The sequence below is a fragment of the Varanus komodoensis genome, unplaced genomic scaffold (assembly GCF_004798865.1).
Source record: "Varanus komodoensis strain SLA01 unplaced genomic scaffold, ASM479886v1 scaffold38, whole genome shotgun sequence".
In the NCBI taxonomy this organism is placed as follows: Eukaryota; Metazoa; Chordata; class Lepidosauria; order Squamata; family Varanidae; genus Varanus; species Varanus komodoensis.
The window spans coordinates 5554241-5842598 of NW_025335909.1; the positions used below are offsets into that span (position 1 = coordinate 5554241).

The following is a 288358-nucleotide window of genomic DNA, read 5'->3' on the forward strand; positions in this document are numbered from 1 at the left end:
ACACAGAAACATAGAAACAGCGTGAGTCAGGAGCGGCCTCCTGGGCTATCTAATCTGACCCCCAGCTCCAGCCGGTCTCCACTCATGACATGCCTACCCTGTGCATGTCCAGCCTATCCTTGAACACCCCCACTGTTAGGGGTTCAACCACCTCCCGTGAAAGCCCATTCCATATCCTGGGGGACCTAAGAACTTCCTGGCATCCACCCTGAACCTTGGTTCCCTGAGCTCTGCTCCATTGGAACGCATCCTGCCCTCCGATGCAGGAAGAAAAGGTTGCAACCCACCTCTGCATGGCACCCCCTCACGTATCTATATGTCACTAACAGGTCCCCTCTGAGTCTCCTCTCCAGGCTGAAAAGACCCAGCTCCCTCAGTCTCTCTTCTTATGGCTTCCCCTGCAGACCAGCCACTCTCCTAATGGCTCTTCACTGCACCGATTCCAGCCTTGCTCTGTCCCTCTTGTAATGAGGGGCCCAGAATTGAACACAAGGCTCCAGCTGCGGGCACACCAGAGTCGTAGGGAGAGGTTGTGCTTTTCAGCATCTCATTTTTACAGTCTTTAGTTTGCTCTTCCCCACATCCCGCAGCAGTTTGCAGATATCTGTTTTCGAAGGCAGGGCCAGAAAATGTTTGCTGTAAATTGTCCAGAGAACTTCAGCCACGGGTGGTAGAGAAATGAAATTAAAGAAACAACGAATTAATTAATAAATGATCCTTGTGCATGCGGAGCAAATGTTCTCCTAATGGAACCGTGAAAGGTCCACTGCCAGCGCACAAGGGGCCACTGGGCCAATTAAACTCGCTCACCACTGCTTTATATCTAAAGGCACCAAAAGTGCCCCAACATGGGGGCAGTGGGCAGGGATGTGCTGCTGGAGCCGTTGCAAATTAAGTCCTCTCTTTGGGTGCAATGGGAGGGGGAAGGTCCTGAAAAGGAGACACTCCCAAGAAGAAAAAGGAGGACAGAAATTCAGGGAGATGCCACAGCAATGTGCTGACGGCTTCCTTGCCCACCTGAGCCTGCAAGCCTTTGGGATCAGACCTCGGAGCTGGTGCTTCAGCCTTGGGTCCTCGGTGTGTTTTCCCCAAGGCCGAGGTGTCCACCGTGCCAGAGAGTGCCTGCCTCTTTCCAGTGGTGCGGGAAGAGGGCCGCCTCCGCCTTTCCCAAGCCGATCGCTTGATTGGTACCAAAAAATGGGCCGTCTCCTGCCTGAAAAATCATCCTCATACATCTTGATGCACTGGGAACAAAAAAGGGAAGCAATTGAATGTCAAAGCAGTTTGGGAGAAAAGCGGGAGGATGAGGAGGGGCCTGCACACACATGCAAAAGCTGGATCTGCGCTTCGCCCCCCCCCCCCCCCAGAAGAGAAATCATCGCAGACGGCCTTGCGAAAGGGGCAGGGCTGTGGGAGAGCACTTGGCATCTATTAGGGGCCATTGTGAGAGCTGCTGGAATGGAAGCCTACCGGTGGGGGGGAGGGATGCGTGATTGCTGGTCGAAGCCCCTTTCTTGCTCAAATGCTATTTTTCCTTCCTTGCCAATGATACAACTCGAAGGCACAAAAGGGCTTTTAGTCCTTGCTATTACTCATTACCTGGGGGGAGCCCCTCCTTGCCTACCTCCCCTACTCAGCACCCCCTCTCTGTCATTTCGCACGGAAGTATGTTGAATCTCGTAGCTCGGGAGGGATGAAAAATGCGTTTCACTGAGGTTTCGATCAGACTGAACACAGACTGGGATGCCGTCTGCAGTCAAATTCTGCACATGTTTGGGCATGGAGTGTGATTTTCAAATCAAAACATGGCATGTGGCAATGCACACACATTTCAAAATAAATGTATATTTTGACAAATGTGCACAAATACACTTCAATCAATGAGAAAATGGGAAATTATCAAGGATGATGATGATGCTCACACTAGATATACCCCTCCCCCCTCCTTCCTCCTGAAAGGAACTCAGGTCAGCTTACAAGGCTCTCCTCCTCTCCATTTTCTCTTCGCAACATCAACCCTGTGAGGTAGCTTAGGCTGAGAGAGAAATCAATATTTATTAATGAATAAACTTCCACCTTGCCCAGAGAGAGAGATTCCCTCCCATTTTGCTGCATAGTCCTGGAGGCACTCGATTTCCGGTCTGCACGTGAAAAAGAAAGAAGAGCGAAAGACGCCCAGGAGACCTAGAGAAGGGCAGCATGGCCCACAGAAGACGTGACGAGCACTGGTGGGCCCGTCCGTGCACGAGCACAGGGGGCGAGCATGGGTGGGGAAAGACATCGCTTTTGAAACTCGCATGCCAGGCTTCAGGCTCTTTGTCCCCAGCACAATTTGAAGTGATTACCTAACAGAAAGGAAGGCACAAGGACCGATCATCAATATTCACTCTGGGCTGCATAGCTCATTACAGAAGAAAGAGAAGGATCCTTGGCAAAGAGCAGAGATGAAAGAGGAGATTGCCAAGGAAGGGAAATTGTGTCTTTGAGCTGCTCAGCTGCCCCGCTCCACTTCTCTCTAATTGGTCCAACTGGTGGTTTGCTTGATCCATCCAGCCTTGCCTTACCTTAAAGAATGTTCTAAAAACAACAATCACATCAATTGTATTTATGCTAATTGGGAAATAGCATCTCCTGAAGCAAGGTAGGGGAAATCCGTCCATCGGAAAAAATAGAAAAGAGGAAGAAAGGGCAGCTGGATGGGGTGCACTTAATTCTCCTTGCAAGTGAAGTTCTCAGGGCTTGGGTTTAGCTAAGGTGCTCCAGGGAACAAAAGCTCATGATTGTTGCTGTTACTGCTGCTGGTATGGTGATTATTTTTAGACTCGGTGCACGTCTCTCGTATTAACCCATCATAATCCTTCCAGCAATCCAATGAGATCAGTCAGTATTGTTGCCCCATTTTCTAGATGGGCTGGAGAGGATGGTCGTAAGTATGAGCTCTCCAAAAATCTTCTCCAACCGCCAGGCCAAAATTCCCATGACATACTCACAGGTGCACACGTACAGCCAGGAGAGGGGACCTCCCTGTGCGGAGCCTTCAAAGCTCTTCTGGGTGGGGCCAAAAGAGCAGAAGCGTGCCATGGCACGGCGCTCCCCCATGTCAAGGCGAGACAGGACGTCAGTGACAAGGTGGCTGGGAGGAGGAGACCGCTGCAGCTCCCAAGAGGGGAGGCCATCTTTGGAGCAGGCACTGGGAGGGTTTTCCAAGGGGTGGGGATTGGCTGCCCATCACCTTCCAACAGGCAGGTGCGGTTCTCGGAGGACAGGCTGTGGACAGCCACATAGGACCACACACTGAAGTAGCCAGAGGCTGGCCCAACTCTCTTTGCCTCCAGCTCCACCCACCGTTGGGATGAGAGCCCGGGGTCATGGGGATGAGTGCTGGACTGGGGGCTGCAAGATCTGGGTTCCAGCCTCCACTTGCCCATGAAGCTCAGTCGGGTGACTTTGGGCCCTCCCTCCTCCTCAGCCTAGCCCACTCCACAGGGGTTTTGTTGCGAGGTTAAAATGGGGCTACATGATCTGCCTTGGGTTCGTCACAAGAGGATAAAAGGCAGGATGGAAGAGCAATGTGGGGGTGGTCATGTGCCCCCTCAAGAGCTCCTCCAGACCTCATACGGAAAGAGGTTCCTCACCTCAGCAGCTGGGATCGCCATCATCTCTGGCTCTGTGCCTCCACTGAGCTAAAGGCTTCTTGGTGGGGAGCTCAGCTCCACTGGGTTTCGGGGACGCAATGCTTGTTCTTTGTGGACTTCAGCCAAGGTATAATCAAGAGCACAAGTCTTCCCACTCATTTAATATTTGAGCTGCGGACAAACGTTGAGACGCCAGCTTGATTGCCTTTGAAGTGGCTTTGCTGCCCACCTTTTCCAGAATGAGCTTGGCACAACTTCACAGTGTGGTTTGAACAGTCTCTGTGCCCTCCGTCTCCTCTGCAAAAGGAAGCAACAGCTGAGAAGCTGCTATTGTTTCTTTCACTCGTTTTTGCTGCTGCAGTGCCAGTGATTAGAGCTTTTTTATTTAAGCTTCTCTTGGAGTTTCAGCTGAAACTCTAAAAGGAAAAAAAACCAACTGTGAGAACAAAGGACTATTTGGAGATGTATGTGGCTAACAGGATTGGGGAGGAGGGTCTGAGATGTGCACCCAGGACAGAGTTACAAACAATATGAAGGCAAGGGGAGATTCTGGCATTCAATAGACAGAAAATTCAGGAAGCAAATTTCTGCCATGGCTTAGAGGAAGGTCATGATAGACTCATCCATCACCTCTATTTTCTCCCATATTCTTTAAAAAATAATAAAGTGTTCCTCCCATTCCACATCTGAGATATTTGTAGGTATTAGTGGATGCTAACAAAAATACACCGCAACAAAATTCTCACTTGCTCACACCTGTAGCAAAGTCCAACAGGTGCAGCTGTTCCTGACATGGAGAGGACCAAGGCCACATGTGCCATGAGAAGGAGGATAGTGCCAGAAAGGAGGAATCAGCTTTGCTTTCATCCATGAGATGGATATTGCATTTATGAAGAAAGTCATGCATTTCTGGTAACTGGGAGGGAGGGAGGGAGGGAGGGAATCATAGTACATCCCCAGCATACCTAAAATTCTCCTCTTGCAGGACAGGTCTGATAGCAACTCCCCACTAGGGCAAGGGTGCTGTCAATGGGCAGCCACAAAAAGCTTACCTATGTAAGTCCCAGTCCTGGAGGAATGAACACGAGAGTTCCCATTCTGCAGCAACCAGTAGGGGCTGGAACGAAATGTCGCAGGCTCCCCTCCTGCCATTCTGTTATTCTTCTCCCTCCCCATTTTATGTTCCTGGCACAGCTACCACAACAGAATTAACTCAAGTCCCATTGATTTCAATGGGTCTCCTCCAAGTACACCTAATCTGGATGAAATCTAATGATTTATGTCATCACACCATATGATAGTCAGATATCATAGTCCATCCTGTCCACAGAGGCCTAACATACTGCTAAAAAATGCTTGATCTGACTGGTTATTTCAAAGAATATTCACCAAGAAATAAATGGTCTTGTTTTTCAGTTTCTCTGGGAAGGGGAGGGGAGGGGAATTCTGGGGAAGAATCAGGTGACTTACATACTTTTACTTCTGGAGTGAATGCTTGAGATCGCAGGTAGCTGAAACATTTGAAGTCTGAAAGTGAACATAAAGTCAGAATATATTACCAGCCTGACACATTTTTCCCATGATGCAGTTGGTTTAAAGCTTGCATCTTGTGACAGTATTGGGTTAACTCATAAAGAAAAACAAAATGCATTTGAAGTTATGTTTTCTTCTTAACTGTCATAGCTGCAAACATTAGCTAACCAGCTTTCATGAATTATGCTATTTTAGTGTTATATAAGAAGGTGATTCTTGGTGCCAAAGAGGCATTCTTTGGGCAAATTTGGAAATGGCAGAAGTGAGAACATGGTGAATTGTGGGCAAAGGAGGACACCAGCATGGTGTCCTGTGCATTCACAGGCACCTCTCTTAGTCCTTACCGGTTTCCCAGCCCTTCTTAGTTTTACGTTATTTCTCACGATGCTTTGCAATAAATAATTCTACTAATACTAATACCAGCAGGCAACATGGGTACAACAGCTCGTACCTGTGCTACTGCCTTTGTTGCCAGAGGGAGGATAAAACCCTCAGGCCTAGTAGCCCATAAGTAGCCAAGTTCTCCTCCATGAACTTGCCCAAATTCCCTTTACAGTATCCACAACATCCTGTGGAATGAATTCCTCTGGTGGAAGCGAACCCCATAGTTTAAGTATGTGATCTGCCCATTGTCCTTAAATCAGTCTTTGTACGAGAAATGAGTGCCATTGAGGGTTATTCAGTTCACACCTTTCAGAGTAAGATTGGAACCCGAGTGCAGTTTTCCCATCCAGCTCCCTGCATTATGTCCACGCTTGTTATTGTGTTCTGCAAAACTTGGGGGAAAGCGCCAATGAAAGCGTAGATTTCTAAAAAGTCCACAAACATACCCTGGCCAAGAGGTTCAGACATCCAATAGCACATCAGTTTCAAAAAGTGCACAGAAATGCATGAATCCATTGCCTTCTCTCAAACGCTTGTGCATACAGAAACACAGAACACAGAAATGGAAACGGAGCGAGTCAGAAGGGGCCTCCTGGGCCACCTAGTGTGATCGCCTAAACTGCCTAGATATTCCCTCTTGTGAGCCAATGTCCTCCATAGACTAACGTGAGGCTGTTTTGATCTACTGAATGCATTTGTGCAAACTGGAACATGTGTGGAAACCAAACTGGGAATCAGGAATGAGATGAACACGAGCGGGTGTTCACAATTTCCGGGGCACTCGTGTTTGCACTCATGCTTGCTGTGTGAGAAAAAACAAATTCCTTGGGTATCTCCAAGGGAGCATCTCTGTGCTCCAATCAGGGCTCAGTGGCTAGGTCTACCCACCATTTTATTTTCCCACAATGCTCCCTGTATGCTAACGCTGCAACTCAATTGGTGTTTTATACATGGGTGTGCGGCCAGGCAGCTTTCCAGGATGGGTCCCTGGGCACCAAGGCCCAGGCAGTATCTTTGCGACCTCCTTATTCTGTGCAAAAGCCACACTTCTCCCTTTGAACCAGTTTCCTGAGAGCAGCCCGAACATTTAAATTTCCTCGTTTTGTGCAGCAGGCTGATGGTACCAAGGGCAAGCAGACATGTTCCAAACCCATTAAATCTGCTGTAATGACTGCTTGTAAAGATAGCATTTGACTAGTAATGCTTTATCAGTTTTATGCTTCTCCATTTTATTTCTCAGAATAATCCATTTCCTTATCACGCTAAAAAAAGAAGAAAAAAGTTTAGAGGGATTTTTTTTTCGTTCTTTCAGCCATTCAGCATTTCTTAGCCTTGGTACCAATATATAATGCACACATCTCTGCCATAGGAGATGATGTTGGAGCGGGGGAGTTTTTCATATTTATTCATAATTAAAACTCTTGTGTTAGTGGCAGTTTTCAAATGTGACATGGCATTTTTATAATCTTGTTAATATCTCAGAAGGGTTTTACTGCATTGCAGGCTGGGATTTATGCAGAAAGGAAGGCAAGGCGGGGCAGGACAAAAATCCCATTGCCACTGTGTTGTTTAATCATAATGCAGTGACAGAAAAATAATTATTGCTTTTAGTAGAAGGGAAAAGCTGCATGGTCTTCCATGCCCCAAATAATCCATTTTGCATGGGGAGAGAGCTCTTCTCCCTAGATTGATGTTCAATGCAGACTGAAAAAAGTAGGGTTGATTTTCCTTCCCCACTCCCTGATCCGTTGACTCCAAGAACAGGAGGATGCCACACCTGGTTGCAAAAATCTGCAAGCATACACCGTTCAAAGCCCTGGACATGGCTGCAAGAGCATGCCTGATGCCAAAAGAAAAGGTTGCATTCTGTTCCCTGAGTTTCCAATTTGATTTTGCAGAATTTCCACCTGTGGACCGAATTAGTCCTGCTTTCATCTATGGGAGGAAGTTGCACAAAGTAAGAAAGCTGCATATTTGGGGAAAGTTGGGTGAAGCAGAACCTTTCGCTTCATTTTGTTTTCGTGATTCACCTTGGGGAAAATTGCAGGGGCGGCAACAAGAGAGAGGGTCTTAGTGGTTCCTCTCCACCAATTATGGAATGATCTCCCCACGGAGGCCCACCAGGAGCTGACCTGTCTTTCAAGACATTATTGAAATGGCTGTTAAAATAGTGCCTAAAGTTGTGCATTTCAGCTTGATGTTGTATCTTATTATCCATATTTGTGCTTCTGTGATTTTATGACTTCTTGTGAACTGCCCGCAGAACTTCAGCTATTGGATAGTCTAGAAATGAAATATTAAAAACAATAATGCAAATATATGTGCTTTTTTGGGGAAAACAAAGCCTGCCACCTGAAGTAGATAGCAAGAGGAACATTTTGATGAGCTTCTGCTGATTTGCACAGTCCTAGTTATGTCTGGAAAGTCTAGCACATACTTTGTTCAAAGGCATTCTCAGAACTAGAGAGAGGAACTCGTCACAATAGGAAGTGCAACCCAGAGCCTTCTGCCTGCAAAATCGGGGCTTTGTCCTTGTGCTATAGTCCTTGCCCTTTGTTCTCATGTGTGAATCACCACCTGAAGCAGCAGCATTGGCATAGGTCAAATGCATGTATGAATCAGCTCAAATAAATCCCGGCTTAGTCATGCAAGCTAGCAAGAGATTTCCAAGGCCATCCTTTACAAAGTCATTGTGGCTTCTGCAAGCTTTTTTTTTTTTTTTTTGGTACTAACCAAACCATTTCATTTTACCAGCAATTCTTTGAGTAGCATAACTGTAGCTAACTTAACAGCCAAGGAATCATAATTGCATCTTCATCTAATCTCCTGCCAACCCAAAAGCCCAGTTCCATTAGCACTCCACAATTAGGCATGAGGCTGGAGTAGGTGACTAAAGTGGCATTTCATGTTTTAAGCGGACTTAAATGTACCACTTCTAATGGGTAACAATATTTCAGAATGAGACTTAATCTATTTCATTCCATTTATACGACTCGAGATCATCAATCATTCCCCACTAGAAAGCCTCAGCCTAAGACGAATTTAACAGACTTTATAAATAATGGGTCAATAGCAAGTTTGTCATAAATTCATTTCAACTTTTGGATATGAGCCCAGCAGGTACTTTTCGGTATTGCTTTCTCACAACTCACCCATAATTCCGGATTAATTTTGATGTACAAATGTGACAATGAGACTTCCTTTTGTCAAGTGCTTGTGTATATATTTGCTTTCTCCTCCCCAGCTCCTCCTTAATGGTCCAGTTCAGGAAAATTAATTCAGCCTAATTATAAGCAGAGATGGTGCTCATTTCAATGCCCTGGTTTGTTCTGATGCATGAGCAGAGGCGAAATTGAGGATCAAGCTCAGTGGTTACACCTACATTCAAAGTAGAGAGCACAATTTTTAAAAAATCCTACAAAAATGATCCAAGAAGGGACAGTCAATGGTGTGGTTAGTCATTTTAGAATCTAGACAAATGGTCTTTTCAAGGGGTGACATTTGGATTGTGAAGGGTTGGGACTAGGATATGCCTTCCACCCAGGTGAGGGCCATGGTGCCATGAGGTCCCCCAGTTAATTTTGGAGGAAGCTGCCCCACCGCACTCAACAGCTCGCCCCACTCAGCAGTAGGTCCCAACTTTCTGTGCAGGGTTTTCAGAGGGCTGGAGGGGCTGCCGTGGGAAGGAGAGAGCAAGGCAGGCCACCAATGCCGTTGTGTTTAAATGACACCAAGTCACCTCTGGCTCATGGTGACCCCATGAAAGAAAGCTCTCCAAAAGCTCCTGTCCTTGACAGCCTTTGTGAGGTCGGTCCAGCTCAGCCCAAGCCTTCACATCACGTGCTTCAAGTGGGCTGCACCAGCTCAGCTGTTTTTAGGGTTCCTCAGTCCATTCTTCCGAGGGGAACGCCTGGGCACCTGTAATCCTGTCCAAAGGACACCCATGAGGAGTTCTCCTATTCTGCCCATCTCTGGTTAATCGCCATTCCCATTTTCTTCCTCCAGTTTTTCCCGTTCAAGGAGAAGGACTTTTAGGCCTTCAGCCAGGGGATTGCACTGTCCAGCTGCTGTCCTTTACCTGGGAGCAATCCCCATTTAACTCAGTGAAGCATCTATTTGAGTAGACCTGTATAGGACAGTACTGAAAAATAACATAGGCACTATCATGGTTGGGAAGACTGAGCATATGGCGCCTAGACATGACCTGGAGGGACATGGGGTTATCTGAATCCTATCTGAGGCTGGGAACAGCGTTCTGTCCTTGGAGGTGGGGATCTGTGCTTGGTTCTTCCTCCCCTTGCAGACAGCTGCTTCTCTGAGGTCGAAAAGTGACCTCAGAGACGATCGCGTTCCAGGGAGTATGGCGCAGAGGAGACTAAGAGTGCCAGTCCTTTTGGGCTCCCAGCCTCTTTGTTTCACCACCCAAAGCAGCTCAGTTAGACTTAGCCAGAAACTGGCCATCTAATTAAAATGCCAAACTGGTGGAGCAGAGAGGTGGTGCTCATTAATCCCACTCAGGAGAAGATGCTTGGCAGCCTCCAAATTTGGAGGGATGAGTGCGTCAAGGACTCAAGCCAAAGAATTGCAGAATTCCACTCACAGCCCTTTTAGCAGCCCCCTGGCACTTCCTGGGACATGGCCTAGCTCTATTGAAACAGAACCCTTATTTCTGCCAACAGCCAATCCAGGATGGAAAGTTTTGCCATTCTAGATACTTCCATTTCCAGTTACAATTTAGCATGGCAACATAACTCTAAGCATGAAGTTTGAGCTGAGGCAGATAATTTAAAGGCAGCCTGTCTCATCAATTTTTTCTTTTTTTAATTGTGCTACCCACAGAAGTAGACAGTCATGCTGGAATTTACTGCTTGCTCTCTAGAGCATCAGGGGAGATTCAATTAAAGAAGCAAAAAGCAACCAGCAACTCACACAATAAAATAGCTTACTGGGGATGAGTCTCATAAAAGCAAAAAAAAAAAAACCTTGTTATACATGATTAAAGATGAGACTCTGATCTCAGCTAAAATAGTATTAACCCAGACTAACTCCTTCCATTGGAATTAAGAGAAACAAACTGGATGTTCTCCCCAAGCTAAGGTTGCCATACATGGGAAACTAGAATTCTTTTGCGAGGTAATATATTGAAGTCCAGAACTTCCCATGTAATGTTTTCGGAAATGTGGTCTCCTTCCTTGTACAGGAAGGCAGTGATGCAGCATCACAGTGCTTGGACGTCATCATAGCAACGGGATGCAACCAAAAGGTTCAGGGGACCAAAGCAACTCTTCTACATGGAAAGGTTGCTACACTGACAAAACTTAGAATGTGGAGGTTCATATATTGGTCTGCTCACAAGTTTGCAGACCTAAGATGACTATCCTGCAACCTTTCTCTGTTCCAAGTGAAATTGATTCTGAGCACCTCAACCTCCAGGGATGCCCAGATGATGAATCCAGGGGACATGCCCATTCCAGGAAGTGCCCGCTGATCTCGAATTTCCAAGATGGCAATGGAGCAACAGCCTCTTTGTTGAGCTCCCTTTGATACCTTATCAGCTTTGTCAGTTTTTTGAGCCAGCTGATCTGAAATGCGAGCTACTGGCAAAATAGAAGATTACTGCTTTTGGAAAACCTCATTTCATGCTTGCTGCAGCATGGTTCTCTTCAGAAGTGTACCTGCTGAGCAGAGAGCCAGTGTGGTGCAGTGGTGAAGAGCATGGGACTGGGACTGAGACGATCTGGGTTCGAGTCCCCGCTCAGCCATGGAGCCAACTGGGTGACTTTGGGCCAGTCACAGACTCTCAGCCCAACCTACCCCGCGGGGTTGTTGTTGTGGGGATAAGATGGAGGAGGAGAATGATGTAAGCTGCCTTGAGCCCTTTGTAGGAAAAAGGCAGGAAATAAATCGGAAAGGAAAAAAAAAGACAGTTCTTGGGACGGCCATGTCAGGACTCATTGTGTGGGGCATCACATCAGCATCACAGGAAGTGATTCAGGGCTGCAATGCTACCTCTGAAGATGGTGGTACCCACAGAGAGTGAGCACGCACGCACACACACACACACACACACACTCACTCACTCACTCACTTGTGGATCTTCAGAGAAGTGGCAGTTGAAAGTGAGACGATGCAAGTGAGGGGCTGGTGGGTCTGGGGGGACTCGCAGGTGAGGCTGAGCATTCCTGTGTCTATGGTGCTCCTTGTCCATTGCTCCTGTATGGTGAGACATGGGAGCTCTCCATGGTGCTGCATAATGATGAACATATTTAGGAAGTGTCCTCCTCCTTAGCCTTCCTCTTGTTTCCATTCTTCCTCCTCTTCCACCTCATGCCTCTTCTTCCTCCTGCTTCATCCTCCATTTTTCCATTGCCTCTTTCTCAAAGTTTGAGATGCACCCAAGATTTAAAAAAGGTAGAAAGTGAGAGGAACTGAACCTCACCAGAGTTGCTTCAACTCCATCCCCTGCAGCCAGGTTTTGTGTCACATCACTATAAGTTCTTTTTGTTATTCCAGAGCAATCAGAACAGAAGTAAAAAAAAATCCAAGCACCGGAGGGTATTGTCTTTTCTGAGGCAAGAGGGGGGGAAAAGCAGATACAATAAATCTGGGTCATGCAGAGAAAAGAAGAGTTTCTGGATATATGAAGAAACATCTGCAAAAGAACAGATGCCCCATAGCCTGGAGCGGAAAAAGTGGTGTTTACTTTCCCCGTTAGGTTGGGTTCAGCTGTGATGCAATGTGGATATCAAGGCCGTCTATTTATTTATTTATACTTATGCATTCATTCATTAAAAGTTGCAGTGCACCTTGGAACGGAGAATGTTTGGACAAATGCTCAGCCACCTCCCCTCTCTAGCTGACACAGACAGCCGAGAAGAATTCCTGAGTGGGCCTGCAGTATTTGGTCTCAGATTTTGTACTTTTTCTTTTCTTTTGAAGATAAGTATCCCAGATGGAAAGCAGATTTCAAAACAGGATTGTCAGCTGAGCACCAGAGGCAAAGATGACTACTTTGGTCCCATGCTGACCGACGTGATTTTTGCCAGTGTCAAAAAGGCTCACTATTAGTTGTTTTTTTAGTGTATCTTTTGGGCAATGTCTCTCTCCAAAATGCCCCCATTTTTCAGCATGATGTGCAATGGCATTAACTCGCAGCATGATCCTATGTCTACTCTGAGGAAAATCCTATTGTGTCCACTGGATCTCCTTCTGCAGCCTTGTAGGGCAATCCCATGGAAGTGGGAGAACCTGACATGATTTGGAGACCCATCAAATCCAGAACCTCTTCTGCACTTATGCAGTGGTGCAGTTAAAAAAACATTAGACTTCTTTAGCATGTGCACTATCCTTTCACTTCATTCCAAAATTGGCAAGCCAGCTCTGTTGCATTTGGTTTTCTATTGACAATAACGTGCATTCAAGGGTTTGTGGAATACATCACTAGGTGTGGGAAATGCCACATCAGACCTAGGGAAGGTGCGAAGAATCCAATAGTGGGGGTGAAAAAGTTACGGCTTTTCACAACCCTCCCTACCCCACCCCACCCCACCCGGATTCTGGCTTGTTAGTCCCTGCTGACTTGCTGTTTTGCAAGACAAGATGGATCATGGACTTCCCTCTCTAAGGTTACAGGTTGTACATTTAAATACTCACACATACACACAAAGGGTTATTTGCACTAACCATGCCATTGGTGCAAACTGAAAACCAACAGCATTGCAGTTCTACAGCAAAGTCCTTAGCTTAAAAAATGATGGGCAAACTGGCCCACCATGGGAAAAAGCCGATTCTCCAGCTCAGGAGTGGTCAGGAGCTCAAAATGGCCAGATTTCCCAGCATCGGTCCTTCCTACTTGGACCAGGCTAGGCAGCACCAGCTTGCAAAGACAGGCTTCCTTCAGCATCCAGAAACCCCGTTTTGGTGGTCTGTTCTAACAGATGGCCCCAGAGACCCCCTCCAGAAATGAAGGATTACAGCCTTAAGTGATGAGAAGACCCCTTGAAATCCAACAGACTGAATTAAGCCGCGTGGTTTTCTGTACTGATTTCCAGGGATAACACTGCCCGGTGTCAGACCCTGGCACCATGCTGCCTCCTCTGGTCCCTGATTGGCTGTCATTAATCTGAAAAGGAGAAGGTTTGAACGGATGGGGAATTGGGTGCCAGTGATGCAGCCACTGGAGCTGGAAGAAACGTTTTAAAGCAGGGGTTCAAAGAAAATGCACCTACCACACTAAACTGTATTGTAAGCCGCCTAGCAAGTCCTTGGCAGTTATAGGCAGCTTATAAATATGTAAGCTGCCTATATTTGTTATAAATAAACAAATAAATGCACAGATTATTCAGTGGAACCTTCATATTTCTAAAAGCAACTGGGTGCATGGGACTTCTCCCATTCATTCCTCACAACAATCCAGCAAGGTAGATTCAGTCAAGAGACAAGCTCAAGGTCAGACAGGGGCATCAGAGCTAAGGAAAATGTCGTTCCTGGAAGCACGCCATCTCTCGCCAAGCTTGCCCTAAAAAACCAGATTATTAGCAATGAAGTGTGAAGATTCAGACACCCGGAAAGTGGTAGGAGTCACTTGTCATTCCCAGAACAGTCGGCTTAAGAACACTGAGGCTTTATAGGGAACAGAGCAAAAGCATCATAAGAGAGAGGATCAGATTTGTGCGGTGCAGAGAAATATCACACGCCATGTGTTCTCTCTGGCACCCAAGTCACCTACACAGAGCAAAAGACATTCCTTTGGCTGTGGGCCAGCTGTCCAACTGGGTGCCAGCGGATACTGTCATATCCTAATCAGGCTCATCCTGTTTGCCACAGTGACATGAGTCAGCCTTTGCTTTCCAAACCCGAAAACACAGCCAGGGCTGCACCACAGCGGGACGTTCTGAGGAGGCCCTGATTCATTTCATGCGTAGGGGTTGCTTGAGGAAATCAGGCAGCCTCCAGAGTCTAGAAGAACAACCTGGAGAGATCAAAAGACTTTTTCGGTTCAAGATGTCTTTCTTCAAGGCATCGAGTCTTTTCCTCCAAGCTCTTTAGCATTGATCAACCCTAGAATGAAGGAAAGTCGTATTTGATGACTCGTCATCTGCCACTTTTGAGCAAGTGTTGCGAGACACACACACACACACATGCACATTAAAGGCCCAAATCAGAGTGGAAGTAAATGTTTGCAAATATGGAAAAATTGCCAGCCTTTTCGTGTCATTACTCCAATAAATTGCGAGACTCTGTGGCATGTTTTGCATGCAGAAGTTCCAAGGTTTGATCTCCACGGTGAGAGAGAGAGAGAGAGAGAGAGAGAGAGAGAGAGAGAGAGAGAGAAGCCTGCATGAAGATTTGGTGAAATTCATTCTGTTTTTCTTCCCCCATGAATTAACGGGCATCTTTCATCTTGTTGTACACTCATTCACAGACCATCTCCGCCCGAAATCTTGGAGAACTGCTGCCAATCAGTGTCAACAAGATTTGGCTGGATCAACAAATTGCCTTACACAGAGTAGGCAGCTTCCTGTGTTTGCTGAGTTTTGGCGTCTCCTGTTTTCCTAGAATGTAGATATCAAAATTCCAATTCCTGTGGCAAAGGTAAAATGTTCCTCCATTCACAACGAAGGGAATTCAGAAAGGTTGTCTGCCAGGTGCTGACTATGATGTCCCCTCAAGCCATCCATTCTCCAGGACAAAACATCATTGCAAGTCAACTACCACATCCTGTTAAAATTCCACTGTCAGATATGAAATACGGAAATCAAATGTCATGGCATATAAAATGCAAGCACCAAGCCCACTGGGAATATCCAACAAATTTTATGAGGGTATTCAACACCAATATTTGAATGGTGTTGGCCAGGGACTCTTCTTGATCATCCCAGAGTGCAGGACACAGAATAATGAGATCATGTTGCAGAAATACGGATTCTAGATGAACATCAGGAAGCATTTTCTGACTGTGAGAGCAGTAGGACAATGGAGACAATGACCTGGGGAGGTGGTGGGCTCTCCCACACTGGAGGCATCCAAGAGGCAGGTGGACAGGTGGAGGGACGGCTTATCTTGGAGTCCTGCACTGAGTAGGAATTGGACCCGATGGCCTTTCGACCCCTTCCAACTTGACGCTTCTGCACTTCTGTAAGTCTATGATTCTATTTCTTAAAGAAAGCGCTCCTGGGGTGATTGTTTTTGTAGAGGGGAGGTTGGGGTACGGCATCTTCTATCTTCTGAAATGCAGGAACAGACCTAAGGGTAGTCACTGGTCCACTGAGGCTGGTATTCTCAACACTGACCGGGGGCAGCAGAACTCCAGGTTGTCCTGGATCGCTTTCCCTCTCCTGGAGTCTTGCAGATGTGATAGACAACCACTCCCAGCATTCCTGGCTGCAGCCAATAGGAGCTGATGTCCCCACATTAGGAGTACACCACACTGGGGGAAGCACTTTGAGATGACCAAGTTTCCGTACAGTAGTAACATTTTCACAAGTTTGTCAGGTCGCCTTTTCATTCCAAATGAACCAGAACATGGAGATCATCGGATTTGTGCCACTTGAGTGGTTCCTTGTTTTCCTGTCACCCTGCCTCCTCTTTCAGTCAGCAAACACAGGGCCTTTGGGGGAAGCAGGACAACACAGCAACATTCAGCACCCCGCCCTTCAACAACATCGGTGGGTGGACAAGAGAAATACATCTAATCTATCGACTGTCAAAAAATGTTTTTCCCAGGGAATCCATCCATAAAATGATGCAGTAGGGAATCCAAAAGAAATGAGAGCTTGTCACATCTTCTAGGCTCTGTCTGAGAACGGAGACAGATCCATTCTCAACACAGATCCTTCAGGTGAAGAGATGGCAAAGAGCAATTCAGGTCACCCTACAAGCACCTGCAGACTCAGGATCGGACCTGGAGACACTGGGGCTTCTGCAATCCTTCGTAAGGGCCGGGACATGGGCAGTGGCTGGGACAGGCAGAACGCCTGGACCAGGGTGCTGGTGTGAAGCCAGGCCCTGCAGCTTAGTAGGGCTGGAAGCTGGTGGGACAGTCAGCAGTCCAGTGTCAGGGTCAAGGTAGCAGGCAGTTCAACGAGAGAGAGAGAGAGAGCATGGTCCAGAAACAATCCAGTGGTCTGATGCCAGCGAGGCAGTCGCGTAAATGTGGTCCAGTCAAGAGGGGGCTGGAGAAGGACAGGGACAACTGGAGCGAGCAAGAACATCCAGGAGCAAGGCAGGAGCAGACTGGGGCATGCAGGATCAAACAGGAGCAAGGCAGGGACTAACCAGAGGCTGGAGCACAAGGAGCCACCAGGACAACTTGCATTGCTGTTGCAAAGAACAGCCGTGGCAGAAAGCCTTTTATGCTGCTCTTCAGGACCTCCCGCTGCACTGCAAGAGCCTGCAAGGGTGCTCCTGGGTCTGCAGGCACTTGCAGGGTCACTCAGGCCCTGATCCTGACATCCTGCAATGACGTGGGGAGCTTTCCATAAAAGGCTTCCCTGCCTTGCGCAGCTTTGCCACAACAGCTGGAGGTTTTGGGGTGTCTGCTCTGTGCCCTGATCCTGCTTCATGTCTTGCTTTGCCCGTGGCTCCTGACTGCCCTCCAGTCAGACCCCACCTTGCCAGGAACCTGGTCCTTGCCTTTGTGTGCGGCCCTGCTACACCTTGCTGGGTATATGAACCTTGCCTGCTCCTGGCCTTGCCTTTACTTTTGGTCCCGCAGAGCCTCATCAAGATCTGATCTCAAGCATCCCTGGCTCTGCCTTAGCCTCTGGACTTGCCTGGCCTACCTGAGTTCCTGGCCCTTGCTTGTTCCCAGCTCTGGCCCTACTGTGCCTTGATGGTAGCTGACCCTTGCTTCTTCCCAAGTTCTCTACTGCATCAATAGCAAGGTCTCCATCTGCACCGATCACTCCAGGTCCTGGTGCTCCAACTGCCACCTATGGGTATGTCCTGGACCTGAGAAGCAGGTTGGCAACATCCACTGGATTGCCACAGTGGAGGAGGTGGGATGTTGAATACCTTCCTTGATTGGCTCAGTTGGAAAGAAAGACCATTTGGCATCCATCGGAAACATTCTTCCTTGCTGCAACAGAGGTAAACTGAGACAACAAAGTCCAGCCCCTCAACCTGGTGAGGAGCAATTGCCATTTGGCTCTTCCTGGTTCCCCCAGTCCATGAATTCATTCTTCCAGAGTGTGTAAAGCCTTCAGAAGTGGGATGATGATGATGACGATGATGATGACGACGACGACTACGACGGCGATACCCCTTCACATTATGATGCTAATCCAATGAATGTACCTCCTCTTCCTCTTCTTTATTTCACCAAATCATTATGCATTTAATGGTACTTATAGCAAGTCAACACTTAGAAGGACACATTTTATGGGATTACGTAAAGAGAGGTCAGGCTCATCAATGGTGTGGACATCCATTTGGATGCTTTCCCGTTTATTTGAGTCTCATGAATCACAGACAACCATAACTGGACATAATGAGATCAATTTCCTTAAGTTAAAAATGAAACAAGGGCTTATCCATTATTGACTGTGCTATAAAACACGGTGGCACTCAATCCCATATCTGCAGCACCCCTTGAGTGACAGAGCCCTGAGACAAAAAGACTCCATCTATTTGATTGGACGAGTCTATGTTGGTCTGTGGATTGCATATTTTCCCACTTGTCCCATTTGGCACCCTCCATGCAAAGCCCCTTCAGTATGGCTCCAGCAGCAGTCAAGTGGTCAATCATACGGATAATGGGCCAAGGTCATGGTTAAATCTGGGTCTAGACTTTAGAGCAGGAGCGTTGAACTTCTGCTGAACTTCTGTCATCCTGAGGGCTGAATTGCAGTTGGGAGAAATTCTCAGGGGCAATGATGAGAGAGACCAATGACAAGAGACAGCAGCATCTTGTAATTTAAAATTCCCATGCAGTAACTAAGTCTCGGGAGAGGCATCCCAAATTCTTACAATGATGAAGAGCAACACAGAGGCTGATAAACCACTAAATATGGTTATTTGAGAAAAGCAGGTGAGTTCAGGGGAAGAGGCTGGCGCCCCCTCCTTGGGAAGCTTGCAAGGATGTACTGGGATCCTGGGGAAGGGGGAAGATTTCACCCAGGGGCTGCACTTCTGCACCCTTGCCCTGAAGAGTGTGATCCCACACCCAGGAGCTCCAGCGTGAGTCACTGGAGCTGAGGGTTCCAGCTGACACCTGATGTGCAGCCAGAGAGCAAGCTGGGAGGCTAGCCAGACTTAGCCTTATTAAAAGTAGAAACCTTATTAAGTCAGCTTATGTGTTCCATCTCCTCCATTTTGCCCTGATGGTAGCTGTTTAGGTTTTCAAGAAGAGGTGTTCTATCTCACCCACCACCTGACCCTTGTTCCTGGCCATTCCAGAGATGGGCGCAGGGACCTTCTGCCTGCACAGAGAAATGGCTGCTCTACCCTTGAGTTCAAGTTCAGAAGCTTCATGCTGCTGCCCCATTCCTTTATGTACCTGAAAAGGACACGGCAATCCAAGTACACACCACTCAGATGCTTCCAAGTAGCTTCCTGGGTCCCATCCCAAGTCATGGGCTCCCTGGCTCAGCAGCCTCTAACACCATGGACTCTAGGTCTATCCTTAGGGCTACCCTTCTTTCTACTCCCAACCAGGGTGGACAATACCCAAGCTTGAGGACCATGGTTCTAATACCTTGATTGCCAACTAAACATAAACCCGAGCAGGAAAGCGGCAGGCATCACGAACAGCCAACTTCTCTAGCGGCAAAAAGTTCCAATCATAATCACATCAGCACTTTGTATCTCTCACTAAAGTGTCATGCAATCAAGGTAAATTCAGATGATAGTTCCCAGACCAAGGAGCTTGTGGCAGACAAGAGCATCGGGGAGGAAAGCAAGATCCGTTCAGATATAAGTCCTGCTGGGGCAGGGAGACCTAGCAGCTGCCCAAGTCTGCTTTGTGCTGATGCTAAATCCACATTCAATATTGCCCAATGTAAGCAGTCCTGCTCATACAAAGCATGGTGAGAAATTCCAAGGCCAATTAGCAGAATTTCATTCCAGCTCAGTGTAGAGACAAAAGCATCCATAGAAGTTCTGTGGATGTTTGGGGTGTTTGGGTTCGTGCTTTTATTTCATGAAAGGAAATTCCTCAAAGGGGTGTTTTTCAGATCTGTGCTCTGAGCAGCAGAGGGACAGGATCTCAGCACAGCTATTTCTGGGCAAAACATGGGACTGGAGGCTGTTGCATCCATGCAGCATAGCTGGACACCTGAGCGTGGAAATGTCACATGGAGCCTTAGCCACAACTGCTGGGATTGACTTGGAACTCTCCTAATGGAGAGGTCAACAGCTGATGCCATTAGAACCTGCTAAGTTGTGGGAAAGCTTTGAATTAGTTGGAATCCCTTAGAAAGAAATCCATTGGAATGGCCCTCAGAGCACACAAGAGAGAGAGAGAGAAGCAGTTTATTGCATAGTCAGAGGTGTGGTTAAAGAATTTGCATATCATAGACCTTTCCTGTAATCTTTTGAATGGTGTTGGCAAGGCTGTTAAATTTCCAACCAAAAGGGAAAGAGGTCTGACATTTCCACAAGTGACATTTTCCAGGTGACAAGTCTTGCTATGCCTTGAAAGTCAATGACATGACGGGGCTGAGGGTTGGTTCACAAGAGCACAGAAAAGGATGCATGTGAGGGTAAACTCTATAGGAGGTCTCCCCTGATGGGACCAATCCAGTAGAAGAGATCTTGGCATCAGAGCTGAGAGGAAGGGGCACCTGCTGAGGACATGTAGCTCAGCTGTGATGCACTGCCAAGACCCCCAGAAGTTGTCGCTCATTTTTGATCATGTGAATTAGCTCCATTCTGAACGTTGAGATAAAAATTGACATTTGCCATGTGCCTGTGAATTTTAAAGGGTATATTCTAAGAAAATAGGAGGCGCCAGCATTCAAGAACATAGGGAGCTGTCCCACACCAAGTCAGACCATCGGCCAATCTAAACAAAATATGTTGATACTGATGGGAAACAGTTCTCCAAGATTCCATGTATGGATGTTGGAGGCAGCTGCACTGGAGTCACTGCCCCAATTAGGGACTGCCAGTGAACCTCTCAGAGCTCCAGCTCAGAAATGAAGTTTAGGGTCCTGTAAAGGGGGAAGCATGAGCTTCATAAGCCCTTCTTCTCGGGGTGGAGAAGAACCCATGGTTGTCCTCAATTGCTGCCAGTCCCTAGGCCCTAAACACAACTAGATTCAGTTTGGATGCCAGGAAGTGCTTCCTGACAGTTAGGACCCCCAGGGTATGGAATGGGCTTCCATGGGAGGTGGTTGAAGCCCCATCGGTGAGAGTGTTCAAGGATAGGCTGGGCATGCACATGGTAGGCATGTCATGAGTGGAGCTGGCTGGAGCCAGGGGTAAGACTAGATGGCCTGGGAGAACCCCTTCTGACTTGCTCAGTCTCTATGCTTCTATGTTTCTAAACCTGTAAATCTTAATGGCTTCAAGGGCCTCAATTTCCTCCCACAAGCTCATTCCAGACTTTGCTTTTTTCCCAGCACAGAAATCTGTGTATGTTTTTGCATAGTGTTTTTCCCAAACGTACATGCTTTACTACACATATGTTGACTAAAATGTTTGTGTGGCTTTTAGATATGTGTTCAGTACCTTTGCAAATTTTCAAAATCACACCTGTTTTTTTCTCTCTCTCTCTTACTTTTCTTTTGCAGACCCCACTGCTAGCTCAGGAAAGCATGGATTTCAAAGCACTATTTTGGTCTAATTCTGCTTTTGGCTCCTGAAGGTGCCTATTACAAAAAGACAGTTTTAAAAAATCCAATGGAATGAACCTCACCTGTCCCTAAAGCACATTCCCCCTTTCTCTAATGGTTGAGCACAAGAATGAGCGGTGACACCTAAAGTAGCTCGTTGGAGCCCGGCCCATCCCTTGACGCACTGAGCCACTGAATGGCAAGCATTCCTCTTTAGACACTTCCCTCGACCCTGCATGCGAAGCCAAAAACCTGCTGGCTGCGTCTTCCAGAAAGGGGACGCCAAGCCTCCCACCCTGTTTTGCACAAGGACTCCTCTGTCTGCAACATGCAGTAGCAAAATCCATCGAGTGAAAGATGGAGACAAAAGCAGCCCCACACGAGGCAGGCCAACTAGTTTCCTCTTATTATTCATGTGCAGCACATGCTGTGCTGCTTTCAATGCTCCCATGTCTCCCAGGGGTCTTTCTTCTCTGTTGACTTTCTTGTTCTATGTACTATGACTTTTCTTTAAATGGCTTTTTTGCAGGGGAGGGGGGGCTTCTTCAGATGAGATCTGAAAACCAAGCTTTCGTCTGCATGTGGCTATTGAAATCTCTTTGCTCCCAGTCCAAGCTAATGAATAGGAGCGTCCGTCCTAAGTTGATGCGTTGGATGCTTTCCAGTGGAAGTTTTGACAGACAGTTGCTCTTAATTGCCTGCCTGCTGCCTTGCATACAAAATTCCATGTATACATGGCCAGGGTTGCACTAAATAGTCTCTATTATTTTCTAGGGGAGGGGGTGATGTTTATAAAGTGGTAATATTGGAAGAATAAAAAAAATGTGAAATAAGATTAACACTGTATTAAAAAATCACAACCTCCCTTTTCCGTTCTCTGCAATGCCAGAATTTGCCCTGTAGCTATAGCTCGTGTTCCAGCTCCCAGTTCTCTGTTGCTTCGCCCTTCTTCCTAGATTCACCCCAGGAGAGAGCCCACGAAATCACGTATCTGAGTAAAATGTGAGCAAGGGCAAAGGGAATGCGTGAGAAAGTATTTTCGCTTTCATAGCTCCTGTCCCAGTTGCCACATCTCTCCAGGTGTTGAGGCATCCCTATGTTCTCCGATCCTACAATTCCAGGTGGGTAACTGCAGGGCAGCCTCAAGAGGAACCCAACCCTCACCACAGACATCCTGCAGCTCCTGTCATGGATCAGGAAGTTCCTACCAGCAATCATAAAGTTTGCAGAAGTTCTCTGGATTCTACCTCAAAGCTCCTTCTGACTCAGGTCCTCATCAGCCGGCCAGATTTTTTTTTTTTTTTTTTGCAGGGGGGGGGGCATCCTGCAGCTCCACACGTGTTTCTACATGCATTTTCCCAAACGTAGGCATTCCTCTCCCATTGCTTATTATCTCAGAGCTCATTCTCCAAAACTGCATCTTTTTACAGGCACATCTTCCTAATGTACACATGCCACAAAAAGTATTTTGGGTGGGTGGGGGAAGACCGTGACTGAGATGCAGACCATGGATAGCATTCAAGTCTGTGTTTGAGCCAGAAGATCCAAATTGGGTAAAACCTGACCAAAAGCAAATTGAAGTGAATTTCTCATACTTTCCTCAGATGGATTCCCTGGTTCTTTGACTACATGAAGTCATCAAATCCACGTGCATTCAGTGTATTCTATTGACAAAAAACATTGCTACTGAAGCAAATGTAGAACTATTGTTGTCTCATGCAGCTGAATAGGAAGACAAGCACTGAATTCCAGCACAGAAAAGGAATGTGTGACGTTGAGCATCCATCCATTCTCCGTAACAGCACAATAAAAAGTGCAAGGAGCCTCCAGCCTGTGCGGGTGCTGCCCATACAGCAATTGTTGTAAGTGCCACGAGAACATCATTTCTCCAGATTTGACTTTCCTCATTAAAAATGAAGGTCCTGTATTTTTTTGGCTAAGCAATACGAGGTCATCGGAGGACCATCAGAGTTCATGTAGCCCCCTGACCAGTCACGGATTTGGCTGTCAGAATAACATTTTGTGCTCTCACTCTGACTTGACTCAAGAGCTATGTTGGGTCTGACCAGATGTTTATGTCCAGGAACACATCCAATCTTCATCCAGGATTCCTTTCCCACAGTGGCCAACCAGCTGAGCACAGGAGGACAAGGACACAAGGAGGACCTAAGTGCAAAAGCCACCCTCTCACCCATGTTCCCCAGCAACTGATGCTGGAGGTAATATGGAGCAATCAGGGTTACTAACCATGGGAAGCCTTCTCCATAAATTTGTCCAGTCCCCTTTTAAAGCCATCCAAATGGGTTCCCATCACAACATCTCATGGAAATGGAACCTCTAGTTTAACTGTGCACCGTACAAAGAAGTCCTTCTTGTATCTCTTCTGAGTCTCCCACCAATTAGCTTCATGGAATGATCCAACTCTTATGAAAGGGAGAAAGACTCTCCCAGTATCCATTTTCTTGATCATTTTAGTTGGCCTTTTGACTTCACACGGATGCCAGGCAGTCAACCTATTTGGTCTCATAATGGTATCTGGAAGCGAATTCAATGACAGGGCAGAAAGCATCAACCTTCGACTAAATGCGTTTGGGGAGAGCAATGTGCTATGAACACTTCTACTCTTGTCCATAGCCCTCCCCACAAAACGCACCAGAGGAATGTATAAGAGGAGAAATGTCCGTGAGAAGCATCCCCTGTTCTGGAGAAGCCTAAATTGCAAAGTAATAGAATACATGAACTGGAGAGCACAGGCGTGGGATCTAGGATGCAGTGCGAATTTGGGGCAGCTCTCAGCAATGCTGCTGTTGTTACACGCAGAGTCAGCAAGTGACCCCATCTCTGGCAATAATGCCACGTTGCAAGAATGCAAAGCTCTGGACGCCCATCAGCTCTCTAGATGTAGATGTCCTCTTCACCTGTTGGAAAACTGTGATCCATTGAAAGATACCAGGACTGACTTAAATGCTCAGCAATCATGATGTGGGAAACAGCAGTGTTTTCAGGGGGCCAAACAAGTCCTACGAACCCTACCACTGAGAGGGCTCACTTTTTTCCTCCCTCCTATAAGTATTAGGACTTCATCCTGAGAATGGATGCTAAGTAAGGGAGGTTTCTGACTCTACCTCTGGTGGAGCAGTGTAGATATGAACTTTAAAGGAGCTGGCCATGGAATGTCCTGGAATGGGTTCAGGGCCATGGATAGCTCCTCAAAATGCAGGCTGTTTCCCAGAGTGGATCCAGAGCTCCGCTGACTTTGGAGCAACCAGCCTGCACTGGTGCTAACAATCAACCAGAGGTAATGGAGCGAATGCAAGTCTATCAGAAGAATGAGTTGTTTCTTATATCTAGCTGTGGGGTATCGCTGTAGGGAAACAGAGCAGCTTCAGGAAACATGGTCCTTCTGCTCAGCATGTGTATTCCCCTGGTTAGAGGATCAGGGCAGGACTGGGGTGATCCGTTTTTACATCCCAATTCGGTCATGCCATGTACTGGGTGACCAGAAGTAAGCAGTTCCTCATGAGCTAATTTACACTGCCTGGTAGTCAGGAGACTAAAGTGGGAAGAGGCACATAGGTTGTCTTGATCTTCTTGGAGAAGCGGCAGGAGAAATCGTCATCATCGTATTGTTCCTTATCAAACATGTCCCCAAGAGATGCTGTTGGCCATGGCCGGAAGCGTTTATGAAAGCCACACTCCCCTTTTCAGCTCCGTGTTATGAAACAAGGAAGCATGTCACCAAATGCAGGGTGTATCTGCTCACTAAGCCATGCTGGAATGGGATTCAAGCCATAAACTTGATTGCGTTGATAAGGAGCATCCAGGAACGGCAAATGGAACCTGCCACAAAGGCATGGCAGAGGGTCACGAAGCAGCCTGCCTCTGAATGCTTTTTTTCCCCCTTCTTGTCTTTCCTATGGCCTCTTCCTCTGCAGCAAGTTCATTAACGGAAACGGCAGTCCCTGCACCTCTTTTTGCCACATCTCCAGACATGAAAACGCCTCTGAAGCTTTTTGATTTCCTCCCCCTCCAACCTATTGGGGAGGGGGGAACTATAAAAAAAGACTCAGTCAGAGAGAGAGTTTTAGAAACGGAAGAAGAAATAAACAGATGGCTCTCATTAGCACAAGAGTGCTTTAATCTTTTGCGCAGTTTAAATTTTTATTTTCCTTTCAATGTTGGGAAGGGAATGGGTAGAAAATTAAGATTTTACGAGAATAAAGTTGAATTTTGCACTCTATATGACATGAAAAGAATGTTGGGAATACTTTGGGAGGGGGAAGGAAGACAAGATGTGGGATGGACGTAGTCCAAATCCCCGGAATGGTGCCATCCAAGCATCAGCATTCTCTATACAAGAACATTTAGAGGAAAATGCGCACTTTGGAGACTCTTCTGCAGTTCTTGCTCAACAAAACTCTCTTTGAAAGCCCAAGAAAGAAGGGAGCATTTTGTTCACCGACAAGATGCATATTTTCGGCTGATGAGGGCCACCAATTCTTCGATAATTGAATGGATACGCAACAGGATGGCACATCCTCCTCTTTAACTAACTCCCACCCTCAACATGGAATAGGTTGACTGATACTTTATTTTATTTAGATTTACAGTGCAAATCTAAATGAAATAAAGAATTCTACACACAAGAGAATACTATAATTCTGCTGTCGGTGCTTTGAGCAAGTTTTGCGTTTCTCCAGAAGTCAGCCGTGTTGGCCTGTTGCTTGTGTCATGGAAGGCACTGAACTGGGCCAGAACCACCCCCCGGCTGAATCTATGATGGCTTTCCATAATCCAGTCCTCCGGATTCTGTTGTGCCTTCCCTGTACTGGAACCCATTCACCGTGCTGTGAGCTGGGTAGTCTTCTGTGCCTCTAGAACAGGTCATGACTTGAGCATTCAGCCAAACAAACCTACGGAGACTGGCAGAGAATCAGCACCCAAAATGTGTGTGGCTCTTGTGTGATTCACATAAAATGGGCCCATTTGTACAAAAGCCCCCCCCCCAAATAATGCAGTCCTTACATAATTAGTGCAAAAGAGAGGGGGCACAGTCCATCTTCAATTTGGCAACTTGATATGTCAACAGTCAGTTTCTGGCAGGGTTCCTTCCTAGCCCCCCTGCTGAACCATAACCTTCCCACATTTGTCGTATTGCACAACCAAACTCTGAGCCTCTCCTTTCACATTGTGCATCTGAGCTGAAAACAGCCACACAAAAGCCCGGATTTCTTATGTGATATCAGATTTCTGCATGGCAGATTTTTTTTAAAAAATGACACTACCAAGAGCTGCTATTCCCTCAAGCTGGTGGGGTGGGGAGCGGGGGGAGTCAATTATGAGAATAGTGCACTTTTTTTTCTCAAAAGCAAACATAGGAAAGACTCCGGTTGCTGTTGCATTACAAATTCAGCACAGCTCACAGATAACGCTGAGGGCTCACATCTTGGAAAAGCCAACAGAAAGGTGGGGGAGAGGCTGGAAAGAAAAATGAGTCTTTTAAAAATGAAAAATTCCAATTAAAACTATTGACTTTTCATTTAATATGAAAGATGAGGGTCTATTTGTTTTTGTGTGTGTTTTTTTGAAGTTAAGTATATCCCTTTCTTCACCCGAAAACTTTTTTTTTTATGACTCCAGGTGGCAAATAGACGGAGGGGGGAAATGTTCTCCTGTTAAGAATAACTGCTCATGAATTCCAGGGGAAAAAGACAAAGAGAGTGAAAGAGGGCAAGTTTGTAGTCCCCTTTCTCTGGCATTTAAGTGCAATGATTTACGGAGACCTCCCAGCAACACATTTTGAGACGCCGACCACATTGTTTATTGCAATTTATGGGGTGAGATTGATGGAGGAACTCCTTGAAAGGAATATAAACCTTGAGCCCAAATGGGGACCAGCTGGGCATATTTCAGGGCAAAGTTTCTTCCATAAATCCAAGGGTGAAATCCAAGGGTGGCAGCAAAGGCCTGCCGATGTCACACTTCTCTCTGACCTTGATGATCGTGGAGGAAATTAAAAATGGAGTTGGCGTGCTACTGTGTGAGCCCAGACGTTTGTGGAATGGGAGTCAGAGGCACTCTGCTGTGGGGCTGCCCTTGAAGACGATTCAGCAGCCGCCTCCAGTAAAGAGCGGGGCAGCAGCGATGCTTTTGGAAGCTAGGCAGTGGGGCCCATTCTGTTCCTTTTTCCAGGCTGAATTCAATGCGCTTGATTTAGCCTTGAAACGGATGGAAAGCACCTTGAGAGCTTCCGCTATTGGTGTGTCATCAAATGCTGTCATCTCCAACTTACGGCAACCCTAAGAATTGATGCTCTCCAAAAATGCCCCGTCTTGGCAACCTTGGTCAGCTCATGGAAACCCAAAGGGTCCATCCCATAGTTGGTCTTCCTCTACTCCTTTTGTCTTTGAGCTGTACAGAAGCTAAATAATTGCATGGTTTTGGACCATATGCTCTGAAGGAACCCCTGGCTGTATGAGCCCACCAAAGCACTGAGATCCGTTTCAGAAGTTCTCTGCTTCCGCAGAGCTGAGCTAAGTAGCCTTACCCAAGCGAAGGGAGGTTGGAGGAAGAAGAGCTGCATCAGAGCATGATGGGAATACTTTAGATCCCAGTCCCCTTGAAGGCCCCAGGATAACTAGGCACCGTGTAAGATTGTCCATCTCATCTTATCCCTGGTCTTTTCAGTGCTATAAAATGTTGTGGTGACTCTGGACAGTCTTCCAAAGAGGTAACCAAATGGGGTCGTTTGTGAATGAAGCAAGATAAGGATGATTCAAGTTTAAGCTGGGGTATTTGGGGAACACTAAAAGAGCTCAGGGTGGCATGTCAGGTTACAGCACTTTACTCATCCAGTGACTCAGTAAGATAGGACTCGCTGCCTCCTGGCTGGTGGAAACTTCAAAGGGAACCTGCAGGAACATGTTGAGGTGCAGGGTACAGTAAGGAGGAGAAGGCTATGCATGGCTACCAGTCTTGATGGTCACAGGCCACCTCCAGTTGCAGAGGCAGAATGCATATGCACACCAGGTCACGGGGTACATGGGCAGGAAGGGGCTGCAGCACTCGTGTTCTGCTTGTGAATGTCCCATGCTCCTGTGTGAGCAGCAAGCGGGGCTGATCCAGAGGGCTCTTCTCATGTCTGTATCTTCTTCTGAAGCCATAGAGAGCTGCAGCAGAAGGACTCTCTGCGTCACTGCAGACTGAAGGTGGAAGAGGCCATTTCTGAAAGCCCCCAGCTCAGAAAATAACCCCATGAACGGAAGCCTAGCGGAATACTCTTGGTAGTTCCAACTTTTCTCATCCCTGGAGTGTTGCCTTCCAATCTACTGGTGCCTTTTTAGGATACATGTTCGGAAATGACATTCCCATGTTGGGGTATGAAGGATTAGAGTCCATTCAATCTCCATTGGGAATATGCATCCCATTCCCCTCTCATTCTGCAGTCTAGGTGTGACTCTGAGCTATTTTGTAAATGCCCTATTTCTGGTGTGCATAAATAAAAATCCAGCTAGGCCCTAACTAGGCTAACCCACAGCTACAGGTTATTCTAAAAATGGGACACATCAGTAAACAACTGGTAATGTAGTAATTGCGAAAGCACACTTTCCGGAGTGGCTGCGGTCCCAGCTAAGCATCCACACCTATAATCATTTCGTACTGTAGGATGTGATTATGAGCTGTCAGTAGAAACGCGGCATTGACTGAGTCAAAATGCATTTAACTCAACCAGGAAAGTTATTGTTCTGAGGCCAAAATGTCTCCAGTTCATATCCGAACTCCCGTTTCTTTTCTTATATGTGTGGGATATTAATTTCTGTCTTGGAGTGGCAAAATCCTTCTGGCACTCTTAGAAGTGAGAATACTACATCTGTGGAGGGTTCCCTTGGCATACCTTTTCATTCTGGCAATGGCAAAGCAAAATATTACATCCTCAGCTTTAATTCCCTGTCTAAGCCAATAAAGAATGGGAAGTTTCTCACCTGCCGCCATTTTCATTCGGGGCCTGCTGAAGTTTGCACGGTACCCATTATCCAGGCAACAGCCACCACTTTTGTGGTCCTTCAGTTGCCCAGGGTTGTGTTAAGCGGGAATGGAGTCCTCCAGCTTGCTGCCCAATTCTCACAAGGCTGAATACTTCTGCAAAAGCAGAGAACAGATTTAATGAAGGCATCTCCACTGGACACTTTGCAGTTCTGTTGGCTCGCCCAGTTCACTGAAATCGGAGGCACAGAGGGATATATGAGGAACCCACATACAGAGGCACAATTCAGCAAAATGGCCCTCAGGTTCCAGCCTGCTAATCTGGCATTGTCCCCAGCTTGCTCTGACATAAGCCAAGCTTGTGGGACAGAGTTTGCCTATTTTTGCAAGAGGTGAAACTCCGTGTGCAAATCAAGGCCAAACTTTACAAACTTACACAAGTTCCAGCCATAATTTACACAGATTTCCCCGGCTTAAAAAAAAAAGTAATATACACCATGGCCCACTTCATAAGCTAAGCTGCAAACTACTGCCACCCTCTCAGCCCAATTTGGGCTCTTGAGCCAGTTCAATGCCAAAAATTGAGTCAGTATAACCAAGTTGAGTTTCCCGGCAGCACTGCCTAATAGCCCTAGCAAATCAGTACAAATGTAGACCTAGAATGGCTTACTTATTTGGGAAGGAGGGGGGGTTGTTTTTTTTCCCCCTTGTTACAAGAGTAACAAAATTGCAGCACTAAAACAGCTGAGCCAAACAACAGAAACAAGTGTGGTGATTTATGTTAACTTTGCTCATACTTCAAAACTTGGGGAAATGCATTATCTTCATCATTGCCTTTTATCTCAGCCTTCTTGTGGGGAAATTACCTTCTGCTGTCACCCTTATAAAATACTCTCTAGATCTTTATCACCCATAGATGATGATCGTAGCAACTGCGATGGAGTAGGGTTCTTGGAACAGATGCCGGCTTCCCTTGAGAATTTGTGCATTGCGGGCAAAGCTGAGGATAGCCGAAAAGGAGAAAAGTTAAGCGGTGATAACGAGCACACAACGGCTTTTTTCAACTTGCTTGATTTCTGCACAGAACAGAATACATCAGGGGAGAGGGATGTCGGCCACTATTCAAAAAATGGCAGCCCCCAGTTTTTTCTTTTCTTTTTTCTTTTTTTTTTTTTAAGTGACTGCCTTATATATCCACTGTACCTGTGAAATTGTACTGCATCCTGATGAAGTATAATTTCTGGGGGATTAAGAGGCTGATATGGAGCTCAGTCACTATAAGGGGCAACCAATCAGTTAGAAAGCCCATGCAAACTCAAGCTGTTCTACAGTTTGACATTGCTAAGGGTGGGTGAAACAGGAATTTTAATCCATTTAAGTCCAAGGGAATGCTGGGATAGAATTTTGCAGCATTTCCAATCTAACCGGTGGTGGTGAGTTACACTGTTGGTTGGTTGGTAGGTTTGTTTGTTTTTCTACAGCATGTGAGTGATTTATGGATTTCATCTTATCTCAAAATTTGCACAAATCACAATTTATGCAAATTTCAAGACCAGTTGTTTTTAATCGGCACCAGAAAAAAAATTCAAAAGCAGAAAGCCATGCACTGGCTCAACTTCATGCAAATTGAGTCAACAGCAGTGGGGGGAAACCAAATGAAACTGGAGGACTAAATCAGAAAAATCTGTTGGATTTTCTCCCTCAAAATGGAATTCTCACATAGGCTTATTAAAGTTAAAACTAGTTGAGCTGATTGCAAATGGGAAAATCAAGAAGCTGGCATTAGCTCATCCCTCCCCTTTTCCCTTTCCAGAAGATCAAGTGGAAAGCTTTTAAAATTACACTCTTTTATTGAGCTAGACTTGTCAGTCAGGGCCATGCTTTGCAAAATGATCCCTCTGATAGGTGGAGTTCTCTCTTTCCATGCCAGAAATGGATTCCAAACCGAACCCAATTTTCTCCAAAAGGGGCTGGCTCCACCTTCAGGGAGGTTTGTGCTGCCTGTGGGCCAGACTGCAGGAACAGTGAGTCCACTTGTTTAGCTTGATGATGATCCACTGGATATGAACTTACATTTCCCTGACCCTCCCTGTTCTAGAGTATCTCCACCCAAACCAGGTCACCTCTGCTTCTACCAGCTGCTTGCTCATTAACCTTGGTATTTCAGCAGTGTGTTCTCTTCTTCTCCCAGCTCACCTTCAGAGTCAGTTTTTTTGGCTTGGAAGCTGCATTTTGAGAGAAATGGGCCTGATCCCCATGGAAGCATGGGCAGGGGAGCTACTGCTGGGGCTCCTGAGAAACAGCTTATTGTGCTTATGAGTGAGCTGGAAGATCTCTCTGTCTGCACCTGAGGAACAAGTTGCACAGTCTGGGAAGACTTGCCAGGAACCAAAAATCTTATGGGAGCAGATGGGCTTGGAGCTACAGCAGCAACATCTGGCCAAGCAACAAACAACCCAGAGACATTGGCCCCATACAGCAGATGCAACTTAGGTGACCTCTCGATTCTTGCTAAGAGGATACCCACAACCCCCCCCCTTTGGAAAGTGCAGTCTGGGGGTCCCCTCTTCAAATACGTGGGGTCCCTGGATGCTGCCACCAGGGGGTTCAAGTGTCTGTCAGTTTTGGAGAACAAAGCCAGGTTCTTTCACATCATCTTTTGCAGAAGCTGGGGCAGAACATTTTTCTCCCGCTCTCTCTGTAGCATTTGCTGGATATTTTTCTTTGGAGCAAAGGCTTTGCCGCTTTTGGCCATGAAGACAGTTCTGCTCTGTGGTGCAGAGCGCAACCCTTTGGCAGCTCTCATTATGTACAGAACCATCCTCTCGGCTGTGTTATTTTGTAGCTGTCAGCCAGCTGGAGAAACTCAGTGGAGGCCCCTAAAACAATGTTCTATAACCAAAAGCAAAGAAAAGGATTAAGTGCAGAGGGCACTCAAATTGCTTTTCGTTCCATTCCCTCCACATCCTTCCTCTTCTGGGGGAGAGTGCCAGCTAATTTGTTTTAATTTTTCTCCAAAAGGTTTCAAGCTAAACAAAAGGTGGGCCCTGCATTTTCCACCTCGAGATTCAGGGAAAGCCATGAAACAAAGGCATCTTTGTTTTTCAAAGGTGTGCTGAGCATGGAGTGTTGAGCTTCATTCTGTGCACCTCAGTTTCACAGGACAATGCAAACAACTGGCTTACCAAGGGTTTGAATTGCAAACAGTTGCTCTCATTCACCTTCTCTGGGAAAGAGAAAGGAAAGGAATGACTGCAGTGCAACTTTTGTAGCAATGGAATCCTTCTGTAGGATAGGCGCAAAAGCAATTGCAGAGTTCTCCATCGTGTCTCAGAGCTCCATGCCTCAGAATCCCAAAAAGACGCCAGCTCCTTTTCTTTGAACAGCCAGCATAAAGGATCTGCTTCATAGAAAACATGACAGGTTCCTATCAGTGACAGGAGATCTAGAAATAGCCAAAAGGCAGGATGGCTTTCACTCAAAAGATAGCTTTGAAGTGCGTTTGAGGGATTTCTTCTTGTATGAAAAATTGGAGAATCTTTGAGGAAAACTACAGAATTTAAACATGACTTTTCCCAGCAAGTGCATCTTTGCATGCAAATTTCCCCACCTTTTCCAGTAGAATATGTTCCCATGCACATTTCCATAATTTTTCCAAGGAAGCATATCTTTGCATGCAAACTCCCGTACAATAAACCCTGCTTTTAGCTAGAACCTTGCAGATGTCAGAAAAGTACATACATTGGAGGATGATGGTGTCCCAATCCACATATTAACTTCAGAAGAGTGGATTATAGACAGAAGTAGAGTTGAAAGGGGGCAGAAACCCATCGGGTCCAACCCTCTGCTATTGTAGGATGCTGAATTACACCACCCCATTATGTTGGCTTGCTTAGAAATCTGCTGGAGACTGAAGAAAAAGCAGTTTTTGCCATCACCAACCTTCTCCCGGCACCTCGTTGAAGCTTGGCTTGCCTTGTTTCTCACCTTCATTGGTGCTCTTTTTAAATTCTGTTTGTTTGACTGGAAAAAGCGCATATTTCAAATGTGGGAAATCTGCATTTAAAAAGCAAAATGCACACTCCCTCCCACACACAGAGGAAAGTGTGAAAATTTGCATTTTAAAAAACACATCCCTTTGTTTAAAGATTGGATTGTGAACACCAGAGTTCCAGAATGTGGGAATGCTTTCAGATAATCTATGGAATGTGCTCCCCAGAGAGGTCCGCCTGGCACCGCTGTCATTTGTTTTTCGGCGCCAGGCCAAGACCTTTTTATTCAAGCGTCATTTTATATGCTCACATGACTCCAGTCCTCCGGCAGCTTCACTGGCTTCCCATTGAAGCCCGGGCCCAATTCAAGGTGTTGATTATGGCCTATAAAGCCCTAAATGGCTTGGGTCCTGGCTACCTGAACGAGTGCTTACGTCCGTATATGCCCGACCGCCCTTTGAGATCTGCGGGAGAGTCCCTTCTCCGGGAACCCTCCATGAAAGAAATTAGGAGAGTAAGTACCCGGAGGAGGGCTTTCTCTGCGGTGGCGCCCAACCTATGGAATTCACTCCCCAAAGAGGTCCGCCTGGCACTGTCGTTACTGGTTTTTCGGCGCCAGGTAAAGACCTTTTTATTTAAACATGATTTCAATTGTTAAAACATATGATCTGGCCTGGGCAACTTCTTCTTCCTTCTCTTTCTCATCCTATATTTTTATTTTATACTGATAATTTTAATTTTGTATTTGTAAATCAATGTATTTTTTGTATTTTTATATTTAATGGTAATTTATTATGTACTATTGTATTTCAATGTATTTTATCATGTTGTAAGCCGCCCCGAGGTTTCGGCAAGGGGCGGCATAGAAATGTTATAATAATAATAAAATAATAATAATAATTTGCTTATTTTATTCTTTGGCCAGGGCGACTTATTTTATATTGTTAATTCATTTTATATTTTTAGTGTATTATATTTTAATTGATGTTTTGTGAGCCGCCCCGAGGTGTCAGCGAATGGGGCAGCATGGAAATTTTCTAAATAAATAAATAAATAAATAATACGTGCAGCAGCTCGCTTATCTATCTGGACTTGTGAACGGAACTGCAGAATCAACGAACACAAACGAAATTCTCTCCTGAACTGCAAACCGAACAACATTCCGCCTTGAAATGGCATCTTAACTTCCCATTCAGTGTGCCTTGTGTTCTACCCTTCACACTTCCATCCGTTGTCATTTGCACAATGTGCCTTAAAAATAATGTAAAAAAATAGATAAAAGTACCAATTTCATTACACCATGTCGGTGTGTCAGATGGATAATGTATAATTTTGTGAGATTCACCAGGGCTGGATTTGAGATGCTTATCATATTTAAAGCGATGAGCGATGTCAAAATATATGAGAAATGATGGGCTGGCAAAGTGAGGCTGTTCTCCATTGTGAGGCAGAGAACAACTCCCACACGATGCTCCCGATGTATATATTTCCTTTAATGATGGGTAGGTACGCATAATGCTATTAATTTTTCATCGTAAACACTTGACAGGCCTGAATCAGTGTGTTGTAATCTTCAACACACAAAGGCCTACTATGTTTGGCTCAAAAGGTTAGAAATGCTAATAATAATAATAATAAACCCTCAAGTATTCTTTAAGATTCATTAATAGTTATTAATCATTTTGAAGGCTGTTCCCTGTCAGTTTGCCGATCGTCAGGACTAGACTAATATATTATCATAATAATGCAACTAGGATTTAAAATTCTTTTGGCTTTTGTTTCCCTTTAAAATTCTTCGCACGGTTTTCTACTGTACAAATTCTACCAACCTAGGGAAAGGCTGAAGCCTGAGCTGGGTGCAGATGGGAACTCGAGATAGCGCACCCTCTTTGTGGACAGAGAAATTGTATCAACATCATCATCATCATCATCGTTCTCAGATGATGATGCAACATCAGATGGTGACCGAAGCAACTAGGTTGATGTCATCTGGTCACTGTTTCCTTTCCCTTCTCCATGATCCCCCCCACTTGCTACTCATATGCATGTGAGAATCAGGGGTATGTGCGGCTTGGAATGGCACATCCCAGGGGGAGCAGTTGTGTCTGTGGATGCATCTACTTCGGGGAGGACCTTGTGGACCCTCTTCTTCTACACACAGCTGGCATGTGGTCACCAGCATCCCTCCACAGTGTGGACATGGTCCTCCGTCCAAAACAGGTTTCCCACTCCTGCTTGGAAACCAGTTTTGCCTGCTCCAACTCTCTATAGCCTTGAAGAATTAGAATACCTAAAAATAATATTTTACCCATTTTTCTTCCATAAACCTCATGCTCATGTAGAGCTAGAACAAAGACCTGGCCCTTTGTGGCCCCTTGAGATGTTTGGATGGCAAATCCCATCACACCTCAACACAAGCAAGTGGCTCAGGCTGATGGGGGCAGCAATCCAGCAAGGTATGGGTGACCCCATGTTGCCTAACCTTGGAACTAGTGCACGCCCAGTGTTGAGCAGTGAGGAGAGGAAAAGGATGGATGGTGAATGCCTATTTATCACTTTGTCTTCAAGACCACCTTTCCGACTCAGCGCCACCTCCTTCTTCAAGACGACCATAACCCTATTCAGATATTCTGAACTCAAGTAGACTAAATATGTAACAGGAGGGAGTGGTCCAGCTCCACTCCTCTCCCACATTTTTTGTCCTCCTTCCCTGGTAAATCACTATTCTAAGTCTCATGGATCCAGGAAGCTCTCCTCTTCATGGAGCTCCCACCCACATTTTCAGGTGACCTACGTGATGTTGGAGGTGTGTGGGGCTACCATGGTCCCCTTCTTTGCATGCCGATGATGCTCAGGATCTGAGTCTGCAAACAGGGCTAGCAGTGTTTCCCAAAGCATCATCGGTGTACTCTCCATGCTGGTGCAGAACAGAATGGAAGCAAACAAACAAAAATTACATGCTTGACATTTCTCTAAAGCCAGATTACTGATTCTGAAAGCAACCAAAACATGTTGTCTCTGCTGCTGTTTGAAGATCCACTTCAGTTCCCCAGATGGAAGAAATAACACGGTGAATAGAGAAATGTGAGCAGGGGTGGACTACAAGCACAGAAATGGATTCTGCTTTCAACGTTTTATCTGCAGTGTCGTTTCAGTTGGCCATGAGATTCATACCTGCGTAGATCATTGCAAGAAAGGGCAGAGTGGGAGCACTTCAGGTGATTGGTTGCTTCCCTGGAATTGGCTTTGCTGGGCCACACAGGAGACTCTCAACACAAGATGCCATGATTAAACAGTGGCTGTGTTCACACAATACAAAAAGCAACCCTGCATCGTTACCATGATTCATTGTTTTCGACCGTGACCCAGCGGACAATCAGGTGACTTTCCACCCAATCCTGCCACTGTTGGCATGCACCCCATCAGCCATTGTGCCTGAAATCCATTCCCAAGCTGCATTGCTGTCTATGTCACCTCCCTCTTCCGCATTGGTCCACACATAAAGGTTGGGTGGCTGGAGCGATTCTGGCCGGTGCTGGGGACTCTGTAGCAGTTGCACATTAGAACCATGAAACGTGTGATCCTGCGTTCAGAAAACGCACTAAGCCATGGCATTGCAGTGAAACCAAAGAACAAACCATTGTTTCTTATCATACTTTCTAAAGACCAGACTTACCATGGTGAAATACCATGACTAGGTTCAGCCAACAATGGTAGAAAACCATGATGGCTTGCCATGTTGCCTGAACCCATCCTGAGTCTTGTTTCCTGTGGCTCACGGGCAGAGCTCCAGGAATCGGCCAGGGTCAGTTCCAAAAGCACAGATCGTAGATAATCTCAGGTCCAACCTCAGTTCTGTGAACTGTTGCAGTTGGTTCTTTTCACCTACAAAATGACAGTACAATACTAACCATTATTGGATAATCCTAAACATTTTGCAGCAAATCCTAGCCATCAATTTGTCCTGGAGAAAACTGGCAAACTTTTAACGTTTAGGGAGCCAGTGTGGCAACAAAGTTAGCATGTCTGATCTGGGTTCTGGGTTCTAGAACTCACTGGGCGAATTAGGCCAATGAACTTCCATCTGAACTGCCTCATAGAGTTGTTGTGAGGATAAACTGAAGAGAAGGAGGAACTGCACAAGCTGTCTTGGGCTCCTCACAAGAGGAAAAAAGATAGGATAGAAAGGTCACGCAATGTAATATTATTATTTTTCAGCTTCCATCAGCAACTTCTCTTTGCTTTGCATTTACCCCCACCCCCCATTAAAAAAAAAAAAAAAAACATCTTCACTGGCAAGGATGAAGTCTAGAAGTTTCATCAATCAACCTTCAGGAGTAAGGTGCTGGCTTGACAGTGGTGGGATGAATCCAATTCGCAAAAATAAATAAATAAATGCATTTTTTAAAAAAAAAAAAATGCAAAACTAGTGAGCTAAAGAGCAAAAGGGGGAAGAATTGTACTAATTAAGGTAGCAAGTACAGAATAGAAGAGTTAGGATACTTTTTTTTATAGAAAACACACGGATGCAATAATGTTAAGCATATTAAACTTCTCAAAGTGGTGGAAAGCTGTGGATATTCCCCAAAGCTTTGCATCGAAAACAAGATGGACCACTACTAATTGCTGTTTAATCACTGTATTATAGTAATTATAATGTGTGCTTCATACTTTACAGTTTATTACCCCGTGGCTGGCAAAAGAGAAAGGAAAAAATGAACATGGGCGTATAATTTGCTGCGGCAAAGTTAATTGGCCTCCCTCTTCCTGGAGGATACCATCCCTGCTAATGCAAGAGTTCCACTTCTCTCCCGCCCGACCCTTCTGCTGCCCATACAGGATTCCCCCACCCACTTCAAAAACCCGTCTTTGAGGGCAATCCCATTGTCTCTGCAGTAGATGCTCATAAACCTTTGGACACCGAAGCTTCTGAAAATCCAGTGCATACTGAGAAACATAGAAACACAGAAACAGAGCGAGTCAGAAGGGGCCTCCCAGGCCATCTAGTCTGACCTCCGGCACCAGCCAGCTCCGCTCACGACATGCCCACCATGTGCATGTCCAGCCTGTCCTTGGACACCCCCACCGATGGGGCCTCAACCACCTCCCGTGGAGACCCATTCCATACCCCGAGGGTCCTAACTGTCGGGAAGTGCTTCCTGGCATCCAAATGGAACCCCAGTTCCCTGAGCTTGGCTCCGTTGGAGTGCGTCCTGCCTTCCTCTGCAGGAATGGAGACCCTGGAAGTCACCTGTTAGATGACCAATGGCCATGGTAGCAGGCGATGATGGGGTTTATTGTCCAAACAATCGTTTGTATCTTCACAACAGCCTTATTGTGAGGTAGTCTCATCTGAGAGCCAGCCCAAAGTCCCCCAGTGAACTTCCTGGCTGGGTGGGGATTAGAACCCGGATCTCCAAAGTCCCCACTGCACATCGCCTTTCCCCACAGCCTCACCCGTTCACACATATCCTGCAGTGCTGCACACGCACGCATCCGGTGGGGAATGAACCGGCAGATGTCTTGCACGTCTCTTTTCAGGATAATTGATCCCCCGTGGAATTTCAGGAGAGCTGATCTTTTGCGCAGGGTGTCCCTTCCTCCAGCAATCCCGTAAGGAGCATCCAAGCACTCGCACTGCTGTGCTGGTGGATCGCAAGCCATTAAAGCATCACTCACAGGTTGCCTTTGGAGACTCGTCCGCCAGGCAGGCTGGGGTGGCTCCGCCCCTTCGATTCCCCTCACCTCCGTCGCTGCCCAAAGTGCGCACCCACACTGGTTTCTCTTCTCCCTCTTTTGGATGATACAACAGAGAGTGGAAACAGTCCTCCATTGTCATGGGCCTCCTAAAGATGTCACTGGAGTCTGCTCCTGTGACAAGTGGTGTGTTAGAGCTCTCTATTTATATCTGATATTAATGTCTTCGTGTTTTGAAGAGATGGGTAGAATTTAGGCTGTCAGCAAAAGCCTCACCACCCCTCTTGTGATGTGAAGAATCAAAAGGAACTCTGTCTCAGCTTGACAGAAGAATCTCATTAATAGAGGCAAGCAACGCAGAACAGAGGGAGAGGCAGAGAGGGAGAGGCAGAGAGTGGGGGAGGGGATGAGAAAGGCAGAACCTATACATGAAACCTGAGTCAAAGTTGCTCAGGGATGCCCTTCAACTCCCATCCACCTCACACAGAAGAGGACATTCCCCCCTTCCAGTGCTATGTCCAGATTTTCGAAAGCCAGACACTCTCAGTGGCCCAGTTCCCTCAGTGAATCTACCTGGTCACCCCCATAGCGACCCACTGAAATGACTCTTCACCCATTTTCTCATGATGGAGGCCACCTCTTTGCCCCACAGCAGAAAGCCAGGGAGCAAAGTGGCCGTGGCATCTCCTGCTCCTTCTTCTCATCCCCACGGATGTCTGGGCCAGATGACCAAGCAGATCCTGGAGAAGAGGAGGAGCAACTCGGGGCAGCCATTCCAGAGGCTGAGCTGGTGGAGAAGAGAAAGGGGAGGGAGGCATTCCACCATCCTGAAAAAAGAATCCATTCTCCTTCTCCTCACCCCCCCCCCAATTCCTTTTTCCTCGTGTGTAGTGTCCTTTCAGAAAGTATGGTTAAGTAAATATCTGCTCACTGTGGCTAATGGGTGGGACAGCACTCATCCTTCTATCTAGGACAGGGCTGTGCAACTTGTGGCCCTCCTGGTGTTTTGGCTGGGAAGCTCATGGGAAATGCAGGTCCCAGTGTTGGAAGGACCACCTGTTGCTTACCCATGATGGCTGGGCAACCTATCCTAGGCCATATTCTCCAGGAACTGTTAAGGTCTGTAGTAAAAAGTAGGTAGGATTACCTCTCTCTCCCTCTCTCTCTCTCTCTCTCTCTCTCTCTCTCTCTCTGCTGGCCCCTTTCCCACTCGATCTTTGCCACACCTGCCCCCTGTCTGCTACCCCTTCTGTCTCCCTTTCCCCATTCCTCCTGTTCTTACCCCTTGTCTGCCATGACTGAGACACATCAGTCATGTCATTAGTCGTGAACTGATGCCCTGCACTGGCCTTTTGGGGAGGGAGGGGCACCTACCAGGTTCTTGCCTGAAGTTCTCGAAGACACTGAAAACTCTGAGCCCGTATTGGCAAAGAGGTTACAACCCATCAAGAACACTGGCCTGAATGCAGGGCTGGATTGCACCCAGTGGGCTAAAGAACCCATAAGACGCAGTAGAAGGTTGGCCCGGTTTGAAAACTAACGTTGATGTGTGCACACATTCACACATGATCACCAGGCTGTTCCAATCTCATCTCTCCATCCTCTGGACTCTAAGCACAATACAGAGCTGAGCAAAGTTTGCTTTCAACCACTTCATTCCTAATAAAGGCTGAATCAGATGGCAAATTGTCCGCCTTCAGCCTGCACAATATAGTAAAGAAAGGTTTGGTCTCCCTGATAGACATAATCCAATACATCCAGCGTCAGAGAAAAGAAACATACCACAGAAGCCTACTCTTGAGAGCCCAGGGAGCCACTTGGCCTACAAGAAGATCACTGGAGCCCGTTGACAAATAACCTCACTGGCCCAGCATGGAAAGGAAAGAGTTCCTTTTAATGACTGCAAAACCTTGTAGATGTGACACTCCAAGTCCAGGCCAATACGGAGGAGAATTCAGACTCTATTGCTTAGACTTTAGGGTAGCCAGCCTAGAACAGAGGGGGATCCAAATGCAGCCTCAAGGTGCAGTGCCCTAATGAGCCCACACTTGACATGCCAACCGGGAGAGGGGATGGAAATTGTATCGGAATGTTTGCTCGAACTTGTCCGTTCTCACCCACTGGGCAGGTGATGACGCATGAAAGGCCAGTCTCCCCGCTTTGCACTCTGATCTCTTGATCGTGCCTGCTTCCTGGACCAGTGCTTTATTTTGCAATAGGAGCTATATTTATAAAAGCATCACCTTCATATCAGTATCATTATTATTATTATTATTATTATTATTATTATTATTATTATTATTATTATATGAATTCCTTATCTCCCAATAGGCTCTGGACTTGTATTGATGCAGGGACACAGTTGCTGGATCTTAACCATTGCAGCCCAACTCAAACTGCCTTGTTCTGCCCAGTTTGAATGGTTTGCATTTTATCATGGAACATGCATAATTTGGACCTTTCAAACCAGTATGTGAACCAAAGCTCAGTTACCCTTTAGAAGGTGCATTTCTCCGAATTTTGCAATCGACGTCTCCAAACCAAAATTATGTGCAAAAGAGGGGAAAATATGTAGGTGGGGAAAACGGAACACAAAACTGTTTCTCATCATGAAAAGAATGTTAAGACAGGAATTATATTAGAAAGGGGCTTGCAGAAATGTGAGATTGCTGAGAAACATGCATCTAATTGAGAGAAATCCGCACAAAAAATCCGAGGAACTCATTTGCCTCATTTAAAAAGAGAACACTCAAAGTTCAGGGTGAAGTGAACTTAATACTTGAAGGAGTGCAGGCTAAGAAACTAGGATTGGTCCATCTCAAGTGACCACAACAAATACCGGCGATGTTGCCAAAACCGATGTTCTCATTGGGGGAAATGATGCTCTGTGATTTCTTCTGGGTGCTGTTATGCCATAACAGCGACTTGGAGTTCATACAGCTGGCAAAAGCTTGTGTTTTTTTCAGTGCTTCCCCGTGAATAAATTGGCCCCAGGAGTCACTCAGTGTTTAGCCTCCTGTCCTTGATTGACTTTGATCAGAAATGGAGGACACCTGTTGTTTCAACATACTTTAAACTTGCAACATCTATCAGGATTATTGCTACCAGAGTTTTAATATGACTGTTTTATACATTCGTATCTCACTGCTGTTAGTAGTATTCCACTGTGTGTTACAATCACATTATCCTTTTTTAATATTATTTTATAAGCCATAGTAGAAAAGATCATCTAACACTAGGCTTTCAAGAAGTCATAATTATCTTTGCGGTATTTTGATGGAGTTCCTCCAGGGAACTCAGGGAGACATTGATTGGTTCTTCTCTTCCCAACTCGCCATTTTATCTTCACAACAAGCTGGCTGCAAGGATGCCTGTTGCAAGCCATGGCTGGTGACTCCAGTGTCAATGGGGCTGTGTATCCATGCCAGATTCTGGTCTGAACTGTAAAGGCGGTATCCATGGTGCTGAACCTATTAGGGGTAGTTTCTGCAGCAACCATTGTGCACTTTGAGATCCCAGCCCAGCAATTCCAGTCCCAAGTGCACCCTTGTCCCCATGTTATTCACACCAAAGTTTGGCCATCCCTACTTTGACTGAGCAAGATACACCATGCAGCCCACGTACAAGTTGGGAATGGGAAAGAAGAGGGTTTCACGTACTTAGAGCCTTTCACACTTTTGAACCAATGCTCAAATTGAAACTGCTGTCATTTCTAATTAGCACTTTCCAAATCTGGCCATGGAGACCTCCTTTCAAAGGAAGAAACAAGCAAGCCAATAGAAGCTATGAGAAAGTTGAATATTGAGAAAAATAAAATGCACATGTTCCTTTGTGAGGGTGCTATAAAAAATCTATGTATATTAGGCAAGTGTGTGTTCGAACATGCATGTATTGGGAGATATACACAGATGGAGGAGTATAAATATTCAAGCAAACTTTTTAAAAAGTCATTTTTCTGGGTAAACTGATCTTAAGACTGAAAAACATGAGAAACTTATAGAAGCTAGAAAGGAAACCTCCATCCAACCCTTCAGGTTCCCTTTCCTATTTGCAACTTTCTTCTGCTTTTTCTGCCTCTTTAGCTTTAGAAGGTAAAGTTAACAAGATACTTCCTTTCAAGTTACTTACTAAGGAAGCTGCATGGCACAGACGGTTGGTTCATCTAGCCCCATATTGCTGACACAGACTGGCAGCAAAGGCTTTTCAGGGTCTCGGGCAGATTTTCCTGCCCTAAGTGGAGATGTTGGGGATTGAACTGGGGACCTTCAACATGTCATGCAGGGGCTGCCACTGAGCCCCAGTCCCTCTCTTCAAACAACAGCAAAGGAAATCTACTGCCTTCCTCTGCTAGTTCTATCATTCCAGATGCATCCGTCTGGCTGCTGGGGAGAGCAAGTTGATGGGCGAGCTTGAGCAAGCAAACATCTTGTTATGTGCTCACGATCATTTTCCAGAGGGGCCTAGCTACTCCAGTGATAACTTGACATGAATGTTTTCGAAAGCAATCTTTACTGCTACTATCAAAGGCCTTAAAAACAGAAGCTGACAGTACAGTAAAGGTTGTGCTTGAACTTTGATCATTTGACCTGCCATGCAGGAGAACTTAGCTCTGGAGTAAGGAAGTCAGAAACATCTGAAATAGATGGAAATGGTTTGGGATGCCCGTACTGAGTGAGCATCCCCATGCCAGGCCAAATGGTAGATACTACAGGAGTTGGGAGTATTGTTTTGCAAACCCAACAAATATTAATTCATTGACAAATTATTTCATTGACAAAGCCGCAAATTAGAAGAAATATGTTAAACTGTTCAGGGAAGTTGCCTGAATGTAGATGCAATATTGATGGCCCTTCTTTAAGAAATGGATTCTCTGCTAGAAATGTATTTACATAATTTTTGGAGTGGGAAAAAGAAGGAAATCTGACTTTGTGGGCTCATTGGAAAACACACTGGTAGCTCCATCCAATTCATGCAACTCATGAGGAATGGATGGAATAAAATCCGAAATCGCTTCTCCAGATACATCAGTAGTTTTAGAAAAAGAAATGAGAAAGCTTCCACAGAGGGAGAGACAATTTGCTGAGATTAAACATTTATCCCATTGGCCGTTCTGTCTTCAACCAGATGTTAGGACTCGCATCCCCATGGATGGATGTGGGTCATGCCCTTCCTCCCGTTCCCATGGCGACTGTCAGAAATCTCAACCCACTTACCAGACAGTTCCCAAAACCTTGATGGGGAAAGCAGAAGAGGGAAGTAAACTCATCCCCACTGGCTTCTCATTCAGCAGAATTAAAATCGGGGCAACGCACCAGAAGACTGGAACTTGTCCACATAACTCGTCTGGCCCGTTAAGGTTTTGTTTTGTCGCGCGTGTTTTAAGTTCACACTTTATCATGAGATAAGGCACATCTGCTCACAGTAATTGCTGCAATCAAATCGTCAATGCATGCATGATTTGGGTTGCATATGTGAGGGGGTGTTGATTTTGTGTTGTTCTGTTGGGGTTTTTTAAAGCCTGCACTGTGTTTTGTATTTGTCTTTCTGCTGGCCATTAGGAAGGTTGGTGGCAGCTGTCAGCTGAATGCTGGCGGAGATTGTTTCGGGAGGGACTAGCAAATGAGGCTGGATCTCTCCAGCGCTATTGTGGTATCTGGGACAGATGCTTGACACAGAGATGGGAGAGGAGTCCTGCCACCATGTGTGATGTTTCCCTGGAATAGTTGCTATAGCTTCAGAGTCTGAAACCATGGAATGAGAACCAGGAGGAGAAAAATGTGTGGGTTGGATCTGGATTTAATCCGGGTGGACCCACTGAAAGCAAAAAGGGTTCAGTTAAGCATGAGCTTGTCCCATTGATTTCAGTGGGTCTACTCTATGATTTTCAATACATTGCTTTAAAGGGGAAGGCCGACATGTTGTCTCTCAGCACTGTAATTTGGATTCTGAAGACTGATCTTGTGTTTCAAAGCTCGGATTCCATCGCTGTTTTGTGCTCAGGATCTTGGGCAACACTTCCCTTTGATCTTTTGAGTTTGCGTTCTGAGAAATGGGTGCTTTGTCATCAGAGCTGCCATTTTGTGAATGGGGAAGCCAACCCAGGGCTGCCATTTTAGTAGATCACTCAAAAAGTCTTTCCAAATTCCAAATGCTCCCACCAACTCAAAAATGCTGGGCAGGCTGTCAGGACTGGGTGCTGGACTTTGGTGAAATTCAGGTCCAAATCCCCACGTAGCCCCTGGATGACCTTGAAAATTCTGCCACTATCTGGATCTCCCTGAGATCCAATCCATTAAGGGAAAGATGAAAGGCGATGCCAGTAGTTCGAGAACAGCATTGCTCACGCTGGTGCTCTCCTAGAATTCCTGATCATTGGGCATGCACTATGGGCTGATGAAGTTGAAGTCCAAACCATCTGCAAGGTGCCAGGTTGGCGGAAGTTGGAGCATAGATAGCTCAGCTAGAAGGACAAATATTCTAGTCTTGTACAAGGTAACGTCTAATGTTTAAAGGCAATAAAAACTGAGGGAAGCACTCACCCCTCACATGGCAAACCAACCCTGGTACCATTACACCAGAATACCCACATAATAGACTGAGGGAGTGGAATCCAAAAAGCAAAGTAGATGAATGCAGGATGCAGATGGAAGATCATAAATCTGAGTACTTCCTACTTTAAAAGACCCTGCAAACAGTCAACCAACAAATGGTTAGGAACGATTTCTTTTTTTATTATTATTATTTTAGCTGCTGCGTGTGACTGCCCCTCCTCAGCCACCACTAATTCCAGGCCTGAAGGAACAGACAAATCAGCAAAATTTAAGCTGACCAAAGTTCTCCGAATTTCCTCCCAACCTTCTCAACTTAGGTTCAGCAGCTTTTTCAAACTTGAATTTGTGTCAGATTGCAAACTGCGTTCTTTTCTTTTGACATGAAAATCTTGCATGTTTTGCAGCATATTTTTATGAAAAATCTTTGAATTTTGCATGTCCAGAAATCACTCTGCAAGCTCAAAACTATGTGGCCTTCAGCTACAGATTGCATCTGAGTCTTCATTTGCTCCAGATGTTCCTCATAGAACCAAATCGAACTGAAACACGTTTCTCACACATCCCTACTTTAGCACATACAAACTAATTTTCTGTTGAGAGGGATTTTCCCCACTATGGGAGCATAAATAGCCTGAATTATACCAATTACCAGACTTTTTTAAAAAATCAAACAGACATCTACATTTTGATGGAGGCAGCATCCGACCCTCACCGTGGGTTTCAGACATGGAACTGACAATCCAAGTGAAGGGTATAATTTCATAAATTTCATAATTATAACTTCCCAAGCACCTGCTGCTTCTGTGCACAATTAAAGGTGCCCAACTAACCGGTGACAGTGCATTTCAGGCAGGTGTGATACCAATTTTGCCTTTTGCTCACCTTTCAATTGATTAGCCAATGACAAAACAAGTCGACATGTCCTAACTCACTGGCAGGTGGTGATAGTCAGTTCCCCCTCTTCTTCCAAGGCTTCTGACCTGATTCCGGAAGATAATGAGGATGCTGCACCTCCTAATGAATGAAATATTTGAAAGATGTGAATATCTACCACCAACCGGCATCGTAATTACAGGAAGTCCCTCACCCAGCAGCCCCTTCCCTGCTGAAGTGCTCGGAAAATTTGAGTAAGCATGGCATCTGAAGGATAGTGATCTTGTGATCCAAATATTGGCTCCAGGGATGCCCGTTGGGTGAGATTGCACCAGCAATCGCAAAATCTGATCAGACCCCTCTAGCTTCCCTGTGGATAGCATTTTCACCCAATTCTTGAGCCAAAAAGGCTGTCAAAGCACCACCAGCACAGGCAATTTCTTCCCAGTATCTTCCTGGCTAGGAGAAGATCAAGCCTGCAAGAATCTCAAAGAGTGAATGGAGAAAGTTTATTTCATTGCTTTATGAGCCAAGCGTGTAGCATTTTATCACTGAGCAGAATTAGTTTTACATCAAGGAAAGCGATAGCTCAGTTTCACGGGGTCTGAGATTAAATTTGATGATTTCATGTCCATTATTGATTTAGGTCTCTAAATTTCAGAGAAAGCTAAGCTTTATGTATTTTACTTAAGAGGGTCTAAGTGCATGGAGGGAGGGGTGTCTCTTCAGCAACACCCTCCAATAAATTACTTGTTGCTACCTGTGCAGAAGAAGGATATGAAAATGAGAATCAGGTGGACGAGATGTGGGAAGCACAAAACCTGACAAGGGAAGAGCCATGGCAGCCCCTTGTCTTATGTATGAAGCCCACTGAAGACTTATGGAACCCGGGCCGCCCTTCTCATTTCTATCTGGGCTGTCCAATCCTTGCCCTAGCAAACGCTTTATTCACGTGGCATCTGGGATGCACCCCAGCTCATGGGATGGACCAGGGAAAGTCACACCCTCTGAGCCTAACCTCCCTCACAGCTTGGGATCAGATGAGAGAACCTCACACATACCACGGGAGTCACTAAAGAATGAGGGAGAAGACAGATGGAGAGTTTGCCAGTGCTTGCAATTCCCTGGGCGGAAGGCAGACCTGAGCCACTCACAATACTCGACTCTGATCCAAGGATGGGCAACCTGAGGTCCTCCAGATGCTTTGACATTTCCCATCAGCTCTGGTTCGCATAGCCAGTGGCGTGGGGTGAAGAGAATCGTGGTCCATCTACATCTGGAGGAGCACACGTTGCCCATCCTTCTCTAATCTGAGAAGGCAAGTTTCTCTGAGGAGCAGGTCCTCCGGATCCAAAGGGATTTGGACAGACTTTGAAAGTGGGCTGGGGACAACAGGGTGGCGTTCAATGCAGATAAGTGCAAGGTCTTGCACTTGGGGCACAGGAATGGGTGTCAGAAGTACAGGTTGGGGGACAAGTGGCTGGAGAGCAGCACTTGTGAAAAGGATCTCAGGGTGCTGGTCAACTACAGGCTAAACATGAGCCAGCCGTGTGATGCGGTGGCCAAGAGGGCGAACGCCTCCCTGGGATGCCTAGCCAGAAGCGTGGCTTCTAGATCTAGAGGGTTAATACTGCCCCTCTATACAACTCTGGTACACCCACAGCTGGAGTCTTGTGTTCAATTCTGGGCCCCTCGAGAGGGATTTAGCAAGTTTGGAATCAGTGGAGCGAAGGGCCGCTAGGATGGTGGCTGGTTTGCAGGGGAAGCCACATGAGGAGAGACTGAGGGAGCTGGGTCTTTTCAGCCTTGAGAGGAGGAGACTCAGAGGGGACCTGTTAGCAACATACAGGTACATGAGGGAGTACCACACGGAGGTGGGTCATCTTTGTTCCCCTGCAGTGGAGGGTAGGACACGTTCCAATGGGGGATCTGGGAACCAGGATTTAGGGTGGAAGTACTTCCTGATGTTTTTGACCCCCAGGGTACGGCATGGGCTTCCATGGGAGGTGGTTGAAGCCCCATCGGTGAGGGTGTTCAAGGATAGGCTGGACATGCACAGGGTAGGCGTGTCATGAGCAGAGCCAGCTGGAGCCAGGGGTCAGACTAGATGGCCCAGGAAACCTCTTCTGACTCTGTTTCTATGCTTCTATTTTTCTTTCCCAGCTTAGAATATAACCCAGCCAAGAGAAGAATGCTTACCCTCTTCTCCCTGCACTCTTCCATGTTCCACGCTTGTTCTTTCATTCCCCTGCTTTCCCTGGCTGTGATTCCAGGCCTCTTCCTCCCATCCAGAGCTCTAGCCTAATGTGGTGCCCCGGCAATATTTCCCAGCCTTCCTCACAGGAGGATAAAACTGGAGCAAGGAGGTCTAGAAGTTCACAGGAAGAGCTGGAATAAAATATATACAACGCTCAACACAGATGAGGAAAGGAAACCCCTCTGTACTTTTCCTAGGTTTATTAAACCCCGCACATCTCCTGACACCCCCCCCCCACCATTTCCTTTCTTCTTGATACAAGCTGCAGGATTCCCCCTGTCAATGAGCCTTGTTTTTAAAGGCGAAAAATATATTCCCCAAAAATGGGATTTTTAAGATCTACCTAGGGAGGACCTTTTAACATCGAGAAGGGAGGACAGAGCTGAACACGAAACGAACACATTGTTTCATAACTAATCAGGAACATTAGGCCTGAGAAATGTTGGAAAATAAAAAGCTATAACCCGAGGCACTCCTGTCTCCTCTCCTTTTTCCCCCACCCTCTCCGCCTTTCGTGCTAATTTGGGGTTTTGTTTTTCAGCTGAGCTCTTCTGCTCAATGAACTGGTTCCGATTTCATGGGTCACTAAACCGTGACTACAGGAGAAAGGACAGGCCATGCATTTTCTCAGGGGGGACAATGGAAACAGGGAGAATCCTAACCTTGCTCAGCAGGATGTTTAGAATGAGGACAGAGTGCTTGGGGTGCCCAAAGGGCCCGCTGGCCCATCCTGCTGCATCCACATTTCCAAGAGCGATGTGATGGGCTCTCCACCAACCTTTCCCACTTGCTGAGATTTGGTGCAGTGATCAGTTTTGAAGAGCATGTGCTCCTCATGCTGGCCCCCATAGCCACAGGCCCAACAAGACTCAATCTTTTTCGGCAGCTGCCTGCCGATCCATATCAACAAATCCTTTCATCTCCTCCAAGAGCTTCTGAGCTTTGGCCAAGCTTCTAGAATCATAGAATAGTAGAGTTGGAAGGGGCCATGAAGGCTATCGAGTCCAACCCCCTGCTGTTGCAGGACACCACATTACGCCATCCCACTCAGAGGGCTGTCCAGTTTCTTTCTGAATGTCTCCTGTGTGGGAGAGCCCACCACCAGTCCAGGCAGCTGGTTCCACTGTCATATTGCTCTGACAGAGAGGAAGCTCTTCCTGATGTCCAGCCTGAATCTGGGTTGTTGCAACTTGAATTGATTATTCCGTGTCCTACACTCTGGCATCAGCAAGAAGAGATCTTGGCCTTCCTCTTTGTGACAGGCTTCGAAGTGCTTATAGAGGGATACCATGTCCCTGCTCAATCTTCTCAAGGCCGAACATGCCCAGTTCCCTCAGTCTCTCCTCCCAGGGCAGTGTTTTCAAACCCTGGATCATTTCTGTTGCCCTCATCTGGTCCCTTTCTAATTTACCTGCATCTTTCTTAAATCTTGGTGCCCAGAACTGGACACAGTATTCCAGGTGAGGTCTGACTAGTGAGGAGTATAGAGGAACTACTGCTAGGCAGTAGTAGTTCCTGTGTCTCCATTTCCTGTTCAAGATCAAGCCAGTCCATAATATTATGTGCTGCAACAGGGAATGATGTATTGTTGCTAGGAAAATTCAATCCCCCACAACTCTGCCACGGTGGAGATTTTCGGTGACCTGATGGGTCAACAGTTGAGAGCAGTGTATTTGCACTGAAATGAGGGGATTGTTTATAGCCGAAGGGGAGTCTCTTATCACCACAACCTGGAACCCTCCTGTGGTGTCCTCTGTGTGTGGTTCCTTGGCTGAGCAGACCACTCATTACTTAGAGAGAAAGACACACACACATATACCCTGCTCCCCACAACCCGTCTCTCCTTCCCTGCTCTCCTGAGAAAGACCAGCAGTCTCCGCAAAACTCATCTGGCTTTATCCAAAGTGTGTCTTGCCCACATTTGGTGATGACCAAGGCAGTTCCATTGGAAGCAGCCTCATCTTCAAGCTGGACCATTGGTTCGCTTACTTCAGTGCAGTCTTTATTTTTGGCAGCAGTTCTTCCAGGTTTCTCATCCCCACCTGGAGTTGAGAGGATCCAACCTGACACATCCTGCATGTGAAGCGTATGTTCTTCTATGGAATTGTGGCCCATCCATTTTGCTTTACCTTCATGTTCCACCAGGTAATTCACCAAACGCGGAAGAGATGGGGAACAAGGGAAGCGTTAGGAAGATTTCTCCTAACATTTTCTTAAATCGGTCCTCTAGTTTACTCTGTCCTTCCTTTCATTGTTTGAGCATTTTGACTTGACCAGAGTTTCTCAGACCACCCCTAGTTCTGCAACTGCAGCATGGGCGGTTCCTCACAGTCTTCAGTTCCTTCACTTCAGCTGCATGTTTCTCAGTGCACGCATTCACACTGGTGGTGTGGTGGAAGTCACAAAGAAGAGTCACAAAAGGTACCATTTGCAGATCTCTGTTCCAACTAAACACGCGTAAGATTGCATCTAAATTATTTGGAGGGCTGGACTTGCATGGCAAACAGAAAAACAAAATGGAGACAGACAGATGGACGGTTTGACAGGCAGACAGACAGAGAGTCAGACATTATAATAATTAATAATTCCTACAGGCCATGTGTCAGAGATTAATCCAAACATGCACTCATTCATTTGTTTGGCTCCTACCTTTCATTTACTCCAAAACTAAAATAAATAGCGCTTATAAAACACCCTGTTCTGCAATATATTGAGGATAAAATAAAGTCTGCCATCAAAATTAATTTTCTATTGAGGGAGGGTTATTTTTGTTTCCCAAAACAGAGTTTGATTTCTGCAGTGCGTTCAGTGACATCTGTTCCCAAGATGATTTCTCTTCGTCGGAGACTTTTGTCAGTATTTTTAATAAGTTTGTAATTCCTTTGTGGCACAAAGGCACAGAGGCTCTGGTAGGGTTATGATAAGCAGGAATCACATCTCTGTTTATAGCTTTGAAATATTCCCTTTTAATAACAAAACAAAACCCAGTCGCAGTAATTCATGATTTTCTCCTGTTGTGTTGTTGATAATTAGCAATCTCTTGTCATATTTCCAGGGTTAGAACATTCATTCATTCATTCATTCATCCATTTATTCATTCATCCATCCATCCATTCATTCATTCATTCATCTTTCTATCCAGAAATCTTGCATTCTGTTTAATTATTATTATTAATCATACATATGGACCCAGACATTGTTGCCAATAGTCAGCAAACATGAATATGTGGTCAAAACATCTGGGGGTCACCAGGCTGGAAAAGCTGAGCTGAAACATCTTCCAGAGTTTGCAGTGCAATCCTGTATAGATCAGCTCCACAATGAATCCCATAGAATTCAATGGGAATTATAGGACATGGATAGGACACTGGGAAGTACAGGAGTGTCCAACAAGAGGCCTGGCAGATGTTGCTCTACAGAAGCCATTCCCAACCTGGCGCCTTCCAGATGTGTAGGCTACAACTCCCAGCAGCCCCAGTGAGTTCTGCTCTCTGGGGCTGCTCAAATTCCAGCCCTACCTGTCTGGAGTGCACCAAGCTGGGACAGGCTCTTATATCTCAACACCCGGTGAATACACTGGCCAAGGCTGACCGGAGTGGTCCTCCAGCAGAATCTGTGATCCACACACTCTGCATCCCACTGTAACCAGTTTCTTCTGAGTAAACCCTGCCGAACTCAATTGAATTTGTTTCTGAGACACAAGGTAGGTGACCTGAGTTGTTTTCCAATTTGGGAGGACCATAATATGGGTTTCCTGCTCCATGGACCATCTCTCAGTCAGACTGGCAGAGTTCATCCCGCCACAACTACCAGAACCATTTTCCAGAACATACATCCTTCCTAGAGACTGATGAATCAGTCAAGTTCTGCTTCTGGTTTTCCTTCCTTAAATTTAGATCATTGCATCCCCATGTTCATTGGCTATACAAAAAATAAAAATAGAAATCACTTAAAATACGTGCACACATTTGTGTATACTATTTGTCTAAATTTTGCATCCATATAATGAATATTTATGATTTCCACAAACATATGTATTTTGGTATCTCCTTTCTCTGAATTTATACATTTTGACATGCTTCTTTACTGAATTTTACCCTACTGTAAAATTCCACCAATGTGCTTTCCAATTATACCCAGGGGAGAAATGAGGCACCTGGGGGAATGAGAGGGAGGGATTGTTACGGAAGCCCCGCTATGGGGCACTTTATCAAAATGACCCTCCAACCTGAATCCATGCCTGCCAAAAACATTCTGTGACAACAATCTGATGCACACCCTCTGAGAAAGTCCCAGAGGGAACTCAGAGAGACTGACCTTTGAAGAGAAATGTGTAGGCCTTCACTCTTAGCAAACCACCAATACAGGGGATGTTGAACTCTTTTTAGCCTGAGGGCCAAATTTCAAGAAGATTCTTGGGGACCATGTCCCAGGGAAGGGGAAGGTGAAGGCAAAAGAGAAGGACCAAAACTACCAAGCCTATTTTAGCTTAAGGTTTCTTACCATCAGTAACTCAGCCTTAGGAGAAGCATTTCAATGTTTTAAAAGTAATGGAGATGAAATCAACAAAATTTGGGAAACCATCGAATGTTTGGGGGTTGGGAGAAACAGCTGAGGCCTGGGAAAGGGTGTAGAGCCTTTTGAGAAACCCCAGAATTGGAGGGCAGGGTTTGGCCTTCAAGTCTGAGGTTCTAGCACCCCCTTATCAATGAAGCACAGATGTTCAATTCAATGCACACAGAATTAAATATCTGGGCACCCCACAATATACTTATTTCCATGCTTTGATGCGATGGATCCATCAAAGCTTGAATGCCGAGACATACAACAGCATATCTGAACACAGTATAGATAAGAGAACTGCCAACAGGGGTCATTCAAGCCTGTTTGGGCCCAACATATCCCCTACCCTCTTCTGGTCCAATAATGGGAAGTGGGCCAAGATGGGATGGTCTCAAAGACTGACTGTGATTTACACATTAAAAAAAGACTGCAAAGAGAATTTGCACAAATCATGTGGCTTGCGCAAATCAGACACCAAAACACTACATCATTCCTGTGTGATTTCTGCAACATCTTAGTTTGTGCAAATTTCCTCAGTGTCTTCTTTTTTTAAGTGTCCAGGAGCTAGTTCAGCTTAAAGCACAAATACAGCAGATCTCCATCCTTCGCACCCATAGATACTTTAAAAATGGCTTCTTTTACATGTTCTGGGTGCAATATAGAATTCTGATAGGTCGGCGCTCCATTTCCCAAGCTGTGGGGCTGTTAAAGATGTTGCTTGGACATATGCTTGGCTCATATTAGCCACACAATCATATTATTATGCTGGGACTAGGTCTGAATGTGTATAATCTCCATGCCTGTTGTATTTTGGTGCAGGCTTGGAATTGAATTTGCAGCAGTCTTTTGGAATTAGAACAAAAAGCCCCTGCAAGAAATCAAAGTCACACTTCAACATGCCCTTATTTTACAGTAGGCTGTGAAAATGACATGAATCCTGATTTCTAGGTTTGCAGAAATTTCAAAGTGTGGCTATTTTAACTGCTTAAATAATTAACTACTACTAAAAGCCCTTTTTTCTAGGTTTGTTCTTGGGAAAGGGTAATAGAACTCCTACCGGAGAGCAAAGCAATCAAAATGCAAGGTTAATCTAGAGACTGCACTAGATGTCTTTTGATCTTGACAGTTTCAAAGCTTCAACTGTCTAAAAATATGTTAAAATAGAGATCTTTTAATTGTTGGCTGAATATCCTGAAAGCTTATCAAATGAATATTTCCCTCCTTCCTCCTCCTTCGTATCTCCCTCTCTCTTCAAAGCACAAAGGAGTCCTTCAGAATAATGTTACCTATAACAATAGTTGTCCCTGGTGGCATTTCTTTAGTACTGAAAGTGGTGGAACTTAGCTAGCTCAAATTTGGATAGACCTGTGCCGGAGGTTGCCTGAAGTACTGATCCACCCGGCTTAGGATGGCTCTTGAGGGGCTCAGACTTAGGGATGTGTCAGGAATCTGGTTTAGGAGTCCAGATCTGTCAGATGTCCTCAACACAGCTTCCCAAACTCCAGTCCTCCTCCTCTCTTCCTTAAGTCCACCTCACACATTTTGCTATTCACAAAATGACTCTGACTTCACAGCTGGGGATCCCCTTAGGTATCCCTCCCTCACCACGCCAGTGGCTTCTCTGAGATCATAACTCATTCCAACTTATGACAGTCAGCTGAAATCCACACAACATGGCACTCTTTGTCACAGCTCACAGTAGCCCACAAATGCGCAACTTAAAAATGAGTGCCAAAAATGCTCAGAATCATACAACAGTTGGAAGGGGCCTAGCAGGCCATCAGGCCCAACTGCCTGCCCAATGCAGGACTCAAGGCACCCATCCAGATCACAACCCAGCCCAACCCTGCTTAGCTTCCAAGATTAGGCAGGATCAGACTCTTCAGGCTATCGCGTTCCCTAATGTGTGCATTGAAGTATGTCTTTAAAACAACATACATGGATTTTCACAAATATCAGTTCAAAGCTGTGGTGCTGAATGAGGGGAGAGGATGAGTATTTTATTTCCCAATGGCACTTTTTGGAGGAAAACCAACCACTAACCCACCTTCCAAGCAGCATGGAACCCACTGTTTTCCATAGGCTGGATGGTCATCCTTAGAAAAGTAATGCCAGGGCATGGGTTGCTGTTGGACTACAACACCCCCCCATCCCTCAGCACTGGCCATGCTGGCCGGGGCCAATGGGAGTGATAGTCCCACAACATCTGGAGGAGCATGAGAGAGGAAACCAAGAGCCTTTCCAACTGCACAGAACCAGAGCCTCGCTCAGTACAAATCTCCTTCTCTCCCCAGGTCTATACAACACAATAGCCAAACAATCATATCCCACATAGAAACAGAGTGAGTCAGAAGGGGCCTCCCAGGCCATCTAGTCTGACCTCTGGCACCAGCCAGCTCTGCTCACAACATGCCCACCATGTGGACGTCCAGCCTATCCTTGAACACCCGCACCGATGGGGCCTCAATGACCTCCCGTGGAAGCCCATTCCACACCCTTGGGGTCCTCACTGTCAGGAACTGCTTCCTTGCATCCAAATGGAACCTTGGCTCCCTGAGCTTTGCTCCATTGGAGCACGTCCTGCCTCCATCTCCATCTCCTTGCCTATTTCGTCTCAAGCAACCATTGCCATGGCCTGCATTCAGGCTTTCTGGAGCACACGGTATTCGGCACAATTTTCGGCCTTGGGGATGCTGAGCTAGGTTAAGACAGCTAGATTAAGCCAGCTTCAAAATGGCTTTTCTCCTTTTCCCACTCAGAACACCCAACGGTGGCACTGGAACTTCTAAAATCAACCCCAAAATAACCAGAAGTGGCACAGGTTCTACTGATCTGCCCTGTTCAGGACTCAAGCTTACCTGTAGAAGTGCCGAAGCCCCACTGAATGAGTAGTGGGTCCCCCAGGTTCATGGTCACAATAGGATGGTACTGTGTTTTCAGAGCTGGACGGCTGACCGTTCTTTATTTTGGTCCTGCAACCCAGATGTTCCAGGGTCAAGCTAAACATGCATCAGCTCTTGATAGAGCCTAATCTGAATGTCAGTGGTATCCTTGTTAATTTATCTCTAGACTATAAAACGTGGTGCTTGTAATTTTGTAAGATGGTCGGCTATAAATAAACATCAGTCATTTTTCCATCCCCACATTTCAATTTTATTTTGTTTACCACCTTGTGTGATAAAGTACTCTGAACAACTCAAAAGCTTGCGCACTGTTTTATGACCATAGTGTAGATGAAGAGTTGTCCTAATCTAATCTTGTTTCACTTTTAACTGCAGTTGTTTCTCAATTTCCCGTGGGCTTAATCTGTTCATAAGTTATTTATTACTATTCTTCCACAGTGGATCTTGAGATGATGTACATGGTGTTCCCAAGCAGTTGGTCACCCATCTAGGCATTGACGAAGGCCAGGCCTGCTTAATCCAACATGGTGGGTACATCATGGGCCATCAGTTTTTGGTAATGTAAACCATCCTTCCCCAAAGTTGTCTTAAACCACAGCTCCTGTCAGCCCTAGCCAACATGGCCAATGGTCAGGGAGGATAGCTGTAGTCCAAAATTTTTAGAGAGCAGCAGTTTGGGGGATGCATTCAAAGTCAAAACCCAGAATGGTTGGTAAAATACTCTCTTCTCAGCCTCCTGCCTCCCTGCCATTTTTGTCTTTAAAAATGTATATCTACTTTCCCAGTAAGAAGATAGAACTTCCTCTAGTGAAAGATTTGCACCTTTTCTGTATTTTTCTAAGAACGAAAGAAACCGAAGAGATATCAGTAGGGACTAATACCAAGCAGCTACAAAAACAAGCCTTCAAACATACAAATTAGGGCTGTCAGATAATTTAAAGAAAATCGAATGAATCAATCCTATGAGTTTTAATGGATTAACCAGTTAATGAATTGATTAAAGGTAAAGGTTTCCTCTTGACATTAAAGTCCAGTCATGTCTGACTCTAGGGGGCGGTGCTCATCTCCATTTCCTAGCCAAGGGAGCCAGTCCGCAGACAGTCACCATGATCATGTGGCCGGCATGACTAAACACCAAAGTGCACAGAATGCTGTTACCTGCCCACCGAAGTGGTACCTTTTTATCTACTTGCATTTGCATGCTTTCGAACTGCAAGGTTGGCAGTAGCTGGGACAGAGCAATGGGAACTCACCCCGTTGTGCAGATTCGAACCGGCGACCTTCCGATCAACCAGCCCAGCAGCACAGCAGTTTAAACCAGTGCGCCACCTGCACCCCAATGAATTGATTAGTCCAGTATAACTTTGCATATAAGCAAAACACAGTGGTGGTGAAGAACAAAGCGTACTTTTTGTTTGGCTTTTTCAATTTTGCATCTTAGGAGAGGCATCTTGTATGTTAAACAAGACGTACCCTCCTGCACAGTGGTGGAGTGGCAGAGCTCATCAAAATACTGCATAACCGGCAGGAAACTTCACTTACTAGAACCCAGATATAGGGGCATGCAAGTAGTCCAATGAGGGGTGACGAATCTGAGATGAGCCAGCTGATGGACTTTCATCCCTAAGATGTTCCATGCATTGCATATTAAAAAAGAAAGAAAGAGGAAATTTGAGGAAATTGTACTATTCATGTTATGAGCACAAATTGGAAGCCAAAAATCATACAGGTCAAGCAAGCTTCGTGGAAATCCTACTGAAACTATGGGGTTTCCAGCAAATCAGGTAGGACATGGTATTTGCACAAATAGCATTTGCACAAATTGTGCAATTCGTGCGAATTGATGTAGTATTTAGAAGAAAATATGCAAACCATTTTTCTCAGAGGAGGACATCTATGAGGGAGGGAACAGCCTGGCTCAGCCCACTTCCAATCCTTGGATTGGAAGCAAGCAGAAAGTCTCTTGAACTTAAGCTGACCTCCCCAGTATCAGTGCATCCCTACCTAGAGAAACGTGTCCAGGTGTGCAAGGAAGGAGGTGGAGCAAGTTCAAAACGTGCATTCGGGAAGCAAAAACTTTTACAACTATAAATCTACCTCTGAGTTTCCACAGGTCAGGCATTTCAGCACAGCACTCTCAAACTGGACAGGAAAGTTTCTTAAAGACTTGCTTGGTCAAAGAAAATCAACTGATTCTCAGATTTTACAGTGATTCGTCACGGTGAGAATTTCTGCGCACATTTGCAGCTTAACCTGCAATTTTTAAATGAGGAGAAGCCAGCAACTCTCAAAACCCTTCCTCATCTCCCCCAGTGGCCTACCAAGATATCCGGATCGGCTTTCAACACACACACACACCCCACAAAGAAGCAGTGCTGAGCAAAATGCCCAATTTATTAGCATCCTATGTAGAGTTCTCTGGGAGTGAGTTCGTCGATCTCAGTAAAGTTTGTTTTTACTGCAGAGGCTCCACTTGTGTAACATGTTGAGCTTTCACTAAGCCTCTGCTTTCATTTTGAACATATAAGGCAAACAGCTTTGCAAAAATTATCATTTAAACAGCTACCATGAAAAAGGAACGCCATCAAAGGAAAGGTAAGAATTAGCCAGCCTCTGCTTAGTCGTTTTCTCTGGTTTGCTTTATGCTGAGTAATACATTTTAGATCTATTTGGTCCGGATTTACTGATTTTGCCCCCTCTGGACCCTGAAGTCAAAGTACCCCTCTTTCCGATCGTGCAAAGTGATTTGTGGTCTAAAAAGACACTTTCAACAGCAAGTGTATATTTGAAAAATGTGCATAAAGAAATGAGTACTTTGGGGAAATGTGCACAAATATGCTTTAATCCACAGGATAAGACTGTGTACATTTCAAAGATGCACACACTTGATGCATACAGTTGGAAAAATATGCACAAAAATACACATGGATAATCATAGGCTAAGGGAAAAAAATGCAAAGTTGCAGTCTGGTATGGCCTCGTGTTGAAACAAGCTTCAAGGTGGAAGTCAGAGAATTTTGGCAGGTTTGGCTTTCATGGATTCTAACCTCCCCAGTTGGGAATGTGAGGAGAATCTGTCCCATTCTTTCACTGAAAAGGGTTTCGGGGCTGCACATCTACCAGATATCCCTCCAGTGCACCACTGGTCAAACGCGTGAGAAAAAAGGGGAAATGCCTTCACTGAGATGCATTGTTAAGTACTTTCATTGAAAACATTCCAGGTGCAATCCCATGCAATTCAGGACAGAAAAAAGGCTTCCGACACCAATAATGGGATTTTTCGGACCTTTTCTGTCTAAAAGTACATAGGAATGAGTCCTTAACGTTTTTGGAGAAATCTGCCCAATTAGTAATGGGGCACATGTTCCATCATTCACATTTGTATTTGATTTATTCAGCAAACAATGCAGCCCTAATCGGAAACTACTGCAGTATACTTTGGTACAACCAGAGTGGGAAAAGGCTCTTCCAAAGAAATTATGTAAATATATCCTAAAACCAAGAAAGCTATATAAATAGTACAGTGAAACAAATTAATCACCAGGATAAATATATATATTTTTGAGAAGGAAAGGAGAAAAAAAACCTAAATGGATGTATCTGCCTGTATTTCTTATAAACAGATTCAATGAGGCCGATTCATTCTGATCCTTCGAGAGGAGCCTAGATTCTGGCTGTAAGCAGAGAATATTTACTGTGCTTTTATAAAGAGTGTTTGCTAGAAAAGAAATCACCACCCCACCCCCAAAATTGTTCATTTTCCAAAGTAGTAACTCATCATAACATGACACACCAACCCATCTTCTCCAAGTCTGTGTGCAGGTGGATCGGCATCCAGGGGTACAACCCAATAGCTGGCTCCATGCACCCCCTCCAAGGTTTGCATGTCATTGCTCTGGAGGTGTGCACAGCCTCTGATGAAACAGGGGGTGACACCGCCAGTATTTTCCTGCACTTGACCAAATGGATACAAAGTTGTTATCGCTGGACCTCCCAAAAATGCGGAGAGCCTTCTCCTATTGCTGGCTGGGTTGGACCCTCATCCTTAAAACAGAAGGCATAAAGGTGAATACAAACATAAGAAAGTTCATATATTTATATAATTGTGTGTGTTTGTCTTTGTTTTACATATTGTCCTGCAGCCGTTCCATATAGTCTCTAAGTTCCTGGGAATCTCCTAAGTTCATATCTTGACACACCCATTTGATATTATCGTCACTGTCAAACAGAATGGAGTTGGTATAGGGTCCCCCATCCTCTGGCAGGATGGTGGTGTAGGAAGTGAATTTGACTCTTTTCCGCTTGGGCCCAGGAGGATTGATCGGTTCATTTTTGAGATCTTTCTCACAAACATATTCTGCGGACCGAAGGATCTGGTTGTGGAAGTTCTTCTGAGAGCTCCCGTTGAGGAGGAAATTGCTCTCCTCAAAGTGCATCCCTCGGTCTATCATGGTGGTGCACTCCTCTGAGGGGAGCGAGATGTCCACCGGATTCTCCAGGAGTTCCACCTCGTTTCCCAGCCACACCCAGTCATGGGAGTGTGGGATGTTGCCTTGCTCACTGACGGAAAACCGTTTGTGCCTGTACTTCCAAGCAAATGCCACGCAGTTTATTAAGAAGACTAAGATGGCTAAGCAGAAGACACACAGGAGAGCGTACATGCCGATCTCGAGATCTGTCAAACCCCTGGATGCAAACGTGAGGTCACTGGGATTGTTCTGCCCAGGAACATCAACTTGCATGGGAAAACTAGTAAAGGAGGTTGGACCACCGTGTATCTGGATATCTCCATGGGTGTTTTTCTGCTGGATGGGAGGTTTAGAAGTTGTGCTTTGGTTGGTCATATCTTCTTGATTCATGGAGGCTCCAGGCTTGGACCAGTCTTGCCCCGACCTTTCCTGTTCCAATGACTTCTCAATAGAATTGTCCCCATGGCTTTTATAGCCAGCCTCAGCATCTTCCACATCATTGGCATCCCCTTTGTGGTCAGCATCCTTCTGACCAAACTTGACCTTGATACTTCCTTTCCCAACTGCCAGGCTGCTCTTCCGCTTTGACTTCTGGCAAGGCTCACTGATCACCATTTCAATTTTGACAAGTGGACCATGGCCTTCCCCTTCTGCCACCACCACGGGCCAGTCATCCTCCTGACTTTGGTGGACGGAGACCACCATCTCATCCAGTGATGTGATGGCGAGAGAGAAGTCCTTTGCATCATATATGTCCAAGGGTGTCACAGTGCCGTCGCTGAACAAAATCCAAGCACTGACCGCAGCTTCCTACAGTAGGAAATGGGAGTGGGAAGATACAAGCACAAAAGCTGAGCGGCTGCACTGCCTGAAACAGTGCCATCACGGAAGGATCTAATAAGCAAGAAAGTGACGGTCAAATTTCTTTGATTTTATGCACCAATTTACGGTGCAATCCCTTTCAGTACTAAAAAGTCTGGACAGTCATGAGATCTCCCAGAAAGCTGGATCTCCTACCTTGGACCACTCTCCCCCGGCATGGTCAGAGCCAGCACAGAAGGAGACACACTTGTGGTGTCTTCAAGTCACAAGAGGGACAGGTTTCCGGGGGCATTCAGAGGTGCAGAGAGTCGAGGAAACAGGCAGTGCCATGACAGCCAACTTGGGCCTCACTTTCCCTGCCTTGCACTCCAAGCCGTGACACTTGGATGGCCGAAATCGACTATCCCTGTGCTTTGCATGGTGCAAAGGGTCTGGAGTTGACCTTCCCCTCCACGTTCCTTCTGCCCTGCCTGGGACGACCCAAGTCCTCTGAGCTTGGAGGACTGGACTGTCTCGATGGGACCATTCCTTTCACGCATTTGCATGCTTTTGACTGTATTGAAGAAAATCTCTGCATAGCTTACATAAAAATACAATTGCTTGCTTGCTTGCTTTCAAGAAAATGGCAGTCACAGAGCAGGGAAGGCTTATCATTTTATTTATTTATTTATTTATTTATAACTTTTCTATACCGTCCCAAACTTAGATGCCTCGGGACGGTTTACAACAAATTAATCCTAAAAATAGAAATAACATTTAGGATGGGGATCACAGCATTGGAGGAGAGGAATAACCCTTGGCACCATTTTCTCGGTCTTCAGGAGCTGCTATTTCCCTTCAAGGGGAAGCCTCGCTTTCCCAAGTGAGGCCCAAATGTGGGGATCGTCGCCATGACCAGATTCCAAGCACGATTCTGCATTCAAGAGATCCGATCACTCTTTGCGGTGGAAATGGAGGAAGCCTGAGGAAGTTGACCTCAGATTATCTCCCCCTAAGCACCTCAGCATGCATTCTTTTCTCTTAAAAATCAAGTTGATGTTTCTAGCCCTCATAGATCGCGTAATGGACAAGCGGAATCCTTCATCGACATCATCCCACCTTTCTGCTTTTCAAGTACACGGAGGCAGATTTGCTACACTTGCACTTATGTGCAACCACTTTCCAGCTTTGCTCCCCTGCCCCTAATCCTAACCCTAGACCCAAGCCAAGCTTTGTAGCTGCCTCCCTCAATTTCACTGGGGCTGTGGGTATTTACCTGAAGTATAGATGAGCTTGTCCCTTGAGTTATCTTCCTTCTGACATCCTCTGTTTATCTTGTGGCCTTTCAGTCACTGATGAAATTACGCTACTCTGCTCTTCTAATTGACTTTGATGGCAAGTCTTTAGTCTTGAACCCAGCCCCCTCTCACCTGCTTTGGTGAATGAAGAATATCTGACGCCGATGCCGTCGCTACGATCACCCTCTTGTTCCCTTTACTTGTCTGGAGGGAGAGGGACAAGCCTGCCACGAGTTGAACTCCAAGGTCCGTAATGGTCACTCGGTCTTCCAGGACAATCACTGTCTTCTCGGCCAAAATGGAATCAGAGAGGGGAGAAAGGACCTTTTAAAAAGAAAGACAGATTCCCATGAAAGAGCCATCGGCCAGCCCAGAGCCAGAGATCGTATGTTGTGGCTAAGCAGGGATCAGAGATGCTCTGTATCTAATCCCATTTCTCCCACAGGAGGGACAAGCAGCAATGGAAAATTGGTTCCATCTAAGCTTGGCGGACTTTCAACCTGTTTCTGACCCAATGACCAAAAGGGAACCTATTGGAAGGTGGCATTCTGCAGAATTGCTCAGGGAAGCAACCTCCTCTTGCTTTATAAGCACACATCCCATATGCCAGCCTTCAGCCTTACATGTCACAAGACTTCAGCCCTCAGGCCAAAAGAAAGGCCATCCTGCGTAAGGAAGTTTGCAGGCTGCAACCCTCGTTGCAGAAAGCGGTGCATGAAATCTGCAGTAAGTCATGGGGCATAAGAACTTGCTTACGGGAATATTTTACGGAGTCCATCTAGTTTGCAGCTGTGGAAAGCCCACCAGGACATGCTAGGGGTCTCCTCTGCTTTGATCTCTCCTCCGTATTACCCTTCGTGCTGCATTAACAAAAGAAAACTGGCACTAGTCACATTTGGGGTCACTGTTGACCCCAGATGAAAGCGCCTCAGGCTAGGAAAATGCTGGATATGAAAAGCTTTTGTTCTGGCTGACTTTTTTCCCAGGAGGCTTCTTCAGGCAGCCTAAGAACGGCTTTCAGCTCTCAGCAAATACAGATAATTTCAGGTTGAGTCCCTCCTAACACTTATGTGTAACAGAAAATCTGCATAACAATTCTTGGCCCGCTGACCCTTTCTGTGCATAAGAATAGTTTGGCCTACTAACTTCAAAAAATCAAAGCAAAGCCTTCACTGGATGGATTTTAATTCTGCCTGCTGGATTTTTTAGCTAAGAAACTTTGCGTTCAGAGAGAGACTCGGAGCTGCACTGAACTTTCTTGTTTGGAGCCTATTGTTAGGAGTCAAAAGTACAATATAGAACTATTCCTATAAAGTCTCTAGGGTATATTTGGGCATCAGACATATTTGGTTATGATGCAGGGAGTGAGGGCTAGAGGCTGAATTCTGGGGACATTTTAGATTATAGACAAATTATGAGCATGTCCTAGAATAGCGGGCCCAACTTTTTTAACTTGCATATGGCTGGGCAGCCCATATCCATAAATTGTATCCTTTAGATTAGCAAAACATCTACAATTAATATAGTTGCTGCTATTTCAAATTTATGTGTTGTAACTGTAAATAAAATGGAATAATAAGATGAACAGACAGTACATGCATATATTTACATACAAAACTCAAAGATACAAGGAATTCAAGTAAATACATCCCAGATTACATAAAAACTATATTACTTTAATTAATACATTAAATTTGCTAGTTTAATTTATTAACAACTGAAAAATATCGTATGTTTTGATAGTTATAAAAGAGAGCAAATATTTTAGATGCAACAAATGTTTCAAGCAGTCCTTGAGCTTGTTTTGAGACACAGGTTTTGGAAATCTGGTTCAACTGATGTAAGATACAGTTTTAAATCTGGAACTGCATTCAGCTTACTATGGTATTTATTTTTATGACGGTATAAGAAGAGAAAGCCCTCTCACCAATCCCCACCATTGACCAAAATAACAAAGCAAGGGAAGGGGGCTTTTCTGAAGGTTAAATACTGAAGAAAACTTGTTCTGCACCTCATCATAATGTTTAATTAATTTTCCAAATCATGACCTGTACCCCTAAATGCCCTGGTTCATACTGCTGGGAGTACACATACCCCAGGTTGGGAATCACTGTCCCAGAAGGACAAGTCAGTAGAATTACTTCCGTGAAAATTACAGTACAGGGCATGAACCCAGGAGGTGCCAGATTCCCTGCAATGCAGCTCGGCAGCTAAGCTTTCTACAGACATTCAGCCGCGCCTTCGTACCTGAACCGTTGTAATTCCTTGCTCCCGTCCAATCAGAATTCGGCCCCCATGTAGCTTGGCTACTTTGGATTCTTCCACCTTCATGAACTCAGCTACGAGGTCGGTGATGTCGAACTGCCACTCAGAGCCAATCATGTACGTCAGCTGGCCGCCAAGCTCGGACGATTCCACCACAAACTGGGTCAGAACACGCACCATGGCATGCTGGTACTGGAGGGTGCACCCTCTGCCTTTCTTCTCATCATCCTCTTCCTCCTCACTGTCTCGGGTAGGCCTGTAAACACATAGGTAGCACACCTGCAACTCTGCAGAGACGCTTGTGGAGATTGCAAGTTCCATGCTGGAGCACCTCCTTTGTTTGTGGAAAGCTGCCCGTTCAACCCCGCACTGCATTTCCAGGTGGGGCTGAAAAAACACCTGCTGGAAAACCTAGAGAACCACTGCAGCAGTTCGGGTCGACCATATTGGGCTAGACGGAGGAAGAGTTTGCCTTATCCTGCAGCAGCTTCTTGTGCCCCTGTTTACTGTCAAACAACACCTGTGTTACATTTTGAATCGTGTGGAATCTCATTTGCTAACTGTTCAGCCAGCCTCGCCATCTGATTCTGGCCTGTGTCACTCACACATGTGTTTATTCAAAAGTCTGCTTCATCCAATTTCTGCATTAATCTGTGACTTTTAAAAAATCTGCATGAAAATCCTTCGTTAAATAGGCATGATTGAATGTATTTCTACAAAAGAAATGCGTTCAAAAGATGCATTTCTAAGCGTATCCCATCTGTGGTTCAAGAGGTGCATTTTAAAATGCTTTTGCTGATTCAGACTTTGCCTGATTTGTAATTGTTCAGGGCGCTGCTCTGTTTTACTGTCTTTGTTGCAGTGTTTTAAAGGTACTTATCATTCTATACCATTTTTATATTTGTTTTTGCATTGTACGTGTTTTTGTGTAAACCACTCGGAAATGTAAAGATGTCAAGCCATGGAGAAGCAGCTTAAATAAATCAGAATAATATTAAATAAAACATTTTATGCATTTCCATATGTGATTTGGAACACATTTTGAGGTCAGAACGCTGCTGCAAAATTGGTAAGGGAGCAAAACTCAAAAGATGAGCATGTTCCAATTGGTACATCAGCCCTAGAGGAGAGCAGGGCGTGCGGCCTATGAACAGACTGCAACTTGATGAAGTGCTTGGTGCTGGGCAAGTGGAGATCCCCATTAAGTTCCTTTGCTTTCCTTTGCTCCAGAACAGAGTTCAAAAGCCTCCACTGAATTTCAAGTCTGATTGAAAACTTAGAACTATCCAAGGTCCTGAAACTCTGGCCTTTCTTCATAAACAAGCCAACCTTGAGTGCCCATCGTTCCGGATGGGGTGCCCTACCCAAAGTGCTTTTCTGTCTTTATTCCCCGTTTTCCAATCCCCTTCCCCAGAATTCCCACACTGCAGGTGTCTTTGTTTTCAGCATCCTTTACCTTATCTTCCCCTCCTTCAGCAGCCATGGAATATTGCCCGACATTCCCCAATGTCACAGCAGCTCTGCCAACCACTAGGCTTACAGGTGACATGAGCAAGGGCAGGCCTGTGCCGGGCAGCCTTCAGGCCTGGGGCAGCTACGACAAGCTAGCAGTGTATTCTTCCCTGCATCACAAGGCTCTCTAGCCACTCCTCACAAGCAAGGAACACGAGTCACCTCCCACCTCGCCGTCTACCTTCAGAGGCAATGCCTGAACTTCGGCACCGAGATAATTATTTCCCAGCTGCACAATCAAAATGAATGTTCCGGTGAAGACCATTGGTCTCTGCCAGCGCGGACTTCCCCTTCCCTCTCCCTTCTCTTATCCGACTTAAATTGAAATTTATTCCTTTCAGTTGCTGCAACGCTGGGCTCTTTGACTGTTCCTTTCAGGAGTAGAGTGCTGCTCAACAGCCCCATGAAGTGCATTAGTCATGAGCGTCCGCCTACCTGGAGAGCAGACTTCCATCTGGAAGAGTGGACTCCTCAGATTGCTCCTGGCACATACCCAGATTAAATTACGATCCTCCCATCCACCGCAAATAAGGAGAAAAGTTCCCTGTCTGTCCATAGATTGGCCTGCATTCCTCCTTGGGGATTGTTATTATCTCCTGAGATATATAGGACCCAAATTCTGACTTGCTGATTACATTTTCTATTCATTTCCCATGCAAAGAAATGCAAAGGCAGACTGCAAGGAGACTCTGGGGGTGTAATCGACCGCACAAGCCTAGCTTTCATGATTCGGAGGCAACATATTCACACTGCATACCTCCTTGGTCTTGACTGGAAAATGTCCTCTCCATTCTGTTCAGCAAACCATGTGGCTTTTGCACAAATTGACTGATGCTAATTTGTATAGCATCAGTCAATTTGTGCAAATCGCCATTTGTGCAAATCGCAATTTGTGCAGATTGGCAGCCAGGCAAAAGCATTTCCCTTTACTATGTATTTTAACAACTGATTTTAACTTATATGATTGTCCTTTTAACTCATCACATCGTTAAATAATCACTATGATGTTGTTGCCATTTTATTATCATATTTTATATAATGTTTTTACGGCTTTATTGCTTTTAAGAATTCTGTTTTGATTATTGTTGTAAGCTGCCTAGAGACCCCTGTTGGCAGCATACAAGTGTAAATAAAACAAAATAAAATAAATTGTTCTGGAGCCATGGTAGTTTTGCAAACTTACTTGCACAAAATACATTAGTGGTTAAAATATGCAGAAAGTGTGGGCCCTCTTGCAGACAGAAGCCCACCAAAAATGCAACTTAGCATTTGATTACCAGCTCAGAATATTCCGATTATCCAGTCCGAGTTAGGCAGAACAGCCCTGAGCTCAAAGAAGGCTGCCTTCCCTCTCCCGGTCCATTCCTGGGTGTGTGTGCAGCAGTGATGGAGGGACAGGGGACAGATACGCTTAAACTTCAGGGAGTGGCTGGCAACTGGTGCCGTCTCCAAATCCAGCACTGCTTCCAGAAATGTTCCTCGTGAAAAGGATTGGCAAGGAGTAAAACGGGAGCTGTATGGTCCCAAGAAACAACAAAGGAGAAGAACAGATGTGGGGAGAGAATCCTCCCATCCACAGGACGGCAAACACCCATCGACTTTTACACCTCCATTTCTAGACTGTGAAAGAGAGACGGGCCAGGTTCAAAATGCCCTTTTCCTGTTGCTCCTGGACACCTTGCTGATTAACCTGTTGAGCATTGCTGCTGCTGCTGCTACATGCAATTTCTCTCCCACCTTGCCCTTGATTTACAAGGTTCTCCTACTCTCCGTTTGTGTCCTCACAACAACCTTGTCAGGAAGGCTAGGTTGAGAGTGCCTGACCCAGACTCACCCGGTGAGCTTCACGTTCAAGCAGGGACTAGCACTCGGCCCCCCCAGCCCCGGTCCAACACTGTAACCCCTGTGCCACGTTGGCTTTCACAGTGCCATGCGCTGTCATGCCACTAGGTGGTGCCATCCCAAGGGGCATTCTGGGTGAAAAGATGGCTTCCACTACTGTGACGCAGCAGAACTCAGCACCTTGGGAGGAGCGAAACATGATGTCCAGGGAGGAGGGGGCGGGAGTTCCAGGGAATTTTGTCCCCTGGTTTTGAAAGCCCCCCTCATTTCCTGCAAGAGAATAGAGCCAGTGTTACCCTCTTTCACTGGGACTCTCCTCCACAACCCATGTTGAAGTTGTACTCCTGATCTTCTGAACACCTGGTCCTGCCCAGGGCAGAAGTCCTGGTCAATAAGCCCGGGTTTATCACCCGCGTAAAAGCCTGGTTTCATTTTTTTGGAAGACATTGACCGATCGAGTCACCCCTACAAGTGGATTGTTGAAAAACAAACTTTTCACAGCACTGTCAGAAGCACAAACTTGTGCATGCCCTCATTCAACAGCAACAAAAAAATGGCTGGCAGATGATGCGGCGGGCAATTTTCGCAGCAAATGGCTTCCTGCTTCTATCCCTTTCTGGGGGCAGCAGGGCGGGGGAATGAATTGCTAAAGCTGTGCCCAGTGGCTCAGTGGTAATCGGAATGGCTGATGGTGAGGACAGCCTGCCAGCTTGCAAACAGCAGAGTGACTTGGGCGATGCTCTTTTATTTCAGCTGGCCCAATAAATATGAACTAGACACCTGGGGGGTTAAATCTCATGCACTCAGCATAATGAGTTGAAAGTCAGAACATTTGCACTGGCTAACGGCTGCTGGATGTGAGACGTGATGCATCTGCGACCGTGAGTTTATTCCGGTAATGGATCTGTCGCCACAAAAAGCTCGGCAGACATTTGCACAAGCGAAGTCTCAACAATACGGCAAATGGGAGGCAACCAGATGAGGCAGTTCATCAGCAGAAGGATGGGTTTGTCCTTTCTCTTTACGCCAATGCTGGTGATAACCGTTAAAAGACTCTTGTGTTCCTTTAGAGCCCAGCACATGTTCCATTGGTTCACCCTTTGGCTAACCCCCAGCCATGGAAGGGCAGCTCTCAAGGATAGCAAACTGAGGAAGTCCCAGGCTTGCCTCCTGGCGTCTGTGGTCATGCCACAGTCTGGTGCCAGAAGCTGGAGAAGTCCTCTCCTGGCTAAATCAGCCACACATTTGCACAGTTTTTGGGACGAGGCATGTTCCTACATTCCTAGCTGGTTTTAATCATTCAATTAGGGGCGCTTCTGAAATTTCTCCAAGTGTCACCACACATCTTTGCCATCCAAATCAGCTGCTCATGCTTCTGAAGTAGAACTGATGTTGCTTCCCTTTCTCTTTCAGAATTTGAAAAAGAGCACTCCGCATGGGCAGTTTGCGGCTTCCTTCAGCGCCCTCCATCCATCTTCCACGCACACATATGCACACTGCATGAACATGTACATGGAATGCTAAAACACATGGATAGAACAATCGAGCAAATGAGTAGCGATTGTCGGTCCAGTTGCATCAGGTTCGTTTTGAATGACGCTTTGCCGATGCACAGAAATAAATGCACAATAGCAAAACACCACAGCAGAACATTTTGATGTGATCATATTATTATTATTATTATTATTATTATTATTATTATTATTACATTTCTATGCCGCTCCTTGCCGAATATCAACAGTTCCATGGAGTTTGCTGGTGACAATGATATGAGAGGAGGAGGAGGAGGAGCTGAAGGAAATTTAATATATGTCAAATTGTATTTACGCAAGTCCCAGAATTATTATTATATTTTTAATTATCTCATTTCAGCCAAAATTCAACAGAAATGGAGCAGGGAAACCCCTCAGGACAATAAAAGTAACACAAGATGAGAAGACACGTCTTCTGTAGCTCCAGAGGAAAGAATTAGAACTAACCAGGAGCTGCAACCTGCATTGCAAATCCTGTATTTCCTTCCAACCTTGTAATTCTATGAAAGAACAGCATTTGGTCTGAGTTTCTGTCCCTCCCTGTTGGGCAGAACTTCAGAGGCTCTGAAGAAGCCAAACGAATTTTAATAGCAGTCGTTGAGGATTTTCTTCCATCCTTTGGCTGCCATGTAATTCTGCCCTGAACCGATTCTTGGTGCGCTTGCTTGGGCAATGCAGTGCTCTGTTCCCACAATAACTCTACTGAAGGTATATGTTCTTGGGGGCAGAAATAGGAGCCATGCAAAGTTTTCTGGGGGAAACAAGGACTGACGTGCCTTAAGGATCCAGATCATGAGAAGCAGTGGAACAAGGACAAATGGATTTGATGGACTCGCATGAATTGCCCCGCTGCCTCTGTGTTCTTGTTGCAGGGACACATGAGGAAAAGGGGGCTACTGCTCTCAGAGTCTGGGCTTAGGAACCTTCTACCAGTTCAGCCCATAGGTCCATCTAGTCCCGTGTTGCTAACAAAGACCAACAGTGACTCTCCAGGGTTTCTAGCAGGACCTCCTTGTCCTTCCTGGTGCTGCCCAGGACTGAACCCGAGACCTTCTACATGCAAAGCACAACCTCCACCATTGACCTATGGCTTCCTGCAGGCAACAACAGTGGACAGAATGCTGGGCTAGACAGGCCTTTCGTCTGATCCGCCATGCCCTCGTGGTAGCTCGCAAAAATTAAATAAAGGAGGTATGGCATCAAACGCTTGAACAACACCACAACCCACACTTCAAGGCCAGGCCAGGCCAGGCCAGGATTTTGGCAGGTGTTTATCCTGATGATGAACATGGATTTGCATGCTGAATATTCATAACCGGCCCTGCCAAACCCCGTACTTAAACTGCACGCTTGCAGCAACCAGATGTCGAGGATTAACGCGCAGAGGTGACTGCTATCGCCATCATGCAGCCCTGGTGGGCCTCCCAAAGGGGCCTGGCTAACAAGATACGGTGCTAGAAGGATAGCTGGCCCGATTCGCAGGCACGAAACCCATACCTTTTGTTGGAAGTGACCGGGATCCTCCAGCCCTTGATCTGGCTCAGTTCCGTGTCAGAGATCTCTATTTGCAGAGGAAGTCGTGGGACCCAGACAGTGATTTCGAGCTGGGTGGTGAAATGCTGGTACGTGAAGTTCATGACAGTGCCCACTTTGCTTTTCATTTCCTTCCCATTGACAAAGATGGCATCACAGTTGTCAGAAACCTTGGGGGGAAACACAGCAAGCAGATGCCGAGATTAATCACAAATGGAATAAGGTTGGCTCTAAAGTTCTGTGTGCCCTTCCATAAGACATCTGCAGTGAGCAAAACATTTGCCACCTCCCCAGTAAACTCCTCCACAAGGCTTCTATTGCTTCCATAATCCTTGGTGGATGTTTAATATATATGTGAACTGCTTAGATATTTTATTAAATTAAGTTCTCTGTATGCATTGCAAATAGCTGTACAAATACATAACTTGTCTGTGCCAGTCTAACCAGTACTAAGAAGACAGTGTGGATTAATATCCCAATCAGATGGCTGCCCAGACTTGCTGACAGTGGATTCCCAATTGTTGTCCTCAGAAGATTAGTGGGGGAAATTCAGTATTTGTAGACAAGCTTTCTAAATATGAGATTTATAGATATGAGATGGATTGGTTCCAAAAAGGAATCCACAAGTTTACAAGAGCTGATCATGGCTGTCTGGGAGAGGACATCCTGGAGGACTTTCATTCACGGGGCCAATATAAGTTGGAGATGACTTGGTGGCACATGACAGCAATGACAACAGGCAAGCTTTCCTGAAAGGCACATGGCCAGTATTATCACTTCCTCCTTGCATCTCCTTAACCGTTCCCTATAATGTCTCTTGATGTTGCAAGAGAGTAATTATAGCATGTATCTGAGTTTGGCCTCTCACTTCCTGTGGGGCAATGATGCTGATGGGGCCCAACAGAGTTCACTAAAGCCCTTCATGAAATGAATGCGTTAAGCATGCTCCAGAATCTGGAGATGGAGTGATGTGGAAAGAGTTCCCTGTAGCTAGATGACGCTGCCACCTCAGCACTGTGGCCATGCTAAGACTGTGTGGCAGGTCTCCATGTCTGGAGTCTCCATGTTCACAGGCAGCACATCACCAAAGAACAGGTGCTGGAGAACATGACCAAGCAGGTGATGAGCAAGAGGGCGATATCTGCTCCGAGTCATCCCATCATGGTGTGAACAGACTGCCCAGTGAGAAAGAGCTCTGGTCTCATCCACCAAAGTTCTTTTGACGTTCTTTCCTTAATATTATGCCCACGGCTTTTGGAGTGTTGGCTTACATACTTTAATGCAAGACCATTCTGTACTTCTCCTTATAGACCACCATCTCCCGAAGAAAAATACTTACCCTAATGTTAGGAAGCCTCTGCCAGTCCTTTTGGCAAACACATGAATGGATCAGGGTATCAAAGTTGACATAAATCAAAGACTACAGCCAACTTAGAGGAAGAGGTGTATACTATTGGAGAGGAAAGGGGACACCAGGAGTCCCATAAAACAAAATGCTCTCTCGCTTGCTTGCTCGCCCTCTCCCCTGCTCTCCCTTCCTCCATATGTACAGTGTTAGTTAAAACTTAGTGCCAAACAACAATCCCTTGATGTGTCACAACACAACCTTCATAAATGGATTGTAAAATGCAGCCATGTAGAGTCTACAGACCATAAAATGGAAGCGGGTGACCCAGAGTGTGTTCTTATTTAATTATTTAAACTTTTACATCCCATCCACTTAGACGGGGGCTCTCCAAATGGTTTACAACAAGATTAAAAACCCAACACAATGAAATAATACGATTGAAAGAAAATAGCCAAATAAAAGCAATAAGCATCCAGCCGATGCCACTGGCACGGGAGTCAGCAGGCTCTCCTGCAGGCAGCCTCGCCCACCTCTCCAATGCTGCCCGAAAAGCATCGTGCAAAACTGGATGTGATCCTCAGGCTGAGAGGAGCTAGACACCCCGAGCTAAGATGGCCTGCTTCTTCCTCCATGACTGATGCTGCACAGTAGCTGCTTCTTCCAGTCCGCACAGGTTTTGAGCACCTGTCACCCTAAATGTTCTTCAGTGGGTGGGAAAATGAATTTCCACCAGCTGCTGCGAACATTGCTGCTAAACCTATTTATGTATTATATTTATATCTCGCCCTTTTCCTTCCAAGGAACTCGAGGAGCAGGAAGGTCTGGGGAAGGTGGCAGGTGAGGCCCATGCCCTGCAAATCAAACCACGCTGGCACTTCATCCTCTGGAAAGCCCTGGTTCCATTGCAGCCTTAGGGCAAAATCGGACGTTAGGCTAGAGGAAGCTTTGGCCTGGTTTAGGAGGGCTCTTCTTGAGTCCTTTGGCTTCTGGGAAATTCTGAGGAGTGGAAGTGTGCTAGGATCCGTCACAGAGGTCTGCAGGTAAGCCTGGGATGCCACCTGTGATAGCGAATCCTCGGCATCTCAGAGACTGGTTGCAAATGCCTACTTGTGGCATTGAGCAATCTGCTGAATGTGTAGATGGTCCATCGCAGGTCTAGGTGGCAAGCAGAATTTTCATATTGCCGCAGCCAGTCTCCCTCTCAACAGGGACGGGCAATTCAGACTTTGCAGCCCTTCCAGCAAATGGAATGGCAGCTGTGACCTCTCGGTCCGAAAAGGCCAGGAAAAAGACAAACTTCATAAAAAGGAGGAGGTGGCACCAAATTACCCAGACCGAGTTAGAAATGCGAATCTTGCAAGCTTGCAGGGCATTCCTGTTAGAACCAACTGAGGATGCAATTCTGAAGCTATTTGGGGGCAATTTTTCAAATGACTTGCCGGCATCAGAGGAAGCCACCTGCTACAAAAGCAGGGAAGGTTAATTACAGCTCAATTCCATTTGACCTCTACAGGCGAGAGATAACGAACTTCCTCTAACAGCCACCTGGCACGAATGTTACACAGTGGCGAATTTCTAAATGGCATCCTGGAACTAAGGGTAGGTGAGCATTTCATTCCTACTTGGTTTTAGTAAGGCTTCATCAGCTTTCGTGAAATTCTCCATCTTAATTACATTCAAAGTTGAGATTTTTAAAAAATGTGGGAGAAACCAAAACAGAGGATGCTTTGATTGCCTTGCTGTGAAAAGTTGAGATGAAAAACTCCGTGCATTCGACCGTACCTGTGCTGTGAATTTGGGCACCCACTTGCTTATTCCACCTCTTCTTCCTCTTCTTTAGCAGCTTTTGTGTACTGCAGGCACTTTCCCTGCTGGGAATAGCTGTGCCTATTGAGTTTGGCAGGTGTCGATGCATGAGAATTTTTACTTAGCTCATTGTTTGCTAAAAACTTAGAAAAACTTTGCAAACTCTCCATACTGAAGAAAGAAAGAAAGAACTTGGGAGTATTTTTATTTTGGTTTTTTGACAGTGAACCTGGAAGGAATCAAAACTGACCCATGCCTAATTGGAACACCCTTTTTGTGAAAAGTTGTGACAATCCAGACTTGCCACACATGTGTCCCATGGGAACCTCCTGCCTGGAAATCTCCTGGCCTCAGTGAACGTAAGAGTCAAAAGCACGTACAGATGCAACTTAGAATGCCAACTTCTCTCCATGTTGCCTTGTTGTGTAAGCCCCCAGATCAGGTCTCCATGCTTATCTCTCTGCTTTGAGCTTCCTTAATTATCTCAGTCTCATCTTAATTTGACCAGCGCTCCCTCAGCACTGCCTTTATGATGGAGCATATCAACCGCTCTTCCTATTAATGGCCTTGATTAATGCAATTAAAGATTCCCCATGACACAGTCTAAGCAGAAAGGGACATGGGGCTGGAAGCTTTCAGGCTGATTCGTGGCACTCAACTGCGGAAAGCTCCAAGCGTGCGTTGCAGCCTCCAGGCCGGACCCTCAGAATATCCGCAGCGGGAGCGAGGGAGGCTCATGGGTGCCTGGCATGACATTTATGGGGGGGCCTGACCCAAACATCAGCACCGCTACTCCTTTTCCCTCTCCCTTCCTGCCCCTCCTTTCCCCCTCTCTCTTTCTACCATCCTTTTTCTCACTCCGTTTCTGCCACCACGTTTTCCTCTTTGCTCCTCTCTTGTTCTGTCACCTTACCCAGGAAGGGGGCATTTGCACTGGCCTAACAGAGGGGGCTTTTCATGAGTGGCCTCCCCCTTGCGTGGGCCCAGGTATTATTATTAACCAGTTATTATTTAGTGTATGATGAGTTCATGATGAGAAAAGCAAATAGATACACACAATCCACACAGATATACACACACCTTCTACAGGGGCCTCATAGCTGGATGTCTAGCTCAGCTAACCAGGCGATCGCCTCTGCTGTTGCTTTGTGCAGATCTTCAAAGAGCCAGGAAACACACCTCTTGGGCGTTCTTGCCCAAAAGGTTTGCTCGTTTGCACATTGGCACCACAGTTGCAACAAGGAGAATCTTTCCATCGCGTTGCTACAGAGCAGAATCACTTGTTCCAGTATCACATCTAATTCTATTCAATTTCATCCAGGCAGAGTGAGGCAGGTTACAGCCGGGGAATTTGGAAGAGCTGTTACTAATGTCCAAGACACAATAAGGCAATAAGGCCCAGGTCCTCTCGTAAGGGGTATTAGCCACCCCCTGGTCCAGGCAGTTGTCCCCTCCTGCCAGCTTTTGTCAGCCACGAGGAGCACGGAGCCACTATGGATATGGTCACACAAACCTGTCCAAGCACCCCACCAACATCCTTAAGCTACACAAACTGGAACTCGGGGTACCTGACCTTAGGAAAGAAAATCACAACCTATGCATTAAAAAGGCAACAACCTTTATATTTCTATCTGATACCTCCCACCTCCACTTCAAATTCTTAGCTGTTGTTTCTGGTAAAGAGAAAAGAGTTTATTTCCCTGAAGGAACTCCTATTAATCTCTCCACTGGAAAAAAAAAATCTCTTTGGCTGCCTCACTCGAAATACAAGGTGCGTTCTTTTGGCAAAGTCATAGTGGCTGTTAAGAAAATAGATTTCATTAATTTTCAGGGAAGACTGACTGAGTTTCATGAAATCATTTGAAATCTTTGGGCCACTCTTTCATTTTTTTTTTCTTCATTCAAAAATGCACAGGAATAGCAAACTGGGCTATGTGAGTCTTTGACACTAGCAACCTTGTGTTACCGAAGTGTAGTGCTCAATAATACACCAGAATTCTATGAAGGAGCTGATTTTTGTTTCTGAAGTAAATATTAACTCCACCACTCTGTCTATCTGTATTAACAAATCATGGTTCTAAGGACATAAACACTCTGATCGCTTCCCACACCCACAACCTCTAATTGTGCCATCCCCAGTTCAACCACACAATAACTGGTGGATATTTGATAGATGTAATAGCCACAATTATCACAATTATAATTATGAATACAAGGGGCCTTTTCCATTGTTCCAGTCATTTGCATCTGTACTATTAAAAGGGTGGGAGAGCCAGGAGTAATTTTCAGGTGATGAAAAAGTTGGCGCTCTGAAGACTGGGAAGCACGGGGCAATATCACTGCTGTTATTATACATTCTTTCCCTGCGACAGTGACAGTCTGCTTTTGCATCTCCTACTCCATTTGTGCTGACAGGAAAATCGTTCCGAGCAGTGATACCTTCAATATTCGAAATGGGGCAGCTCATAATGGCAAGCTCATTATGAGCCGAGACAGAACACCCAAGGTTTGGGTTCAGCTTGGAATGCGTCCTCCCCCAGTGCATCACTCCCTGTCATGGGGGGGAAAGTTAAATGGAAAGAATCCACATCAGCAGTTCCTTGAGAGTGCAGGGTAAAATCTGGAGTGGATAAGGAGCCCTACTTGACATTGGATATAGATCTATCTATCTATATCCCCCCAGAGTTCTTGTTACCTTTCAACCCCACATTAAAAGGCACTGAACAGCACGGAAGACATTCACATTTTGTTTTTTAACAATAAAAGACAATTGCAGAAGCTTAGAGGAGGTGCAATGATCCATGAACGTACAATGAGGATTTGAAAACCTGCCACATGGAATGTAGGGCATACAGCTCAGAGAATTGTTAAGCGGCGCACCAGCTGTGCCCAGATTTCAATTTCAAATGTGGGCTTAATTTGAAGGAAAGGGCCTGCGGGGAGGAGCGCGCATTGCATGGCAGTGGAGCCCTGGCAGGAGAGGGGGATCCACAAGATTCCTTGTGGGAAGCCACTCCTCACCATGCCGCCACTCGTGCAGAAGCTCGCGTCGTCCAGGAGCTCTCAGGCCCTGGAGCTGCTGCTGGGGATGGGGACGGAGTAGCCAAAGGGCACCATGCAAGTAAAGAAAGAGAACAGGCACAGTCCAGACAGGATGGTAGTCAGATTCTGGAGCTGATGGGGAGGAAGCCAATGTGCCAGAGAAATGAGGCAAGGAATGCTGGCAGGGCAGACGAGGCAGATGGAGGTCAAGAGAGGAGGAAGAGGTGGTCAAGGTGAGCCTGTAGAGCCATCTCTCTCATGAACGCTCCCCAAGGCCATTAAGAAACGCCAACTGAACATGATGGTGCCACCACACCATAGCCAACCATGCGCCATTGAGTTGAACACCAGGGACACTGCCCAACAAGGAGCGTAACCCTGCCAAAGCGAGGGGGCAGCAACTGAGCTTTCAGTAACGGTTGAAAATTAATTGCTAGACCAGTTCCAACCAAGCCCTACTAAGAATAAAAGAGGATTTGAATCCCATTCATTGAGACCACTCTTCAGAGCAGACTAAGCATTTGATCCTTCAACTTTTTGCAGATTAAGCCGCACTGAGAACCGTTAGCTTAAGCAAACATCCATATGGCTTTTATTTAATGGCTGGAGTCCCAACTGGGATTAAGCATTGTTTATCCAGTAAAACCCAGTCAGACAGCACTGGCTCATTTCCCACTGATTTTAATTGCATGCCTGAACCTGTTCCAGAGAATTAGTGTTTCATTAGGTGAAACCTGCACATATGTTGAGTCTCAATCCAGAGTCCATTGGCCCACCTTCCCCCATTCCCCAGAAAAATCCCTGGGAATGAGGCGGGCAATGAATTCTCCAAGCTTTCCTGGTCATGATGGACATAGACAACCTCCAGATTCAAAGCAATTTTCGTCCAAATTCCCAGGTGTGGTGGAACCATGCTAGACTAAGACGGGGGAAAACTGGATTCTAGATCACACTTGGTACAAAGCTCATTGGGTACTGGTGTGTGACACTGAAAAACTCTTTCTGTCTTAGCTCAATAGACTTTGGGCACATTTCTGACCTTATGGACAAGGCCAGGCTGAGTCAAGGAGGGGAAAGATTCAGGTTCCATGAAATCGCAGAAAATATTGGCTTGAATTTGGAGCTAAGAACTACATATCTCTGGTGTGACCTACACAAATTGGGACCAATTCATTAGATATGAGTGGGTGTTTGGCCTTGTTAACATTTCAGGTGAGCAGTCTGGAAGTATCACCCTCACATAGCATGGGCACACACACCTCCTTGGCCCCCTCAAATGTTCTGACAGATGTGGGCAAAAGTTAGGCCTCCGCTCTGCAATTTGTGCAAATGTGCACCATTTATGCAAAGCATGCTGCTGAGGCCCAAACAGAATGGAACCCATGGGGCTAAGGCCAGAAAATCTGTGAAATTTTCACACACACACACAGAAAAAAGTCCTGCTTGCTAACCATGCTATCATTCAGCTTCATGTATCTGCATCAACTGCAGCCCATCACAACACCCTAATCAAGAGGGGAGCCATTGCTAAGTCGGTTGGAAATCTACGCTGAAACACCAACACACTGGCACTGACTACAATCCCACACAAAGCTCCTCATGAGCCGTCTTTCCGCGGTTTATCTCCAAGTCCTCAGCTCTTTGGCACTCAGCGCTGTCCCACAGCTTACAAAGACATCTAAATCAGCCAGGGGATCATAAATTACCAGCCCCTCTGTAAATGCCTATAATTTTCCTCATAAATTCTCTCCGTAATCTGTCTCTTTGGTCTTTATACAATGGGTGGTGAAAACAAGAACACATTGACTCTTCATTACTGCCACATAGTCAGAAAAGTCTGCCTTTTATTTCTTGCATTTCCCATTGAGCCAGACTGAACTAGAATACGCGTTCCTAGGAGGCTGCCATATGGGCCATGGGTCCATCTAGCAAAATACTTTCAGCGCCCAACAGCAGTCCTATCCAGAGATGTCAAGGCTTGAACCCGAGGCCTTCCGCGTGCAAAGTGCAAAAAGTTCCCTAGCAACTTCTCGTTTTTGCATCCGCTCAAGTGGGAATGGACAAAAAATGTGGGGGACATGTTTGGCACGGCGCTTCCTCTAAGTGCGCTCTGTGCAGGCTGCAAGCGCTATTGACCGGGCATGAAAGGGATGCTTTTAAGAGCCACAGTGGCCTTGCTGTCTCTGTTCTCCGTTCCCAATCGCGTCTGCCTCCCACGTCTGGCCTGTGATGGCAATATGGATTTGACTGGGGGTTAGGTCACCAATTCTTCAGCCGGATGGCATTCCATTCCCCAATGCACCCACAGTCCGATCGATCGCCTGTGAAGAGTCATCTCCTCTTGGCACCGGATGCGCCTTTGCAAAGAGATTGTCAGCTCAGGCCTCACTTCAAGACACTTCGCTCTCTCCCAGAAAGCAAAGCACGGGGAGGTTCCCGAACAAAAACGTTTTGGAGGGGAAAGAGAGATCAGACCTATGCTAATTCGCTTTGATACTTCTCTGTGACTTCTTTGGTAAGTATTGGCAGGAAGAACAAAGAGGGAGCAAAATGCGGTGGACGGCTGTGCTTGCTTTCTAAGAGGTGTGTGTGGGGGAGGGGGGCATGCACACACAGTGTATTAGAAATAGGGAATGCCAGACCTTTATAGGCTCATTCCTTGGTCTTCCTTCTTTTCCCAAATTAATTCCACAGAAGCAGGAGGTTTTACTCAATTCCGTAAATAAATACATCCAATTAATTGTGTGCATATGTTAAAATGTGGGGAAATTTGCATATAATAATCTCACTGAATATGAACTGTTCACCTCTATCAACGGCATTTTGGAACTGTGTGTATTTTTGCTTCTGGACATTTCAAATGTGGGCGTGTAAGTGGATGCATTTTCTATGCTGCACAGAATGCATGAAGTGGCTGGATTCCAGGACACAAAGTCCGTCTGGGTCTTTTTCTGCGTTGTCTATATTGGGGGGAAGCATGGGGGAGCCCTGCAGAATTCATTCACAACCAGTTCCAGGCCTTGGAGCAATTTCAACTTGGCTGCACTGCTCAAGCTGCTTGCATTTCTCTGAATGCTTCACCGAATGTGTTTGCATTCTTGGAAGTAAGGTTTGTTTTGGGTTTTTGATTTTTGTTTTTCTTTTTTAAGAGAAAAGAGAAAAGAAAAGAAGAAAGGAAAAATGGGCATTTGCCCCACAGGTCCAATGCATGAAAATGCAAGCCGGAGAGAATTTGAACAAATGCACATCTGTGCAAGCAAACATGCCCAAATCTGTATTTTCGGACACGCACATTTTGCAGGGGTGCCATTTCAAAAGTTTAAACATGATGGGTGCTTCAAGAACTCATACAAATCCCTCAAGAACTACATTCCTTCCCACATTCTTGTTCACTGGCTTTTTGATTCACTGGCATTCCTGAACATCCCTGGAAGGAAATATACGCCCTCTGATGGAAGGGGGCAAAGGACTGGGCTCCAAGAAACCATCTCCCTGTTGCAGTTCCTCCGTCTGCATTTCCGAAGTCAAAATAAAAATCAAGCCAATAGTAATGTAAAATACCCTCAGAACCTTCCACCTGAGGGAGAAAGGAGACGGGATCTGTCATTGGCAAGAGCTTTTATGTCACATAAATTAACTGCAGGTACTTCAGAAAGACAGTGCCTTGTCAGGCTCATCATCCCTGTCTTCAGTGTCAATTATAGCTCCCCAGGGAGTGCCTCTTGGAACACTTTGCCAAAAGGCAGGTGCGGTAAATTAAACCACAAACACATTCACTCAAGCAATGTTTAGCAAAATCTGATTAAAGCTCACAGAGCAGAGAAAGAGCCGGGTGGGGAGGGGGGAGCATAAAGCTGATTACGCATCTCAAGAAAAGGAAAGTAAATACCCAGCTTCCTTTTCCAGCCAAGGCCAGCACAAAATCCAAACTTTGGAGATTCGAACATGCAAGAAAAAGCACAGGAATGATCCCGGAAGTGGGATGGAGTGGCTGCGAGGCTAACAAGAATTATTCAGCCACATCATGAGTATTTCAACAAATGTGAACAGATTTTTTTTATCTTTTTGGAAAAGGGAAGGATGGGGGGGAAATGTGCTTATCTTTTAGTGCAAATGTTCTAATTTTACTTTTTAAAAACACTGTGCCAGCTCATGTTCCATTAACCCTAGAAACCTACAGTTCTAATTTTGAAGTAGAGAGCTCCGTACAAAAAGGAGGATGTTAGAAATGCATTATATAAGGGAAGGAGTTTGCAAAATATGAGAAAATTAAACAAAAATCCATAGGAAAAATACAAGGATTAGGTGCCATGGTCACAAAACTGTTCATGTCTTCATCGCATTAAAACACACGCACATACGCAAAGTTAAGGTTGAAGTGAACTTCAGACCAGAAAGACAAGAAATGGAGGGAAACCAACATTGACAGATTCATCCAGCCCTGGAAAAGGACCTATTAAAAAGTTGTCCTTCAGGATGACTGGAAAGCCATATGGAAAAATAGCCATGACTCCAAGATTAAGCATAAATAGGACACAGAATCAATACAAAATTATAGCTCAAGGTATTTAAGGTATGATGTTATCCTCAGGGTTCTGCCAAATAATCTTGAGTTTCATTACTTTAAGTCAATTGCAGTATTTTCCGGTTTTTTATCCTGTGTGACACTATTCTCTCTCTCTCTCTACCAGACACCACTTCTTTGTCCTTCCTAAATTGACCATAGCGGTAGCGAAGGCATTCCATGATGCTAGATAACAAAGTTTGGCAGCGAACTGACAACTGGGATGAGATGTCTCCATTCCCCTTATCAGGTCTTTCCAGAGCATATGACATGGCTTTTCCAGATTCAGAAGATTCTCTCATGGTGCAAACCCTAGCACCCTTTCATCCTATATTTTTATTTTATACTGATAATTTTAATTTTGTATTTGTAAATCAATGTATTTTTTGTATTTTTATATTTAATGGTAATTTATTATGTACTATTGTATTTCAATGTATTTTATCATGTTGTAAGCCGCCCCGAGGTTTCGGCAAGGGGCGGCATAGAAATGTTATAATAATAATAATAATAATAATAATAATAATAATAATAATAATAATCCTAAGAGCAGCTCAATAAGGTAATGACCCTTTTCAAGCTTAGGTGGCCCCCCACTGATAACAGAGCCATCTGGCCTAATTTCCTAAGCAGGCCTTTGCTCTCTGCTGAAGCACCAGCACCCCATCATATAGGTGAGAAGCCTTCGTTTAGTTACCTGGAGAAAGTCCTGATCAGCCATGCCTAAATCTAGCCTGTTTCTGATCTACCAACTGAGCCCGGGCTTTCCAGATTCAGAGTTCATTTTCTCCAGGTTATTTTTGCCTTCCCTACTGAAACCCAACCTTGATGGACAGGACTGCATTGCAGAAGTGCAGTGCTCATGAAGCACCCAATCCAGCCACTGCCTCCTGGGGATCCTGCAGGACTGGGATGGATAGACTTCAAGCTCCTCCCCAGAGGAACCTGCTCAGCATCCTCACTGCTGTCTCTGATCTGAAATCAGAGGTGAACTGCTGGGATCCCCCTGTTGGTGCACCCCAACAGCAGAACTCCCACTGTTTTCCCCACTTCTAGATCGGAGATATATGGAAGCTGGAGTGAAAGAAGTGGCAGAGGGGACAGCAAGCACCCTTCACCATATGGAGGCAACTCCCAACTCAGCTCACTCTCCCACCTTCCGAGAGCCTAATTTTTATAAGGGCATCGATCTACAGACATGGTACATGACGTCGCTGCCTTGCTGAAGCTGCCTGAATGGAAGGCCACCAGGAAAGCTAAATATCTAGGACTCATACTTATCATCATTCCTGGTGATAGTAAGGAATAATGCTTTAGATTATTCAAAAAGATTATTCAACAATAGGCACACATGGTTGATTGCTCCATCAACTCCTGCACTTGTTTTACTGGTAGACTTACAAAATGGAAGAAGAAATGGAAAATGAGTATGGTTTCTTCCTTGGCCTGAATAAAGGATGGTACTCATCCATCCATCCTTTCATCCACACCTTCCATACTTTCCACTGCAGTCTAACGTGATCACGAATGTATGGACATATTTGCCATATACTGAGCCAGATTATGGGCCCATTAAGTCCATTATTTTCTGCAGACTCTCACCTAATCTCTGCATGAATTTTTGTACAGCTTTGCTGGCCATGTTAAGAGCAACAGAACACAATACTCCTCAGGGGCTTGAAGTAGCTCAAAACCAAGGCATGGATCATGTCAGAATTTCCCGTCGCAATGACCATGCATTCTAGCCTTTTCCCAGAAAGGTCAGAGCTGGGGCAGGCTCCCATCATCCCTCCCGTCAGCCATCTTACTCAACCTGCTTTACTAGAATCAACTGAGCAGGCCTCAGAGGTTAAGGATGCCATGCCATTCGTCATGGGCAACAGGACATGACACATTCCAGCAATTAGAAAGAGCAACAAGGGACAGAATTAATGGGGTGAAGAAGCACAAAATTAGGCAATTACACAGACGCTGCCTGATTAGTTGTATTGTAGCATCTTGCTTGCTTAGGGCGGAGAAGAAAAGGACCAATGCTTCTGAAGACAAGTGGATAGTGCATATGAAAGATGTGGAGGAAAACTGAGCAACTGAGTCATTCCCAGGTTCCTGTGTGATTGATTGATTGATTGATTGATCAATCGATCAATCGATCAATTGATCAATCAGTTTCCTGCATTTATAGAATTCCCTTTCACCAAGGTAATGACAGCACCTCACAGTCTGAAACAATGATTTATATTGTAAATTGACTGATGAATGAATGAGAAAGCAGCACAAGAACAGTTGTATCATGACCTGGCTGAAGGGTCATGGCAGCAGATCATTCTGGGAGAAGACAATCCAAATGGCAGTGCTGTGTCAGGAATCCAACAGGAGGATGAAAATCCCAATCCAGATCTAACTAGGGGTAGCCTAGCATTGTCAACATGGACTAGCAGCCAGGAAAGTATGAGAGTTTGAAATCTAAAATTATTTAGATTTCAATATAAATTTTAATTTAAAGTTTGAAGTCCAAGCTTCTTCCCAGACATGAGCATACGGAGCAGCACATGTCTCAGGGAATGCTGGCGCATTTCCAAACTTGCATCCATGCACATGTGTGAATGCACGCTTCTGCGCAGAGGCATGTGTGAGCTGGCTTGACTGGCACAGAAGTGAGCCAGCGCCTGTACAAGGTTGCATTGTGAATGTTCATTGGAAATATTCAGTCAGCTCACGCACGCTTATTCGCAGAAGCGGGCATTCACACACATGCATGGATGCAAGTTTGGAACTCCTTCCCAAAGGCTCACTCATCTCTGCTATTTTTCTGCCACCAGGCAAAGTCTCCTATATCCAAGAAGCCCTCTGGCTTGTAAGTTGGTCTCCTTCATGTTGTGTGCCCGGCTTATTCTGGAACTGCTAAGTCTTTCTCATATCTGATGGACTGCTTTATTGTTTAGCCAGTTTCAGTGCCCCTGTAAGCAAGCTGGAGTGGATTTCTTTGTAGAAAGGTAGGATACAAATCAACTAAATACATGACATAGGATTACCACTGTACGCCTTTGGGGTGAGCAGCAGATCTTTTGGGAGATGGCAAAGCTACAGGTTTTCCTGTCTGAGGTATGTCTCCTACTGGGTTAAGAACAGGTGATGAAGGGCAAACACATACCTGAGTCAGTGACTGACTGTAGGAGGCATTCCTTCTGATGTATCTCCCACTATATTAGAGGATTCCCCCGCACGCATTCAGTGCAAGGGGAAGATTTCTGCACAATTGAAAAGCTTCCATGGTAAGCCAGGCTGGTCCAGCATGATATCTGTGTCACCAAATGCATCTTTTAAATGCAGCATTCTGAAATGCAGCACCTTCCCGCACTGCTCAGAGTTACTAATATTATTCTTAGGCACCTAATCCCTTTTAATGATATTTCTGCACCTAGCTTAACTCAATGCTTAGTCACACCAAACTGCTTCAGCAAAGATATTAGAAACTCAATTAACACCAAGATCAGACCACAAAGCTACCTTAGCCCATGTCTGTGTGCAGAAATGACGTGATGGGGTGGGGGAAAGGAAGCCCCCCCCCCCCCCCCGCAAATGGTCTCATATAACTATGGGGGCTTATGACAGCTGCAGTTCATCACAGAGTGATAAATAAGAAAGCATCCAGTTGAAGTGCATGATTTTCTACAGGTTTATGGGTGCGCATGGGCCTATATGAGACAGACTAGAAAGAGGCGACAGCAGGCTCCCCGCCTGGTGGCACCACCCAGAAGTTTTGTTTGTTTGTTTAACACTTTTGTATACTGTCCCATCACTGACATCTCGGGATGGTTCACAATAGCAACAATAAAATAAGATAAAAAACGAAAGTACCACAGCCTCCAATAATAAATATAAACCCACAATTAAGACATCCACAAGACATTGCAGAGTTCAGCTCCCATCAGCCCCAGCCAACATGGTCAGTGATCAGGAATTCTGGGCACTGGAGGGAAAGACTTTCCCAGATTGGGAAAGACTAAGCCATGGGGAAGAGTCCACTTCTCTGCTCCTTGGTTTAAGAATTAAACACCCCTTAGAATAGGGCTGAAAAAGTCTGGGCTGGGGGTCAAATGCGGCTAACCCTGAGCCTTCCCCCTTCCCCCAGGCATGAATAGCTTCATTTTTTCTCTTCTTTGGTGCCGTTCCCCCAGATTTCTAAATGCTCAGAATCCCTCCTCAAAAACTTACAGTAATAGGGGCGTCAAACGCGTCAACGCTCAGGGGCTGGTATTTGGTCACATAGCTATTGCCTTCCCCCCCTCCGATTCCCGAATTCCTGGAAAGCAGCCCCTCCCCAAGAGTTTCTCTGCAATGGAATGCGACCCTGGAGTGGGAAAGGGCACGTACCCCTGCCCTGGAAGTGACAGGGAGAAGAAAAGATATTCCCAACGTCTGCAAAAAATGAGTCTCGCACGCCTTATCCAGAGAATGCGCCATTGCAAAATGATCTAGTGAACTCCCCCAGCTTTCTCCCCTCACCGGGCACTTTCATGCTACCTGATAATGAACTCATTCAAAGTCATTTAGAAAGCAAGGCGAGGAGGTGAATGTCAAGGCCTCGTGAAAAACCCGAGCTGTCTTTTCCAGAATGAATTATAGTCCAGTCCTAATATTTTCCCTGCCCACTTAAGATCTGAGTTAATGATTCTCTGACAAAGCCTCTCCTGCCTTTGAAGTCATGGCTGGTCTTGTCGATGAAAAAAGGAAAAAAACAGGTTAGACCGATGACTTAAAAATACAAAGTTGCTTGTCTTGGAAGTTCAAACAGAAATCCGCAGGGGACATGCCAGGCCGACATGTCAGGTCGTAAATGCATTGAAGAGAAGAGGTAATTAGCAGAGGGAAATTTCTGTTTCCAAGAGCAGCAAAGATATTTAGGAGGTACTAAAGCTCAAGCACTTTTCAGGCATGGCTTGAGGTGGGAATGGAATGCTACAGTCCTGAGAGAGGACTGTACCACATCAGATTGCAAGTAGATGGTCAACAGCTTGGAATTTACCCAGCATGTGGTCCAATGGCATAGAAGGCATCCATCCTTCTGAAGCTAAGCAGGTCTGGGGCTGGCCTGAGCTTGGAGGGGAGACCACCTGGGAACTGCAAGTAGCCACCTTGAGTTCCACAAGGGAGAAAGGTGGGATATAAATATAATAAATTAATGAATGAATGTCCAGCCACTATAGTCCACTCACTTTTCCAGCTGACGTGTGCTTTCTGCCACGGCTGGACACTCTCATTCCCCACCACACTCTTTGGAGGAGCAGCTGCGGCTCCCTTTTCTTTTAAGACCACTCTTTGTGCAAATTCTCAGTTCCTCCGCCCATGTCTCTGCCTCCCTCTTGCATTTCTGTTGCCCTATTTAGGTTCCTTCCCTGTCTGCTCTCACCACCTAGAGAAAGTGGCGATGAACCAGCAGATACATATAAGATACACTCTAGTGTTTCTTGCCACTGCTGTATCTTGAGTATTGTGTTTAATTGGGGTTTTTTTTTTTAACATCTTCATCAAAACTCTGGTTTTTCTACTACTATTTTTAGCTGTCTTGAGTGCCATTTTTGACAGAAAGCCAGGACACAAATTGAGTAAGTAAATGAATATTATGAGGGGATATTGGCCATAATAACTCCGTGCATCTCCATACACAAAGGCAATAAGACTTCTCTGAATACTGGATGCAGGGGAAGGTCACCTTTGCCACACTGAGCTTATGATCGTATCACCTAGGAAGCCAGTCAGATTTAGAAACGGCATGCAAAACTCCGTGCTGAGATGCTCCAAGGGTTCTGAATACCAGCCTTACCTTTATGATCTCTTCATCAGCTGAACTGCACTCAGTGGAACCAGACACATCTCTCACTGAACCGTCTTCTTCAACAGCAACCACTTTTACTGGGACAGACACTGGCTTCCCCGTCAGAATGGCCGTGTTAAGGACTTCGGTGTCCTAAAAGAAAGACACAACACATAATAGCAGGGCTCTGTTGAATCCGCAGGACCTTTGAATTCGGCTAAAGAGTTATTGACAGAGAGTGCTCCAGATGGCCCTGGACTTCAGGAGCTGGTTCACTTCTGGAGTGTGTGATGGGTAAGGCAGAGAATGTCCTCAAAACTGGAATGACACCTACAGTATCATACAGGGAAAAGCTTCTCCGTATGATCCTATCTGTAAAGTGCTGGACATCACAAGTGCTGGGAGTCTCTCGAACAAGGGTGTGCAACCACTGTGACACTAAAGTCCATGTATGGTGCTGAGCTACGGGCCACACATGTGTGCCCACACAGATACACATGCATACACACCAGCGATCTGTCTAAGGATCCCTGGAGGAGGGAGCGAAAAGCTTTCTCTCCTTCCCTTCTGGGAGCCATTCCAGTGCAGATTGTCCATTCCATGCATGAGGGGCTCTGAAAAAGAGACTGAAGGTTTGTGCACCTCTGGACCTCACCTTCTACTTTGGCAGCTGGGCAGGGGATGGTTTATTTGTTTATTTATTTATTTAGAAAATTTCTATGCCACCCCATTCGCCGAAGCCTCGGGGCAGCTCACAACATAAATCAATTAAAATAATATAAATTAACAATATAAACTAAGTCTCTGAGCTGCTCTGCCCTTGAGCACCACCACTGCTGGTGGCCTGTCGTGGTACTGGAGCTACCAAATCAGCAGCCATCACAGGTCACACAGGGGCTTTAAGCCTAACTAGTTGGCCCTGGAGGAAGTTGGGAGGCTCTCAAGATGCTCCCCCATTTGCTAGCTGGCCTGCAAATCCCCAGGTGTGTTCCTACGGTTGTAGGACTCCTTAAACCTGAATGCCTTCAAGTGTCCGTAAGCCGATATTGCTATAACGTGATTTTCTTCTTTATAGCCACGCTGGCCTAGTGAGCAAAGCCTTCATTTCCATCATTAGATCACTGCAGTACCTACGCTGGGATGCCAAAGGTCAAATGCTAATTTTAAGAAACCTTTTCTTATTTTTCTATCCATGAACCCCACCTAGAGATATTTTAGAGGTCACTGAGTCATGTACATCTTCTCCCTAACACATTCTCCGACATGGTGCACTAATGACTCCATTAACACAGAATTCATCTGCAAGCTGCCTCGGAGACCGCTTGATTAATTACTCCAGCCAAGCTGCTACTGCACTTGCAAGGGCTGCTGTAGGAAGTGATGCACACTGAAGGAAAAAATCGAAGGAGGTGCATGAACGCACCTCCATGTGCCAGAAAGGGTGGCGTTCGTCATTCAGGTTCAAGGTTTCCATACTGCCACTGGCAACGCAGGCACAAGTGGGTTTCCAAGCAAAGTGGAAATGCCCCATCTGCCCAGGAGGGGAAGGCACCACATCTGGGCAAACAGCTCACGCTAGAACTGATCTTGGACTGTGCCATTGCAGAGTATGGGCAGAGGACTGTGTGACGGAAGGGCTCTCTAGCCCCATGGATCCAGTCCATGGGGTGAGTGGCTCTCTGACCATCTCGACCCCTTCTCCCATCATGAAAGAAGGGCAGTCTTTCCCTTGCACTAGGTGAGGAGCTTGTACTTCAGAATGCAAAGAAGGGGAAACAAGCTCCAAGGGAGAATGAGGAGAACCTCAAATTTTGCTGGAACCTTGGCTAAAACAGGCAGGCCTGGTATGAGGCAGATGTTCCTGTCCTGTGAGCTCTTTTCTATCCTACCCTAGATGTTGCATCCTTCAAATATGTTTGTCGGCAGGCCACACATCGTCACACTCCAAGCAGACTTGGATTATCCTTCATGGAAGCACTCAAATCCATTCACTCAATCCCTTCGCTCCCCCTTCCCCCAAAGCCACAAACCCTCATTCTTCTGCTGAGATATCCTTTGATCACCCAAGGATTAGAACATCTGGTGAAGAGCTGCCCATAAATGTGGGGGATACGCTCTGAAATGGAAGGTTACAGGATGGAAATGGGCATTGTTGCCCTACACTCCAGATGACAGGAAACAGATGGCCGATGCCTTTCTTTGGGGGGCTGAATTACATGCCATAAAGCCGGTTGGGTTTATTCCTCCCCAGCTGTCTTCTAGTTCAGTGTAATGGCACAGAATTTAGATGGAGGAAGAGAAGATTCATGTTGGTGGAGGAGGAGGAGGAGGAGGAGGAGGAGGAGGAGGAGGAGGAGGAGGAGAAAAAGAATGCAAAATATGAGTTGTTAGTTTTTTCATATATACAGATGATGATGATGATGATGATGATGATGATGATGATGTTACAAGGCACAGATGATTAGAAGGATAATAAAGATGAAGAAGGTGGATTTGCATTTCTATAAAGTTTTAATGAACTGCACAGAGACTCTCATTATGCAGGCACTCCAGGGAATATATTTGTCCACCAGAGAGCTAGCTAGAAGGGGAAAGGAAGAGGAAACAAACAAAGCCATCCAGGGTCTCTGTTAAAGGAGGGGTCATGTATTTAAGGGGCTGTGGATATGTGCAAATTGCAGGACATGGTTGAACATGAATTGTGTCTACATTTCTTTAAAGTTTGCAATGCTGTTCTCCAAAGAAAACATTCTCCAAAGAATGCAATATGGATTCACTAAGGGAAAGTGGGTATTATCCTATACTGAGTGTGCTCTTCTGGAAAAGCTCTTTGGCAGCCCTTCACTCCCCCAAGATTGCTTGCGTTTCTCTGGAGTCACTCCCTGACGGACACTTGGGAATGGATCACAACCATTCCCGGCTGCATTCTGTTTTTGCTTGCTTGTTTCCATTTTCCCTTGTACTGTTGTAATAAGAAAAACATGGCATAATCTGCAACAGCATGAAATGTTTGTAAGATTTTTAGAACTGGCTGAGACTTCAAGAGATCCTTTGGAATGTATGGGTTGAAAAATATGGCAAGAATTACTCCATGTCTGTTGATGAGCAGTAGAATGCATGGGCATAGATTTATATGAAAGATTCGACCAAGTCTGCATTTTACTGCAGTTCATACCTTCCAGAATTGAGTGCCATCTCTGGCTGAAGTGTGTATATATCTGAGCTTGTGATGTGATTCACAGGACAAAAAAATGCCCGAGGCTCCAGCACTGTACCCACTTACCTGGGAAAGAAATCGCAGTGATCCCAGCAGGGCTTACAATTGCACAGACATCGATAGGATTGTACTATAAGACAATGAGACCTGTCAGGTCTGCAGTCACTGCCTATTTGAGATTCCAAATGGGTCAGGAAAGGCAGTCATTCATTATGTTCCTTGTAGTACTGAAACACAGAAGTTTCTCTAAACCTCTCAGTATTAGGAGAATGGCCTATATTTGGGAAAGCACGCATAAAATTCAGATTCACAATTACATTGAACTGAAAAGTGCTGGGATATGATTCAACGAGCCGGGAAGAGAGATAAAGCCAATGGCAGAGATTTGGGCAGACTCGGTCTTCCAGCTGCTTGACTCTAGTCTCCCGTCCTCTCTGTTAGGCCAGCAGACAGCTCCATATATTTATAGTTTGATATTTATATTTATTTATATGCATGCTTTTCTTTAAAATGCAGACTGAGGTGTAAAGGGGCTCAGGACAGTTCAATGCAGGCAAAACTGATGCAGGCTGCAAACAAACGGAGCCAAATCTTGCCAGTGGCGCTTGCTGAGGCTCCAGAGGTAAGAGAGGGAGTGGAGTCATCTTCCAATGCTCCAGGGGTAGAGTAAGAAGCACACTCGGAACAGGAAATTTCCCCCAGTCAAGTTGTAGCGTGCATCTCGTGTTGCAGCCTTCATCTCAGCGTAATAATTACCTCCATGTTTATTCCAGATTCTTCCTCTGAAGTTGACAAGTTAGCACTTCAGCCAAGCTCTTCTTAATTACAACTGTAACCTGCTAATAGTGTTTCTTTGTTGTCTGAAGGAATCGACTTCTTATTCAGCCTAGGCTAAATTAAAATTTAATACAACATCGGGTCGCAACAGAACTAGGAAGCAAATGACAGCTGTTTAATTAAAACCTAAAACTGATTAGACGGCACCGCCAAGAGGAATGCGCCAGAGGAAGAGCTGGAAACTACAGCAACTCGCAGCAGGGAATAATGGCTTTATTTAAGTCTCCGTGCGAGCCCAAAGGTGAGCCTACGATCAAATGGTGGAGATGGTCAATTGAGGGCAGAAGGTCCACCAGTGGCATGTTGAGAATCCCTTTCAAATTGCGATTGCCTCTGTCATTCTCCGTTAACACAGAGGAAGCAGCAGCCAAGAGCGGAGATTATCAGCAACAACTAAACGGGACATTAATGAAGCTACTCTATTAAATCAGCGAGTGTGGCATAAAGCCCAAGTAATTAGGGCTTATAGAGTGCTACAGAACAAGGTGGACTCTGCGTTTGAGCTACGCCGATGAGCAAGTGGAAAGAGCTGTGTGTGAAGGAAGCTTTGCCAGATGCATAATGGTCAGGCTCCTGGTAGTGTAGCTGAAGGAACGGGGCCACCGCTCAGGGCTAGAGCTCCTGTTCCACAGGCAGAAGCTCCCAGCTCCATCCCATGGCAGCTCCAAGTAAGACCGGAAGACCACGTAGACCACAGCAGGAGAAACATGTAGCACTGACATGTCGGTCAACCGCTACTCCCCTCTTCTCTTGCCATTGACCAGGTTGGCTAGGCCTGATGGGTACCAGAGTCCAACAGCATCTGGAAGACTGCATTCTCCTCAATTCTGCTGTAGACCAGTGGTGAGCAACTGGTGGCCCATAGTCTGCATGCAACTCTCCAACCGACATCCTATCGCCTTTGACCTAATTTCAGAAGACCTCTGCCAGCAACCGTCTGGGACTTCTGCAATGAGCTTTAAAAAAAACCCTCCTCAGAACGCTGAGTGGGGAGGCAACAAGAGGGAGAAAAGGTTCTGTCCAGGAGAGAGGCATAGAAAAATGAGGGTGACCGAAAGAAAAGAGACCATTAGAAGGCTCACCCCACCTATTTATGGCTCCAACCCTGGCTACAGCTGATTTGAAGCTCATCTCCCACCATCACGGGGCACCTGACAGATCATTTCCAAGGGAATGCAGACTTCAGAAGAAAGCAGTGGTCGCCCATCCTTGCTGTCAAGTTATCAATTCATAGAATAATAGAGTTAGAGGGTGCAAATAAGGCCATCTGGTTCAACCCTAGTATTGCAGACAATATGGAAGCAGATGGACCAACATCCGGCTTGGTCTGAGTCAGCTACATCTGTCCCATGGCTGCTGGCACACAGAATATCCCACTTAAGGCTGCTGTGAAAGTGGACGTCTGGGTGCGATCTAAAGATAGCCAGAATCCACTCATGTTCCAAGATGGCCAATCTGTTGAAAAATGGATACTGAGAACGGTTTGCAGCGGAGGGATCTGCCAGCATATCTTTCTTAATATATCTGGCTACCCATGAGTAGGATCCAGAACATGGACCTAGAAAGGTCTGGTGGGCCTGACCCAGCCTGACCACTTGTCGGTTCTTACATCTGCGAGGGCACCAAAGCTACAGCTGCTGCTCCTCAAGCACATGCCTAAAGCCTCTTCCCAGTTTTCTTTTCAAGAAGTTAACAAAAACGCACCATGGTCCAGTCCACCCAGCAGAAAATACGGGCTGCTCTAAATCAGAGAAGAAGGCCACCTTATCTGGCTGACAAATGCTGCTGCTAAATGCCTGTTGGCATTTACTTGGAATAAACGTCTTTGCCGAAAAAGGCACTGAGCCAATCCATTTTTTCTGCAGAACAGAGTTTCTTGAATATTTTCCTTCCGGCCTGCTCCTGCCCTGATGACAACAAAACATAAAGGGAGAACCTTTGGAACTCACACTTAAGCCCTTTTTGAGGCCACATCTTAAAATGCAAATTATACTGGAGGACTTGGGGGCTCTGTGTTCACCCCTCCTTTTCTATTAATTATCTACGGCCCTGTCACCTCCACCGTTCCCTCAAAGAGCAAGGCGACTTGCATCTGTTAAACAAGCTTAATATCTAAATTAGATGCTTTGCTAAAAAGATTATAATCCACACTAATTTCACTAACCCACTGTCTCCTCTAGCCTGAATGGTGTTTTCAGGATCCAAATGCATATTAATGAGCACGAATTGCAAGTGAAAGCTATGTTTATTTTCTGCCACTTCGGCCATTGTGACTCAAGTATGTGTGTGTTAATAACGTTTTTTTAAAACAATCTTGTTACTTTGGCCTCTCTGCTCAGACAATTTATTTTGGAGGACTGCCAAGGAGCCCTTTTAAAGGTTGCAACTTCCATTGCCAATAACCAAGATTTTTTTATAAATGAGATTATGCATTTATACATGAAGAAATGTCTCCAACACAATGATGAGAGAGGGAGGCACTGTTCATTTAATTGCAGTGCTTTAACTGTTGATATTGCCTCCAGAGAAACGTTTTGCAAAAACGGCCGTGATTTGGTAGCAGTGCTTCAGGAGTACATGAGGAAGGGTCTAAAGACAAAGTCCTTGGCATTTCCAGCAGGATTGCCACTCTGCCTGGCATTACTGGGCATCCAGCAAGAGCCGGGACCTAGGGTGGGGCATTGAGCGTCCCCAGAGCCTCTACCTGTGTGGCCTCCTTCTTCACTCTTGGTTCCTGCTCACCTGTGAGCATCCCTGATTCAGAGCCCTGCAAATGAGCACGTACCCTCCAGAAACAGCTTGCGAATCACTGCCTTTGTGCTCCCGTTCATCTCATTCCTGATGCCAAGATCAATTGGCACGAATGCTCTACTTTGTGCAAATTTCCCCCAGGGAGGAAATCAGCCCCACCCTGGTCTATGGGGACACGTGGACAAGTTTGGGGAAATTTGGGCAAAGCTCCCATTCGTGCAAAGGATCGGGAAATTGTATCATTTGGTAAGCGCCCGTCAACAAATGAAACCAATCCCTACTCTCCTACCCTTACTCTTAAAATAGCCCTTGCTTGCTTATGGGAGACCAGCTGCAGATGATCACTCTTTCCTCTCCATCATGTGTTTTGACCGGAATTTTGACAACTGAAATCCTATTTTATCCTGCAGTCTCTATGTGGTAACATCCATGAGTTACTATATGCCACCGCCAGATCATCTTTATTACCCAAACTTTCACTTCCCCCTGGAATAATATTAAATGTGGCTTGCAAGTTCTAATGAGGCAGAAAACAAAGGAAGTGCAATTATATTCCTCCCCCGCCCCCTCTGTCTCGGCATGTGATTTAATATTAATTTCCTCATGCCAGATAAATACTCCCCTACCTGAAGTTCCCTGGGGAATCCCAATGGGAAGTTAAGCTTTTCTGCAGGTAGATGTGAAGCTGGAGAAAGCTGACCTTTAACTCTGAAATGATAGCCTGCAGTATTTTGACTGCCCCATCTGTCAAAATGGATAACTCTCCATAATAAGGTACAGTTCAGAAAAGTTAATATGCAAAGAAACCAGCTGGAGAGAAGGAGAATAAAGGTTAGGGGGCAGCAGGGAAACGAACTTCTCTCATCGCCTCTCAAGAACCTATTTTGAAAATGGCCTCTTCATTAAACGGTGTCTTTGCTCGGTCAGCATCAAGTCAAGCCCGTTTTCCTGCAGCCAGGTTACCCAGAATCCATGTGGGAAACCTGCTGTGTGGTCCCATGCATAATCGGAGCAGGAAGTATGCTCCTCAGGTTTGTGGGGATTGAAGGAAAAGCACAGAAGGGGAGAGTAAGGCAAAACTCATTCATCTTCTTGACAATATTAGGGCAGCTTTGTGTTTGTGTGTGTGTGAGAGAGAGACAGAGAGAGCGCCCATGAAAAGGAACACAATGTCCCCAGCATGGTTGACAAGCACTCTGAGGGCTGCTAAAGCAGGGCTGGGGAACGGCTGGCCCTTCCCCCAAACCACACCCCCTGCAGGATAACAGGGAAAGGGGTCCGTGCTGTTGCCTCTGCTTTGTGATTGGAGAGAATGTCCCAGGTGGAAGGAAGAACGGTGCACTAGCAGGTTTGTCTAACCTGCAGCGCCCCCAACCAAGAGGTCGACTTGCACAGCGCTGTTCCAGCGAGAGAAGCAGCCACAAGGCGCCTGGTTTGACTGCACCTGAGTTTTCCAATGCTAGGAAAAGCTGCAGGCAGTGACGTTGGCTCCACAACCGAAGCACCTGTGGGGAATCCTCCAGAGAGCACTTTGGCTGGGGACTGGGCCATGTCAGTGGGAACGGCCAATCACCCAACGTCGAAGGCATCCAAGATGTACTTTCTTTCCCCTGCCCTGTGTCTCCCGACATCCAGTGTCATTGCAGGACTCCCAATTATTCTAGTATCATGGGGGAGAGGCATGAGAGAAGTGCATAAAATTATGCGTGGTGTGAAGAAAGCTTTCCACGCCTGCTCCAGATTCCTTGCTGAGGGACTCCATCAAAAGTGTGTTGCACGTCCAAGTGGATAATGCCAACCAAACAGACTCTCCCAGGTACTCATCTCATTATCTGGCCTTCAGGGGATGACCTATTAGCACTAGAAAAGCTACTTTCAGGAAATACAAGCCTTGCCCAAGTGAGTAATAGGGAAAATAATAATAAGAGATGCAAAAAGGACTTGAGAAACAGATAGGTAATATGACCAACAATTTTTAAAATCTGTTTTAAAGCAGAAAACTAGGTAGGAAAGCAGCTGGAAAAGTTGATTGATCACAGAATTCAAGGAGTACTAAAGGAGGATAAAGAGATTGCAGAAAATCTTAATGAATTCTTTGCATCTGCCTTCACTGCAGAATATACTGGACTCAATTTTCAGGGACAGAGTCTGAGCAAATATAGGAAAGAGTGGTCGGTGACAAAGTTATGGACCCGACAGTACAAACTAAGAATGCCCATATCACCTGGTTCAAATCATCTCATCCCAGAACTCTTCAAGAAACCATTGGTGGAATTGCTGATCTTCTAACACGAATATGCAACATATACATTGGCCTTTATGCCACAGAACCATCAAAAATGCAGAAGGGTCTTCATGGTTTCTTCACGGGCAAGCCCAGCTTCACTAACCTTTGGAGTCCTTGTAGATTATGATCAACAAACTATCCAGAAGTGTCTTTTGGGTAGATGTTATTTACTTGGACTTTCAACTTGCTTTTGGTGAAATCCATCTGCAAAAATTCTGGAGCAAGGAGAAGGTGCCTTCTCCCCACTGTGCATATTTTTATCCATCACACTCATAACACCCATTACGATTCTATCATGACGCTAGAATGACTGAGTCTTCCAGTGAAACTGAAGGCTGGGAGACGTGGGGCAGATGAAAAGAGGGACATCTTGTATTTCTCTGCCCTCTTCACAGCGAATATAATACGATTGCATCAAAGGAAAAAATAGATCAAACGCCATAGAAAACAAGCATTGAGTCTAGTTCATCTTGGCATTCAAATGTTTAAAAGTCTGGGAAATTTTAACAAATGGGGAGTCTGAAGCTGGGAAGGTAATAGAGCGGACACCAGGGAACTGCCGTGGGTGAAGAACTATTTCGAGGGAGGAGAACTATCACTGAGCCATCTTGCTCTTCGCCCACTGGCAGGGTTGCCTTCAAAGATATATGGGCCGGCTAACCGAGAGAAAGCAGGTGTTTTAGGCTTTTCAGCCTCGAGCCATACAGAGGCTCTGAAGGCAAGTACCAGAATTTAGAGGCACAGAAGCCTGCTTCTCCTGGTCCAGAGTTTGGGCTCTCTGGCTATAACTTTTCCCATCCATTATTGCTGCACTGAAGAGTACACATAAGAGAATAATTTCAGATTCCATCTCATGGACGATTGGGTTCCTCTTTTCCTCCTTCACTTGTTTATTTTCCTAGAGTCAGAAGACCTTTTCCCAATGCACACACTCAGCTCTCTGCTTGTTCAGACCTGTCCCTACATCTGATTATCTCCCTTTCTCTTTCCTATTTTTTATTAAGAATGCCCTCAATTTTGTTCAAGTTCAAAATCAAGGCCTACTTTCTGCATTACCACCCAGACTGAATTTTTCAGCAAAGACTTAGTTATGCTTGTTTCCTTCTATGTAGTATCCTTTTTCTTTGTACCCTGGTGTTTTGTTTTGCTTTGCTTTTTGTCTTCGATATTACTTTAGTGTTGTTGGGAAGCTGCCCTTCAGACTCCACTGTTAGGACCTTCTTGGGCTTTGATGATGTTTCAAGGACCACTGGCTGAGTAGGTCCCACAGTTCTGAAATTCATTAATCCCTGCAGAATCCCATGAAGACCTTACAGAACAAAAGGACAATTGAACAAACCATGCTGTTTACACTATTTGCACAAACTAGAGGATGAAAACTGTACAGTTCTAACACAATGCTACAAACAGCACTAGAACTGTGTCACTTCTGGCTTCCCATCTGCACAGGTTGTGCAAATAGTGCCATCTGCACGAATTCCCCTAGCATTTCCGAGTGTGCGCATGTGTGCAAATATGCAAACCATGGCCCATCTTAGAGGCAGGAGTCTGTGCAATAAAACCTGACTCAGCCAGCTTCTACTACTCAGATTGGAAGCAGGTGGGAAGCCCATTGAGGTCAAAGAAGCCAAACTCCCCAGCGTCAGTTCATCCCGACACCACAGCGTCCCTGCGCACACTGGCTGAATGCCTCTTGAGATGGCAATTGAAGTTGTGCTTGCACTTTTAAATAATTCTTCCTAAAATATCTGCTACCCACTACACTGCAGCTCCTGTTTAGCCAATCAAAAGAAGAACAATCAGGCAAAGGACTGATCCATGAAGCCATGTAGGTCTCGCAAGATCAGGTTCCTAGTTCTTCTCTTGCTATTTTTGGCTGATAATTTATTAGACTTCTTAGAATTAGTATCATCTAGGAAAACTAAATAGCTGCATTCACAGAGGCTGGAAACAGGGTCAGCACAGAATGAGGTGAAGCCATAAGCTTGAGCCACTGCCCTTCAGTTTGCACGGGGCCTGTGTAAAGCTCAAGGTCAGAACCTACTACAGGAATACTGGTTGGTCAAGCAGTCCCCACTTTATTCCATCTTTCCTCAACCTGATCCCTTCCAGATGTTTCAGATCTGAGCTCCCATCAGCCCCAGCTAGCACAGCCAATGGGCAGTAATGCTGGGAATCGTAGTGTGGGACAATTAGAGGGCCGCAGCTTGGAGAAGGCTGCCTCGCACACTCTACAGCAGAACCTGTGTTCTCCCAGCGAAAGACGGATGCATGTGTCGAGTGAGCTACCAGAACTTCAGGAAAACACTGACTTGGGGTCAGCCGTTTCCAAATTACATTTTAGCAGAATCATATAAAAAGTGATCCGAGTGGAACACCAAAGGGGCAGATAAGAGGCTGCCGTACAACTGTGCCAGCCATTTCCACTTTGTCTTTCCCACGGCCGACAATCGGCGGGCAAACAAGTTTAAGCAGCAAGCCTGTTTGCCCAAAGCAGCAATTTTGTCCAGCTTTGCAGCAGCGAGGATACCGCCTGCCAGAGAGAAGTGGAACCAGGGGCGCTAATCTGTTTCCCCACATCTATTTTTAACATCATTTTTATCTACTGGCAATTTACCATCACAGCTTCACTTTTCATCTCTCCAGATCCCCGGTATTTCGTAGCACAGAGGCCATGTTTTATCATGGCCAAACGTTTGACATGAAGTGTCTGAGTCTACTTTTGCTCACGTTGATTTACAAAAAACAAATGGCTGCAAACGGCTGGCTGGGCTTCGACAAGAGAGGGGGAAGCAGCGGATGTTAGGATGCTGCAGGAAATTAAACGCCGCTGGTTGCGGGTGCTTGCTCCTAAGTCTGGCACCTGTGCCCAGAGCCCAACATGCATCCAATTCCATGTTCTCACTCTCTTTTTAATGGGACCCAAGACACTGAAGGCCAATTAGCTTCAGAATGGTTTTACATGCTTTGGTGGAAAGCATGCCTGAAGCTGACCTGGTCCTGCTACAGAAGAACAAATCTGCGGAAGGAGGTATCTGGCAGCTGGTTCTCCTGCCTCCGCTCCCGCTGCCAGTCTCCAGAGCCTTCCCAAATGCACTCTGGATGATCACCAGTAGGGACCTCCGAGGATTCCAGTTTGGCTCAAAAAACATGTGAGCATCACCAAAGCAAAGCTCTGGATGGGTGCATCCACTTGAGCATGTGCGCTAAAACTCTTCCTACATTGTTGGCTTACGCTTGCATTTGCCACATCTGCAGTTCTCAAATGTGAACAAGTGTCCTCCATTGACTGAGTCCGTCCCCCTTTAGCCCATGAAGGACACTGGTGCAAATTTGGGGGAATCTCCCACGCAATCGCTTCTTGATTTGCTCAGCTTTCTTGTTCACACAAAGCCACTGCAAATGCCAAAAAGAACTGGTTAGGAGATGAGCAGCGAGATGATGTTTGGAGAATCCCAGCAACCTTGAACCTTCACCCATCTGAGTTGGACATTTGGTGGCATGTGGGGAGTGGGAGAAGGGAGCGATCACTTCAAAGTGGGTGGTGGCACCTTCTGATCTATTTCTCCGAGGTCACTGTGGTGTCAAAAGGAAGACTCTCCACACCATCAGAGGGATTCCTAGTGTGGGATCTTCCTAGAGACAAGTGATGGAGGCTTGAGGCAAAATTGTTGGTGGCCTCAACACCAGCATTGCCCAGCCTGGTGGGCCCCTGGATGTTTTGCAGCTCCCATCAGCTCTTTCCAACATGACCAATAGCCAGGGACAGTGGCACCGTTGAATTCCCTGATTAGGAGGCTCGTCAGAAAAAACTCTTGTGTTCACAAGGGATTTTGGTCCACTGGGGTATCCATTTGGGATAAGTTCACCCATCACTAGCCAGGAGAGAGAGGAGATCTAGTCTACAACATCTGGAGAGCACCAGGCCGGAGAAGACGGTCCTACACAGTTCCTATAATTTTCCATCTCAGGTCAAGAGGAGCCTTTGCATCCAGCTCAAGTCAACCCCCAGTATCCCTTTCAGATTAGACATCCATGATTTGTTGGTTGAGCAATTACATTACTTCTGTCACATGCCCAGTTAACTTTATTACCATTTTTGTACCTGCGCCAAGAGCAGATGATCGGAACAATATTTAAAAAAAGAAAAAGAAAAAAACCTCCCCCACAAAGAAGGTAATAAATGAATAAGTAATTAGGGACATTAACCTTGGCCAGCTGTTTCAACATACTGAATTGGAAATTGTCTTCTGGGCCAATATGTAGAAACAGCTGCTCTGATGTTTTTACGATAATTGTATTCAGTGACTTAATGATTTGGAAGGTGACTGTTCTAGGAATTTAGTGATGGTGAGGAGACATTTCCAGTTGAAAGCTGAAGGCCTCAACCAATTTGCATAGGAGGAGTTTTCCTCATTTCCGTGGGGCTCCTGGAGCAGATTCCACTGCAACAATTCAGACAGCTTCACCAGAATTAGGTGTTTAAAGGGATACCTTAAAAACTGCAAAGAGATGGTGGAGTCCAGAGGGGGAAAGCATCAGGCAGAGTCCACAAGTGCCATTCGGGACGTACAGAGTTGGTTTCTCAGCTCTGTTTCTCACAATCTCTCTGTGTTCTGCCGATCATTAGTTTTTCATTCTTCTATCCGCTCACCAATAAAATCAGACTCATTCATGTATTCATTTTATCAGTGTGTTACCTGGGCTAATGCACATGAGTATTAATATGCATCATCACATTAACGTCCCTGCTTTTTGGAAGTGCACTCTGGCGCTAATGTACACTCGTGACGCAGCGTAAACCCCCCAGACCAAGTGAAAAGCCAGTCCCCAAATCTGTGATATGTAGAGGGCCAACCTGCTGCAGAACCAGCAGTGCAGTTGCATAGAAATCCAAGAGCCTCTGAGCCCGTGATGGGTTTTCCAACATCCCCGGGCTCAGCAAACATGTAACTGGGAGCTGCAGTACAGCAAAAGGGTGGATGAGGGGAGTAAGGGGTTAACCCCTCTTGCCCTGCCCATCACTGACTCTGTACACATCCTGCCCCCCACACAGACACTGCTCGGCTCTCCTGGGCCCAAATCTTCTGCCAACAGCCTCCTATGCACAGAAGTGCCATTCATTCTGAAACTGAGGGCCTGCTCTACTGGACTTCATGGGTTTACAGATAAGCAAACACCTTTTATTAATTTCTGGTAAATGATACACAGATGTATGTGTTTGTTTTCAAATCATTCCATATGTCACCGCTAAAAACTGGAGCATCAACAACAGAAAAGTGTTGGTACCATGTTCAGAAAAGGCTTATGCTGGAAGCCTGAAGGAACTGCCATTTCTGAGCAGCCACAGATCAAGCACATGTGAGCCATGGCAGCGAGGGGTGAGCTTACAATGAGAAGCCCAGCTCCCCTGAGCCCAGGAGACTTCCTATTCGCAAATCAGGAGTGAGTAGGATCATGCATTTTTCCACAGATTCCCACCTCTGAGACAGACAGAAGCTTGTGCAAGTGTTCAAAAGACCAAGACACTTGTGCAAATAGATGCAATGGGCACCAATCACACGATTTGCACAAGGCCCACAAACCAGAAGCTGGAAACGGCACTGTGCATGCAAATCACACTAGAACTTCACACTGTGAGCTGCGTAGGAAGGCCCTCGGCAATTATAGGCAGCCTATAAACATATGTAAATAAACGAACAAACAAACTACAAACGGTTTGGCCTCCCAGTGTGCAAAAACATCACCCATCGCATGAAGTGCACAAATGGCCTTTGTGTTTTGGAAAAAACAGTGCAAACCACAGCCCATCTCAAGCGATGGAAAGCCACAAGTTGGCCTGACATGCGCAACAGTAATTCAGCACCAGGTGGGGCTGGTCAACTCCTTCCGTCCATGAAAGTGCTCCCAGACTGTCCACGGCCCCAGGCATCCATCAGCCACTGGCCACCTCCACGGCTCTGCCAAAAGCCCAGTCCACACCCACCCAGTTGCTCTGCGTCTTCCAATCCTGGGGGTGACAATTAACTCCCACTAATAAGGCTTACTCATGGAACAGCAGAAACAAAGGGCAAAAGAAATGTCATTTTTACACTCCCATCTCTATTTCCTCACTGCACCAATTTAATTAACAGTAATGTTACAGTATCTGGAATTTCTTCTCCGTTTTACAAATAATGCCCTTTTGTTGAGGGCTTCAGTGTAAATTACTGCCCTATCAAGCACAGTCATAGAAGTAGAATTCCAGGCTAATTGGCAATAACACTAAAACGAATGTCCAGGCTGGGAAGGTGGAAAGAGAGAAAAATATTATAAATGTCGCATCAGCCAAACTCTTAACTAATTGTGAAGAACTATGAATACTTGAGAAAATGACCAAACTGCCGGGCATTCTGTGAGTTTATTCCTTTGGAAGGTCCTTGGGTCGATGCCTCGGCAGTCTCTTAAGCACTCAAAGTGTCTCGACTGCAAAGATGCCCTTGACTCCCTGCACAGAGAAAACTAGCAGATCAAGGAGAAATATTCTACCCTAGCTTTCCACGTGTCTTCGAAGCGGAGGCATGAAGCCTGTGCCAAGGGTTCTCTGATTTGTCAGGTTTAAAATGCTCTTTGGGTGGGGATCTGTGCAAAAACAGGTGGGGGGGGGCAAAGTCTCAGCTGTTCTATTCAGTGTAAGCATTCCCTCTGAAGAGTAATGATCGCCTTCTTCCTCTTTCCTCAAATTAGCTACAAGAGACAACCAGCCTAGCCTTAAGCCAGGTAATGACCCGGTAATCTGCAGCTGAAGGAGGAGGTGAGGCCCAGGCGAGAAGACATCAACGTCCCTGCATCCTAGTAGGGAAGGATTTGGGCCTGTATACCCAATGCTCACCACCCCACTTAAAATCTCCCCATTTCTGCCTTTTTAGCAAACTAGATTCCCTGCATCTGCCAGTAAGCCCAGACAGGAAAACGGGACATTCGGAATGACGAGGACGGCAGCAGCCCAAGACGTCACTGGTGTCCATCACACCGATATCCTTTTGCCCTCCCTGCTAATTTCTCTCCAGGAGTGTGGAGAGCATGCGGAAGGACTCATTAGCTTGCCTGGAGGTGAGTGAGTGCTTTTTCCTTGAGAGAGCTTCTTGCGGGGAAATTAGCGTCAGAGAGAAGTGGCTTCACTGCAGCAAAGATGGAAATGTTGGCGTATATGATTTTCCGACACGAAGCGCCACCAGATCTGCCACTTCTGCTAGCAAAAGTGTAGGGGTGTCCGTGGCCAGCTTCCAGGAGCCCTCAATGACAGAAAGAAATGCGGCATTGCCCAACAACAGAGCCAGTACACAGAGTGAAGTCCTCCATTATTCTAGTGAAGCTGTGCTGCTCACCTTCCCTTCATCCTACTTTCCTTTCTTCCTTGCTTTTGTGGGCACCCGGCTCTATAAATGTATCTACTTAACTTCATGCGTCCTGGTTTCTATCAAGGGTTTAGAACATCTTCCATACCAAGGTTCAGATTATTCTTGGTGGCCATCACCCAGCAAGTGGGTGGGGCTGAAGGAAAAAGGGGGTGGGAGCAAAGTCAAGGGGGGCAAAGTGAAATCCTATCAAAATGCTACAGTATTGTAGCTTGAAGTTCTTGCAGCAGTAACTAAGTCTCTCTAGAGGTATTGCAATCATGTAGATTGGGCAGAAAGCTACACGAAAGCTGGGAAACAAACGCACATTGGGAGGCTGGGAGGAAAGAGGGTAAGAGAAGGGCAAAAGGCTTTGGGAAGTGATGAAGACCCAGGTGGGCCACACTGGGCCCACCTCCCAAATTTCTGCATCCTTGGCATAAATGGCACCTTAAATAAATGGCATGTTTTGCGAGGAGAGGCAAAATTCTCAGACACCCTCCATTATGTCCCCTGTTCTGAAGATGGGAAGACAGCGGGAGAACACCTGCGTAAGTCCACCTCATATGTCCACAAAAGACCCAAGATCTGAATCTGGGCTTCCAGATTCATAGCTCAGGCCACAATCCTGCGCCTTCTTACCTGGGAGGAAGCCTCATTGAATGCAATGACATTTGTTTCAGAACAGACACTTGGAAGTCAGTCTTCCCGTCAGTCTTGGTGGTGGGGAGCGGAGGTTCTGAGAATATTGACTCAGATCCAGAATATGGAGGAAGGCATTCCTGGCACCATCTGTTCCCCTGCCACAGAACCCGCCATTGCATGTTACACAACTTGAGGTTTTATGTGTTTTTTTTTCCAGCAGGACGACAGGATGAGTGACCCAAGCCAGCCGAAAAGCGGCACATAAAATCCATCCTTTGTGGATCAGGCAACGCTGTTCTGCCAAAACAAACCCTGATGGATGCACACGGGCTGATTTCTCAAGCACTTTATAAATATTAATGGCACTGATCGAGCCTCTCAAAATTTGTCATGTCACACAGCTCTTAGAAAAACACTCCTAAGTGCAATCTTGCTTGGCCGGGGGTTGCGGGGGCCATTATGTATCCACACCTCACTTTGCAAGCTTGCCCTCACCCAAGATCCCTCCCCCATGCCAAAAGGAGGGAGATAAAATGCACGGTGAACGGGAGGGGGCTTTAAAGAGCTGTGTTCTCGGATCCGAGTCTTTCATGGGATGTGATAGAGCCGCTGGTGCAGAGATGGTCCTTCTGGAATCTCTAGATAAAGCAGCAAGGAGGGGAAGGAAGGAGACTGCGGGGGTGGGGGGCAGTTGAATTAGTGCACATGAATGCGTTTCTGCAAGCTCCAGAAAAGGGTGGAATGAAAGGCACCCGAGAATCCACAAAAAGAAGATTCTATCATTCCATAGAGACCTTAGAGCCACACGTCCGTATATTCCTGGATGCCCTCTACTTCCACCCCGGATTTGGTGCTGGCTCACCTGAAGGGCAAAAACTTATGGCAGTGGTGTAAAAACAGTTCCAAGACTAGAAAACTAATTGTGCTTGTTTCCTTGCACCAGCCACAGTGGACCTCCCAGTCTTATAGCCTGCCTACCAAAGAAACAGGGAAATGTCAAGAAAACAATCAGGAGACGTTTCTGTTTTCAGCTACGCCATTCCTTGAGCTTGCCCATGGTGAGCATCTCTCAGGCTGTTCCAAGGCCTGTATTCCATTTCAGAGCAGCATTTGGGAGACACTTTCTGGTAGTGGGTGGGGGCAAACTACCCCCGATCCCCCCTTATTTTAGTCCGAAGCTCTTATTGCAACTCGCTGTCTTTTAAGAACCGCACTTCAGCCATCCGGAACGGTGCGGGGAGACTACACAAACGCTGAGATGCCACCCAACGATCCATGGTTGTGAGAAAGGGTCCGTGGGACCTCTGAAGGGCCAGATTTGAACCCTGGACCACTATATTAAACCCGCCTCTGGGAGAGAGGGCTGGAGGAAAAGGACCCCAGGGCATCCCTGCCTAGCTTAACACCCAGGTGTGCCTCTCCCGTTTTCTGCATTCAACTTCACGCCAGCAATACCTGGAAACACTTTGGCCAAGGCTGTCCGATTACACCCAAAGTGATGCACTCAGCGATTTTGCCCTCCCTCAAGCCTGAGTTATAAATCACAGCATCTTTCAAGGGTCATTTTTCCCGGGTGTTCTTGTCAGCAGTTCACCCTGCAGCCAACTGGGGAACGCCATTACTCAATCTCCCATTTAAAAGGAACCTTACTGGTGAATATATATACGGACATCTGTGGTTCTAAGTGATTCACAACATTAGTCAGCCATTAGTCAACTGAACGATTACATTTTTCGGGAGAAAATAGGATTTCCAAAGACATAGATTAAATGTTTGCAGCATATATCGGGGGGAAAGTCTCCCGCCCCACATGCACTCGCTCATGCATCAGACCCAGTGGCTGGTTGAGCCGGTGGATTATTGATGGATTACATTTGAGAACCACTTTAAAGACGATGATTGGCTGGGAATTACTGTGCTATTATACAATGGACAAGTTTTCGGGAAAGAAAGGGCAGCCATTCTCGGCACAACACCATGTACAAATGGAACTTTTCAATCTCTAGTAAGAATCGCCTACTGGATTTGCCCCGGGGGGCATTAATAGGGCAAACCAGCGATTTTTGCAATTGCTAAGATTCTTCAAGCATCTGTTTGTTTCACCTGAACTGCAGGAGGATACATTTCAATTGGGAAAATGATCCCCCTCCCAGGTTACTTTTGTAGAATAACATTTATGGAGTAGAATTTGTGGGGAAATGCACATTTTGAAGCATGAGTCTTTTTACAGCACAACATTTCTGAACCGAAGCACAAGTACAGGAAAATGGAAACATTTCTCCCCCAGAGATGTTCTTGCTTACATTTGCATTCAGGTGCAGGATTTGCAAACAGAAATGAAACTCTTGTACTCCCCTAGGGGTTGACTTACAAGCCATCCGCACTTTCCAGTCTCACAAAAGGGGAGAATTAGTTGCCCATCCCGGGTATAGAAACTACTCTCTTAACTAGCCACCCTTCACCTTGAGGTCTCCAGACAGTTTGGACTCCAACTCCCATCAGTCCCAGCTGGTGTGGTTAGGGAGAAGGATCCTGGTGCCATTGTCCAAAGATCAGGACATTTGGACCTGATCTCTCGAGGTTAGGGAAACTTTCCTGAGCATCGTTGCCTGGTGCAGAATAGAGTTAATGGACAGGCAGGCCAAGACAGAAATCTGAGGAAGCAAACTTGTTGTTTTGAAAGATCTGATGGCATCAAGATTCTTTTTCTGTCATTCTGACTGATGCACCCAAGAAGGTTCGTTGTTTCTGGTTGCTGGAGCAGCATGATTTGGCGATTCTAAGGAAGCCTAGAAGACCAAGAACCAACTGGGATGAGATGCTGGATTTCATCCACTGGCTTGAACTGATGCATTTTCCTTCCATCAGAATTCTCCCTATTCCTATCACCCCTGTGATAATTTAAAAAGGGGAGGAGAGAAGGAAGATATCTTTTTTTCTGTTTTTAACATATCAGACTGCATAATAACCATGCGTGCAGCAAACTCTGACAACCCACTAATCTGTCCTGAACACATCTCATTTGGCAGTTATATGGTAATGAGGCCCTTTCTCCACAATTCTTCTTTCCCCTGAATGATTCATGTCTCATTCTAAAAAGCGCTTTTTGGAAACTCTTTCCTGATTCCACAGGACTTCTAATGCCAGGAAAAACCTGGTAGGATTTGCGGTAGCTTGCAAGATTCACCTCACTCTCCCCGCTCTGCTATCACAGCTTCCACCGCCAATATGGTTGTTTCAGCTTGGATTGTTCAGGATTGATTGACAAACTTCCCACAGAAAGTTGTATAATGAAAGAGCCCAGTAAACAGGGGAAGGCAGAATTGCCGTAGTTAATGGGATAATTGCTAGGACTGGAAATTCAGATTCCCATTGGAATTGATCACACGCAAGGCACACGCTAAGGGATACTGAGGAGGCATAAATAATGGGTGTTTATGTGTATCCCATTTGCAAGCAGTCAAACTGTTTCTGTTAACTCTTAACCTGCCATTTCATTACTGTGCTTCTTTGGCTGGTCTCTTGGTCAGATTTCGAGCCTGGAACAGGTCTCAGAATCGGGAGGATTCCTGCAGGACTCTATGATCTCCATTCCTTTTCCTTATTTCACCCAGTTTGCACCTCCTGAACACAGATGTAGATGCAATCTGCAGTTGAAGTCCACATATTTCAGAGGCTTTTTTGGACCAAAACTATGCATTTGACAGCATGGGTACTGGGAGATGCATACTTTCAAGCAAAGGGAACCCAAAATTGACAGATGCGTTCATTGCTGAAAACACAGAAGATGCAGCAATAGGATCAGTGTTCTGACTCTGTATAAGGCAGATTTGCATGGAACGTACCTTGCCGGGCTGGAATGACCTCACTTGTGGTTGGGTTGCTGTTTTCGGGAGAAGCTGTGTCTGATTGTTATGAATACCTCTGCTGGGGCTGCTCAGACCACAAGAACTGTTGAGTATCAGCTGTTTGGGTACAATTTTCTGGCACACCACCTCCTGCACCAGATGAAAATGTCAGCTTCTCTGCTCCTGGGAAAGTTATTTTCTTTCTTTCTGTTTCGATCTTGGCAGGAAAATGTCCCTAATAATTGATTCTTTCAACATCTGGTGTGCAGATTAGCATGTGTGGCTAACGGTCCAAAAATGGAAAGGCGATTCATTTTCATTGTGCCTAATAAAATAACCAAGTGAGGTGGGGGATGTTAGGTGTCAGAAGCACTTAAAAAAATAGTTTTTCTCTGCTCACGTTAACTGGCCAGGAAGCTGTTGGGCATATTATGGATTGTTACTTAGCCAAAGGGCTTGCCTTTTAGCATCTCGGGGAAGATAATTAAATGTGTAGATAATAAGCCCACTTTTCAACCTTAGCAACTCATAGGGATGCCGGGATATCACTTCCCCGTTCTGATAGCATTCAGAACTTTGTAATCCTGAAACGAAACCCAGCGGCACTGTGACACGGGCCATCCTTCCTGGAAACCCCCATCGGCAGGAAGTTCTTCTGCCCTTGCTCTGCATTTTTAGAAGTTCAAAGCTCATCTGAGCAGATTGTTGCCCATGGAGAAGCACCTTGCATTACCTCAAGATGTGGCAGAAGACCAGCTTCTAAGTCGGGGTGGACTCCAAATGGACCACTACTCCTACCATCCCTGACAATCGACCAGGCTTTGTGGGCTGATGGGGACTGGAATCCAGCAACCTCTGAAGGGCCACAGCATCCCCAACCCTGCTCTAGGCTGAGTATAGAGTCCTGCCCAGGTTTCACTCAAAGAGAATCTCTGCATTTTACTTTATACAGAATCTGGGAGTTGTGTGAGGCTGTACAGGTCCCTCCACTGCCCACCAAGAGACTCAAAGAACTTTAATTACTGGCATTTGAACTGCTTTCAGTTTTTTAGGATGCTTCAGTTGTTGCATGGTGGGGAAGAGGACCTCCAAAATCCCTCCAGGGATTGTGCAGGCACCCCCTTCCCCCTCTCTCAAGGGATGCTGCCTTTCTTATTCAGGCCACCGAAGATACTTTCCAGAGTCCGCAGGGGTTCATCAGGAAGAGGAGAACCCCTGATTCTTATTGAGCAGCTCCCGAGATGGCCATCGATCGCCAGATGATTTTCAGCACAGCAGCAAGCATCTCCTATTTTCACCATGAAAAGCAAATCCTTGGCAACCCCAATTGTTCCTAGGCAACCAGGAACTTTGCCAGTGTAGAGAACCAAAGGAAAATGCAAGCAGTCCTTCCCTTTTTTCTTCTTGTTAACAATCACTTTCATAAGATGATTCCAGCGAATCCATAGGAAAAAAACACTGATGAAATAGAAGGAATGTATAGCGTTCCACCATGGTCCAAAGTGAAGGTAACTGACGTATGTATACTCAGAAGTGATACAGATCCTACAAGGAAGGGCTGTACCACTGTGGCTTTGCCTGCAGCACATCCTGGGTTCACCCCTTAGCGTCTCCACATACTGCTGGGGAAGATGACAATGCAACAGAGCAGTGACGAGTCAGCACAGATCAGGAATACACAACTCACGGGATGGTTTTCTGCAACAGCAGATTAGACCCAATGGCCTTCATGGCCCCTTCCAACTCTACTACTCTATGATTCTATGACTAATGCCATGCCATAAGGTAAGCCCACCTGTAGCTGACCAGGGAGGAGAGATGGCTGTGCCTTTCATGGAAAAAAGAGAACTTGTCCTAAGGCTGGACTTCATGCAAGCCACCACCTTGGCTTCCAGCGCCTATGAAAAATTACAGAGCCACCAGAGTTTATCATGCAAGAACAGAAGACGCGATGTTCTTCCAATGGCTTTTATAAAACCCTTTCCTTTTGACCCTTTGCTGGAGATAAGCTCGCATCCGAAGCACCGGATTTGATTTACAGCCACAAATGCTGTCCACACTCCCACCATCTGATACAAGGGGCCAGTTCTTAATTCAGTTAACGTGGATGGCTGAGGAAATAGCCAGTCGTAGGAAGAATCCTGGGTGGATTTTTTTTCCAGATGGTGCTGTTTGGGTTTATCCTATCCTAATACCCACCTTATTTTCTCTACCATCTTTTAAACTTACCCTGGAGACAACCAACTGGAGTTTCTATTTAGATTAGGACCACTGTATGGGATAGGCCATTTTAACTTACACATACCCAATTCCTCCCTTTCCCTTGCAAAATATGCTATTTGCCCAGCTGTAAAAATATATAGGCACCATCCATTTCCTAAATGGGTTCTCTCTAACAAAACACATTTCTCCCAGCCCCCAGTTGTGAAGGAACTGATTTTGAGAGGCCCTGGGCCAAGGAGGAAACCTCAAGCCTAGATCCAGCCTGCATGGGGTCCCAACCCAGCCCTCCAGGATCTCTCAGGTGGCCATGCCCCATTCCAAGGCTAGCATCAAGATAAGCATAGCTGGACGCCTGCCAGTGGCCCATACCTCAGCAGATGTCCACTGCATAGGACCCCCGGGAGTTGCTCTCCTCCTTCTCCATGGCATCCTGCTTGCCTCCTGCTCTGGTCCAGTTAAAGGTGCTGATAAGGAGGAGAGGCCATGGCCTATTTTCTTACTGGTTCTTTGTTAGAAAGCAAGGAATTGCTAGCAAAGAGGAGAAAGCATAAGTGCAACAAGAGCAGCTTGTGACAATGGAAGAGAGAGAGAGAGTGTAGGCTCATGGATGGAGGGGCCTCATGGGCAGTGCCTGGCTCAAGGACCCTGGAAAACCTGGAGCTGCCTCTGCACCTTCCCATGACCCCCTTTCCCCCATCTAATGATAGTTTTGTGATGCCCCAGCTTTTGTGCAGTTTCCCCTCCCTGCATCCTGAAAGGTTTCCATGCCTCTCCTAAGAGCAAGTTGCAGGATGAGCATTAAGCAGGAATATGCTGGAATTGTTTAAAATTAAACTCCTTTGGCCCTCCCTTTCTGCCTTCTTCTCCACCCACCATTGAAACGTGGCCCCCAGAAGCTTCTCTGAAGTGAACTTGGCCCTCAGGCTGAATGAGGCTCCCCACCCCTGCCACAGAATACGTAGCACGTTGCTTAAACCAGCCCTCCGCATTGTGTATCTGTGTAGTAAAGGACTGCGGCATTCCGTTGTTGCTTTGGTGGTGCAGCGCCTCAGCTCCATGCCTGTTGCATGAACAAACACTCCAGGTTGGCAAACACAAGGAAGCTAGGGAAACACAAGCTGTTGCTCTTTGCCACAGCCATCTCACACCACTTTGCATTGCCCAAGGCTCCCGACTTGAGGAGGCTTGTTAGGAGAAGGAACTGTGTCAAGTAATGTGAGAGCAATCTGTGTTCAGCACGGAAACATTATTCCAACCAGGTGGGGAATTCATGGAGGATCCAATGATCTGTGGCTGCAAACTGTGATGCCTGCATGCTGCCACCAGGATTGGATGCAGTAAGTCTCCCAAATTTAACTGCTGGGGAATCCGCAGACAGGGTGAGTTTCCATACTCTGTCCCAGCTCCTGCCAACCTTGCAGTTCGAAAGCATAAAAAATGCCAGGAGATAAATAGGTGCCACTTCAATGGGAAGGTAACAGCGTTCTGTGCACCTCGGTGTTTATTCATGCCGGCCACATGGCCACGGAAACTGTCTGCGGACAAACGCTGGCTCCCTCGACTAGGAAACGGAGATGAGCACCACTCCCGAGAGTCAGGCATGACTGGACTTTAATGTCATGGAGAAACCTTTACCTTTATCAGGAGCAAGAGGCTACTGTCGAACTTGGGTCACGCTTGTTGGTTTACCATGGGTGTCCAGGTGTCTGTACAGTACCCTGGTCCGGGTAAGTTGGTCAAGCCTAGTTCTCCTCCTCTTATGTTCTGCTGTGCTCCAAGATGCTTGAAACTTCCCAAGTTCAAAGCATCTTTTAAGATGGCATCTTTAAGCAATGTCTGAAATTGGCCTCCTTAACCAATTGGCCATCTCTGCTGTGTATCAGTTCGGCAACTGGAATCAGCCGTGCACCTTAACTGCATCCTGAATTCCTCTGGAGAAGATGCTGCTGTTCTACCATTTGTGTTGAGCAGGATGGGCCAGAATGGCTCAAAAGGATGGGGAGGGTCAGGCATTTCCCACACTGTGCAACCCCCTTCACTGAATATTCTTAGCACACTGAGAAAATGTTCCTGAGTTCATTGTCTTTGTTCACATCTGCCATTAATTGCTATCACTGAATTCTCCAAGCCAGATGTGATTGGCCATACGGGGCGAGTACACAAAAGCTGGGAAAGCACCTAATGACCCGTAGTCAAGGGAAAGGAGGTGGAGCCAAGGGAAGGCATGTGACTGCAAGGGAAAGAGTGGGACCTCACGTAGGCTGGCTTTGACCCCTTGGGTCAGAGGTCCTGGGGCTCAGATCTAACATTCCTTTTCCAATAGTAGCTAGTCGAACGCATCTGGTAGCCCAGGAGCATAAGAAGAAGACCTCTGCCTTTCCCCAGAGTTTCTCCCTGGAGAAGTTCAACATCTGGCATTTAAAGGTATACTGCCCCTGAACGTGGAGCACGCGTGTTTAGAGACTATCGCACACCACAATGCATCTTTTAATGCTATTTTAAAGATACGTTTTGACAATACACAGTAGGTGGTAGGGAGGTTGTTATATGGATAATTTTTGTATTGGGACAGTATTCGGTATTTGCTAATGTACACCTTTTAAAAAATTACTTTCCTGCTTCTTGGAAATTAACAAAATCATAAGTTTAAATTAATTCCTCATTGATAACTATAGGGAAATTAATTTCCTTTGTTAACCGTAAGTCCATTGTTAGAACACTAGATAGATGAAAGCTCACCGCCTATAACGCAGTGGTTTGAGAACCATCTAACACTTCCAGTATTTGAATGTGTGGCATGTAGATGCCACCTTCAAATGGATATTTATTTGTATTTGTGGTCTGCTTTGTTGAATCCTAGGCATACTTGCTAAAAAGTTGCTTTTTCATGCAGGTGCATTGCATATGTATTCTTTGCTCAGGATGTAGGCAACTGATTGTGTATTAAAAGCAGCCGAAAATGTTTAGAGACTAGAAGGGCTAACTTCAAGGGAAGCTTGGGAACCTTTGATTCTGCTCTTCTTTCTGCAGATGGAGCATGGGTGCATAAAAATGAAGCTTCATAGGAAATAAAACTGAAGGCGCTGCAGCCTCAGCAACCCCCATGAATCCCTTTCTCAATTAAAGTGCTGTGTGCTTATGATTTAAAGCCAGCAAGTGGAAAGGCTGCAGTGGTGGGGGCAGAGGGACATGAAGGGTTCCCCAACAACAACAACAAGAGCTCAGTTGTTTGGTTTAGAAATGAAGTTTGCAACGCAAGCCAACTAATTAATTTCAACGAAAATGCCATAACTAATTGTGGCATATCGCCACAGCATGGATGCATGGAGATCCCATTAACACAACGGAAGGCAACAGCTCCTGAGGAGCCATTGCTGTACGTTGGGCCCGTAATCCCCAAGCAAAGAAAAAGATTTACACAATAGACAGTAATGGTTTCCAAGGAGCTGTTACCGTACGTCAGGTAAATAAAATCTTATTGAAATGCATTTTGCACATTTAAATCTTCCTGCTGCAGATGTAAATGAGCAGAGAGATCCTGTTTCCCTGAACACACGCAAAAAGAAAGAAAAATCAGGATTCATATGGCTAAAGCTGAGTGTACCTGCTGCTCCAGGAACATTTTCAGCAGTGTAAAAAAAAAAAAAAAAACCCAAAAAACAAAAGAAAAGAAACTGCTTGGCAACCGTTTTTCAGCAATGCCTCCACAAGCATCTGATGTTAAGTCGCATCACCTTCTCTTGCTCTGCTGCTCAAAATGACTCGGAGTCCCCCCACCGCCACCCCAGCCCCTGGGATGCCTTTCTGCCTTTGTGATGTCATCCCATTCAGCTACATGCCCACTGATTGGCTGGAATCATCCGAGATAGAAAGAAACATGACAAAGCAACTTAAGAGAATACTAAGAAGGATCTGGACAAACAAACACAGAAGATGATGCTTGTTTGAACCAGTAGTTGCATCTTGTGGTGCAGACTCTGTTGAGCTAGAGGATCGCCACGCTTCCTTGCCACTGTGTGATTTTACAATTCACAATTCACAATCGAAGAACTCAGCACAACGTATTTCTCTCCTCGACACACACGCACCCCAAACACCCCTCTAGCTTGAAAATTAAAGAAAGTTTTGCAGTCCGAACGAGGGAAGTCAGAGAGGGAGATTCTTACCATTGCGAGCGGAACGATTCCTGCAAAAGTTGCTTCGCTGACAAAGATCTCAGAGACCACCAGCTCACTCACAGACTCTTCTCGGGGATATTCTACCTGCCAGGTGATTTGCTGGGCCCCCACCAGCCCACTGCTATTGTCAATTTCAAAGTCCATCTGCAAGATCTCATAAGAAGAGATATTCACTCTGAAAGACAGAAAGGAAGCATTACTGGGTATTTTGCATGGGATCTTCTTAACAAATTATATAGACACAGCCCTCATGTTTCATAACTGGACATTTCATGGAGCAAGACAACAAATATTAGTTAGGGTACAATTCAGTGGAGATACCAGTAGTGCTCCATATGGGGAGCTTATGGGTGTCCTACACAGGGCAGGAGGTCACACCCCTCCCCAAATGCTTCTGCTTCTCTACAAGCACCTAGATGGCCAATTTCTAGCATTCACAGCAGGAGCGAAAAGAGGCTGAGGCTAAGGCTCCACCAGGATCCGTCTTACTTTGGCAGGGCCAGTCTCCTCCCCTCCCTGGCTCCTGGAATGTCTCCAAAACCCCCTTTCTGACCTTGGAGAAACAACCGGTTGGTTCTGCTCAAGTTGTCAGCAAGGGAAGGGAAATTTGAATACAGATCCGCAGCACTAAGGTCAGAGACCTTTCCCAGCCTCAGAATTAGGAATCCAACTGATCCTGTGACCTTCTGAATGCTTTCTAGGGACTATCAGATTGCCCTGCCCACCAGCAGAAAAAGAGAGCTTTGCAAATGAAATTCATGGAGGGCAATGAGATACACAGTACTATTCCAGTGATGGAGAAGAGGGTGTGTGGAAGGTTCATGAGGTCTGTCTTGTGATCACTTGTCTCCCATCAGCAGCAAACACATTTCAGGGTGGGCCTTTAGAGAATTCAGATTTCTTCTCAATTTTCAGAATCCATCATGCTGTCAAAGTGATTTAATTACTAAATTGCCTCAAGGCTAAGTTTTATAACTATACAGGGAGACCGGGGAGGAAAAAACAGAAACAAATCATGATTGCATTGGTCACCGTTTATCAACTTCTGCAATTCCAATGCCATCTATTCTGGTTTAAAATATTGTTTAGAAATGTTCTGAATTCATCTTCTTCTTTTCACTGCAGCCCATTAATTAATTCATTGGATGTTTGGATGATGCATTTGTGCTGTGAAGATGTTTTCTGCTTTGTCTACCTCTAATGCATAGCTAAATATATGGATAGCACCATCCAATGTGGTGTAAGTCTCTGAACTTAGAAGATGGTGGGCATCCAATTGAAGAAGGGAAGAGCACAGAGGAAAGGGCTCCCCCAGCGCTCCTTTCACCCCCTGAAACAGAGAGGCAAAGGCATCCACTTTACCCCATCGCAAGGAGGAGCTCTCGATGCATCCCTGAGATTCCTCGTATCCCAGAGTGTTGCTCCTCTCCTCTCCATCCCCTAGCACATCCCCCAGCATAAGCTCTGAGGTCACTTTTGAGACTTCAGAGCCATGCCAAAGGTGGAGGGCAAAGGGAGGGCAAATTCAAGCTGAATCCTCAGAGCATTGTTCCAAGGTTGGAGCTGGAGCTCTGAATGGTCCTATGGCCATCAAAACCAGATCTAGGATCTTTAGGACTGGACTTTTAAAAGCTGCTGGATGTAGCTCAATGACCATGGGACAGATAGACAGCTAGATCCTACACACACAAAATGGAGGATTGTGTTGATTTGTGAGCCCATCAGCCCTTTAGGAGGTTCCATGAAGTACAAAAAGATGTAGGTTTTGAGGAAAGACCTCCAATTTTTATACTTATGGCTCTGGTTGTGTAAGAGAGGGAAGAGCAAACCAATTCTGATGACTCCAGCTTTTGGATGGCTCTTTGTTCCATTCCCTCCGCATCCCATTTGCATACGCCAAGCAGCACCAGTATTTCAAAAGGGAAAACAAAAGAGCCAAGGTTCTCTCTTTGTCCTAATCTCCCTTTTCCAGCAGCGCTGCAAAAACAGCTGTACTCACCTGTCAGAGCAGTCCTGTTCTAATTAGGTTTCATGTTAGGAATAGATCCTCTCGCTCCTTCTCCTCCCTCCCTTTTTGCACCAGAAAAATGGCTCACAGAGAAGCCCACCTGCTATTGAAATGTTTTCTTCACTTGGCAGTTTCAGAAATTGCAACACTTCCTCCACTAACTTTGTTCCTGACTGGATCCCTCCATCTTTCAGGCAGATAATTTAGCCCATGTGCTCCAGTATCTGGGACACCAAATCCCCCATGGAGAAGATGGCAATCGATGTGTTTGGCCTTTGTTCCACATCTCGTCCCAGGTCATGGCTGTTAATGTACCTGTGTTAGAACTTTCCCAAAGTGAATTTCTCATTCTCTGTCAGTCCACAGCCAAGGGGCTGTCCTCAGAGTCTTTGTTCTCTAACCATCTCCTTTGACCCAGGTTGTTCATATCACCAAAAGACAGATAAGGAACTTTTATAGGACACAGAATAATCAAGCCAAGCTGCAACAACCCAGATTCAGGCTGGACATCAGGAAGAGCTTCCTCGCTGTCAGAGCAATAGGAGAGTGGAACCAGCTGCCTAGAGGGGTGGTGGGCTCTCCCACACTGGAGACATTCAAGAGAAACTGGACAGCCCTCTGAGTGGGATGGTGTCACTTGGTGCCCTCCTAAAGACAGTCTCCTGGGCTCTATCTTATTAATTGAATTACCAGCCAAAGCTTTCTGGGAAGCTTGCTCCCCTACCAGTGAAAGATGAACACAATCCATTTGCCGGGATGTCAGAAGGGCTTTCATGCTTGTGTTGTACATTACTGTGTACATGACTTGATTGTTGTTGTTTAGTCACAAAGTTGTGCCTGAACCGTCATGACCCCACAGACAACTTTCCCCAGGCTCTCCTGTCCTCCACCATCCCTTGGAGTCCACCCAAGCTCACACCCACTATCCCAGTGACTCCATCCAGCCACCTCGACCTCTGCTGTCCCTTTCTTCTTTTGCCGTCAACGTGACTTGACACAGTCTTCCAAATAGTGGGCTGATCATTTTGTTGGGGAACACTGCTGACAAGCAGCCTATACCTATTCTAAACCAGGGGCAAGCAACTTACAAGCCTCCACATGCCTTGGCCTACAATCCCCATCAGCTGAGGATGGGAGTTGTAGGCCATCTGGATAGCTGCACAACGCCAACCACTTTTCTACTGACTAAGCAGGCCATAAAAGAGCCCTAATGATTCAGGGGCTGAATCAGCTGACTGTTGGCTCTTCTCAACAGGAAAGACCAGGAGGTCTTCCTTTTCAGGCTGGAACTCTGCTTGGGCTCTCCATACCCCCTCCCTTGATGCTCGGTTCCTCCTGGCTAGCTTTGAGCTAACAAGAACTGATAGGAAGATCCTCCATTTTATTTTATCTTTAATTGCCCAGTCAAAGCTCTTCTTCTCCCCACCTCATGCAAGCCTAGCAAAACTTGAGTTTCAAGTTGAAAAAGAAGAAAAGAAGTTTGATTTTTCAAATAAAATACAAAGAATGCCACACACACACGCGATTATTTCCTGCAAGCAGAAGGAAAAGACCTTATAATTTTAGGCAGCTGCCATGCTTGCTAATAAGTCCATTTCTATGGAAATGAGTTCGTAACTATTAATTTTGCTTGCTCCTGATCTATTCTTGATGTGCTTTTCAAATTTAGAAAAGCGATTCATGATTCTCTCAATTTGGTAATTACTGACTCCCTTTGATGAATCCAGCCCAGTGTTTCAGACATGAGACATTCATTAGACATATTTCTTTCTGGTGAAGGGGGGGGGGGCGATAATAAAAAGCACCACTTAGTTTTATTGCTTCCCCACAGCCTTAAGTGAGTAGGCCTAAAGAACAAAGGCTAGCCACATAATCCTATTTTCCCTTGCAGTGGCACTTCCCCCTGCCTCCCCACCCCATTAAAGAATTTTCCCCGGGGTTTGCAGCTTCTGGCATGCCTTTGAGCCATATCCTAAATGCATGGTGCTCCAGGGGCAAGGGAGGCAGCTGTGGGCACAACCCACATCATCTATATTTTCCCATGCTCTCAGGGCAGTGTGGGCTCCAGCTACAGCTGCAGGCAGGCGGCAACCATTCCACTCCAAAGACCTTCTCAATCTGGCCTTCCCGTGTCCGTTGTGGAGGCCACGGGCACACAGGAATAGCAGCCAGAGCGATACCTTGTCAAGGGGGGACTTGCCAGGGAGATGAGGGATCCTGGAAAGCGCCAGGGTCAAAGCAGGCCTGCCTGACGGTGGCATTCTGCAGTGACATAAGGAACCCTTCCCAACCACAAGGCTGTTCTGTCTCTCCAACAGACAAGAGCTGACAAGGTGTGCTGGATAGGCTAGAGGTGCTCAGGACCCTGGACAGCTCAGTGCAGGATGGTTCAGTGGTCAGGCTAGACTCAAGACAAACACTCATGGAAGGAGCTGAGAACATTGCTTCAGCCACTGTCTAGAGGCCGCTCGAAGTGGACTCGTGGCAAATAGCAGTGCCAAAGTGCTACACTTTCCAAAGAAAACTTCTTGGACTTAAGGGGACCAGACCCTATTCTGCATATTCCACCAGGGTATGAAAGTCTCCTGTTTTCCCCTGCCTGGGGCATGGATGTATGCTCCCCAGAATTGCAGGTGGTTCTGGTGATAAGTCTACAAGGACTTGATGGGGGATCAACCAGTTTCTCAGGCATGCTGATATCCATGTCCCACAGGTGGTCACCTCCATAGGACCCTCTGGCAAAGTGGCTGCCTCAAAAGCATTTTCCAGCAGCTGTAAGAACTGGGACTGTTCAGCTTTTTAAAAGGGTGACTAAGGGGAGACATGATGGAGGTGCTTAAAATAATGTATGTTGTGAAGAGGGAGACATTTTCCTGAGAAAATGTCCCTGAGCTTTGCTCCATTGGAGAGAGTCCTGCCCTCCTCTGCAGGGGAAAACAGTCTCTACTGACCTCCGTGGGGCAGCCCCTCACGTACCTAAATGTTGCCAACAGATCCTTTCAGAGTCTCCTCTTCTCCAGGTCTAAAAGACCCAGCTCCCTCAGTCTCACCTCATCTGGCTTTCCCTGCAATCCAGACACTATCCATGTGGCCCTACGCTGCACCAATTCCAACCTGGCTATATCCTTTCTGTAACGTGAAGCCCAGAACTGAACACAAGACTATCAGTGAAACCCCCACATTCCTTGCACTGCAGTACAATCCAGCACCACTAACAGGCACAGTGACACAGCAATTCCCAGCAGTCTAAAACACTCTAAAATTGGTATTTTTTGTTCCAAACTAAACATCCCCCAGATCAGGCATTATTCACCTTATTTTTGCTTAGCCAACACTCCCCCCCCCCACCACCCCACTCCTGTTCCTGAAAACAATAAATCCGGATAATGAGAAAACATCTTAAGCGCCTGAGCTGGTTTGCGCTGCCAATTCGCCACTGCTTCTCCTGCTAACAACTCGCAATAACTTTCAGTTTATTTGATTTTATCAGCATCATCGTGACAACCCAGGAGACAACCAAGACAATTGCCTCAATTATTTTTATTTGCTCCTTTCAGCATGGGGAAGTCAGTTCTTGTTACCAAAGGGTCTCAGACATCGTTTGAGCAAGGGTTCCTTAAAGTGAGGTCTGCAGAGCCCAATTCCATCCGAGTGCAGATGTTACGGTGTCAGGGCTGGGCCACGGGGAACAGGGCCTGTGGGACACATCTGCAGCCAAGTGAAATGAGCAGCCAAAACTGAACAGCAAACCAGGAGGCAAGACTGAGGAGCAATTGAGAAGTTGGGAGCAAAGGCCAACCAAGGCGACAGCAGAACTCAAGACCTTGTTGCTCAAGGCAGGCTCAGCTAGAGCAGGAAGTCCTCTAACGTTCCTTCCTTTCTGTATGGGAGGATCCAGTGGCCAGGCTAGGGAGATGGAACTAAACTTCTCTGAGAAGCTGCCCTCTGAAGTTCAGACAGGGCAACTTTCCCAGATCCCGGACTTCGGGGTCTCATTTTGATGGTGTGCAAAACTTTTACTCATTGAACCATCTACTTTGAAAGTGACCATTGGTTGCAGCTGATTATCAGGTTGGGGGACACCCACCTTTCTGAGCATTCACATCATGCCAATGCTCGGAATGCCCCTTGGCTGCACAGACCTGTACCTCCTGGTGGGGCCATTCCCCTCCATCTCTGCTCTGAGGACTTCAGCTTCAATCACCTGTGTGGCTGTTCAGTCCCACGGGCTGTGTCAAGAAGCATGAGATTCTGAGCATCCATAACACCATTCCACCAGGCTGAGCATGCTGATACCATGGGCAGAAATCACGTGAGATGTTATGGCCAATAGGATGGCATGGGAATATAAGAAAAGCAAAAGACCACCATGGTTAAGGAAATGAGAGAAACGTCAGTCGGTAGAACAGGAATACAGTGATGGAAATACTGTGGATGAGAACTGAAAATCACCCCAAAACAAACCTACAATGACACAACAATATTCCATTCAGCTGTAGCAAATGTAGATCTGTTCTTTTGAGCACAGTATTTTCATAGTGGGATTTTTCAGGATGGTGAGTCTCCCATTCTACCGTTACATGTAAATTCTGCTTCTAAGTACTTTTTATTAAAAACCACTTTTTTCTTTCCCCACACTGCAATTTAGAGATTTTTTTAAAGTCAGTTTTCTTAAATGAGGATGGCAGTAAAGCCCTGAGTAGGTGCTTGCCTGGAAAATCTAATAAATGTATTCCAATTAAACAGAAAGTACAGGGTCAGGGTTAGCCACCACTGAGAGAAGAATCAAATCAATGACTTTCCTTGTACAAAATGGAAAGCACGTGTGCCTGTTTTAAGCCTGACATTTGGGCTGAATTTTGAACGGTTAATAAAGGATTTGTTGCTGGCTTTTTAAAACAATTCTAGCAATGCATACTTTTAACTATATCTTGTTAAGCAACACAGCACTACCAATGTAGCGTAAGGACTACAAAAGTAAGTGAGGGAGTTTTAAAATTCCTGCCAGAAGGTAGGAATTAAAACACTACATAATGCTTTAGTTGGCTACAGCTTATTGCTGAGACAAAGTCTTCCTATAGCTCCAGCAACCAATAGCTCCAGCCAGCAAATCTCACTTCTGAGCCATCCATGGTCCTGTTTCAGCTGCCCTTTGCACCAGAGGGCTTCTTCCTTCTCTTAGCCTGCTGTGCCCGATGTACTAGTTCACTTGGATTCTCCTTGTTCAGATGCCACTGATTAATACTATGCCCTCCAAGTAACCACAGAATGGCACCGTTCTAACAGGAGTTAGTACTTTAAAAAAAAAAAAATCTTTCAACATGACACAACCATAAACAGGGTTAACATTTAAGGAAAAATGTTTGGCATTTTCTTACAGATATTATAAAGCAAGAGCTTGTGATCAGTCTCATTGCATGGCATGACAACTCCAGGTTGCAGTTGTTTTTGCCCTTTATGTCAGTTGTTTCACTGAAGAGTTCAGGAGTAAGTGTGTTTGCCTTTAGAGCTTCTCAACAGGGCTTTTGTTGTGCCAATTAAAGTGGGCAGTAGAACTGGGAGAAAACATTCCTCTTCTGTCTTTATTTTTTAAAAAAACTGATTTTGGAGACATGAAGTGAGAACACTTTATTTTCTCAGAGTGAATAGTCTGTGTGTGAAACTGTGCCATATCATCAATATGTGGGAGCCCTGGACACAAAAGAAAGAGGCTGCAAACCGCTGCAGATGCCTCCCATTTTCACAGGGCTATTAATCTCTTGCAAAAGATGTGAGGGTTCCAAATTTTAGTAATTTTTCTTGGGGTTGGGGAGTCTTCTGATAAACACAAGATAGCAAATGATTTTAAAGTTCTTTCTTTTTACACTTCTTCGATTTGTGGTGGAACTGCAATGGCTAGCCTTCATGCTGTCCACCCTCAGTGCTGTCCCCACCGGCTCAAAGAAAAACCCAGCAGTGAAGGAGACATCACCTGGTGAGCTTCTGACTGCTACTCTAGGGCTTCCCAAGCCGGAGGCCATGGCTTCACTGAAAAACTTGGACTATGAGGCTACCTCCAGAGTGCAATCCACACCACTTCCATCCTACAGGAGTCTTTTAAAACATCCAGACAGATTCTCAGAGGTGCTGGAGTTAACAGCAGGTCCAGCCCAGCCAGCCAGAATGAGGCCTTGGAAAGCCTCTGCAGTCTGCTGAGACAACAGCTGCCTTTAGGTGAGTTCCAGCCAAAATGCATCACACTGATCCGTTGAGAGCCCAGCCATCCCTGCCTGTTGTAATCTCACAGACTCTGATTTACTGGACGTGGCTCTGTTCCACTGAGCAGGAGCCTGTCCTTTCAATAAGTACCACTCTTCAAACAGCATACGAAAATATGTGTATTTGAAAAAAATAAATTGCAAAAATGCACACAAACAGTGGAAGCTGCTTACAAAGAAAACTGTGTATGCTGGGTAACGCAATACATCAGTGTGTGTCTCAACCTTTGCGCTTTCAAAAAGGCATGCAAAAAGTACATACATTTGGGGGTAGGATTAGCAAAAAGATGCAGAAATAGGAGAGAACTAATTTGTGCTTGAAAAAAAGTGAAAACCATTCAGAGAAATCCATCCAGCCGTAGTTTCAGACGGGGTACACACCCCGTCCCTGCTGCTGGAGATGCCAGGGATTGAACCTGGGGCTGACTGCATGGCAAAGGTCATGCTCCAGTGTGCACAGAAGTGCAAGCCTTCCAAACAGCCCTGCGTTCCTTGCCAGGCGTACAGCTCTGCCCTTCTGCCACACACACAGGCCCAGTGCTTAGCCAGCTACAGTCCAACACTCCCCGTCCGGCTGCCTCAAGTTGCCACAGGCAGGTCAGCAACTCTTTTACCAACCTGCATTAGCCAATATTTCCTTCTTATTTAAATTCTTCTTGCACTGGGCTGATTTTTTTAAAGGCTTAAAAACCACCATGGCAGCATGATAAGACAATAGCTAAATGTACCCTGATTGCAGTAATTGCATCCATCCCTGTGTCGGAAAGTCTTGTATTGTATTTCTAATATGTACTGATAAGTACATTCACAACATGATTAACGGCCTCGAGACAAGAATGGCTATTATGTTTAACAGAGTGATTAACGAGCGACGGAGCTGCAAACTGTACGCGGGGTAAATTGGCTCCTTTTTTAAATTACAAGCAGCCCTTTTTCCCCCTTTTAATATATTGTTCTGTTCCGGGCGGGTGTGGGGGAGGGGGGGAGAGAGGGAGAGGGAGAGGGAGAAAAGGCATGCAAGCAGTTACATCACATATGCATTGCAGAGCTGGGCTGATAAGGACTTTCTCCCCCATTTTAATTGCTGAATTGCAATTAAGCCCATGCTCACTTTCCTCCTAATTGCACTGCAATTGGTACAAGAGACCATCCTGATTTTGCCTAGTTGCTGAGTGGTAACCCTTCACACCGTTTTCCTCAAGACTTCTGAAAAGTGGGAGCGGGTTTTCGAGCTGGGGCTGCCTAGCAAGGCCACTTTGAGAGTTATAGGCAGCGAGCGTATCAATATGTGAATCAATAAGTAAATTTATTGCCTTCACTACAACGGAAGCCAAGGTCCCACTTCAGCGGAAAAACAGGCCTGATCCTATCAACCCTCCTGTGTGCTAGATCGAATGAAAGACTGAAAAAGCATGGCTAGGTGAAGGCAGGGCTAAGCGATCTTGCTCCCGGGTAGACAAACTTCAGTTATCATTAGCACCCCCTCCCCAACTGGCCAGGCTGAAGAGGTCTGATGGAGCCCAACAGATTCCTCAGCCCAGGCCAGCAAAAGTATCCCATGTGCCTTCACGGCTGTGTGGGAATTTAATTCAGGGCTCCAGGTATAGTCTCTAGCCAAGTTGTCCCCACGAGGGATTAAATTTTGGTGGGAATCCATCAGATTCCCTTGGCTCAGCTCCTCAGACCCTCACCTGCTTTCTCACAGCCATGTGTCTGGCTTCCCAGCAAGCATGCTGAGCATTTTATAGGTGCCTGCCAGAAAGCTGAGGCTGTTTGAGCACTGCGTAAGAGGTGTCCCTCTTCTTTGCCCATGACATATGGCCTTTGGTTGTGCTGCAGAGACTGCAGAAGAAGGTTGTAGGTTGATCAACAAGACTTCCACCAGCTTTCACAGACTTCCTCTCAGCTTGGCTCACTGAGTCCTACAGAAGGGAGCCAGATCCTGGACAGGGTCATCACACCCCTTGTCCCCACTCCCCAGAAAGACATATTAAACACCCAAGGAGAGTTGCAGTTCTATGCTTAAGGGCCTTGTTCACCGTGCTCAATCTTCCCCCTGGTTCAGTACCATGAACAGTTCTTTTACAGTTCAAGTAACTCCTACAGTGGATATTCAGACCTGCTGATGTTGAAGGCATCAGCCTCCACCGCCCCCAAGCCCTGTCCCCAAAGAGAGTCCGAGAAACACAGGCAGCTGTGTTACACTATATGAAAAGGGGGCATTTTCACAGTTTTCATCTCCAGCAGAAGCAGGTCTTCTCTAAATCTATTGTGTCTTAAATTGGCTAGTCAAGACCACGCCACTCCATAAGATGTTGCTTTGCTGAGTCCCAGCCCAACATTCATACTGCTGTGCCACGCTGGCTCTCAGATGACAGGCATGGCTATTTCCCTGCTACAAAAATTTCTTCCAGAGTGCACTGGTCCTTCCCAAGCAATGTTGAAGGAAACTCACCCACCCCCATTCCAAAGCATTGATGACTTACTCAAACTCTCAAGAAGATAATATACTCCTCTCCAAGAGTGGATTTGCACCTTCCTATAAAGAGATATTTTCTGGTTTGCATTGGGTCGAACTGCATATTGATTTCTTCCTCCAGTTAAAATACAGCTTCCTTAGCATGGGATCCAGCTTCTCAATAGTGGTGGAACCAATGAGTCACAACTGATTATGCACTCTCTCTGAGCACTGTCCGTATGATGTTCAGACTGTGTTCCTTAAGACGATTATGTGAGATCAAGACTAATTATATGAATGATTTTCTTGTTTTACAATTTAAATGAAGAGCAATGAGATAAAGTGATGAATAGAACGTATTCCAGGAGGAAAATGTGTGCTAAACATGTCACAGAGTCCATGCCTGTACCTAGCAAAGAGAGCCTCAGCTATTGGGCAGTATAAAAATGAAATAAACAAACAAACAAATAGCAAGGCTGAATGGAAGATCCTATACTTACCCATAACAGATCTCTTGATGGAGTAGCATGCCAGCCCTCCAAGATTTTGTGCCCTCCATCATTTCAGAGATGAAAACAGGGACACTCTTGTGTGCCTCTCCCTCCTTCTAATAGCAAATTCAGTGCCCCCATCCTGATGGGAAGAGGTGGAATGGGGCCATGGAGAAACAAGGAGGAGATATCAGACCCCAAAGAAAAGCCTCAAGGGTTGCAGCAAAAGCCATGGCAGCCCTACCCCAAAGAGTCCAGTGCCTGAGGATGTACAACACTAGTCACCAGGAGCCAAGAAGTGAGTGGGAGAGAGGAACAGAAACAGGATAGGAAAGTTGGCTTATTTTAGTCATGAGCTCTTTATAGCAGCATCCTTCAACTCGATACTCTCCAGATGTGGGTTGGCAGCCACTGATGGGACATCGAGTCAGGATATCTGGAGTGTACCAGTCGGGGATGGCAGAAACAAAGCAATGGCTTGTGCCCGGGATGGGAACTTTCCTCTTAGGGGGCAAAGAAGACAACCCCAGACTGAATACACGGTAAGGGAACAAGCCTCATTGAACAAGCCATGGATCAACACTGCGCTCTGGACCACGAGGGTTGCCCTGGCAACAGTGACCCGTTCCCTGAGTCAGGGCTGCTCTGTGCGTACATGGAAGGAACACAAGAAGTGGCTCTACAGAAGTGGCTTTCTTAGGGATACATTTATGCATCACTAAGAAAGAGGGAAAGCGTCACCCATAAACAAGACAAAAGATCAGCTTGCAGAGAACGGTGGCATTTTCGCACATAGGGACGCAACACCGCCCAAATTTCTCTCGTTTAAATAGAAGTACGGAAGAGTACAACTGAGCAATCGTATCACCAGTTCATGTTCATAGCTGACTTCAAGGATCAGCTCTTCCTTATGGGGTTTTGCATCATTCAACCAGAAGTGGGTTGGAAAACCCTTCCAATAAAGCCAGGCTGTGGCCCCTCTTTCAGCCGGAGGGCGAAACCCATTCTGAAGGGCCCTTCAGGGGCTGCTTGCCAGTGACTTACTGGGTTTGGCGTCTGGGCCGGAGGCTCTTCATCATGAAAAGAGAGGACCCCTCTGAGTCCCTTTCATCTATGAGGCAGACCTCTGGCACTGAATGTAGGAGAGGCGGATCCCTTATGATTCAAGCGCCACCATCATTGGGGTCCAGGCCAAGAAATGGAGACGGTTCCCCATCGTTGATGCATGCCAAGGCTGATGAGCTACCAAAAATGACTACACACAGGCGGAAACAAAAGCCAGCAGCAACCCACCATCAGCCACCCTAATTGTAGAGGGAAGACATTCGCGTGCATAAACAAACCACATAATCTACAAACAAGTAAATAAGAACAGTAATTCCCTAATATTCCCTTCAAATTTAAGCTAACCTTTTATAGGCCCATTTGCTGATGAAAATTTCCAAGGCAGCAGCCACCATGCAAATTCCCTACATGCCAGTTTGCATACAAATTGATTATTATTAGCAATAACAATTAATCCAAATGTTAACGGAATGCAGAATTCTAAGCGGCACCCTGACTTTCGACTAGCATTCAAAACCCTGCTCTTGGGGGAAAGATTTTAAAAGCTGTGTCAGCAATACAAGACAGCCTGATTGTATTGTTCTTTGTCCTGTCATTTGGAACTTTTGTTTGTTTTGGCATATCTGGCCAGGGGTTTTCTGCTCCTTCCCATGCGATCACCTGGTACAGACGAAGCCTTAATGCCGCAAACGAGAGAGCAAACGGATGAGAGGCCAAGTGCCGATATCAAAAATAGACAAACCAACTTCTTGGGATGGCAGTTGCTAACTCAGGGGGTATTTTCAAGCAGGATTCCTTGCATCTTCCCACACTCCCCGTCCCGGTGAGTTGGACTGGGGATTCGGGCTCTCAAGGCCCATTCAGCCGGGATGTGTCAAAAATAACTTCGGAGAGGCAATCCGAGTGTGGCGTCTTCACGTGGGTAGTGGCACATGCAACAGTGCAAGGTACTGAAAAGAGCTGGGTCTCAGGCCCAAAGGACAAGCAAAGCACCAATTGGCATATACAGATTTGAAAACTGGCATATGCCAATCCCATGCGTTCTACAGTGTCTTTGGGCATGACTTCTAAGGACACTCCTATCTCCCGTAAAAAGAGGTATGTGTACATAGGGTGACAGGGTATTTGCAGAGGGGAGAGACCTTGGGCAGAAAAACTCAAGTGGGGACAGAAGAAAGGGAAAGCCAGTTAGTTGAGGGAGTGCAGATCAACAAGTTGATCGGGCCCTTGTGTCTTCATGTCACCAAGCACCCATGGACATCAGGGCAGTGGGGCTGATGGCCTCCCAGTGATTCGGGGCTCTTAAGGACAGATTTGGGGCTCCAGTCCCAGTGGCCCTTCTGACGACACTGCCTCTTTGCGGTACAGTTTTGGCTGCAGGCACATGAGTGCAGGAAGACTTCAATTAGTATCAGAAGTAATGATACGTCTCTGCCAGAGACAGAGCCTTCCCAGGGGTGGCACCGCCACTTTTCATTCTCAGTTCACACTGGCTGCCCAGTCTGACTATCTTTAGGCATCAGCTAAAGAAAAGCAATATTTTCTTCCATCCTTGCATGCCTTTTCATGTCGGCTGGAGCATTTGGGTGGCTTCTGGATTGCTCCAGAAGTTTCTGCTGCCGTGGACAAAAGCTGCTGTTTGCATTGTCTGTCTGTTTTATGGTTGTTAATTGGCTTGTTGCTGGCTGGGGTAGTTTGCTATTGTTTGTACACTACCTTGGAAATTCTGTATCTAAAGGCAAGGTTAGAAAGGAAAAAAGAAAGAGAGGAGAAAATGAATAACCACAGCTCATCAGTCGAGCAGACTGTTACTGTTTGGCATTGAGCCAGCAGAGGTGTGAGAATTTTAATGTTATTTCCATATAATTTAATTTAATTCTCTTGGGATCTGTCTCATGAGGTTTTAATGCTTTTTGTTGTTAGAGAGAGGGGGCGAGGGGGAGAGGGGGAGAGAGAATGAGACTTGAGTGTGCTATCAGAATACATAAACAGTCCCATGTTTTGTGTCTTCTTTTTGCCCCCAGAGAAAGTTGATCCTGCCCCCCCCCCCGTCTTTATTCTTCTCACTGCTCACTTCTAGTCATTCCTCCCACAAAGAAAACCTCTGAACCCCATGTACTTTGAAAGTCTCTCTCCTCGCCTTATGTTCTCCAGATGTGCTGGACAGCAGCCAGGCCTCGTAGTCCCACTTTTGGAAGAGGCGAAGCTGCCGAAAGCTGATCTAACCCTCAGGTATAAAAACCACCACCAAAGCACCAAGCTGAGTTGGGGGGCTGTTGTTTCTTCTATCAGAATCATCATCATCATCATCATCATCATCATCATCATTAGCCCTATTAACAGATCTGCACATGGGGGAGTTGTTTCTATTTCAGGGCAGTCCCACCTGCTGGCTGACCCATCTGGAGTAGTGGAAATCCCCGTTTGCACGAACGTAAGTGGGCCTCTTCGACCCACTGCAAACTCTTCCTGACGCAAGCCGCACTCCCTCCTGCTGCCCCGTTCTTGCCCTGGGGAGCATCTAGGGCAGAAGCAGGAATATCACAGCCCTTGGGTCAGTCTCAGTGTGGGGTTGCGTGCGCTGACGGGCAGCCCCTCCCCTGGGCCCGCAGGGCTTTCCCAGCCCTGCTTGGAGATACTGGGCTCAACCCTCTACGTGCAAAGCAGGAACTCCACTGCGGAGCTGCTGATGTCAGCTCCACAGCCTTCTCCTTCCCCAGGGCTTGGGATAATCCTGGATTAAACCCAATTAAAGTGGCTAAACCATCACAAACACTGCAACCCCAGTTCTCAACCAATTTAGTCCCAATCTCCCAGAAGCCGGCCCAAACAAATAAGACTGCTTAGCATTCCCACAATGCTCCTACACACACACACACACACACACACACACACACACACACAGAGTGCTTAAGAGGCTTGGCTTAACGCAGCCTTTTCCAGACACCAAGCCACCAGATGGACAACCACTCCCATCCTACACAACCAGTCACAGATCAGGGATCCTGGAAGCTGTAGTCTGACACTTGGGAACTCAATTTAGGAGAACCTGGCTTGCCTGAGCTCGGCAAGCTTTGCAACGGGCCTGCAAGGAAGACGCCACTGGAAAGCCATATTACCCATCCCTCCCACTATTCCAGACAGGCTGGGTGGCTTCTCCCCAGCGACAGCAGGCCCCTGGCCAGGCACACGGGCATGCATTAGAGGAAATCCAGCACGCCACGCCTATGTGAGCTGTTTGTGTTAAAAAACTGCTATGCCAGTCGTGGTCTAAGACTGCTGGTCCCATCAAGGGGGCAAAACTGGCACCAGTACAGTCCCACTAACTTCAGTGGGAAGCAAGACAAACTAAATTAATCCAGAATAATTCACTGCACTCGAGCTGGTACAAGGAAAGGTGGGCGCTCTCTGTGGAAAAGCCAGTGTGAAGGCCGACTGTTTTCAGCAGAACGTAATTGAAGCTACGGACTTTTCAGTCTGCAACCTAAGACATCCATAAAGCTCGGCGTTTTCACCCATGAGTGGGTTTCTCCCACAAAGCGAGTAACCATAAGCCTCCCTGCAGTTAGTAACTGAGACTGAAGGAAATATTAACTCTCCCAGGTGGAAACTTTTTTATGCCAGGTTTTAATCTAGAGTGAATTTTTACAACCACTTTTACAAAGGGGGGTTTATAGTGGAAACGTTGATAGAAGCTTAATTGGTAACACACACGCAGACTCGAACTGAGCCTAACCCCGGGCAGTTCCTACGTGCACCGGGTGAAGCATTGTTTATGAGCAGAGGATCTATATCCTGGATCTCATCTCTCTCTGCCGCAGGGATGGGGGAGAAAGTTTAAATTTTGAAGCAAACTTGCCTAATCTTGCATATCCAAACCAAGCTGAAAACTGAAACCCACTTATCCTTCAGAAGGCAGATTTCTCCAGATTTTGCAATGGAGTTTTCCAGTAGGACAGAAGGCTTATGGAAATGCATCTATTAGGGGAAAGTGCAGTGAACGTTGTATATAGTAGTATAAATAATGTTGAAAAGTATATCATACTAAGAAAGTTGCTTGCAAAAAAAAATCATGTATATTAAGGAAAACTGCATAGAAACTAGGTATTTATTTGATCGTGTCCTCCTTTTTTTCCCTGCAAGGAACCCAAGGCAGCTTACATGAATTTCCTCCTCACAACAACCCTTTGAGGTAGGTTAGGTGGAAAGTCAGCAACTGGTCTAAAGTTACCCAGAGAGCTTCATGAGCAAATGGGGGCTGGAACCCCGGTCTCCACTCTAACCTCTATGCCACACCATGTCACGAAGTGCATGCAGTAGGGGGAAAGTACACAAAATTGTACACACACTCTCATGCAAGCTTCAAAAATTCCCAAGGTCATCCCTACTTGTCTGGCAGGGGAGGGGCTTAGCCCATGGTGGAACCAAGAGAGCTAATTTCATTGGCCACTCCTGCTGGCCCTCGTTTCACTTTCCCAGAATGCCCTCCACATTGTACTCTCCCTGGTTATTGCAGCAGGGCGACAAATTGAATTGGACTACACGGTAGACCAAGAACCGTTTCTCTTTCATATTACGGTGGACACATTGGCTGCCATTCCTCGAACACGCAGACCCATCAACATGAGGTTCTCCTTGTGAGCAAGCCCCTACAAGTGAGCAGACACCCTCCCACTGAGTCCATGATGTCCCCAAGTTATGCCTTCATGGCCATCACCTCCAAGGAGCTGAGCTTCTTCTGGTCAGCAGAACATTGAAGGTGGCAACTACTTCCTGCTCCTTGAGGTCTTTCCCAAAGGAGGAGTCTTCGGTCAGGGACATGTCACCAGCCAGCATGGCCCCCGCCTCCATAACACACTATGCACGAAGCCGTCCCATGATCCTCGAAGGCATCACAGGCTTCCCTCGGCTCCAGAATCTGCCCAGTTCGGTGCTGCACCCACAGCCAAGTTCCTGGGACACCTCCTGGCCTTCTCCCAGCTGTGTGCCATGGCAGGAATTGGTGGGTTTATCCTGGACTGTGTCCTCCACTTCCACTGAGAAGAGACCCAAGGCAGACGCAAGGGGGCCCTGAACCGTGAAGCCGACCTTTGGAAGCGGCCAACCTGTCCCATCAACACACAGAACAAGCGGCAAACTCCTCCCTCCGTAACTGCAGGCGTTTCCCCCCACCATCCACTTTGCATGGACTACCAAGGTCACAACAATGGGGAACATAGATAAACAAGAGCTCTTGGCCTCTGCCTTTGTTATTTCATTTCCCTTAAGAGCTTCCACTTGCAAACAAACCCAACCAAGCCAAGACCATTTCAAAATCCTAATAGCTTCCCGGGATCTGAATGCCCAAACCTATTTGCCACTCTCAAATAAATCAGTACATTTAGATAAAGCTCCTATTTACCTGCGATATGACCCTTTGTCTCCTAAATTTATACTTCTCTCGCAACTGCTCATTCCCTAAGTGACACTAACTCGCAACCTCTTTATTTATCGCTTGGCACGTTCTCCCCTGTCCCCTCCACCCTGCTCATTGCTCTCCCCTGTAAAATAAGGGTTTCCAAGAAGCTATTGAGACATAAACTCATAAAGAATCCCTGGCCAGCGGCTCATGTCGAGAAACTGTTGTCAGTGACACAAAGAAAGATTACATTTGGGTTCCATTTATATAATCTGCAACGCATGCTTCCTGCGTGGCCATGTATGTCCCTGGGCATTACTGAGAAAATAGGATTCCTGACCTGGATATACATTTTGAAAATGGTGATTGAAGGCAAAAATAAATGGAATGTCAGTGTTTAGGAACCAAGAAACAGGAGGGAAGGACTTCTTCTGCCTTTGTTTTCTCTTTTCTTCACTGGCCACGCTTGAACCAGGGCTCTGCTGAAACTACCCGCAGAGCGTCATGGTTTTTATCAGTGTCAAAGAGTGCCTCCAGTGGATGGCTGGCAAGCCCCTCAGCCAGCAATGAATTCCATGTTCCCAAGCCATCTCCCAGTAAGCCAGCTCTTTTCCCCAAGAAAGCTCAGAAATACTAAACCCACGGGAGTTTCACACAGCTGTCCGTGCTGCCCGTTCTTCCACTTTGAAGAGTTAAGGTTGCTAGAGGAATGGATTTTTCTATGCTTTACCTTTACGCATCATTTCCAGCTGAGGTGGGTGCATGGGAATTGGAACGTCCCATGGCTCCCAACTGAATTGGGAGAAACATGAACGGAAACAAAAACCGAAACCCATATATATTAAATGGTGAGATGATATCATAATTTAAATGATGGTGTAGCCAAAAAGAGGAACAAATGCAGCAATTTTTTGTGTGGAATGGCTGTGAGCGCCATTCATTCCTGGTGCTCTGGACCAATTCCTGTGTTCAACATGTTAAAGCGACTGTCTCTTTTGTAGGAGGGCTCTGGTTGGTGGATCACGGGGCTCAGGAAGGACGAAGGACAGAAAGGCAAACCAATGAATACACAAACAAAAAAGCCAGCAAACAAGTGAATGAATTGGGTGAGTGAACAAACCAGTGAGCAAACAGAATGCTCAGCAGAGCAAACAAAGGACCAAAGGAGCAGATGAACCAGCCAATGTCTGAACAAGTGAGCGAGCGAGCAAATGGAGGAAAGACCGCCGGCCCCACCAAGTTGACCCTAGCCCCCGGATAATGCACCCGTCTCCGCAAGCAGCAGGTCTGAGCTGCAGGGCGCTGAGCACCCTCTGATCAGCTCGGCAGGGCTGCCTCTCGCCCTGCCTCCCCCGTGTCTGCTTTGCCCCATCGTCCTCCACCCCTCTTGCCTGTGCTGCCGGGCGAGGGGGGGAGCTGCAGAGACCCACAGGCTGGGCCTGACGTGGGGATGCGCCAATGAGCCACTCGGCGCTGCACGACAGAAGGGAAGCGAAGCGGCACGGAGAGGCGGCAGCGCCCACAAGGGCAGCGCAGTGGTTCCCCACCTCCGTCAGCCCAAGTTCCCTTTTGGGGAACCCCTGGGGGCTGCATTCGGACGGGGCCAGTGGCCCATGGTCGGGTCCAAGAAGCTAGTATGTTCTCGCTAAACGTTAAGGAGAGTCCTTCCAGTCCGTTAGAAAGGAGGGAAACCGAGGCCATGGAAGGGGGCATGGTCCTCTGAGAACTCCGTCTGGCCCCCAGACAGGCCAGATTTGGTTCCCAAACTAGATGTTCTGGGGGAACCAAAGTGCAGCTAGATGCTCTTGGCTTCCGAGGGGTTTAAATTTGCTTGGTTATATCAAATGCGCCCATTTCGAAGGAACTGTGAACATTAAAGCATGTTTAGGGCAACTGTCATGTAACGCATGGCTCATCGCTTGACTGAACCTCGAGCAGCAGGCTCCGCCGGGCAAGCGAAGGCGATGCAGACGCTCCGTGGTAAAGCAGATTACATCAAATCCATTTTCTGTTGCTTAAACGAAACAAAACAAAACAATCACCTGTTCCCCATTAGCGGCAAAGTGGAAGACCGTTTCCCACCCCCTCAAAAGGCAGAGCTTCTCGACAAGTAACACAAACTGGCCGTGTTCTCCCGTGCTCTAAATTAAGCAGGGGCAAGACGGGGCCGCCGCTCCCGTAGGGCCCTGAGCTCCATGATGCTGGTTTTTCTTTATTGTGAAAGACACGCTGAGTGCGGAGAGGAGGGGGGTGAGGAGAAAATAAACTACACAGCGGTTTGCTTAGGCAAACCTGAGGCTTCGCAAGGAGTCCTTCGGAGCTAAATATGGAACAAGGCGGCTGAGTAAATCAAATGAACAAGAGAAGGGAGGGGACGAGGAAATCTGTTGAGAGAAGAGTACCCGAGTTTTACAAACAGAAGCTGCTTATCTTCAGAACTCCGCACGGCCCTGAGGCCAAGAGAGGAATGATGCTCAGATCACACAGGGCAGCACGTCGTTGGGAAGCGTGCCCTGACCAGTAATGCTGGGCTCACACACCTCTGCGTGGATCCAAGGCATGCCATGCACAATCACTGGTCCTGAGGAAGAGGATGCTTCCTGTTCAGCGGTTCAGGGGTGGGCACGAGGCACCTTCTGCCTCGTCAGGTCTGGACCACAGGTGGGGTACCGCTCGCTCTCTCAGGCAAACGACCATTACTCACCAAGCCATCTCTCGGCACTTTTCGATGGGAGAGCGCCCAATCCACAGTGGTGCAGGGGTCGGAACACACGCCTGGGACGCGGGCGGCCCGGGTTCTAGTCCCCGCTCGGCTGTGAGGCTCACTAGAGGGTTTTTGACCACTTGTTGATTCTTGGCCTTAAATGCCCCACAGGGAGGAAAAAATGGAGAGGAGGGGGATTGTGCATTCCACAATTCCTTGGAGGAAGAGGTGGGATATACTTAGGGTCAGAACAAACAATTTAGAAAAACAAATGAGCAAACATCCCCGGAGGGGCAAAACATAAGCAGGGGCAGCCTGGCTCACAGCCCACACTCTTCACGACTCCAGATTTCCAGGCTGGCAGACATGGAAACACCTTGCGCCTCAAATGATTCCAAGACCCCAGATTCCAGACTCCCTTTGATTACGAATGAGATAAAATAAAAGACCTCAGGGCAAGCATTCCTGTTTGTTTTGGTGCATCCAGTGAGGCGCCAACGTATTTCAGGGACTATATCAATCATGAAATGACATTGCAGGAATAACAACGGTCTTAAATTTTATGATGTTCCAAAAGGGCGCAAACAATGCCTTCAGCCTGCCATTATTTCTTTATCATTAACTTAAGCTACAAGCTCCATAAAGCATTATTGCAAGGACTTCTAAAAAGCAACATTATCTTCCTGTATCTGCTTCCTGAGTGTCCATCTTCCTGGCCTTCTCTTTGTTTTTAGCGTTTTCATTGCTGATGGGATCCACCAACACCCTTTGCCCTTGCTGGGAGGAGCCATGTACCCATATAAAGTATCATGGAAGCAAAGCCATCTCTTTCGGTTGACCAGCATGGCTCCCATGCCCCTCGCAGGAACCCAAAAGATTCTCGGTTCCCTTCAAAGCCTGGATCCCCTCAATGTCATGGTGGCCCTTCCGTCAAGCCTGGATACAGCTCCAGCCAAGCGTCCATGCAAGCCTCCTACTACCAGTTGTAACGGAGGGAGCATCCAGACGAAGAGGAAGCAGACCCCCATGTACCATGTCCAGGTCCAGGTCCACCCTGCTGAACTGGGCAACAAGGGGCACAATCCCGCTGTCATGACCCTAAGCCCCCAGGCTGCAGGGCTCATCCAGTGCAGAGAGGGAGGCACGACCACGCAGCCCTCTCCTGGCTGCCCTCCTTCGTATTTGGCCAGAAGGGCTTTTTGCCCATGCCCCTGACGTGCTTTGGCGTGGGAGTGAAGAAAAACGGAAAGACAGCTCTCCAAGCGCCCACCCTCTCCGCCCACCAGGAGGTCCGAATTTCCCCTCCTCAAACCCACTTCGGAGGGCAGCGCTGTCATGTCCCCGAGCACCATCTCCAGCCTCAGGGCTGGGAGTGCCAGTTTCCCAGGGCCCCTCAGTGTTGTTTACTGCTTCCGTTTCACCTCTCATTTCCGCTTGCACCACAGCTTTCAGCCTGTAAAGCTGCAGACGAGCGGAGCCTTATGCAAACCTCAGCAAAATTGGCTGCACTTCTACTCAGAAAAAGGTCCCCTCGCATTCGATAGAGTTACTCCCAGGTAGTTGTGACGAGGGTTGCAGCTACTCTCAACTTGACAAGCCACTCAGTCCAAACTGGTGCCCTCCAGATGCGTAGGACTACAATCTCCATCATCCCCAGCTAATCTGCCCTGTCCGGAGACTTGGGGAAGGCTAACAGAGAGGGCTTCAGCCTCAGAAACTTTCCCAAATTCATTGTGTAGTGGCGCTTGTCATCAGAGGGCTCTAGCTTTTAGTGCTACAAAATAAACAGACATGTACTCCAAATTAAATTTTTATCTTTCAAACCTGATACTTATGATAATAAAAAGCTTATTCTGCAACTTTAATTATTATGAAAAAGAAGCCCCCTGTGGCTTGTTCGTTTCAGGGAGAATGATCGGGGGAAAGGAAGAAGAAAAGAAACATTAACAGCTTTCTAATTATATCAGTTCCCCACCCCCCTCCAAACCAAAGGGTAAAAACAACAACACTCTGGAACCCATTTATTATATTCTGTCTGGGGAGGCTATGAATCATTTTGCTATTCACTTAATGTGTTTAATTTACATATCAGAACTACAAGTAAGGGCTATGTTATTAGATCGTATTCCCTTTAGGTTTTCTTTCCCCCTGTAACCTGAGAAAATAGGCCATTTTGTTTAGCCACAGCAATTAAATGAATTTATTTCGCTATGACAGGGTTTTTGATAAGGTCATTTATCAACAAACTGACTGTAGGAAACTTAATGGTTGTCAATTCTCCTCTACCTCCATTCCCTTCCACCTCCGCCCCAGGAAACACGGCGGTAAAACAGGACACATGCTTTCCTTTCCATCAAACGGCTGCATTCATTCCCCATGCTCCTACTCAGATGAATCACTCGAAAATAAGAAGAGATTATCATCTCTAAAATGTACACAGATCTGGGAGCTTTTAAAAATAAAAAGCGATTACTGTGTTCCACATCATACCTGTGCAATCCAGGCCTTCCTTTACGGTCATGGGGTCTAGAAACCTGGTACCTTAGAACACACGGATACAAGTTTCAGAATTGCCTGGATTCCAGATGCCAGAGCTGATTTGCAAGAATTCAGTGCACCCAGACATCACGCAGATTTCCTTGTGACTTTCTGCACTGGGCCGCAACAGCTATGGCTGTCATGAGGATAAAATGAAGGTAGGCACCCAAAGCCCTTCTTAACATAAAAACATGCTGCCCCCAACAGAATCCAGTAGGTTTCACATTTCATGCTGGCACACTTCCATTGTGCATTTGCAGAAACATCGTGTTGGTGAGAGCAGTTTGGCAATTATTTATTATTATTTATTATTTATTAAAACATGTTTATGCCGCCCCATTCGCCGAAGCCTCAGTGCAATGGCACTGATCACCCGAGGAATGCTCGAGGGGCACCTCAGCAGGTGGGTACACCTGGTCAACCACCTAGACTTGGCTTCCAGCTCCTGGTGAGCACACCCCACGTTCACACGGTGCTCATCAGGAATCAAGCCCCTCACACTGTGCCAGCCGCGTCCCTCTTCCGCAGAGGTGCAGCGGTGGCGTTTGCTTCTGCAGCACATGATGCGCAAGAAGCTCACCCGTTGCAGAGCCTTCCTTCAGTGGGCCTTGAGGCTTTCTCTCAACTTGGCTCACTGCTTAAGCCCAAGCCAAGGAGAGGAAGTCCGCAAAGGCTGGAGGGAGGGGTTCCACTGAGTTTCATCCTGCCCCTAGATGTACCTCTCCAGGTGCCTGGATAGCCAGCCTTGGTTTCAGCTACGCAGTCGTTCCTGTTACAAAGCACGGCTACCGACTCCAGCTATTTTAGCAGGCAAGAAAGGCAGCTTCTTAATGGAAGGTCGCACGTTAGAGTGAGGTGACAGCAGACCCTGAGGAACCGTGGCAGGCTGCAAGAGCAGAAAGCCCTGCCTTCCAGGTGGGTCCCTTCCTGGAGCAAACATGGGGCAGAGCATTGCCCCGACTGGGGCACTGCCCTAGGCTGCTCCCCCTCCTCACCTGACATCTAGCCCTGAGACCGTTTCTCCCTAGTGCCAGCTCCTCCTCCTCTCTGCTTTGGCTTGGCCTCTGCACCTCACTACTCTGCCAGTAACATTCCCACTTAACTGCATCTGCTGCGGCCTGGAGCTCCGAGCCATCTCCTCCCACTCTGCATCTAAATCAGACCGATAACCCACCTCTTCTTGAGGTCTCTTTGCAGAAGTGCTGGGCTGAAGCGCCAAACGGCTGTAGGACGGACCTCAGCCTGGGGCCCCCTTCTTGTGGTACACAGCACTAGTGGGAAAGGGGGCAGGATGTGCCCCCAAGACAAACGGTCTGTGTGCCCCCCACTCACATTTATACTCACATCTCGGCATTGCTGGCCCTGGAGAAATATTTGAAGGACTAGATTTCACACACTCAACCCCTCCAGGCACAGGCGGGCACACGCACACATCACTTGACCCTTGCCGTCTGCTCCCCAACCCCCATTTTTCTGGTGCCACCTCAGCATGCAGAAAATAAAAAGGCTGCATCTGGCATCAGGACCGGGACCGCTAAAGAAAAGTCTCTGTCTGCTTCATGTAGCATAATTTCACTGGTAGCCCCTGGGATTTGCATCTTTGGAGACGAAAAGGGGAAAGAGATCTCGAGAGAGGGAGGCTGAGAGAGAGAGAGAGAGAGAGAGCGACCGCATCACATATCGTTTTCTTATGATTTCAGCGATGCTACATTGGAAAGGTTCATTGTCCCTGGTGCCCCAACTAATTTAAAAAGATGATTTAAAAACAAAAGGCGCATTAGCTAATATTACAAAAGCGAGCGTTGGCAAAGGCTCATTAAAAGCAATGCGCTGACGCGAACATTGTGGCAATTCTATTTCATCGCTAAACTACTGTAATTAAACCATAGCCACTCTGTGTTATTTAGCAAAGTAAATAATTACACCATGCCCCAGAGGGTTTATCCTAAAACTGCCACATCCAAAAGAGCCAGGCTACTGCTGTGCCTCGCAACTGCTTTATCGGGCTTGTCTACACCGCCTTTTGTTGCTTGTTTGGGTTCACTTGCTCTTGTCGACGTTGGAGTCTATCCCACACTCCTCCGAGGAAAACCAGAGTGGTTTGTGCAACATAAACGACAACCAAATTACAGCAGTCAGATCGCTGACACATCATAATTAAAAATAAAAACTCTGGATTAGCTGCGTTTCACAGCAAAAAAATAATTACCAGTCCATCAAAAGCCATGCCATGGTAAAGACAACGAAACAAGCCCCAGGCACAAAAATGGGAAAGGAGAACAACTTGCCAGGCGGAATGTAACCATACCGAAGTTCTCTCTCAAAAAGAAAAAAATGCAGCAGAAACACTGGGCATCTCAGAATGGTGTTGGAGCCAGGCAGGTCTCTCCAGAGCAGGAATTGTACAGGGCTGGCATCAGAACCCAAAAGGCCCAGACTGGGAGCTGCTGTGATGCAGCCGGCAGGAAAAAACTGAAGCAGAATCACGTTCCTGGAGGAGAAGATAGCTCCAAGATAGAGCACTTCAGCTTCTCTGTCTCAGCTTTTTGCTCTTTATCTTCTTTGCTTTCCAGTAAAATTGCCCCTAATGCTTGCCTAGGAGAGAGTAGTCTGAAAAATGCTGCAATATTTGGATGGAAAACGCCAAAGTTACAAGCACCAGAAAGGCTGGCTGATCCATAGCAAACAGAAATGAACAAAAATGAGAAAAGATGGATGAATCCGCACGTTATATTTCCTATAATATATGTACTTTCCAAGAGTATGCTTTTTGCAAGCTATTTTCATGTCAGTGTATGAATGTTGGTTGTTTCTTTTAACGCCTGAACGAAAATTAATTTGTATTTCCTCATGAACAGGAGTTGGTGCACATGACACCAACATGCAGAAGGTTTTTGCAAGCAATTTTCATTAATAAATGCCCTTTTGTATGTCTTTTTCCCTAATGTAAGCATTTTTGCACACATCTTTGACTAGAGAACCGCCTCGCAAAAAATCAGAGATGTGCAGTTATCAAAAGATAATTGGATCATGAGTCATAGATTTGTTCAGGCAGTGCAAATTACTTTGATTTGTATTACAGTGTGGACCAAATGAATTTATCTCCCAGCTCTAGAAACTGTTGGGAGAATTCCTCCTCCACAGAAAATATCTGGCGAAATATTCTCTGGGTGGAGTTATGGGCAGGCCGCTTTTTGCTCAGCCCTTAACACAGAAACTGGAAGTAAATCCAAAAGAAAACCATAGTGACAGTTCCTGAGAAAACATCAGCTGTAATTGAGAACATCAGAAGAACCTTGGTGGACCAAACCAAAGCTCCATCTGCCCCGGCATTCTTCTCACGTGGTGGCCAACCAGCTGCCCCAGGTGGGACACCCACAAGCAGATATGCACACAACAACACTCTCCCACCCATCTTCCCCGGGAATGGGCGTGCATAGGACAGCCTCTGCTCCGAGAGGGAGCCTAGAGCCATCAGGCCAAGCAGCCATTGGCGGCCTCCTCCAGTGGGTCCAGTCCCCCTTCAGAGGCAACCAGCTGGGTGTCCCCCACAGCAAATCCGTCCGTGCTTAACTCCACCCCGCATGGAGACGTACTTGCTCCTGCTGCTTCCTGCAGCATTGCCTTTTGCTAGTGCCGACCACCATTCCTTTCCAGTCGTAGCTGGCTCTCCTCTCCTTGCTTCTCCAGTCCCCATGGGCAGTTAATTTACTCAGCCATGGTGTATGATTAGGTTATGCTTTATGGGCTTGACTATGATTATAGAAAGTCCACTACTGGGTTCTTTTGTGGGAGGCATTTAATTTCGCTGCAGATTAAAAGAAGAAAAGGAAAAGATCTCTCTTTCTTCGGCAGGACTGCAAGTGGAGAGGTAAATATTGTCACTGTTTCGACATGGCTAATTAGTTACTTCCCAAATCATTTGACTGCTCGCGACACTTTAAATTGCTTTTTGGACCTCCTGCCTCTATATATAATAGACACAATGGCTTGGAGCACTGGAGCTACATTGGAAAATTGGCAATGTTGCAACTTGATAAATCAGGCAGCTCACACACAAAAAAAGGAGTAGCAACTCTTAGTTTAGTTAATGGAAAACTGTGGGCTAGCTGTCTCTCCAATAGCAACTTTCTTATTTGTTCGGGTGAAAATATTGCAGACAGGACGCGCCGTTCAAGTTTCCCACCTTTCAAAGCTTATTTATTATGTCTGTATCTTGCCCCTCCAACAGGAGCAGAGGATTCCGCACCCACCCCCATGAGTTCATTTCAACCGTCCTGCAACGTGGGTTTGGCCGGGAGTCTGCGACTGGCCCAAGGGGATTCAGCAAGCAAAGGGCCACATGGAGATCTGGGCCAACACGCCAACCTCTCCACCATTCCGGCTCTTGCCTGAGGCCAGGAATTGCCGAAATAGAGCAATGTCACCCACCCTAACACTGAATCCTGGAACAGCTCTTGCAGGTCATCGAGTCCAACGCACCGCCTCAACACAGGAGACAAGTAGAAAATGCCTACCAGCCAGGTCTGGTCTGCAACCTGGTCAGAGAAAGGTGCTCACTAGGTGCTCTCCTACATGGTGCAGCACAGAACCTAATGGACTCCTGCTTTGGACCAGAACATGATTTAAGCAGGATCCCATAAGAGAGTCGATTAAACTAACTCAGAACTGGAGCCTACAGCATAGCAAGGAAAAAGAAATGCTTCGTTAAGCAAGCAAAGGCAGAAGGTCAGGCTGCTAGTATGCATTTGTTATTAGATTTATACCCTGCTTTTTCTTGCTCCAAACTCAAAGCATCGCACATCATTCTCCTCCTCCTGCTCTCCATCTTATCCCTACAAGAACCCAGTTGGTTCCATGGCTGAACGGGGACTAAAACCCAGCTCTCGTGAGTCCCAGCCCTGCGCTCTTAACCACTCCACCCCACTGGTTCTTTTTATTCCAAGGCTGGTGGTGATGGGTGAGAATTTAGGCTCCATTCAGGTTGAAGGAAAAAATAACTGGGATGATACGAATGTGGAAGAAACTCAAACAGCAAGGGGTTGGACTTGATGGCCTTCATGGCCCCTTCCAACTCTATCATTCTATGATTCTATGAAATTGACAGATTTATCCATCCGTGCACAGGGCAGTGAGAACTTTCCCCTCAAAAGCCTGGGTTTGAATCCCTGTGAATTCAAGCAGCTACTGCTGAATTACTACTATTGTTATTTGTATTTCTAGACCACCCAATAGCTGAAGCTCTCTTGGTGGCTCGCATAAATAAAGAACGCTTACTGATACATTAACCGCAATAAGTAAATCGTTACAATACCACCCCACCCCCAAAAAAGTTCATTTCACTAAATACCAGCCCCGCCACATTTCCAATTATTTCCAGAACAGGCAAAATCAATAATTACAACATAGCAGCAATTATTATTTCTCGGTGATGTGCAAGCCAAATATAGCAAACAAACCTCCCCTGTGGATCAAGTTGTTATTATTAAACCCTACAAGCATCTGCCCCAGGAGCACAACATGCAGAGAGAGGAACCAACAGCAGGATCCTCCTGTGCTTCACTCTCTTGACCTGTTGCTATGTGTCGGACCCCAGTGAAGACAAAGGTGCCAGTGGCTACCTTCTTCCCCTGTGCCCTGGATGTTCCTAGGCCACTCTTTTTGAATTTTCCTGATGGGTTCCCCATCTCAGTGTGTGTAACACAGAAGGGCTTGGATGGGTCTTTGGAAGGGAAAGCCACAAAATCAGAGGCAATGTTCTGAGGACATCGGGAAAGTCTTCTCCAATGTGGAAGGCTGGGACCAGGGGTGCCTGCCCAGACTAACTCTTTGGCTAGCTCACAGAGAGGAAGCTCCTGCCATTCCAGATAGTTGGCCTATGGCTCCTATCAACCCTTGTGACTGGCTAGGCACACTACGGCTGATACACAAGGCCAATACATCTGGGGAGCCTTGACTTGCCCAACGCTGAACTAGCTGAAAGATGCAGTGAGACCTATTCAGTTTGACGTAAGAATAAGGGAAGGAGATGCTTGAAAGGAGCATCTTAAAAAAACCTACCAAGTTACACCTAATCAGTGTTCAAGATGGTAAAAGTTTCCAAGTGTTTATATAAGATTCTGACTCAAGGGGAAGAGTGGGAAGGCAAAGAATAAATGCTTTTCTTCTTCCCCTTGGGATGTTTTGATAAGCAACATCTTTTCGACACTGTATTTTATTTTATTTCATTTCATTTTTTTGCAGCATGTCATCTTCATTTGCATCTGTCACATTATTCACTGGGACACACTTGTTTACCGCCTAAGTGACAGAATCAAAGGAGTCGGTACAGCCAGGTGTGCGGCAAACAAAAATCAACATAATCAGGAGGCTGGCAAAATTGCTTTTAACTGTGTGTTTACACAAGCAATTCTCTTAAATTATTTGGGCCGGGAGGCGGCAGCTTTGATACTCTTATAGAACCCATCTAAAAACCTCCATTTGCCTGGAGATGGGGGGGGGGATATTTACCCACTTTTTTTAAGGAAAATGTAATAATGCTTGAGATACGGTCTTCTACTCAGAAATGGATTGCTGCAAGAATTGAAGTATTCAGATCGTCTCTACTCTCTCAAATGACTCCATCCACTCTCCCTTGTTTGCAGTACTAGAATTCCTCCAGAGATGTGAGGCAGACAAAAGAATTTAAGTACATAAAGCAGAGTCCGACTGAAAGAAACTAAAAGCCTCTCCAGTCCAGAGGAGTTATCTCACAGTGGCCAACAGATACCCAAAGGGAAATCCCGTGGGGAGGACAGAACGGACTCCACCCTTCCAGGGGCAGCCCTGAAATCGAGCTGTGCAAATCAACAAAACATGAGCCTGAGTTCTCCAAACCCCATCCCCTATTGTGAGCTCTGTTTCTTTATTTTGCCCAGAAATCCACGCATGTTTTTGTGTGTTTTTTCAAAAGGCACCCATGAATTGTCCACACCTCTCATTTGTTAAAGCGCATTCGTGTGCCTTTTTCAAAAGGACACAATCCTTCCTGCACACGTCCAGGCTTGCTATTGGAAGCCTCGTGTTTGATCTGCATGGTGCACTGCAAGCTCGGAAACACATGCATCTTGACTGCACATTGTGTCTGAGCTCATGCTCCCTGGTCCAGAAGCTGCAGACGGGCAAAATCTGATCAGAAAGGAAGAGAAACGAATATTCTGTACATCCCTACCCTCAGCAATGGGCATACAGAGTCAAACTCCTTCTGAGACTGGTACTAATATATAGCCATCTTGACTAGTAGCTATTGATAGCTTTTAACCGCCATGAATTCTGCAAATTCCCTTTCAAAACCAAGTAGACTTTAGGGATGGTGGTTGTAGGATAACTGAAGGGAGGAGCAATCTAACTTCAGCGCACTTGCTCTGAAATTTGCAATCAATTCTGAACTTAATAGCAAATTTGTCAAACAGCAGTCCAGGCTTGCTTGGAAGGCAAATGTTACGAACTGGTGAGTTTTGCCCCATGGCCTGACTAATTAAGGAAGCTGGCACAGTGCTAGCTCTGTGCCACCCCCATGACCTTCCCAACAATACAATGGCCTTTTCATAAGGGTCCAATGGCAGCATCACTAATTCTATGCCACTTCCATGGCCTTTGCGACATGGAGAATTTCCTCCTTTCTCCCTCCTCTTCCACTTCCCTTTCAGAAATGTTCCCCCAACCTTTGCATTGCAAGGTATGTCTAACCTTTGCTCTTCTATCCAATTCAGGTCTGCTCAGAATTCAAGGGAACTTGCTCCCAGGTAAGGGAGCATGGGCCTGCAACCTTAATCACGTCCAACCAGCCCATTCTGAGCCTTTGGAAGGCATTACAAGAAAGAGAATTGCTAATCATAGATGGAGCATTCAGTTTTTGGTCATCAACTGAGCTCCTGCAGAGGTCTTGGGTCAGTCCAACATTCATTATGATCCAAGTGCTATTCTGTATAGCGCATGGAATGAGTTATTGATTTTATCCCTCCTTTAAAAGACATCCCATTCACTGGTATGTATCACCCTGCCTGGCGTCCTTACAGCCGAAAATGGCAACTCAGACCTTGGGTTGTCATTATTTCTAGGTTCTGATTATAATTTCCTAACGTCTCCAAACTTTCTGGTAGAGGGAATCACCTTGAATTTATTTTATGATGTGTGGATTTCATTAATGTGAAATGATGGTGCAGGCCCCAGCTGCCCGTCTCCAAAGGATCTTCTGCAAAGGTCATTTCTCTGAAACATTTTCTCCATGTAAGCAGTGCCAGCTACAGCAGCCCAAGAATTCAGGGTACCCTTTACCCAGAACCAGACTTCAACCCTTTCCCATAAAGCATGGAATGAGGCTAAGATGCACAACATGCCTGAGGATATTTCCCTGTATCTTTCTACGTAGCATATTGCCCAGATATTGTGGGGTTCGTTAGAAGGCTCAGATGCAGTAGAGGGAAACAAGGCACATCGTGCCCAATGCGCTTGTCTCCCTAGAATCCTTCACCACTTCGTTTGAGAGATCAAGAGATTTGTGATTCCTTGTGCAACCAGTTTTCTCCGCCACAAGCGATTGTTCTAAGGATTCTTGTCCCAAGACTGCAGCAAGGGGCAAAACACTACGGATGGGGAGCATCGGCTCCCAACACGGTGGGAGCCACGATGGCTGGCAGGATTTATAGGACCCAATCCACCTGAGCAAATCTTGAGTCTTCTGTCTTATATTGTCATGTCTGGTGATAAATACTGCCCTGCCTGGCTATGAATACAAACCCGAGCATTGCATCTATGGGATACATCTCATTCTCAATTCCCAGTGCAGCGCTGGCAAATTTCCGCCTCATGACTGAATCTACCCTATTTCAGACAATGCAGGGAATGTGGACACAAATGAGGGGAAACTGCACCCGCTGGGGAAGATCTGCGCAAGTCTGCTTTTGATCACTGTTCGGTTTGTGCAAGTTTCCCCACTCGTGTAAGATGACCATAAATCAAGAACGGGAAGCAGGCTCAAGAAGAGCGACCAGATCCAGTTTGGAGAATCCTGGAATGCTCCTTGGCTGTCCTTCCACCCATTGCTAATGGGCACCAGTTGTGCAGTTGGTGCTAACGGAGGTCCTCAAACCCCATTTTCCTCTGAGGACAGGACAAAAAAAGTGAGACCTCTGGTGGCCATCCCATGACCACACACAGCTTAACCCCGACACCCACAACCTGTGGGATAAAAGGGAGGCCCACCTCCTGAGCTCCTGGGCCCAAGGACCGAATAAAGTGATCCTAAATACCTAAGATCCTGCCAAAGACTTGTCACCCACGAAGCAGGCAAGCCACAAGCCAGTTTGATAAATTCAGGTTCCAGGATACTTCTTCCCGTCATCCCACACTGCTTCCTGTCTAACTTCCAGCAAAAGCTGGATTGGAACTCTTTATCTCAGGGTATACATGTGTGTGCGCATGTGTGTGATTTATTCCAGCCATTCTGCCCAAGCTTACTGAAGCATGCGATGAAAGCCATGCACACACCAAAAGATATTAATAATAATTAAAACCAATGCATTGTATTAGAAGCCTCCACTGTTGATGTTGGCTCGACTCCCAGTTCAGAGCGATTAGAGGGAACCATAGAAATATTAATTAACAGTGCCAGGATCGCAGGACTGATAGTGTTTGCCTTAATGGGGTGTTAACAAATCGGAGGCTGTTGCACTCCGCTCCGGAGGAGCCGCTCCTGGGGGTGCTTTGCAGTGATGGAGGAGATTGACGGCCTGGTGTTGCAAGAAGCATGAGGTCTCATGCTGCAAACATTTGCCCACCATTGCCGTTTCCCCAGGTGAAGCGCTTCACCATCGGGGGAATCTTTGTCAGAAGCAAAAACTATAACTGAAAGCAACTTCATTTCAGCCCTTTGGAGCACAGCTTTCCTCCCAGTGTATCTATGCTACTTCCTCCCTCCGTTTTCCTCAATTATGACATAGCTAAACTGATGTGGTCGAAGCCATGGGGATTGCTATGGGTCTAGGGTGCCCTTGCCTGGGGATTGCAGCACAGTGGCAAGCTGTGAAGGGCAGCACTCGTCAAGACATTCCCCAGAGCATCCCCCTACAAAGAGGTCAAACATCCAGGCAGTTGTATGGATCCATATCAGCAACCCAGGTCTGGCTGTTCTCACCTCTACCAGACGCAGGTCTCTGGGCAATGGGTCTTCATGGCCCTTGCAAGACCAAGGCAGCCCATAATACTTTCCACAGCAATAGGGATCATTCTGGACCATTGGACTGGTCTTAAGGCCATCTCTCTAACTCAGCCAGAAAGTCTTGGTGATTGGGCAATACAGAACTGAAGCTTGGGAAACCAAGGGGAATCCCAGGAGCCCTCTGGACCCACTGCATCGCTCCCTGCTTGCAGCCTGCTGGGTCGGGGTGCTCTCATTCCGGTCTCAACCACTGGGGAAGGAAGGTGGTTGAGCCAGATGTGCCCAAGTTGCTCTCTGCCTCTCAAGCGGGCAAGTTGGAAAGAGGATGAGAAGAAGCCCTACAGAGGGCGGCAAGGCTGGGGAGAAGGTAGGACCGCTGGGTGGGTGTGGGGGTGCAAGGACACTCAGCAGCCAGGCTCCGGCACACCGCTTGGGCCAAAGGCTGGCACAGCAGATCTCCCAGGCCCAGGCCTGGCACAGTTCTGACCTGCTGAGACCCACATGCCGAGGGAGAGAGTGCGAGGCTCTGCAGGAGCCAGGAGAAACAGGCTGCGTGCAGAAGCTGGCACTGATGACGGATGGGGACTGTTTCCTTTCTTTGGGTCTGAGAGATAGGAGCAGAAAAGCGCCTCGGCTCTGCTGACAGTGAGGAATGAAACAAGCAAGCTAAAAATATGCCCCCGCTCGCTGTCACTTTCTCGCAAGGGGATCCAAATTGAGCATTCTATTCACATTTTTTGTGCGTTCAGAAGGGCTATTTTTATTTTCTTTCTTCATCCATTATGACTTTTTTATTCCGAAGCCTCCAGGAGCGCAACAATGTGTTTAAAAAAATTAGTCGAGGGTGGGAGGAAAAAGATGTGATTAAATTACCTTTCCTGTGAAAAACCTATGGGACGCGTTTTTCCCGGATCAGGGCTGGAGGAAGAGATGGCTAAGGAATGGCTGCAGATTTCCTGTTCAAGGGTCCAGCCAGCCATGCCCTATGCAGGGAGACTCCATTCCATTCCCAGTTCCCCAGTTCGCTATTCCTTCACCCCCACCCCTGAACAGTCAAGCAATGTCTTTTGCATACTGAGCATGCTCAGCCCTCCTTTCTCTCTCCCTTTGAAGCCCTTGCTTGTCTCAAAGCTTTTTGTACTTCTACAAATCACAGGGTTCCCCTGAGCCCAACCATTCCTCCCTCTTGTGCGAGGCTGATGCTGCTTGGGTTATGAGTACCATCACCTACCCGGTGAAGCTGGAAATAGGGGCATTCATCAGAGAAAGGCATGCTCTTGTTGGTCCCAGATAATGCATGCGTGTGTGTTATTTCACTAAGACACACATCTCAGGACTCGCTTTCCCACACAGAGGCATCTTGCAGGCGTTTTTGGAGTACAGAACAAAGTTTGGAGAGGGATAGCCCTGGCTCCGCTTGCGTGTTCAGTGGACCGACAGGAAGATGCAAATGAATTTTGCCCCCATCCTTAAGGCCAAGCATCCTTAAGTCCAAACTCAGGCACCCTAGTGAGTGAGTTTAGGATTGTAGCCTAAACCCTAAAATACACCAATTAAAAACGATAAATGATGTATAGCCGAGGGAACAACTCTCTCACTCTCTGACACACATGCTGCAGAAACAAAACAAACAGTCATTACAGCAGGATTTCTAGGAATCCTGTGACGCGCAGAGTGGAACATGCTGAGCAAGGAACGCGAAGGCAGGCCAGTCCTTGCTCGCCAGATGCACCTCACTTCCATGGGGGCTGGGCAGTGCTCTCTCCCAATAAGTGCAGGGATCAAAGAGGCTCACCTGGGCTCAGGTGGTCCTTGGCTGATCCCTTCCCTCCTGCAACACATCTGTCCAGAGACAGCTGTGTTCAAGAACCTCCACTGCATAATCTGGGAGGGTTTAGGGGGCATGCAGAAGAGGAGGATGGGAGCTGCTCTTCCCCAAGATGTCAAGCAGAGAAAAGAAACAGCGTGGCTGGGCGGGAGGAGAATTGCTCTAACATCGAGGACCGGAACTGCACCCGAATCTAATCAGCCACTCCCAGCAGGAAGCAAGAAGTACCACTTAAGGGATAAGGCAGGCTGAGGTATAATCATGGCTGAAGGAGAATTACAGTGTAAGGCTGCCACACGAGGCTGGTTGATCTCAGCTGGAGTTCCCCGGAGCAGAGCAAGATGGAAATATTTAAAAAATAAAAGGGGTCAGCAACGATTGTCCTCATCACATAGCGGAAAACACACGAGACAGATGATTTGGAAAGTGAGACTCTTGGGGAAACACTGAAAGAACCGTTCTTACTGGATGCCGCTGCTGATCTGGAAGCCTGACCATGGCCAAGCTCTACAGTTGACCACTGGAGCCTTGTTAAAAGCACTCAAGCAACAGCACAGACCCCGGGATGAAAAATAAAAGGGTGAGAGGAGCACCAGTCTGGCTGGTGCCGATACCATTGCTGCGCTCTCGTTCAGCTCTCACCAGCCGTAGCCAGAGTGGCTGGAACATCTGGGAGGTTTGGTCCCAAACACCGGGAGGGTGCCAGGTTGGGAAGGCCGAAACTGACAACTGTCACCTGGAAAGCAGAGGTGTGGGCCCCCAGGTATGAGAAATGAGTTTCCATTCATTTCTGATCAGGAATTTTATTTTTATTTATTTATATTGCGATTTATATCCTGCCTTTTTCCTACAAAGGGCTCAATGCAGCTTACATCATCTCTCCTCCTCCATCTTATCCCCACAACAACAACCCTGTGAGGTAGGTTGGGCTGAGAGTCTGTGACTGGCCCAAAGTCACCCAGTTGGCTCCATGGCCGAGCGGGGACTAGAACCCAGATCGCCTGAATCCCGGTCCCGTGCTCTTAACCACTGCGCCACACTGGCTCTACACCACACTGAATTACCCTGTTCACCCCTCCTAAACTAAACAAAGACCCAGACGCCATCTGCAGTTGAAGCCCACACGTGTCCAGGTTTGCAGTACGATCTGCAGACCACAACAAATGTGTCTCAGAGCATGCCTACTTTTGGAAAAGGCCCATTAAATTGCCTACTTTGGAAAAAAAAAAAAGCACACAAATCTGCTTTGATCGGTGGAAGAAAACAAACATTTCAAAGATGGACGCAACTGATGCATATGTTCGGGAAACTATGCATGCACAAAGAAAAATAAAACAGCCTGCAATTTGATATGAAGTTGAGTGGGAACCAGGTAATTCAAGAGCTTCGGAGAACTTCAGCTGTTTTCTACAATCCTACTGCCAACTCTGCGGATCTAGAACTGGGTGGCTGCCCACGTGCAAAACCAGCCAGGCAAAGGACAAGGGCTCTCACACGGACGGGCTGCCCTGCCAGCGATGACCACTCAGTTGGCAGCCTTGCAAGGCATCCAGTGCTCCCACTCGAACTGGGCAAGCCAGGCAGGCCAGCAGGAAAAGTGAACCTCGGCTGCTCCTCTATAGGTGGTCCATCCCATTTCCCATGCCAACAACCGAGCCTTTCTTTAACAGCCCACTCCTCTGGCCACGGACGATGTTTACTGCTAACGAGACAGGACCCAGGGAGAACAGTTCCTGCTTGAGAAACCGGGGCCAGCTGGCTTTTATGCAGGAACATGAGGGGACAAAACGCGGAACAGTTTGAAACCTCAGACTCCACTGAAAAGGGGGCCTGTCCTTTGGGTCCCCTTAAAGGATTCCTGCCTCAGGCACACTGCAGCTTCTCTATGAGTGGGCCTGATCTTCAGCCAGCTCAGGGTTCCATGCACAATGGGAACAAGTCCTTAAATGGGGGAAAGGGGCTCCGAGGAACATAACAGAGATTCAAGAGCACTGCCAGAATGGGCCGCCCAGTCCAGCATTCTGTTCCCACAGTGGCCAAGCCAAAGCCCATGAGCAACCCGTGAGCAGAGCCTGCATGCAACAGCACCCTGACACCCATGCTCCCCAGCAAGGATCACCCTGACATTATGACTCTCCTGGCTCACTTTGGACTGACCACTGCCTTTCTGCCTCCTCCTTTGTCCAGCCTGGGGACAGCAGGAAAATGACAGTGAAGGCCATCACGAGTTCCCTGCCGGCACCTGAAATGTCATGACAGCAGTGTTCCAGGGACCATGGGAACTGGAAGGTTCCCAGGGCACCCAATTCCTTCAGGTGGGTGTCAGGTGCTCCAAGCTGCGAACCAATCAGTACTGTGCTTGGCCATTTTTGGCTACAAACTTATAGAACTTCAGGAATCAACCCCCAAAACTAAAGGGGATATGCAGCCTCAGCTTCAGGTTCTCGAATACAAGATTCACCCACCCCTCTTGGTATTGGTTGCATCCCTTCTATTTTATTATTCATTCAGTCATTCATTGCTTGGCAGTTGTCTAAATAAGGTTGCTTTCACAGGCAGGCATAAATCCTCATTGTTTCCATTAAGAGCTAATTTGGATCCTCCACTTCTCTTCCTTTCTTTTATTTTTATAACCATTTTAGTGGTTGCGGTTTGAACCAAACCTTTAAACAGAGCAGAAGGGATGATGCCAACAGGCCAAAATTAATTTATGCAAAGTTAATACTGGGCTCTTTTATAAAAACATATATTTGGCACCAAGGGAACCCAAATAAATCAAAGCAACAGCTTTGAAATGGTTCCCTTTCTCAATGGCAGCATGTTGCGATTATCACATGGGCTTACGTTCTGGCGAAAGGCCTAATACACTGCTTGCTAGTTTTGGTACGCGGATGCCTCGATTGTTAAGCAAGACGATCAACGTCTACATAATGGATGCTGAAACAGGGGCCAAGAGCTTCCCAACAGGCCAGAATACAAAATTATAAATCCATAAAGGAACCATCAGAACTGTTGTACAGTTCAGACTCTGCGTTCCACCTGGTCCCAAGCAATTCGCCTCTGATTTCCAGTTTAGCCTGATCCAAAGCTGATGCCCACCAATGTGTCAAAACGATAGTGGTGCAATCCAAGCGGTGTTAGAGAGTGCCATTCAGCCATTGCCCAGCTCCACTCTGCGGGCAGAGCAGGGACTCCAGGCTGGGGTTGGAGACGGGTTTCATAAAGGGCATTCCAGGAGGCAGATGTCCCATGACAGTGCACCTCAAGCCCCCTTCCCTTGCACGCTTAGGGGGCCCAAATGGTTTGTAAGAGCCAGCCAACCATCTCGCACCCTCCGAGTTCTCACACAGAATGTCCAGAGCATCCTGGATTATGCCTTCGCTAACACAACTTAGCCCAGATGTGGGCTCCGTTATCTTCCTCTGAGTAGCAAGGCTGAGCAAAATTTCCTTGGGTGGACAGCTTGGGCCCATAAAAGGAAGTTCCACCTCTGCCCCAAAAAGCTCTCCAAAATGCAGCCTTTCCTGCACGAACGTTTCTTTTCTCTACCTGTTTTCACGTTTCGTTTCAGTTATTAGATTTCAGTACTACCCAATAGCCAAAGCTCTCTGGGTACTTTATAAAGATTAAAAAGTTTAAAATGTATTCTAAAACCCATAAACATACAAGGATATAAATATACGAGGCAGAGTGGGGAGGCAGACATATATCTAAAAACAAATGTAAGCTATCCACAAACGAACAAGATTCAAGGAAAAATCTCATTCACTGCCTCCTTTTGGCAGCAGCTTTGGCAGAAATATACACACGTACACACAGAGAGACACACAAACCTGGAAATGCACGTAGACACAAGGGTGCAGTCTGCATAACTTTGGCTAGCTATGCGATCAAGCCATGCTGAATACTTACCAAAACAGACAGACAAAAGTTCTCTCTCTGTCTCTGCCTCTGCCCCATGCTGTCTGTCCCAAATGGAAAATTCTGGGCGGTAGCTGACCTCCCCTTCCCAAAGCACAAGTAGGAACTGCAACAGAATGTGGTAGGATCAAGTACTCTTGGTCAAGATACTCTGCTCCATTTCTCCACGTTCAGTTTCCCATCCAGGCCTCTGAACAGAAAGCATTTTGTGACAAATGCGCACAGAGCCGAGCCTTGCCTTGCCTTGCCTTGCGGCTCAGGATTGCCCCTCCTCTGTAGGGCTTCTAAAATTTTGCTTTGCTTTGTCCCTCTGCAAACCTGAGGATGCCTCAACACATCCGACACAGGGTGCTCCCATCTTGGCTGCATTACCACAGCAGGCGTCCTCAGCCTCTCCCTTCTGCAGTCATGCAAACTGATCTCGCTTTGAAAGGGGATTCCAGAATTTGATCTTCTTCCAGCCACTGCCTCTCCATCCCTGGCCTGCTTGCAGCCCCTTTGGAAAGATCTTCAGCATCTGCACAATGAGGTCACGAAAGCCAACCTGGAGGGCTTTGGGGAAGTCGGGAAATCCAGCAGAGGTGTGGCCTTGGGCAGGAGCAGAAGGAGCGAGACGGAACCAGGTTACGGACAGGCGTCCTCGCAGCCACACCTCCAAGGTTCTAACCCATCGGAAGTCCCATGGCCAGGTGTGCCACTGGCTTGCAGAACTCCAGGAATCAGCTCCAGATAGGAAAGGGGGCACTGGTCCCACATGCAGTGAAGGCGTTCCTTCTGCCCTCACCAGCACACCTCTGCTAGGTGGGCCTCACAGCCGGCCTGCAGGGGCGAGGAGTCAAGCAACAAAAGAAGACAAAGGCCTCCCCCCTGTCTTCTTTCTTTCCTGCCCTGGCTGCAGCAGCCCAACAGGGGATGGAGCTTTGAGAAGCTTTCAAGACGAGAAGCTTCCATAGAATAATGGCATAAACCACAAAACTACACAACAGGATGAGCAGATGGGTGGACAGGACAGGACAGGACCCATGTTCAAAGAGGAGGTCCAATACCAGACACATTTCAAAGCAGCTCCTCTTCCAAACAGTCCATCAAAGAACTGTCTGTCCCGCAGCACGTAACCATCATAGCACGAGGATAACACAGGTGCGTGGGAACGGTGGGGGAAATGATATCCCCCTCATTTTTATTCCCCTCCATTGCTTGACTTAGAGCACCTGCTCTTAAGAACTCCTTCTGCTAAGATTTTAGCACTCCATCCTTACTTGGAATAGATTATTCATTTGCTAGATATTAATTCAGCCCGTTGAAGTGCAGGTTCTTATCATGGCAACAGCCCACAGCTCAGAGTGATTCTGCCCTCCCACCTACCTCGCCATTCAGCCATCCGGATAGGAGTGTTGGCCTGGACTGGGCAGACCCGGGTTCAAGTCCCTATTCAGCCCATGAAGCTTGCAAAGTAAACTGTGGCCGTTGGCTGGTGAGGGAAAGGCGCAATGGGCATCATGAGCTGCTGCAAAGAAAGGTGGAATGACACACGGGAATAAGCATACATTTTTGCACGGAAAGAAAAAGGGAATTTTCGCAATTTGGTGTAGATTCAAGTCAGAACAAGCTTTGAGATGGAATTCAGAGAATGTTGACAAGCTTGAGTTGAGATGATTTACACATGACCAGATTCAGACAGGATAACCCCCGTGCCCACGTTGCAGAAGAACACAGCGGGACTTCCCCCTTATCTTTTGTGGTGCCCCCCCCCCGCCAGCTACCACTTGTGGAATGCTATGGGGGGCTTGTAAACCCCCCCACCACCACCACCACGCCTTCACTCGAGCTCTGAACAGCTCTTTCTGGAGGTTCGAAGGTGGCCTCTCAGCAAAGGCACTCGAAACCCCTGGGAAAGCAACTGATCTGAGAGACAACTGCAGGGCTGCAATTCAACAGGTTGGGTTCAGCTGCTCTAACTGCCTCAGCACTTGGCTGGGAAGAAGCTGCACCCGTTCATTACGCCAATTGCAGTGTTTCAGGGAGGCCTATTCCCAGCTCAGCCTGCAGATGTCGGGAATTCTACCGGGGACCTTCCGCTTCCTCTACACGAGCTCTGCCACTGACCCTGACCCATGGGCCCCGCCACAATCCTGAGGGCTCCCAGCCACGACCAAATAAAAATTCTGCTGCCCTTTTTCTCTTCTTTCTTTCAGGCCAATAAAGAAGCAGGCCACAAAAGAATCATTTGCTTTAAACTCTGACACCAAAAAGGAGGTGAGTTCTCTGCGGGTAATCCTGAGACATCAATGTTTCACTGGAATGTTGGAAATTGTATTCCACCCACAACTTTCCTGCTGAGATTATTTTTATATATATATATATATATATATATATATATATATATATATATATATATGGATGGCGCGCGCGAGAGAGAGAGAGAAAGAATATGCACACATCTATACACACACAAACACACACTCATCAGCCTGTATTTATGCAAACTACCCTACCCTGAAATTAAAAAACCTGGCTGCTGTTACACTGAGGCACAGTTTGCATGTGAATTCCTCCCCCCCCCCCCACCCCTCCAGCCTTGTGCCACATTAAGCTAATTAAAAAGTCAAATTGTAAACATGAACCTTTCAGCGAAGGAGGCATCCCGGGGCCTCAAGCGTGCCAAAGGAACAATGCCGGAAAGTCTGCACTGGCAGCCCAAGCCCAGCTTGGTGGCAAGACGCAACGGGGCCCTCTCTCCGTCCCCGCAGGCCTCTTGCTCTTTCGGGGAGCCGTTCTCTTAGTGCATAACCGGGGCCCTATAAGAAGTGTCCCACAGGGCAAAGGAAGAAGGGATTCCCTTTAGAAAGAGGGGCACTCTCTCTTTTCTCCCTCTATATTCTAAATCGAGAGCTTTGCTTTGGAGTATGCCACCCTCCTGGTTTAATCATACTAATCATCATCGTCATCATTTTACAATTGTAAATACATAGGGAAGAGCCAAGCAGAGGGGTCTGTGGTGCCCACAGGAGAAGTTTGGGGACCCCAGAAGCCGGATGAGGATCCTGCCCATGGAGGCCTCTCAAATCAAGGGCAGCGTCTTGCCAACCAACCCAAACAAGACCATGTTTAAAAATGCCAGGAGGGAGAAATGTGGCACCTAGAGTTCTCCATGAGAGCTCGCAGCTTGCATTGCGGGGGCTGGGTGAATGTGGCCCCAAACTGGGGGAAATGATTTAGGAAGGGGCAGAACTGTGGAGGCTATTCACTCTGCCAGGGGGGTCCACCATTCCAGGAGCAGCCCAGGCCAACAAATCCAGGCCGTTCTTCCTCAAGAGCATGGAAGGAACAGTTCTCCTAGGCATGCAAATGAACCAGCGGAATTCCTATCCCCGCTCCAGCCCAGCTCGTTCCACCGCAGAAGACCAATACGTTCTCGCAACCTTAATTTTTCAGACTACCCTACCCTGAAATTAAACTATATTCCCCAGTAAACCAACATGGTACATATCAAATCAAGCCAGGCGGAGGCAGCATGCAGATTGCCAGATCGGCCCACCTAGGAGTCTGTAGAGGCATTTAACCCGCTCCTCTCTGACCCACTGACTGTCCTTCAAGCAGCCAAGGAGCAGCATTTTAGTGTGATTGTAAGAGGAGGAGTGGAGGTGACACCGGGCCGGCAAACCACATTCCAGCCCACTCAAAACACCCCTCACTCCATGGGGGTGGGGGCACCTCTTCCAACCCAAGAGCCAATTTCTGCCTCGGAGAGACTCTCAGGGGACCACATCCGAGCAGGGAGAGCACGGAAAGCCAAGGGGGTGGGGCCAGTGGAAAAGGGGCCGGGCAAAAACCCCCAGCCTATCACAGCCTCTGGCTCTTACTGCCAGAAATAGCTGGAGCTCTCCGAATGGAGAGGAAATTGCACAACAGCCGGGATATCATCAAGAGTTGGAGGCAGAGCACAGGAAAGGAGCAAGATCTCCTGGAATCACCTGCCCCATAGTAGGAGCCATGAAAATGATCGCGCCTGGTGGTGCGGTTGGACTTTTGGCTCTGGACTGAGTGGGAAATCGATTTGAGGCAGATGTGAAAGCTCTTGAATCCAGGCCACCTGGAGGCATCTTGGGAGGATGTGCCTTCAACCGGTCGGCCAGGATCAGGGCCACAGAGCTGGGGTCACCTCTGGGTTGCAGCATGAGTTGGAGGGCAGTCAGCTTGGACAGGAGACGCCTGGGACCCTACAAGCCACCCCTGCCTGCCTTGTAGCCCAGTCTAGCCAGCTGAGCAAGAGCTGTCCAGATGGTTAGAAGCCCAGACTGAGCCTCACCTGCCCAACCCATTTTCTGACTGCCATCCCTCCGTAACTGGACTGGACTGGACTGGACGCCAGTGGAGATAATCGAACACTGACCTACATATTCCAAATGGCCAGTCCCCTGCCTTAAGAGCAGAGTCCTCGGAAGGCTCTTATCCCGGATCATGTTTCCTCACCGTTGTGTCGGTGTGGCGCACATGCCCTTGGATATATCTATATCGGAACGCAACAGAAAAACCCCCTGAGTGGCAGCTGCTGTGAGTTTGTCACGCTGCCAGTTTGGCTTCTCTTTCTAGTGGAAATCATACAATGTCCCTGAGCGTTCATAAGGATAATTGTGCTTTTGGTTCTCCCCCACCGCTCTGTGGAGTTTCCCCCGTGTATCTCCGGGGGGCTTAAGGGTTTCTCATTGGAGTCCCCGAGGGTTTATTGCTTCGTCAAATGCGCTTTTCTACTCTAATAAACCAGCACAGCCAGAACAAAGCTGCACAGAAATGGCCCAGGCCTCCATGGGTGGAAGGAAGGGGCAACTAGGACTGACCCTCTCTGAGGAGGTGCATCGGGAATGGCGAGCGGGGCCAGTCCTGGGGAAGCCGAGCCGTACAGTAATTATTCAGAGTCCACCAGCCGATCCTTTCCGTGCCCCCTCTCCACTGGAGATTTTATTGAATCGGCGGTTGGCCTAACGAGAGAGAGAGAAAGAGGGGGAAACGGCGGCAGGCTGGCTGGTCAGCCAAGGCTTCACGTGGTTACCTGGCTATTAGATTCTCAGCAAGAGCCGGCCATATAATTTCATTGTCACTAACCCAGAATGAAAACAGCTCCTGCAACCGATCAGCCCTCCTTCCGCTGCATCCTAAGCCACGGTCCCCTGCCCTCAATATCACGGATTTCTTTTGAAATAGGGGCACGGGACAAGCTTGTGCACATCCAATGACTTTGTTGTCATTCCTGGGTCACTGTCGGAATATCCAGGCTCGCATCATATTCTTTACGGCATCGGGCAAAGCCCTTTTCTATTTCCCCGCTATTTTAATGTTTAGTTGATTTTAACTGGGGTTTTATAGTATATTAATGGCCGGATGCTGTGGGATTTGTTTTATACTCCTTATTTAATGTAAGCCACCCCGAGACATTCTGTAGGGGACAGGATAAAAAAAGCTTTTGGTGAAATAATTAAACAAGAATAAACAAAATATCCTTGCAGAGCCATCCTCTGGTCCCTCTCCATCCAGCCAGCAGCACTTCCAGATTCTTCTGAAAAGCACCCTTGGGGAGACCCGCCCCTGCCCCCGCAGTGAGGGTGCCTTCGCACACCCTCCTCCTCACCTCGCCATCCCTCCCTTGCTTGACATCAGCGAACGCGTGTTTGCGGCATCCCCACCACCACCGTCTGCACCAGAGCGAGGGGCAGGCTGCAAGCGGTGGGGGGAGCCATCCTCCCTCATCCGTGGGCCTCCTTGCTGGCAGGTGGGCCCTCGCAAGTGCCCCACTGGGCCCCCGCTTGACGCCAGCTCTGGCGGGAAGCATTTCCTTCGATCCCTTTGGCAGCCTGTTTCTCCACCCCAGCAGCAATTTCATCATCCCTGCCGTGCAGAAAGGCCAGCCTGGCACATCAGGATGTGTGAGGAACCTGCTGCACGGTGCAGACCTGTTGGATTCCTGGGGATCCCAGGGCCCTGGACAGATGGGTCATGGCCATGAGGCTAAGGCCCCGGAGGGTGGCCAGCATCCATGGGGAGCCCTGGCAAGCGCAGCCCCTCTTCTGAGTCAAGGGCAGCAGCAAAGATGTGGAAGGAGACCGCCGGTTGCGCTGCCAGACTTCGCAATCAGCCACACTTCTTCCCAGCTTGGCTTTCTTGGTGAGACTGGCCGAGCACAAGAAGAAGCCTGCAAATGCTGGAGGCAGGGATTCCATGGCATTTCGTTGCAACCCCACCTGCTCACGCCCATCAGTTATTCCCGGTGGGCGGGATTTTTTGGCTGCGTGATCCCTGTAAGCCATTCCGGGATCTTTTTGACTAAAGAGCACAGCAAAGAGGCAAAGACAAACTCTGCTTTAATTAAAGGGAGGAGGGAAGGAAGGGTTAGAAGAACCTCGTGGCACAGCACGGGAGAGAGAGACTAAACCAGAACAGGCTACATTATTCTAGTGACCTTTCACTCATCGAGTCTGATTGTCGAGAAGCCGTGTGAGTCCACAACCCTTTAGTCCTGGCCTACCCTCCACCGTTACACCAGCCAGCTCCAATTCTCCCCACCGCCACTTATTTCTGGCTACCCATTTTCAAGAGCCTCCAACAGCACCCAAGAGATTTGAGCAAAGCCAGCAACAAGAACAAAGAAAGGTTTCCTGCAACAGGGAGCACTGAATTAATTGAATACCTGCTTGAACTGGGAGGGGGGGTGTCATGTGTCCTGAACAACTCATTCCTCACAGCTCGGAAAAGGATCTGCAATCCACACCCCATGGGCACCTTCTTTCCAGGGAATCTGTAAGGTGCATGAGGTTTGCAGAGGGCTGCCAAAAATGCCTGTATTTTACCCTCCAAGATGTCAGAACTAAGTGGACTTCAGTCTGCTTTATTCTGGGTGCAGGGAGAAATTTCCAAATAAATCTCTCATCTCACTCAGAAGCACCACCATCCAAATCTCTTCTTCCCTTCACTTGTGTGACAAAAAATAGCTTGTTTTGAAAGGATGTGTCATTTCATAGATAAGAAACTATGGACAGTATTCAGTGTCACTGCCCAGAAGCCTCCAAGCATGGAGGGCGGCGGGAATCCAATCAAACGCAGAAGGAGTGCAAAGACAAGACCCTCCTCTCCACCCCTCACCCAGCCCCACACAGACGATAGCATAAATATTGCACCTTCCCACTTATTTCCAAAACTCGCCAAACCTGAAACACACTTCTGAAATGAGATATATCTATTTAGGCACATGCCTACCGTAGATTCTTACTCAAGTTTTCTTTGATTTCAGGTAGAGGGTGGGTGTCACTTTGGGGAAAGGCATTCAAAAATTCCTTAGAGTGCAAGAGTGTTTTGTTTTTTACATACTCGTATAAACAGATGGAACGACATCTAATTTGCCTTTGTTATCGTGATTTCAAGAAAAATTACAGACTAATGAAAACTTCTAAGTGCAAACATAGATGCTTTTTCGGGGAAATATTGAGTCATTTTGCTGTAATCTCACTAGTTCGCCAGCACTTAGCAAGAGGTTGCATTGATACGCAGGTGGTTCATTTGAGATACAGAAGTGATGCCACTGACTGCAGATTTACAAAATAATCTTTCCAAGCAAAAGGGTATATGTTGATATTTTAAATGCTGACTGGAATAAATATATAGATGGCTGGTGGACAGGTTCTTTCGGACATAAGGAATGTTAGATAAAGAGGTGGAGGAGCAACCTGATGAGGGGCACTGATTGTAACAGCTATGCAGAACCTCCACATAAAACTGCAGTATACCTGCAATAGCCAGATGCTGGGTTCTGCCCCTCACATCTTGGCCAGGAGCTTCCGGCTCAGTAGGATGCCTGCTGAAAACAGGATGCTGGGCCATTCCATCAAAATCACATGGAAGCTTCAGCGATTGGCAGAACAGAAACAGTGTTATTGATGCTGATATTAAGAATAAGGCTATTGCAATGATCTTCTTCCTATTCCACCATTACTTTTCTCTGCTGCCCAGTCCTAAGCCATCCTGGACTGATAAGGTAGCAGCATTTTCGACTTTCATTGGGCCTTCCTTTTTCCAGTTTCAGCCAAGCAGATTCCGACGCCATCTACCTATGCTGAGCCCTGCTTATTGGGAAACAGCTCCTGAGAGTCCTTAGAAATTACCTATTCTCCCTTGTGTTTCCCTACGTGATCCATGGGAACAAAGTGTTGCCATTCCGCCACTGTAGCAATCTTTTGTGTGTTTCAAGTTGCCGGGCAACTGCATGTGGGCCACCCACAGGTACTTGCCTTCCAAGGGACTGGGAAACAAAAACAGGATAAGGAGGAGGGAAGGGAGAACAACAGAATTTGCCGCGCTTCCCTAAGATGCTAAGAACACGAGCAGGCATCCTCCCGACCGGAAATCCCAAACCCTGAATCCGGTTATATAAAATCAGACCAATCCATCTGCTCTCGTTTAGGTGTTTCAAGTGTTTCCTTCTAGTCCCAGGGGTTTCAGGCTTCAGAACCAAACTTCTGCCTGGAAGGGATGGAAGTTGGGAGCTGCTAGTGGGGAAGAGCCATGTCATTGGCCTGATATGCCCGAGACCCTGGTGCTTCTCCAAGAAGGTCTAAGAAAGACCCTGGACTAACCTCCTGGGGATTCAGCTGTTCCACCGCAAGATTGTGCTCCAGCCACTGAGCTGGAACCCACGTCAGAGTCAGGGAGACACGACCTGGTGCTTTCTAGATACTTTGGACTACAACTCCCATCAGCATAGCTATTAGCCTGGGTAGAAGACGACTGTAGTCCAAGGCAGGAACTGGACAGTTTCATTCTATTTCATGTTCCTTTGAAAAAAATACCATTAAGCTCAAAGTCGGTTCATCCCAAAGACAAAGGCTTTTCTGAATTAAAGGAAGATCATATCCAAAATGGAGGGAGCAAAATCCTCACCTGCCCACTCCGGACACAGCTGCTGCCAGAGCGGAGGGGAACACATCTTTCCTGACTGCCTCTGTAGCTATTCAGGACAGGGATCCTGCTTGAAACTGGGAGTGAAAGTCCCATCTGAACACGCCAAACATGGCTGCATTTTCCAAATTAAAGCAGCTCCAGATGTGGAGCTGTACACCGCATGGTGCCTTAGCATGCATGGACCTGCACTGATCCACCTGCACTTTCGAGATGAGATGGCCATGCCTGCCTTCAAAGATTCCTCTTCAGAAGGGTGGAGGACTTCCCTCTGGATTAGGAGTCCAGCTCGACAAACAGAAAGAACCTGCTTTTGGTTCAAGAACCTTCCACTCCCCTGGAGGTAGGTATGGACAGAAGCCCAGAAGACATCTAGCAGAACGTCAGCAGTGGGCCCAGAAGCTGCCCAGCAGACCCTCATGCAGGAGCGGCAACCATCTCCAGGCCCTGGAGAATGACACCAGCTCACGCAGGAAGCCCAGATGCTCCCCGAAAGAGAGGTGCTCACCTGCAAGCCGAGGCCCCAGGAGCATCAAGAGCATGCGCAGGACATCAACAAGCCGTGTTAGACTGCCTCCAGCTGTGGGGTCTGGGTTGCTCAGCCCAGCCTGGATAAAAGGCTTGTCTCATGCGCTGGCCCACCATGGATCACAACCTCAGGCCCTGGCACTCCTGCTTCTGATCTCTCAAACATGCAGCTTGTGTTTGTGGCTCTCCTCCTTCCTTACCCTTGCCCTTTGACATTGGATTTATGGCTACTGACCTTGGCTCCCTAACGGTAAATGTGTTCTGTCTTCTCTTAGCTTGGAATTTATGACCTCCCTGTAATTGACTGCCGAATCCTCGAAGAATTGCTCTTTCTTATCACCCTTTGAACCAGAACAGAGATGTCCCCGGCCCTCTGCTTCAAGATGTAACTCCAGAGATGCCGGTGCAGAGAGAACTGGACTTGGAAGAATGTCATCCATTCACATTGCTATACTTCAACAAGCCATCTGTGGGATGGGGGAAGGGATGGTGATCTCCCTGGGACAGTGAGCAAAAGACTGTGACTGTTCTTGGTCAACAGTGAGATGCAGTCATGGGCATTAAATCCCAGATTGGGAGGTTCCAGAGCCTAACCTCAGTGAGTGCAGATGCTGTTTTAAGGGGTGTGTGAGCATTCTGGTTTTGCTTGCAAAGCAGGTGAGCCTGCCTTGTCCAAAGACTGGGCATGTGCCCACCTGAAATTGCCAAACATGCGTGCACATTCAGTTTGCACAACTTCTCAGTTCGCTTTTGCACCCATGTCCTAATTTGTGCAACTTTCTGCTGCAGTCTGACTCAGCCCCTCTTTCATCTATGGAGGAAAGTTGCCAAAATTAGGAAATTTGCACAGATTTCATGCTCAGAATTTGTTCGATTTGCTCGGCTATCCCCTTGCACGAAGTGCATAACATGAATAATCAAAGGGCCCGCAGTGGCTTTGGAATGAGGCCGATAGAGGATTCCTTTAGTCCATCTCTTCCTAAGAATCTCCCAGATTCAAAAATGTCTTCAAAACAGGACAGAGAGACCTTGAGGATTTTTAAAACTCAAATATGACAGGAAGCAGAGCTGATGGAATCGACCGTCCCTATTCAAAAGTGGGTTTTGAGAACCCCACAGCATTTGCAAACCCATTTGCAAGCCCAAGTATGCTTCTCAACAAAGCCCCGAAATTATATATTTCTATGAAAAATGAAGAATACACTCCTCTGGACTATCTTATCAAAGAGACACGGAAATACCAATGGATGGCATGTGTCTGACTGAGAAAGAAGTGATTTCGTAAATGCATTCTGAACAATACAAAACCCGGGGAAAAAGCTTTAATCTGCCAATTGCAACAACCTTGGACAAAATGGATTTCTAATAGAATATAATGTAAGCCGCCTGAGACATTGTGATAAGGGATTTTTGTTTTGTCTAAAAAAAAATTTACAGAGAGAGAGAGAGAGAGAGAGAGAGAGAGAGAGAGAGAGAGAGAGAGAGAGAATGTGATGCACTTTTCCTGAAAGGTCTTAATTTAAAGTATCTTAATGAACACTCAATTTATAGGAGCAAATTGAAGAACGTGAGATGAAAAAAATGGTGATAAGGGATAATACCATGGAAAGGAGGAGGAAAAAGATTAGAAAGTAAGCATATTTAAAAAGAGTTCCGCAAAGGATAGCAGAAGTGGGAAGGAATAAAACAGTAGATTTATGAATGCATTACATTCTAATGCTGCTGTTTGCTTGACTTCAAGATATAGTGTGGCTTTTATGGCCAGCAGGTACAGAAGAAAATAATTGTGGTAACAAGCATAAGAGGTGGAAAAGGTGCTTAGGAAGTTAAGGATTGCTCAGTGGCCATTTCTTGGATATTTGAGGAGAGTGCTTAATTGACTCCATCTCCATGCCCACACTGCTCATCTTAAGACTCCTCGATGAAACAGAAGTTACTACGCTGCCTTTTCTTTTCACAGTTGCTATCGGGAACAAGAATTACCACATCATCCAAAGCCAAGATCTTCTGCTGTTTAACTGCCATTGTTACCAGTTTCCCAGAAGGATTCAGCTGGCCGGCATGAGAGACCACAGGGTGACCCGAATAGCTCCTCGCTTTCTCGTGGCAGGACTCCCATTATGTTCCTACAGGCCCATTACAAGACCATCGAGTGTCGTCATGCCGCTTGTGGTTTTTCTGGAAGCCACCGAGTGGCCTGGGTAGGAAACCGCAAGCGGCGCCACATGGCCCCTCGGGCTCTTCTGGCAGAACATCCCTCACGCCCTCATGCTCCCATTCTTGGATGCTGCGATTTCACAGACAGAATGGGGAGCCCTGGGGGAAGAAGGCTCCAGGTCTCATCTTCACCCTTTGTCCTCCCGCTTCCACCCTCTCCCATGTCTCCCAGTTCAGCCCTTCTCCTTCTCCCTTTGGCCTTCTCTTCGCCTCCCCGCTCTGCTCCTCTGTTTGGGGGCTGGGCACCATTTCAGGCCAGTGGGTGCAGGACGGGATGGAGGGCAGGGCCCAGAGAACTAAGGAATCCACAGTCCAACAATGAAGTCCAGGTGCAGCTGGACAGGAAGCCAGAGCCTCAGACCACGTAGGACTTGGACTTCCTAGAGACTGGGAGCTCCTTCCAAGCACTACTTGAGTCCTTCTCCCATAAAGGGGCCACGATGGTTTTTGGGGCCTTTGGCTGCCGCAGGATGGAGCAATTGGAGCAGGAAGCTGGCAGCAGGTTCAGAAGTAGATACCTGATCTTCTGCCCTGTGGCTCTTCTGGGCCGAAACCCCTGAGCAGAGAGGGGTTTTGAGGAATGCTTCCAGAGGCCATTGCTCTCCTGGGTCTGAGAGGTCAACATCAAAACCTTCTCCTCCTGAGCTGGAGGACTCAAAATACTGGGTAATTTGGCCAGCTTGGCACCACTCTCCTATCCCCTGTTGAAACCATCCTGAGGCTGGAGAAGGAAGCAGGAGAAGCTGCCAAAACCCTTTTTGCTGCCATGTCCAAGTTTCCAGAACCGCTTAGAACCTATGCGGAGAGTTGGGTCACTCAAGCTTTGCAGTGAAGAAATTCTGGGCAGATCTTCCCAAGAGGGCCCCTTCCTGAGCAGGAAGGAGAATAAGAGGGCCTCCTGCCTCCGTGTCCTTTGAGCAACAATATCTACCCAAACCCTGAAGTATCTGGTGTTTCTGGTCTTGCACATTGATTGCACTTTCTGGCTTGCTCTCTGGTCCAACTTGCTCTTCAGTCCAGACTTTTGATCTCACCTTCCTGCTTTGCTCCAGACGACTGGCCACCACCTATTCCTGTCACCTAAGCACTCCAAGGTAACAGTCACAGCATGCTAAGTAGGTCAGTTTTGGACAGTTTTTCTGCCTTCACAGAAGGCGATTATTCACTATCTCTCCCAGCACTTTGGATGGTGGAAGCCAAGTATCAGACACACACCAGCTCCTTGGACTTCCTAGAGGCTGGCTGTATCATTTCTTTCTCTTCCAGAAAAGTCCATCCTGGACTGGGGCCAGGAGGCACCCCATCATTGACATGCGCCTTCTCACCTTCCAAACCAGCCACCCTTGTTGACGTGCCCAGTCCATGGCAAAGAGATGGAACGTTGCTAACTCTCTTCTCTGGTGGTGTTTTTTGAAAGCTATGATGCTCTACAACACAGAACCCAGATCATAGTGCAAAGATAGCTGGAAGAAGCTTTATCCTGAAGTGTGGTGAAGGTTTTGTGGATTGGGGTTATTTTTTATTTTGTTAAGGGAGTAGTTGAATTTTCTAAACTAATGGCAAGGTAAGCCAGAACAGCAAATTAAAAGAATGATCAAAGTTAAATATTTATTCCAAGAGCAACAATATTTGCAAATCTAGAATGGATCTTATGGAGTTTTCTATTTGCATACTTTAATTAATCCAAAAAATATTAAAACTAATCTCACAAAGGAAAGGGTCAGAGTATTAATTAACTCGAGATTCATTTCTTTTGTATAATTTAGAAGTCTGACACAAAGCAGAAAACGATGTTAATAAAACCTAAGTTACTGTGACAGGTATAATTTCACGGATTAGCAAAACTTCCAGCATTCTCAACAAGTTTATGACTAACTTAAATTTTTTAAGTTACCCTGCTTCAATTAAAACATTTTTCTCTCCTGCAGATGAAAATTACATTTCATTCTTCCTTTAACCTCAATATTTCTCTCTTAATGTGATTTTTCTTTCATGCGGCTCTAAACGGAACATGGGTCACAACTGCAGCAAATGGGAAAACCTAAGACAGAATTAAGAAGCAGCCATATTTCCACAGCTGGTGTTTTCAGCACAACAGCAAAAGTTCTTGCCAGAATAAAGCTCTCTTCCTTCTTTTGCCCCGCCTCTATCTATGGAAAAGCCTGGCCTTCTAGGGAGAAAATGAGTTTGCACTGGATCAGAGCAGTCTGTTCTATTTAGTCATGCAATGGTAAATTCTGACGGAATCACCCGTCCCGCCAGACCCATAGCAGCTTCCCCAGGAAGAGGCAGCTGTGTTGATGCAAATTAATGTCCTGGTCCCAGCAGTTTCCCTCTTTACCAGGAGCTGCTCTTTTGTAAATCTCGCCAGCCAATTCAAGATCAAACTGCCCCAGAGTAGTTGGCATAACAAGAAGGAATAAGATCCATCCAGCCATTCACGGTGAAATCCGCAGCTAAGTCCCAAGACAAGAGGGAATATTTGAGGTGAGTTATGGCCATCCCACTTAGCATGGGAGGAGCCCAGGGGGTCTGGATTACCTCCATGCACCCCTCACTCAAAAATGTTTAGACAGCCAATTTGGCGGATTTTTTGTCATCCTCGGGAGGAAGAGACGAAGCACCGTCTGGATGCAGGGGCAACTGATGGTTTCGACCCTCCCCTGGACATGTCATGAAGATGGTCTTCCCATCTTTGGTGGCTAAGCCCATATGAAAAAAGCCACAGCTGCTGAGAAGGTGAGAGGGGGCCCTGCAAAGGAGACGTCCCGGCAGCAGCCGCAAAGTCTTCTCCAAGGTCGAGGCTGGGACTCCACCTTTTTGTATGGCCAGCTGTACCACCTCCCTTAGCCTCCACCCCGTGCCTTCTAGAGCTTAGGATCTGGCTAAGAGGCTGCCCGTCTCACTGCAAGCCCACCTGAGTACTAACCTCTGCAGGAAAGACCCAGGAGCGACCCACTGCCTTGCTTATTAGTAAGGGTATTAAAAGGCATCTTTCCAATTGAGCCTTTTCAAATCTGCCTCTTCCTGGATGCTCTCATGCACTTATTGCTTTCAAAGTCTTGTTTTTAATCACTGGAAGGTGCGACAGTTTAAAATTGCTGCCCTCAGCCCTGACGACGGCCTTTGAGCATTTATATAAACGCCTAATGGCAATGAAGATGCCTTGGGAAAAACACACGTGTCTTTGGAACTAGTCTGGAAAGCTTTCCCCAGTGCTAGAAAGCTGCGAAGGGAGAAAGCAACGGGGTCCCATTCAGTAAAGAAATGGCCGGATCAATACGACTCTCCATCCTCCCCGCCCCACAAGGCACTTAACTAGAAACGGCACGGCCGGGAGTTCGTACCTGCTCTCTGCGTTGGGATCGATGCGCTCGCAGACAATGGTGGCGGTGGTCTGCGTCCGTCCGTTGTCCACGTCTTGTTGTACTCCCCACTGCTCTGGATCACTGACTCGGATGTCGACTATCTTCACACCTGGGGCAGCCTTAATTCTACCGGGAAGAAACCAGACACGGCTTTAGTTCAAAGCAATGGTGTGGGGCTGAGAGGAGAGGCGAATGCTGGCAGAAGTTCCCAGTGAACGGCCGGCGACGCACCTTCCTCGCACGTGCACCCAAGAGCACCTTGGCTTCCCCCTGCGTACCAGTGAGTGTTCAGGACCGTGCAATTGCTCTGCACACCAAGGAGAAGGCTGGCCCGTGATGGGCAGAGGAGAAGCATCTCTGGGTCAAGTTCCACCACATCTCTGAGGGGCCAGCAGGGCGGCTTCCATCCCATGGGAGGGGGGCTCCTGATGGGGCGGGCTGGCCCTCCCATGAGGCAGAGTGAGATGGTCCCCTCGGGCAGTAGCTGCTGGAAGGAGACAGCTGGCGCCTGGAGGAGAGAGAGCCATGCCCACGGTCTGCCTAGCGACCTCTCCGTTAGCCAGTGCAGGACAGTATTCATTTTTTACTTGCCAGTATTGAAAGAAGATTAAATTTTAAAGATTATATTAAAGGAAGATTTGACTCCCAGTCCAGCGCATGAGATGGAAAGGGCCTCCCTGTGCCGCACGGAAAGTGCCATTCCATCGGAAGTGGCTAATGCAGGGAGATGTGCTGTGGCCCACGTGTTCTCACCAGCCCAGCGTTCTCCTGCGCTCTCCCGTGACTCCAGGCCATTCTCCAGTCGGCACCCCGATAGCCAGGTAGGTCTAGGCTAGCTTTTCCCAACCTAGGGTTTTGGACTGCCTCCTGCAGGCCCAAGCTAGCATGACCGGTGGAGAGAAATGCTGAGAGTTTCCAGAAGGCGCCAGGTTGGCAGAAGATGATCTTGGCCTTTACTGTACAGTAAGGTGGCCAATTTGGGGATGACTGGGAGCCGGTTTGTACCCCTGGGGGGCTCCAAAGGCCACGCTGCTGCTGCCACTCTGCCACTAAAATTCAGTGGTGCAGCAGGGCCCACGGCGGAGAATGTAGCCTGCGTGTATCGAAGGGTGCAGAACATATGTTGCCAGCCCCTGCTCTGTATGGAAAATGAGAAGGCACATGGACATCTGGAGCAGCAAGAACCACAAGCCCATGAGTCTGGCTGGAGATACCTTATGGCAGGACTGATGGGAGGAAGGCAGGTGGCCGAGACAGAAAATGCAGGCGCTTTGCGGAAGCTAGCATATGCTGGGTGGGAGTGGAGCCACCTCCTGGGAAGAGCTGCAATAGCTATGGAGTCAGAGAACAGGACTTGGAACCCAGGACCTTGACAAGACGACCAAGAAACGTCCCTGTCCGTGACAGTTCTCCTACCCACAGGTGGCATTCCAGCTCCCAGTTCTGTACCTGTCAGGGGATCCTAGGGGCCATTGGGATTTCAGCTGGCCCTACGGAGCGGCCGGCTGCTCCATTCAAGCAGCTCAGTGCTCGCCCCAAACACAGCTATCAGACCGCCTCTCCCTTCCTGCCTCAGGGGCCATGCACCCACTGGTCCCAACAGCCACTCCCAGGCAGATGCTTCACTGAGCATTGAGAGGGAACCGCACACGTGAGCTCGCTCCAGAGGAACTTAAGCAAGCTCCTGCCTCTCTGGCTGGGGCCCAGGGTGCTCCTTTGGAGTGCAAGAGCCTATTCACCCCCTACAGGGCCGGATCCGAGAAATGCTGACCTGCCCATCTGCTCAAGCCAACTGCCACATTTCGCCGCGCTTCGGCAAGGAGACCACACATTTCTCATCCATCCAAGGACATTTGACGGTGCTATTTTTACCCAAGTGGGCATCAGGGGAGATTTGCTGACGCTGCTCCTCCCGTCAGCTGGCCATTTGTTTCTGCCCCACGGGGCTGCTGTCTCCTCGCGCTGATCCTCCTGGCTCTTCACCAGAGCAGCCTCTGCTGAGGATGCAGATTTTATTCACCCCCCCCACACACACACACACACCCGGCTTAGTGTCCGGCGAGCCTCATACGTTACAACCCCCCCTTCCCAAGACTCTACTGCCCCCCCTCCGAGCATCTCATCAAGTGGGGTTCACCTTTTGTACTGTCCTGAGCTGAGCAGTGCAAGAGAGACACATACCAAGATGCACCTGGACACCTGGGCAAGAGGAGCAAAGTCATTTAGCAACGCTGGGCCACGAGCCCTCTGCAGCCCACCTGCCTCGCCCTGCCCTGCCCTGCTTTGCAGCCCGGGCCTTCCACCAGCCCTGCCCACTCTGCCCTAGCAGTGGCACATGCCCCGCAGAGCCAGGGAAGACTTTTGTTCTTGGAAAAAGAGGTGAGAAGGGAATGCTTGGAAGCAGATGCATGGTCCCCAGAAACTCCTGGAAGGGCCGTTTTGCTCCCACAGCAGGCACCTGCTCCCCTGCATGCCTTTTTTGCATCCCTTCTCCCTGTCGGCCGGAAGGAACCCAGCTGCCCAAGTAAGAGGGTCCGTGGGAAGTACATTTTTCCAGGATCCCTGGGTCCCTTCGTAGGGACTGAAAGGAGGTGGAGGAACAGGCTGCAGAGGTGGAAGAAGGTGTTCCTCATGAAATCACCTCCTGGAAGGCTGACAGAGCAAGGAGTCAAGCAGCTTGCCAGCCAAAATTACATGGGACCTTAAGGGGATCGTTATCCTTCAGCATTTATATAGGACTCGATAAACTTCACGACACCCCTGTGGAGTAGATCAGTGCGGTTAATCTGCTCCTGGTAAAACAGGCAAGTCAGACTAAGAAATGCCACTCCGCATTCCCTTGCCTGTTTGACTTCTCCACAAAGCTTTGCTGTTAAAAACTGTACCTGAATCGCACACCAGTGCTCTTGTGTACTTTTCTTAAAAATAATTATCCTGCTGCTATTTTTATATAACCTTTTCCCAGCTGCATTATCTAACTCAGACACATCAACTCCGCCAGAATGCAGCAGGTATGAAGCAGCCCAACGGAGCATTACACCCTGCACAAACAGCAGCGCTTTGGCAAACACGAAGCCGAGCAAAAGGAGGCTTGGCCGGAACGCCGAGACACGCGAGTGCTCTTCAGCCAAACATGGAACTGCAATCTTATTAGCAAACCTTGTAGCCCCGGCCAAGAACTGCGAAACTGCTCCACTGGGGCATATCAGTAACTCTGTATAGATACCTGAACCGTCGCACTGATGCAGCTCCCTGAAAACTTCAGATTAAGTAGTGCTTTTATGGATTCCTGCTCCAGTTACAGCCCCTTTGTCAAAGGGCTGGATCAGGTGTGTGCGTTTCTTCAATTTAAGGTTGGGGAGCACTGAAGAGGAACCTGAGTGTCGGAGGATTTCCCCCAGTGAGAAACTCTCTGACATGCAGCCCTTTCCCAGGCTATCCCTGGTCGAACAAGGCACAATGTAAACATCCAGAGCTTTAGCAGCCTTTTAAAAGGCTGGGACTTGCAATACGCCAGGACTTTCAGAAGACCTTCAAAAGTCCAGAAATAGATCTGGCATAAAGTCTGCTGTGGTTGTAGACTAGGGATACACACAATATTTCATCCCTTGAGGTTTTGCCTGCATGCACACACATCGAAGGGTAGTTGGAAATAAAAAATAGTCTGGGGTTGCAATACTTGACAGTGCGCCTCGTCTACCTGGATTCTACAGTCAGCAGCCAGGGCCTTCCTCCAAGTGCCAACTCCACAGGAGGATCTGAGGGCAGCAAGAAGAGCAGGGCGTTCTCAGTGGTGGCCCCCGGTTCTGCAATGATTTCCCCATTGAGGCCCATCTGGACACAGCCTTTCAGCCCCAAGTGAAAGCGGCCCTCTGCGCTGAAGCAAAGGGTTAGTTAAGGACTATCCTTAAGTCTCAGGTCTTTTACTCATCTACCCAAAGTGTTTTTGAGCTGCTGCTGCTGTTGTTTTAATTAACTATTTTAAACCATCCAGAAAGCTTTGGCTATTGGCTGATCCAGAAATGAATAAATATCAGAATAAAAATAGGAAGCTGGATTGTTGCCGATGACAAGGGAATGCCTAAATAGCAGTTCCTTTGACTGCTATACTATAGCCAGAGAAAAACACTTGGATGCAAATGCAGCCAACTGGACATGGGTTATTTCAGATGTTCCTACATTTCTGCTGACAGGTTCTTTCTCGCTGCGGCGGTTGTCATAAAACTTCCTTTTTAAATTGGATTTGATACCGTTGCATTTTCTTCCATTGTAATTATATTTTTATCCGTATGGCCAAGAGCTGAAAAAGAGCAACTGAAAAGAAGCAGGAACTGGGAGATTAATCGATCATTGACACTAATGGAATTCCAGCTCTACCCTGTTCCATATTGACTCAGAAGTAATTCACACTGTATTCAGTGGGGCTTATTCCAGGAAAGCGTGCACAGGATTGGAGCAATCCTGCATCGAGAAAGCAATCAGGACGCCGGAGGGAGAGTAACACGGCAAAGCAACCACATCCTCTGTTTTGTCACTGACCTGGGCAGGAGATATGGGCGAGTTTTTCTCCCCTCTTTTTCACCCAGCCCCACTCTTTGTCACTTTCTTAAAACTTCCCTGCCTGTCGCTTCAAGTTTGCCACAATGTTTTGCCCTTTTTAAAATCTGTGGCCCCTGTCACTTTGGCCTCCCCACCACCTCCACCGCCACGGAATTAGCCCCCCTCCCAAAGCATCTTCCAAAGGCAATTTGGCTGATGGGTTGCAACAGCACCCCCCCCCCCCCCACTAAGCTCAATCTTGCAACGCCAGCATTCTCTGCTCCAAATGTGCTCTGGGGTTGCTCACACTAAATGGCCCAATCACAGCCCACAGCACAGCATAATTACTCACCCCAGGCAAAGGCTGATGGGGAGGAGTCGGGAGCAGCACAGGGAATCCTGCAGGGGGGCGGCAGCCTGACTCCTGCAGGGCTCATTGCTTCGGATCTCGCAGCTGCCTTTGGCCACCCGGTCATGTGCGCCCCCAGCCGCTCTCCCAGCGCACCGCTTGGGATGCAGCATGTTTGGCATGGCAAAACCGTGGGCCATAATCCTGCAGAAACGCTGAGGCCCGCGCTTTTCCCAGCCAGTTAAGCAGGTGAGCTATGAGCCGTGGGAGCCGGGTGAGACGGCAGGATGAAGAGACAGCATCAAGCGGCCGCATAAAGCATAAATGCAGATCATTCCCTCTTGGATTTATTACACTTTTAACATCTAAATCAGGAGGATTCCGTCCCACAGATTGAGACTGATCGGAAGTAATTTAATGGGAGCTTGGTCGTTGAAACACATAATCACATTTCTAGAACAATGTAATTACACTGAGTGTAATATGATTTCCTGCCAGAGAGTTTTCAAAGTGTGGCATCCACCACATCCTTTGCCCTTGCATTGAACATGACAACCCCAGCAAAATTAGTTTTAGGAACTCCGATGCTGCATTCAATTAAAAAGAGAGAGATTAGGATTTCAGGAGAGGCCGAGTCAAGGAGGCGAGCGAACGATGTAGCAGAGAATGCGATGACTCTGGACTGGAAATGCCGTCGTGTTCGTAGCACGGCCGAAGGGTGCTATCCTAAACTTGCCGAGGCGGACCAAAGGCCTACCCTCCCCAGCATTCCCCAGCCAATCCCTACAGTTCCCAGCATTCCCTCAGCCAGTCAGGCTGCCTGTAGAACGCTGAGAGCGGAAGGCGATTTTTCTTTCTAAGTATGCAAAGCAGCAAGGATGATGGGCTGGTTCGAGTGTTGGACTGGGACTCCAGAGATGCCGGTTCTAGACCCTCCTTCACCATGAAGGGCTCTGGCCAACTTCCGGCTAGTAATCTGCTTCACAGAGGTGTTGCGAGGGCAACAGGGAGCGGAGAAGGGGGACTGTGTGCTCCTCCTTGAGTTCTTTTGAGGAAACGGGTGGGGAAATAGAATGCGACGAATAAATGGGATCAGGTCCCAAAAATCTTAGAGGTGTCAAACGTGAACGCCTGATATCAGGGACATGAGATGCCATCGCCTTCAGCTTGGTGCAAATGAAGTGCCATCTCCTCCGATCAACAGAATGCAAATCGGTACTTTTCTGACACATGACACGGCGGGATGAAAATGAACTTCTGCCAGCAGCAGCAAAACCAATGTCACAAGTTAGAAACTGGTGACAAATGCCCCAATCTATCCAGGAAAACCTTGCCACAATTCCCAGCCAAAAACTAGGTTTGGGAGGTCTCCAAGGAAGGTGCGAGAACCTGAGGGAGGGTCCTGCAGAAAAGGTCCTCGCTCTCCCAGCCCTGCAAGATTCGGGATCGCGCAGGCACGTTTTGTAGCTGTGCCCCAAGCCTCCTACTTTCCTGGCACTGAGCCTTCCCGCTGAGGCGGCAAAGCCTGCCCGCATCTCCTGTCGCACCTGATGGCTTCTCTGTGCATACACAGAGTCCCAGGCCTGGGCTCAGCGGGTAGATGACAGCAGAGCTCCCAAAGTCAGGACGACCACAAGTTCCTGCTGTTTGCGGTGGGGAGCAGAATGCTCTGTAAAACGTCTGGGAGGGACAAGACTCTGCAGGCTTCCAGACTGCAGCCATTTGGTCACCAACGTAGTGACGGAAGCGGGACTTCTTAGCAGTCTTGCAAAAAGGCCTCCCACATGCATGGGCCCCTTCTTTCAACTGTCACCAAGAGCAGTTAGTCATTCCAGAAGGTCATTCAGAGGGATGTGAGAGGGGAAATGATACCATTCCACCAGCCTTACCAAAAGATTTTGTTTTTCCTCTTCCCTTCCCATCCCCCTTTCCTTGCATGTCAAGTCTTTTTAGAGTGTAAGTTTCCGGACAGGGACTGTCTTGCTTTATTGATTGCACTTAAGCCACTCTACAAGGTGGCTTCTTCTTGGCTGAAGTGTGGTGAAAATACTGAAAAGAAAGCAATAATGCATGCACAGGCCGCTGTTCTGATCTGATATCAGGGCACTCCCTACCTTTAGTAATGGCCTGTGCCAAAAGTTCTCAAAGGAGGCTTGGCTGTCACTGCCCTTTTATTTATTTTAACTGCAATTCAACCCTAAACTCCTCGTTGGATAATTTTGGCTGCTCTGGTGCTAAATGTGTCAGAAATCGAAAGTGGGTTTGCAGGTAATCTGCGGGCAGAAGCATCCGTCAAGCTATTCCCTGCCTGCGGATTTATTCACATCTCCCATAGAATACAAGAGCTGGAAAATGTTTCATGCTGATATGCCTTATTATGGGAGGTAGGATGGCAAGGGGCTGGCACTGGGGCAGAGAACAAGCAGCACACATCTTCTTCTTCTTTTTCTTTCTTTAAGTCCATCCAAAAAGGCACATAAGATTTCCTTCCTGAAAAGAGGGCTTCAGAAATACAGTTCAGGCACAACTTTGAAAAGGGCCGACCTTCCCTCCCCTGTGAACATTGTACTCTTTTGAAAAGGAAAGGATGGAAACAGCTTTCCCAGTCCCACAATTACAGACGGGTCCAAATGCCCTGCAAATTCATTGATAGAAATATGAAAGATTAATGCAGAAAAACTGGTAAGAGGCCCCCTGCTTCAGAAACACACTTTCTTCTCCTGATTTCCTGCTGCCGCCTTGTCCCCCAACCCTCCAGATGTTTGGGGCAACAATGCCCAGCACTTCTGGCCCCTGGCTGTGCTGCTGGAGCTGCTGGGAGCTGTTGTCCAAACCATCTGGAGGATGCAGGTTGCTTTATAGGGTGGTAGGTGTCCTTTCACTGACTTCAGAAGCTGCAGCATCCACCCCGCTGCATTTGGGTTTCTCCTGTGTACTCTGCAAACTGAGACACTGGACACGTGCCCCAGATGTCATGAGAACAGTATGCAGGACTGTATGGACCCTTGCTCCAAGCCAGCAAGGCCGTTCTGATGCTCTTGTGTTCTCCTGAACATTGCAAGATGGTCAGGAAGAGGGATTCGGTGGGGATGCCAAAAAGAGGGCCCCTTTGCTAGTCCAGACTGAGGAAAGAAGCCCCCTCCCATGCGGCTTCTCGTACCCTTGTAAGTAGAAACTTCGGAGAGGGGAAGGAAGCGTCATTCATCAAAGGGAAGCCATCAGATCACCTCTTGATCTGGGCTCATTCTTCCTTCCGATAAACAACATCCAAAGTAAGGGCTCAGTGAAAACGGGGCAGTGGACAGCAGTGATGGATGACAGAATCATATCGGAGCAACAGTGACTGGTCCCTTGTCTATTCCACTAAGGTTTCGATTCCAAGTGAGGCTTGTCGGATACACACTGTGCCAAGAACCGGTGGCTCATGTGTTAAACCCAGTATTCAATTACCCTTAACCCCATCAGTTAAAACAGAGCTAGCTTGCCTCAAGCTGGGAATGCTGTATGGGGGTGCCGTCTATTAATCTTGCCACTGACATCAATTTATTTTGTTTCTTTCTCTGTCTGTCTCTCTGTCTCGCACACACATATCTGCACACACGCGCCCAATCTGTGCATTCAGTCCAACGTGTTTCTCCAGTGCATGGTACAGAAATGTTTCAAAAGCCAAATGAAACGAGTGCAAACCAAGTGCGATCTGCTTCGGTGACGGGGTGGGAACGGCGCGTCAGCTAACAGCTTGGCAGGGCTCAGGGCTTTCCACCCTGCAAACCGAGCATACATGAACCAATCAAAGATGCATGCCTAAGTGGCCATCCTCTAGTAAATCTATCACTGCTTGTCCAGCTCACATAGCTGCTACAATGTGCTTTCTTCGCACCACAGCTGAGCGTATTGACAGAACATTCTCCCTGGAGCCCAGCTCCAGCAACCGAGAGACGTTCTGAATGCAGAAGAACACAAATCTGGGCGCCAGTTGTCGGGTAGTTTTGCATGGTTGTGAAGCAGAATTATGGTTGCCATCTGCTTTGGATGGGTTCCTTGGCTTTAACAGGCGGGCGGCCCTCCCCCCCAAGCGCCACCTCTCTGCCACCATCACAATATCCACAAACACACTCACACCCCAAAGCTTCTTTGTAGAGATGAAGCGCCCTTCTCTGGCCCCCGGCTCGTGTTTAGCAAAAGCTCCTCTTTGGCAAGGATGCTCACACCTCAAGGGACCTGCCTTGAGCTTTGCTGTCCAGGTCCTCCTTATGCAGTTGTGGGGGCTCATCTTGAATAAAAAGCAAGCCATGGGAGGGGGCAGAAATGCTATTACTATCACATGGCCATAATTATATGATTATTATGACCCATGTTAAGCTGGGACAAAAGCTGGTTGTAGGCAGACCTTGAACAGTCAGTCAGCTGAAGACTTGGCCTCATAGCTGTCCAGGGTCCAGAACTCAAAATCCATCACATGGGCTCAGATACTGGCCTAGCTTGACAGTTTAAGCCAACATGTGGCTTCACCTTGCTTCCTTTTTCCACAGACACAAATATCTTCCCCATGGATTAAACTTTTAAAAAATCAACAAAATCCTATATGCTTAAAAATGGCCAAACTGGAAGGAATATGCAGGCATAGTAATCCCTGGTCAGGTGTGAAGCTTGCCAACTTTCAGCTGAACAGGTGTACTGATTGCATTGCTTTGAAAAAATCCTTAGAAGCTCTTCTGGCAGTCTAAGGTAGCTCAAAAGCTTTGGGGCAAGCCCCTCTTGACTCAAAGCACCAAAGATTTGAGCCAGCTTTGATTATGAAGCAGCCCAGATATGTCCAAGGTGGGGATTCTTGCTTTTGGCTTGTGTCCCATCCCAGGGTAATGCACACCCCTCAAGCACTGCCAGACTTGTAGATTTTAGGTACCCTCGGGGATGTTGTTGCTTTTTAACTGAGGGCTGGTGTGGTACCTTTCCTTTTCATAGCACCATCCATAACTCATAGGCAAGATGAAAATTCAATAATCCGTGTGGTTAAACAGCAGTCGAGTTGCTCAGTTCCTCATAAGATCAAAGTGACTTTTGTCCAGAGCACTGAATATTTTGGTGTTATATATTAAATGTACAGATTAAATATATTATGGTTCAGCTTAGGGGACATTATGTAGATGTATAAGTAGACTATGTTTTGTTGCCTTGGGGCAATTGACTAGACTGCTTATGAATAAAATCCAGGACACTTTTACTACTTCTAGTAAGTGTGCATTGGACTGCAGCCTGTAAGACTCATCCACTAATGAGAAAGGATGTACTAACAGTCTATCAGGTCTGCGTCAGCAAGATTTACAGCCTAAGGGCCAGGGTTCCGGGGTTGTCAACAGCTCCCCAGAGGGCAATGTTGTGCTGCATCCTTTCCGCTCACACCTGGTAGTTTTAATAAGCTGTGGCACAGTTGAATTCTCTGTCCCTCTGCAAGATGGGAACAGCCGTCCCTGGGGGGCAGTAGACCAAGCTGCCGTGTTCCCCTAGCTGTATGCCATCGCCAGTTTCCACGACATACCCTGCTCATCACTTATTCCCACTGGTCTAATGTCAGCCATGCTCAATAAGAGCATGAAAATTGGATTTGTCAACTGGCGATTCCTCAGTGATCAATAATTACCTGTAATTAAGCTCTGGTTCAAGTGCTACTAGTGAGCAGGCATGGGGAGAGCTGGTGTCTGGAATCACCAATGAAGAGTGGAAGAAAAGCCACCAGGGAGATTCTGAGCTTAGGAACACCTGTGCCCATGCAAGAGGGGGCAAACTTCTCTCTCTTCCCCGTCCAAATAACTCCAGAACAAGGACTTCTGGGAGTCACAGATGCCTCAAGAGGCAAAGATTCTGTTCCCCTAATTAAGTGTGTGAATGATAAATTACTTTTCATCAGGATTTACCTGGTCTGCATCTTCCAGACCAAACGCATCCTCAGATCTGTGACTGAGGCTGTACATTTTTGAACTCACAATGAGAATACATGCATTTGACAGCATTTGGAGAATGATCATGAAAAATATCAAAAAGCAAGACACAAACAGACTTTAATTCAAGGAAGAAGAAAGCGCACATCACACAGAGGTGCACAGTTGCTACTTACACTTGGGAAAACACGCCTTAAAATATGCATGGATTTTAATGTGAAAAGAAAAGAAAAAACAAAGGTTCTAACCTGATATGGACTCATTTTGGAGTGAGTTTCAAGATGGATTTCAGAGAATTTCAATTCTCTTGAGTCAGTTCTTCTGATTCACACTTCTGTATTTAGACTACAAGCCACCCTAAACATTTCTTTACACAGAAAGCTGGGATTAATATAAAAGAAGTAACTGTGAAAGGCCCCTTCGATCCCATGGAGCAGACTGTCACATAAATCTAATTCAGAAATGCTTTTTACATAATGGTAGTTGATCATGAAAGCCTGACTATGCTACTCAAAAGGAAGTCCTACTTTATTCAGCAGGATTTACTCCTGAGTAACCATAGCTAGGACTGTAGCTTAACGATGCCATCTTGTACCCACTGACCTGCAAGTAAGCCCTGTTGCTCTCAGCTGGACTCCCTTCTGAGCAGGAATGTGCAGAACCTGGCTCCAAGCATCACTCAAGCCTTCGAACACAATTCCCATACTGCCTCCCAGACTCGCAATCCCTGGCACATCTGCCTCTTGCATGGCAGTATCAGTCTTTTTCTCAAAGCCCATTATGAAACATCTTGAAAAGGCATTTCAATTAATTAAGCATGTTAATGCGTAGGAAGAAACCCTCAAGGGCATCGAGATGCTCACCAATGCTATTTGTTTTTCTCCCCAAATTAGCTGTGCCCCAGGTCATCCAGTTGCTCTTTCTGTTGTTGCCACTGAAACAGCAAATTCAACATTCCCAAAGCAGATGATCAAAACTGCCTTCCGTGCACAATACTGTTGCCAAAATAATGAAAAGGTTCAGCAACAGGCCTAAACTCTCCTGTGGGCTAAACTGTAAATCCACGGGAGAAGCAAAACACACCACATGGAGACACACGCCTGGAACTGGGTGAGAAGTGGCGCTGGACAAGCACTGCCCCCAAACATCAGCTACTGGCATGAGAACCACATGACTTTCAGGTGCCAATTTTGCAAAGTGCACGAGAGAGATGATTTGCACAGATTGTGTGCATTTGCATGAATTGTGCAAATGGCAAGATTTGCACAAATCTCTAGAGTGCTTGCATGGATGTGCAACCTGAAGCCCATCTTAGAGCTGGAAGTCCATGGGGAAAAATCCCATCTTGGCCCATTTCCGGCCACTGAATTAGAAGAGGGCAGGAAGTCTGTCAAGAGCGAATGAGGCAAACTTCCCCAAGCGAATCCCAGCTGGCTAGACAGGCAGCAGTTGCCTGGAGCCCAGCGCGGATCACCAGCCTATGCGCCTGCAAGCATCAGTTGCCATTGATGTAGGCCGCTCACCTTAAGCACCGAAGGAGAGGCTGGTGCTTTCCCCGTGTGATGAGGAGAGGGTAGCAGACCCTGGGGGGATGCGGGGAAGCAGACACTGACAGAGAGGACTGTCTGCCATTAGACTGGAACCACAAAAAACAGGGCCGGCCCTTCCAGGTAATCAGGTGGTGCGACCATCTCAGGCAGCAGATGCTGGGAGGTGGCACCGGTTGTCTCTGAGCCCCGCTTTGTGCCCTCTGACCTTTCCTGCACCCTGTAAACTTGCCCGCAACCCTCAAGCACAGGTAAAGGAACAAGGTTCATAGAAAGCTGGGTTTTCTATGTGGAAGGGTAGAGGCAGCACCTCATGACTCCCTGGGGAATCTTGGCCTTGGGGCCAATTTGCAGCCTAATCTATCACACAGGATTGTTGTGGGAACAAAATCAGGGGAGGAAAAACATAAACACCCCCCCCCGAGCTCCCTGGATGGGCTAGATGTTTAACTAATAAAAGTAATAAGTTCAACACTTGAGCAAAACCTAAAGCTAATAACAGTGTGTGCCTCCATCTCCATTTGGTAAAAGCAGATTCAGTTCATTTTTTTTCTTTCTTTTAAAAGGAGGCGAATAGTCATTAGCTTCAGTAAATAAGGTCATTTTGCACAAAGCGGTTCTGTGCATTTTTAATTTCCTCTTCTTTCTTGAAAAAGAAAAAGGGGGAAAGATAAATAGCATTAGGAATAGATGTCTCATCTCCTGGCAATTTTAAACTTTTAATCAGTGTGGTTCAGCTTCAAGCTGAACTAGCCGGAGGGGGACATTCGGGGATGGCGTCTACGAGGGCAGGCACGTCCAGTGTTTGAAATATAGAGATGGTTGGAGTGTGATCCTGAAAATACTGGATTACTACTGAACATTTTACAGGCTACTATAAAACATTTTATGGCATCTTGCAGAGAGCAGAAGGCAACAGCCTTGTCATAAAACACACTTTCGGGCCCGTTCGGAGATACTGAGTAAACAAGAGACAGTTCCTAAGCAATGGCAAAAAGTCAGAGATCAGACCTAGATGACTGCACTGTGATCGGGCAGAAAACTTGGGTCAGCAGTCAGAAATTTTCTAGCAAGAGAGGAATGGCAGGAACTTTTGGAGCGCTGCTTCCAGGACCAAAAATGTATGTATGTATTTATTATTCTACCCTTTTTCCTAAAGGCAACTCAGAGTTTACATTCTCTTCTTCCTGTTTCCTGATTTTATCATCACAACAACAACCTTGTGAAGTAGGTTAGCCAGAGTGCCAGCAACTGATGCAAAGCCATCCATGAACTTTATGGCCGAGTTCTAACCATGACAGGTCACCTTTGAGATATTTGCTTATGAAGCCACAAAGCTGATTATGGATTTAAAGAATTTGGGGATTGCATTTTAGGGTAAAAGCCCCCCAAGGTGACTTCCAAGATAAAGAGTGTAACAGTAAATTTTGAAATCCATAAAAAGCACAATACTAAGTGGAATAGTTAAATTTAAAACCCAGCCAGAGCACTTACTGACATAAAAACACCTAAAATGCTAAATTTCTATAAATAATTTCAGCTAAAAGCACCTCATAGAACCAGCAACTCAAAGAAAATCTTGTTAGAAAAAAGTGGTGGAAAATAAACAGTCTTCAGGGCTCTTTTAAAGGCCTGCCAGTAAAGGGACTGATGTACCCCAAATGGTACAGCAGATGTACCCCGAGTGGTACAGCAGTCCCTCAAAATGGGGCCACTGCTGAAAAGACTCTGCTGCACCCACTGGCCAAGTTGATTTTTTAGGTGGACATGAAACCAGGGCTCCAGATGTTGGTCTTAAAATCCAGGCAGGCAGACGAGGGGGAACACGGCTTGAAAAACAAGAACCTTTCCCCTCCGTTATGCAGAGCACCCGGGAAAGCTGGGAACGGCCAATGGTATTATTACTATTACCGTCATTACTTCTCCTCCTACTATTTGTCATTTATCTCATTTCCACCCCACCGGGTACCCAAAGCTCTTTGCGCAGTTTGCAGCTGCTTTTAAAAACAAGACAACAAAATGCCTTAAAGGCCAAAGGAGCAGGACACACGCCCACACCAGTGGGATCCTGGCCAACACGTTGCAGCATTTCCTTTCGGCTCCACCAGAGCTCCCCGGGTGCTCCCTGGTGGTGGACCGGTGCCAGCGATGGAGCTCAGGGCCTCCTAGAAAGCTCAGGCTAAAAGCCGCAGTGGACTGGCGTGGGAGGCATGTTCCTCCAGCAGAGTACAGAATCGTGAGCCAGACTCCGTCCTCGCTGCATGGTCGGAAGCCGGGGTGGCCAGCCGACTCCAGCACCAAACGGCCCAGGAAAGAAAGGCCAAAAAGAAAAAGCACTACAAACCAAGATAGATGGGTGACCCAAACATAAATGCACCAGGACATAAATCTGCATTTAAATTCCGCTTTTAAATTTGGAAGTGAAATGCACAATGTTTTTATTGTTACCTATATTTTATATCATTTTTATGTGTTGCTATAAACTGCCCAGAGAGCTTCAGAAATAAGATGGCACAACAGCAGCAACACAATAAGTCTTCAGCGTTCCTATTCTAGAAATTAACACAATTGCACCACTTCCTTAAAGACTGGTTTTCATATATGTGGGTTTCTTGAACCTGAGCACACTGTGCACAACAGCAATCCAACTGCTGGCCAGCCAAGCAAATTCCACCTTCTTTTCCCAATACATATCGATACACACTTCAGCCGCGGTTAACGCAAGTGTGATCATGTCAGCATCAGCTCTGTCAACGTTCCCTCCCGTATCATTTAATAATATGCTCAGAGCTTCATTTGAAATCTCACAGCCCACAGTACAATAGTTCAATCTAGTACACTACGAGCTGTCGCAAGCTTTTAATTTTGTCACTGCTCCGAAGTACAGGCGTTCAGATCGGAGTGCCTGGCTGCCCTTTCCCCAGGCCCTTTCTAGCTCCCCAGCCTTGTGAATTCGGTGAGACCGAGAACCACGCACCGCTCCCGATTTGGCCACCGTGAAAGTTTCAGAGCGTAAGGAGAACCCTTCTGGATCACGGCACGGCACGGCCCGTCCAGCATCCGGTATGCACAGTGGCCAACCAGCTGTCCCAGTGCGAGGCCCACAAGGAGTGCAACAGCACTCGCCCACCCATCTTCCCCAGAGCCTTCTCATAAGCACATACAAAAGCCCGGGCAGAACTGGACCCGGGTTCAGCTCATTCAGCGTTCTGTTCACATAGTATCCAAGTGGCTGCCCACAGGAATGCACAAGCAGGCAGGAGGGCAACTGTACCCTCTCACCCATGTTCCCCAGCAGCTGGGGCACATAGGCATGCTCCTCTGGAAGTGGAGGTAACATGCCGCTATCAGGACTAGCAGCTTTTCCTTCTTGAAGGACACAAGCGCCATGCTGGATCAGGGCCAAGATCCATGAGACCGGTGTTCTGTTCACGTCCGCTGCCTCCCAACTTGTGGCATGCCAGCAATCGCTGGAGCCGGACCCCAGATGGACCCAGCCCTCGCATCCACCTCAGCCTCCACGGGTGGACGTCCTAATGCGTCTGAGGTCCTTCAGCTGCGGAGGAGCTTATGGCTACCGAAAGGAACTTGGGGACAGCAGAGCTGCTGTTTGACTCCAGGAGGAGGTGGCGCTTCCGAGGCACCTGAGCTGAGTGCCCTACTCGATCCTTCAGTAGCTGGTGGGCCTTTGCTGGAACGAGAACTCCTTTTCCTGTCCCGGTCTCCACACCACTGTCCAAGGCACCAGTCGTCTCTGCCTTGCTGTTCCCCTGCTTGCCTGCCATCCTGATCAACCATGGGATCCTTGTCCAACCCAGTGCAGTTTCCTGTGGCACAGAATCGGGCCGCTCAGCTAGTGATGGGAACGGCCCATACAACACCTACACTAAAACAGCCCTACCTGTTTCCAATTGTGGCCCAGGCCCTGTTTGCCAAGGCTGGTTTTACCATATAAAGCCATAAATACCTTAGGCCCTGCTTATCAGAAGGAGTGCCTGCCTCCATATATGTCTACTCTGCCTTTAAGGCCAAAGCAGGGGGCCCTCTTGTGCGAGCCACCCCTTAGGGGAGCGAGAGGGGTGGCCGCTGGAAGGAGGGCCTTTCCTGCAGCTGCTCCCCACATCCGGAATGTTCTCCCTAAGGCGACTCACCTGGTGCCTTCTCTATACTCTTTTCGGCACCTGGCAAAGACCTACCTCCTTAAAAGACATTTTAATATATACTAATCGCTACCTAACCCTCCAATTGTATTAATTTAATGTAATTTTATTAGGTTTTATATTTATATTAACTTCTGTTATTGTTTATCATTTTAGAGTGGATTTTAAGTGTCTGATGCGAGCTGCCTGGAGATGCCCGGGCTGAAATACTCAGCATACAAATGGTATAAATAGATAAATGGCCAGCTGCTTTGCCCCAGGGCCCTGCCCAGGCCAGGATAAGACGTCCCAGTGGGGTAGGCTGCTGTGTGAACGCCGAGGGAGAGCCAGGTAGGAGAGAGGCAGAGTGCGGCATGCTGAGACCAAGTGGCCGAAGTCCAAGCTTTGATTTCTGAAGGTTGGTGGAGGTTGCAAGAGATGCAAAGTAGATTTATCGAGCCGAGGAGGCCTGGCTCTGCAAACACATCCGTCTCTGTGATGATTTAGCCCTACCTAAGCAAACATGAAGGATATTTATTTGTTCTGTTTATACCCCCCCCCACACACACACACACACACCTTTTTTCCTCTTGCAAGGAACCCAAGGCATAATCCTCACATGCTCCTCACCACTTCATCCTCACAACAACCCAGTGAGGTGGGCCAGGCTGGGAGGCAGGGACTGACCCGAAGTCACCCTGTGAGCTTCATGGCCAAGCGGGTACTAGAACCTGGATCTTTCAAGCCCAAGCCGAACTCCTTGGCCACTGCACCAGCGTGGCTGAAAGTATTTAGCTTTTTCAAGAGTTGCTGATTTGGCTCCGAGGAATATTTTCAGTGGGAAGGAGGCTTAATACTACAGCTCACAGACTTTCTTGCAAGCAAACTTCACCGAATCAACTGGAATGTAGAGGAAGCTGCATTTCAACCTGGGCTGCGGAGCTTGATCGGTGGGGCGGAAGTTCACTCCGATAACAGCCAAGGCTTCGGGGGGCTGCGTGGTGACCCTCCACTCCTTCAGCCCATCTGATTTGTGTAAACAGGAAGGGTGACTTACGACCTGCCTGGCCTAATGAAGACCCACAGAGGAGGGATTAATCAATGCCACTGCAAGCTAGAAATACACAGGGGAAATGAAAAAAAAATTCAATAGATTGTCAGGAGGGAAATCAAGCCTGGTGGAGAAGTCATTAAGAGTTCGGGCTGCCAAGCAGGCTTTCTGGAAGGTGGGCTGCTCTCCCTGCCCTGCCCCGGAAGCTCTGGTGTGTCTTCTCATCTATCATAGTGCTTCTGAAGTAGGAAAACCTTCAGTGAGTGCTGTTTTCAAGCTCCTGCCTCTTACGTCTGGCAGGGTAGATGCACCCCAAATGCACAACAGAAAAAAGCAGCGGGCAAGAGCCACGGATTTGCATGACCGGGGGGGGGGGGGCAAGTCTGCCACAGAGACTTCAAAGCAGACTCAGAGAAATCCAGAGGCGCTGGCGTCTGTTCTGGATTTCGCCGGCATCCGTCCCTGACGGTCCCTTTTCAGACAAAGGGCCAGATGTTCAGGACCACTTTGCAGTGTCTCGGGGCAGAAGGCAGCACGGAGTGGGTCGGAAATGCCAGAAGGTTTGCCTGCAAAGTTCGTACTGTGCCTCGCTGTGGACGTCGGCCTTTCTGAGTGAGGAATGGACAGAAAAAGGCCAGGAACAAGCCTTGGGGGAAGCGGAGGGGCCAGACGAGGCCCATGAGTCCAAGGTGCTGCCCCCCAGTCTGGCTGAGTCTGGCTCCTGATGGTGGCCAGGCGGTGGCCCACAAGCCGGGCTCGGGGGAGGCAGCGCTTCGGTTCTGTGTCCCGAGGGGACCTCAGGATGGTTGCGAGGCTGGGATCCAGCCCTCTCCTGCCTCTCAAGTCTCTTCCCATGCTCAGCCCTCACACAGAAAGTGAGCCGAAGGGAAATCTGCAAGCACTCACGGAAGAAAAGTTGCATGACTGCACAAGCAAAGGTGCATGGAAGAGGGGAAACCCTCGCTTCCCAGTGGGCACCCACACGAAGGCCAGGAAGTCAGGCTCATGGCCACAACAGGCAGGCTGGAGTCCAGGGGACTGAACCCAGGGGATCCAACAGATTCCCCCCTCCAAATCGATTCCTCACACATTCCTAGTGCTCCTGCCGACATGAGGGACCTACCACAGGATCCTGTGGCCTGGAGCACCTGAGTTCTTCCAGTCACGTGCTCCTTCATGACCCTCATTCCCTTCCTGTTGTCTCTTACCCACAAGTGTCTCTCAGTGATTTGTGGCCAGCAAAGGATGTTTTGTTTTTTTTGAAGGAGGTTCCACCATGTGAGCATTTTTCTAAATATGCAATATTTATGGCACATCTTGGGATCTCCCCAGGCCTGTAGCTGGTGGCCCTGCCTCTAGACTTTCTGCAAAGTAGACCCCCTTTCAACCTGGAAGCTCAAGTTCAGCCATCATGGCTAAGAGACACCAAAGGATGCTTCCTCCTCCTCTTCCACGAATATGACTGATTTGCTTTCAAAGCAATCCTCAATAGAGGCCAGCAACTTCTCTTACGGCACCAAATTCCACCAGTTCCTTATACGTCATGTTGTGGCGTCCCACCTTTTGCTTGGAAAGCACAAGCCTCTTTACCTGCACCTTGTTTATCTTCTCTACAGCCCTGCCAGGTAGGTAGAGCTAGCAATAAGAACAGCCAGCCCAGTATCACCCAAGAACCTTTGCATCTCCATGACAATTTGTCAAGGAAAAGATAACCAACACATTTTCAACTACATGAAAACTGTATTTTTGCTCTTCTCGGAGAACCAGGAACATCTACAGAATTCCCTCCCCTCCACACAAGTTAATAAAGAATTTGTTCTTGTTTGTGTGTGTGTTAAAACCACCAGAACACACGCAATAAAGAATTAATTTTACCAACAACAAAAAAGCGGTCATGCCCATCTGCATCAAGACCAACCTCGTATTATTAAAGAAAAGCACGGAAATGGAGAGTCAACATTTTTACATTTTCAGTAATAACTTTTTTTCTGCCTCCCACACATATTTATCCTCTTGGCACTCTAGTACATGATTGTGAATATTAATTCGTAATATCACCCCTTCTGCCAGGCACACTGACGGGCGCAAGGCAGCACCCTCCTGATGAGACACACCCCATCCTAATTCCATGCCAGCTCCAGCAAGGAGAACACCAGCGTATTATTTCGTGATCTCGTGCCCAAGGGCTAATTGCCTATTTCTCTGCCAGAAGAGAGACGGGGGCTCATTACACAGCAGTGCAACATGTGCAGAAGCGAAAGATGAGGCAGGTGTGGGCAACATTGGACCCCAGATCTAGGCGCAGCCTGCCAGTTGTGCCTGGACACCCTGCAAAAGGCTAACAGGGACATGGGAAGCTGCCGTGGACTGACCTGGCCATCCACTTGATGCACCTGGGGATCGAACCTGGGAATTCCAGCAGCCAACGTGGGGCCTCCGTCACTGAGCCACACCCTCCCCGAATCCTGAAGAGGGGAAGGTCAGGATGCAGTCCCTGCAAAAGGTTGTGGTTGTGTTGAGGGAAATGCCTGACCCGGCACACCCGAAGTGCGACGGGTGAGTCTCACCCTTGGGAAACCATTGCAGTGATCATGGAATCTCCCTGCTGAAAACCTCTTGAGCTTGCCACTGACCCTAAAAATCTGGGAGGAGAAGGGATCATCACAGACCATCCAGCATTTCGCAAATGAGAAGCCGGAACACTCCGGCAGCGCCTGAGTCCAGCGCCGTTCTTCTCGCCTGCTGCCTGAAACGCAGTGCTGTGTGAACCCACCTTCCCGGCTGCCCCTTGCTGGCAACATCAGCTCAGGCTCAGGGTCTAAATCTGGCCTGTCTGGGGGTCCACCTGGGCCCTCCCAAGAAGGCCATGCTCATCGTCTCTCCTGCTCCCCTCCCCTAGCAGCATTTCTCCTGGGTTCTTCTCCATTCCAGGGGAGTGAAACCTCTCTCCTGAGGTTTTCCTGCTGGCAGGAAGAGCTCTAGCTAAAATATGCTGGTAATTTAGCCATGCTCCGTGGCCGTTGGTCCCCAGACACCACTGGGATGCGGCCCCAGAGAGCATGCCAGACCTTCCATAAATCCCATGGCTGGCAGGATTACAGCCGCCCTTCCACATGCCCCACTCCAGCCTGATCCCACCTGCCTTCCTCCCAGATGGCTTGGACAACTCCCATCAGCCCCAGTCAGCATGGCCGGGAGCGCAGGCATTGCAGTCCTAGACACCTGCAGGGCCCCAGCTCTGAGGAGGCTGCCCTGATGCAACGGGCATTGCAATCCTTTGCGGGTGAGAAAGGGAAGGTTGCAAGGTTCCCCTGACCTGCCTGCACAATGCCATGATCCTTATGCCGTTGCCACTGCTGGCCACAACACGGGAGCTGCAAAGATGAGCAGGTTTTGAAGGATCCAGGCCAACAAGGAGATCCACTCTTTCTCATCACCCCTGGAGGAAACTTCCTGGGACCATAGGTTTGCTGCCAGGGACGTTGAGGAAACCAATATAGCAGAGAAAATCCAACTGGTTTTCTCAAGTCAGCCCCCGATTTCCTTCTGGCAACCCATTTCTGGTGTCACTAGTAATGACATAAGTCAAGCCAGCTCATTAACTTCCAGTTTTAAAACAAGGTACAAAGAACATTTTTAAAAATCTGTGCAAAATTCCAGCCTCCACTGCACAATTTGCACAAATTACACAAATTTGCAGAAGTGGTGTGGGTTTGCACCGGTTTCACAGCAGAGGCCCAGATTTGACATTAGCCATCAGAAAGTTTAAGCTGTTCAAGGTGCAGTGTGTAGCAAGAGGTGACACAATTCTCCTGCAACAACAAGGACAACAACAATGCCTGCAATCTAATGAATCAGCCCCAGTTTATGCAAATTGCACTAAAGTTGCATTGCTCTTGGCTCTAAATTGGCACATATATTCAAACAATTCCACCGGATTTGAAAAAATAAACCCAACTCAGCCCACTTTTGGACATCAGGTGAAACATCTTCCAGTGTCACACAGCCTTCCCTGGGAACTAGTTGCACTCAGACCTCCAAATTTGTAACTGGAATCCCTGTACATCTTTTCCTGGAATGGCCCCTCTCCGTCCCTCTGTTGCCCCTGTTCTCTCCTTCAAGTCAGTTTCCAAATATCTTGCAACAGGGACCTTTCCTCTTCTATTTTGCAAAGTGATACCATGACACTAATTAGAATAATAGCTATAATCATAATGACAGTGATTAGGATGTTTTCTCCCAATATTTACTAAAAAAGTCAAGGCAGTTCAGGGGAAAAAAGCCCTCATGTATCTTCAATTTGAAAAAAGTATCAAATACCAGGAAAAACATGAAAGACAAAAACAGCCATTGAAAGTGAAACCATCAGCCACATATTTTAAAAGCGGTGATGTCAAAAGCTCATCCACAGGAAGTATTTGCTGATGTCCTTCCAACAGGCAATGGTGCCATCATCTTTCCAACAGTGATGGCACCAAGTTGAGATCCCTTCAGGGAGACTCTCCTGCAGCCTAACGGAACTTGCATGCAGCACATGCCACTTTGAGCTCCTTGACTAAAAGTAATACAGGTATGTTGAAATCCGGGGCCACCAACGAAAAGGCCCTGGCACTTCTGCCTTCACAGCGACGCATGAGTGTGTGTTGGAGCTGAAATGAATGTTGGAGTCAGGGAGGGCAAAATGGGCACATGCGACTGAGGCAGAAATTTGGGGGTGCGTCTCCCAGTACTCATGGCAGGAGGCCACCTCCTTTGTCCCCCAAGAACCTCACAAGAACAAGATGCCGCATCTCAACATTGTGCCGTTCCAAGGGCATTTGGGGGTGAAATGTTTTTGCCTAGAAAATGCCCCCTACCAGTTTCTCAGCATCACCTCAGGGGCAAAAAGAAAAAGAAAAAGGAGAGGAGGGGAAGGAATAGGAGCCCCCCAAAACTGGTCCCATTCCCAAAATATTCCGCAATTTTTTTTACTTCCTGCAAACACAATAGAAAATCTGAGGGAGGGAGTTTGCCTTGGCTCTTTGACCCTGCATGCGTGTCCGTCGCTTTGAGAAGACAAGCATTTTTGGAGCGTGTCATTATAAAAAAGAGAAAGAATCTGCCGGCAATGTTCATTAATATTCCCTTTTGTCATACAACACAAAACGTCTCCTTCCCTCCCCTTCGCTTTCAAGTTTGTCCCTTCCATCTCCTAATGGAGTTAAATACTCTTTGTACATCCCAGGCAAGATAATAAATTATCCTCTAAGCACATAAAGCCGCTATTCAGATGGTTTTATACAACGCTGGCAGCCGATAGCAAGGGGACAATTCCTGTGTTACATCTCCTGAAAAATAGCCCCGTCCCCACAACCCCCCCCCCCCCCCCCCAGGACTCGATTTGCATTTTTATAGTCTCCGCTCTTGCCTCATCCGGCATGCATGTCACATTATATATTTATAACTGTTGAATAGGTTCAGCTAAGGAAAGTTCACAAACCACGTCGGCATGTTCATTAACATTACAAATATTTGACTATTATTCGGTACGCGGCAGAGTGTTCTAATAGACTTCATGTATTGTAATGTATCCCCGCACAGCCTGCTTGGTTGTCGGGTGGAGGGTACCTTTGCTTCCTGCCATGAGTCGATTCTTTCATTTTTCTGGGATTTTTTTTTTAAGGAGGTAAATAAGTGCAGCCAAACATGAATGGCATGCAATCCCAGGGGACCTCACCTTCTCCCATGAACCTGGGGAGCAGTCCTGCCCCACAGGAGCTTTCCTTGCTGTGCTGATGCAAGGGTGGGCCTACCACACCGGTGGGCCAGGTGCGGCCATCTGAGTCACTGCAAGCAGCCCCCAGTGCCCCAAAACCTGGTGCATGCGATCCGATCCAATCAGTCCTGTTCCGACCCTTGGCAAGAGGGATCTGCTCCTCCCCTGGCAGCCAGCTGGGCCAGAAGAAGTGAAGAGGAGGAAGAGGAGGAAAGGATCTCTGGCTCTGCTCACTGCTGGCCTTGATCCCCCCCACCCCCACCCCCACGCTGTACGTCCCCCAGTGGACGATCTGCCCTGAACCTGGGAAGCATGGTCCACCCAGTCCAGCTTCCTCTTCCCAGCGGACCAACAGATGCTCAGGGGAAACCCATGAGCAGGACACAAACGCAACTGCCTTTTGCCCACAGTGCCTTGGCGTTGTCTGCATGCAGTGCCTGCTGCTCCCACGGCTCATCGGTCACCCCGCTTTCAGAAGGATTCGGAACACTGGGCTGCTTCCAGAAAAGGAGAACAGAGACGCTCAGGGTCTGGAAGCTCAGCCCTGTGCAGAATGATTGGAGGCACTGGTGTGCCTGGCCTCGAGATGAGAAGACAGGGTGGGGATGGGATAGCCCTTTTCAAACTCAGGAAGGCTTGTCACACAGAAGACAGCCCCATACTGTTCGTATACTGCAGGGCTTACCATGGGGTTGTGCAGCTGCTAAAGCACCCATTCCCCACCCTTCCAGGTATTTCAGACTGCGACCCCTGGACTTCCGCTCCAGTCATCATGGCTGATGGCCAAGCATGCTGGGAGTTCTGCTCCCAAACATCTGGAGGGTGGCAGATTGGGGAAGGCTGCTGCCAGAGCTTTGCTGGACAGACTTTCTGAGAGTTGTTCTGTGTGCTGTACCTTTCCCCCTCCAACTTGTGCATTCTGATGGCTCACATGCACACCGGTGAATTAAGACATAATCCCCACTGCCCACTTTTGCGGCATAGCAAAGCAATAAATGTCTGCTGAGATTGATTCAGGGCCTCTGCTTTGCTTCAGCCATTAATCAATCTTAAAAGCCATTTATTGAGAAACTGCTACAATGCCATAGATTATTCCTATTATACAAGCAGGAGAGGGAGGGAGAATAGGGAAAAGAATGCAAAAGGGGGAAATAAGCTTTCTTCACTGGAGAATGATTGAACATTTTCGGCTGCCTCTCCTTAGTCAGCACCAAAACTTTCCCTTTGCAAGCCACTGAGATATAGCAGCCCCAACCCTTTAAGTGTATGATTCCCCTCCAATGCCAACCTGCATGGCTTCACCATCACAACTACATTCCCTACATCTGGGAGAGAAGCACTTAGCTGGAGACCTTTCTGAACCTCCCAATGGCCTCCTGAAGTTTTACGGAATTTTATCTCACACCTTTCCTTTCCGACATTTACCTTAACAGCCTTAGGAACTAAAAAGGTCTTCCTCAACCTGGCACCGCCCATCAGATGCTTTTGCCGACAATTCCCAGCATGCCTGGTCATAGTCCATGCTGGTTGGGCTATAAGAGTGGAAACATCTGGAAGGCACCAGGGTTGGGAAAGGAAGCAGCGTGGCTTGTATATCCCTGTCCATGGTGCTGAAGGGCCTCAAATGATCTTCTTGCCCTCGCTGAGATTCCAGCTTACCTGGGAGAATAGCTAGAAATCCTGAGCACTTGTTTTCTGAAAGGCATCATAGAGTTGGTGCACTCCAGAAGCCTCTGCCCACGATGCCCATTTTTCCTGACCACTGGCCATGCTGAGTTGAGGAAATTCAGCAGATTTTCACCCATTGTTGGCTTTCTCAGACCCCTAACAAAGCATGTCTTTTCTTTTTTGTTAATGAAAGCCAAAAATCCTCAGGCTGCTGACTACATTGTCCAGCAGCCAGCGGTGCAGCAGGGCGGTTGCAGCATCCATGCCACTGAAAGCAACAGTTGATGTTTTTTCAAAGCTTCCCTTCCCATGCATGCAGCAAGTTGAATGTTTGGGGGCATGTGTGTTTTTAAAGCAGATTTGTTTTTATAAGTATTTATTTATGACAGAAGTGGGGGTTTTTTCCAAGAGCTCCAAGCAGAAGGGCAAAGGGAGCAACTGATACAAGAGAAGAATACTGAGTGAGGCCCTATCACTAAGAGGAAAGACTGACATCTGCCGCAAACACACCACCAGAACTCCGGCGTGTGTGGGAGGCGTTGCCGCCTCTTCTTCTTAAGGTCAGAGCAGCGGGTGCCCCTTTGTAGCACTGCATTGTGTTGCAACTCCTACAGGCTCCAGCTGCAGGGCCGGGGAAGCTGGGCTGCATTTCAGAGCATCTGGAACCGACTGAGAAGCTCAATGGAAGCACTGCTGGGGTAACATTCCTGCAGAATGCCTGCCCGCCCACTCTGCTTGCCAGACCTGGGAAAGGGCCTCCACCCAACACATTTTGAGGGGCTCAAGCTGGGTGACGCTGCCCCAGGCTGCCCCTTTGACTCTAAACTGGTCCGCTCTGCGACCGGAAGACAGCTTCACAGAGAGGACTGACCTCTTTGATGCCAGGCACATCTCCATGCCAGGAGGAGATTTTCTCCTGCCAGACCCGTTCCGAGCAGGCACATGACAGAGGGCATGGAAATTGCCTTCATGCAAGTCAAAGAATGCCATACTGTTGCATCTTCAGTCTGGTCCCCAAAACTGCTCTTGCCAAGAGTACAGGAAAAAGAATAATGCCTTCCATGGCTTAGGACTACAATACCTATCAGTGCCTCTCCCAACTGTAATAAACCTGGATGCTCTGCTCAACCTCTGGGGTCTTCCTCCAAGGGCCAACTCCAAGGGAAGTCCACTCTTCTTCGTTATGCCTTGTTATTGTCTGTTTTTATATCTGCTGTAAGATGTTTTAAATGTTTTATTTTTTTCTGATTTTCTAACATTTTTATCATATTTTTATCACCTGTTTTTATGACGTGTGTGAACTATGCAGGGAACTTTGGCAGTAGGGTGGTATAGAAATGAAGTGAAATGAAATAAATAAGACACCAAGTACCATGCATGAAACCTTGGCTTAAAACAACCCCTTCTAAAGCAAATCAAGAGCAGCAATGACAAGAAAAGCCTATGGTTAAAAAGCTGGCTTGGTGCCACGGTGGGAATGTTAGGCCAGGCCTAAAACATGGAGCAAACTGGGTGGCTTTGGGCCATGCACAGGCTCTCAGCCTAACCTACCTACCAGGCCACTGTGAGGTAAACTGGAGCAAAGGAAAGGGGGCCTTGCCCCTGTCGCTGGCTTGAGGTTTGCTAGTTCTGCAATATGGATTTTTTTCCCTTCGTGCATAACAGAACTGCCGTTGCTTTTTCTCTACTTATTTTGGCAGCTCCTGAGCCACAGTGTGGCCATCAGCTGCCTCACTCCAAAAAAATATACAGAATGGGGCTAAGTGATCACATTCAAATGACAGAGAAATGCCAGACTCATCCAACCTCTGTTTTGACCTCTAACCTTGGTGCTCCCTGGAACGGGATATTCCACTCCACTCATACAAGCAGCTTGATTAAAAACAATCAGTTATTCACAGGAAAGGAAAGACCTGATCTCCCGGGGCAAACATACAGCTGCATATCTATCCAGCTGAAAGACAGAGAAATTCTGTCTGTAAAGTACCTCCTGCATCTTTATGGACATGACTCATGGACTAAAGAAAAGTAAGGTGAACCTGTAAGGAAACTTGTAGGCAATACATGCCGGAGCAACTGTGATTTTTATTTCCCTCTGTGTAATCCTGTGCTAAATGTATAAGCTTTGCATTGAATACGTTCTCCTGAGCAGGCGTGCCGACATTTGAAAACCCTCGTGGGAAAGCACTTGCTGGTTCTGTGTTGGAGCACAGCCGCTCTAAAGGGCTCTTGGCAGCATCTGATGCTGTGCAGAGGGGGCAAAAGCAAGGAAGGGATCCAGATGGGAGGGGGGCACGACATTATGCGTGGGGTGAAGAAAGTGGATGGGGGAAGCTATATTAGAATCAGGGTCATCCCATGAAGTCAAAAACTGGGAAAGGCAAGTTTAGAGATGTGAAGAGCTGGTCAATGGCAGGGGGAGGGGGGCAGAGGGAGACATTTGGACAAATGAAGGGGAAATTCTACTTCTGATTTTTTGGGTTTTTTCCTTTTTACAGCCTTTCCAGTGCAGTAATGCACAGGCTCCCCCAGGTCAGGCGGTAACACCAAGGTTGCAGGTGCGCCGTGCCATTTCTCACTGTTGCCGGTAAAGCAAGGTTGCAGATATTAAAAGAAGCTGAAGCCAGGCATCTTAACTAAGTGTAACACCCACACATGCATGCATTTTATTTATATATTGAGAAACTCCATCGTTAAGTTGCATTATGTGAGTGAATATATTCTGCTCAATTTTGCTTTGGTTGTTTGGATATAATAAAATTACATCTTTTATGGCACGCACACAGACTGAAATCAGTACAATTTTATTTAGGCTGTGTGGGAGAAAGTAAAAGATTTCTCTCAGCCTAGCAACCTCCAGTTGTTTTCCACTACAGCTCCCACCATCCCCAGCCAGCTGCTGCTGGCTTGGGAGTGAAGGGCATGCAGTCTAGCACATCTTGAAGAAGCCAGGTTGGAGCAAACTGGAGTAGACCATTGAGGGGGAAGCTAAGCCTGCCAATAGTATTCCCCTGGTCCAGGAAAGGATTTCCCCTTGTTTCCTGTCGAGTCATAAAGGATGAAGTTTTTCCCCTTCATCACTTATGACTCAGCAGGATCCCCTCAAAACTGAACCAGTTCCAGCCCCTCAATCCCATATCTGCACCTCTTCCTCAGTGCCCCCACCTTCCCTCCCACTTCTTGGGTGTGCCTGAGTGTGACAGAACCCAAAGTCTAGCATACGTGTGCACACATTTCTGCATAGCCAGCCAGTGAGGAAGAAACCTTTAGGTTTTTATAAGCCGGGAAGGAGCATGGAGTGCTGAAAACCTCCAGCAAGAGCCTGCTCCCAGCTGCATCTGAAATTTACTGGAGACATGGATCAGGGTCCGCGGTCACCCACCACAAGCGCTTGTGGTGACACCAAGGGATGAAGCAGCCAACCAAGCAGGTTCCCCCCAGGCTGGTTGTTTGTAATGGGCTCCCATCTTCTACTCTTCCCTTTTCCTACGAAGGACCAAAACAGAAACTCAGCAGTAGCAACACTTACCTTAGCGTAAACTGATCTGCGAGAGAGCCGCTGGTGAGAGACACGAGGAACATGACAAGGTCTCCTTCCTTGACCGGACTGAGTGGCAGGCAGATGACAAGGTTCCCATCAAGATTCAGGAAGGACTTCTTGAGCTTGTCTTGAGTTGGGTACAGAATAACATTCCCAATCCTCTCCATGGACACCAAAGGCATCTGCGTCTCCTCTTGGCCCTCCGGGTGAAGAAAACCTTCCAGGTTTGGGCCTTCGGAAGAACACTCCCCTTCCACTGCATACACCCAATAGAAAAGTTCCACAGGGATCCCTTCCAAGGAATCTACTGCCTGATGCTCCTGCACAGCCAGCAGTGGCTGTGGGGAAGTCAATGCAGAATCGAACCAGTTGGGCGAAAACTCTACCTCTGCAACACATAACCCCAGATGACCTTTCAGTCGACAACTGCCAACTGCCACCTGCTCCTCCTTGAAGGCCATCATCCGCACACAGGGCAGGATCTCAGCGGGATCGTAGTCTTCCCAGTCTTTGCCGGCAATGTAGAACAAAACTTGCACCTTCGGCCTATTGGAATATATGGAACTGTCAATGATACGTGACTGTAACTTCCAGTTGAAAGTGAACCGGTCTGCAAAACTGGGCAGCACCGATGTCTGCAAGAGGTGAGGGGGCACCATTTGCTCCACAGTAAATGGGCCATACGTTGCATTTAATACTGGCAAGCCGGTGGCCTTATACACAAGAAGAGGCTCTGTGCGGGACTGCAAGCTTGTGTTCTTCATGATATCCTGGTTGGTTTCTTTCAGGAAGAAGGACACGTCGGCATTGGAGGTGCGGTAACTCACGGGGAGGTATACGGGTAAGCTCGCAAATCGTGGCACACTGTCTGCGACGCCTCCTCGGCACTCCACCACTGCAACCAACAGACAGGGAAGGAGGGGAAACGTAACTAAGAGCATGGTTTCTTAATCCCCACGGGGGCCCATCCGAAGGAGTGGCATGCCCAATGTTGCCGAGCATACGCAGAGCACTGGGAAGGTTCCCCGGGGCAAAGCATACTGTCTCTGCAAGAAAGGCATGAGGCCACCTGAGAAGAGGAGCCCCGTGCCAAACCCAGGCACACGCAATGAGCACCTGCAAGTCCACACTGGCCACTGCGCCCTTGACCTTCGCCCACCATGAACAAAAAGACAAGCAAAAGCTGTGAGGACTCACAGTGCATTGGACTGGAGGAACCTCTCTACTTCCCTGCAGCCCCAAGCGGCACCTCACACCTTGTCCCAGAGGGCCCCCAACCCTGCAGCACCATCTTCAAGGGGGCTCATGATGGGGAGAAGGAATTGCCCTCCCGCTTGCTTGTTCCAACTCAACAGGAACCCTACAAAGCAGTGGTCTAGAGCCAGTCCATGGGAGCAAATGCATCCAGCTCTCCAGCACAGTCATCAGACTCCTGTCACTGCTAATCCCCGGGGATTTGAACCAGAAATGTTCAGAAGCCAGCTGATTTTTTTTTTTTTAAAGCAATCCCATATTGCGGAGCAATAACAGAGGCACATCGACAGATTAAGGTCAAACTTAGTATTGTCTGCTTCTAAATCTCAAAGTGCCAATTTAATACTCATCATTATTGGGGAGAGATGATGTATGCTGCTCCATCCCCTGAAACAATTAAGACTCCGATGGCACCTGTTACAAGCAAGGATGACTCAGACAGTGCCTGCAAATACTTAGCAGAGAGAAAAGCCAACATAATATTCGAGCTGCATTCAAGAACGCTTTGCTTTTATTTTATTAAACTGACATTCTTCAGCTTTCTGTGCCAAATTGCTTGTTAGATCTGTCATTGTGATTTGGCTCCAATCTCATTCTCTCTCTCATATATATATATCTATATCTATCTATCTATCTATCTATCTATATATATATGAATCCAGCCCATTTATTTTCAATTGCATTTATTTTCAATGACATTACCTACATCTTATTTAAACCCTTTTCTGTGTTCTGTTCTATCAAACCTACACAAACCAACCTTCCATATGTCCACCCCTACTTTAAGACATGGTTTTCTTGGACGTACTAATGAGAAGGAACTCAAAAGAAGTTCTACTTCCCCCGCCCTATTTTTTGATACAAATGCCTTTCACAGAGCCTGTTGCTCTAGATCAAACTGATGCCTTCTAGATGTTTGGGACTTCAGCTCCCATCAACCCCAACCAGCATGGCCAATGGTCAGGAACTGTGGGACTCAGGGCTCAAAACATCTGTAGAGCTCCTGGAGGGGAAGCTTCGGAGGGTTAATACTGCTGCTTCGGCTATTTCAGCAGAGGGTGCCTTGGGGCCATCCAATCCCAACATCTCCATCCAACGCTGCACTCATTCCTTCAGGGGTGTTGGGCCTCAGGACAGACCCCTGTTCTCAGAATCAAAGCTGGTTTCCCAGCATTTGCAGTGGGGGGGGGGAGTTCCCATTCTAAATGGCCCAAGATTGGTCCAGCCAAGCGATCGGCAGTGGTCACTTTAGGCAAAAGTGGGGGGCTGGTATTTTGCAACGCTAAGCGACCTGACACTGGCTCCGGTGCATTAAGTTCAAAGCCCCTGCCCTAGAAACCATTCCATTTTTTCAAAGCTTTCATTTCGTGTGTTACTCTTCAGCACTGCCCAATATCCAACGTTCTCGGTGTGGTTTACGAAGTTTCAAAATCTTTAAAATACAGCCTGGCTAAAGAGATATAAATAGAGCAAACACATGCATCCAAATCCCACGATCTGCCTAAAGACCTATCATGCACTTCCGAATACTTAGGAGTAGAGGAAGGTCTTAAACTGGCACTGGAAAGATAACAGTGTCGGCACAAGATGGACCTCACTAGGGGTTCAGAATCATGGGCCGCCACCAAGAAGGCCCTCCCCCTTGTTGCTACTTCCCAAACTTCCCTTAGATGAGCCACCTGGCTTTAGATAATCGGCGGCGCACACAGACAGGTCTAGGCCAAGACAGGTTCTCTTTCAGGTACTGCAGTCCCAAGCCACATAAGAGTTCATAGGTCAAAATTAGTATCTTGAATCAGGATCAGAAACTTATAGACAGCCCGTTCCAACTAGCAAGGATAAGTATGACATGTCCTGATCTTTGTGTCCTGTTATCAATCTGGCTACCCTATTTTGCACACGCTGCAATTCCTGAACTGCCTTCAAGGGCAGCCCCAGCTGGGCCAGACTGCAGAACTCTAACTCGCAGGTTGCCAGAGTATGGGCAGCTCAAGCCAGTCTCCTGCTGCCTGCCATGAAGCTCACCAAGCATCCGGGGCACTGGCGTAAGAATGCAGTAAGGGACGGAGAGAGAGTGGCCCATCGCTCTCTTCCTTTCACGGGAGACAGTTAAGATCTTTGCGCATGCCAGTCTCACTTCTCTTTGAGTCAGGGCCCTTCCTGCCCTTTCCCTCCTTGCTTCTTCTCAAAATTCAGATGCTAAGCCCCAAGGAGTAGAGACCTGTCTTTCTGCTCATACTACAGGCTCCAGCAAAGCCTTAGCAATGACATTTCATCCTTTCAGAATAAAGAAAAGCACTCGATTGTTGGGTGAGGAAGGGGAGCAGGCCGAGAGGAAGGGGAGGAGGCAATCTGAGGATCACAGGCATACCGAATTGGAACCCCAGGCCAGAAGTTCTACCTCGCTCCTCCAGCTTGCCACGCACACTCCTGAGGAGCAATCCTTCTTAGAATTGCGAGAGCGCTGCGCCTTCCCAATCAATGCATCAGCTTGATCGAGCAGTTCAGTCCCTTCTTAATCATCTACAAAGGTATCCCCAACTAATCGCCAAGCAAGCATCTTTGTTCTGTTGCCCAAGTTCCTAAGTTATAGAAAAGCTGTCAGGCCCCTTGGTGAAATCATTCTCCTCTCAGAATCTCTTTTGTGGTGACAGAGTATAGAAAGACAAGTGCAAGCCTTCTTTTTTCCTTCAGAACTATTATATTCTGCAAGGGCATGCAGAATAGATCGATGAAAAATAATTATCCATGAGTATTTCTTTAATGGGTCATCATCACAACAAAGACAATAATTAACAGCAGTCAGAGGCTGATGCTGCTCATGACGCGACTGATCATCTGCAGCCACCCTGCCCGCACTTTGTCAGTGGGAGACCAGAAACGATGGGGCCGGTTTGCCCCAGAGGATCCTCCACGCTCCAGGTCACTCAGCCTGAAAGCGTGTCGCCCTTACGCTCGGAACAGTGCACGCCCCCTTCCCCCAGCAGAAGTTTTGTTCTCGCTCTCGCCTGCTTATCTCTGCCAATGCTCATGTGGCTATGAAAAATGCATGCAAGCCACATCCGTGTCCTTAGATATTTTGCCAGCATCTTTTCCCCCGTGTGACACTTCACAGCAGCAGCGTGTGGATGAGAACAAAAAGCCTTCCTGAGCTTGACAGGAGAAACTTCCAGCCTGCCACTTTTAGCTGCTCCGTGGTGGTTGTTTCCGGTGCTCTGTGACAAGCTCCCCGAAAAGGGGCTGGCTCTCATGACGATGGCGTCCTATTCCAAGGGGGTGCAGCCCACACACACCCCGTTTTTGAGGCTGGGCTGCCTTGTGCGGGAGATGACAGCTAGTTGGAGGGGTTCCTTCTTTCTTTGCCCAGTAAAACCAACGGCTGGAGGAGGGAGGGAGCGAGCAAACACAGGGCTCAAACTCTCCAGCCCAGCTGAAATCTTATCACACTTGGCCCTAGATGCTTGGCCCTTTCAGGCACACCAAGAGGCCACATGACTGACAAACCACACCTCTAACCTGAGGAACATACCTGTGAGAAGGATTTGCAAGAGTCTGCACTCAGCAAAGAACTTTCCACACATCCCCGGGGGCCTCCTAGCCAAAGGACATAGCCCAAAACATTTCTCAAAAGATGAGCTATAGCTAATGTCCCCATGCACCACAGAAGCCAGTGTTTGAGGAAATACTGAGGGCCAACAGCACAGCCAACTCCTTCAAGCAGCCAGACCTGAGACCTTGCCAGCTTCCAGAAGGCTTCAGCTGGCCTGAGTTCTCTGTGGAGACAACAGCTCCTCAGACCTGAGCCAGGAGAGCCAGCTGATCGCAGTCCAGGGTCCTGAATCTGGCTTTCAAAGACCTGCATTGACTAGGTTTTGCTTGATTTGACTTCAACCAGCCTGGCTCAATGCACCTTGGGAAGTCTCCATATGTTGGATTTACTGCTTCTGTGAATTCAAGCCCTAGATTAATGGAATTCAGGTTTTTTGCTGGCAAAGTATATGCGATATCACCAAGATATGGCCCCTTAGTCCAACTCCTCTCCTGGATTATGCTCTGTGAAGTTCAAGACACGATTCCTTCAGACTCTCTGCTTCTTGGTTATGACAAGCTTTGCCCTTATCAGTGAGGCTGGGAGAGCATGAATGGCAGCAGACATCAGAGCTAATTCACACTCCTCAGGCATGGCACCTGATGCATATCAGTCCTTTCCATTCTTTAGCAAATGACCCTGAACGACAGACATGGAGAGACAGCACTGTGTCCAGCCATGACAGTGAGGAAGCAGACATACAGGTCTCCTTCCCCATCCAGACAGACAACCATGGTGGGGAAAGCTACTTTCAGAAAGCAAGCCCCCCCCTTCTATTTTTAAAAATATACCACTTATAAATCTTATTAAAGCAATCCCTCCCCTGAACCCAGATTACTGCCTTCCCTTCTCCCACAGAATAAAAAAAAATTAATTTCCTCTGCCATAATAAGCGTACGATAAGAAGGCATCACTCGAAACTTAACTAGAAGCTTATAATTAACTCTGTTTAAATAAAAACTAAATTTAAACTCAGGCCAGTGATTTGTTTGCTCATACCCCTTTTCAGCAAGCCCATGAAGAAGCAGAGCTGGATTAAACGTCCCTCGCCAGTTCCGCCATTGTTAACGGAAATACGCTCCCCGCTCGGAGAAGCGAGGCAGAACTGTAATCCAACGCCCAGAAGGACTGGGGATTAACGTCTTCTTTTTCTCCCTCTGCTGCTTGCCAAGGTTTAAGACCCAGAAGGTAAGGCAGATACATAGCTAATATCAGGCTAAGTTTGCAGACTCTGAGCACGCCGCATTCTCAAAATTTAAATGGTCTCCAAGGATAATTGGCACCGAGTTTTAAGTCACCACAGCTTGACTTTCTGCTTAGGTGAACAGATGCCTGGGGAAAAACTTTCACAGAGGTAAAGCTGCAGCGGAGTTGTAGAGTCTGCATGCAGAAGGTCCCAGCCTTGATCCCTAGCATCTCCAGGTGGGACCATGTCCAGCATACAGAACATAAGGTCAATGCCAGGCCATATTGAGCTAGATTGAGCAAGGGTTGACTTGAGGCAAGGCAGCTTCTTATGTGGCTGTGCTAATTATGGCAACATCACTATGAAGCCATCAAGTGCCATGAAGCTTGAGGTGGGGATGGCCTAACCTGGCTGTCCTTGGATCTGCCCATCCCCAGCTGTGGCAGAGTCTGAGATTCTGATTGGCTGAGCTGAGAGGAGTCAAACATTCCAAGTGATACAGCTTCTGCACGGAAAGTGAAAGCTGCCGGTTTGCCTGGGGTTCAACCTTCACACAAGGCCGAGGTTCAACGTACTTTTGTGAGCCGTGGAAAGAGATCCCAGAAAACAGACCAACTAAAAGGGCAGGGATGCTGAAAGAAAGGTGCAAAAAAGGTTGCTGAAAAAGATGCAAGGCTGTGATGCATTCCAAAACAAAAACAAAACCCCAAGTACCTAGGAAGCCTGGGGAAAGGGGGCAGAGCCTATGAGACAGAGAACACAGCTAAGAAAGGGCAAAGAAAAGAAGAGGCACTTGATTTAATAGACTGGTCTAGGAAGCCGAGTCTTTGGCTTCAGGTTCCAAAGCGTTTAAGAAACGAGGATCTGTTTCTGCCAGGGCTTTGTTCTTACCCTGCGCAACACCAGGAAGTAAATTGCTCTGCCGATCACGCTTAGCGACATTAGTAAAACAGACCAAAAGGTCACCAATTCCTCAGCTAAATGAACTGAACTGTGGAGAAGTTATAAGTTAAGCCACAGATCCGATTAGTCTAATTAAGGCCCATGATTGTTTGCTCACAGGAGGAAGGCCAAGCCCTCACAAGCGTTGTGGGAACCCTTTGCCATCACAGCTGGGCAAAGCTGCAGTGAGTGAGCACCACTTCAGAGAGTCCCAAGAGTGGAGGAGGAGAGGAAGTGGAAAGTGCCAGCGATTCCTGTCTGCCTGCTGAAGATCCGTCCATGAGGATAAGTCTGGGAGAAGATCAGGCAGAAGTCTGGCACTGATGTTCTCCATTGGTGAACAATGTGAGGTGTCCTACTTCATTATTCCATTCTCACTGGAGACAGTGTTTCGCATTTGCTCCCTGATTCTAGGAGTTTTGCATAGAAATGTTAACTCATTTCTGAAATTTTGGAGGAAAACTAAAATAACTCAATCTGGCAAAGATAAATTTCCAATAAATGTCATCAGAGGCCTTCTCTACATCAAAGTTGTTAATAGCAGCTCTGTCTCCTTTCTGTCTTTAATGCAAGGAGATCAACAAACAATCTAAGAGCATCAGTTCCTTGCCTGTTTTTAATTTTTAAATTCAACTTGCTCTGGGTGGACTAACATTGCAATAACTTGTTGTCTGTCAGCCAAAGTTTTAGTTAACATTTTAATATCAAGTGAAATCAATGAAATAAGTCAATAATGAGCACAGAGGGTATTACCTCTGTCTGTTAAGGAATTTATAATTGCTTTAGTTATTCTGTAATTATTAGTTATTGCTTTAGTAATTGCATTGATCTGCAAAGGCAACATTAAAAACTGCCTTGAAATATAGCTAGACAGGGGAAATTAAACTAAAAAAATGAATATTGTGATTGGATTTTTCACAGATATTACTGTACAATTTAAAAAAAATAAATTTGAAGTTTTATAGTTTTAAAATGGGTATATACCTTGCCTCTGTTGTCTTTTATTGCTGAGATAATCATTCAATGTTTTTGTTGTCAAGGCAATTTACCAATATTTTGCCAGAACATTTACCATTCTCCCAATACATCTGTCTTAAACAAGATACTGCAAATTCTACCTGCCATGAAAAAACGTTTCCAACTCATATTTAACTTGTTGCAACTCTTGATGGAGTTGCAGATTTGGAGAGATGTCAAACTGACTTCTAAGAGTTTTCAGCCTATCACTTAGCGCTATGTGGTGATACTTTTTACATTTATTTTTATGAGAAGCATGAGCAATAATTCAACCCCAGATGAAAGCTTTGCTAGCAGCCCATTCAGTGGAGCACGAGTTGGCTGTACTCTCATTATTTTCAAAATATTCTTGTAACTCAGCAAGAATCCTGTTTTTAAAAGACTCCTCGTTTAACAAGGAAACATTAAAGAACCAAAGGCCAGCAGTCCTGTAGCTATTTTTGAGCAGCAAATCCAAACAGAGTGGCGCACGGTCTGATATTACCAGTGCTTCCATCTTACAGCCTCTGATTTGACATAACAAGGATGTGGTAGCCAAAATAATCCAAATGGAAACAATTACAGTGAACAGACTATATAAATGCATATGGATGAAAAAGATTATATATTATTCTCCACGGGTCAATGAGGCCAAATTTTGCCCTATAGGTCTGAGCTGCAGATCTCATCATTGCCTGACCAAGATCCTGGTCAAATTCTACCCCCCCCCCCCGCCCCGCCACATCAGCATCACACAATCATACTCACTATCTACCAGCTTACTGAAACATTCATGAAACATGACAGGAGAGTCATTATTCGGTTCATACCCATTAGTCAGAGCCATTCCTTCTTCATTGTCTTTCCCAAGCAGAATCAAAAAGCAGCCAATAAGGGTTTGTTGAACGGAAACAAAAATCATGTATTAATTAAGGTTGCTTTCACAATTTCTGAAGACCAAGCACGCCAACACTGAAATGTCACACAGGAGTTCTGATGGCACAGCAACCCAACAGTAACGAGTTCAACCAACAGTAACGAGTTCAAGGGGCTGGCCATGTTGGGCGAATTCACCCGCTGCGAAGGGGACCAAGGCAGAATCCCCAGAAACCAGGTACTGGTAGCATAATATGTCCTAACTTTTATATTAAATACAAATATTGTGAGCTGGTCCCGTGCCTCTTTTCCTTCTCCTCATCAAACTGAAAGCAAACCCTTTGAACTGCACTTTCTTTTACTGAAGCCTGGCTGGCGTGGAATGGCCTTCGAATAGAGTTGAGAAAGAAGCACCTGGCTGCAAGAAGAGTTGAGTTCGAACTGAAATTTCCCTTCTGTCCCTCCCTTCCAGTGAAGCTTCTGACTCCACCCTCAGCATGGCTCGTGCCGCTTGAGGGTGGGATGGAAGGAATGCCAGAGACCCCCTCACTGGGCAGCTTGTTCCTCCTGCTGCAGAATGAGCTGGTTGCGATGCGGCGTCCTTCTCAGAATGAGGCGAATCTATCCGAGCAGCCTACACAGAGCGAGAAATGCACTCTCTGTCTGCAAATATACTATTTCCTTCTGCATCCTTTCCAAGTAAGGGCCCAAGGCTTATCATGTTTTCAGTCTCTCTGCTTTCCCTGGCCCGAACAGCTAAGGTGAGAGAAAGTTTACTGCTTCCACTGTGCAATCAGGTGGAATATTGCAGGCAATCTTTGGCTACAGCTTACACAATTTAAAGGGCCAGATTGGAAGATTGAGTGCCACAGGCTTCCCCGCGTCAGCCTCACCTTGGACTCCACACAGTGATCCAGAGCCCCATGGTAAAATTAGTCCACCCTCTCATCATTCTGATCTGGTACAACCCCTCCTTAAATAGGTATACTTTCAAGGTTACTCTGCCAAGCTGTTCCCATCAAGTTATTCCAACACACAGAGGACCTCAAAGTTCCAGGAGCAAACAGACAAAACATCACAAGTCTCCCAAAAGCACGCCCAGAACTGTTAACCAACTTCTGGAATATTTTGTATTCAGCATCACAACATGGTGTGTCACAGTAAGCAAGGAGAGTGACAGCAGAAAAGCGAGGATTTATGTTCGCCCGGTCCTATCTGTCACAGAGATAGGAATGCCGAGAGAGTCCTTTTATTAAAATCAGTCTCCTGCTGCAGATATTGATCTAAGCGGCGAAGGTTGAATAGCACAGCGTGCCAACATCGCTCAGAAAGTTAGTCACTGGTGCAAGTGCAAGGCATCAGTTGCAGCACGCCAACTCCAGGGCACCCATCAGAAACTAATGCCCAGAACTTCCAAGGCCTTGCCCAGGTAAACGGGAATCTCAGCACCGGTAGCCAGCGCAGCCCGTGGTCCTTCAGCACCCTGGACAGAGGTGCATGAGCTGCTGCGTCCAGCCTTTCCCAGGCTTGTTTTAGATTATGTTATTTTTAAAAAAGCTTTTCCAGAACGTCTCAGGATGGCTTACAATGCTGATGCTTATCAGATACAATTCTGGCCAGCATAGCCAGTGGCCAGGGATCCCGGGAGCTGCATTCCAAAAGACCCAGAGGACACATTTGTGGAAGGCTGGCTCAGGCAACCTTATCCCTGTGGAGGCCAACCGGACACAGCTGAAAGGTCTACAATAAGACTTGAAGGGAGCAGCCACCTCCAACCTGGACCTCCCCAGGAGCTGGTATGCAGGGCTGGAAGGAGATGGGGATGCCGGCTGCTTGGACCACGCACCGTCTCCGAGCTCCAGGCTGATGGACCTGACTCCCAGTCCCCAGTGAAGCCTGGCCTCCTGCTGAGGCCTGAGGTAAGGCGACAGCCCTCTCCACCTCCCTGGAAACTTTCCCTGGACTGCAAAAAGGCTGGAAGCCAATGCTGAGCCCTGGAACAATTAGCATTCTGGATCTGTATTGGTTTCTCCAAGCATAAAAATTATCATACCCCAAACACACTGACACACACTGAAGAACATTTTGTGCATAATATTCTGTCACAGAACGGGGCCTCGTGGGACGCATTCTTCAGAAAGAGCAATTTGAAACGCACCATTTTTTTCTTCCAAAGGATGGCCGCCTGAGTCTAATTCCTGCAGCCAGCGTCCCTAGACTGGCGTCGACGAGCGTATCGTGGCTTCCCAGTCCCCACAACTTCATTTGAAGACAATAATAGCCTCTGGCCATTTTGTTAAATATTTCTGGGTGCAGGGGAACAGCACCTCACCTTTTTGGGAACTCACACCCCATTTCCCAGACACTTGCTCATTTGACTGTACCCCATATCAAACCGTCCAGTGCAGCGCTTCTTTCCCCCACATCCCCCAGATGAATGGCGAAGTTGTTTTCTTTCCTAGGCGTGCTCAACAGCTTTTACAAATGGAAGGCAGAGGCTGTCAAGAAGGACAGGACTTGCTTCCCTCGGTGCAGCTCGTCTTCCCCAGCAGTGATCAAAGGCAGAGAAATGCCATTTATGTATGGCATGAATGACTCCCCTTGAGTGGGAAATAACCATTTCTCCACTTGACATGTTGCTTCTGGGGAGGAGGGACTTTTTCTGCTTTAAGATCCAGGGACCGTTACTCGTCTCCTTTGGAAACTCTTGGAACCTCCATTCTCACCCTCAAAAGCAGCACATTCTACAGGAACATGTCACGCTGCTGTCAGATAAGAAAGTGAAACTTTAGGGCCGGGGCATTTGCTGAGCGGTATAGTGCATACTTAGCATGCAGAATACATTTTAAAGTGCTTTAAATATATACATGCATAGGTAACGCAGCAAGGTTACCCACATGCCCCTACAAAGCCTTGCAGACCATTAATCAAACGGGGGAGGGGGACTGTCCAACCAGCCCATGCAACAGAAAACTAAGTTCAAACCTTCAACAGATCTGCGATGCGATGTATTAAAAACTGAAGCATTTACCAGTGGTAAGACCAATTTAGAAATAACAAATGTTAACCTTTCACAAGATGTGTTGGGGGTTTGAGTTGATCTACCACATGCTCATTTTGTTGGAGAAAACTCATCTTGTTTGGATTAATGGAATGAATAAATAACAGGCAAATTTGTGTTCTAGAATTGCCTTAGATGTCTCACCTGAAGGACTGGCTTCCTTGAAATCTCAGGTCCCTTGTTGATTTGGGGCGGGGGGGAATGGAGCGGTCTTCCCCAACTTGGTACCCTCCAGGTATTTTATACTGCAACTCTCAGCATTTCGATCATGATCCAGGATGCTGATTCCTCATCCTCAGAGTTAATAATCAACTCGTGGATTTGATAGATCATAGGGAGGTGCAGAGAGATCACCTGAGACTCTAGACCTAGTTCTGTAGGATGGTCCCAGAAACCAGCTCCGCTCTTTCTCCAGAACCAACGGTGTCATCATCCTTTTCTTTGGAGGATTCCAGCCACAAGAATGCCTCTATCTCTCAGCCACTTCCAAGCTGTCACAGCCAGAAACCCTCTCTTTAAGCAAGGAGGCTTTAGTTTTGTCAGAAACCACTGAGCCTGATTTGCTGCAAGTCTCACCTCCCAGGAGTTGTGGGTCACAACACCCATCACGCCTGATCATTGGCCATGCTGACCTGGCCAGACTGGAGTTGTAGGCCACCAACATCTGGAGGGCCAACTGTTCCCCACTCCTATCTTAGTGCATCAAAATCTCTCTAAGCTTGTTGCCCCAGGGGCAATTATGGAATCACTGCAATGTGGTGTAATGAGAACTAGTAGCTTGGATACCTTTAAAGTGGATTCATGGATTTTTTCAAAAAAATAATCCCTAGTTTCTAGCCTTAAAAAGCCAGCTCGAAGTCCCAGAGATATCACCTGCAGTGCTTCTTTGGCTTTACCTTCAACTTCTTTCTTCAAGGATCTCCTCAAGAGCCGTTCCAGCAGAGGTATGCCATGAAACACCACTATGAGACAAAATATAACCGCCCATCCCTCCTCTCTCTGTCCCAGGAACTCAGGAGTTGTCTTAGCCATGGCAAAGAACACACATTTCTATTAATCTTTCCAGATTAGCCAAATGAAGATCAATGCCCCTATAAAACTCAATGACATGTTAATGCAAACCTTAAAAAAGATAAAATGCCTTTTATCTCAGCCTTAGGAAAACCTAATAAAGAATTAACAGTCCATGAAGCCATGGAATTTCACTCAAGGCTTTGCTTTATGTTAGGATTCTCACCCCATTAATTTTTGACAGACAGGTTCTTTCCTCAGAGTTTGGAAGAGGGCAACTCGTATCATGCACACAGAACCAGTCAGTCATCAAAGCCAGCCTGGAAGTGGTGTCAGGAGGAAGCCCAGGTGGCCGTCTCCCAAGGACCTCGCTGCCGGAGACGGCTTGACTGCCGAACGGAAATGCTGCAAAGCCCTCCCTCTCCATCTGAATCAGGGCCGTTTGCAAAAATGAGACTTTCTGAACGCCACTGCAAACTGGGCTGCCCTGCCCCTCCTGGCAGTGGAGTCATGGAAAAACTGGGCAGGGTCGTTTGAACTGGTGTCCTGCACTGAGCAGGGGGTTGGACCCCAAGGGCCCTCTGGCCCCTTCCAGCTCTACCATCCTATGATCCGATGCAGCGCAAGCGACACTCCAAGGAGAGCCCAGGCACCTCTCTTGTGCCACATCAGCCAACCTGTTCAGGCAGGGCTCCTCGCCACCAGGAGTGACCCTCTGGTCAAGCTCCCGGGTCTTCATGGGCCATCCCGGAATGAGCCACACCAACATGTGAGCCAGTGCGGCACAGCAATTCAAGGGCAAACTGTAATCCCCACGTGGACCTGAAGCTCATGGGCTTCCTTGCAACCCGTCACTGACCCTCCCCTACCTCAGAGGATTGTGATGAGGATAAAGACTACATAAGCCTCACTGAGGACCACCTTGGGTTCCTTGCAAGAGGAGGATGGAGTGAGATATCAGAGCAATGCATGCAGAAATCAAGTATTTGCTATTACAACAGGGAAAGCTATATCAGAGCCGAGGAATTCACCCACACACGCACTTCTGCGCTGTGCTACACTAAGGACTGCAGCTTAATTTGGAGGGAGCAGAGCAGCCCAAGGGGAGCAGCAATGGATTTCTTGCCCGCCAGCCAAAAATATCCCAAGCTGTTAGACTTCATGTGCTTCAGTTTCACAACGATGCTGCCTCGTGCGCCACTGTGCCAACTGGAACTCAGCTAGCCCCCCAGTCCTGCACCTCCCCAAACATCGGAGATGCGAAGGCCCAGAAAGAAACCAGAAAACATGGGGAAAACCCAGAGGGAAAAAATAACCCTTTTTTGTTGCTTTGTTCCAGCGGTTTTTCAAAAATGAGGAGGGCTGGGCCATGCTGGATCCTAATATGACTTAGTGAGAAGTTTCGCAGGCTTTCATTTTTCTAGCTATGATGCAGTTCTAAGCCCTAAAATTCAACATAAGTCATCATATGAAACCCTTTACCTTTAAAAAGAAAATAAAACCAAAGGAACCAAAGGAAAGGCGGCGGGGCGGGAGGGGGATGACCCAAGAGTGCATTTAAAAACAAACCTGAAGGATTAAAAAGCCTACGGGGGAAATAAAAGTTCTTTGTCTGGCTCTGCAAGGATTACAGTGCAGATGAGAGCCAACTCTCTCCGGGCAGGGCGTTCCCCAGCCAGGTGCCACCGCTAAAAAGCCTCTGACCTTAGACGCTTCCTACCTCACTTGAAGCAGAGGCCTCCCACAAGCGCCACAGCTGGGAGGCAGCCAAAAGAGGCCCTCCGAGAAAAACAGCCTCGGGGTCCAGGCAGGGGAGGCAGAAATATGAATCTGCCAGAGTAGCTCTAACTGTGGGGGATGCATGCCTTGACCCCTTGTGGTCCTTTCTGAAGAGTACAATAAAAACAAACTGCCACAAAATGTAAATCCATGGTCATTGCTAAGGTGCATAAATTTGCCAAACGCAGAGGGTTGTGAAGAGCAGGAAGAAAATATACTGATTTTCTCATTCCTTACCTTGACATGGAATAAATATAAAACCCGGTGCTTCAACCTAAAAATAAAAATTCTGCATGATGAGTGACTTGGTCTGAAGCGTTTGCTTGTTGCATTAACATTTGAAATTGGCACTTCAACGGCATTGCCAAAGATCCAGAAACTGTGCATGGAATCTATTTTCTTTTCTTTTTTCACAGGGATGCACTCCAATATTAGTGTGGAAGGACTCAATTACAGAGGCATTTTCATACATATGCACACACACACACACATATATCCCTGGCAACCTGGCTCTAGCACAGAGGGGCAGCTGAAAAGTTTAGAGGTTTCAAACAAGGTCAGCTGTTGGAATCCCAAGGAAATAACACCAGGAACAGTTTAGGGGTGTGTGTGGGGGGGGGGGGGAGAAAAATCTGTCAACAAGGTATACTTTTATTGCTCTTGAAAAAGCACAAGGGACAGAAAATCTCCAACATCGGATGATATCTGAGCAAGCAAAAGCAAGCACCTTGAACCCCACTTCCTGTGTTCTGATGCCAGCAGCCCACCCTAGCAAATCTGCTTTCTGCCCTTGCTCCCGTCAGGATGCTCAAAGGAGACTCAAAAGAAAGGGACGTGGCTCATCGGCAGAAGACCTGCCTTGCTCGCACAATCCCCACAGCCTGCCAGTCTGGGTTATATGGACCAAGCAGCCAACTCAGTAAGAGGCAGCTTCAAAGAAGGACTTCCTGGACCACAGCAGGAGATCGACAGAAAGAAAGGTGGCCAGCTTGCAAGACATTTCCACAGAGAAGGCCCCTGGGACGGTGAGGCTGAGGAAGGTGTGCCTCCACGCTTTGACGCCGAAGTCCCACCTGCAGCAGACAGGCAGCAACCAGACCCTGCAGGAGGGCAGGGTTCGGGCAGGTTCCACCTGCAGGGCAGCAGCATCTCGGGGGCCTCTCACTGCAACCCTCTTCACACCCTGCTCCTGAGCAGCGCTTGGGCCACACGCCTCCCTCCTTGCTTGTCCAGGAGCCTGGCCTGCTGCCCAATCTCACTCCTAGCCCGACAGAGGGCCGTCCATGGTCCTGACCACTTGCTACCTTTGGAATGCCTCGCCAAGACATCCCTGCAGGGAGAATCCTTTCACGAACAGACAGTCATACCAAGAATTCCCACTCTCTGCACCGCCACCTACCCCAGAAGTTCTGCAAGGGACGCGAACCAGTGCATGAATTGCCTTTCCGTGGCAAGCAGGCCACCTTGCCACAGAAGGAGCAAAGGGGCTGTGTCGATCAGACGGTCTCTGCCTCTCAAGCTCCCCTTCCTGTCCGGCCTCGGAGATTTCAGCCAGTCACACTCTTCGAGAATGCCTTTGGCGCAGGCAGAAACTTGCTTATTGGGGGGAAAAGTGATGAGAAAGCTGACATTCTGCATTCTTTTTTCTGGGCCACCATGAAATTAGAGTCACATCTGCAGCCCTGGAAATAGCCTCTGGTGATTTCAGCTTCAGTCAGCACTGACGCTGCTCTCCCAAGGCATCACCATGGCCAATCAGGGATTTGATAAATAAGCACTTCCCGAGGAATACATTCTGAAATGTTCAAACACACTCCAGATGCAGTCACTCGGGGTTAAGCACAGCAGCCCAGTAAGGTAGGCCATGATGATGGGCCCCGTTCCTTATCCTTCCCTTCCATGCAGGACCTCAGGGTGGTGCACAGGTTCTTCTCGCTCTGCTTTCACCTTTCTGCCCTCACAATAACCTTGTGAGGTAGGCCAGGCTGAGAGGAGGAGAATCCTACACCTGTGTCATCAGAAGCATGTCCCACTGAGTTTCCCTGCCCAGGAAGCTTGCCCGGCACTGCAGCTTGGAGGGAGCACATGAGCCAAGGGCCTGCCACGTCTGATAGCTTGCTCTCCTGCCAAGCGGATCCTCCAATTCAGAAAGTGGATTCTCCCCCTCTGGAGAAGGGCTGTCAGCCTTCCTCGGCAGCGGCGGCCACGGCCTCCAGAAGGCTTCAGGCATTCACAGCTCACTGAATCCGGGCCACTTCTAACATCTTTCTTTTTTAAAAAAAAAGCAAAAATAGAAAGGGGAATCTTGCCTTTACTCTGGCTTGGCAGAAGAAACCCTGCCTTGCTGGGGTCACTGAGCAGACAACAGCTTCAGTGATCTCCCAAGCTCTCACTTTTTCGTTTTTACATGTTCTACATTTCCCAAGTATAAGCTCTGTGGGGCCAAGACCTGGTATCTATGCACAGAGAAAGGAGGAAGAGATTACCTAGTAGCCTTGGGCAAGTCAGAAGCCTCCGTATATTCTGGAATACAGCTCCCATGATCCTGGCTGGGGCTGATGGAGCCTATAGTGCAACATTTCTGAAGGGCACCAGATACATCAAAGCTGCTGCATAGAAACAAACTCAGTGCCCCTGCTTCAGAAAGAAATCATTTCACGATTCCTTGCATCTAATCTGTCCCAAATCCTTCCACCACAACAGATAATCTAAACAGTACTAGGAACGAGGTAGTAGAAACCTGTACTATCCCATTGGGATAGTTCCCAAGATCAGGAAATGCAGGACAGGAGCAAAAGTCATTTTTTAAATTAATGTTCTCTGGCTAAGATTTCCACCCGGCAGGTTGCTAACAGGCCTATCGGGAGAAAGAGCCGGCACATGGCCCTACCTGATGGCTGGTTGGCCAGATGCTGCGAGTTCCAATCCTGCGGCTGAACAGTCAGGAGCCACGTGCTTTGTTGGAATCAAACCGTGCTGTAACTGGATGGGAAAGGGGAGAAGCTAGGGCCCAGAAGAACCCCGGGTGCCTCCTGGGCTCTTGTTGGGAAGGGGAGGAGCTATGCCATGTGATAGGAAAGGGATGATCCTGGGAAGCCCAGAATCACTGCCCACGCCCAAGGGATAAATGGAAGCAACCAAGTTGATGGAACGGGGTGCATTCACAGACTTCTGTCTCTAAGAGAGGGCCACAATTTGCATGTTTTTAAACACTAAGGAAATTTGCACAAATTGCATGATTGGCTTGAGTTGTGCAAATCGGGAGCTGATACTACCTCATCTTAGTTCAGTGTACACAAATTCCACTAGAAATGCACAGCAGATGGCTTCCAGTTTACACAAGCCCTGCAAAAGTGTGATCGGCATAGATTTCCCCAGTCAATTTTGGTTTTAAACTGCAGAACAAGACAGAAGCTCACGAGGAGGGTCAGCATGCGCAAAAGTGAGTCAGCACCGACATGGAGCTAACCAACCAGAATCTGGAGGAACTGCATCAGGAAAAAATGTCTGATTTCCTACTCCCCCCCCCCAGTCCCACAATTGCATTCCTTGCACATCTGTACCCCATATAAAGGCTGGCAGTGGACTCCAAGCTGAGATTTGAACTGGTAGTTCAGCCTGCGGGTTGCCTTTGCAGGCTGCCCCTTTTCACACTCTGTATTGGAAGATGAGATGCGCAAATCAGCAAAATCCCATACAGAAGTGCTTCCTGACGTGAGCCCAAATCAGATTGCATATTTTCTTTTGCATAAAAGTTTTCCTTTTTCTATTTGCATAAAAAGCCTTGCAGTTTTCCAAATCTGCACATCAATTGTCCGTATCTTTGGAATGCACACATGAATCTCCAGTGGTTGGAGCATCCTTGTCAAAAGCATCTGTTTTTCAAGCATTTTTTTTTTTTCAAATTATGCATGCTTTGGTATGCGCTTCTTTTGGTTAGCAAATCACACTGCAGGACTGGAAATGTATGGACTTCAATACGTCTGTGTCCACTCCAGAAGGTACAAATTGGGTAAATTCTGATCAGAAGCTAACTGCTCCAAATTTCTCGTACATTCTGAGATAAGAGGAGAGGAGAGGAGATGAAATACGATGAGATGAGACGGTTGAAGTCACAGCTACTTTTCTCTGCCTTGCTCCTTTTGTTCACTTCTACGCCTTTGAACTTCTGCGGGGTGAGGCACGGGTTGTTAGAAAGCATGCGGCCTTAGATATCAGTGCATAGTGCAGCCACATTTAGAAATCCATGCCTAGTTCTGAGCTCAAAAGGAAAAAGCCACCAGAAACATCCAGAGGTTGGTTCACCCCACCTATGGGGAAAGGCTTAAGAGTTTGGGACATCTGAATGTAGAAAAATATGGGTAGGAAGGACATGAAAAGGGTTTATAAAAATTATGCTCAGAGGTGAGATACGAACATTTGTCTCCCTTCTTCCTGATATGAAAACACAGGGTCGTTTCGTGAAATCCATCAAGAGCAGATGCAAGAAAGACAAAGCAGTGCTTCCACATGCGATACAGAATTAACTTCCTGTATTCTCTCCCTGAAACTCAAATACTTTGGCCACCTAATGAGAAGAACCAACTCACTGGAGAAGACCCTGATGCTGGGAACGATTGATGTAAAAAGGGGAAGGGGACAGCAGAGGATGAGGTGGCTGGATGGAGTCACTGACCCAGTGGGTGTGGGCTTGGGTGGACTCCGAGGGATGGTGAAGGACAGGAGAGCCTGGAGGAATGTTGTCCATGGGGTTGGGCACAACTTCGCAACTAAACAACAACGTTCACTCCCTCTAAAAGGTATTGAACACACTGATGCCACTGGGTAAGACAGTGCTATTAGCTCTGCTTCCAAAGGTCAAAAGCAAGTTCATTCAAAGTTCATTCAATGTATAGTCAGAAATGGCACTGTTCGTGCTCAAAAAGACCCGGGAAATTCCAAGTTTTGTAGAACTACCCCAAAAAAAAAAATCCTTTGTGGGAAAAATTAGAGGGGAAAGGAAAATACCAAAACAGCCTGGTAGAGTACTGAGGATGTTCAGTGAACATGGAACGGAATATGCTGCCGGAGGGCATAATTAATCTCAGCTGAAGCACCCCAAGATTCTGTTGCTGATCTCACTGGTTCCACCTAAATCACATCTCCCTGCTCAGTGGCAGTAAATGCTTGAACACTGAACCACGGGGAGGAGAACATACAAGAGGGGAGTGGTAGCGATCAGTTTTGAAGGGCAGGAGCTCATCCTGACAATGTCCCAAGTTGTGCCCCTGAGGAAAGTCCAGCAGAGGAGACCGCTGTGGCATCTATATCGACAAACAATTTCTAGCATCCGTCCTCGCTGCAAGAGGCAGGTCTTTGGTCCAGACTCTGTGATGGGCTGGAGGAGGGCCAATGAACTGTTGGGCCAATGTTGTGAGCCGCCTCGAGGCTTCAGCGAATGGGGCGGTGTAGAAGCCCGCTAAATAAATAAATAAACTGAAGCCGAATCCTAGCCAGATGGAGAACTTGTGAACAAGTGGTTCCCGGCTCCCGGAGAAAGGCATGTTGCCTGTTCTGGATGGGGCTGCACTCCCTTTGAGAGATCCAGCCAGACGTCAGCGTTGTATTGGCTTTGGTGCCTCCTGAAGACACTTTTATTTCAGGAAGCTTTCCAGGACCCATCAGCCACAGTTTTATTAGCAATGTTTTTACCAATTGGTTTTAATAATATTATTGGTTTTATCTTACATTTTTGCAAGATATTTTGCATTTATCTTACATTGTTCAGCACTCCAGACTCTCCATTCTGCACTATGGAGTAGTATATTAACCTTTTAGATGAATAAACAAACACTCGTGGGTCTTAATTTCCCATTTAAGACCAAGACACCCCCAAATACTTTGCATTACAACAGGAAGGAATATACTGGGGAAATTCAGCTCTTCCCAGGTGCCATGAGATTGCAACCAAGCTTGGGGGAGAGGGGGAGAATTCCGAGGGAGTCAAGTGGCAGGGGATGTCAGGGTCCTGCTAATAAGGGGGTCCTGGTGCTGCATCCCTGAAAGCCCCCGCTCACTACATCATGGCTTTCGGGCTTCCAGGAGACTTCTCACCACTGGAGAAAGGTTTCTAGAAGGGCTCCAGCCCTACAGAATATTCTCCTAGTTTCTGATTGCACACATTCCTAAAAGATAATGATTCACATCCAGCTACCCAGTTTGAAAATACTCTGGGCCTGTTGTGTCTTTTAAAGAACAAGAAGGAAAGAAAGAAGGGACTCTCTTTTTGTTTGGTGAAAAAGAACTGAGAGATGACTGAACCCTTTGAAAAAGTATTTTGCACACCATCTCCAGGGAATTTTAGGCAAACACCCAGAAGCAAATATTTATTGGCACAAGGGTACAAATGAATCTTTTTTCCGCTCTCTTTCTCTTTTCTTATGTGTGTTTAGAAACAAAAAAATCTCTCCCCAATCCAAGCCTTCAGCGACAGATGTGTGAGACAGGAGCTCAAACACGGAAGGGCAAACTAAGCGGAGGAGTACAAACCTGTCCATCAAAACTGCTAAAGCAAGACCACAGGTGTGCTGCTCTGACCTTGCCAGTGACCCCCAGTCATCATGCTGGGCTTGACTGGCTGTCATCGAGATGCTTTGAAGGACAAGGACACTGCTGCACATACCCCTCAAGTTAGGCAGAAGAGACATGCGCGTCTAGTAAAGTTTGACCACTGCCTCCCAAGGTCCATGGTGGGAATTCAGGCCTACAGCATCCCCTACATAAATTGCAGACAGAGAGAAACTGCCTCCGAAAGCTAAGCTGCAGAGGAGTGGTGGAAAACTGCAGCAAACGAGAAACAGAAAAGTGGCACTTTTCGTAAGTGTTCCTACTAAATTGAATTGCAGCATGTCCTGCTGTTTGGGGGAGATGATGGATGGATGGATGGATGAATGCAGCAACTCTCCTCTGAGGAAAAGTTTCAGTAAGTATCTGGGACTCTTTACCTTAGAGATGAATAAGGGGTGTGTACAAAACAATGCATGGTGGGAAAAGTGGATAGCAAGATCTCTCTCTCTCTCTCTCTCTCTCTCTCTCTCTCTCTCAGAACTTCTCAGGGTCATCTCAGGAAGCTAATTGGTGGGAGATTAAGGACAGATTAAAAGAAGACCTCCTTCACACAGCTCACAGATATTGAACTATTCAATTCAATCCCACAAAATGTGGCATCGGGCCCCCACTGGGGTGGCCTTAGAAGAAGATGGGACAAATTTATGGAAGAAGAGGAGAAGGCCCATGGCTACCTGACATGATGGCTATAGGGTAACACCAGCATCTGGGACAGAACAGCCATGCGCGCGTGATGCTGGGGAACATGGGTAGGAGGGTGCTGTGGCCCTCAGGCCCTGCATGTGGGGTCTCCCTGGGCAGCCAATCAGCCGCTGTGTGAACGAAAGGCCGAGCTAGGAGGACCCTTGGTCTGATGCAGCAGGCTTCGCCTCTTATAGCCTTAGATGCTCAACAATGACTCTTCCAGGAATGTAGAATGACACAAGAAGTTTCTACGCTTCAGCACTTGCCAGCACACCAGGCAAATGGAGAGGGGAGGGGTCCTTAGAGAATCAAGCAGGACCAAAAAGAGCCCCCAGCCAGCCCTTTCTCGCACATGCAGCCTGCATTTCTATAGCACAGGGGCAAAACGAGGGAAGAAGCGTGCCTGGCACTGAATGCATATAAGCAAATCTCTCCATCGGGTTCTTCCAGCTTTTGTCACATTGGGCTGAAAGAAGGCAGTTTGTTATCGACTGCATTTAAAGCTCTCTGGGGCATGGCCCCAAGCTATTCAGCAATGGCTGCCAAGCTACAAGGCTATATTCCCTTCAGACCCAGCGCTTCTATTTACCCTCAGGGAACTTTCCCCAAGACTTTCTGACGCTCTGAAGATGCGCTTGCATTTCCTCTGTAGGAAAAAATGAGCCTCTGGCAACTCGGTTTGCATGCAAATTGTCCCCTTTGCTTCTTTAATTGAAGGATCTGTGCATGCAAAGGGGACATAATACGGACAACTTAGGATCGGCCTGGAATGGAACCGTCACTCCATCAAAGCTGGCTCAGGAAACTGACAGGCCCGATTGCTTAACCAGTTTCCTACTGCGGCGTCTCGTCTCACCTCGTGTCGTCCTTGCAGCCTGTTTAGCAGGAAGCGATTTTCAACCGAAGGAGTAAAGTGATTAGGGCAGCTCTGAATGGCTGCCGGAAAACGCTGGGGGGACGAAAAACAATGCAGAGGGGCTGGAAAATGTTGTCTGAATGGCCATAGGTAATACTTTTGCCATATGTGTAACCATACCTGACACGACCAGGTAAGCAGAAAAGATGGCATTTCAGTTCCAGCCACTTGACATGGGCAGAAATGAAGACCTGCAAGCCATGGGGGGAAAGCAACACGACACTCACCTGCTCATTTGTTCATGAACACACACACACACAACACACACTTTCACACCACCCGCTCACTCCTGCTTCCATCCTTCTTCACAGTCGCTTTGCCACAATATTCCTTAGTGGTGGGAAAGCTGGCCGATTCTTTCCCCTCCTGCCACACACCCCCTCTGAAAAACCATGCACCCCAAAACTCTTTCCCTTCCATTCATCCAAGGGTAGGAAAAGAGCGGCCTCTTTTCAGCCCACGAAACAAAAAGCAGCTGGGGAAGGATGAGAATGCCTAGAGCTAAGCTTCCTCAGCGTTGCATCTAAAATTCAGATTCTATAGATCCATTCCACCTGTGTCTTGTTTTGATTTTTCCATTCCTTCAGCAGCGCCACAACAGCATGGCATGATTTTTAAGGACATGGGAGAACAGCATTCCGTTTCGCATTTGTGCAATCACAAAAGTGCACATTGGTGCTAAAGCACACTTGCACTAATGTGCAATTGGACTGATGTGCACTCGTGCCAATCCCCTCCGTGGGAAACGAACAGCTCACACGTCCATGGAATTTGCACAACTAGAAAAACAGCCAGTCCACTGCAGAATCCGCAGGCTGGAGTCACCAAAATCCAAACTTATTTGAATCCATTGTGGATTTCTCCGACCTCCCGGGTATTAAACTTGGATTTTTGCAAGTGTGGTTGCATACAGCTGTAAGAAGTCTCTAAACAGCCAACCATCTACCTACCTATTTATTAAAAGCTTTTCTATCCCATCCCCTACAAACGTCTCGGTGTTGGGCTGATTCAGAAAAGGAAAAGGAGATTGTGAATACATATAAATTTACTCAGAAGGTGCAGCAAGCAAGGAATCCTAATTTAGCAGAAGGCATTATGGGCTGCCAGTCCACTTTCACAGCTGACACAACCCTCACCTAAGTGACCTCTGGGGCAACGCCACTAGAGTATTGCGGCACCTTTGCACCCCAATTTCCCTGCCTTTCCTACATGGAACCCCTTCAAACTTCCCCCGTCTTTCCTATAGGCAGTCCCTTCAAACTTTTTGCCCTATTCCAACTGAGTACCCATTGCCTCTATTTGCTTTCTGATAAACGCACACATACTCCTGGATATGCCATATAATGTGTGTTTTCATTATTTCATTAGACTGGGAGGTTCTAATTAAGCTGTTTTACTCTAGCTGTTCCACAAGCATACCAGTGATAGACTAACAATTACAATCAGTGAGTTCTTTTAATGAGCATGTTATAATTTTATGCATGCTCTTCTTCCTTTTTTCTTACCTTCAATTTTGTTTTTTAAAGCTTCCTTTCAAAATAAAAGACAACACAGAAAAGCAGCATGGTAGAAAGCAGGAAGCTATCATTGGACTGCAATTCCCATCAGGCCTAGCCAAAGTACCTAACAGTCCAGGATGCTGAAGTTCAACCATCTCCACATGAAGCATACTACCATGGCACCCTGCTCGAAAGACAGGCGCTTTTGAACCCCGTTCCATCGCTCAAGTGAATAGCAGCATTTCCCTTTAAGCACACCCATGTAGCAAGTCATTTGGCCCCTTAAATCTATGGATTTGGGCTCGAAAATGCCAGCAGGAATGAAAACACCAGGTTCCCACTGTCTCCATGGCAACCACAACCCCACACACAAAAAGCCACCCCTCTCCACGTTATCCAAACAAAGCCAAAGTAAACCTCTTCAGCTCCAGCCCTGAGGTGGATTCGGCAGCCCTGCCAGAGAGATTTGAAATCTATATCCTTCACAAGGTGGACTCTCGCCAGCTCAGCCGCATGGCCTCCTTCTGGACACAGAAAAAGAGAGCGCCATCCTTTCAAGACAAGATGTGGCCCACGAGAGAGGAGGGCTCGCCACATTGTCTTCTGTGCGCTTTTGTGTGCCACCCTGTTATTACTGCGGCCTGAGCTGCTGGCAGGCACAGAGCTCAAAATGTTTCCCTGATAATTTCAGGCTTTTAGCAAGATCTGGAAAAGCACAAGTAAAAGCAACTGCTAGAATTCGACTGGAACATATGATGGAGAAAAAGACCAAAGTTCCCATTTTGTAACAGCACACACTTCCCCAAATTTCCCCCAACCACGTTTCTGTGATCCCCTAGAAATTTTGCACCTAAAGTCCTCTTTCCTGGACAGCTTCTCTTCCTCCCAGCTCTGGTCCACATGGACTTTTTCACTTCCAGTTTCCCTATACTTTCTTCTGCACTCGCTTTACATTTTTAAAAGGGGTCTCACTGCAATTCTTGGCAGCCTGCTGGGCATGCTTTGGAAAATTAAGAAATATCCCCCAATTTGACTCAAGTGACCTTTTCATGGATTCACAGAATCAGAAAGCAGACTTTGTTCCATGTCTACTCAGAAGTAAATCCAGCTGAGTTCAAAAAGACTTACTCCCAGGTCAGTGGCCTGGAGAGTCCAGCTTTCAGTGACTGATCTGATGAGGTTTAGGCTATCTAATGCTTAACTCATTCGATCCAATCCAAATTTTGTCATTCATCAGTGGGACTTCAATAAGGCACACTTATCTTAACACCCACTGATTTCAGTAGATCTACCCCAATTATACTTAAATTTGGATCCGTCTCATTGGCTTTATGTTTTACATAAATCTGCATTCACAGCTTACTTAGATGGCACTGCCACAATAACCAGGTGGCACTTCCATGGGAGGAGACTATACATCTCTGAGTTCCACAAGCCATGGGCACCCAGGAAGGGGAGTCCACCACGCCCTCTTTATGAGTTTCCCAGAAGCCTCTTGGCTGGCCGCTGCTGCCAAGGGGATGCTCGACAAGACAGACCTTTCCGGGAGACCTCTGATGCGAGGACTGGAAGATGAATGCCCTCTAGATCCGGTTGCACATCCAATCCCACCCAGCAGAACCAATGGTCAAGGTTGAGGAGCATTTCGCTCCAGCAGCCCTAGGGTATCCACCCACTTATTATTATAAACCCGTTTTCTTTCGGTTGGCTGGTATTGCTGTGGACTAGAATTCTGTTGGAGCTGAACACTATAGGATCAAAGCAGTGGCTATTTTTCTGGGGGCTCAGCTCCCACCTCATACTCAGGCTTCTGAACAGGCAGCTTGGCATTGGCCACACCTCCCATGGCAGCCATTTTGTGGAGGTGCCCAGGTCAGTTCTCAAATTGCCAAGTCTGCCCACAGCCCAAAAGAGGTTGCCCACCCCTGCATGAGCTGCTATGGATTTTATGTGAGCCATGAAGGGATCACAACGGAGCAGGACCACAGGTGTCAAACCCCAAGGGGCAGCCATTTTGTGCTGGCACCCCAGAATCTCATGGGAGACCAGACAAAAGAAGGCAGAGATGTAAAAAAAAAATCCCTGCACGCTCTTCGCCAAGAGCTCAGGACGGGCATTGCTTTTTAAAATGCCTTTCTCTTGAGAAGAAGCAAATTTCCATGACAACAATTCAATTAAATGTATAAAGCAAAGCGTCTCTTAGAGGCAACCTAAAGGGAAGGTGTCACAGAGAGAGAGAGAGAGAGAGAGAGAGAGAGAGAGAGAGAGAGAGAGAAGTGAGCCAAAAAGAGAAGGAGGGGGAGTGATTAAGTAGCAACAGATAGGATTAAATGCAAAAGCTCAATTATTACAGATAAATTGGCCACTTTGAGGCAGGTCTCAGACATTGGGGGGAAACAGTTAGATGCAAGTCCCTGACAAGGCAGATCAATCACATGGAGTAGTGCTGAGGGGAGCAGAGAAAGGGGAAACCTCGGGTTTTGCGTTTCATCCTTTTCAGATCCAGGGCCAACCTTTCAGGCAAGGCACTCGGAGAACCGCGTTGTGATTTTTTCCACAAGGAAGGTGGAAGTGCTGTTGGGGGACCAACTCATTGCCTTGGCCCACAAGCTGAAGAGCAAGTGGACCCAGACTTCAGTTATTTAATTTGGGGACTGCCCCCTGGGAGGCAGTTCCAGGACATGTGCAAAGTTCTTTTCTCTCACCGAACCCTCCCCGCAATTTTCTCCTTCCCAAAATTCTGCATGGTGAGTGAGGCTGGGAAAAAGGAAGAGACTGACCGCGTCTTGTGGCACATGGGGGAGCTGAAGTCAGGCCTCCCCCATCCACATCCAGTACCCTAAGCCCTACACAACAGGAGCTGTTGGCATGGGAAATCACAACAGATGGGCAAAATTCTCACCTAGTGCGCCCTGCTCTAAGAAAAGGGCTTTCCTTTCAGCAGGCGGTACCTTTGAAGCCTGGGCAGAGAATCTGCAGCAAAAGATCCGTCACATCTGAGCCTGGCTAAGATGGAAAATAAGGCACACCGGATCCATGCCTAAACACCCTTCTCGCCCCTTGTGCTGTTGGTGCATGGATGGCAAAGGGGGTATCGTGCCAGAAACGTCCACCATGAGGAGGAGACGGCCCCGGGGCACAGCCCTGTTCCACCCACATTAAGGGAGTGTGGGAACACCCCTCAGCTTGCGGGGCACCTCCCAGGCAGTGGGAGTGGGTCCCAATGGAAGGGATGAGAAGACCCACGTGCCTGCTTGCAAACAACGCAAACACGTCCTGTGCACAAACCCGGATGAGGATGCATGCAGGACAGCAGTTCTCGGAACTGTTTACAATGCCTCACGTTTGCACGCAGATGGAAGCACCAGTGCAAATTTGCATTCCTCCCACCATCCCACCCACCCAAAAAAACTGCATTTTCATGCTTTAGCTTAGGGGAAATGTGTGTTTTTGATGGAGGAAAACACACACCTTTGAAAATATATGATTCCTGGTTGAAAACACACCTCTTTCCCAATGGGAAAAAGCCCCTGTGTTCAGGAACGTGAAGGGAGCGGAGCTGTGGAGAGAAATTTGGAGAACCTCTGTGACCTTGAATAGCTCAGGCTCTCCCATCCCTACCTGAGAGTCACATTTTGGTATATTTTGATGGAAGGTGGCAATAAAGCCATGCTGAGGCACCCTGTCGAGAGCAACGCGCAGGATGCTGGAAGCCCACCCACTCCAAATTTAGCTCAACAGGACAGTATCTTCTACCCGCTGGTCTTCAGGCCATGGATTGATTCCTAGTGCCTGGAAGATCGGCAGAAGATGCTGAGTTGAGAGAGAAACTCCCGCCTTTTCTATTTAGAATCCACCACATTGTTTCATTTGGGTTTCCCTAATTAGACATTTTCTGTTCTCTCATCTACTCATTGCTAGAATTAAAAAGAACCCACAGAAACAGTCTTCCCACACACAAGTGCATTAACGTTAATGCATTAACCCACATCAGTTAATGGAAAGAGCGCAAAGCTTGTCCTCAGGCCTGTGGAAACTCGGAAAAAATCAGGGTCGCCTCACAGAAATCCAGAGATGCTCATATCCAATGCAGACTTCTCTAACATCCCTGTCTACAGAAAACTGTCCTAGGTTTCAGTTTGTTTGTTTTTTTCTATGAAACCCCCCGCTCCCAGAAAACTTCCTGCACTGACAAAACAAAAACATGCCGAGTTTCAGCTTGCCTCCTGTTACAATCTACAAGAAATAACAATATTAGCAGTACGCATTTGAAGTTGGGCAAATACTAATGAATCCTTCACAAAATTGAAAATGACTTTGGCGGCCCCTGCATTGTTCAATTAATCCTTCAAGTCCTCCTTTGCGCACACTCGCTCTCTGGCTCGCTCTCCCCTCCTTAGTGGAGTCATTTAATAAGGCAAAAACTCATTTCTTTCCTCTGCCATCGTGTGCCCCATCGCCATGGCGACAGTTGTGAATCAGATATCAATAAAAATACCCTTGCACTGTGGGCACCGCAGTGCTTCTCTGATCCGTTGCCAACACAGCTTAAAAAAGAGAAATTATAAAAATCCACAGGAGCTCCGCAATTAGCAGTTCCTTTGCTGCAAGCTTATATTGTCCTTCACTCATTAACAGGTGACAAGAGTTCAGGAACTTCCCCCTGGTGTGCAGTTTTACAAAACTAGGCATCACCCAAGGGGTCTAGGCCTATGGTGGTGGCAGGACTATTCAGAAACCCAGGAGTCACCTGCCTCTGGCAGCTACCATCATCATCATCTGTATTATTTTAGTATACATTGCCTTTATATGTCACCTTTTTTCCTCGGGGGAGGAGCCCAAGGCAGCTTAGCTAGCTCCATGTTACCTCACAACAACCCTGCGAAGTAGGTTATGCTGAGAGTGAGTGACTGGACCAAAGTCTTCCAGGGTGCTTCAGGGCTGAGAAGGAACTGGAACCTGAACCTCCCAGGTCCCCACTCCAACCCTCTCGGCCCGTACGGCACCGGCTGCCAGTTGTGTTGGCCTCTTGGGTATCGGGAGCCCTGGGAAAAGTCATTTTCCCAGGGCACCTGTGCAGGGCTCAGCCAGCAGCAGCCAAGACAGCATAGAAAGCTCAGGCCATGGCACAGATTTCGTACTGCAGAAAAGCCTCCGGCATCTGTAGACAGAGAGTCCTTTGGTCTGGAAATGGTACTCTCTCACCAGCAGAGCTGTTTCTGGCCCTGCTGCATCTTTTCTCCAGGGGGAGAAGAACAGCGAGCTGCATCTGTCCAGGCTGAGCTGCACAATACTGGCCCAGGTACCCATGAAGTGAACCAGGCTTCCTTCTCCAAAGCGGATCATTTTGGCAAGCCAGAAAAACAGCCCCTTGGAGTCATTCATACTGAGCTTATCTGCAAGTACAGAGCAGCACTGACCCCCTGATATGGGTGTCTGAGATCCACGTCCTTTCTAAGGTCTGTTTTTACTGATGAACAGATAAACTCCTTGCTCTTGGGAGATTTTTATTCTTTGCGTGTATGTGCAAGTTACTCACTTTTAGAGTTCTCTTTTTAACAGAAATGCAGGCAATCAAATTTGCAATTCATAAATTGCAACATGACATTTCCTTCCTCCGTTAAACAATGAAAATTCATGCATTCCAAGGGTGGTTATCTAAGATTGTTTGTCTTGGTTTCCATTCGTTTCACACCAGAGATGCCACCAAGGCAGATGCATCTCTTGGGCTTAATAACTTAAGTAATTATGGAGAGTGAGAGGGATGGAGGAACAGAGAAGATGGTGCTTCCCTTAAACCAAGAGGAATGCCAAGCATTTTTCAACGCTTGGGGTGAAGCTTCCATTTACAAGATCAATGGCCCATATGATCGCCAAAATTAGTAGGCCTCCAATACAACCCACAGACAAATTACAAACCCCAAAAGTTGAGTCCTCCTCCTTGTAGGGTTATAACTAGAGATTCTGCTTCTACCATGAATTACTTCACTACCTACTTTTGTCAGAGCTGTCTGCTTTTCCTCTGAAACTGCATATTTCATTATAAAAATAATTAGAATTATCCATTCCATTTCTATACAGGCCAGCAGTGATAGTTCATAAACACTAACACAAAAAAGAGAGCCTTTGGGTTATTGGAGGGTATAGAAATGTTTACAATAAATAAAAGAATGGATTCCAAGATCACAGAAAGATAATTTTAAAAACCTTTAACATACAGAAAATAACACTATTTAAAACAAACACAATCATTTGCGGGAAGGTACCAGGAGCTTCCAGGCAACTGCTTTCATCAAGAATATGTGAATGACAACTTGGACAAGTTGGCCAGGCTTGATGAGCATGCCCTTGGGGTGTGAGCCTACCCCAGTGAGACAGAAAAACCTCCCACGCATCCCGGCATTCCACTTCCCAGCATTCCTTCATGCTGGCTGGGGAATTCTGGGAGTTGCAGGTTTGTTTTCCTGTCCAAACAGGCAGAGGACGGCACTTGGACTGTAGCATCTCTTTCCCCCATGGCAGAGATATCTTATTCCCCATTTTCCTCTCCCACCCCCTTGGCAGCCCTAATCTTATCTGTGCAAAGCAAGCACTGCTGGAGACTTCCTGCCTCGTCTTGTTTTGCTTTAACTGGGGCTGGGAGGATGAGTGCTTCTTTTTATGGGATTAAGCAACCGCAGGGCTTACAACAAGGTCTTCCCCACAGAAAGCCAAGGAACAAGGGAAATTAAAAGAGGGAAGAAGAGAGAGACCCGGAGACATGGGTGGAATTTGCTGGTTTTGAAACTCGCTACATAAAAAGAGAAGAGCCTTTTTGGCTCACGTGACTGATCTTAAGGGGGACAATTACGGGAAGATTAAAAAGGGAGATGGCAAAGACTGCCAAGCCCAGGAAGACAGCTGCAAAATATTTTCACCATTCTTTCAGAAAAGAATGCCTTTGACAATCACCTTGAGCAGCATTTGGGAAAGACAAGGGTGGGCAGAGCCCATTGAAAGAGATAGGAAGGGCAGTAGCAAAATGCGAGGGGAATATTGGAAACAGTTGTTTAAAGGACTGCCAAGACAACCCTCAGAGGGAGTAAGAAGGCTTCCCAGCATGAGCAACAGGGAAAGAGTTCTGCAATCAATTAAGCTGGAACAAAGAGGATTGCAAAACTGTCGACCACAATACCTCAGGCGCCAAGTCTCCCTTCGGCATGAGCAGCCGCATCGTGACCTGGAGTGGTGAGGTGGTTAGAGTGTTGGACTGGAACCCAGGAAATCCAGATTCTGGCCCCCACTGAGCCATGAAAGCTCACTGTGCCAGCCAACTTCCTTTCACTCTAATCTACTTTATAGGGTTGTCGTGAGGACAGAGGGAAAGGGAGAAGGATTTCAGAAGCTTCCTTGGGTTCCTTGGAGGGAAAACAGTGGAATAAAAATGTAATACTGAACACGTATTGCAGGACTGCAAATTTGGAAGTCTAAATAACACAAGAATGATTTCTATTTTCCTACCACGTGATGTTCGAAAAGCCACCATCACAGATGGTTCCAAACATGAAGGAAACAAGGCCATGTGCACCACCTGCTGGGGAATACAAGCAGGACATGGGGATGGGCGGATTTTGCCCTTGCTTGCAAGACAGAGAAGCTGGCCCCTCTGGAAGCCCTGGATGCAAGTACGTGGCTCTCTCTCAAACTATCTGCCAAATCAGACACAACACAAGTGGCGGGATGATGATCACGGAATCCAAGCACCTGCTCTCTCGACCCTAGTGCGACTGTGCCGTTACACTCATGTCCTGTTTGTGCACCGTGTGAATGGAGCCCTGGAGTCTGGGTCTGGTGGACTCTTCTCTTCTTATGCTCTTCAATAAGAAAAAGCTACTAGTCCTGGGGATTACAAGAGTGGAGTTGGCTAGAGCAGGGGGTCAGACTAGATGACCCCATCTGACTTGTTACATTTCTATGTGTCTTCGTGGGTGCTTGGGGGGGCGGGGCAGCTGGTTGTCTACAGCATGAGCACAAAGCTGGATTGGATGAGCCTTTGGTCTGACCTGGCAGGGCCTCTTCTTAGGCTCTTACAAAGCAGAAGTTGGCAAAACAGTGCAGAAGAAAGAAGAGACGAGCGCGTGAACCCTTTGCCTTCCCTACAGGACTACCACTTCAGTCCGTGGGACATCTGTTTTCATGCACACCATATTTTTATGAGTCTTTCGATGGCATTATTAATCCTCCTGGATCAGTGGCATTCTGGCAAAGGGGCCAGGGGAACTCAAAAGTGTGGACTTGCTTCCCTGCCCTGGATTCTTCGTTGCAGCAAGTGGCACATGGAACCGCACTAACCAGATGCGGTTCTGTGGGTCTCCCCACTTTGCCCTGGCAGCCGTGCAGCAAAGACGCTTCCCCGCCCAGACGGCTTCCAGCCGAACTAACAAATAAAGCCAAAGGGCCTTTGCTTGTTTTGTCTAAATGTATGACATGAAAGGACTTCCCCAAAAAGGATGAAATCATAGAGGCAAAAGAGAAGACGAAAGGGAGCTTTTCGCATTGAGCTCCTCCTGCACAGTAAAAGGAACAGCATCACTGCAGGAGGTGACGGTTTAGATCTGTGTCTGTTTACATCAGTTTTAGAGAGTTCTTCCCCAGAACTACAGTGGGGGGACAGAAAACTATATTGATTGCTGGATCATACACACTTCTTGACTAAAAGAGACAGCAATACTATAACAGAGAGAGCCTCACAGGCTCACACTCCCGACGCCTGACTTGAATATCTGCAGCTTTGCTAACAAATGCATGCTTTTATCCTATCCATACATGCGCTTTCCTTAAGCTGAGCCTGGCTGCTCCATTCGGCCTGGTGTTGTCTATTCTGAGTAGAAGTTTCACTCCAAGCCCTGCTACAGACAGCCTTTTAACTGGGGGCGGGGGGGGGTCACACCGGGGGCTTTGAGCAGGAGAAATGTGAATGCCCAAGACCCAACCCTCAGAGACCAAGGTCTCTAATGACAATCACACCAGGGTACTTATGTAATTGCGTATTTGTGGTCTTTATATGCTGGCTTTTCCCGCAAAGACCCAAAGGCAGCTTGAGGAAGCTGCCCCAACATTTTATCCTCAACCACTGTGTGTGGGAGGTCGGGCCAAGGGTCAGTGACTAGCCCAAAGCCGTCCAGTGAGCTTCACAGCTGAGTAAGACCCAATGCCTGGATCTTCTGAGGGCCAGTCCAATGCCCTCAACACTGAGCCAAGCCACACGGCTTCTTAGAGTATAAGAACCAGCCTGCGGTCCATCTCACACACGATTCGCATAAGCCCCACTCTCTGACTCTGGGGACTGGCCTCACACCCACCTTGACCGCCTGCAAGGTCAGCTGTAGGGCCTCAGAGATGCATCCCAGCTGTGAGGAGCAGGGCAAGTGGAACCCGAGCACAGACCTCCAGTCTGAGGTCAGAGCAGCTTCTCCAGGCTGGGATCTGAGAACCAAAGCATGCTATGCCCCTGTGGATGCTGCCTAGGGGCCAAAAAATTATCCTGTCCATCTAGGCTTTCCTGCTCTGACTGGTAACAGAAGGGCTATGGATCCACTCTGGACTGGAGCTGGTGCTTTAGAGGAGCTGTCCGTGGTCCTGAAAACTATCCCCAAGCTAAACATGACACCATGAATAGCTCCTTTGAAGCCCAGGGTTCAATCCAGAGCAGATGCACAGTCCTGCTGGCAGTGGAACCACCAGCCTTCATGGGCAACAGCCCCACAAGGACTCGGCCAAAGAGGGGTCTTCACCCTTCACGTGTTACCTGGTCCTGTGAACGGGAGATGCTGGAGACTGAACTTGGCACTTTCAGCATGCAAAGCAGCTGCTCCCTCACTGAGTTAGGATCCTTGGTCAGGTTCCTTCCCTCTCTGAATTACGGCATCAAGTAAACAACGGGGGGAACCAAAAACGCATTTGCCTTGACATCGCAAATGCAGTTCAAAGCCCATCAGATGGCAAAAGCGAGAACAAGCAAAAGAAAGCAGGCTCTATCCTAACCTGCACACTCGCTTCCCAATTGCCATCTACCTTTTGACTGCAAGCTACAAAATCTTTATTAGCAGTGTTGATGGCGAAGTCTGAGCACTCAGCTGGAAGTTTAGATCCCAGAGGGAATTTAGGAGCTGTCAGTTAAGTCGGGGGAAAGACACACATCTCTTTTCCTCCCCCATTTCCCTCCTTTTGCTTTTCAGATTTTTTCCCCACTTGTAACAATCTGATCTGAACATTGCTGAGAGACAAACAAACGGTGACCTCCATTGGGTTATTTTTAGAACAGCTCGAAAAGAGCAGCCGCACTTCTTTGGAATGGCTTTGTGTGGCTCAAACGTGTTATTTCAAAACTGCTTCTCCCCTCCGTGTCCCTAACCCCTAAAACAGCAAGAGTCAGACTATCTATAGAGGGGAGGAGATATTGCTAACACCTCTTCCAAGAGAGGGAGATGGGAAGGGGTTCGACACTTCAGAACATGTGGGCCAGACATAAGGTGGAATCAGAAATAAACAGCCAAGCAGTCCTGTGACTCCAGACGGATGATAGTTGTCCAGAGAGAATTACCCACCTATTGCTTTAATCCAAACCAAGTCAGAAGGGCATTCACACATGTCTGAAATTCACACAGTGACTGAAACATCAAGCGACTGAAAGGATCTGCAGAGCCCTCGACGGGTCCGCATCCTGCCATCTCCCAGGCTCTCCCAATTCTCAAGTCTGGTTCCTTGTCAGCAGTGCCTTTCTGTCAGCCTTGTATCTTTGGATGCCTCCACTGGACACACAAGTGCAGACAGCACAACCCAGATTGCCCAGGTTGGGGATGCGCAAGCGCCCCCAGTGCAAATGGACAGTTAATTAATAAACCCAGACTAATGCGCTCTTTGGTGTTAAGCAGTTGCACGTCAAACACAGATCCGCTGCCAACACGGGAAGCTTGGCAACCTCTTTGTTTGACAACGTTCCAATCCGCTATTACCCACGCATGCAGTCTGATGTGACCGTGCACCCAAAGCAAAGAAATTGGAGAAGAAGGGATGGAGATATAACACAATGCTAGGAACTTTTGCTTTCCTTTGGCAATTTTTAAAGGCGTGTATTCCCCATCACCACCCCAAAATGATTCAAGGATAGAAAGGTACAGCAATGGCCAACAGCCCAATCCATGCATATTTCTGTTTGTTCTCTGCTGGCCCAAGAAATGGGTTGGGTTGCCCAAGAAATTTTGCCGCCTGAGGCCAAAAGAAACCCCAAGATGGTGCCCCCTTCTCATATAACTTGCTTTAATTCTGTCACCGAGACTGCAGCCTTCCTAACGCCCAAAGGAAGGAGCTGAGCTTGGGGACAGGCAGAACAGGATGGGACCACCACCTGGCCCACCCCTCTCTTCTCCAATGCATTGTGGCTGCCTCCCAGCATCCACTGCCTGGGACAACCTGTTCACTCTACCTACTGGTAGGCCACGCCTTTGTTGGCCTCCACCAAGAGGCAGACATCATGCTCTGAATTTTATCTGCTAGATACATGAAGCAACACATACTCAGACTTTTCTAGCACAAGCAGACCCACAAAAGGATCCCTGGAGGTAATCCATGCACAGATCTGCAGTGCGAGATCAAGGGACCACAACATCCTGGGCAGATGGCCATCCGACCTCTGCTTCAGTGCCTCCAGCGCAGGCAAGACTGCTGCCTCCAAAGGGAGCCCTTACCACCAGAGCGTTCCTCCTAAATGTTTGTCTAAATTCTGCTGCAATTGCCATCCAGCCCATGTGTGTCTGTGCTCATTAAGGCCTTCTGTATATCAGCCCTTGCGATAATCAACAAAAGCAAACCTGTCTCTCCTTCATCTTCCCTTAACTGGGCTAAGCACACTCGGCCTCATCCAAGAGAGTCTGGGGCTTGACATGCAGACTTCAGCCATGCAAGTAAGATGCTCCCCACTCAGGTGCAGAATAGAGGCGGCTGCCTTACACAGAGTCAGGCCCTTGGCCCATCCAGCCAGGATCACCAACACTGACTGGCAGCAACTGGGCAGGGTTTGGGCAGGAGCTTTCCCAGCCCTCCCTGAAAGGTCGGGGACCAGATGCTGCCCTCCTGCACAGAAAGATGGACTGTCCCCAAGTTGGACGCAGACATGCATCACGTTCCATAGGTTTTTTGTCTTGCAGGAAGTGAAGCGGAATCTCACAGCCGGAGTGAGGGAGGCTGCCCCGGACGTGCCCACCTCACCCTTTATGCCAGGAAGGCTCCGTATTGTGTGAACCTGTGTGGAGGCCATGGGACCCTCGAGGAGGACAGATCCATCAACGCCATTTTCTCATTTCCCCAGTCTTACATTTGATTTCTTCCTGACACTGAGAGCTTTCAATCTAAGGTCTCCATGAAAATGGAGAATGCGTCTCCTCCTAACACATGGCTTTTGCTTGAATGTCCATCTCAATTTTTTTGCAAGTTTCCTGAATGCATTATTTAATATTATTATTTAATATAACTGATAAGCACAACCAAGGTCCATCTTTCCCGAGTATATTGCACTTCATGCACATTTTTGTTTATATTGAAGAATTCTACTGCAAAATTCAAAGAAGTGTCAGTTGCACATTAGCTTGAAAGTCCAAAATTAGGTCACATACACCTTAAATGGCCAACGAACTTCTTATTCATCCCTACAAGCTGCCCATTGAAATCAAGGTGCAGAAACATTTCCCGGATGCGTGTGCCAAATTTCATTCCAAGACCTCAACGTTCACTGGAGTCGTGATGCTCCAAAGAAAGGAAATGCTGAATGGGCCGGTTCATGAAGGCCACTCCGCTCGCTGAAAATGGACGGGCAGCACCAGAGCAGGAAAAGGAGAAGAAAGAAACTTAACTGATTCTGCCTGGCTGAATGAGAAAGACCGTGGATGCCCCTAACAGCAGTGCAGGTCTCCGCTGCAGTGAAAGAAAGAAGATTTTTACAGACAGCAATAAAAATAGTCTGGAGGGTTTGTGATGGGGTCGTTCACCCCAGAGCCCCCTAAAGTGTTAATTGCTCCACCACTCTCCACAGCAGCAGCTGCCTCTCTGGCAGCACATTAAACATCCACCCGTGGAGAAAGAACATCTTGACAAACAAGAGCTGAATTGACGTGGGTGGTGGAGATGTGGGAAGCGGGAAGAAGGCAGAGCACTCCCGACTAGGGGAAGAAAGGAGGACACCTGAGGGGAGCTCTGCTAAAGCGAGGCCTTGGAGCGAGGGGATGCTGAGAGAATGCTCTGGAACCAAGCGGGCATTTGATCAGAGATTCGAGAGAGTCGGACTCTGTGCAAATGAAAGCAGGCTTGAGCTGAGGCCGAGGGCTACACACCTGGGAGGGTCACCTCTCTGAGGCTTGCCCTGGGCCCCCTTTTTTGGAGAGTCCACAGTTTGATTTTCTGTTGGCAGTTCCTGGCTTCCCTCCACAGACATCTAAATTCCTCCGAAAGACTCGATTTCCAGAGCAGCAAACCCAAGATGGAGGCCGGAAGACGTTTCTCTCCAGAGCACGGCATGCAAACCAAGATGGCATCCAGGATCCAAGTGGTGTCAGAGCATCCAGTTTTATTTTTAAAAGAGCAAAAACAGGTCCCACTCATGGAGGAACCCATGAGAGAGGAACCCGCCCATGGAATAAGGGCTACAGGACCTATGGCACTTTACTACAAGTCTCCTCAACCCAATAAGAGCCAGTGTGGCGCAGTGGTGAAGAGCACGGGACTGGGACTCAGATGATCCGGGTTCGAGTCCCCGCTCAGCCATGGAGCCAACTGGGTGACTCTGGGCCAGTCACAGACTCTCAGCCCAACCTACCTCACAGGGTTGTTGTTGTGGGGAGAAGATGGAGGAGGAGCATGATGTCAGCTGCCTTGAGCCCTTTGTCAGAAAAAGGCAGGATGTAAATCGAAAAATGAATAAATAATATACAATAAGCAATAAAACCATTGAGTTGGTCCTAGAGAGACCCCTTGAGGGAAGACAGGATTCCTGTATTGGAAACATGGGGAAGATTGTTGTATGGCGAGGAGTTAGGTTTGACATGTCCCATTTCCCCTCATAGTGCCCTTATCAAGTACGTTGAGTCTTCAGTTATACAACGGAATGCGTTTTGTTTTTCATATCTTGTTCTACGTTCCCCTTGCCAGAAGGGAGTGCTGTGTCCCAGGCACAGAGCATTCGGGAGGCGCCTAGATCAGCTATCCGGAGTCGTTTACCCCAGTGTTGGCTCAGGGGCCAGGGGCCAGGGGCCGGGCATGCATAGAATGGAGGTTTGTGAGCCAGATGCATGCAATTACTCCATTATAAAACCAGGGGGTTGAAAGCTTGAGTTGGAGAGCTTCTACACAGATCAGGTCCTGGGTGCTGTGTGACTGGTGGCCTGGGGCCTCTCTCGCTGCCCAACCAGAGCTCCTGGCAGCTGAAGGGGAGAAGACACTCTTGCAAGGTGTAAATGCTGTTTTGTTCGCCTGCAGATACTATCACTGCTTAAATAAAGCATTGCTTTTCCTTCCCCTACTGACGTGTTCATTGCCTCCAAATCCAAAAGGATCCCTGCCTTTGGCAGAACAGTTCCCAAGAACATATCATCTGTGCTGGATCAAACCTACGGTCCAGGGAGCACAGCGTTCTGCTTGCAGTGGCCAACCAATTGCTGAGGTCCTTCCGCAAGGGCACTCCTGCCCATGTTCCCCAGCAACTGGTCCATGCAGGCAGACCAGAACCCCCAAGAGTGGGAGCACAGCTGCCTGCCACACAGCTGTGCTCCTTTGCCCATAAATATATGGTCACCCTAAACCCAAGACAGGGTTCACACAAAACGGGATTTCTCGCACTTTGAGAAGCAGAAACCTCAGCCTACGTGCCAGGCCATTCCTCTATTCTGTGCCGTTCCACATTCAGAAAGTTCACAAATCTTTGAAGCAGCCTCGTAGTTCATCCCATTTTGTTTTTAGCCCGGGGGGGGGGGGGTGCTTGTCTATCCCAAAAATATGCCTGGAAAGCAAAAAGCATATGAGTCGAATGCACCTAAGCAATAGCTGGGCATTCCACCGAGATTCCAGGCACCAGCACACGGTCTGAATCAGCTTTGCTGAAGGAACGGTGACAAGGGCAGAATGCAGACAGCTTGGAAAAAGGCCTGACACGGATTTTTGTTGGTGGAAAGCAAAAATTAGAAATTGCCCAGAAGGTCTGAGCAGATGGAAGATGCTTCTCAACTCTCAAATGAGGGGTCCGGATGGAGGAGGATGTTTCACAGGTCACAGCCTATCCTGTCACAAGGAGAAAGGGATTCAGATGAACTGGAGGGAATAAATACACCCCAGTTCACACGTCCTCATCATGGGATTTCGTTTTGCTTTCCACTTCGAAGTAGTTTCAGCACCACAGCAGCTACCAGATGGGTGGCTTGCAGCACTACAAAATCATTCCCCTTCACTTGCCAGGTAGAATGCAATTGACTTTTTGACACAACGGGAAGGACTGGGCTTTCTTTTCCGTGCATCCCACGCCGGTGCGTGTGCGCCAGGAGATGTGGCATGACTCTGGCGGGTGAAGCCATTTCCAGCATTGCACACAACCCCTTTGTCCTTGGCAGCACCGCCATTAATTTATCTAAAAATGATCTTTTAATGAGTGTTAAAACACTTTCCAGATATGAAATTTGAAAAGGAAGAAGTGCAGTGCTCAGAGGCCATAATGAGCATGCACAGAACTAGCGTGGAAGAAATATCTTCCGTGCACATTTTGGGTAGAGGAGAAAGTACAGGGGAGCCTTCCCAATAACTATACTCTAAGTGGAGAGAATTTAAAGAGTCATACTTTGAGTGGTCTTTAACGTGTACAGTTTAGTGTACCAGGAAAGAGGATAAGAGGAGATCACTGTAAGTTATGTATTCAACATGGAGTCTGAAGCCGACATTGCAATGGTGTAAAGCAAAAGAGATTTTTAATTGAGAAAATTTTATGGAAGTCTTTGGGGCACTGAACATGGGGTACAGCAGCCCCCAGTCACCTTCACAACAGCCTTGAAACTAGGCCTGCACAGATCTCAAGGCAGCTTCCATGAAAAGCGTAAACAGAAAACAGTGAAAGATTTCAAACCCTAGTTGGTGACTGCAGGTTTTGCTTTCTCCTTGCCATGTGCCCCAAGCATGATATTTGCACACGCTGATAGAGAAGTATGGGTGCATATTTAGAAATAATTACCACAATTCAGAGTACAATCCTATGCAAGTTTAGACAGGAAAAAAAAACTTCCAGGAAAATCTACAGAGTTCAACAAGACTTACCTCCAGTGAAGTGTGCATGGAAGCGCAGAGCAGACTTAATCTCTTTTGTCTGAATTACAGTGCTGGGCTGTGTATTGTTCTAACATTACTGTTTTTAGTTCTGCTATTGTAACAAGATTTGTTTTAGCCGTATGTTAGATGTTTGCTTGTTTATGAGAATCACCTGGGGAGGGCTTTGCCCTGAAAGATGGCATATAAATGCTGGCAAATATGCAAAACAAAAAAATACGAGTCGGTGCTTCCCAGGGAGTCCTGTTAAAGTTAGCATAGCTATCTTCCCGGGCTCTGCCTCACAGTCCTTTCACTGCACGTGGTTTCTAGCAGCCACAGGTGGTGCTCATTGCCAGCCCAGGATGGCTGGGACTCCAAATCTTTCACTTGGAGCCCCAAAGAGGCCTCCGGCCCCATACTGTGCTGCCCAGGTACACCTGCTGAAGTCCCCTGGATTAGCCAGCTCTTTGCTGACAGGTGCTTCACCTCCTGTTGCCCCCCTTGGATATTTTTGCCTGGAATCCACCTGTTCTTTTTCTGAAATCAAAGTGCATCCTCTCCCCTATCCAGGCATCCCTTTTAACAGGTGGGGCTGTCAAAATCCAAATGTGTGGTCCTTTTTGGCCCTGTTGGCCTGAGTCCCGGATCTTTTCACTTCCTAGCACTGCCCTGCTTTCGTAAGTTTGCAATGCAAATGGGAAATTTTCCTGGGCCACACTGACCTTCCTGTCCTTGCTGTTGCACACATCCATCCCCATTGGAGAGGTAGATTCCAGATGGAATTGGTCATCTTTCCAAGCCTGGACCACCCCATTCAGTTAAACGGAACCAGGAGCCCATTGTCTGCCATTCCAGGGCCTTCCAGGCTGCAGGTATGGACTGCCTACTCCACCAGTGCAGACCTCACCACCTCCACACCAAGACACCCAGCAAATCAGATAATCAGGAGTCCGTTCCTTGGAGGAGAGGAGAGATAACAGCAAGCCCAGACATCACTGCTGTCACAGGACCTCTTCCTGTTGCTGAGACAACAGCTCTTACTGTGGGAGTAGCCAGCATAGATCTGTTCAGCATACCAAAATCTTCTGCTTGCTTCCCTGGGGATCTTGAAGAGCACTGAATAGGACAAAGCCCTTCCTCCAAACAGAACTACTTTTCTGCATGCAAGTAATTTATTTGAAGGCAGAGGATTCAAACATGAAATCCCACCTGCCAAAAAGGATGCTGTCAAGGTAGGTGGCAGGGAGAACTGTAATATATTTCTCAGCTCTAAAAGCATTCTTGGACTGTGGGAGTCTAACAAGAGGGCCAGCCTCTTTTTATGAGGGGGGATAAATGGCCATTTCACCACAACCCTCTGAACTGAAATTGCAGGAACTCAGCTGCACTTCAGTGGCTGATCTACACACACACACACACACACACACACACACACACACAATGCTAAGCAGTTTGCAATAGGTAAATATATTGAGCCAATTTTATCCTTTGGATTGTGGAAAGTAAGCAGATAATATATTCTTTTGCTCCTGGCAGAACACATTGCTAAGTTTTCCATGTGGAATTGAAATAACTTCTAGCAAAGATTGATTTGAGACAGTGATGGGTATGACAAAATGAAAACCCATTGTATTTAAAGGACAGAAGTACCATCTGCTGGGCAAGACCGAGACAGTTAAAGCTCCTTGTGGTTTTGTTTGGAGGGGGTATATTTTTTCTGTAAGAAGAGTGACTTTCCAGTATTTAAAATTCCCTTGCCAAGTCTCTTCTAGTATTAGGATCTTGTCCCAAGTACTCTCAAGGTCTTCTGGAGCCTTGCGAACACAACATGGAGCACACAAGTTGGACCACAGAACTTGTACACACTAAATGCATCTTTTTGAGTTCCATGAATGCTTTTAGAAATGACAAACACCCCTCCCAAGGAAGTAATGCCCCCGCCCCCCAGTGCCAAGAGGGAAGCAACCCAAAGTATTTTGGGATCACGTTTTGATACATGCAAAACTGTCTAACCTTCTCTCTGCTAGTATTGTTCTACTGTTCAGGAAACAACAGCACAAGCCCTCCTCAAGCTAAAGAAAGCACCGTGTGGCCAAAGGGGTCCCAAGAGGAAATCCAAGAGGGTCTACTTCATGCAGGATAAAGCAAGATGGCCCCACACAACCAAAGAAAGCAGAGCTGGTTCTCCTTCATTTCCCACCAGCAAAAGTCAGGGCACAGCTAAGGGGCGGCCCAGTCATAACCAATCCTGCCGCCCATGGAAATGTTTCAAACATATTCTCATCCCCTGTGCTTGATTACGCCCCCCGCCCCCCACACCACCACCACCACCATTTAAAAAAGACTTTGGGTGCTGACAGGTGCAATACCTGCAGCTTTGTGCTATTTTCGATGAGACGGCAGAGCGATGTGTGGAGGAGGAACTGAAATGATTTGCGTTGATTTCACAAAAGTGCCCCTCTGGATAAAAGCAGTGAGACTTGATCTAAAGGCTTTCCATATGTATTAATGGGATGATTCACCATGCCATGTAGGACGAGCGGAGGACTGAGTGGGGAGGGCTCCTAGCAAAGAGTGAATGCCCCCACCCTGGTAAGCAAAATGATTAATGCCACCAAGGTTGATCACAACGCTTTAAAATCTTCCCAGATTGAATGATGCTAAACGCTTATAACCCCATGACAGAAGCCTAGGCAAACCAGTGCCCTCACCCCATATATCTTGGGCAACCACCTCAGATATGCCACAGTGGTGATGGCTGATGGGAGCTGTAGTCCAGACTTCTAGGAAGGCACTGCATTGCCTTCCCCTGGTATCATGTTTCTGAGCACCAAATAATGGTTAAAATACATTATTTGATCAAATATATTATTTCAGTAATCCTAACAAAACCCACCTTGAAAAGTGATGGGTTTGATTGTCTCCATCCTCCAGACAGGAAGGTCAGGGCTGAAGTAGAGGGAAACAGTAACTGGTTGGGGACCCCCAGGGGAGGATTAAATGCAGGGGAGGCAGATGACTCCTATGCTAACTTTTCTTCTGGAGTTCTCCATGTTGCTGACCCCCATTTCTAAGATGGGTTAACCACCATGGAGCACCAAGGATAGCATCTACAAAGCTCAAAATAAAAGCTGCAATGCATAAGGAGCCCCATGGATGTAGGATTCACCAGCCCCCCATGTTTGAATGTCAGCTGCAGGCAGGGTGAAAACCAGGACTGGAGTGCTGGGGAAGGGCTGCATTAACCCTTTCCTCCTGTGCTGCTTTCTGGGAGTCTGCCCAATCCAGCTATTCCCTACCTGGTGCTCTCCAGACAGGTTGGGCTGTAGCTCAAAAGAACGGGAGCACGTCTGGGCTAAGCCCTCCCAGGGTGAACCTGCCCCTTGGAGGGGAGGTGGAGACTAGGGAGGGAGAAGCAAGAGGTGCAGCATCCCAGGGCCACATGCGTCCCCACAGGAGGCTGCAAGTGCCACGGAGTTGTGCAAAAGGGTGTGGAAAGCCAGGCTGAGTGTTCCGGTTAATCACGTGTGACGTGAGCTCGCACAAGGCCATGTCAGCTGCTCCGAAGGTGCCAAACCATGTGGGTGGTGCACAGCGAATGCTCCAGAGAAAATTTTCCAGCGCAAGACAATGACTAAGATGGCAACAGACATGGCGGTGTGTGCTTTCCATGGTCTAGAGGTCACCTTAAATGGGGCCAGAAGGAAGATCGGACTCGGGAAAGAACTGGCCTGGTGGGAAAGGCAGGAGAGCAGCCTTGTCTCCGCAGGGGTACAAAACCACATTCGGCCTGAGGGCTGCATCCCAAAAGATGCCACCGGCCACATTCGAGGGGTGGGCGAGACCAAAGGCAGCAGCGGGCATAATACCATGTGTGGTGCTTCACCCACAGCTCTTAGTGCCAGCAACTGAGCCGGAGGGCAGGCAATTTGGGCTTCAGGAATGCAGGTGAGACTGCAGAAAAGCCAGGGAGGCCCCACACAACCGTGGGCAGAGGGAAGGGATGTGGCCAGGGAGAGGGACATGCCCTTCCGGAGAACCTTCGGAGGCTGGATCAAGGTCTCAGTCAGGCTGGATTTGGCCCTTAGTCCTGAAGCGGTGCGCCACCCGACTAACCCATATGCAGTGGTGCTGTTGGACAAAATCCCACATGGGCATGTGCATGCTCACGCAAACCATAGCTGTGGAGGAGGAAGAAACTAACGTTAGGAAGCAGTGCCCAGCTCCCTGCTCTTCCTTGGGAGTTGCTTCGTGTGCAAACATGTTTTAGAGCATCCCCAGTGGCACAACCAGCCTGCGCGTGGATCCATGGTGGGTGGGGATCTGTGTGCACCTGAGTGCTTGATTTGGCCTCGGAGGAAAGCGGGGTGGGGGGAGGTATGTGGGAACCTAACAACCTCAGGCCTCCGTAAGGCTGCCTCAGCCCAGCCCTCCAATGGGCAAGCAGGGTGGAGCACGGGACTGCCCTGCAGGGCTGTTGTATAAGACTCTTTCTGCCCCAGTTGCAGTGTGGAGATAAAGAGGAAGAAAGAAAACTGCAGGGCCCTCCCAGCTTCAGCCCAAGCTGCAACGGGAACACAATAACACAAGACAATACTGCAAAGCTGTTGCCCATCAGCCAAGTGTCCAGTCCGCAGTCAGAAACTTTAAAAACATAGATTAGTGTGCTCTGCCCCATAAACCACAAGGCACCAAAGGGCTGTGAAAGAGCCGCGGTTTCCAGATGCCAGAAGGGCCCAGGATGTCTTCCGCCAACACCGTGGCCCTGCAAAACAGATCGTGGGCAGCAGGAGTGACCACGCAGGCCTGGCTCCAGCCCCCAAATCAAAAGGGAAGGACCCAGGAAAAGTGCCCTCTTCCCACGCACTCTCTGCCCCACAGAGCCGATCCACAGTCACCCGTGCCCCAGCTGCTCCATTAAAGAGATATTTTCCAAGCGGGCGTTTTGGAAGGGCTTCAGCCAGCAACGGGAAGAGAGAAAGCAAACCCAGGGATCTCGTGAGAAAGACTCCCTGTCAGAAAAGTCCTGCGAAGCAGGAGGATTTGCTTGGAACAAAACCAGAATCCGTGAAAGGCAGCAAACCATTCAAGAGACATCTAATCTCCAGCCTGAAGAGGGCCACCTCCTGGCGTAAGAGGATAATCCAGTTCAAAACCTTCACTCCCCTGATTAGAGCCGGTTCGAGAGATTTACGCAGCAGAAAAACAACGATGCATTAGTACCAGCCGCTCTTTTCAAAGAGACCACCAAAGAGGCGGCTCCCCCCACTCGCCCAATGGGTTTCTCAAGCAAGGACCCTCCTTTTGCCAACGGGTGGCGCAGAGAAACAAAAGCCGGCAGAGCTTCCGACCAGCCAAGAGGGACGTCCTGGCCCCGGACCGCACTCGGAGCTGGCAAGCAATTAAGGAGCATGTGAAAGGATCTGGGAGGAGTCCAGGTCCTTTTCTGTTCAAGACTCAACAGGTTTGTTTTTGTTTGTTGGTTTGTTTTTTCCAAAAGAAAATAAGAAGGAGAAGAGGAGCAGATGCTTAAGGAAGGTGGTTGTTAATGGTGCTGAAGGATATTATCAGAGCAGAACATATGCCGTAGATTCTGCCGGACTGTGTAGGCTGAAGAGGGGGGTGGAGCCGCTGCTCCATTCAGCTCCCTGCCATGCAGGCTGTCCATGCAAAACAAAGCAAGGTTCTAGACCTTCTGGTGCTGACATGGGGCTTGGAAATAGCAATGCCCGGTGAAATCCCAGAAGCCAAAAAGTAGGAGGAAATGAATACGGCTAGGCCTGTGTGGAATAGAGATGAGAGGCAGAGTCTCAAAGCCCACACACTCATTCGGTGGTTACACCCTGTGCCGTGAACACGGCGTGGCCATGGTGATTCCACCGTGGCTCACAGGATGGACTGCCTCGCTGGCCCTTTCTGCCCTCTCCAGGTGGGGCCAGCAGCCGGTGCAGTTCCTCCAGCCAGGGCTGCAAGGGGAGCAGGTGGGTGCTTGGCTTTCAGATCCTCTGCTCCAAAATCTCTGGGGCGCCAAGCCACCTGAAGTATCCCAGATTATGTCAGGGGAGCACAGGATCAGGCCCACAGGATCCAAGATACAAAGCAGAAAGTATCTGCTTTGACTCTCAGCCCTGTGTGGGCTTCCAAGGAAGCCGTAGGCCAGCCAGCATTTCTCCAACCCAGTTCCCTCACCCGTCTGCAACAGAGGAATAATAAAACAGCAAAGCAGCAGAACTGGGCAGGTTTCTGGAGGATGTGGCCCTTGTGGTGCTCTTGGGATACTCAGCGCTGCTGGATTCCAGGAATGTTTGCCTCGACCCATTTTTCTCCACCGCAGGCCTAGAGAAACAAAGCTCCAACCTCTGCCCTTTAGAAAGTGCCCTTTCTAAACAGATTGTTTTTTAATTAGTTGACAATATACGCTAATTAAATCTGTACTCTGGAAGGAAAGTCAACAAAGGGAGAGGCGGTGGAGTGGCCTCCTCACCCAGCTCTGTCCTTATGGTGCAAGAAGCGGATGGATGGTCAGCCGCTGGCTAATATGGAAAGCAGCACATTTCCCCATCTGCTGTGCGCAGGAGGCAAGGCAAGCACTGGCTTTTCCTAGGTGTTTGGCAGGAACATCTGAATGTGGCTAATCAAGAGTTTCACACTGGGAAAGCCATTTCTCAGAGCTATTTTCAGGTTTAACCACCATGTCAACAGGTTTCACTGCTCCTGTGATGTTCTAGAGCAGTCTTTCCCAGACCTGGGGCCCTTCAGCTGTTCTGAACCATGACTCCCAGTATTCACATCCATCGCCCACATTTGCTGAGGCTGATGGAAATTGAAGTCCAATGTATTGGGAGGTGGGGGTTGTCCCACAATGGCCTTCAAGTAGCTTCTTCAAAAGGGCAAGGAAGAGCATCAGGGGAGGACAAAGAGAGGTGAACCGCCCACAAAAAGCTTAGCCTTCAAGTCACACACCCAAGGAAGGACGGACGTTTTGCAGCAGGTACTCAAGAAAGCTCATCAGGATACACCGATGCACCCCTTCTGGAATACTGCACACAAGCACTTAGCAGATATTTAAGGAAACAGCATTTATGGCTGTGTAAGAGCTCAGCTTCCACCAGAGCTGTAGCTACTGCTCACCTAGCAACAAAGGACAACGGGCTCTGCTCGGTGGCTATAAACAGACCTGTGAAATCCACATTGCAAAGACCATCAAATGGGGAGGTGGGCCAGTTCCTCTCTTTGCAGGAGACCGCTCCGTCCTCCAGACCGGTGCTTTTCAAATCTGCATTCCAGGGAAGCCTGGAGTACCTCTGAAGCTTCTCTGAGGGGTTCTAAGTGGGCAGATCAGAGTGGTGGAGGAGCTGACCTCACTGCTGCTGTGGGCCAGGATCCGACCCTCATTCTCTGCAGAGGGTAACAGTTCTGGGTGAGGGGGGAGGGTCCAGCACAGGAAGGCAGCAAGGGGCATCTTCTCCCTGAGAAGATGCTGGGGCCCGCCCCATGGTGACCACTAACGCCATGACACCCCAGCCCCCTTCAGTCACCCCACATGATCACAGCCTGGGGCTGCTAGAACATTTCCCTTTAAGAGGAGTCAGGCAGACGTGGGGCAAATCAACCTCAACTCATCCTAGTGAAGGACCAGTCACAGCGCACTGATGACGGCGCAAGGGGCAGGCAGCCCAGCTTGCCTCTCTGCTCGGAGCTCTCCGTGGGGCTGCTGTCCATTCACCTTGCTTGCTTGCCTGCCTGCCACCCTGACTTGCCCAAGACCACAGTGCCAACCTGGCCTGCGCTGCACACCCCATGCCCAGGCATCACGGCTCCTCTGGCTCTAAGCCCTCTGGTAGAGCAAAGCTGCCCCCACGGCTGTCCAGGGGCTGGCGTCAAAGCGTGGCAGCTTTGGGCACCTGCCCACTTGCCCTGGGCCTCCCAAGCCGGGCGACAAACACCCTCTGAGCTACCACTCTAAAGTGCCCCCCATTGTCTCAGGCGGATGGGTGCTCTGGCTTTTTAAAATGATAGTCCGTGCCTGCCACTGCCACCAGGTAAGCCAACGGCCATGAGAGTCCATTAAGGTAGCCAGGCGTTCCAACGTCAGGTCATGGCCCTCAAGAAGGCTCTGCTTTGCCTCTCCACCAAATATGACCCCGATGGTGACAGCACAGCTGGGGAAAATGCCCTCAGTAGCCCAAAAGCTGAAATGCAGTGTTCCAGAGGACAGTCCAGTGGCTTCAGTTGGCTGGGAGACATCCCCTGGCTGGGCATAAAGGGCTGGTGGCTATTAGTTAGAAAGCACTGATCTTCAGGTGGAGACCAAAAAGAATCTTATTTAGGCTCCTTTTTACACCAATGAGGACTGGTTACTATAGTAATTCTCGAAATACCCAGTTCAAGTTGACAACTATATTTGAACCAAGGTAAGGCTTCTGCAGTTCCTCCACAACTTACTAATAAAAAGAAAAGCAAAAAAACCAAATGACGCACGCGTTTCGCTCCGACACGGCCATGTGAAAATTACTGACACGTAATGTTAGGGAACATCACTCAGTTCCTGAAAGCCAGCAACTGATTTTCTTCACAAAGAAGATATTGAGTAAAATACACATTTATTGGGTAAAAAAAAGTCTGCACAGTCTTAAGTGAAGCGTTTTAAATTGGTATGACGTGGAATGGAGCAAAACCATGGGGCTTTTGTGCTCTGTTTTGACTCAGAGGGTTTTCTTTGGAAGCAATTTTGATACGAACACATTTTATAAATGTTTAGTGCTACCAAAACGATGCTTGATTAATGTTTTGTGTATCTGAAAGAGGAAATATGCTAACAAAGCAATACTTATGAAGCAATATGTAAAAGGATAATTTTATTTGCCTTAATATTTACTCGTATATTAAATGGTTCCAAATGGGATATCACTGCTTTAAAGAAAAATAGAATCAATATGCACATTCCTAATGTCAAACATCAAAACATGCAGATTACACCAACCTTCTCCGACTTGGGGCCCTGCAGGTGTTTCAGACTATAGCTCCCATCATTCCTAATCATTGGACATGCTTCTGGAGCTGATGGGAGTAGAAGCCCAAAATATTTGGACGGCTTCAGGTTGCCAAAGGCGGCTTTGCACACTACGCACACACACGCTCAAGCAATATTTTAACTGGATTGCTAAGGAAGGCTTTTTCTGTTGACACACAAACCATCCCTACACTGGAGGGTTGGTGTTCCTGCCAAGAAGCAAGTTAAATATCATCAACTGGGCACCTATTTGCCTTTCTAAGACTTGGTCAGATATTTTGTGAAGCCAACATGGCGACTGAGCTGACGGTGTCCTCGGTTGCCAGGGGCCACTCACAGTGGTCCAACAAAGCAAATCTCACACACACCAAAGCTCCGGCTAGTGGCCAGCTGGTGTAACAGCAGGCACAGCAAAACAAGAACCCAAGAAGTCACTCCTGGCGGCAGCTACGGCCTAGGACCAGCCAAGGCTCTACATGTACTAGCCTTAAAGCACAAAAGGCTTTGCTCTGAACTTTAGAAGCTCTGTCCATAGGACGGAACCCTACCCCCACAATACATCTTTAGCTCAGAGTAAAACCTGGAGTGAATACACAGCCCCAGTAACATCGCAGGCACCAGCCTCCACTGTCATTAAATTCAGAAAGTTTGTGGGCCATAGATTATCCTCCACCTCCCCCTTCACACTTTTCATAGCTGTGCACAGATATGTGTGTACACACATGTGCCTTGCTTGCCAGTTAAGAAGCACCCCACATGTGCAGGCAAAGCACAGAGAGAAGCAATGGATGGCCAGGGGGCAAGAGATGTCATGCCACAGGACCGCATGCATGTCTTCTCAGAAAGAAGCCCCGCTGCAGCTTTCCACAGCCAGGTCCGCTCCAGATGTGTTGCATTACAACTGCCAGCACAGCTGGCTGGGGCACGGGTGGAGCTGTAGGCCAACACATCGGAAGGGCAGCTGGTTAGTCTCCTTGCTGGTGTGCGGACAGAGGACTGCAGCCTTAGTTTTCGGGAGAGTTAGCTAGCTGGAAGGATGCTCTTGAGAAGCTCAAGCTGCTTGCTTTGGGGGGAACTGACGCTGCTTAAACCCATCTGGGCGCCTTCCTACCGCCCCCATGTTCAGCCTGTACATCGGAAAGCAAGGCAGCTCTCACCCGAGCGCCACACTTCCACGGAAGGCGGCAGACACAGGAGCAGCTGCCCCGAAATTCGCCACAGCTCGGAGAAACAGGGCACCATGCAAACGCAACGAGCATCCAGGCCAGACAAATTAACCTCATGGATGATCCGACGTGATAATAAAATTGGCGTCGTCTGGCACTGCGGGCTAGCGCAATGATGTAAAGTACAGGCGCTCCATCACAGCCATCACATGCAACAGCAAAAGCAAACAGTCTGACTGAGCCCGGGAATCTCTCTGTCTCCTGCCATTTGGATTTCCCCACCCACACCCCTCTTCCCTCCAAAGGAACCAACGCCTCCCTGCCCAAACTGCAGCTTATGAGGCTTCCTTCTTAAGCCACCAGAAGCCAGGTATAAACCACTGGCACATTTAGCCAGTAACAGCCTGCGCAAAGGGAAGGCCACTGGGTTTACATGCACATGCTTCATATAATACAGAGAAACAGAGCGAGTCAGGAGGGGCCTCCCGGGACATCTAGTCTGACCCCTGGCTCCAGCCAGCTCCACTCATGACATGCCCACCATGTGCATGTCCAGCCTGTCCATGAACACCCGCACCGATGGGGCCTCAACCACCTTCTATGGAAGCCCATTCCATACCCTGGGGGTCCTAACTGTCAGGAAGTGCTTCCTGGCATCCAAATTGAGTCTTGGTTCCCTGAGCTTGGCTCCATTGGAGCATGTCCTGCCTTCCTCTGCAAGGGAGAACAGGTCTCTACCCACCTCCGTGTGACACCCCTCACATATGTTGCCAACAGATCCCCTCAGAGTCTTTCCCTGCAACCCGGCCACCATCCTTGAGGCCCTACCTACATATGGCACTGGACCAATATTTGCCTTGACACAAAGCAGCTATAAGTCCACCAGTTTGCCCCCAAACTACTGCCTCCTATACCGAACCCTGAGAAACACCAGGGCCCTTCTAAGGGTAGTGTAAGACACTCAGGATCCTCTCTGGGGCTGGATGTCCCCCTTCCTATACACCAGTCCCGTACAGGCAGCTCACGCAGTATTACAATAGAACTGAATCAGTTCAGCTTGCTGTACAGGTTGATTCATGGAGATAGCTTTGAGATGCAAATTAATCCTTATAAACTTTTAACCAAGCTAATGTAAGTATCATATGTTCATAAATGCACAGCTCAGGAAGGGAAGCCTGGGGCAGGCAAAGAAAGGTATTGTAAATTAATTTTTAACTACTTAATCTAATCAGGTTGCTGGCAAGTTGTTTTAATTATGAATGGTTGTTTGTAAAAACAAAGCATCTGCTGTTAAGTGGAAGAGAAAAGCTCTACAGCTCTATGGAGTATACCTTGCCTTCCGCATCGGCCAGCCTTGTAACGTGAGCAGAAGCGGCCAGTGGCTTCGCTCTTCTTCTATTCTCTTGGGTCCTTTCTGTGATGTCTCACTGGCCACTTCAGATGAGCATCCCAAGGAAGGCAGCAATAAGCCACCAGTAGTACATAAAACTCCAAACCTGACTGCTTGCCCGAGTGCTACGAATCCTGCAGGCAGGCCTCGCCACGGGTGTAATCACATAATAAGGCATGCAAAGTGAAACCTGATGCAACTGTGCCTTGTTGGCGCGGCTTGATTTAAGTCAGGCCAAAGGTAGGCAGAGTCAGGTGCCTGCCAAGGGCCCACATCCTAGCAGGGGCCCATGGTGACAAACCCCCTGGAGTTGCTTCTCTTATTCACCACTGCAATCTGCTTGTTGCCCAGCCTCTCACTCTGGTCCAGGCAACGGTGGTGATGAGGAGGAGGAGCAGGAGAGCAAGTAAGCAGGAACAACACTGAGAAAGAGGGGTAAGGATGGCAGTTGACAATGGTGGTGAAAGGGGAGACTCCCTGGGCATGTGCAGCCTTGAGAAGAGAAGACTGAAGGGGGACATGATATCCCTCTGTAAGTACCTCAAGAGTTGTCACAAAGAGGAAAGTCAAGAGCTCTTCTTGCTGATGCCAGAGTGTAGGGCATGGAATAATCAATCCAAGTTGCAACAACACAGATTCAGGCTAGACATCAGGAAAAGCTTCCTCACGGTCAGAGCAATGAGACAGTGGAACCAGCTGCCTGGAGAGGTGATGGGCTCTCCCACACTAGAGACATTCAAGGAGAAACTGGACGGCCATCTAAGTAGGGTGGTGTAGCAAGGTGTCCTGCAACAGCAGGGGGTTGGACTTGATGGCCTTCATGGCCCCTTCCAACTCTACTCTTCTTGGATCCCCTGGGTGTGTTGCCCAAAGGCCCTCCAGCACCTGTCAGCTATGCCCAGGCCACCTTTTAAGGCAAACACCATCAGGCAAGCTTCCACGAAGCAGAACCTCGATGCACAATGAGCCATCCATAAAGATAATGAAAGCTAACAAGCATAAAAATGACTGTAACAGCAAAAGGAGCATCTGAATAGTGCAGTGCCATTAAAGCAGGCTGAACTTACAGCACCATTTCAGGACCAATAAATTCCCAATTGGACCACAGGACTCGCATGCACATTAGCCTGTGTGTTGTAGGAACACACATCGGGTAACAGTTAGATCGGTGCTGAACACAGCCCGAATGCAGAGCCTCTTCCACTTCAAGGACTCAGGTCCATTTTGGAATAGCTCCTGAGACAGCATCTGAATGATGGGCCAGGCAAATGATGAAAGGGACAGAACTACAAGGGCGAGAACACCAGCTTACCTTAGTTGTTATGGCCAGTAACAAAGGTTGGGAGAGCCATTTCAACCTTTAAGAAAGAGCAGGAAAAAGCACTCGATGACAGGTGGTGGGAAGGGACCAGAGGAAGAGGGTGAGGCAGCATGATTTGGCCCCCAGAGCTGAGGTTCTGTACCTCTGGTAGACACAATGCAAGAACTTGCTTTTCTGAGGACAGCATTTTCTTTTGAGGGTATACTATTATTTTTATATTATAATTGTCCTGAACAGACCAACCACGCATCAGTCATTCCTAGCAATGACAGCCAACACAAGACATCATGTTTGGCTATTTAAGAAAGAGAGCGTGCTAATTCCAGCCCGGAAAACTCGGATCAAAGGCCCTTCTCAGCCATGAACCTCACGGCACAACCCTGGACAATCATTCTCCCCACTTCTGTGTCAGGAAGAGTGTGAGGAAGAGGGAACCGCAGATGCTCGGAGGCCTAGCAGAACATAAATTTGAGAGATGACATTCCTTTCTGGGTTGCTGCTTTTTCAGCACAAAAGCGTGCTTCAGATTCGGCACATATGCACACACCTAGCCCGACTGGGAAGGCTGACGACTCAGGAACCGTAGCAATCCACCCACCAAGTGGACAGATGGATTGCTAGGCATGGATTCTTTCGTCTTCCCTCCCGCTCCTGCCCTTTTTTCAGATTTGTTACAGTATGAAAACTTGGCAGCCAGGAGAGCCATCAGGTTGGCAGGTTTCACCTGCTTTACATCTTCCCTTCAAGCTGCCACCTGGTTCTCTTGCCGGGGGAGGGCTCCCAAGTACCCGAGATGCTCAAAGCAGGGGTCTTTTTCTCCAGCCATGTGCTCCCAGATGCTGGCCCATTCCTGTAGCCAGAGCTAGAGATCCAAGGAAAGGGGCAACTTCAGCAGAAGAAGGAATGAGAAAGACTGTACAGATGAGCCCGCCATCACTGACTCTCCCCTAATCCTTTCAATAGGAACATAAAACTGCCTGGATCAAGCTAAACTCCTGTGCAGTCCAGCAATGTATTCCCACAGGGGCCAGGCAAGGGTTTTTGGCACTTTTAACCTGAAGTCCTGCATTCAGCACAGGGGTGGACTCAACGGCTTTATCGGCCTCTTCCAACTCTAATGTTCTATGATTACTGAGGCTTACAGGTTCTTTAGGTCACGTTGTGACTCTCCAGTTTCACTTCTGCATCTAAGCAGCACTTCCAGTGATTTGCTCTTTTAGAGCAGGGAAAATGTAGGATTTAATTCTGAAATCAAAAGAAAGTATGGTTTCTTCTTGCATATTTGCACTGTTCTGCTATACCACAGTGCCACCTAGAGGTTAGGCCACAGAAAAGCAGGAAGAGAACCACTAAGTGCTGGGATCTCAGTTCTGCAACGAAAGCGAGACTAGATGCAGCCGACTAACCACCTTGTACAGGGCAGCTCCAGGTGCCCACAGCCAGAACACGAAGGTTCTGCTCAGCCGCATCGTTCCTCTGATCTTGGAAGCAGCACTGAGGCATCATGATTACTAGCCATTGACAGCCTGACCTTCTACGGATTTGTCTGACATTCTTTTAAATTCATCCAAGTTGGGGCCCCTCGCTAGCACACAGCAATCCAGTTGCTCTTGGGGGGCCCAGAGGGCCAGATTTAGACACCCAGTGGGCCACATCTGGCCCTCAAACCTGGGGTTCTGCACCCCTGCACAAGGGAATCGCGGCATCCAGATACTGGTCCATGTTTCAAGAGAACTGGCAGGGGATCTTCTGCATCCTTATGCGTCCTAGAGGATTTTGAGAATTTCCTGGTGCGCGCACACACAAACACACACACAAACACACACTCCCAGTCAAGGTCTGCATTCTCTTATTAGGTACACCAAAAATTCCACACAGGACTTCCGCTTCACATGGCGTTAGCACTCTCTTTTATGATATACTGAAGTTTCTAATGGAGATTAGTTTTCTGGACAAAATCCAGTTATGCTAACCATTTTTTAAAAGCACAGACTACTTTTAGATGAAGCCTACTAAGAGAATAAGAGCATTCAGGCTATTTGTTTCAAAAGGATGGATTCTTTAGTATAAATCCTAATGACTGTCCAAAGGGGAGAAATTTAAATATAGCTAGCAACTATGCACTCTATGAATTTAAAATCGCTACCAAAGGAATCACATTTTTATGGAGTGCTAGAGTGGCCATATGTCCTAATTTACAGAGACCAGTCCTCTGTCTGAAGTTGCAGGAACACAGGAATCTGCTGTATACATAGTCAGAAGTGTAACCAATCCAGTACTGTTGACACAAACCACACACAAAATAAAAGAAATGACACAAAATACATAAAAAAGAGATTCCCAATATCATATCATTAAAAATGGCACTCACCAATAAGAACAAGACTGATTTAAGTGAAAGCCAGAGGAAACAGATAGGTCTTCAGAGTTTTCCCAAAAAGGGGGACAAACAAACCCTTGATGGGGGTTGATGGAGAGATGTGGGAGCCACCACTAAAAAGACCCCCTTCCTTGTACTCACCGGTCTGACCAGCCTTGGAAGTGGGCCTGTGAGAAATGCTATTCAAGGGTTTACTACGCATGAATTCTTTCTTCTGGGTTTCTTCTCTTTCTGCCTGTTCATGCCATTGCAATCATTCCAAGATACAAAGCAACATTTCCTCTCCAGCCATGCAGTTTCTTTTCTCCCACTCAGACACTTTTGTAGCAGAAAAGGGACGTCGAAAATGGATGGCAGTCCTCAAGACAGAAAACAGGCTGTGGGTTACCATTCCCTGTTGGCTACTGTGCACACAGAGTGTGGGGACCATGCTCCGAGCCAGCTTGCCTCTTCTTAAGTTCTGAAAAGCTAAAGGGCCACACAAGCCAACTAGAAACTCTGGGAGGAGGCATAGCCCAATGGAAGAGAACCCACTTTGCATGCAGACGGTCCTTGGTTCAGTCCCCACCAACTTCTAGTAGGGTTGAAAGACCTCCTGCCAGTAACCCTGCATAGATGCCACCAGAAATAATATTGAACTAGATGGCCCATTGGTTTGCCTCATCCCTAGAGAGCTTCCTGTGCCGCTACAGTCTCCTTCTTTGTTATCATCCAATGGGCCAACCAAATATGAGATGAGTTGAATCCATAAAAGAAGCCACAGCCTTGAATGCCCAAGAGATAAGCAGGCTGTCAAGGACAGGACATATAGAGAGCATTCCTTCATAGGGTCGTCATACACTGGAGACAACTTGATGGCACATAGCCACAAAAATGATGTTGGGAACCCTGAAATGTTCTTATCTCTATCCTCCTTTTAGGAGAACCTCCCCAACTTGGCACCCCCGTGTGCTGCCTACAACTCTTATCATCCCCAGCCATCAAAAACAGCATACGCTTTGGAAGATGTGTCCTAGGCCAACAAAGTGGGAAGAGCTACGGTTCAAGGGTAGAACACATGCTTTGCATGGAGAACACCCGGATTCATCGCATCTCCAGGTTGGGCTCAGAAAAATTCCTGCCTGAAACCTTGAAAAGAAGTCACGGGATCTCGGAATCCACAACACGGGGGTAGATAGAGCAAGGGTTGAAGAGGGTAAGGCAGCTTTCTCTCCATCGCCTCGGTGATGTGTCTTCCGAAGTCCTGGGAGAGAAGTTCTCTTGGGAAAGAGAGCCCCACCTTCTCCTGTGTTTCTTTTACGATGCTGCGCTCCGGAACATCTTTGCGATGTGCATTGCGATTGTAAATAACCACAAGCCTGTTCGTCCCAATCAGGGGAGAGGAAGGCTTAAATCACTTGCTGATAGGTTTATTACCAGGCCCGCAAGAAGATAAGGACCTGTGACCAACCCCCTCGCACTCAGAACAGAACATCAATCTCTGCTGTTCCATCTGTTTGCAAAGGCTTCCAAATGAGCAGGAGGGGAACGGGGTAAAAATACATGCCACCCATGATGGAGGGCTCAGCGGGGAAATGCATGCATGGGAATGCCGTGTGGTTCCCATGCCGGCCAGCATCTGCTTCACCGCCAACCCAGAGATCCAGAAGAAACCATTCATCTCTCCAGGGAGGGCAGAACTGGCACATTGTTCGGTCCCAGCCTCCCCCACACCAGTTATCTTGGTACAGCCACTGGGTTTTTACTTCGCCTTTGGCTTCTGCACTTATTTTAAACTTGCATACCGTACTTTATCTTGAATTTTATGGTTTTAATTGCTGTGAACCAAAGAGTTTCAGCTATTCAGTGCTGAAAGAATGCCATAAATACATATGCATGTTTTATTTCTTTTAAAATTATGGGCATTATTTCTAAATTTGCAACTATCCATATGAATAATTCAGGGATGCAAAAGCTCAGACCCAGGAGAAGCTCTGCACCCTCCTGGAGTTTCCAAGATAGATGTGGTCCCTTTCCCTGGCTCACACCCTTTGCATGCTGGCTTCCCACCTTCAGGGCAGATTTCTTCATTCTAAAAGGTCCTCCTTGTTGGAAGCCTGGTGCAAATTACCACAGAGTTGCACCACATAGAAGAAGCACATTTACACTGCTGATTTAGTATTAGAGGGAGTAAACGCAGGCTAAATCTAATTTAAAGGAAGTTTGAATCAACTTTTTTCATGCTTTTATGCACAGCCGTGCAGGAGGTGAACTCCGCTTAACTACAAGCAACTGCATGGATTAGTAAATAATCAGAGGCATGAGATTCGGTGATGTGCTTCCACGGGGAAGGGAGCACATGTGGACTGTTGCGGAGGCAAAAAGGAAGAAGGGGAAGGAGTAGGAGAAAGGGACCCCTCAAGTTACAGGACTGCAAGGGGAAGGAAGATGATGATTAGTCGTCAATGCAACACATTCTCTAGCACCCTCCAGTGTTTGGAAGTGGACAGAGTTGTTCCTGCTATACAGTATGCCTAATGTAAAAGTGTTCATCCGAAAGAGGGTGGTAATTTTGTCCCACTCCCTTTGCCTACCGCCCCATCTGCTACTAGAATGCACGGACGCACACCTCAAGAGCTTCTCTGAAGTGGGATGCAGCCCTTGAGCTGAAAGAAGCTCCAGAGGGTGTCATGAAGAAGATGGAGTGGGCTTGCACTCTGACATTAGAGGACAAGACTGGAATGGCTGAGTAGAAGGTGCTAGGAAGCAAATTTCGGCCAAAAGATGAGGAGATGCTTCCTGACCGGGGAGCAGTCTGCCTCGGGGGCTGATGGGGTGTCCTTCACAGGACGTGCTGAAGTCAGGAGCTAGACAGCCATCTCCCAGGGATGCTCAAGTGATACATTTCATTGTAGGTCCATCACTGGAAGTTATCATTCCACAATTCAAGGAATCCTCACCTACCTTACAGGGTTCTTGGAAAGGCCAAGAACAAGATAATGCATGTGAATTTCATGAAAGCACTTCCAACACTCAAGGTAATTTTTTAAGTTCATGGTAGACCAGGGGAGGTGCTGGGGGGGGGGCAGATGTCGAACATTTAATTATGACCCTCCATCATCACCCCAAACAATATGGCCATGCTGGGAATATTTTGAGAGTTAGAGAGAAGAGAGTGAAACCTGATGGTTCGTGTCACTCCTCTTCTCGCCTGAAGTGGTGAGAGACGAAGGTTTAATCAACACTTTTTAAATGACAAGCAAACTGAGGGTACGGTGAGTAATCCGGTCTGATGTTGTTTTTAACACAAACAATAAAAACCAACTCATAATACCCTGCAAAATGCAGCTTAATTATATCATACGCCAAACAAACTCAACCACTGAGACAAGAATAGAGTCAAGTGTTTTGCTGGTCAGATGGAGAAGAGGAAAGCTTTACAAAGAGGAGAAGAGCCACAACAAAATGGCAAGCCAACCTTCAGAAAGCTCTCTTACTTCGCAAGAGGACCCAAGGAAGCCTGTTTAGCTAAGATGGAACACATGCAATAGGATCAGATCCAACAACCAGGAGACAAACCCCTTGATGCACAAAAGGGAAAACCATTTTGATTGGTCTCTGTAATCTGGGTTTATGCTGTTCTATATTTTCCTTTCTGTGTTGAGTTTATTTTAAAGGTATTAGGGCTTTTTAAAAAGTTTTCTTCCAGAAAACATCCCTGAACCAGAAAGCAAGCAAGCAAGCTCGCTCTTAGAGCCAGGGTCAAGCTGTGATATTTTGCTGCCTGAAGTGAAGGACAAGACAGAACCTCAAAGACAGCCTTATCTGGAGTGGCACCCTTGGCCCATCCAGTCCAGTACTGCCAACACAGACTGGCAGCTGCAACTCTCCAGGATTTAGGGCAGGAAGATGCTGTCAGAGATCAACGGGGAACCGTCTGCATGGACGGTCTCCATAAAGCCATGGACCTTCCTATGCTCTCTGGCCAACATCCAACAGCAAAACAAGGGCTCCCAGGCTGGAGAGTCTCACTGCCACTTAGCTTGAGCCCTGATATATTTAAGCATCCATCTGGAAGAAATGTGGGAGCAGCGACAGGAAGAGGCCATAAGATGCCAGCAAGAACAAAATCTCTCCTTTTCTGACTGACTCACTCAGGCTGGCTCCTAAATCTTGTGCACACATGTACGTGCACGCACACACACACACACAGCCTGCCAATATACCCCTTTTCCTAAAGGATGAAACTTCATGCATTCAAAACACACCAGGCAGCAGAGAGTTAGACATACAAAGCCAGGGAATGGGCTCCCTCCTACCCAGTGTTTCCATTACTAACCCACCGCACAATCCTATGGGCGACCGGATTTCTCTGAGGTGTGTTCTGACTTAGCCGGGTGTCTGAGCTCAGGGCGTCTTTCACCACCATGCCTTTCCGCCTGTGCAGAAGAATCGTGTGCACAAACAACTCCGATATGGGTCTGGGGGGCTGTTCTGGAGAGTGGAACTGGGGCAAGGGGGCACATCAGGTCCCCTCAGGACTCCTGGAGGCATCTCAGCCTCCCTTTCTCATGACCAGGACAAGCACTTAGATGAATCCACTGTCTGTGTCTTTTGCAGGATGGAAGGAGCTTGCTCTGCCCACCAGGCACAAGAGGCCCATCATCCTGCTTCAGAGGTCACCAGCAGCCAGGCTAGACTGCACCCTTCAGCCTTTTTTCTCCCAAAACGTGCATAGGGTTGGGCCGTTAATGAGTGTACAGTCATCAGAGCTAATATTGCTACCAAGATACGGCCTAGATGGTGGCACAGATTATGGGAAGTCTGGGATGGGGAGGAGGGAGACTGACAGATATGGAGATGAGGTTCGGGAAGGGGGGTAAAGCCCCTGGCCCACGATCACAGGATCCTAATGGCACGGACAGCAAGATTCTCACAGCAAAAGCCGCCTCTTCAAAGCCATATCATCCACCATCATAAGATACACCCAATCCAATTTGGATCGCATCGATTTTTTATGTAACTATTTTCAAGCCGAAGATCCAGAGAGGGAATATTGATCAGCTAAAGACTCAGGGGCTGGCAAACAACAGTGCAAGGCCTTTAGCCTGACAAATTGAAGATGATAATTAAAAACTGAAACACTGAATCTCTGCAGACATTCTATCATTTCAACAGACCTTTAGACGAAGATCTGTCTGGTTCGCTTATTTTTTAAATGCGTGCATGTGTGAAATTCACCCCCAATGCCACTGCCTCTTTGCCTCCATATTTTGGGATAAGATTTTAAGAGATTTGTAACACTAATTGCATATTATATATCCTGATACTATGTAACTAAACATTCTACAGATATTAATGAGAATCATGCATATCAACAAAGGCACCCAAATATCCATCCACTGCGCCATTCGTACTTTACTCCTAAAGGCCACCTGTTCAAAAATCAAAGGTTTCATTGAATCTTCCACCCCTTGTCTGATTACAGGTGGCCATTTATCCTTATAGTGGTGTAATATTCATCTTTTGGCTGTCAAAAGGGTACAGAAAGTCCATAACTATTGCTCATGTCTTAAATTCCAAGAGAAGGGCAGGTAAGTCAAAAGAATGTGTGTATTCTTAAAGACTAAAAAACTTTCCATCAGATTTATTACCTCCTCCCAGATGGAAGCAACCAACGGACATTGCCAAAACATATGCAGAAGCATTAGCTGCATAGCACCTCCAACAACTGGCCAATTTAATGAAGCCCTTATCAAAGCAGAAAGGGCTTCTTCCAGATCGGAGTTTCCATTGCTCTTTGCTTTCCTCACCTCCAGTGACCCCTGAGGCTTCAAGGTCCTCTATGGATCCTTCATTCTTGCATTTTGTCAGCGCTCTGCCCAGTCAGTATCCCTTCCCAAAACCATGTGCCTCTGAGTTCTTCATCTACTTATCCACTGAGGAATGGAAGAAGCTCTTCCGTATAACCTGAAGTGCCTGGTCCTGTCAAATATCGGAAGCTAAGCACAGTCAGGCCTGGTTAGAATCTGGATGGGTGACGTGAGTCCTACCCTGAGCAGGCAGTTGGACCCGATGGCCTACTCGGCCCCTTCCAACGATATGATTCTTAAACAAGGTTAAGCCATCCATCCATTTATCCTAGCATTTGGTAGTGAATTACAGTCACTCTTCAGAATTTTGGACAACTGCCTCCACCAGCCCTACCAGGAGACCCCAGGACTTGAAACTGGGGGTTCTTTGTGCAAAGCAGGGCCCCTCACATTGAGCTATTAATCCCTCCCTACTTCCTGAGGGAATCTTCCCCACTAATTACTAGTACTCTTGCTTCCTTTTAACAACTATTCATAATCCTTTCTCCCATTCATCCATCCTGACCTTTCACTTTCTTCACAGCAGTGATGCTGTTTATTGGTATTCCGTGACTGTTATCTCCCCTGAGCAATACAAATGCCTGAGACTATTCTGCCATAGCAACAGCAACAGAATTTGAGATTGGAGGCAAAATTCACTCTCTCTAGCAGAATTGAAATTGGTTGGTTGGTTGGACTTGGATTGAGGTTTGATGCTATACTAAGTCAGAAAGTACTCCTTGTTCTGTTTTTTGAGATGTTCAATTTCCTTAATTTTTATTCGGTAATACCACCTTAAGAACTTGATGTAGGGAAGCTTTAAAGTATCATAAATTTAAAAAAAGAGACAGGTTTCTAGCCCTCAAGAGCAAGAGGAACAATGCCAACATCAACATATGTGGGAAAGGGCTACTGAAAATGGGAGGGGGAGACGGGGGGGGGACATGGTTTAAATGTGTTAAGCATCTCCTTGTCCTTGTATTTTACAGTGCAAACGAGTTCAAAATTGTCTAAAGTTGCATTAAAGACAAGGAAATCGGGTCCCCTCTGTGCCAAATGTTGATTTTTTTTCACAACAAATCACAACAAAAAAAAAAATATTTTTTTTTCCTCTGCGACCTACATGCCTGGGGCCAAGCCTAATATTTAAGCTGCTGATGACAAGAGAGCCAGGATTTTCTTCACCCTCGTGCAAGAGCGGACATCTTGGGCCCACGAGGGCCCGCCTGCCAGGTCTACCCCACTGCTGCAACAAGCAGCCTCTAAACCAGCCCATAATAATCCAGCCCCACCATAATCACTGCCAGGTATTGCAAACGGCGCTCGGTTTCCAGAGCCCCAAAGGTTTCTTTCATCAAGTAGAAAGTGGCAGAGGTAAAAGAGCGTTTTTCTCTTTCTGAGAGCTGATCTGCAGTAGCAGGAACCGTTTCAAAAATTCATTTCCAACAGTGCACAAGTGCTCAGAGAACTACACCCACAGCCGATCCTCACCATGGTAGCCGCTACCCACACCAGAGCTGCTGGGAAGCAGTCACCAGAGAATGTCAGAAACAGGATTTCTATAATGAGCCGGGGGCGGGTATAAGCTCTCACCTAAAATGAAAGGTTTGTCTTCTTTCAAGCAGGTCTGGGGAACAAGCCTGGCTGGGGCAGAGAAGCCGGCTTCTCTCCTCGCTACCCCTCAGATGTTTCTCCCACCCTCCCTCCAGGGAGAGCAAAGTGGTAGTCGCTGTCTTGGCCTCCCTTTTCATCCCCATGACAACCCTACAAGGCGGGATGAGCCAGGAATCAGCTGGCAATCGGCGCACTGTCCCCAGGTAAAACATTGGGCCGAACGAGGCACACGAGCCAGGCCTTCCGGGTCTACATCTGACGAGCCAGAACGGAGCCCTCTAGCCCCCCACTTGGCTGAGGCTGTACGTGCTGCAGGGCAAGGCTGGGCCCTCTGGTCCTCCTTGTGGTCCAGGCAGGCCTTCTGGCTTCCAGGCCCTCCAAGGTCACCCCCCGGAGCAAAGCAAAGGGGGCGGCATGTCTGAACAGCAGCCTGGAGCCAAGCACCCTTCAACGTCCTTGACCTTTCCGCAGGCTCTTGACCACACACAGAGGGCAAACCTGAAAGGGACGTAGCAAGAGCATCTTGCATCGGGGTCCAGTGCCTGCTGGACAGCTCCTTGATTTAAACCAGCAGCTTCTGGGAAGGCCGGAATCGGCCTTCGCTGCGAGAACAGGGCAAGATCAGTCTTTTCCCAAGAGGCATTCTGCAGAGGTTTGTACCACAGCCCCCATCACCTCCAGCATTTGCCAGGCTGGGGCTGATGGGACATGTGGTCCAGAGCTTATGGAAGACAGCAGGTTGTGAAACACCAGTCTATCGGAGGACCTGCCCTCCGTGAATTTGTCTAACTCCTTCCATTTTTCTTTAGGGGGAAAAGCAACCTGATGTTCCCCCAAGATTTCAGAGAAAACCCAACCATTGCACACTCTGGCTGGCTTCTCTTTCCATCGAGTCCCCCTTCACCGCCGCCGCCGCCACCACCACCCATATTGATTTTATTTTGCTGAACCTTGGCAAGGGCCGGTGTACGGATTCCTTTTGCGACATTCCCCAGCGAGAGTTTGATAAAACACCAACCTGAGCACTCCACTGGGAGGAAGAAAAATGTAATTTGCGGCTCAGGATCTGTGAATTTGCCAGGAGGGTTTATGATTAGGGAGGGAAAAAGTCCCTGTGCTGCACTCTCATTCTCACCTATCCACTCTCTTCACGCACAGAGATACAGTCGGTTTCGCCAAATAAGCAGAAAGCATGCACCGGGGTGTGCATGCATGCATTTAGTGGTGGGACGGACAAGACTCTGCAGGGAATTACAGGTCCGTTTTCCCACAGTAGGGGCCCTGGCACTCTACAGCACACCAGTGTCAGGGTGGGGAGAGAAAGACGCAGGCACACTGGGAGAAGGTCCCATGCCAGGCCTCCAGTCATGCCCTATCAACAAAGCCACAATGCTGAGGGTTCTCTGGGAAGCCATGAACATTAAGAAGCACATAGGAAATGGTGCTCCAGAGCCGCCCTTTAGCTGTTGCCAACCAAGGGCAGTTCAAGGGCGCAGCATGGGACAAGGCAGAACACAAGGACGCCATTAAAATTGTCGTCCAGTCCAGACCAGACTGGCAGCCATGGGTCGCTGCTGCATGGAGCTGGCTACACAGGACCACTCCCTTGCCTTCAGGTTCACGCACTACAGATCAGATCAAAGAAGGACAAGGTGCTTCCGGTTTTAAAATGTGCTGTGTCCAACTTGAGCTGGGTTTGTCTAAATTGGGGTTGGGGAAGCGGTAGCTATGGTCAGATGCCAACAGCCATCAGCCTTAGTGCAGACAACTGTGAGAGAGAATGGGAGTTGTGGCCCAGCCACTTCTGGAAGGCCACCAATTTCCAGCCCCAATTTCAGGGCAAGCTAGGTTCTGAAACCATGGTCTAATTCCATCTTGCCCTTACTAAGCATGGTTTAAACAAACCATGGTTTGCCAGGTTTGGACACAGTAATGGATTGGGATTTGTTTAAGAGGGAAAGCAAGGGCTTCAATCTCACAGATGCAAAAGAAGGGAGAGGCAGAGCATGCAAACCTGAGACTCCCCACAGTCAGTGTACTTTGCCCCCAGAGGCAGAAAGCTCTACATGAGCCTGTCACTAAAAGTACTCCTTTCTCCAGCTCTCTTTTCATGACACCCAAAATCAGCGGCTCGCACTTTGCCTGACTCAACCAGCAAGTTGCTACAAGTACAAAAGGGGCTTTTCTAATGTCCTCACTACTTCAGAAAAAACTCTTTTTCCGTCAGAGGTACTGCCTGGTTTGCTGAAAGTGAGTGTGCTCCCAGTGAGTTGGAGGAGGAGGTCAGGAGGAAATTTATGAAACTGGAGTGGGCAGGCAGCCGAGAGATCTTACTGCTGTAGACTCTTGCCTACACCAAATGAAAACTCGGAATAATGGAGAATTTTCATCTGAGTTTGGACCGAGAAATTTGGAACTTGGCAAGCGAAGGTGCAATTTCTGTTGAGGTACATCCCCCGATCAGTGGGTCATACATAAATGTTGACTGCAAGATCAAGTGAGAACTTGCATGAGGGAATAAGCTAGAGACTAAGTTCAGGCAACAGATGAGGAGGAGGAGGAGGAGTGGGGTTTGTCACTGAAGTTTGGATTAACTGTAGCAACCCATGAAGAGAACCCAGGCTCTCTGATTTGGTTGGGAATGGTGGGTGTGGGTTGTGATGTATTAGCATGGCTGGGTTCAGACAGCTCATTTCAACAACAAGCCATGATTCAGCCACAACCCATCCTTAACCCACATTCAGCCCTTGACTTTGGGTTTCCATGTTGTTTGAACCCACCTTTCATGTGAAGACTTTTTAATGCACATATTGAGATGGCTTTCACCAGCGCCATAGTAGCATAAGTATCTGTAAACCAATCCTTTGCTGTGACCAACAAATTAGATTTTGTCCTCAAGCTTTATTTGAATATGTATCTACTGAAATACCAACCCCCAAGCAGGCCACAAGTCTCCTCAACAGTCACTGCCTTCATGTTTTCAAAATATCTCCAGCAATCATGAGGACTAGACACGTACTTCCACTTCATCACTTCTTAATCAATTCCTAAGCCTACAATACATGGAGGCAATCAAAAGCCAACCTTATCAAGCCTCAAAAGAGCATAAGAACCTAAGAAAAGCCATGCTGCATCATCAGAGCAATGACCCAATGGACTCATCTCTATTAGAGATTAAGCTGCAAATTAAGCTTTCATGAAAGATAATCCTGCATGAACTTCAGTGCAGGAAGAGCGCTGAAGTTGGAAAAATAGTGTTTAGGTTTGCCGTTGCAGTGGCACACACACAACATTGATGTGGCACTTTTCAAACTAGCCGAGCTTAAAAGTTCAGAGCCCAAACCCAGGCATGAGGCATGCAACTGTCCCATATACAGGTGAGGAACCTCAGGTTTGGGGGCCAGCCTGGTTCCCCAGAGGGCCCTTCACCAGAGCCCACTCTCTTTCCTTCAAACACCAAACGGAATGGCTTTCCTGAATGGCTGTATGCAGTTTCCCAGTTGAAAGGTTAACTCATCTCTCCTGAGACCGTGCGCCTGGCAGTCAGCACTCCAGGTGCAAATATGCTGATACTTTTGTACCTTTGGCCCACCTCTAGAACACAGCTCCTCACAGCTTACCCAAAACCATTTAGCTCTTGGGCTGAAAGACTCTCCCAACCCTGTGCTAACAGAATCCCTCGGCAAAGAACACAACGGGAGTTCACGGCATACCTGTCGCTACAGGAAGCAACACAAAAATAAGCCATCCTTGGGCCCACAAAGAGGAAGGGAGCTAACAACCGATCTGCTGGGGGGAAGGAAAGAGACCTGTCAGCCAATATAGGCCTCCAATCTTTTCTTTTCTTCAAAAGGCTTCCCCTGTTGGCATTTAGTAAGCACAGAAACCCATTATGCCTTAAACAACTTGATTAAACCCACAGAAAGCAGCGTGATGGCTCTCTCGCCACCCAAGTTGGCTTCTGAAGTTTCATTACTTTAAAGAGGGAGAAGTGGGAAGCCCGTCAACATACATCGGCAAGGATTTCAACACGATGGTTCTTTCCCCGACAGAGGGAGAGTGCGGAGAAGCCGGCAACATCAATTTAGGAAACTGATGCAATTCCACGGAGATATTATGGAAAAGGTCTGAAAAGGCAAAGGGGAAGATTGGCTCATATCTAGCATTTTTAAGGCCTCTTCATCAACTTTGCCCTTTGCCAACTAAGAGAGCGTGTGAACTGGGGATTTACTTTTTACAAAACGCATCGACCGGGAGTTATTCAGTTACGGAGAGCAGAAAGAAATAAACTTAATGGACAGATCTCACTCGTCCTCCCTCTAAAGAGTTCAAAGTGGCATGTAATGGATCTCTCCCCACCCACTGTATCCAAACAGCAGACTCACAAGTAGGTTTGGGGGCAATCCAAAGAGATTGCAGGGCACTTCAGAACAAGCAGGGATTTGAATCTGGGTTGCCTCAGTCTGAGGGTAACCTCCTTGCTGCGACACCAAGCAAAAGCATGCCCAGAAAAGCAAGTTACCCTGAAATAGCCAGTGAGGAGAGCTGATTTTAAGGCAAGCTTTTTGTTTTCTTGAATGCAAGAAGGAAAACAGGACTCTGTTGTTTTAATTTGGGGAAGAACACATACTTTGACCCTTGGAAGGCCCGGGAAACATCACTGCCCTAGGAGAATATGAAGCTGCTGCTGTTAGTCTAGCTGAACCCAAACTGGTTCAGAGCTCCATGAGAACAAAATGAGCATAGAAACAATTGCAAACAAGAGTAACCCAGGCTTAGGAGGTCATCCACCTTAAGTCCCAAAACTTCTCCCAGTCCTTCATGCAGCTTTTTCTCAGGGAAGTCAGTGTTTGTAAACTGTGTTGTTTTTAAATCAGTGCAATTAAATCAGTCAGTCAGTCCTGATAGGACAAAGGTGAGCAGCACATGGTCCATGGAGGTATGCAACCAGGCTGCCAAAATTCGTGGTGGTGGCAAAGCAAAAGCCCAAACTCACAGAGTAGTATATAGGTCAAGTTTAGCTTGAGAGCAGTCCAAATGTGACCTATTTACAAAAGTTTGCACTGAAATTTCAACAGCAAGATGTGTGCCTGTGTGTGTGTTTCGCCACCAGGGAACCATAAGATTAAGGCCCAGATGGAGTCTGAGAGCAAAACTGGCCCCCAGATATCCACTGGCAAGAAGCATGCCCTTTCCTACAACAGACAGAAGTACTGATGAAGCACCCAATCCTTCATCACATGGAAGTCAAAGAACAGGTTTTTCCTGGGCCTACTTTCGTACCCCAATTTTTAAAGGGGGATTCAGGGGAGAGCCAGGAAATGACAAGCATTTTACCATAATGCTCCAGGTAAAAACATTATGAAAGAAAAAAGTGGTAAGCATTCAGAAGGACAAGCCCTGCTGACAAAGAATCTACAAGGTTTCTGAAAAGGTAAGCCCCGTTTCACTAAACTCTTGAGTTCTCTGAAGGTGTCAGTAAACACGTAGAGAGGGGTAACCAGGGATTTATTTTTTAACTTGGACTTCTGAAAGAGTTTTGACAGTTTCTCACCAGAACCTCCTGAGCAAGGTTAGCTGTTAGAAGTAACCTCATTAAGCGGCTGAAGAACACAACGCCCAAAATAGAAAGCAAGGGTAAATTCTCCCGATGGAGGGATGTATTAGTGGGGTCCTGCAGAAATCTGTACTAGAACAGATGCTTTTCAATGTATTCATAAATAATCCAGAATTGGGTGTGAGCAGCCAAGTGGCCAAGTTTGCTACAGACAGCAAACTATTTAGGGTGGCTAAACCAAAGTGCAATTACACGACGTTCCAAAAGGACCTTCCAAATTGGAAGACTTGGCATCAAACAGCAAATGTGGCTCAGTGAAGCATTCCCAATTCAGTTATGAACCTGGGATTGGAACAAGCAGTGACTGATCAGAACAGAGATCTCAGCTATGTGGTGGACCGCTTCATGAAATCCAGAGTGTGGATGCTATGAAAAGAGCACGCGTCATGTTATGCATAATTAGGAAAGGAACTGGAAATGAAACTGCCAATATTATACTGCCATTCGGCAAACCTATGATGCCACCATCATTAGAATACCGTGTACCGTTCCGGTTGCTACACCCAAAAAAGGAGACTGTAGAACTGGAAAGAGTACAGAAAAGCGGCCCAAAGAGCATGAAGCATTTGTTTTTCAACTAATTTAATAATAAATAAATGGGCTACAAAAATGGCCCAAGAGCTAAGATGCTTTAGCTTAGAAAAAGGGTGAGTGACATGACAGACGCGATCAAGCAGTGCAGAATCACGCATGAAGGTGGGGGATGAGGAGACATTCTTCTCCTTCTCCCATAACACCAGAATTTGGGATCATTGTATTAATCCAATCGGTGAGACGATTCAGGACAGATAAAAGGAAGCATTTCTACACGTGGCTTCAAGTTAAGCTATGGAATTCGGTTCCACAAGTTGCAGGAATGGCCACCCAGCTGGATGCCTTCCAAAGGTGTGGGGGATGAATTCAGTGAGGAGGAGGCCATCCTTGGGGTGCTGCTCTGGGTGGCAGTGGCTCAGCCACTGCATGAATGAGAAGCTGGGGCAGCTGAACCGTTGATCTTCTTATGCGCTGCTTTCTGGAGCATCTCCCAGGTTCCAGGCAGGGGTCTGTCCCAGCCCTAGCTGGACATGCTGTGGATTGATCCCAGGACTTTCTGCAACACCACTGAACTATGCTCCCACCTGAGATGGCAGTTACTAATCGACAAGTTTGGTTCAACTCCCTCCCACCCCCATCCTTATCCCCCGCTGAACAGACTGGTTGCAGCCTTCAATGCGTCTGCCAGTAAGCCTTGCTTCCAAGCATGCACGCACAGAATTGCACACGCACTCGAACACATTCCTCGCTCGCTCCCAGCCCCCTCTGTCTCATTCTTTAAATCTCCCCTTCTGTCAGATTTCAGTTGTAACCTCCTTGAGGCAGAGCCTCACAGCCATGTCGCACACGCACAGTTTTTGCTCTTTGTTTGTAAGACCTCCAACATCTCCTAAGCATACCAGGAAATAAGTTCCACAGCACTTACTTCTGTGCAAACGTGTTGAGGATGCTACTGTCCATCAGGCACACAGATGGTGAGTTCAGAGTCGGGATAGTGTCTCCCAGCCTCAGTTTTCCCCATCTGCAAAATGGGACCACATACTGCAACATAGGCTGTTGCAACAGTGTGGCAAACACACACTCGGGTCAAAAGCATTTTTAAAACTATACGAGGGATCATGAGCGCATAATGCACCAGAATCCTCTATCACACCCTTGACTAGTCTCAATGCCATTTTCATCTCAGATAGCTAACAGGGTCACAAGGTCCTTCAGGTGGTCATGCACCAGTGACCCCGGCCGGCAAAAATGCTGAACGGATTTGCAGGCATGCCAGTGCAAACAGAAGATCTGTGGACTCAGACCAAGGTCACTCAAGCCTAGTGTTCTTTTGGATTGCAGCCAAAGAGCAAGAATGCTTCACCTGTTGAATGTGTGCCTGAACCGCCGAAAGACACAGAGACCCCAAGGCACAGGTGCGGTGGGCAGACAGAAGTGGCAATGTTGATTGCAGGGGGTGTGGTGAAGCCGGGACAGCAAATTTCGCGTGTGTGGGTGGGAAGGAACAGGCAGACACAGAGACGAGGGTGTGAGCCAGGAAGCCTCGCGTGCAAAGCTCGGCTTCACTCACCGCTTCCATCCTCCATCAGCGGGGCCGGGGGGGGGGGGATCAAACCAGCCTGCCTTACAAGTACAGAGGAGTCTTGGGCACTTTAAGCATGCTGACGCATCGGGAACAAACACACAGGGTCTGAAGAGACGGACAGATGCACTGTGGCGTAAACTGAGGGGGGATTCAGGGCTTCGTTTCCTTATCTTGAAAATGCCTTGCCTAGACACTGCTTTCAGACCCATCCCATGTGAGGATCTGAGCAGCTCGAGCACGTGCAAAGGGTACCCCTTTGATCACAAGCAGCTCAGTCACGCAGCCACGATCTACATTTGGATGTGTGCACAAGCCCTGGGTTCGCATCCCTTTAAATATGTAAAGAAATACCTACACACCACGCCGCTTTGCCTTCTACATATGGGGCAGTGTTTTGTTTTATACCCCCAACTCCCATCTTCCCCAGCCACTATCCAGGCCACCTGAGACAAATGAGAACCGTGGTCCGAAATGTCAGGAGGACCCTCAGGTGAATGAGACTCGCCTCTGGGACACTTCAAGGTACCGCTTAAAACAATTTCTCAAAAGAGGAGCCTTAATTATCTGCCAAGCAGGTGACATTGTGCCAGGGAAGGAAAAATACCCCCCCCCAAAAGACAAATACCCACCTCACCGACACAACCCTACCTTAAAAATCATTCGGCTTGCAAACGAGGGAACAGGAAGGGAACTTGCAGAAGGGGAGAGAGAAACTTTGCAACCTTACCTGTGCAGAAAAGCGGTGTCAGAAGTAGAAGCACGCACAGGCCATCGAAGGGGCTTGTTCCATAGCAGGCGGAAGTCATGGTGGAGATTTTAGAGGCACGTAGACACAGAGGAGTCGCTTGGAGCAGCAAAAATTCGAAAACTCCTGCAGCTGGCCGATGAGGGTCTTCCTGATTTCTCCCCAGATTTTCGGTAACAACAAAAGAGCAGTCACAAAAATAAACGAGGCACGGAGCTGGACTCGCCGAAGCTCAGCGCAAGGGCTGGCTTGTTTCTCCTCTAAGCAAGCGCTGCCGAGAGGGTTTGCTGTTCAGGCGGGACCTGCCAAGACTCCCCCAGTTTTTCAGGTCCGAGGCGCTCGCAGTCCGGCACCCGAAACTCCCCGTGGCGCCGAAGACACGTCTTCCCTCTGCCGCGGCTCAGTTGCGCCCGAGTCGACCCCGGAAAGCCATCGCGGGCTCCTTCCCTCGCCGGGGAAAACGCGAGTGGGCACCGGGAAGGAGAAGCCAGCTCCCGGGCGTCGCTCTCCGCGGAGGGCAGGCGAAGAGCAGAGGAATCTGTTCGAAATTGATAATCATGGCAAAATAATCAGCGTGCCAGCGGCGAAGCGGCGCCCGGACCAGGGGCGCGTCCTCCCTCGGCACTCCCCAAATTCAAGCGGAGCGCCCCCCGCCCGCGAGATCGCCTCCGAGCATCGCAGTCCCTGCCCCCTTTCGGGGAGGGGGCTGTGGGGTTGGGTGGGATGGCTTCTCCTCCCCGCCCGGCGCGGCTTGCTCGGGACTCCGCGGCATCGGTCCCCGGCTGCGCGAAGAGCGACGGCGGCCGGGCGCGCGTCTACCGGCGCTGGCGGAGCGCGAGCGGGTGCCCCCCGGCGCGCTCCGGGGGACTCGGCGCGGCGGCGCGGCGGCGCGTCGGACGCCCCCTCCTCGGCCCCCACGCCGGCCCCATCCCCGCTCCCGGAGCGCGCGCGGGCGCGCCGCCGCATCGACCGACCGACCGACCGACGGACGCACGGGCCGCGGGCGCGGTGCGGGCGCGCGGCTCTCGCCCAGGCGGCTGCCAAACTCCCCGCCCGAGCGGAGCGGAGCGGGATGGCGCGCCGCGGGGAGGGGGCGAGGGCAGCGCGCGATTGACAAACTCGCCGAGCCAATCTCCGCGGCGGGGCGGGGAGGGGGGAGGGGAGGGGAGGCCGGCCCGGGGGCGCGCCGGGGGGGCCAGCCTGGTGCGGCGCCGGATCCGGCCGGCCGCCCGCGGGAGGAAAGCTGGGCGGGGGAGGGGCCGCCGACGCTTCCGGGACCGCTGCGGGGGCGGGGGCGCGGCGCTGCCCCGCTCGTGGAACAGGTGCCGGGGAGGGGCCGAAGTGCGGCTGCAGGGCTTTTAAAGTCGAAGCGGGCGCTTGCTTCTCTCCCCCCCGCCCGCCCTGCAAATGCCAGCAGGCCCCTTACTTCCGAGTAGACTGCGCGACACCGGGGCAGGCGGCGCCCCGGCAAGCCCCGTGCGCGGCCACGGCGGGCAGCTGCGGCTCTTCCCGGCCCCGGGTCGAAGCGGGCGCCTTCCGCGCGCCGGGCGCAGGCTCGCCGCGGCCCCTTCCCAAGCGCCCCGGGATGCGGCCGCGACGGGGAGCAGGGGTCCATCATCCGCGGCAAGCTTGCCCAGGAGGAAGCCCCGCTGTCCCAGCAACGCCCGGCCCGCCCCTCGACTCCTCTGGCATCTTGCTTTCTTCTGCAAGAACCAGCACGCCCGGCGAGCCAGCTCTCCTCTGTGACCTCAAAACAACCCTGCGAGGTAGGTCAGGTTGAGAGAAGCTGGCCCAGCATCCTTCAGGGCGCTTCAGCTCCACCAATCCTACCTGCGCATAAGGCCCATTAAACACCTTTTTACAGCACTGTGCCGGCAGTGGGACTCACTACGTGGTCTCATTATGCCTTACAACGACCTTGCAAGGTTGACTGGTCGTCTCGGCCCCCCATTGCAGCTAGGCAGGCAGACTGAGGCCTGGAGAGAAACCTTTTCTGAAAAGCAGCGAGCTAGATATCTGGGTCTCTTCTTCCCCACACAATTACCAGGGCAGTTTCAACAAGCTTTTCAAATGAAATTAAAAATACCTAGTAAAAAAAGCAACAAACCTGCATCTTTGCACGGGGACCTTTCTGATCCACAACTCACAATATAGCTCTAGACACATCTCCAAAGCAACTCCCACGGAGTTATGCAAGCTTTGGCTACTTCCAGGTGAGGGTTTTAGTGTGCAATCAGCCTGCCTCGTTCTCTAAATTGGATCCACATGATACCATCCTGCCATGTGACCCTCCCGCATTTTTCTACAGCCATTTCTTTTTTTTCACACAACCATGCACAGCTGGGAAGGAGCAACACTTGGAATAAGGGCAGTTTCTTTTAACTGGCATTACAAGTCTGAAACCTTCCCTTTTCCCTGCTCATTGTACCTAAGACTACAGCTTCAGGCTTATTCAGAAACAAAGTCACCCTGAGTTCCAGGAGTCCCACTCTCCTGGAAGTGTGGCTACTTAATCACTAAGCTGCAGTAATTTACCTAAAGGTTTAAATCAGGAAAGGTTGTAAAGAAATAACCTTTATGTCACTGGCCGTGAGGATGACTGTCTTTCCCTAGAGAACACACACGCCCTGGTACACGAGGAAGAGGAAGGCCCTTAACTTTGCCACAGTGTGCATGCGTCACGCACAGAAAGCACCCAGCTCAGTCCCTCTGTCCCTAGGAAAGACATCTAAGTTCCTGGAGAGCAGCTGACAGTCAGAATAAATGGTATTGGGTGGCCATCGTTTGAGGAGCCCTCCTAGTTGCAAAAGTTCCCACAAGCAGGCAGTTCAGCCCCTTGACAGGAGTAATCTCTCCCTTCCCTGCCAAGCCACTGCATGGGGAGGGGGGATAAGGAGGGGGCAGGAAAAGAGAAGGGGGACCCAGTCTGGTTTGGTCCTGTCCTTCCCACAGCAGCCATCAGCCCAGCACTCGAGTGTAATGCAGGACTCAACAGGTTACTCACCAGAGGATGCAGCCCTGGGCTGGAGGGACCAGTGGTCTATTTAGGAGTAAGCCAGCTTCGAGTGAGCCCTTCCGCAGAAGCTGGATCCCCCGGATTTCACCTTTAGGGCATCAAGAGTGCCACATTTGCAACCTTGGACTCGATCTGCCCCATTCGGAGGTGGAAGCTGGAACGCTCTGGACCATGGGACTCCTATGAAGAAGGGCACAAAGATCCTGCTGATCCATGGGCTCCACGCCGCTCTTCAAGCAAAGGAGGGGAATGCTGGGAGGGAAGTGGATTTCGGGGGAGGAAAAGCACGGAAGAATCAGCCCTGAAATTGCAGGGCCAGTAGCGCCTGAGAGGTGGAGGCTGGGCAGGTGGCTTGGCTGCTTCCTGGTCTTGGAACAGCTCTGCTTAGAAGGCTGCAAAGCTGCAGGCCAGGCACACCACAACAGCCCTGCAAGGTAGCACCACAGCCCCTGGTTTTGCTCCTTGCTAACAAGTAAAGTGCCAGGAGCAGGCCAAGCTGGGCTTTGGTGCTAAGGCCCTGGGCAGGGTCCCTGAGTGCACCATTAGGGCTTTAAGGAGAAAGCAGAATGACTTTGCCCACCGAGTGCAGCAGAAAGAGGTGGGGGCAGAGAGCTAATGGCCGCCCACTGCATGGTGGTGCTTTTAGAGCAGATGAACAGATAGCAATGATATTATTTTTTCTGCCACGGCTATTATTGGAAACCTACTGCCTTCCCTTCACAGACTCAGCTGGACATATCATTTGGCTTCAAAAGCCCGTATCTTGGCGATCCAGTGACGCACCTTCATTCATCAGTGGAATTTCGCTCTTTCTGCCTGTATTACTTTTTTCCCCCTTTCATAAGAGGTTTTTCCATTTTGCTGTGCCCAGAACTGCAGTGGCATTTTTGGAGCATCCACTGCCATTCAGAACCCGAAACTAGAGCAAGCTAAGACCTGAAGCGCAACGAAAACTGAGCTGGAAGCATTCTAGAAAGTTGCTTCACTGTAAACTGCAGATGAGTTCAAATTCCAGTGTGACATTGGTGTGGGTCTCAGAAGATCCAGGTCTGAGTCCCTCCAGCTCCCTGGGAAAGTCTGGGCCAGTTACTGACTCTCAGTCAATACTTCCCCACAGGCTTGTTGTGAGGATAAAGCAGAGTGGAAGCTGCCATGCAAAAGGCAGAGTACGCATGTCAGAATAAATATTCTCAAATAAACATGCTTTTGGTGCTCACCCATATTAATAATAGATCTCCCTGCCTGTAGCAAGCCAAATCATTAAGAAGAGGCATGCCCTGATCTGCTACTTGTCTATGTGCAGAGTGGTTTTGCTGTGAGGGAACACTGGAAAAAAATGCAGTCTCCTTACCATCCTGTCTGAAGTGGTGCAACCTGAAAATGCTGCCAATTTGTTCCATATAACCTGGACCATATTTCTGACTCAACCAGGCACACAGTCCAGTTCAGGTTTCTCCAAACTGGAACCTGCTGGAGGTGCTGCCTAACAGTTCCTATCATCCCCAAGCAGCATGCCCAATGAGGCACATGGTAGTCTGGCATGTCTGGCCCATGCCAGGTTGGTGAAGGTTAATCACAATAAAGTCTTGGAAGCAATGTTCTGGACCTCATGGTGCCCCTGGTTACACATACTTTTTTCCTGCTGTGATTTCTGGCCTTACTAGTTTTGTACATTTTCCTAGCACCCAGGAGAATAAAAATCCAAGGGATTAGAATATTTATGGATGATAAAATGTTGCCCATGAAAAGTAACACTCAACTGTTCTCATGCTCCAAACATCCAGAGCAACTTTTCAAACAGTATTAAAATACATATTTTTGAAAAAGTTATTTGAAGTAAGTAGGACGACGGATGCATTAATCTGCTCACATGTGCTTATATATCCCTTCCACTAAAGATAAGCAAAATAAGTGAGGCGGCGTTCAGGAGTAACATTAGCTAGACCAGAATCCCCTTGTGATCTGATCTAGTCAATTTCATGTCTCCGTCAGGTCGTTAGGAATTAGGAAGGACCCGTGGCTTGCGCTGCTGCATCACAATTCCCTCCTTCCTCCCCACAGTACGACTCTTTTTCATCTCAATACTGGAATTTATTTTCTACTTGCAAAATGCTTTGAAGCCCCATAATTCCATGCAAGTGTAGGCAGAAAGAGAGTCCTACCTTTCTCAGCATTCCTGCTGGGGCATCCTGAGAGTTGTAGGACATCTTTCGGCCTAGACATGCCCGCAACTATGCCTTCACGTTGACATCACTTGCTGTGTTGCTGCACACTTCGCTTACAAGGCCAACCTTGTTCTTTGCAACGACCGTTTCCTTTGGTGGCCAAGATTACTTTCCTGGGGAGAGAAAATCACAACTACTTCAGGGTCATACTGCAAAAGCTGAACAAGGACAGACCCGCCCACAAAGCCAGTGGGGAAATTGCTGTGCAGACCACTGAGCAGGGGACTGGACAACTTTTCCACCACGGCCGCAACATAAAGCACAGCTTCCCTTCGCGCGGAAAAGCCTGGCCAAGGCCCAGCCGGTCAATTCTGCCAACTCGAATACCGTTATCCAAGCCCTGCCAAAGCCTTCCCTCCCCTCAGCCGCTTCGGAGCCCCTTGCACAAGCACGATGCACCCCCGTCGCAAACCTGCTTGCAGCAACAACAGCACCTGGGCAAACAGCATTCCTGGGCATGGTTTGGAACCCACTTGCTGCTGTCAGTTGCACTAATGGCATGGCACAAGCACCACCTTGCACAGCAAAGCGAGAGGGAAAGCCAGGAAGTTTCCCCTTTCACAGCGTTTTGTCAGCAAGCTTTTACCTGCATCAGAATCTCCACTGGAAGGTCTTAGGGGAAGCAAAGTTGCTTTCGTCTACCGTCGGTCAACTGTGCCATACATGCCACAAGGGCGTATGGGAGACCCAGTCTCCAGCCCAATCTCTGCTTCCCAGAACAAGTCACTTGAGCCTGACTGAGCCGCATGAGCAGAATAAAAAAGTCCCAGGATGAGAAGATGGTGAAACTGCCGAAGGACCGCTGCTTTGACCCAGCTGGGGGCAGTGTCAGACAGAGATTTAAAAGTTGAGCAGGGGTATGTTTTTCTCCTTTGTTCTTGCTCCATGGGTATTCTGGGATCTTTCTACCCTTCAGACCACCTGCTTGCCTGAGAAATTAAGGGCTGGGAGGTACGTTGTGTTGCAGAACCAGTGGGCTTAGATCCTCAGTGTAATCTCCAGCAGAACTACGGAGACATAAAACTCGCCTGCAATCACTCAGCCATTGCTGGAAGAAAGCAAATTACTGCTTTGGTGTCTCTTTGTTCGTAATCTCTTTTGCCCTGTTTTAAAAAAGAAAGAGTGAGAGGCAAAGTGGAACTCAAGGGAGAAAGAAAAGATATTAATCAGGGATAGCATCATGTTTCAGGAATGGCACATCTGCAAAACATTTGCATCGTATTCATTCATGTAGGTATGATATTTCTGTACCAGTATTTTCCCTTCAAAATGCTCCAGGCAGCTTGCGTGATCCTCACAATCGCCTCCTCTTGATCTCATCCTCACAACACACCTGGGAGGTAGGTTGGGCTGAGAGTCCATGGCTGGCCTGGAGTCACCCAGTTGGCTCCACGGCTGAGCAGGGACTAGAACCCAGATCCCCTGAGTCTCAGGCCAATACTCCTGTCCTGCCCAAAACAACAGAGGCACCCACTGCTGCTGCTGAGCTGTGTGAAAGCAGAACCACTTCTCACAGCACAGAGATTCTGTTGCATCTCCCCTCCATGCCGACTCCTCCGTGATGCTTCGGGAGAGGAAGGAGTGGAGAAGCAGCAACTGCACTGAGGATGATGTTCCCCCAACCTGCTCTTCTCTCCGTTGCCCCAGGCCTGGCCTGAGTGGTTGAGATGGTGAGGAAATGCCTCAGCTGCAGAGTTCCAACTGCTCCTCTCATCAGCATCCTTTAAAAAAAAATCTCTTCAATGGCAAGTGAGGGACAATGCAATTGCTCCGGCTTAGTTTCTCCAGAATGGAGAACATTAAGATGGTGGGTCCCATAGCGTAGTTTGCGAGCACCAACCCTCTGCTCTGCATTGCCCACTGCTCCCTGTTGAATCGGCACAGCAGCACCAAGGCAGCGTTGCCCAGGGCCACCGCGTCCCTGGGGCCTCATGCCCCAAGGGGGGTGCTCAAAAGGGGCGCATTTCAGCCACAGCTCCACACGTGTATATCTGTGCATTTTGCTTCGGGTTGGTATGGTGAAGGGAGTGGCGCAAAGATGTACGGTGCACGTTGAGATACAAGTCCATGGTCTTATTTTTTGCATCCTAAGGAAGATCACTGGGGCATGAGTGTGGCTCTCTCAGACCCACTCTCCAACTCCAAAGACTGAAAGGGAAGAGATGCTCTCAATGCATTTCTGTTGTTCTCTGGAAGTTCCTGAGACATGGCCTTCCAGCATCCCAAAGAGGCATCAGGTAGGTCCGGCCTTAATTCCATCTCAGTTCACTTGAATATTTTGCACATTCCTTTGCGATACGCAGGAGCTCCTCCGCAGACAAACAACGGTTGGACTTGAAAAGGGCCCCTTGATGCTCTGAAGGATCCTCCCCAAAGTGGAGGAAGCAAACCAACCACCTCGCTTCCAAAGATGCTGTGCTGGGAAGACAAAGACTCCTCTGGCTGGAATGAGCTGCTGATCAAGAAATGCCTTCGCCTGCTGGGAAGGGGAAAGCTTGAGAAAGAAGCTGGCAGGCTGGACTGGGTCACTGATCCCCCCATGGGCCATGTTTGGTCTGCTGGCAAGACATCCCTGCGTCTCACCTGGGGGCTGCTTACGCCTCGCTCACAATTACAATCTCGTTGTCGCTTTGCGGTTAATTGCTCCACCGGGTGGTCCACTTAGGCAGGCAGTGCACAAGACGGAAGACTATTCAAATGAGACAGAATGGCAGCAACTCCGAGCAGGGCGCTCGGGAGAACCCAGCTCATCAACATTTTACATCTTCCATTAAGCGTCTTGTGCAGGAATGGCTCTGCCGTTGCAAATGTGCCACGCTCATGAATCAGGCCTGCTTCATAATTTAAGAACAGGATCTCGAAGGCAGATCAAAAAGGGGGTTGCCTACATTGGAGGGACGATCCTGCTAGATGATCTGGCCTGTGTAGCCACCTCTGTCTTCATCTGTGGTCCGGTGTTCCCCTCAAAGGATGCACGACAACATGCTTCAGGTTCCTTGCTTTCTTCTGAGAAATGGAGGAAAGGAATGAATAGGGAAGAGAAGCTATTCACTAAAAGAAACCCTGCGTTAGGCTGTAATCTTGTGCCACCGCACCTGGGAATAAATCCCACGGAACTCAATGGGTCTCACTGCTTAGCTGTCTGATCTTTAGAGGAACTACCAGTCACAGTGGTTGGAGCCATATTCTCTGCCTGATGCCCTCCAGATGTTTTGGATTATGGCTTTCATTTTGTCTCACCATTGGCCTGGTCCTTGGAGTAAATTGAAGGCTTACTCTTAAAATAGATAATGAATATGGAGTGTGTTGGGGATGTACAATGTTAGAAAGTATGGCTCCTTTATGATCAGCAAACCTGCTGCCCATTTCCAATCTAGTCAGGGCTCTTTTTGTTGGTCGGCTGGTTGTTTTGTGGACTTTCATCTCTAATACAGGCTTTGGTTTGTGCATTTTTAAAACAATGCTAATGAAATTTGCACAAACCATGGGATGCTGAGCGTTTTGCACAAACTAGCATGCACAAACCATGAAACTCTAGTGCAAATTGCATAAAATCTCATGAGGAACATGTACTGGTCCCCCCGCCCCCCACTTCTCTTCTGGTGGCTACCAATCTGTTGTTTTTCCATGCACAAATCTCAGCCTTCGAGACAGAAGCCTGTGAGCTGCCATAACTTGCACCACACTGACTAACAAACCAAGACTAGCAAACCGAAATCCAGAAGGCTGAATTTTAAAAAACCATCAGATTTTCACCTCTATCAGATTTTTCACACATCCCTGCTTAAGGCACATTGACTCGAAAATAAGCTGAAATCCTGTGATAGCGTGCACTGGAGCAAGTCCCAGTGAGATGTACATTTAAGTAGAAATGCACAGGATTTGCAAAGTAACTCTCCAGTAAGCATCTTTAAGGATTGTAACCAGGCCGCCCGATCCAAAGCAGGTGCACTAAGTAAAACCCCCATAGTTCAGCAGAATATACTCATAAGTAACTGGATATAGGACCAGGCACTTAAACAGCAAGGGATCAATCCGTATTTTTGGTCCGGATGACAACCAAAGGTCATGTCGCACTTTAGAAAACATGACTTCAATCTGCATCCAAGGATTTGGCTCATTTGCACATGTTTTTAGACATGCATTTTGAAGGAAATAAAATGTGCATTTTCCAAACACATCCCATATGAAGTAACCCCTAGTCTGCACCATGCGAGTGTGTTTACCCAAGCGGATGTCTTTCTTGATTGAGTTCTTTCCCCATATAAAATAAATTATCCTGGTAAATTGCCAAAGAGAGACAGAGCTCTATCCCCCCACCCCAATTTTAAATATATATTGTTAAAATGATTAAATGGACATTAGTTAGACTTTCCTTAAAGGGTTCTCTGCACGGTAATGAAACAACCTCTCTCATTCTGCACACTCCGTGCCCTGTCTTTCCCTTATATCAGCATGTGTTCATTTCTTCCCAAACCCACAACTTGTTGACAAAACAGTAACAAGACTGCCCCCTCGTGGCTACTAATTCTCTTGCAGCATCGGGGGGCGGGGAGGAAACCCACCTAAGCAAGAAAGCAGGGCAGAGAAACGCGATTTATGGGTGGGCATTTTTAAGGACAGCCACTTGTCAAACTCAAGACATGGGTGGGGTGAATAACGCAGCCATTCTTGACCGCTCACTCCAATGGGTTTTAATTTTGATAAAAACAACTCATATCCTTCAAGGGAATGAGGATTAAACAGGCTAGCTAAGGACTGAGAAATAGAAGAGGAGCAGATAATTGAACGGTGTCCTTCTATCAGTGCTCAGCCGGAACTCCTGGCCACTTTCTCATGGCAGTTGAGGGCACCTGCCAAGATCTCCTGCCATCCCTGTGCTCTCAGTCGCCTTCAGTCTCTGTGTTGTCACATCGCATTGTATCCTCTTCATTGGTCCACCTTCCCTGACCACATCCTGTACCCATGTCCACCTGTCCTGCCAATCCACCCAGCCGCATCACCATGTCCAGGTATAACAGCCAAAACAGCATCCCCTTTATGGCGATCACCCATCTGCATCCTTCAGGAAGGAGGAAGCAGGAGCCGCCTGGACAACCAGCACCCCCAAATCCCTGTTGCTGTGTTTAAGGGGGTCACAGGCACAGCCTCCCAGTTTCTGCCACAATGCTTGGCTCCACCAAAATCAGAACTTCAGACAGCAAATCCAAAGTCATTCTTTTTTGTTTTAAGAAAGCCATTCAGTGTTAGTTAATATGGCGTGTTGGGCCCCATGGACTCTTCATTCTACCTGAAGGACCGGTGATATGGGGTGCAGGTGATATTCCAGAGCCGCACCCCCAAGGAATGACCCAGAGCGCAGGCAGCCATGTGGATCCACACCAGTAAACCAGCCAATCTGAGCAGTCCTCATCTCAGCTCCACCAGGAACAGGGCTTTCATCCAGGGGAGGCGCCGTAGCTCAGAGGGGGCACAGGAGGGAGGACTTGGGCGAGGATGTCAGCATCCCCACGATTTAAAAGTGGCTGGTGCAAGGGAGCCTCAGCTCCCTTGCAGGGCCACGCACGTCTTCCATTTATTTCCTGTCCTTTGTCCTCTTGGAAGGGGCATGATGGTTCTCCGGCTGTCCACTCATCCTCACAACCACCCTGAAAGGCAGGTGAGGCTGAGAAACCATGGCTGGCCCGAAGCCCAGTAGACACCCTGGCCCAGGTGGGGCCTGCAGCCTGGATCTCCGGAGTCTCAACCCCAGGCTCAAACCCCTTCGCCAGGTCCAGGAAGAGCCCTAGCAGTTTACAAGAAAGGTTGCAGCTTCCAGGGATGGGAGCAAACACGTCTGCAGACTAGAAGCAAGGTGTGAAGGCACCCACCTTCCTTGCTGGCTGCCTCAAAGGAACTGGCGTTCAGCCATGCTTCCTCCAGATCCAGAGAAGCTGTAAATACGATTGCAAGAATGTGGAGAGACGTTTTCCTTTGCCACAAAGCTTCCAGGATACAGCCACGGTTGTGTGTGAGTGTCTGCGGTTTCCCCCATTCCTTCTGCATTAGCTTTTTATGTAACTCTGGGGGTAATCTTGTTTGTCTGCTTAACTGCTCCTATGATTGTCATAAAAAATTAAAACCTTACATCCCACCACCAGTTGTGAGATGCTCACAAAGGCTGATCTTTCTTTTTTCCTTAAGGGGGAATTATCCAATTGAGGGTGATAGATTTCGGGTGGAACTCGTTCAGGAGGAATGAGATAAATGATAGGGAAGGTTGGGGGGGGGGTAATGCTGCACTTCTTACATTTCCTGAAGGAAACGTAAGATTAATTAAAGAGAACTCACTGCGATTATAATCGAGATCACCTTGTGCTTTTTCATCTTTTGTGCTCACCATACTAAAATAACGTCACGGCGCATTTAGCAGCTAACTTGGCTTTAATGAGCAAAAGTAAGTTTAATTATCTATGATACACTCCATTCAACAGCCCATTTCTTTTCCAAAGTTAAAAAAGAGAGTTGCTACTAATAATTAATCAAATGATGATAAGAAGCATTGAAGTTGCCGATTGTGACATGGAGCATCACGCTAGGATCCAAACAGGGACTATTCAAATGGAGAAGTAAATTTTTGTACATGGCAGCAGAAAGGAACTGGACACAAAAAGAGACCGTGTGTCAGATTCCTGCACAGGCACCTTGAGCATTTCTCTGTCATTGTAATTTATAGTCCAACCAATCAGCTCCTATCAGGGCCCCACCTGTTCTTTGGACCATTTTAGCATCTTTCTTATTAGATAGATAGATAGATAGATAGATAGATAGATAGATAGAGTGAATGGCCCCATGAAACCAGCCTGCACCTGTGCAAACCTACACTGTCACAGTGCCACCTAGTGGTTGTGCAATGGAATTATAAAGAAAAACAGAAAAACCCCGAGGAAAAGCATGTATAAAGGAGCTTGTCTTAATTTCACAAAGAATCTGGAAGCAGAAGCCTTAGTAAAATGGCGAGATGAAGGCCTTATACAGAAAATCCCCAGACTGAAATTTCAAGCATACTTACAAGAAAAGGACCCCCATTGAGTATAGTGGGATTAACTGCTGAGTAGACACACATAGGATTACCTGGCCAGCAGAATAAAATATGGGCACTTTTCTGCAATCTTTTCTGTTATACAAATATAGACCATAGAAACAGAGCAAGTCCAAAGGGACCTCCTGGGCCATCTAGTCTGACCCCCAGCTCCAGCCGGCTCCCCTCATGACATGCTGACCACCGTTATGCTACGGAGGTTATCAAAACATGGATAAGAGGGAAAGTTGCAGCAAAATCTTACATAGGAGGTCAACCGTGGGGTCCAAGGTAATGAGTTTTGGACATGTAGGGAGCTCCTTAAATCTAGGGAGGCCTTCCCAAAGTGATACCTTCCCAGAGCTTTGGACTACAGCTTCTATAATCCCTGATCATTTCCCATGCTGGCTGGGAGTGATGGGAGCTGTAGGGCACTGCACTGGGGGGGCCATCTCTAGAAACTGTAGGCTGACAAAGCAGAGGCAGAAAGTCATGGCAACTAGAACAGAAGGTGATCCTGCTAGGAGCCGTCATTCCAGTAATCAGAGTCCACAGTCCTAGTGTGGCCAGGAAAGGCGGTAGAAACCTTAAGGGATGAGTTTGTGTCACAACTGCCAACTTATTTTCTCTTCTGTTTATTCTGTGCTTCCTGTAAAAAGAATTGCCCTTGCCAAGATATTATGCTAATGGGCATCACAACTGCTAGCTGCAATGGATTTAATTGGTCAATTTATTATGATTAACAATAACAATTTCATTTCTATACTGCCCAATAATCAAAGCTCCCTGGCTTGTTCGCAACATTTCACAAGGCAAAGGGGGTTTGTCAGCCAGGTTTGGGCAATATGCAATTTGCTTGAAATGCAGTGAGCCTGCTAACTAAACTGGTTGAAGGGGAGGCCTTTGCCCGCTAGAAATGATTTGGCCCCTTCACACCTCCGGTAGGGCTGGATGGAGCTTGCAAGGTTGACCCTCTGTTTCTCCTGACAACAGTGGTGCCAGGAGCTCGGCCCAAAGGACACGGACGGCCCTAACGTGGCTGAGAGGCGCGGCTGGCTGGGGACCGGTGCCCAGGTCCCTCTAGCCCTGTTCTATTCTGAGGTCTCCATGAAAAGCACAGATGACCCCATGAAAGGGAACCTGCTTGTTTCCGGCACAGGTGGAATTCCTACTGGGAGGAGAGCAAGGATACAAAACCAACCTCTACAGTGGCATGTGTAAGGATCTGGAGAGTTTATCTGGAGCTACCCAGAAAGTGTTCAAGTCCTTCTTCATCATAAGTTACAAAGGAACAATAAGAACTAGAAACTTACGTTTCTTCTTAAGGAAAGGCCAGATCCTCCTGAAGTCGTGTTCTGTGACCACCACCACATTTTCACAGGTTTGCGGCACATGCTGCCTTTGCTTCTTAAAACGTAAGAGCTTCCTGGATCACACCAGAGGTGTACTGAATCCAGCATTCCATTCCCACAGTAGATGACCAGATGCCACTGGGAAGCTCACACGGAGGGCCCATGTGCCACAGCTCCATCTCACACATGTTCATGAGTGCATAGATGAAGAAAGCTTTCTTTCGCCCTCCGGCTGACCCCATCCTTAAATGGATGCTGTGAAGGTGCATTCACCGTCGGCCTCCTGTGGTTTGCTTCGGTGATTTCGAGGTGGAAGATGAACCTGGCCAACAGTGTGCAGCGGCCCCATGCTGGGAGGAGGAAGCCATCAGGGGGTCATTTGTGTGATGAGACAGCTCAGCAGCCAGGCGCGAAAGCGTGGGTGGGTGGGTGGGTGGGTGGAGCACGGCTTTCCGGAGCACTGAGTGCCAGACTATCTCTGGGCCATCAGAAAGCTTGGCAGGGCTGGAAGAGCAACCTGTCTGTCTCCTTCCCAGCCTGAGTGGCAGGGCCTGGCTTTAATGCATCCCAGCTTTGACAGGACGCTGGCACAACACGGCGGAAAACGGCACGGCAGAGCACTGCCTTCGGCCAGAACCAACCAAGGGGAAACTCTTTCCAAAATAACCTTGTGGCTGGAGCAGGCAGCCCATCTTGAGCTGGCCCTAAGCTGGAGGGCCTCATCCTGTGCTCCCCAGCGCCACCACGGGAAAGATATGCTCAGTTTTAATGAACCTCTGCCAGGACAGCGCTCATTATCTCAGGCTGAGCGGGGACTGGACCCTCATCTCCTGAGTCCCGATCCAGCATTCTTCACCACTGCACCACGCTGGTTCTCAGAAGATAACACCTTCTATTTAGGATTCTTCTGAACGTTCCCCTTCATCTCCTGCTTTGCAGGGGTGCCATCAAAAGGAGGGTGCTGGGTTGAGGGCGAGGGACCCAAAGTAGGGATCCCAAGGTTTGCAAGAAGACCTGGTCCTAACAGACTATTCTGTTCATCTCACAAGGATGAATTACCAAGTCATCTTCTTGCAGGCCTTCCCAAAAGGTCCCGAGGAGTTCCACCGGTCTCAGAAAAAGCAAGCGCAGAGAGTTCCAGGAGGGCTTTTTCATTTTTCCAAGAGAGGGGACTCAGCTTGTCCCCCACAGCCCCCTGAGAGGCGGATCACCCTGCTTGGTGTAGTGCAATTAATTCTGATACTCCAGGCGTCAAAGTGTAATTGTGATTTCTGAGCTCAGGGAGAGCAAACCCTAATAAGGCACCCTAATCCTATCCAGATGTTCGCTCTCTGTCATTATAAAGAATTAGCTGGGAGACATTACCATGCCGAGCCATCCGCGAGGACGCCAGGATACCATCTGGAGGAGTTCCTTGCCACAGCATGGCAGCCAGATGGAGGGTGCTCGGAAAGTCTGAACTGTTGTGTTTCCTTCTAGAGAGACGGAGGGAGAAACTGAGGTTTTTACTATGATTTGGTGGGCCGCTAGGACTGGGCCGGGCAGGTGGAATCTCGTTGCACTTTGGAGGAAAGGTGATGACGCTGAGGTTGAAGCGTTTATTCTGAGTGTTGTGGGAGCTATCCGTGGTGCTGCACGTGGGCAGACTGCTTGGAGGATGGCATTCCCAACAGCCACCCTTTTGCAAAAGCGTGACCTCTTCCATGGATAAAGGTCAAGTAAATGCTTCTTCTCACCGGTTAGGATTCTCTGGCATTTGGGAAGGGATGATCACGGAAAAGGGAGAGCAGATCCCTGCAAAGGGCTCCAGAAACAGAGATGCACAACACCGAACCTCTGACAAAACATGCACGCCCATGAAGCTGCGCGGTACCTTCCACTGGGATCTAGATAAGGGATGTGGGACCTGGGAAGTCACAAGAGTGTGTCCCTTGCGTTTGCTTGCCCCGTGCACACTCGCAGCACAAGATGCTTCGGCTTTGGTGGGAGTGGCATCTTTCATCTCAGCCTGTTGAGGGAGAAGATTCTTGACACCCGTCCACGATTCTGGCTGACAAAGAGACTAATTGCAACTCAGGAAGAGGTGCAGTAGCACATTGCAAGGATGAAGCTGGGAGGGACAGAGGAGGACGCGAGGGACCGCACGCGCACGGACCATGCCGAGTGTGGCTCCTCGTCTCTTCCGCAAGACAAGCGCTTCATCTCTGCCTTGCTACCCAGGAGCCGGAGCCCCTGGGAGGAAGCTCTGTAAGAGCATCGAGGGAACGCATTAAGAAAGGCCTTCATAAAACCCATCCATCAGTCAAAGTGATGCGTTTGTCAGATGGCGACGCTGGAACTGAAGGGAAGAAAAGTGGCGCTGAATCGGAAAATTGCATGCGTGTGGCATTCAGTTGGATGTCCCAAATTTGAGATGAAAATTGTCGAGATGGAAAGAGTTGCTGAGGGAGGGGGGGATGCTTGGCATGCAACACCTGGTTGGGTCCCAGGCCTTCCATACTGGGCTCCACAATGCAGAATATACCAACGGCCTGGTGCTTTTCTTGCTCACTGTCAGGATGACAGGCGATGACTGGGGACACTTGATCAAGGGAAAAGCAACCCCCAAGTCGTCTTTTTCCCACCCCCATATACCGGATGCACGCTGTTCCGTTTGCCTACTTACCCTCTCGGTGCACGGCTGCCTGTGACATCCAGACCCAGAGGGTCTTCTGGATGGAAGCCAGCCATGGGTTCTGGGGCAATTCCCAAGCCACCCTTCCACGCACCTTGCTGTTCAGGTGATGTGGGGAGCCGTGCCTCAGGAAGAGGATTGACACGTGGCACGCTGCAGGACTAGCTCCCCACCAGTGGGGGAAAGCACTTCTTTTCCTGCCAGTCTTCGCAGCCCAGCCCAGCCCATGTGTGGTTGGGAAGGGAAGCAAGATGAGCATCCATTCTCATCATCTCCTCAGACCCTGCCCAAGCACAAGGGACGCCTTCCCCGTGCCCCCTTTCCTCTGCCAAAACAGCCATTCCACGTGAACAGGAAGTGTTGTGTGTCCTGTCCCAGGAGAATCCTCACTATTTGGGGGGGGGGGAGCACTGGAAGCAAGAACCACCCCCATTTTGGAACTTTCTACCCAACCTTTTTCCATTGAGGGGAACCACCTTCATAAACGGAGCTTCCTCCAAGCACACTGGCCAAGAAACCATACTGATGGATGTCGAGAGGAGCTGCACCCCAAAAATATATGGAAGCACCAGGCTGAGCATTGGGTGGTCCAGAAGAATGCCCACAGGTGTTGCATCACTGCCTATGTGTCCTCATGAGCGTAGAATCAGCACTGAATTGCAGAACCACCATCCAAATCTCCTAGACTGCCAGGTCCTAGATGGAGGGCTTTTCAGTGGTGGCCCCACATTTCTGGACCTTGCTTCCAAGGAATACACAGCTGCCTCCTTTCATTTTAAGACCCTTAAATGGGATCTGATCCATTCTGTTGTTTCTGTCGTCCTTTAACTAAGGTGCTGGACTGGGAATTTAATTGTGTAAAGTGTTGCTCTTTTTCGTCTTAATAAGTTTGCTTTGCATCTCTGTGCGAGGCTGGATAGCACTTTCAGAGAGCTATTTTTAGGGTTGTAATTGAAATGAGATTGGCTTAGCTGAATTTTATGGTTCTAATTGAACATGAAACATCCATGGGAGGGTTGCATACAAAGATTGCAAAGCAAAAACTGAAAGAAAATAAAATCTGTGACTCCAAATAGATTCAGTGACACATTCTGTTTACAGAGTCGGTTGGAGAAATTGTTTTTAACCTCTAACTCTTTTTTCCTCTGCTTGCCACTGTGCCGTAGCCAAGTTGTTGTAGTCTCAGCATCACGTGCACACACAGAGAAAGTCCAGGCCTGCAATTTGGGGATAAAACCCGCTAAACGTCTAGCATGGAAAATAGGCCAAACCTTCCAAAGAGATTGACTTTTTCTTGGCTACTGGTGTCAAAAAGTATTTCTTGAGAGAAGCGTATTATGCAAACTGGGTGTTGCTCGGATTGAATTGGGCGCAGTGCAAGGAATGGCGCTCCCACTCTTCAGCAGTGACCAACGGGAAAGACCTCCTTGGGGCTGGGGGGGAAAGGAGCGTTCAGGTGCCCCCTGCTCTCCGCCCCTCAAGCAAGCAAGGAGGTGCTCTGGGGAGAAATGGAACAGGGACGCTGCCGGTGATGCCAACTTGCAGAGTATATGTCCTCTGTGGCGTTTGCACTGAATTCTCAGAACTCCAGACTCACTGGGGAGAAGGTCCTGGGGGGCAGGATCTGCAGGGTCCTGAGGGTGGAAGGGTGGAATGAAAGATGGAGATGCCGTCACACCCCTAGCATAGCGTATAGACCAGTGTTGCACAATCACCGAGGGGGAAATAAGCCACAGGGACTTGGGTTCTATTTTTCATGGGTTGCTGTAACTTGCCCAGAGAGTTTTGGCTACCGGGTGATATAGGGGAGAGAGAGAGAGAGAGAGAGAGAGAACAACCCACCCACCAACTCCGGAACAGGCCATAGGCTGTGCGTGGTTTGTTAACATCCCCGACCACACCCACCCTCACCAGGTTCACACGTCACAAGAAGCTGCAAGGGTAATTTGGCAAACTGGGCAGAACAGGGCCAGGATGCATGGGAGCGATTAAAAAGTCACCAAGGCCTCATGTCGTGCAAACTTGGTCAGTGCCACCAATCCTGGGCTGGATGGGCCAATATAAGAAGCATCCATGGTCCTATGCAGTAGCCAAGTCCAGAAGAGGGACTCAGTGGCACATTCGGAAGTGCAGGGCCTCCTCGTGACAGTCGCCAAAACAAGGCTCCAGAAGAGAGTCTAAAAATTACCCATAGCAACAAACCAGTTCCAGGAGCTTTCCCAACTTTTGCACAGCTAGCGGCTGGGTTCTGACAACACAAGAAGCCCATTCAGGGATTCTGTGCGGGCCGAGTGTGAGTTGTGGGTTGTCACGTGGTCTGAACAATAGCTTGTTAT

General features: G+C 47.7%; 1 protein-coding gene across 1 annotated transcript; it reads right to left on the reverse strand.

Moving 5' to 3' along the window:
• Nucleotides 1-60271: 60271 nt before the first annotated feature.
• Nucleotides 60272-201123, reverse strand: TMEM132B (transmembrane protein 132B). The gene is made up of 9 exons (XM_044440945.1): nt 201066-201123; nt 197775-198681; nt 169238-169384; nt 115325-115511; nt 87984-88127; nt 71364-71569; nt 64963-65236; nt 62848-63039; nt 60272-61426 (listed from the first exon to the last, which is right to left on the reverse strand). The coding sequence occupies exons 1-9, from the start codon at nt 201121-201123 to the stop codon at nt 60272-60274; spliced, it is 3270 nt and encodes a 1089-aa protein (XP_044296880.1).
• Nucleotides 201124-288358: the final 87235 nt, after the last annotated feature.

What these genes read in the sequence shown, in the direction of transcription:
- TMEM132B (XM_044440945.1), bottom strand. Translation starts at nt 201,123, where the DNA reads ATGGGCCACTCTCTCTCCGTCCCTTACTGCATTCTTACGCCAGTGCCC. An exon ending in GCAGATCAGTTTACGCTAAG is followed by an intron (nt 169,385 to 197,774) that starts GTAAGTGTTGCT and finishes TCTTCCCGGTAG; the next exon opens with AATTAAGGCTGCCCCAGGTG. An exon ending in GAATCGTTCCGCTCGCAATG is followed by an intron (nt 88,128 to 115,324) that starts GTAAGAATCTCC and finishes TCTTTCTTTTAG; the next exon opens with GACACCGAAGTCCTTAACAC.